Source organism: Pan paniscus, chromosome X (genome assembly GCF_029289425.2).
Source record: "Pan paniscus chromosome X, NHGRI_mPanPan1-v2.0_pri, whole genome shotgun sequence".
In the NCBI taxonomy this organism is placed as follows: Eukaryota; Metazoa; Chordata; class Mammalia; order Primates; family Hominidae; genus Pan; species Pan paniscus.
Window position 1 is genome coordinate 90,777,110 of NC_073272.2, and position 288,358 is coordinate 91,065,467.

Here is a 288,358-nt window from a genome sequence, read left to right on the forward strand (position 1 = left end):
TGGAAAACAGAGTAGGGCTTATCAGATATTAGGGACAGAGGAAGGGTTTGACCTCAGAGGGATAGCATAAGCAGATTTTTTAGGGTGAATGAAATTATTCTGTGTCATTTTTGTCATTTGTCATTACACATATGCATGCAAGTGCTAAAACTCATATAACTTTACATTGAAATTATACAATGTGTTGCATATAAATGTTTGAAAAAATTTAAAAAACTAAGTGCAAAAGAAGCCACTGTGTATTGTATTCATCCTATTGATTTTGGCTGTCTAGGCAATTTGGGCAAATCATTCTAACTGTGAACACCTAAAAATCTTAGACAGAATATAAAAACTATCACTGAAAATAATTGGGGGAGGATATAATAAGGCAGTGAGAAATTACAGTGCCAAGATGTGAAAGCAGAAAAAAATCAGAAAAGTGAAACAAGTTTTGGAGCCTATTTTTCCCCCTAAGAGAAATTGCTGAGTCTTAAGAGGCTGTGAAGAAGCTGGAAAGCTGACCCATACTTCTAAAAATTTCACATTGATTTGGATTGGGATGCAAAAGAGCTAAACTGTAGGAGAAGAGCGAATAGAAATATGATTAGATATTTATGTGACTAAAGCTTATCTGTGACTCTTTTTTTATCCTTTTAATTATATTAGTCTGGTTTGCTAGTGTCCCTAGCCTCTTCCAATCAATTCTAATCAGTCATATGAAAACAGAAGATGACATGACAAAACATTAAGTGAAATAACAATTAATAGAAACAGTCACAGAGGGCATCCAAGTAACAGAATTATGAGAGAGAAACTTTAATATAATTATGTTCAATATGCTCAAGGAAACTAAAAACAAATTTTAAATTTTAGCAAAGAACCAGAAAATATACAAATAAAAATAGTAAAACTAAAAATAATTAAAAAGGTAAAAAGCTCAGTTGATTTGTTTTGAAAACAGATAAAGCTGAAAGAGTATACCTACCAGTTTAGAATCTAAATCCATATATTATAACCTACAAGAATATCTTTAAAAAAGGATAATTGTATATTTTCACTTATAAGTGTGAGCTAAATATTGGGTACACACAGACATAAAATGAGAAAAATAGACACTGGGGGCAACTAGTGTGGGGAGAGAGGATGGGGGAAAGAGTTGAAAAACTACCTACTAGGTATTATGTTTACTACCTGGGTGACAGGATCAATTGTATCCCAAACCTCAACATCACCGAATACACTGATGTAACAAACCTGCACATGTACCCCAAATTTAAAATAAAATATGAAAAAATGCAAAGTAGGTTGCATATTAAAATAAATAAAGAGTAACTAATAAATTTTATAAATTACAAACAGAAAATTCTTCATCCACCGATATGAATGAGAGGAAATGATAAAATATGTTTATGTTCATCAGGTAGAAGAAACATTATAATATGGTTTGGATCTGTGATTCTTATTCAGAATAAGAGAAAAATATCAATTAGCATTAACCTTTAAAAATCAAGTTTGAGTGTTAGTATTTTTAGAGTAAACATTATAATATGAGGAAAAAGTGTTTAACTATCAAGCTTTTAGAAGAAGAGTGGGATGATAGCAAAAAACATCATCCCAAAGGCAATAAATAAGAAGCAAATGAACATAAGTCATGCAGTTAAAATTAAAAGCAAAGAGTAAAATGTTATATTTAAGTACCAATACAGCAGGTCCCTCTTATCTGTGGTTATCCACTGTCAACTGCAATCCAAACATGTTAAATAGGAAATTCCAGAAATAAAGAGTTCATATGTTTTAAACTGTGTACCATTCTGAGTAACATGATGAAATTTTATGCCATCTCACTCTATCCCATCCGGGACCTGAATCATCCCTTTTTCTGGTATATCTACGGTTTAAGCTGTTTGTTACTTTGTAGACATCACCATTATCCAATTGAATATGGCAGTAATGCCATGCTTGTGTTTCCTTGAACAAAGCATATGGACCCTAAGAATAAGAGTAGTGATGCTTGTTGTTTGGATATGACAAGGAGAAGCCACACAGTGCTTCCTTTAATGGAAAGATGAACATTCTCAAGTTAGTAAGAAAAAGAAAAGAAATCCTATGCTAAGTTTACTAAGATTTACATAAGGATAAATCTTCCATTTATGTAATAGTAAAGATGAAAAAAGAAATTTATGCGAGTTCTTCTATTGCACCTCAAACTGGAAATATTACAACTACAACACAATAGTTTATTTTATGTTTTAATATTAAGCATGTAATATCATTTTAAAAACATAGAAATCATACAGCATATGCTGTTTGATCACAGTACAATTAAACTAGAAATCAGTAACAAAATGATTGTGAATAAAAGCCCATATTTTTATATTACAAAAATAGTCTACTAAATAGCTCATTGATCAAAGAAGAAATGACATACAATTTTAAATATTTTAAACTGAATTTACTGAAAATACTAAGTACAGAAGTTGAGAAATCTTCATGTTAATAAATGTGTAAATTAATTTAAAAATGAGAAATTCATAGAGAAATGCAGTTTATCAAATGTGACTTCACAAAAAGAAACTTGAATATTTCTATATTTAATGAAGAAATTAAATATGTAAGTAAAATGCTTTCTACAAAAAAATTCTAGCTTCAGGTTGTTTGACCAGTGAATTCCATTAAGTATAAGAAGAGGGCATCAGATAAATATTACACAAAATTTTCCAGAAAACAGAAAAAAATAAAATATTTTCCAAATAGTTTTAGGAGGTCAGCATATTATTTTGTCCAGAGCATCACAAAACCATTATCATTGAATTAAAATACAGACAATACTCTCTCATACACATAAATGAAAAGAAGCCCTAAACAAATTGTTTGCATATGGATCAATCAATATGAAACCTATTGCAATATTGGTAAAAATCAAGAAATTGCATGGCTGGCCTAATCTTTGTAATGTAATGTAACAAATCATTTAAAAATTAATAGGGAAAATTAAGCAATAACCTCAATAGATGTAAAAAATATTTGATAGCATTAAACATCAATTCATAAAAAATGCTTAGTGAACTAAGATGAAAAGGGAACTTTGTTAATGTAAGTGATGTTTACAAAAATTCTACAGCAACACCTCACAAAATGTTGATCTATTGTAAGCTTTCCCCTGACATTGAACAAGAATCACTCCTACTACTTTACATCAATATTTTACTAGAGATCCTAGCCAGTGTAACAAGACTAAACAAAAAAATGAAAGTTAGGAACATTGTATCACAGTAACAAACCTATAAATGTTAAAATATATCATAATTGAATATGGGGAAAAAAGAAACTTCAGGTAAATTATGAAAAGTAATGTGAGTACCAAAGTTGCTGAATATATCTATCTATGCATTATTTCTATATATTAGTGGAAAGCATTTAGAAAAATGGATAAAGGATACTATTTCCAATAGAAATAAAAGCCATGAAATATCTAGAAATTACTAAAAGGGGTGTAATACTTTCACATTAAAAACTACAAAACATTCGGGAGACTGAAGCGGGAGGATCGCTTGAGCCTGGGAGGTCGAGGCTGCAGTGAGGTGTGGTCGTGACACTTCACTCCAGCCTAGGCGACAGAGCAAGACACTGTCTCAAAATAAAATAATTGAAAAAAAAAAAAAAACTACAAAACATTTGAAAGGGATTTAAGAGCATATAAATAATGAATAGGTGTATCATGTTCATTATTTGTAAATGAGACAGTTAGGAGTGTCAGCTCTTTGGAAGTTAAGAAATAAGCTGGAGGAATTACCCAGCAGATATGAAGACTTATGATAAACGTACATAAATTAATATAAATACACCAGTTAAGAGAATAGAGTCCTGTATAGTGTGCTAGGAATGCCATAGAAAAAGACAAGCTGTGTGGCTTCAACAATGGACATTTATTTTCTCACAGTTCTGGGGGCTGGAAGTCCAAGATCAAGATGTCAGCAGTTTTTTTTTTTTTTCCCCCTGAGGCCTCTCCGGATTGCAGATGGCCTTTTTGCTGTGTTCTCACATGGCATTTTCTCTGTGTGTGTGCACTGCTGATGTGTCTCCCACTTTTTATAGGGACACGGATACTTTATAATATCCTAAATGTCTATCATCAGGTGAATGGATAAATAAATTATAATATATCATAACAAGAACAATACTTAGCAATAAATGAAGAAATAAACTACTGATACATGCAAGAACACGGATGAACTTTACAGCTGTAGTAATGAAAGAAACAAGCTAGACACCAAACAGTGCATACTGCATGATTCTGACACGAGAGTGCTGGGAAGGGAAGAGCATAGTCCCTTTAAATGACACAGAAGGCGGGAAGGGAAGTGCCAGGTAGAGAAAGGCAGGTCACTGCCTAGGGCTCCAGCCCCACGGACCTAGGTGAGGACAGGCATTTCTTGCCGAAATGTTGCATTTCCCAAGACCACCCTGGCCTGCCATGCCCCCATCCTGAGCCTATAAAAACCGGAGAATCTAGTGGGCAGACACAAGTGACCAGATGTTGAGAGGAGCACATCAGTGGAAGAAGACGCAAGTGGCTGGTCGTCAAGAGGACGTCAAGAGGAGCACTCTGGCAGAAGAGCGCTCTGACAGGCACCTGCTCGCCAGCAGGCAGGCCATTGACGGGCGGGACAAGGGTGAGTTTGGCCGGGGCAGTCGGAGGAGAGCCGGGGCCACCAAGTGGCCCAACTCCATTGGAAAACCATCTTCCTTCTGGCTCCCCCATCAGCGGAGAGCTACTTCCACTCAATAAAACTTCGCACTAAATCTCCAAGCCCCTGTGTGATCCAATTATTCCGGTACACCAAGGCAAGAAACCTCAGAACACAGAAACCTTCTGTCCTTGTGATAAGAAAGTGGGTCTAATTCAGCTGGTTAACACAAGCTACCCATAGATGGCAAACTAAAACAGCACCCTCTAACACACGCCCACTGGGGATTCAGGAAATGTAAACATTCACCCCTAGACACTGCTGTGGGGTTGGAACCCCATGGCCTGCCCATCTGTATGTTCCCCTAGAGGTGAGGTGCCTGGCCCGGCCCGGCCCGGCCCGGCCCGGCCCCGCCCAGGCCCGGCCCGGCCCCGCCCAGCCCCGCCCCGCCCCGCCCCGCCTAGCCTAGCCCCGCCTGGCCTAGCCCAGCCTAGCCCAGCCCCGCCCAGCCCCGCCCAGCCCCGCCCAGCCTAGCCTAGCCCTGCCCAGCCCCGCCCAGCCCAGCCCCACCCAGCCCCGCCCAGCCCAGCCCCGCCCAGCCCCGCCCAGCCTAGCCTAGCCTAGCGGTGGGACTTGGCTCACTGCAACCTCTGCCTCCTGGGTTCACACCATTCTCCTGCCTTAGCCTCTTGAGTAGCTGGGACTATTGGCACCCGCCACGACGCCCAGCTAATTTTTGTATTTTTATTAGAGACGGGGTTTCACTATATTGGTCAGGCTGGTCTCGAACTCCTGACCTCTTGATCCACCGGCCTCGGCCTCCCAAAATGCTGGGATTATAGGCGTGAGCCACAGTGCCCGGCCAGGACAAACTCTTAATGCCATGAGCAGTTCACTGGAAATCCTAAATTGCAGAATTAATCTAGCAGTAGGGAAATGTGGGACCTTCTTCTGGTCCATGACCACTCTGGAAAAACTCAACAGAGGATGGTGTCATTGCCAAGTAAATTTGAATGCTGAAGGAAGACATTAGAACTAATTCGTCCAGCTGGAATATCTTTGCACATTATCTAAGCAGACATATAGAATACCTTGGGGCCTAGATAATTGTTTTAGATCAGTTCATCTTTTGACCCACAACCTCCAGAGCTTGTATTAAGGTTTGGCTTGGATTGATAAAGCTCAGCATGAAATCAAATAACTGGTAAGGAGTATAAAATCTATGTTAATATTTTAATCTTAAAATAACTAATACATTTCTTCAACAGCCCTGAGTTCTAGAAAAGAACCAGAATTGTTAACAGAATAGTAAGTACCTTGAGGAAAGAATGATCAAATAGCTCTTATGTTCCATCACTTTATTAAGTTAAAAAATATATATGTGTAACATCTTTATCTGTTTTAAAATGTTACGACAGTATTAAAGTAGCTAGTTAGACACACATAAGCAAGACAGAAGAGGGCCCCCCAGGAATGTCAGTCAACCATTAGATAATGGTCAGGCAGTTGTTAAACTGTCTCTCTAAAATAATAATTGGTCACAGCCGGCGCCAAGGAAAGGCAAGCTCCTAATAGAAAACACCTGAAGCTGCTAATCAGCAGCCTCCTGATAAAATCTCAGGAATTGTGCAAGTGAGCTCAAGCACAGCACTAAGACGCAAAATGGCAGAGTTTAACTGGTATGTGACCTTCCTCTAGGAACATTCGACTGGTAAGAAAAAACACCTCAAATGAGCATATGCACAGCTTCAGTAAACACACTGCACATACAGCCCCTCCCGAGTGCTGGCAGGCCACTGTGCATATGGACAGCCCATTTCAAGGAAAAATCAATGGAGAAGAATCGGAAACCTTGGAACCATGCCTATGTATAAAAACATCAAGTTGGCCGGGCGCGGTGGCTTACGCCTGTAATCCTAGCATTTTGTGAGGTCGAGGGGGCGGATTGCCTGAGCTCAGGAGTTCTAGACCAGCCTGGGCAACACGGTGAAACGCCGTCTCTACTAAAAAAAAAAAAAAAAAAAAAAAAAAAAAAAAAAAAAAAAAAAAATTAGCCCGGCGTGGTGTCGTGCTCCTGTAGTCCCAGCTACTCGGGAGGCTGAGGCAGGAGAATTGCTTGAACCCGGGAGGCGGAGGTTGCAGTAAGCTGAGATTGCATCACTGCACTCCAGCCTGGGAGACAGAGTGAGACTCCGTCTCCAAAAAAAAAAGAAAAAAAAAAAAAAAAAACACCAGATGAAGCGCTTTGATCTATCAAGTCGGGAGCTTGGCCTTGGCCCTTTTCCAAGTGTACTTTCCTTCCTTTGTTCCTGCTCTACGACTTTTAAAATAAACTTTCACTCCTGCTCTAAAACTTGCCTCAGCCTCTCTTTCTGCTTTATGCGCCTCAGCCAAATTATTTTCTCCAAGGAAGCAAGAATCGAGTTGCTGCAGACTTGTACAGATTCATCACTGCTAACAACAGTACTAAGAAGGTAAAATAACTCTGCGGAAGTGTGTCTTCCTCTGAGTAGTTCATTCAGTACTTGATAAGCAAATATACTAAGCTCTATTTAATTGAGTTTAAAAAACTGTAAGTTACATTAATATAATACATATATGGCATTATATTATGAATCTAGAAATACAAGCAAAGCTCTAGCACATTTCCCCCAGAATTTAATTAGATAAAACTCTTTGTTGAGTCAACTCTTTGCTTTTCTCAGTCTAATTGAATGAACATTTTCATCTGTGAACTAAACTAGAAACGTAACTAAAGTTTCTGTTGAAACCTAATTCTGAATAAATGTAATATCAATACTGGTGTCTTCTGTTTCCAAACTACTTCTAAATACTCATGAACTTCCTATGCATATAATTTTGTTTCTTGGCCAATCAACCCTAAAAGTTTATTTTGAAAAGTTACTAAATAAAACGTGGAATTTCTCTATTAAAATGAAGTATTATATAAACCAATAAGAATTCTTTTTGACAAAACAATTAATTCATTGAGTATAAAAATATTATGCAGTGACTAAATGCCAGCAGTTACATCTTTACCCAAGCAGGGAATGCACTAGCCAAAAAAGTACCCCCTCAATTATTTTTTTTTTTCCCCAGCAAGTAGCTTCTCTGAGGAGGAGAACAAGGTAAAAGAGGCAATTGGTACAAACTGCAGGTGGCTGGCTGCTGAGGGAGAGGTGTCATTTGGGAAGCACAGTAGGTGGCCTAAACTGAGAAGAAGATGACATTTAGAGACAGCAGCAGGTGTTTGCTATGAGGGAGAAGGACCTCTCACCAAAGTTGTCAATGATTGTATTTGTTCATTTCCGCTGCAATAATCGGGTATTTGGCATTTAAACTGACAGTACCAGATATGCCTAAAAATAATTATGAATCCAAACTTTTTGCCAGCTACAAAAAATTACAAAGGCATTATTTCTGCTTATGATTGAATCAAAATACAAACAATTGACAAAATGTTGAAGATAGCATTATAGTTTTTTCAATTACATTTTTTAAAAAGCAAGATTTTGAATATTTTAAGCAGATCAAAATTTTTGAATATAAAAGATATAGTCATAAATTTAATTCATCGTTAAGAGTAGTAAAGTAGAAAGCTAATTGTTACTCAAATTGGTTTTTAAATGAACAGATTCCCAGACACTATGATCATTTTCATGGTGTAGAAGTTACCAATGCCAAAAGTTATCTACTTATCATCTAAAAGTAGAATGTATAAAGAGGAGACTTTATCATGCTTAAACCAAAAAAGAGATTCAATTATTGTAAGTTTGCATATGAGAATTATTAAGACAATTCAAGTAGCTTGCATGAGCAATGCTAGAGATCTGGGAGGCCTAAAGATTAAAAGGTTCCCGGGAAACAAGAATAAAAGTGACGACATTGGCTGTATTCTATTTTCAGATTCTAAAATTCATTACATTTGTAGAATGATCATAGAACAATCAAAAGTCCATAAAATACTGTGAGTATGCCCCATAACTTTGAGAACTCATTTCTGGACAATTATTTATTCTATCCAACTTGTATTCTTTTATCAGCTTTGGTCTACTTGTAAAACTCGCAAATGGCAATGGGACCATGCTAGTGTAATCACAAAGAGAAGCCCAGCCAATCATCCACTTTCCTACTCTCCATAAGCAGAGACTCTGTGCAGAAATTCCAGCACGCAGAAGCAGAGGTCAGTCTGGACTGTTTATAAATGTGTATCTTGTAATCACTAAATATAAAGGGGCGATGTTTTGAAGTTTTCGCCAGAGGAACCAGCAGCATTTCTGGATAACATTTTGCACCAGAGTGTGCAACTATTAATCGGTTCGTATAAAATAAAAAACAGAAATTGGAGGAAGCAGGAATATGACAAAAGGAAAGGGAGTGAGAGACAAAGGGTAATATGATACAGTAAATAATTTTTGATGTCTTAAATACTCATTCTGCCCAAATAAATTGTGTCTAAAGTGGTGGTTCAATCAAGCAAGTTGGGTTAAACCATCTAAAACATCAAAAACATTAGTAGCAAAGATGACACTTGTTTATAACCATGATGTGGATATAGATGCTGTGTTTTGTGTTTATGGTTAAACAGGAAAGTAGGAAAGTATGTGTAATGAGTCTGAAGCCCCTACTTTTACTAAAAGCTCTTACCATTTTTTTTCTCTCAGAAGACAGACACTTACAATGAAAAATGTACACATTTCAATAGTCTTTCTTAGATAATTAAAGGTGACTTTTAAAGATATAAAATATATTTTAGGGTGTTAAATCTGCTGAGAGATTGCTAACGCAATAGAAAGAAATACTGTTCCTGAGGTTCTGTTCTCAGAAGATGAAGAGCTTTAAGTGAACTTTTCAGTTGTTTTTACTCTGAGGGATTCTCCTCCTCAGTATGATTAATGCTTTCCACACTTGAGTAGAAATTCTCTTGGATGAAGCCTTTGATAACTATCGTTTGTAAACTTTTGTAAACTTGCCATGCACAAAATGGAATATGGGTTATCTAACTTGAATTGAGAATCCTTGTGAGCATGCCAATTGCTTCCTTTTCTCCAGAACAAAATGATATTTGCATCATCATAGAAAAATATATTCTGAAGAAACTGTGTCTCTGGACTATATAAAGCACTACAATTAATACATAACATGCAAACAAGCCACAGCCTCCAAATAAACAAACAACTCTTTCTGATGGCTATATGTTCAAAAACAAAGCTCTTATTATTAAAAACAAATAATTGAGTCATGGTGAAGTCAATTCAATATTTCAGGCATGTTATCATTTACAAAGAGATTAATGTTTACCAGTATAAGAAATGGATATAGAAAATCAATTTCTGTGGAATAGTAGGAATGATAAGGAGTCTGGGGAAATGAAATATTTAGTCTATAAAACAAATTTAAAAAGTGATTCCAATCTTTAAATACAGTGATATCGGCAGTATTTGTAAAATTCAGATGTTGAAAAAGTGGGAAAGATAGGAGATGTACCCACTGAACACACAAAAAAGCAAATTCATTTGCACCAAAAGACCAATCTCTAATTTAAATATGTATCTTAACTTTCCAAACAACTCCCTTGCAGATTAACCTTTCAAAAAACTCCCGTATATATACACTAACTACTTGTTAGTTAAATTGCTTAACCTCTTTGCACTTCAATTTGCTCACCTGTGAAATGTAGGCAACAATAGTGTCCATATCATAATGTTACTGTGAAGGTAAAGTGAGGTAATACATACAAGAAGGTTATTGCCTTAAACAAGTTAAATACTTGATACACATCAACTATTATTTTGTACAGGATGGGGTTATTGTTAAAAAGTGTATGTGAAAAGAAAATAGCATGCCTCAAAATAAAATCATATTAAATAGTAGAACGTTTCATTTTATGCATGATGAGCTGACATGTTAATATAGAAAAATATCTTACCTAGTTTAATTTTTATATAAGCTCAAAGTTATTCTAAATTTGCATAGTTTCTGTTTTTTGCTATGTAATCCTTAAAAAGTAGTTAAAAATTGCAATTGTTATTCTGAATGGTTAAAGCTTAATATACTTAGATTGTCCATCTGTCTGATTTATCAGTATTAGATTTATCAATGATATTAGATTGCCAATATTCTGAATGATTTTAGGAATATCAAATACATTAAACATAATAACTACGTTATAGTAATATCATCTTTTTTTGATAACCATCTTAAGTAACTTTGTGCTCCCTCTAATTCCAAAGATTAATTTTAGTAGATAGTAAGTGAGGAATGCCAGAATAGTTTACAGAGAGATCAGATTTTCTTAATTATGTATTTTTAGCTTTCTTATTTGGAATAAGTACTATTTAAATACTATGATAAAGGAATGGACATAAATATTTTACCTTTTAAATCATAGTCTCTTCATCTATGCATTTTCTTCAATTGCAATTAAATCCTGAATCAAAAACAGAAATAAATTTTGAGCTACTCATTTGGGGAATTAAGAGACTGAAGAAAATCTCCATTAATCAGAGGTATAAGAAGTTCATGTCTTAAGTCAAATATACAAAGTCAAAACCATGACTACCTGGCAACCTCACTTCAAAAATTCTGATCCTACCCCCAAACGTGTCTGTTCCATCTGTCTAGTCAAATGTGAAAACGATTATCTGAAGCAAAAAAGGCTGTTTCATAATTCCATACTCTTAGTAGTATCAAGTTATTAGAAATATTTTAAGGAGACTAAAAGTTTTCATAAAATTGCTTCAATTTGCTTTTTCATTTCGTAAAATGAGACAAATGTCACCACCAACAGCTGACCATATATACTTGAAATGGGAAATTAACTCCAAAGTGTAGACTTAATTATTTGTGGCATTCTTTTATTTATGAGCTGCAGAGTAGACACCCTGTTATGTACATTGAAAAAATATTTGAACCAAAAAATAAGAAAAAGACAGGTAAAAATATACAAACATAAATTAGTTGGCTGCATATCTAAAGCTCTCCTAGCTGAAAATCTACCTTGCATTCAACTTTTGTATCATCTACTAAAAAGCCAGTATGTTTTCTTTAAACTACTTTTTAAGGATTACATAGTAAAAAATAAAAATTATGCAAATTTAGAATAACTTTGAGCTTATATAAAAATCAAACTAGGTAAGGTCTTTTTCTATATTAGCATGTCAACTCATCATGCATAAAATGAAACGTTCTACTATTTAATATGATTTTACTTTGAGGCATGCTATTTTCTTTTCACATACGCTTTTTAACAATAACCCCATCCTGTACAAAATAATAGTTGATGTGTGTCAAGTACTTACCTTGTTTAAGGCACTAACCTTTTTGTTTGTATTACTTCACTTCACCTTTAGCAAAGTTATGATATAGACGCTAATGTTACCTGCCTTTCACAGGTGAGCAAATTGAAGTGCAATTGGTTATTTACTTATATGAAATATATTAGATATTCTTCCTGGTCAGTTCGTTAAAGTACAAGAAGCATTTATTCATAGGTTGAATAAATAGCTGTTGCTAGGTATAATTTGATAGATAATAAATTCTTTCTATCAAATGTATCACGCATTCTAATTTGTCTGCAGTAACGTCTGAAATTTCATTAAAATCGCATTGCAGGGTTAAAGAGTATAATTTCCGGGATGTGCTGTACTTGTCAAAATCCAAATAGTAACCAGGGAGCTATCACAGCATGAGTTTGTTTGTTAAATGACAAATTGGCGTCTAAGCACTGAATGACTAAAACTTTCTAAAACTTTGGTTTTATGCATTTTAATTGAGGTGGAGGTGCGGGAAAAAAAATCTGGATCCTGGGTATCTGCCAAAGGCCAAAAAAAAAAAAAAGACTTCAACATGGGTAATACAAAATCTAGAACAAATAGGAACAGCATTCATTTCAGGAATTTCTGCAGGTGTGTTTGAATTCTTATATACTTAAATATTTGTAAACAACAAACTATAAATTTGGCAGCTACTTCACCACTTCAACCATTATGTCTATGCAAATGTCTTGAAAAGCATGAGTCAGAACTAAAAGCATTAGTTACTTCAATTTGGAAAAGTTGTCTCAGACTTTCGGGTAACAAACTAAGTTCATTATATTTCTTTTATAAACACAGGCATGGATGGACACACACACACACACACACACACACACTCACACAAAATTATCATACCTTAATCTACTATTTTTGTCCACACCACACTAAAGTTAAACTAAGTCAAAATCTTAGAATCATATTTTGCTATTTATTCTCCTTTATTCTCTATATCCAGTTGATATGGCTTTGATGACTGGAAGAACACCAGGGTTTTTGGTTTTGAGCCAATAGGATTAACGACACAGATATATGTGGAGTGGTTTTAAGGAGCAAAAAGTTTAATAGGCCAGAAATAAGAAAGGAGAAAACAGCTTCTTCATATAGAGACAGAGGAAGGAGGGCTTGGAACAAAAAGGAACCTCATCTGTGACAGAAAATTTGTTGGGTATATTGGGAGGCTGGAGGAGGCAGTGTCTGGTTTACATTGGGCCCAGGGGATTGGTTTGACTAGGTGTGTTATTTACGTAGCCCAAGAAAAACCTGGCCCTTCCACATTAGCTTTTTAATATGCAAATGTGGGTTGCCATGATGTTTTGAGCACATGGTGTTATTTGGAGGTGGCCATGACACTTGACACAGGTGGTGACAAGGCGAAGATGGTGGGAATTGGCATGTTGGGTAGACCCAGTTACTATTTGTTGGCATTTGTATATTGAAGCTTGCTGGCGTGGCTTTCTAAGCCACGTTTCTGTTAGTTTTTACCAAAAACCTTTACCCTGTTTACTTGCCTAAAAATTATTTTTAAATAACTTTTGTACTATAATCAAGTACAAACTTTTACTAATTCATCTTTTGTAACTTCTCATGAATCTGGCACTTTATCTTCATTTTAATTTTTACTGCTATTATCAAGGCTGTTAGTGACAATTCCTAAACAATTGCTTACAGTCTGTCCCCATTCATCTACCAGCTGCCTCTGCCACCATCTTTCTAACATTACACTGCTAAAGGCCAGCATTTATTAGCACTAACTATACAGTGAGTGCTAGGTGAAAGGATCTACCAAGACTATTAACATTTAATTTTCACAATAGCCCTATGAGATAAGAACTATTATCCTCAATATACTGATAAAACCCTGAGCCTTAAAAAAGGTGGAATGACACAGCTATAAATTGTGGAAACAAGATTTGAACCCAGGATGTTTAATTCCAGAATGATGTTATTGAGTTTTTTACACTGTTTCACTGAACAATAATTTCAACATGTTAACACATGATCTGGAAATTGTCTATGACATCTCATCACATATAGCTAATAAAGAGCTAACATTCAATGAGTGCCGACTCCATGTTAAGTAATTTATGTGAATTATCTCATTTAAACTTTTCAATGGCCATATAATTTACAATTATCTCCATTTTACAGAACAGGTAACAGATTGAGAGACTTGTGAATGCCACACTTTAATCTCATCTCCTCCCCACCACCCTGAAATCACAAGCTTGAACTGCCATCCGGACCTGAGGCAACCTTTCCCTCATTAAGACTAAGTTTCTCCTGTGTGCAGAAATATGAAGGATGGAAGGAAAAGGAAGAGATATCCGGTACTATTGTAGTCATTTATCTGTGGATTGTCAATACTTTTGTGTCTAACATCAATCATTAATAACCTGTGTTTGCTAGGCATGAAAAGGCTGGCTGGGTTGTGTGAGTTCTTAGATGGACCTATAGCCAGAATAAGAACAGAAATGGTTTTCACAATCACCTTGACACTTCTTAAAAGCTATTGAATCTAACAACTATTTATTTCTCCTGTTCTAATTTTTCTTATACAAATTGGGAAGACAGAATTTGGAGTCAATGGCAAGTGGTAGTATAGCAGGCTTGGTCAACTCTTAAGCCCTGAGAAATGTATTTAGCTCTCTTTATCGCAGTGGTTCTTAAAGTGTGTTTCTGGAACAGCATTATTAGCATAACTTATAAACTTGTGGGAAATTCCAACTCTCAGGCTTCTCTTCAGATGTACTGAATTAGGACCTAGAGGTGGGGCCAAGCAATGTGTATTTTGGCAGTCCCTGAAGGTGATTCTGACACACGATAAAGTTATAAAAACCACTGCTTTAGAATGTGAGATATTTAGCACCACTGTTTACTTCAGCTTTAGGCCTTATTTAATAATTTCTGGGCAATATAATAAGCCTAGAGTTTAGAAATCCATTTGTGTTCTGTTCTTTATCTTGACCATTCATTTTTTTGGAAATCAATACCTTGTATCTCAAATTTTCTCATGCTATAGTTACTGTAATTTATATTAAAAATACTGTATATAAAAATAAAAATGTTCACCATATTTCTCCTTTTCCAGAATATCAAATATATTGTTATTATCACTGATGTTGTTGAGAATATCCAAACGGTATTTTTAATAGTTTCATGAAAGAAATTAAAAAACAAAAGCAATTTAAGGGAATTGCTGAGACAAATAATTTGATTCTCATGATTCCTCCAGAGTGGAATAACTGATGTATAATATTGCTGTCTTCTAATTTCTTTTTCTTAGTTTGTGGGTCTCTTTGTGTGTGTTTCACAAGGCATATTCTCAGCTACAATAGCATTAAAATGTCATTAAAGAAACACGTATTTATGAATTATATGTTTTAATAACACAGTATTTTTAAATTTGTGGTTAATTTTATTGCTATATAGACAAAATTAAATATAGTTTTAAAATAAATTTATAAAAATTTTTATTCACTAAGACTAAACGAGTTAATTTAAGCTGCAGATTTATAAAAATAGATCTTTAATCTGTCCAATATAAACTGTTTTTTTTTTTTTAATTTTACTTTAAGTTCTGGGATACATGTGCAGAACATGCAGGTTTGTTACATAGGTATACACGTGCCTTGGTGGTTTGCTGCACCCATCAACCTGTAATCTGCATTAGGTATTTCTCCTAATGCTCTCCCTCCCCTAACCCCCCAACCCCGACAGGCCCTGGTGTGTGATGCTCCCCTCCCTGTGTCCATGTGTTCTGATTGTTCAACTCCCACTTACGAGTGAGAACATGAGGTGTTTGGTTTTCTGTTCCTGTGTCAGTTTGCTGAGAATCATGGTTTCCAGCTTCATCTGTGCTTCATCATGAGGACATAAACTCATCCTTTTTTATGGCTGCACAGTATTCCAGGGTGGATATGTGCCGCATTTTCTTTACCCTGTCTATCATTGATGGGCATTTGGGTTGGTTCCAAGTCTTTGTTATTGTGAGCAGTGCTACAATAAACATACGTGTGCATGTATGTGTCTTTATAGTAGAAAGATTTTTAATCCTTTGGGTATATACCCAGTAATGGGATTGCTGAGTCAAGTGGTATTTCTGGTTCTAGATCCTTGAGGAATCGCCACACTGTCTTCCACAATGGTTGAACTAGTTTACAGTCCCACCAACAGTGTAAAAGTGTTCCTATTTCTCCACATTCTCTCCAGCATCTGTTGTTTCCTGACTTTTTAATGATCACCATTCTAACTGGCATGAGATGGTATCTCATTGTGCTTTTGATCTGCATTTCTCTAATGACCATAAACTGGATTTTTACCATTGTATTACAAAGGTAGTAATACTTACACATTTGGTTCATCTGATAGACTAATAATTCAGCTGCTATATATCAAATCTGTCAGTGCACTGATTATATCTCCCATGGAAGATTTTTTTTTATCTTTTGATTCAATGAAAGTTTCTTGTATGAAACCAAATTCCATACAGTTCTAAAAAATCCTTTAGAAATTCATCATTTTAGTTTTGTTTTCTAGGCTAAAGCAATTTACTGTCTACCATCATATGTCTATTTTTTTTAAAAAAAAATGCCTTTTCCTACAGAAAAAAGTTATAAAATTAAATAGAGGTGTAACAAGTAGGATTTTAAGATTACACATGGTTGTTTTGTGCTAGTTAAAAAGAAAAGAAGATATAATGCTTTTAACAAATGAGAACACTATGTATGTATATACATATAATACATATTTAACATTGAGTTGTTAACTGGGAAAAAGGTTGTGGTATTAAGCATGAAAAAGAAGAGAGTTGGGAGGCATTTCAGGCATTGTGAAAGCATCTTTATTCACATTGTAGCCTTGTTACACACAGAACAGTGAGGATATGCTTTCATGTAACTGGCTATATCTCCCTAATTGGCTATATAAATTTCATTAGTGCCATTGTTAACTTATAGAGTAGTAACACATAAAGGATCTTGAATGCTTTCAAATACTACAGATAATAAGAAAATAATTAAACTTGCCATTCCACTTTGTGTATTTGAGTATTATAACGTATGAATTAAGCTATGTGACTATTATGAAGTCACAGGCAAGCAGAAAGAAATGGTCTTGATCAATGTCTAGTCAGTAGTCCTGGGGTAAACTGACTATACAATGCATGTATCTGCTTCCTGTGGTTTGTCTGGATTCAGGTGAGAGGTTTCCACCAGTGGATGCATCTGTAGTCTGTCAAACTATGTAGATAGATATGGTAAACTGATCTGACCACATTCTACAACTAACTACAGATTAGTTTACTTGTCGTTGGTACACTTGGTCTTATAACTCAGCCACTTACTCAACCTAATCCTAAAGTTATACCTTCCTGTCAATTGGAGAACTGTATTTTCAAATAAAGCTTCACATAGCAAACATTTCATAAAGATCAATTCACCTTGAGATAACTAAAAGGTTCTGTCTACTTCAGCTCATTCTAGATGTCATTTCTCTCACAAACATCTCTGACCTACCCTTACTTCCATTTATTCGCTTCTTTCATTTCTATTCATTAGTTTCTTACAAACCTGCCTGCAGAGATTGTTCTGTTTGAGATTTTTCTAAACCCCTAAGTAATAATCAATTCATGTAATAGAGAAGTTGTAACTTTCTGTGATAGTCTTAATGACTTCTTTATGGTGAAAAATATTTAAAGAAATTATCCTGAAAAGAAACATTTGCTAAGGAATTTATCTTTCTTTTCAATTTACCTCTCAAATGCAAAATCATGATAGGACGAAATAGTAATACATGTGAAAAAAAAATTTTTTTCTGAATAAGAAAAGCCCCTCTGGCATTATTTCTGCAGGGACTAATAGACCCAACTATAGCTTTATGTAGATGAAACACAGTTAGTTGGGTGGTCAATGCATCTCCACAGTAGAATGAGAAAGACTCAATAGGTCTTTTTCATCTCTACTTCTAGATTCTCTGATCAAATATCAATACTTAACAATTTTAACCAGTTATACTTAAAAAACAGAAAACTACACATAAGAAAGAGAAATAAAAACATAAATAAAATATGTAGGAAGCAATGTGTACTCAGACTAAAAGTTCTGAATAAATTGTAGGAGATGGCATATCTTTTATTTTTAATTTTTTATTATTATACTTTAAGTTCTGGGGTACATGTGCACAACGTGTAGGTTTGTTACATAGGTATATATATGCCATGTTGGTTTGCTGCACCTATCAACTCGTCACCTACATTAGGTATTTCTCCTAATGCTATCCCTCCCCCAGCCTCCCACCCCTCAACAGGCCCCAGTGTGTGATGTTCTCCTTCCTGTGTCCATGATCTCATTGTTCAATTCCCACTTATGAGTGAGAACATGTGGTATTTGGCTTTCTCTTCTTGTGTTACTTTGCTGAGAATGATGGTTTCCAGTTTTATTCATGTCTCTGCAAAGGACATGAACTCATCCTTTTATATGGCTGCATAGTATTCCATGGTGTATATGTGCCACATGTTCTTTATCCAGTCTATCATTGACGGGCATTTGGGTTGGTTCCAAGACTTTGCTATTGTGAACAGTGCTACAATATACATACATGTGCGTGTGTCTTTATAGTAGAAAGATTTTTAATCCTTTGGGTATATACCCAGTAATGGGATTGCTGGGTCAAATGGTATTTCTAGTTCTAGATCCTTGAGGAGTTGCCACACTGTCTTCAACAAAGGTTGAACTAATTTACACTCCCACCAACAGTATAAAAGTGTTCCTATTTCTCCACATCCTCTCCAGCATCTGTTGTTTACTGACTTTTTAATTTTTGCCATTCTAACTGGCATGAGATGGTATATCTTAAGGCCTTAACCCTAAATCATAACTTCCTAAACAGAAACTGCATATAAAGAGCTGTTTTTCTTACTAGTGGTACAGTTTTATCAGATGCTTTTTATTAAGTAGATTATATTATTCTACTTAATAAATACAGATAAGTGGAAACATATGAAAAAAATGCTCAACACCATTAGTTATTAGGGAAATGCAAATTAAAAACACAATGCACTACACAAATATAAGAATAGCAACAAAACAAACAAACAAACCTGACAAGATCAAATTCTGTTGAGGATGCAGAGCAAAAGGCTTATAGAAAATTTTAATAACATAACTAGACATAGCTGCTTCCAAATTTAAAATATGATTAGAACTTTTTGTTATTTAATTTGAGCAGAAGATGAAAGTTTACACAGATTAAGCTTTCACTTAAAGTTAAATGCAATGAGAAGGGAATAGCCTATTAAAAAACATTTAACATATCTACAGCTAACATCTATACCTAATGGTAAAAGAATGAATGCTATTGTAATAGCAGGGTCAAGACAAATATCTGCTTTCACTCCTCCTATTAGCATCACATTGGGGATCTTAGCCTGCGAACTGAGACAAAATAAAGAAAGAATTGACATATAGAGTGCATACTAAGAAACAAAACTGCCTCTATTTTCAGAGGACATGACAGTCAACATACAAAATGTACAAAAAGTTCTTAGATCTCATAAGTGAACTTAGCAACGTCTCATAATACAAAGAAAATATACAGAAATCAATCATACTACTATATTACAGCAATTAAGAGTTGAAATCTGAAGCTTTTAAATGACGTCAGTTACAATAGTACTAAATAAAATTAAGTACTTGGGTATAAATTTAACACAACATGTGAAGAATGTCTGCACTGAAACTTACAAAACGCTGGTAAAAGAAATCAAATATCTAAATCAATAGAGATGAAAAAGATATTTCCCTCATTCGTGAATTAGAAGGTGCAATACTGTTAACATGTCCATTCTTTCTCATTTGCTATATGCACTTAATGATATTCCTATCATAATCCCAGCAAGCTTTTATTCAGATATCAGAAGCTGATTCTAAAATATATATGGCAAAACAAAGAAACTACAATAGCTAAAACAATTCAGAAAAAGAAGAAAAAAGCTAAAGGGCTCCCACTGTCCAATTTCAGGACTTATTATAAAACTTTAATAATTAAAGCTGTGGTATTGGAAAAAAAGATAACATATACATCAACAGAATAGAAGAGACAGCTGAGAAATAGGCCTATAAGAATACAGTTTATTGCTTCTTTTTACAGAGATTCACTAATTTGATAAAGGATTTTTTCAACAAATATTGCAGTATCAACTGTAAATCCATATGAAATTAATAAACTACAGGCATATACCTGATACATTATCCAAAAATTAACTGAAAATATGTCATTTACCATAATGTATAACAAAACTATAAAACTTTTAAAAGGAAACATGAGACAATCTATATAATCTTTAGTTTAACAGTAAGACTTAACTAAAAAATACAAAGCGTGATCTACTTTAAAAATGTTAAATTAGACTTTATCAATATTAGAATACTTTGTTCTGTAAAAGACACTGCAAGGAGAATGAAAAGTTAACACACACACTAAGAGAAAATATTTGCAAGTTAAAATCACATCTCCAATAAAATCTTACATGTACAATATATAAATAACGCTCAAAAGTCAACAATAAGGAAAAAAGCAACAAAATTAATAAATTTTAATAAATTTAATAATTTTTTAAGTCTAAAAGGACACTTCCCCAAAATAGATATGTGAAACCATGTGAAAAAAATACTCAACATCATTAATTATTAGGGGAATGCAAATTAAAACCACAATGTACTACACAAGTATTAAAATGGCAACAAAACAATCACACACACACCTGACAAGATAAAATTCTAGCAATGATGCAAGTTAAGAGCAACTTTAATTAGTTGCTAGATGATATGAAAAACTGTTCAGCCACCTCTGAAAATGGTTTAGCAATTTTTTACAAATGTATACATATATTTATCATATGATCCAGTGATTCCACTCTTAGATATTTAACAAAAAGAATTGGAAACTCGTATTTACTAAAAGCTTGTAAACACATGTTTATAGCACTTTCTCTTATAATCACAAAAAGAAGAACCCAGAAATCCTTCAACAGGTGAATGGATAAACAAGCTGTAATATATCCATTGAATGTAATAATACTCAGCAAGAAAAATGAACAAACAGTTGATTCAAACGACAGTGTGGCTAAATCTAATATACATTTTGCTAAGCATTGTATTATTCCGTTTGAAAAGCATTTGGGTAAAGGCAAAACTATAGGAATGAAAAACAGATCTGTAGTTGCCAAAGATTATGGGAAGGAAGATTACTTGGCTACAAAGAGGACACACAGGAAAATTTTAGGAAGATGCAGCTGTTTTGCATGGTACTTTGGTGGTGGATACATGACTAAGCATTTTTCAAAACTTATAGAGCTGTACAATCCAAAAGATAAACTTTACCATATGGAAATTGCAAAAAACAAAAACAGGATGTCAGGAAATCCCAGGAAGGATTGCAGACAAGAAAAATGAACCCAACTGTGTTGTAAATGTATAACATAACTTCACGGAAGGGTTCGAAAAGAAAAATAACAAACCTAAGTAACTTTGACAACCAGTGTTTTGACTAGATACAATAAACAAGGAAGGCAAGAGTAAACCCTGTGGGGCATAACTAGCTGAGAAATATCAGTGTTTATGTTAATAGAGATACGAATATATAAATATAGACATAACTATAGATGTATATATTTATATATGGGTTAGTATACATGCACTCATACATATTATTTCTGGCTCAGTACACAGAGGGAGCTTAGAAAGGAAGAAGGAAGGAAGGAGGGAAGGAAGAAAGGAGGGAAGGAAGGAAGGAAGTCAAAACGGAAGGGGTGAAGGAAGGATGAAAGGAAGGAAGGAAGGGAAATGAAGTGAGGAACGAAAGAGGGAGGGAAGGAAGGAAGGAAGTCAAAACGGAAGGAGTGAAGGAAGGATGGAAGGAAGGAAGTAAAGGGGAATGAAGCGAGGAATGAAGGAGGGAGGGAGGGAAGGAAGGAAGGAAGGCAGGAAGGAAGGAAGGCAGGAAGGAAGGAAGGCAGGAAGGAAGGCAGGCAGGCAGGGAGGGAGGGAGGGAGGGAGGGAAGACAAAGGAGCCAACGTGAAAGAGCAGCTCCAATGACCAAATCTGGAATAGTTTGAGAAACAAAATTAATAATGATAGTTTTGGAGTTGTGGAGGAGGCTAAAAGGTAGATACACATTAGCAGTTCCATACTGATGAATAAATGACCAAATAAATAAATAAACGAGAAAAGAGACATATCTTTAGTCCAGAAGAATTCCATATAACACAGGAATTAAGAATGATGGGAATAAAAAGTAATCAGTGGAATACTACAGCAGTAATTGTTACAAGCAAGAACCATTAATGACTGCTAAACATTTTGGAAGCAACTTTAAAAAGAAACAGTATATTTGAATAGACTCAAATTATCTTCCCAAACATACTTACTAATTTCAGTGGTGTTTTTCCTAACAAGTGTCCACAAAGTATTTGATACTTCTCCCTCCAAAACCTGGGGTTTAATTCTCTTTCCTCTGAGCGTGGGCTGGATTTAGTGACTCATTTCTGAAAACAGAGAATGGAACAGGAGAAGTAGTAACTTTGCAGTGCAGAAGCCTGGAAAATACCACCTTTGTCAAGTGGTCAAGTTTAACATCACCTATAATGAGTAATGCAGATATTATTTTACCCCAAAATGGTATGATGAGAAGAGTACTTTATCTCTGTGTTATTCCCCCAAAATCTGTTTCCTCGGTACATGAAAAAAGAGCAGAGAAACAAAAATTGGGAGAAATTCCAAAATACCTGACCAGTAGTCTTCTAAAGTGCTGATGTCATGAGAACAAGGAGATAGTATAACATGATAGAGAGAATACTGTGTATGTATTTTAGTGCCCAGTTGTACCAGAGTAATTTCTGAGCACTACATGCATCAGTCTTTGTATATTTTTGCTTGGTATGTGCAACCAGGATTTGAATTTGGTCTCTTAATTACTTAAAAACCAAAATGAAGGGCTGGGTGCAGTGGCTCAAGCCTGTAATCCCAGCACTTTGGGAGGCCAAGGTGGGTGGATCACCTGAGTTCAGAAGTTTGAGACCAGCATGGCCAACACGATGAAACTCTGTCTCTACTAAATATACAAAAATTAGCCAGGCATGGTGGCATCCACCTGTAGTCCCAGCTACTGGGGAGGCTGAGACAGGAGAATCGTTTGAACCCAGGAGGTGGAGGTTGCAGTGGGCTGAGATTGCACCACTGCACTCCAGCCTGGGTGACAGAGCAAGACTTCATCTCAAAATAATAATAATAATAATAATAATAATAATAAAATTATTTGTCAGAAAATTCTATATAATTTCTAGTACTGAATATTATACTTTTAGTTTAGTACTACTTCCACTTTTCTGCCCCACAATAATTTTATATATAAAATTATATTAATATAAATTATATTAATTTTATATATAAAATTACATTATTCTATTAATAATAATTTTAATCTTATGTATAAATACCTACTAGAATTTGGACGGGAGTGAAACAGTGAAATGCCTTGCTTATCCTTTGAAAAATTATATTTTGGGAAATATATAATTGCTTATTTCTGCATTACTATTGTTTGCAAATGCCTTGTGGGGAGTTGTCTTTTACAAATCAACATTTAATGGCACCTACAAAATGAAAATATACAAATATTGGGACTTTTAAAATAACTACATAAGAATTGACACATTGACATTTACTTCAATACTTTACTATCAGATTTATTCAGTTGATAGCAAGGTGGAACTAGATTTATGAAAGAAAACCAATAGAATATAAAAAAATAGTGAAGAAAACACTCCCCATTGTCCAAACTGTCATTTACTTATGGAAGCTAAGCCAAATCTCATGCTTAGTAATAAACATAAAATGTTACAGAATATTCCATCTCAAAAATCATGGTTTTGAAGGAAATTATGAGAATTAGATAATTAATGTTCACCTACTCCACACATAAGTAAAACATTTCCTAATTAAATCCCTCTTAAGAAGATAAGAAACTACCAACAAGGCTGAATCATGACTTTATCATACTACAAAGAGTGAGAATTAAGACACAGTTTGTTGAGGAGAATCCAGACACATTTAATATAGGTGTCCAGAGACTTTGTAGCTGTGACATGGGCAGGTTATCCCAGGGAAATTTTCATAACCCTTAGTTCTCTAAAATGAGTACTCATTTGGCTTCCGATCATTTGCTTAAGCTGCTAGAGGCTGGATTGAATAAAGCTGCCCTGAAGAAATTATTTGGAAATCTAACAGTTTTCCCAGTATATTTTGTCAGAGGAGAATCTGATGAAATTTACATATCAACATTGAGAATATTCTTGTGAGTGTCTAACACTCAATTTCGTACCTCTGAGTTAAATCTAAAGAGTTAGGGGCACTATTACTTAATCTGTATCTATGTTTTGGCATCAAGTCTTCAACATGAAATAAGCAAGCCGGATTATAGAGTCCTTATGTGATCTCTTCAAAATGATCTTATTTTCCAAAATATGAATGACCTATAGAAAGAAGAGTTTTAGTGCCACTAAAGAAGAGCATAGGCTTTAGAAGGCGAAATAAAGATGATTTGAAATGTGATTGTTAACATAGAAGATATTGCTGATATGGTGAAATTATTACGCATGGAAAATTATATGCATAATGAAGCAGATAAAAAATGGAAGTAAATATACATTCAAAGAAATGAAAATGGGCATTTTAGGGAGCCTGAAGCTCTGTAACTAGACAAAGTAAGACAAATGTAAGTAGAGGAGTCAGTTGTAAAGGACAAATTGTAACATTGTCTACAACAAGCCAAACAAGGAAGTTTAGAAAATAAATAATTCGTTTAGTCCCCATAATTTATTTTAATTATTTCAAGGTCAGTATATAATGACCACTCAAAATTTACCACCTATCATTTTTACACACTATCCAGTGTTCATCTAACTGTCATAATGGATAATTTAGGAGTATGAAATATGGATACTGTTCATTCAGGTATGTATGCTAAGCCAGCTTCTAGAGATTTCTTTATATTTATTGTATTTAATTTATATTTTAATATAAATATGCTAAATACCATAAAACATAAACAAAATATATTTTGCTAAGTAGAAGATAAAAAGACCATGAAGATTTTACATGTTTTTTCATTGCTGTCTATTTTATTTTTAATACCAATGAGATGAGAAGTAATTGTTTACCATACTTATACTATGGAAGTTGTACTTAGCAAATCAGGAAGTACAAAAAAATTTCTAGGAACTCTGTGATCAAATTTTGTACATTTTTATATCAAATCCAAGTAAATTTTTAGCTGTACTCTTGAATAAGTGATTTTACCAGTGTGTATCCACACTTCTCTAAATACAAAATGAGAGTAATCATATATATCTAATAAGATTTCAGTAAGTTTGTAAAGTGATAATTCATGTTAACGGCTTAATGTAATACATGACACATAAGTGGTAAGTGTTAATATCAGGAGCCAATTATAATCTTGAAAGACATAGTCTCAAAAGCCATAATCCTCAAAATTAAAATCCCAAATTTTATCATCCTGAAATAATTCTGGAAAAAATAATTTAAAATAAATTTACATTTTGGAGACTAGGCTGAGCAAGATGGTGAAATAGAAGGCTCTATTGATCGTCCCCTCCATAAAAAAAAAAACACCAATTTAGCAACTCTCTACACACAAAAAAAGCACCTGTATAAGAGCCAAAAATCAGGTGAGCACTCACGATACCTGGTTTTAACTTCATATCACTGAAAGAGGCACTGAAGACGTAGAAAAACAGTCTTGAATTGCCAGTACTACCACTCCCTGATCCACCAGCATTGGAGGCATGGCACAGAGAACAGTTCTCCGTGCTGGGGGCAGGGGGCTGGGGTGGGGAAGGAGAGTATAGGAGTTGTGAGGCACTTAACTCACTGCTGTCCCGTTGAGGCAGGAAAGAAAACCAGACCAAACTCAGCTGACACGCACCCATGGAGGGAGCATTTAAACCAGCTCTAGCCAGAGGGGAACTGCAGATCCCAGTGGTCAGAACCTGAGTTCCTGCATGCCTCACCACCGTGGACTTAAGTGCTCTGGGGCTCTAAAGGAACTTGAAGGTCAGTCTAGGCTGCAACTCCTAGCTGAGTCCTAGTGCTGAACTGGGCCCAGAACCAGAGGAATGGGAGGGCACAGGAACTACTCATATACCAGCTAGGGAAGCTAAGGGAGTGCTTGGATCTCTCCTCTAAAGCCAGGTGGCAGAGTTTGTGGCTCCAAAGAGATCCCATCCTTCTGTTTGAGGAGAGGTGAGGAAAGAGTGTGGAGAATTTTATCTTGCATCTTGGATACCACCTAAGCAACAGCATGATAGGGCACTGGTCAAAGTTGTGAGGCCTCTTTTCCAGGCCCTAGTTCCTGGACAAACCCTTGGCCAGAGGGAACCCACTGCCTTCAAGGGAAGGACCCAGGCCTGACAGCATTCATCATCTGCTAAATAAATAGTTCTTGGTCCCTGAATAACCAGCAGTGATACCCAGGAACCACATCAAGGGCCTTGGGTAAGCTTCTGAGACATATTGGCTTCAGGTGAGACTCAGCACATTCCCTGCTGTGGCAGCTAAGGGGTAAGACTCCATCTACTTAATAAAAGCAAAGGAAAAAGTAAAGGGGCCTTCATCTTGCACCTTAGATACCAGTTGGCCACAAAAGGTAGAGAAGCAAGTGGGCTCCTGAGGTCTCTGATTTCAGGAATTGATTCTCGGATTGCATTTCTGGACCTATCCTAAGAAAGAAGGGGGCCCACTGGCCTAAAGAGTGAGTCCCAGCCCAGGCAGCATTTACCACAAACTGACTGAAGAGCCCTTGGGCTTTAAGAGAACATCAGTGGTAGTCTGGAAGTACTCTCCATTGGCCTGTGGTGGTGAGAGCCATGGGGTAAGGCTCCCCTGCTTTTGGAAAGTGGACAGAAGAATGAGAAGGATTGCTTCTTGTAATTTGAGTGCCATCTCCGCCTCAATAAAATAGAACACCAGGTAGATTTCTAAGGATTTTGACTCTGGTAACTGGATCCAGGACAACACCTCTGGACCTGCTTAGGGCCTAGGAGAACTTGCCACCCTGAAGGGGAAGACACAGGCCCAGCTGACTTTGCCACCTGCTGATTGTAGAACCCCAGGGCTTTGAGTGAACATAGTCAGTAGCCAGGGATTGGTTAGAGCAGGTCATGGGTGAGACCCAGTTCTGTGTTGCCTTCATGTCTGACCCAGCACAGTCATAGTGGTGGTGGCCACCAGGGGTACTTGTTTCACTTCACCCTCAGCTTTAGTTGGCTCAGAACAGAGAGAGAGCCCATTTGTTTGAGAGAAAGTAATGGAAGAGAACAAGGGTCTATGCCTGTTAATCTAGAAAATTCTTCCAGATCCAGCCCAAGACTATCAAAGCAGTACCTCTATGAGTCTGCAAGGACCGTAGAATTATTGGGCTTGGGGTACCACCTAAAGCAGATACAGCTTTTATCACAGTACTCAAATCTTTCCAAATATCTGGAAAACCTACCCAAGAAGGGCAGAAACAAATAATACCAGACTGTGAGGTCTACAATAAATACCTAACTCTTCAATGCCTAGAAACAGATGAACATCTGCAAGTATCAAGACCATCAAGGAAAACATGACATTGCCAAAATGCATTAAGTAAGCCACAGGCTTTGTTTCTCCTGGAGAAACAAAGGTATGTGAAATTTCAGACAGAGAAGTCACGATAAGTGTTTTTAGAAAACAATGAAATTCAGGATAATATAGAGAAGTAATTCAGAATTCTATCAGATAAACTGAAATAATTTTAAAAAATCAATCGGAAATTCTGAAGATAAATAATGGAAGTTATACACTAAAGAATTCATCAGAGTATTTTAATAGGAGAATTAATCTAGCAGAAGAAAACATAGCAAGCTTGAAGACAGGCTACTTGAAAATACAGTCAGAGGAGACAAAAGACAAAAAAAATGATGCATACCCAGAGAATCTAGAAAATGTCTCAAAAGTGAAAATCTAAGAGTTATTGGCCTTAAAAGGAGGTAGTGAAAGAGATAGGTAGAAAGTTTATTCAAAAGGATAATAACAGAGAACTCCCTAAACCTAGGGAAAGATATCAATATCCAACTACAAGAAGGTTATACAACACCAAGCAGATTTAATCAAAAGAAGTCTATCTCGATGCATTTAATATTCAAACCCCCAAAGATCAAGGATTTAAAAACAGCAAGAGAAAAAAAATATTATTCAATGAAGCTCCAATGTCTGGCAGAAGACTTTTCAGTGGAAATCTTACAGGTGAGGAGAGAGAGACATGACATATTTATAATACTGAAAAAAAAAAAAAACCTACTACCCTCGAATGGTATATCTGGCTAAAATATTCTTTAAACATGAAAGAGAAATACTTTCCCAAACAAACAAAAGCTGAAGAATTTAATTATCACCAGACCTGTCCTACAAGAAATGATAAAGGGAATACTTCAATGAGATAGAAAAAAAATGTTAATTAGCAGTAAATAATTACCTGAAGGTACAAAACTTACTAGTAATGTAAATACACAGAAAAACCCACAATATTATAACAGTGGTGTATAAACTACTTTTATCCTAAGTAGAAAGACTAAACAATAAACCAATCAAAACTAATAACTAGAAAAACTTTGAAACCATAGAGAGTACAATAAGATATAAATAGAAACAACAAAAAGTTAAAAAGTGGGGGAATAAAGTTAAATCATAGAGTTTTTACTACTTTTCGTTTTTTGTTTGTTTATTGTTTATGTGACAGTTTGCTATTTTAGCCTAAAATAATAGTATTTGTAAGCCTCATATAACCTCGACCCAAATAATCTATAACAAATACACAACAATTAAAAAAAAAGAAGATAACCATATCACCAGAGAAAATTACCTTCAGTAAAAGGAAGATAGGAATAAAAGAAAGAAAGAAGAGAAGAACACAAACAAAAAAACAGAAAACAAATTATAAAATGTTAAGAATAAGTCCTTACTCATCAAAAATAACATTGAAAATAAATGGACTACATTTTTCCAATCAAAAAATTAAATGGATAAAAACACATAGTGGCTAAATGGATTAAAATGCAAGACCCAATGGTCTGTTGTCTAAAAGAAACTCACTTCACTTATAAAGACACACATAGACTGAAAATAAAGAGATGAAAAATGATATTTCATGATAACGAAAAACAAAATAGATCAGGAGTAGCTATATTTACATCAGTCAAAATAGATTTCAAGACAAAAACTTTAAGAAGAGACAAAGAAGCTATAAAACTATAAAATGATAAGGAGTAAGTAGAACTGATCAACAAATTCAATAAAGTTGCAGGATACAAAATAAACATATAAAAATCAGTAACATTTCTATATGCCAACAGTGAACAATCTGAAAAAGCAATTTGAAAAGGAATCCCATTTACCATAGCCAAAAGAAAACTAAATAGTTAGAAATTAACTTAACCTCAGAAGCTAAATATTTCTATAATGAAAATTAAAAAACAGTGATTAAAGAAGTTGAAGGGGACACACACACAAAATGCAGAGATTGTCTATGTTAATGGATTGGAAGAATCAATATTGTTAAAATGTTCCAAGGCAATCTTGAGGTCCAGTGCAATCCCTATCAAAACATGAATGACATTCTTCATAGAAATAGAAAAAAAAACACCCTAAAATTTATATAAAACCACAAAAGACCCAGAATATACAAAGCTATCCAAAGCAAAAAGAACAAAACTGGAAGAATCACATTACCTAACTTCAAATTATACTACAGAGTTATAGTAACCCAAATAATATGGTACTGGTATAAAAAAAGACCCACAGAGTACTTGGATAGAATTGAGAACTCAGAAATAAATCCATATCCCTACACTGAACTCATTTTCAACAAAAGTGTCAAGAACATACACTGTGGAAAAAGCAGTCTCTTGTATAAATGATGTGGGGAAAATTGAATATCCATGTGCAGAACAATGAAACTAGAACCCTTTATCTCACCATATATAAAAATCAAATCAAAATGGATTAAAGACTTAAATATAAGACCTCTAACCATGAAACTGCTACAAGAAAATAGCGGGGAAAATCTCCAGGTAATTGGTCTGGGAAAAAATTGCTGAGTAATATCCCACAAGCACAGGCCACCAAAGCAAAAATGGACAAATGGGATCGCATCTAGTTAAAAAAAAATCTGCACAGCAAAAGAAACCATCAACAAAGTAAAGAGACCACCTACTGAATGGGAGAAAATATTTCTAAACTACTGATCTGACAAGGATTTCGTCCCCAGAATATATAAGGAGTTCAAAAAACTCTATAGGAAAAAATCTAATAATCCCATCGAAAATGGGGAAAAGATCTGAACAGACATTTCTGAAAAGAAGACATACAAATGGCAAATGGAGATATGAAAAGTGCTCAATATCATTGATCATTAGAGAAATACAAATCAAAACTACAATGAGATGTCATCTCATCCCAGTTAAAATGGCTTATAACCAAGGCAGGCAATAAGAAATTCTGACAATCATGTGGAGAAAAGGGGACCCTTGTACATTGTTTCTAGGAATGTAAATTAGTACAACCACTATAGAGAACAGTTTGGAGGTTCTTCAGAAAACTAAAAATAGAGCTACCATATGATCCAGCCAACCTGCTGCTGGGTATATACTCTCCAAAAAAGGAAATCAGTATATTGAAGAGATACCTGCACTCCCATGTTTGTTGCAGGATTGTTCAGAATAGCCAAGATTTAACAACAACCTAAGTGTCCATCAACAGATGAATAGACAAAGGAAAATTTGATACTTATACAGAATGGAGTACTATTCGGCCATAAAGAGGAATGAGATCCAGTCAATTTCAACATGTATGGACCTGGAGGTCATTATGCTAAGTGAAATAAGCCAGGCACAGAAAGACAAACATCACATGTTCTCACTTATTTGTGGGATCTAAAAATAAAAACAATTGAATTCATGGAGACAGAGAGAAGAAAGACAGTTACCAGAGGCTGGGAAGCATTGTGGTGTGGTAGCGGTGAGGTGGAGATGGTTAATAGGTTCAAATAAATAGAAAGAATAAGACCTATTATTTGATAGCACAACCGGGTAAATATAGTCAATAGTAATTTAACTGTACATTTTAAAATAATTTAAAGAGTATAGTTGGATTGTTTGTAACAGAAAGGATAAATGCTTTAAGGAATGAATACCCCATTCTCCATGATGTGATTATTATGCACTGCCTGCCTATATCAAAACATCTCATGTATCCCATAAATATATACATCTACCATGTACCCACACAATTAAAATGAAAAGCTTTTAACAAGTTTAAAAAAATAAAATAACAGGTATTAAAAAATAAAATAACAGGTATGAAAATTACATTTTAAAGGGATGTTTATTTGAGAAATCTAAAAACACAGCAGAAGAGTTCCCAGGCCACTTTATGTGATACAATAGGCAATAATAACATATATATTTTTTTGCGAGCATAAGCACTGCAGTATACTAATGACAGTCACATAAGTAAACCAGTTATAAGCAGATGAGGTGTATTCATATAGAAATAGGTCGAAAAGAGAAATATATAATTGCATATAACTGTGGTGGGCAATTGTGCGTGCTCAGCTGTATAACTGCAGTCACTTGAAATACTGTGGTGAACAACCTAAGACTTTTGACAAGATTGATCAAAAATCGCAATGGGTCACCACCTCATGTGCAGTCATTCATAGAGCTGAGATCTCGAGAAGTTTTACCTTTCGCAAATGCACATGTACAAAAGGACATCTCTTCATTTATTGAGGAAGTTTCAACATTTTACATACACAATGCTTACCCACAAAGTCAAAGTTGTGATAATGCACTTTTGTGGAGTCAAATTTCTGACAGGCAACGTAGCAAAGCCTCACCCTGTTCTCAGAGAGAGACCAAATCGCCTTCTGTATTTTCTCTCTCCTGATTGAATGGTGCCCACCAACACTAACAGCAGATCTTTCCTATATAGTCCACTCAGACTCACTCATGAATCTCCTCTGCAAACACCCTCACAGACACACTCAAAGTAATACTTTACCAATTTTCTATGTATTCCTTAATCCAGCCAAGTTGACATCTAACGTTAAGTACATAAGTCCACTCCTTGTCAACTTTTCACCCATATTCATCTCCTTAAACCATAATTTTCAAATAAAGACAATAACACTTCACATGATACAACTAACATGTTTCAATTATCTTGTATACAACTAAAAACATACTAATCTTTTACTCAGAATTCTGTTTTCAGAATTTTAACATTCAGGATTTTAATTTTGGGGGAATGCAATTTTCAGGATTTTAGACATTAGATATTTTAGGCTGAAGGAATTCTGACTTTAGGGATTTTGATATTTTAGGATTTCAGCTTCCTAATTATGCTGTTTGGGACTGTGTTTCAGGATTATGACCCAAACCCATTAATATTACCATCATCATTACTGTGAAAAGAAGATGAGATATATGAGAAAGAGAGAAAGCTTGGCAAATAAAAAGTTATTCAGTGGATGGCTCTTCAAAGCTGAAGGGACGTGTAAATGAGTAAAAAAAAAAGCTGAAAATGTATTAAAATGAAGATAAATGAGGAACAAAATCAAGAAGATAAAACATGGGTAACTCATAAAAGGGCCTTAAAGCTAAAAGCTGTTAAGGTCTTTATCAAGAAATTGGGATGTTGTTCTCAGGGTATTTAATAATAGACTTGAGCAAATCACTTTTCCTCTCTAGGTTTTCTTATTCGTAAAGTAAGGGAAATAAACTTCTCTTTATCTTAAAGAAAGTTCTCCTCTGATCTTAAATTCTAAATTAAATCTGATACAAGTATTGGTGGTTAGGCAGTTGAGAATTTTAAGAAAATGAGGAAAACCGTTCGAACAGTTCACAGAAATGAAAAGACATTTAGGCTAAAGAGCATGTGAAGTGAACTCAAACTGCTGACAGTGTTTTTGTTGTTGATACGTAAAGTCAGATCAGGGATGAACTGTGATGTTGGAGATAGCACCGGTAAAGAAACCCCTTTTTAACATATGTCGAAATACGGGTGGAAAAAGAGACCAAAAGAAGAGTGGGAAGTAACTGTACATTTATTTTTTCAAAACAATTTAAAGAAGCAAAGAAGCAAATTACCCAGCTAAGCCCTGTAACTGAAAGCCTCTTTCAGGGATAGATTTTGCCCTTTGATATCGGCCCATCAACACTTAACACACAGTGCCTGATACAGAAATGTCACCTAGTAACTGATAATAAGAAGTTAAAAATATATATTGTGTCACCCAAAACGCCTTCTCTTGCTTCCTACGTCCTCTTAAGTCTGTTTCACCTCTCCATTCCTACTCTTCCTTCCCTGAGACAGACTTTCTCTTGCAAGAACTTTCAAAGTAGTTGTCTCTCAGATACATCTTTCCTCTGATCTGTCTTTCAAAATGAGGTTTAAATCACCTTTCTGAAACCCATATCTAATCTTGTCACTTTAGCAATGGTTATTTACAAGATGAAGTCCAAATTTCTTATTATGGTGTCACAATTTATCTCAATACCCTTTTCAGCCTTACATTGAACATTTTCCTCCTCCCCCTACTCATTTCTCACACATCATAGTTGCTGCCTGCCTAGTCTTCTCCAGTGCCTAGCACTGAGTAGCCAGAATAAGTGCTCAGTTTATTTTCTATGGGAGTAATTAACTTAAACTCTTTATGTATACGTCTATATTATAAAAATCTTTCACATTTTTGCTGAGCATTCCAGAGGGGAAACCATGAGTACGTCTCTCCATATTTTGTTATTGAAAAGAGCCAAAAATTTGCATATAGAACACATGCATCTATCATTGCTTCATCTAACAGGTTAAAATGGCTTTAAAATTATTCATTTATATTGATGTTACCTTTGGAAATTTTATTGGAAAATTTACTCTGCAAGGCAAAAGACTGAATGATTTTATGATAATCAACATACTTCCCAAGCACATTGCTCACTCGGATGTCTAATTAAGGAGTTTTAGCCTAAAACTGTAAATACTCTAGGAAATTAATTTATTATTATTTTTTATTTATAAACAACTGCAATTTCAAAGTGGCAAACTAAAAATCTAGAAAAAAAAAGCGAAAATATTTGACATGGAAATTTCGTCCAAAAAATCCAAAACAATTCATAAAAAAATATTTTCCTAAGAAAGAAGCACTTGGAACCCAATCAAAGTTTCAGGTGCTTATTTGTGATAGATGTTTTTCTGATATCTACCAACTGTAATCATAGGGACTTGTTTCTGAAAAAACAAAACAAAACAAAAACAACAACAACGAAAACAGAGAAGTAAGCTAAAAGCCTAAATTGTAGGTGTGTTCTAACCACTATTAACAGCCATTTCCTCATATTTGAAACTTCACTATATACGTTAAATGAATGTGCTCTTGATTAAAGCTATCAAAAGCTGTTTTTCCTGGATATTCTTCAAACTTTAAATTAAGGTAACCACAGGGAAACTTAAACGATGAACACAACTGGGAAAATTATTTTAGGAAGCTAAATCTAACCCCAAAGAATCTTGATATAAAGGTAACGTTTTATCTTTTTGAAATGTTAACGCAATCAAATATTGCTTCCTACATGTTGAGGGTTTTACTGTCAACTGTATAATATGAGTAAATAAACACTTGATGATGGTTTGGCTAACTTTTAGGTAACACATTGTTTCATAAAATCCATGCAAATTTAAATAAAATCAAATTTGTAAAGACAACAATCATACATTTGTTAGGATTTGAATTTGATCAGAGGGGACATTAAGGCTTTTAGACAGAAATACAGCAATTAAACTTACAGCCATGTTATGTTCTCTCTTACAAATCTAAAATGTGGGTTCAAAAACCTTTCTTTAACAAGCATCCTTAGAGACTGTAATCCAATTTGGAATGAGAATACAAAAAAAAAAAAACAAAAAAAAAAAACAAAAAAAACCTAAGAAATGACTGGTATTTTTACGTCGATGAATACCTGAAAATGTATATACTCCTATTGTTCATAAATCTTGATGCTGCAAACACTTTATTCTTTGTTCCTGCAGGATACATTTATCAGCTTCATAAGTCTGCTTTCCATTTCATAACTTAAACAAGAAAAAAATTTTAGATAGTTTTCAAAATATTCTCCACATTTTCCATTTATTCTCTACGTTGGGTAGATGTATGTGCAGTTGTTGCTATTTGTCCTCACCACATTTGTTTCTATTCCATTTTATCTGTCCAGATTTCCAACAACGTAATATTTCATGTTTTTGTCACTCATATGTAATATGAAGTATCCTTCTGCAGACAGGGTTAAGTTAATAGCTTTAAAAGCAAACATAAATGTTTGTTTTTCTAGACCTACAGAGGGTACTGCTAACAGGATCTCAAGGTTTGGTGACAACCTAAAATTCTTTACACAGTGGCCCATCTCGTAGCTTGCAGTAGCCATTATTCAAAAGTGGCATCCCAATGAAACACACCATCTGTTAAGAGCTGGTATAATCCCCTTCAACACTGAAATTGAGCTGGCTATGAGTAACAAATAGAATGTAGTAAAAGTAACAGTGAGAAACATCCAAGGCTAGGTTATAGTAAACCTTCTAGCTTGTTCATTGATCTCTGGCAACATATTCCCTGACAGAAGCCAGCCACCATGCAAGAATTGACAACTTGAAAGCTCTTTGCAGTAACAAAGCTCAAGCCAGCCATGTGGAGAGTCCGGAGAGGAAGAATAAGATGCCTAGCCAATTCTCATGTCTTCCCAACATCCCAACTAAAACGTTAGCCATGTGAGTGAAAAAGTCGCCTTGGACATGCAGTCCAGTCTGACCTTTGGATGCCTCCATCTCCAGTTATAAACTGTACTTCAACTACATGAGAAACTCTAAACAAGAGTCACCCAGCTAAGCCCAGTAAACACACAGAAATAAAGGAAATGACAACAGATAACTATTTCATTTCAAGTCACGAAGTCGCATTTTATGCAGCAATTAGATAACTGATACATTAATTTTTGGCTTTGAATCTGAACGTGTAAAGGTAGTTTTTATTCACCTTTTTTTCACTATAGGATTTTGAGCTTTACAAACAGTTCTCAGTGTAAAATAAGACATGAAATATTAGAAAACTTAACAGAAGGCCACGGATAATGAGGGAATGACCAGAGGGAATTAGAGAAAAGTGACATAAAAGTCTGATGGGGTCCAAAGGAAAGAGGGATTAAAAGAAGGGAAGTCCACAGAGAATGATTACTAACAGATTAGTAACAGGTAGGCATAGCCCTGTAAGTAGCTCATAGAATCTTTTTTTTTCTTTTTTTATTATTTTTATTATTTTTTTTATTATCTTTTTTTTATTATACTTTAAGTTTTAGGGTACATGTGCACATTGTGCAGGTTAGTTACATATGTATACATGTGCCATGCTGGTGCGCTGCACCCACTAACTCGTCATATAGCATTAGGTATATCTCCCGATGCTATCCCTCCCCCCTCCCCCCACCCCACAACAGTCCCCGGAGTGTGATATTCCCCTTCCTGTGTCCATGTGATCTCTTTGTTCAATTCCCACCTATGAGTGAGAATATGCGGTGTTTGGTTTTTTGTTCTTGCGATAGTTTACTGAGAATGATGATTTCCAATTTCATCCATGTCCCTACAAAGGACATGAACTCTTGAAAGAAGGTCAAACTGTTTAAGAAGTAGGTGAGGTTAGTCTGAAATTTTCCACTCCAGCTTGACTTTGTATTGGTTGTAAGAAATGACTTGAGCCTAAAGAAAATAATTATTGTACCTGTCTATGGAATTTTATGTTTGAACAAAAATCAGATTCTTTTTCAGTAATAAACAAGATTGTCCATTTTTCCCTTTGTATTAATAGCAGAATGAAAAACAAGCAAAAAGCCAAGGAAACTTTCTACTGCAATAAGTTCTTATTCCTATTTTACACTGTCTCTAACCTTCTGGCAAAGATGCCACACCATACATTAAATATGTGATAAGAGTTAAACAGTTATTTTATTAAAATTAGAGTTAAAAATTATTTTATTAAAATTATTTACTAATTTAATCCAGTTTCATATCTAGCTTTAGAAAAACAAATTTCAAGAAGAAACTGAAGTGCACAAAATGTTTGGATTTTTGTTTTGTTTTACTTAGAAAGAAAGCACAATACGTGATTGCTGTATGAGAAAATTAAATGTATCATTTACAATATTAAAATTTTCAATAAAAACTATTCTTCTTTACAGTTTATTAGTGTTATTGATACATAATAATTGTATGTATTTAAGAGGTACATGTGATATTTAGATCCATGCATATAATGCATAATGTTTAAATCAGGGTATTTAGCATATACATCACCTCCAACATTCATTATTTCTTTGTGTCAGTTTGTCATAGCATAACTAAGATGAAGACCTTGTGTTTCTGGAATGGAGAAAATCTGCATTCAGAGACAGACTAGTGATTTCTGTGCTGGTGTTTATTAGTATCTTTCCAACTGTATCAATTCCTCTTATCAACTCAATTGTATCAATTCCAATTCTATCAATTCCTGTTAAAGGATATTCCTCAAAAATAAAAAAAATAAATTTTCTCTTCTAGCTATTTTGAAATATGCAATAAATTATTGATAGCTATAGCCTCCCTGCTGTGCTATAAAACAACAGAACTTATTGCTTCTGTCTAATTATGTCTGTATCCATTAGCCAAAATCTCTTGATTCTCCCGTCCTTCTTACCCTTCCTAGACTCTGATAACCACCATTCTACTCTCTACTTCCATTTTTTTTAAATTTCAATAGTTTTTGGGAAAGAGGTTGTGTTTGGTTACATGGAAAAGTACTTTAATGGTGATTTCTGAGACTTTGGTGCACTCATCACCCCAGCAGTGTACACTGTACCCAATGTGTAGACTTTTATCTCTCACCCCCTCTCATCCTTCCCCACGAGTCCCCAGAGTCCATCATGTCATTCTTATACCTTTGCAACCACATAGCTTAGGTCCCACTTAAAAGTGAGAACATACGATGTTTGGTTTTCCTTTTCTGGGTTACTTCACTTAGGAAAATAGTCTCCAACACCATCCAGGTTGCTGCGAATGCCATTATTTCTTTCATTTTTATTGCTGAGTAGTATTCCATGGAATATATATACCACATTTTCTTTATCCATTCGTTGGTTGATGGGCATTTAGGCTGGTTCCATATTTTTGCAATTGCAAATTGTGCCGCTATAAATGTGCCTGTGCGCAGTATCTTTTTCATATAATGACTTCTTTTCCTCTTAGTAGATACCCACTAGTGAGATCATTGGATCAAGTGGTAGTTCTACTATTAGTTCTTTAAAGAATTTTCATACTGCTTTCCATAGTGGTTGTACTAGTTTACATCTCCACCAGCAATGTAAAAGTGTTCCCTTTTCACCACATCCATGCCAGCATCTATTATTTTTTGAATTCTTTTTAAATTATGGCTATTCTTGGAGGAGTAAGGTGGTATCATATTGCGGTTTTGATTTGCATTTACCTGATCAACATTAGTGATGTTGAGCATTTTTTTCATATGTTTGCTGGTCATTTATATATCTTCTTTTGAGAGTTGTTTATTCATGTTTTTAGCCCACTTTCTGATGGGATTATTTCTTTTGGTTCTTGCTGATTTGTTTGAGTTCCTTATAGATTCTGGATACTAGTACTTTGTTGGAGGCATGGTTTGTGAATATTTTCTCCCATTCCGTGGGTTGTCCATTTATCCTACTGATTATTCTTTTATCCTTTTATCCTACTGATTATTTATTTTGCAATGCAGAAGTTTTTAGTTTAATTAAGTCCCATCTATTTATCTTTGTTTTTGTTGCATTTGCTTTTGGGTTCTTGGTCGTGAACTCTGCCTAAGCCAATGTCTAGAAAAGTTTTTCCAGGCTGGGCACGGTGGCTCACCCCTGTAATCCTAGCCCTTTGGGAGGCTGAGGTGGGTGGATTGCCTGAGGTCAGAAGTTCGAGACCAGTCTGGCCCAAATGGTGAAACCCCATCTCTACTAAAAATACAAAAAAAAAAAAAAGAAAGAAAGAAAGAAAGAAAGAAAGAAATAGCCGGGCGTGGTGGCGTACGCCTGTAATCCCAGCTACTCGGGAGGCTGAGGCTGGGGAATTGCTTGAACTAGGGAGGGGGAGGTTGCAGTGAGCCGAGATCACACAACTGCACTCCAGCCTGCGTGACAGAGCGAGACTCCGTCTCAACAACAACAACAACAACAAAAAAAAAAAAAAAAAAAAAAAAGGTTTTCAGATGTTATCTTCTAGAATTTATATGGTTTCTAGTCTTGGATTTAAGTCTTTGATCCATCTTGAGTTGATTTTCGTGTAAAGTGAAAGATGAGGATCTAGTTTTACTCTTCTATATGTTATCCCAGCACCATGTGTTGAATAGGGTGTCCTTTCCCCACTTTATGTTTTTGTGTACTTTGTCAAAGATCAGTTGGCTGTAAGTATTTGGCTTTATTTCTGAGTTCTCTATTCTGTTATATCATTCATGTGCCTATTTTTATACCAGTATCATGCTGTTTTGGTAACTATAGCCTTATAGTATAGTTTGAAGTTGGGTAATGCGATGCCTCCAGATTTTTTGTGTGTGTGTGCTTAGTCTTGCTTTGGATATGGGAACTCTTTTTTGTTTCCATATTAATTTTAGTATTTTTTTCTAGTTCTGTGAATAATGGTGATGGTGTTTTGATGGAAATTTCATTAAATTTTTAGATTGCTTTTGGCAGTATGGTTATTTTCACACTATTGATTCTACCATTCCAGGGGCATGGGATGTGTTTCCATTTGTTTGTGTCATATATGATTTCTTTCAGCTGTGTTTTGTAGTTTTCCTTATACAGATCTTTCACCTCTTTGGTTAGGTACATTCCTAAGTATTTTATTTTATTTTATTTTTGCAGCTGTTGTAAAAAGGGAATGAGTTTTTTATTTGATTCTCAGCTTGGTCACTGTTGGTGTATAGCAGTGCTACTGATTTTGGCACATTGATTTTTTTATCCTGAGACTTTACTGAATTCATTTATCAGATCTAGGAGCTTTTTGGATGAGTCTTTAGGGTTTTCTAGGTATACAATCATATTATCAGCAAACAGTGACAGTTTGACTTCCTCTTTACTGATTTGGATGCCTTTTATTTCTTTCTCTTTTCTGATTGCTCTGGCTAGGACTTCCAATACTATGTTGAATAGAAGTGGTAAAAGTGGGCATCCTTGTCTTGTTCCAGTTCTCAGGAGGAATGCTTTCAACTTTTCCCTGTTCAGTATAATGTTGGCTGTGGGTTTGTCAGAGATGGCCTCTATTACCTTAAGGTAAGTCCTTTCTACGCCAATTTTGCTGATGATTTTAATTATAAATGTATGCTGGATTTTGTCAAATGCCTTTTCTGCATCTATTGAGATGAGCATATGACTTTTGTTTTTTAATTCTGCTTATGCTGTGCATCACATTTATTAACTTGTGTATGTTAAATCAACCCTACAACTGTCTTATGAAACCCACTTGATCATGTTGTATAATCTTTTTGATATACTGTTTTATTTGGTTAACTAGTAGTCAGTTGAGGATTTTTGCATCTATATTCATCAGGCATATTGGTGTGTAGTTTTCTTTTTTCATGTCATTTCCTGGTTTTGGTATTAGGGCGATACTGGATTCATAGAATGATTTAGGGAAGATTCACTCTTTCTCTATCTTTTGGAATAGTTTCAGTAGGATTGGTACCAATTATTCTTTGAATGTATGATAAAATTCAGCTGTGAATCCATCTGGTCTTGGACTTCTTTGCATTTTTTTTTATTACTGTTTCATTCTTGCTACTTGTTATTGGTCTGTTCAGAGTTTCTATTTCTTACTGATTTAATGAAGGAGGGTTGCATATTTCCAGGAATTTATCCATTTTCTCTAGGTTTTCTAATTTGTGCACACAAAGGTGTTCATAGTAGCTTTCAATGATCTTTTGTATTTCTGTGTTATCGATTGTGATATCTTCCATTTTGTTTCTATGCGAGCATATTTGGAACTTCTCTTTTTTTTTTCTTGGCTAGTCTTACTAATAATGGTCTATCTCTTTTTTTTTTTAATCTTTTTAAAGAACCAGGTTTTCTTTCATTCATCTTTTGTATTGTTTTTTGTTTCAATTTTGCTTATGCTCTGACCTTTGTTATTTATTTTCTTCTGTGGGTTTGGGTTTGGTTTGTTCTTGTTTCTCTAATTCCCTGAGGTATCAACTTAAATTGTCTATTTGTACTCTTTCAGACTTTTTGATGTAAGCATTTAATGCTATGAAGTTTCCTCTTAGTACCACTTTTGCTGTATCCCAGAAGTTTTGATATGTTGTGTCAGTATTGTTATTCAGTTCAAAGAATTCCTTAATTAACATCTTGATTTCATTGTTGACCCAAAGATTATCCAGGAGCAGATTACTTAAATTCCATGTGTTTGTGTAGATTTTAGGATTCCTTTTGCAGTTTATTTCCAATTTTATTGCATTATGGTCTGAGAGAATAGTTGATATAATTTTGAATTTCTTAAATTTATTGAGACTTGTTTTGTGGCCTATTCTTTCATCTGTCTTGGAGACTGTTCCATATGCTGATGAAGAGAGTGTCCCATTTGCTGATGAAAAGAATGTATATTCTGCAGTTGTTGTGTAGAATGTTTTATAAATATCTGTTAAGTTCATTTTTTCTAGGGTATAATTTAAGTTCATTATTTCTTTGTTGACTTTCTGTCTTGATTACTTTTCTAGTGTTGACAGTGGAGTATTAAAGTCCCCCACAATTATTGAGTCACCATCTATCTCATTTCTTAGGTCTAGTAGTAATTGTTTCAAAAATTGGGAGCTCCAGTGTCAGGTGCATATATATTTAGGATTGTGATATTTTCCTGCTGGATTAATATTTCTATCATTATATAATGTCCCTCTTTGTCCTTTTTAACCATTGTTGCTTTAAAGTCTGTTTTGTCTGATATCAGAATAGCTACTTCTTATTGCTTTTGTTTTCCATTTGCATGAAATGTCTTTTTCCACCTCTTTACCTTAAGTTTATGTGAGTCCTTATGTGTTAGGTGTGTATCTTGAAGACAGGAGATACTTGATTGGTGGATTTTTATCCATTCTGCCATTCTGTAAATTTTAAGTGGATCGCTATGTTATTTACATTCAACATTAGTATTGAGATGTGAGGTATTGTTCTATACATCATGCTAGTTGTTGCCTGAAGACCTTGGGTTTTTCTTCATTAAGCAATTGTTTTGCAGGCCCTGTGAGATTTATGCTTTAAGGAGGTTCTATTTTGGTGTATTTTATGGTTTTGTTTCAAGATTTAGAACCTCTTTTAGCATTTCTAGTTGTGCTGGCTCGGTAGTGGTCAATTATCTCAGCATTTGTTTGTCTGAAAAAGACTTTATCTCTCCTTCATTTTTGAAGCTTAGTTTTGCTGGATGCAAAATTCTTGGCTGATAATTATTTTGTTTAAGATGGCTAACTATAGAACCACAATCCCTTCTGGCTTGTAGGTTTTCTGCTGATAAATTTACCATTAATCTGATAAATTTTCTTTTATAAGTTACCTGATGCTTTTGCATCACATTTCTTAAGATTCTTTCCTTTGTCTTGACTTTAGATAACCTGATGACTATGTGCCTAGGCTATAATCTTTTTGTGATGAATTTCCCAGGTGTTCTTTGAGCTTCTTTTATTTGGATGTCTAGATCTCTAGAAAGACCAGGGAAGTTTTTCTTGATTATTTCCTCAAGTAAATTTTCAAAATTTTTAGATTTCTCTTCTTCCTCAGGAACACCAATTATTCTTACATTTCGTCATTTAACATTATCTCAAATATCTTGAAGGTTGTGTTCATTTTTTAAGTTATTTTTTCTACTTGTTTGATTCTATTGTTAAAACTTTCCAGTGAATTTTGCATATCTCTAGGTTTGTGTTTCATTTCCAGAAGTTGTGATTATCTTTTCTTTATGATATCTATTTCTCTGGAGACATTTTCATCCATATCCTGTATTGTTTTTTCAATTTCTTTAAGCTGGATTTCACCTTTCGCTGGTATCTCCTTGAGTAGCTTAATAATCAACCTTCTGAATTTTTTACCTGGCAATTCAGAGATTTCTTCTTGATTTGGATCCATTGCTAGAGAGCTAGTGTGATCTTTTGGGGATCCTATAGAACCTTGTTTTTTCTGTTACAGGATTATATTTCTGGTTCCTTCTCATTTGGGTAGACTATTTTAGTGGAAAGATCTGGAACTCAAGTGCTGCTATTCAGATTATTTTCTCCCACGTGGTAATTCCTTGATGTAGTGCTCTCCTCCTTCCCCTAGAAATGGGGCTTCCTGAGAGCCAGACTGCAGTGATTATTATTTCACTTCTGGTTCTAGCCACCCAGAGAGGGTATCATCCTCTGGGCTGGTGCTGGGGAATGTCTGCAAAGAGTCCTGTGATGTGATCTGTCTTCAGGTCTCCCAGACATTGATACCAGCACCTGTTCCAATGAAGCTGGCAGGGGGGTAAAGTGAACTCTGTGGGAGTCCTTGCTTGTAGTTTTATTTAGTGCACTGGTTTTCTTGAATGCCGGTTATGCTAGCAGTGAAGTTGTCATGTGGACAGAATCAGGACTATGATTAGCCACGGTATTGCGGGTGGTGGAATTATCTGTTGTTTTCTCATTCTTTGGAACAGGGTTGTTCTGTTATGAGTTGCTGTAATGGCTTGAATTGATTGGTCTCCAGCCAGGAGATGTTGCTTTCAAGACAGCACCAGCTGAGATGGTAGAAGGGGGACAATATCTTGCCCTGTACTGATTAGGATAAGTATTCAGTTTTTTCAGGTGATGGGCAGGGCCATAGACCTCCCAAGAGTTTATGTCTTTTGTCTTTTGCTACCAGGGCGAGTAGGGTAACACCATCAGTTGGGGGCAAGGTTAGGCGGATCTGAGCTCAGACTCTCCTTGCCCAGAGCTTGCAGCAGCCATTGTGGGTGGGGGCTGGTTCTCAGGCTAATGGGGTTATGCTCCCAGGGGGAATATGGCTGCCTCAGTTGTGTGATACATACAGGTTGCCAGGGAAGTGGGGGAAAGCTGGCAATGACAGGCCTCACTCATCTCCCACACAGCCAGCAAGGCCAGTCTCACTCCTGCTGCTGTGCCCTGCCAACAGCACAAGTGTATATTCAGGCAATCTGTGAGCAGGACTGAGATCTTGCCCCAGGCTACCTGCTTCCCTGGAGAGAAAGCAAAGAGGGCTCTCAGTTCTCACCCCTCTCTGCCTGCCTTCACTGTTGGCTGTGGCTTCTGCAATCATATTTGCACTTCCCATTTGCCCCCGCATTCTGCTCAGAAAAAAATCATGCTCAGTCAAAACTAATACAAATTTCAGCAAGGAGCCTCCTTCACCCTGTGGCCCCTCTGCAATTCCACTGGCTGCCTTCCCTGAGGACTGCTATGAAATACAGCCAGGGATAGCTTCCCTGAGCTAGAGCTTGGGACTGGGAGTGCCTACAGGGCTCTTCCCACTGCCTGCTACTTCTACTTTTGTATTTTGCTCATCTCCCTAAATCCATTTCAGCTCTAGGTAAGGTTAGTTCCTTCTCCCATGATCTGGATTTTTAGTTACTCCAGTGAGGATGTTTATTTGCAGTCAGATTTTTCCCCCTCTCACACTTTGGGGACTCACAGTTTTTTGACCGTCTCACAGAGTTTGCAGCAGCAAGCTGCTTATTTCAAAGTGTCTGTGAACTCTTTTGGTTTTCCTGGTATGTTCTTGCAATGGTTTTTGGAGCAAAAGTTCACAACATGAGTCTCCATACACTCTTCTGTCTCTTCAAGTGGGAGCTGCACATTAGTCCTATCTCTTATCTGCCATTTTTTTCTCAGCCCAGCCTCTACTTCCATGTTTAAAAAACATTTAGAAAGAAAATAGATTATAAAAAGAGAGTGTTTACTGAAAAAGCAAGATGTTTTCAAAAACAAGTTTATCATGTAGGAAACTGGCAATAAGTAAATAATTTTAAACCATATAATTGAAAAATGTGCAAAAAAAAAAAAAAAAGAAAAAAAGAAAAGAAAACCCTACAATTCCCATGATCTGACTTCTGATTCTGAATAACATGTTTGTAGTTTCAGGCCAATAGTACCACCACAACAAGAAGAAACAGCCTGATAAATTACAAAACATATTTTTAAAGGAATCAGAGATGTAAAAGCAAGGATAAGTAAGCGAACTAAAATATATTTTTTAAAAGGTGTGGGAGGCATTTTCTGGGATGAGTTGATTATCTCCAGTTATTACTTCCCTGGGAGTATACCTATTCTCTGTGTACCAAATGTATCCGACTTTCCCAGGTTGCAAACTACCCTAGGCAGAATGCCCCTGCTAACAGGAAAATCAGAAAAGCTTTCTGTGGTTCTTTGCAGCTGGCTAATATGGCAAATTGAACAATTAAAGAAACCAAAACACAAAGTCAAGATTCAATATGAGACATTTCCTTAATTCTGGTGCAGTGCAGGTGGCTAGAAAACTAAGCAGAAAGTTTCTAAAAGGCAGAAAAAAGTCTTCCTGGTTTTTCTGGGCTTAGGAAATAAATACATTCTCCAAGTATATGGCCGTGTGCCAGTACTGAATCAATCAGAGGTAAGAAGTTAGCAAACTAAGCTAGAACATTTAAAGGGCAGAACTAGATTTCCTAAAGGACCCAGGAGACTAAAACAAATCAAGGTCCCAATCAGAGACCTTTCTAGAAAGACCATGCCTATGACCAGGAAAGACCAGAAGACCAGAAGGTAGACTTAGTCTCAGAAACTGAAAACAACTAGCACATTTTTTTAAAGTATTTAACTTTTGTGTGTACATAGTAGGTATATATACTTATGGACTACGTGGGATATTTTGATATAGGCATGCAAAGTGTAATAATCACATCAGGGTAAATAGGGAATCTATGACCACAAGCACTTATTCTTTGTGTTACAAATAATCCAATTAAACTATTTTAGTAATTTTAAAGTGTACAATGAAATGATTTTTTACTATAGTCCACCTGCTATGCTAGGACATACTAGATCTTATTCATTCTTTCAGACTATTTTTTGTACCCATTAACCATCTCCACTTCCTCTCAACCCCACCCCCACCCCCACCCCACTACACTTCCCAGTCTCTCTTCTCTGTATCCCCATGAGTTCAATTATTTTAATTTTTAGCTTTCACAAATAAGTGATAACATGTGAAGTTTACCTTTCTGTGCCTGACTTATTTCAGTTAACATAGTGACCCCCAGTTCCATCTATGTTGTTGAAAATAACAGGATCTCATTTTGTTTTATGGCTGAGTAGTATTCCATGGTGTAATATATACTACATTTTCTTTGTCTGTTGTTTATCTGTCCATCTGTTTATCTGTTGATGGACACTTAGGTTGCTTCCAAATCTCAGCTATTGCGAATAGGGCTGCAATGAACATAGAAGTGGAGACATCACTTGGATATACTGATTTCCTTTCTTTTGGGTATATACCTAGGAGTGGGATGTATATACCTAGGAGCTGGAACATATGGTAGCTCTATTTTTAGTTTTCTGGGGAACTTCTAAACTGTTCTCCCCAGTGGTTGTGCTAACTTACATTCCCACCAACAGTGTATAAGGGTTCCCTTTTCTCTGCAACCTTGCCAGAATTTGTTATTGGCTGACTTTTAGATAAAAGCCATTTTAACTGGATTGAGATGACACCTCACTATAGTTTTAATTTGCATTTTGTGATGATCAATGATGTTGAGCACCTTTTCATATACCTGTTTGCCTTTTTTATGTCTTCTGTTCAGAAATGCCTATTCAGATTTTTTTTCCATTTTTTAATCAGAGTATTAGAATATTTCCTATAGAGTTGTTTGAGCTTCTTATATATTATGGTTATAAATCCCTTGTCAAATTGGTAGTTTAGAAATATTTTCTCCCATTCTATGGGTTGTCTCTTCACTTTCTTGAACATTTCAAAGTGTTTCTTGAAAGTGTTTATTGAAGATACTTTCTTTTTTTCCTTTGCTGTGCAGAAGGTTTTTTAACTAGATGAGAACCCATTTGTTCATTTTTGCTTTGATGACTGGTGTTTGTGAGCTACTACTCAAGACATCTTTGCCAAGATCAATGTCCTAGAGAGTTTCTTCAATGTTTTCTTGTAGGAGTTTTATAATGTGAGGTATTATATTTAAGTATTTAGTCCATTTTGATTTTATTTTTATATATAGCAAGAGATAAAAGTCTGGTTTCATTCTTCTGCATATGGATATACAGTTTTTTTTCCAGCAACATTTATGGAGGAGACTGCTCTTTCCCCTATGTATGTTCCTGGTACATTTGTTAAAAATGAGTTCACTGTAGGTGTATGGATTTGGCTCTAGGATCTTTATTCTGATTCATTTGCCTATGTGTCTGTTTTTATGCCAGTACTATGCCATTTTTATTAATGTAGCTCTGTGGTATAATTTGAGGTCAGGTAATGTGATTCCTCCAGTTTTGTTGTTTTGCTCAGGATAGCATTGACTATTCTAGGAGGAATTTTGTAGTTCTATATAAATTTTATAATTATTTATTTCCCTGAAAAATGTCATTAGTATTTTGATAAGGATTGCATTGGATCTGTAGTTTGCTTTGCATAGCATGACATTTTAATAATATTATTTCAATCAGTGAACATGGAATATCTTTCCATATTTGTGTGTCTTCTTCTATTTCTTACATCAGTGTTTTATAGTTTTTATTGTAGAATCTTTCACTTCTTTGGTTAAGTTTATTCCTATGTATTTTATTTTACTTGTAGTTATCGTAAGATTATTTTTTTCATAATGGTCACTGTTGGCATATAGAAATTTCAATAATTTTCGTATGTTGATGTTATATCCTGCAACTTTACTGAATGTCTTTCTAATAGTTTTTTCGTGGAGTCTTCAGGTTTTTCCAAATATAAGATCATATCATCTGCAAACAGGGATAATCTCACTTCTTCCATTCCAGTTTGTATTCCCTTTATTTCCTTCTCTTATCTGACTGTTCTAGCTAGGACTTCAAGGACTATATTATTGAATAACATTGGTAAAAGTGGGCATCCTTGTCGTGTTCCTGAACTTAGAAAAGGATTTCTGTTTTTACCCATTCAGTATGATACTTGCCATAGGTTTGTCATATATGGCTTTTATTATGTTGGGGTATGTTCTTTCTGTACCCAGTTTGTTTTTAGAGTTTTTATCATGAAGGGATGTTGACATTTATCACATTTTTTTCAGCATCAATTGAAATTATTCCTGGTTTTTGTCCTTTATTCCGTTGATATAGCATATCATATACATTAATTTTCATATGTTGAACCATCCTTGCATCCCTGGTATAAATCCCACTTAGGTAATGTTCCCCTCTTATTTCTGGTTTTAGGTTTTTGAGTCTTCTCTCTATTTTCTTAATTTAGCTGAATAATAGTTAAATATATTAATCTTTTTGAAGAGCCAACTCTTGTTTTTGTTGATTTCTTATATTGTTTTTCTAATCTCTATTTCATCTCTAATCTACTCTTTTTTATTTTCTTCCTTCTGCCAACTTTGGGTTTAGTTTGTTTCTGTATTTCTAGTTCCTTATAGCATCAAGATTAGGTTGACAAAATTGAGGTCTTACTACTTTCTTAATGTAAGTATTTATAGCTCTTAATATCCCTTTTAAGACTGCTTCTGTTGCATCCCAAACATTTGAATATGTTGTCTTTTCATTTCAATTTGTGTCAAGATAATTTGTAATTTCCCTTGTGAATTCTTCTTTGACCCATTTGTTGTTTAAGTGAGAGTTGTTTAATTTCCACATAATGGTAGATTTTATGGTTTTAATTCTGCTGCTTATTTCTAGTTTCATTCCATTGTGATCAGAAAAGATGCTGTGTTTGATTTTATTTTTTTCTTTTTAATTTGTGAAGACTCATTTTGTCACCTAACATTTGGTACCTCCCAGAATATGTTCCACGTGAACTTGAGAAAAAAGTGTATTTTGTCGGTTTTTGGTGAGATGACTTTTTTACGTTTTTAGTACCAATTGCTTTATAGTGTTGTTTAGGTCTTCTATTTCCTTTTTGATCATTTGTTTGGATGTTGAAGCCACTGTCACAAGTAGGGTTAATTTTTCCTACTATTAATGTAAGTATGTTCATTTTTCCCTTTATTCCTGTCAGTGTTTGCTTGATACATATCTGTGCCCTGATGTTCAATGCGTATATGCTTATTATCTCTTCTATGTGAATTGATCGTTTCATCAATAGGTATTGCCCTTCTTTTTTGCTTGTAACAGTTTGTAACTTAAAGTCTATTTTGTCTAATATTAGTATAATAACCTTTGCTCTTTTTGGGTTACTATTTACATGGAATATGTTTTTTCCTCCTTTCACTTTCAATCTATGTATGTCCTTACATTTAAAGTGAGTTTTTTATAGATGACATATAGTTTAATTATGTTTTTTAAACATTTATTCTACCAGTCTACATATTTTGATGATGGTGTTTAATATACTTACATTTAAAGTAATTACAAATAGAGAAACTCTTACTTATTCCATTTTTTTTTTGTATGTCTTACAGGTTTTTGTTGTCCCTGTTCTTTATGTCTGTCTTCCTCTAGTTTATTTGATTTTGGGGAGTGGGGGTATATTTTGAAAATCTTATTTTCTTTTGTTTATATATTCTATAGATATTTTCTTTGAGGTTAGCAGAAAGATTATATTTATCTTCATATAGTTATGATAATCAATCTTTAATTGCCAATTTAATTTCCAACACTTAAAAAAAAACTTTGCAGCTCTACCTCCCATGTTATTGATCACCACAAATTATATCTTTATATATTGTGCACCCTGTAAAATAGATTTATCATTGTTTATGCTTTTATCTTTAAAGTTCTGTTAAAATTAAAAAGCGAAGTTACAACCAAAATTATGACAATACATATTTTCATATTTATCCGTTTACTTACTTTTTACTGGAGAACATTATTTATTTGTGTAGCTTTCAGTTTCTGTCTGACATCCTTTTATTCCATCTTGAAGGACTTTCTTTAGCATTTCTTATAGGACAGACTGGTCTAGATTTAATTAGTCCCCTCATCTTTTGTTCATCTTGGCATATCATAATTTCCCTATTTTTTTGGAGAATACCTTTACCAAATATAGAATTCCTGGTTAAAAGTGTTTTTGTTTTTTTTTTCTTTCAGCTCTTTAAATATGTTATCTCAGTGCCCCTGGCCTGCAAAGTTTCTGCTGAGAAATCCAGTGAAATCTTATGGGGAATCCCTTGAATGTGACAAGTCATTTTTCTCTTGCTGCTTTCAGAATTCTCTCATTGATTTGTCTCTTGACAGTTTGATTTTAATGTGTCATAATGTGGGTGTCTTTCAGTTAATCCTATTTGGAGTTAATTAAACTTCTTGCATTTGTGTATTCATGTCTTTCCTTAAGTTTGGGAAGTTTTCAGCCATTATTTCTTTAAATAAGCTTTCTGCTCCTTTTTCTACTTCTCTTTTCCTTCAAAGACTTTCATGACTTATATATTTGTCTGGTTTATACTGTGCTACAAGTATTTTTTTTGTATTCATTTTTTTCCCTCAGGCTTCATAATTTCTAATGACCTGTTTTCAAGTTCACTGATTATTTTCTCTGCCTTTTTGAGTTGTCTATTTTATCATTCTAGTGAATTTTTCAGTAAACCTATTGTATTTTTTGGCTCATGAATTTCTGTTTGTTTTTAAGTAATTTCTATCTCTCTGTTGATATTCTCATTTACTTCATGTATCATTTTCTTATTTTTATTTATTTCTTTGTGTATGTTTCCCCCTACCTATTTAAGACAGTTGTTTAAAGCCTTCATTTATTAAGTCTTAGCATGTGTTTCCTCAGAGACTATTTCTGGACATTTATTTTTGTTCCTTTGAATGGGCCATATTTTTCTGTTTTTTTTTTTTTTTTAAATATCCCTTGTGAATTTTCGGTGATATTTAAACATTTGAAGAATCATCTACCCCTCTGATTCTTTTTTTTTTTTTTTTTTTTTGATACTGAGTCTCCCTCTGTCGTCCAGGCTGGAGTGCAGTGGCGCTATCTCTGCTCACTGTAAGCTCCGCCTTCCGGGTTCACGCCATTCTCCTGCCTCAGCCTCCCAAGTAGCTGGGACTACAGGCGCCAGCCGCCGTGCCCGGCTATGTTTTTTTGTATTTTTAGTAGAGACGGGGTTTCACTGTGTTAGCCAGCATGGTCTCAATCTCCTGACCTCGTGATCTGCCTGCCTTGGCCTCCCAAAGTGCTGGGATTACAGGCGTGAGCCACTGCACCCGGCCCCCTCTGATTCTTTACAGATTGTTATGGAAGACTTTTACTAATCAGTGGGCCTCTGAATATTGAAATCAGCCTGGGGTGAAGGCTTGAGTCTTCTTTTCCTAGGTATGCATCATTTCTGGGCCTGTCTAGGTACTCTTTTCTGTTTTCCCCCTGGATAGTTTTAAAAGCCTTAAATTTTAAAATATTCTCACCCAAGATTTTGTGGGGAACTTAGGTGTTCTATTGCATATATTTGTCTGTAATCTCTTGATCCCAGACATTTACAGGTCTGAAGTTCCCCTGTGGTTTTCATGCACCACAGCAGTAACCACTGCCTTCTGTGACTTTCATCTTTAGACATTAATCAAATGTGCCATCAATTCCATTTGAACTTTAAGTTTAATAAGATAGACCAGTCACTCTGGCAGCCCACAGATAGACTAAAACATTGACAACTATTTCCATTCTGTTATTTCCGTCACAAGGGAGGGAACCAGGAAATAAGCCGCTTCTTCCTGACGTTGCTGCACTATGCTGGAGAGGGCGTGTGGCAAGAGCGAGTAAAAGTGTTATAAAATTTTCTACCGTTTTGAATGTGTCTTGATTGAGCATTGGCTTGGTTGTTCTAGATACTAGATTGTGTTCCAGAGCTCCCATGAAGTTATTTTAGCTAATATGTATGTGTTTGTTTGTTTGTTTGTTTGGTGTTTTGATGGAAAAACAAGGTCCTGGAGCTTCCTAGTCCACCATCTTAGTAATGTCACTCTCTAAACTGTTTTGTTGTGCCTAAAATATGCTGTTATGGTCATCTATTACCATTTTTAAATATTTTCTCATATTTATAATTTACATTTTTTACTTTTTCAAATCTGTTACATCATTTTTATGATTTACACTTCTTTGTAGATATTTTCATGCTTGCCATATATTTCCTAAATATTGTAAACATAGTTATTTTAAAATTTGAATCAGATAAGTCAACGAAATGAAGTCTTTGTGGACATGTTTCTATTGTTTTATTTTTCTGATACCTCATACATAGCATTCTGTTTTGTATTCTTTTCTTTTATGTCAATTAGTTTTTGACAGAGAGCTGCTAAAACTCCTTAAAAATAATCGCTGGGATTATTTGAAAGATAGAAAAAAGGTGGAATTATCTGGATAGGACTTGCATTTACTACTGCAAGATGTTTTTGGGCACCACCAGTATGGGGGTACTCTGCCTTAATGAAAGGTTTGAGTTTTTATGGCTTATCTTGGCAGTATGAACTTGAGGTTAAAATACTTCAAGAAATAGTTTGTGTTTATGATTATGTTTCATTGCCGTTTATTTCAATCTTGCATTGCTCAGTACCAAAGAAATTTTAGCTGTATGTTTCTAGTAGGTATGTTAATATAACAGAGTTTGTTTCTGGTTGAAAACTGTGTTGATAGCATAGGTATTTGGCTTTCCAGCTTTGTGAGGAAGGTGTCTTCTGATTCACATCTCATCTTGGGTATGCCTTGGCTTTTGCTTGCAGTGTTCTCAAATCACTCAAGATCATAAAAATACATACTAAATGATGCCAGCTTTGGAAAACAATATTGGAGCAAAAATAGCTCGGTAGTTTTCTTACCATTTTAATGGCTTCATTCACCTGATAATTCTTTTCTGTCTTGTTTATTCTTCCATGTATTTAAATTTTTTTAAATATTTCATCCAACATCTTTAAATACTTTCAGTAACAGTGTTAATATGGATACATAGCTAGTTGTATTACCAGAAATAGGCTTTAATTTAAACAGGGTTTAATTTAAACAAGCTCTGGTATCAAATCAGGAGTTGGTAAGATAGGATTAAGAAAACACTTAAACATTTTCTACCAAGGGGAGTTTTTCCAATAAGACTCAAAGTGTGTTTTACGAATCATTGCATCTCAATCACCCAAGTTGATTTTCAAAATGAAAATTCCTGGGTTCAACCCAATAAATACTGAGTAAATAATATCGAGGTATGGATCCCAGGAATCTATATTTTTGTCAACCACCATAAGTAATTCATAGGGGACAAAAATGTAAGGCCCATCATTTACAGCTAAAATTTAAATGAATTACTTTCTCTTTTAATATTTTCATTGAAACAAAATACAAGACAGAACCAATCCTTGATGAGAACAGTATTTCATATGTCTAAATCATGGTTCTGGACTTGACAAGAAAGAAAAATAGGTATAGAATTGCCACTTTAATGAAAAGTTAATTTCCACATAATTAGAGGAGTATAATTCATTATTGAGGTATGAATTAATAAAACTAGTAAGTGATATTATATATTCAAAGACACCAGATATTTTTATTATTCAATGATATTTTTAATAAGGGGTTGAATTTAGACAGTAGACAAATTTCTAACCACATAGCAGAGCATTGTGGAGAAATTCACTTGGCATGCCAAAGAATAAATATCTTTCACCTTTGTGAAGAGCCTGTAAGAAATTCTGACAAGGCAAACCTCAGGATGCAGTCTTTCTCCCTGCAAATAAATGGCTGCAGCTGTGCTGTCCATCCATGTGCCTTTTACCTGCTGAGTCTCTGTGTCTGATATTGCACTGGCCATTTTAAAGGCAGCTTTTCTATAAACTGAGTGTAAGTTATATTTCAGAGGACTTTACATTTCTCTTTCTGGTTACTAAAAGCTAAATTACTATTTCAAATCAAAATTCTTATTTTAGATGTTGGTAGGCAAAAGGAATATGCATGAAAGGAAACATCTTTTATAGGGAGTTGAAAATGAATGATAAGAGATAGCTTTAATCAGCTGGGAGTCTATGGATTTAGACTCTTTAAAATCATTACTTTTCCACAAATGATTTTAAAGTTTTGACTTATCAATTATGGTTCTTCATGTCATAAAACTAATATCAATTTGAATCAGAGAAACATGATTGACTTGATAACTTCTTTTTTTTTTTAAAGTTGGGCCTTTAGTTTCTGAGTCTTTTTTTTTTTTTTTCCTATTCTGGCATGAACTTAAAAATTTTTTTTTTCTTATTTCCAAAGGTTTTTGGGAAACAGGTAGTAGTTGGTTACATCAGTAAGTTGTGGTGATTTGTGAGATTTTGGTGCACCCATCACCTGAGCAGTATACACTGTAGCCAATTATAGTCTTTTATCACTCATCCCCCTCCCCTACTTTCCCCCAAGTCCCCAAAGTCCACTGTATCATTCTTATGCCTTTGCATCCTCATAGCTTAACTCTCACTTATGAGTGAGAACATACGATGTTTCGTTTTCCATTCCTGAGTTACTTCACTTAGAATAGTGGTCTCCAATTCCATTCAGGTTGCTGTGAATGCCGTCACTTCATTCCTTTTAAATGGCTGAATAGCATTCCATTATATATATGTATATCACAATTTATTTATCCACTCATTGATTGATGGACATTTGGGCTGGTTACATATTTTGGCAATTGTGAATCGTGCTGCTATAAACATGCCTGTGCAAGTATCTGTTTTGTATAATGACTTCTTTTACTCTGGGTAGATGCTGAGTAGTGGGATTGCTGGATCAAGTGGTAGTTCTACTTTCAGCTCTTTAAGGAATCTCTACACTGTTTTTTAATAGTGTTTGTACTAGTTTACATTTCCACCAGCAGTGTAAAAGTATTCCCTTTGCACCGCATCCCCAACAACATCCATTATTTTTTTATTATGGCCATTCTTGCAGGAGCAAGGTGGTTTTGCGCATTGTGGTTTTGATTTGCATTTACCTCATCATTAGTGATGCTGAACATTTTTTCATATGTTTGTTGGCCATTTATATCTTCTTTTGAGAATTGTCCATTCATAATTTTTGATGGGATTGTTTGTTTTTTCCTTGCTAATTTGTTTGAGTTCTTTAAAAATTTTTTTTTTAAATTATACTTTATGTTCTGGGATACATGTGCAAAATGTGCAGGTTTGTTACATAGGTACACACGTGCCATGGTGGTTTGCTGCACCCATCAACCCATCATCTACATTAGGTATTTCTCCTAATACTATCCCTCCCCTAGCCCCTCACCCCCTCAACAGGCCCCAGTGTGTGATGTTCCCCTCCCTGTGTACATGTGTTCTCATTGTTCAACTTCCACTTATGAGTGAGAACATGCAGTGTTTGGTTTTCTGTTCTTGTGTCAGTTTGCTGAGAATGATGGTTTCCAGCTTCATCCATTTCCCTACAAAGGACATGGACTCATCCTTTTTTATGGCTGCATAGTATTCCATGGTGTATATGTGCCACATTTTCTTTATCCTGTCTATCATTGTTTGAGCTATTTGTAGATTCTGGATATTAGTCCTTTGTTGGATGTATAGATTGTGAAGATTTTCTTCCACTCTGTGAGTTGTCTGTTTACTCTTCTGATTGTTTCTTTTGCCATTCAGAAACTTCTTAGTTTAATTAAGTCCCACCTATTTTTCATTGTTTTTGTTGCATTTGCTTTGGGGTTCTTGGTAATGAATTCTTTGCCTAAGCCAATGTCTAGAAGGGTTTTTTGATGTTGTCTTCTAGAATCTTTATGGTTTCAGGTCTTAGATTTAAGTCCTTGATACATCTTGAGTTGATTTTTGTATAAGGTGAGAGATAAGGATCAAGTTTCATTCTTCTATATGTGGCTTTCATGTGATTCCAGCACCATTTGTTGAATAGAGTATTATCTCCCCACCTTATTTTTTTGTTTGCTTTGTTGAAGATCAGTTGGCTGTTAAGTATTTGGCTTTATTTTTGGGTTCTCTATTCTGTTCCTTTGGTCTCTGTGCCTATTTTTATACCAGTATCATGCCGTTTTGGTGACTATGGCATAGTTTGAAGTCAGGTAACTTGATGCCTCCAGATTTGTTCTTTTTGCTTAGTCTTGCTTTGACCGTGCAGGCTCTTTTGTTCCATATAAATTTTAGGATTGTCTTTTCTAGTTCTGTGGGAAATGACGGTGGTATTTTGATGGGGATTGCACTGAATTTGTAGACTGCTTTTGGCAGTATGGTCATTTTCACAATATTGATTCTACCCATCCATGAGCATGGGATGTGTTTCTTTAACTTGATAACTTCTATCATCCACAAGTGGGAAAGATAGCAGTAGTTAGAAATTGTGTTTAAAGAAAATGGGGGGCCTCTGCAAATTGAATATTAGCATTCTTCAAGCCTGTAATTTTAGACATTTGGGTAAATCTGATCAGACTCTTGATATAGATAGATAGATGAAATAAATATTGATAAAGATATACAGATAAGTAGATACATATTGATACTTTATTGTAACTTTTATAATGCTGAGGACCAGGATGTGCTATGTGGCAGGCACACACCAAGGTGACTCCCTAATAAGTCACACCATTATGTAAGCCCCTCCCTTGAGTGTAGGTGGAGTCCGTGACTTGTTTCTAGTAGTAGAATATGGCAAAAGTGATGGGTGGTCACTCCCTTGATTAGGTTACATTGTATGAGATTCCATTTTACCAGATTAAAGTGAAAGACTCTCTTCCTGGTTTTAAAATGTAAGCTGCCAAATTGGGATAGGGCCAATTGGCAAAGACATTTGTATGGTCTCCATGAACTGGCTAACGGCCAGAAAGGCAATGGGAACTTTAGTCTTATAACCAAAAAGAACATCCAGATGAGCTTGGAAGAGGGCCCCAAACTCTAAAAAGGAATGTAAACCAACTAATACCTTGATTGCAATCTTGTTAGACCCTGTACCAAGGACTCAGGGCCTGCTGAGACTCCTGAACCATGAAAACTGTAAGAAAATAAATGGGTAATGTTTTATTCTCTTTCTGACTGTGGAAGTCAGATAGTCAGCTAGTCTGGCTTACAGCAGCAATATTTAAGACTAATGAAATATATTACAGCATAGTTATAAAGCACATTGCAAGTAAAGAGCTCTAGTTATTTTGTAGGAATTTGGAAACAATAGTTACATTTTGATATGTCCCTAAGCCTAGTAGTCATTACATTAATCAGTTCTGCATCACCAGATTCAATTCACTTATCTTCACAATCTACGTTAATAAATATACACAAAAACGTATACACAATTATATTTTAGTGTTATTAATAACATTTTCTAGAAGTCTGTGACAATAAATGGAATGGAAATAAGGCAAAACTCTATGATTGAGGTCAACTACTCTAGACACTGTGATATATTTACCAGCATGGTAATGTCTATCACATTGAAAAATGCTGACAGAAATCACATCCAACTTAATATACTGTATAAGTTATCAAAGCCATATGACCCATGAAAACAAGATACATGTGGTACTTCAAATTGATTGTTTACTAACTATGTTAGAATTCAAAATATCAGTATGTAGATATTTGTGTTACTATAACTGGGCACAGTCTTCAGTTATTTGCTAAAACACAGGATTATATTACAATTTTCCGTAAAGGAAATTATCCCTTTTACACAACATCGTTAATGATGGGACAAACTGAAAACTTGTCTCACTACCATTGCTATTTTACAAAGGGTACAGGACAATTTAACTTCAGTGAGGATATGAGTGCACTTGAAGGTTTAAGAAAAATTCACACTGACCTTCCTTTAATTGAATTTTACCTTTGAAATTTTAAACCCCTCCCACAGCTAAATTTCAAACAAAACTTTTTAAAGTAAAAAAAAAAAAATTAAAAAAAATAAGATTAGCTAGTATTTAAGTGATGCCTGAAATCAATTTTATAGAGTGCATCAACATTTTTAACATTAACTTTCATTTTACAGGAATCTATTTCTCACCATAATGTTTCTGTACTGTAATAGAGAATAAGAGTATGGTCTAAAATTTATCAGTAGACATTGAATAAATGTCCATTGATTTCATAAGTGGAAACATTTTAAAACTTTGAAATTCTTGAAATTAAAAAAGTAAATTGGATTAGAATTAGAAATTTTGAATTATAATTTTTTGAAACAAATTGTTCACCTCTGTGATAGTTAATTTTATATGTCAACTTGACTAGACCAAAATATTCATGTATTTGGTCAAACACTAGTCTAGATGTAGCTGTGAAGGTATTTATTTAGATGAGATTAACATTTAAAACAGTAGACTTTTAGTAAGGTAGATTATCTTCCATGATGTGGGTGGGCCTCACTCAATCAGTTGAAGGCCTTAAGGTAAAAAGACTGTGATCCCCTTAGAAAAAAATAATTTTGCCTCCAGACTGCCTTTAGACTCAAGTCACAACATCCCGAACTCTTCCCTAGGTCTACAATCTGCTGGCCTGCCTTGCAGATTTCAGAATCAGCCTCCACAATTGTGTGAAATAAATCTGCCTCTCCCACTCTCTCTTTCTCTCTCTCTCTCTTCCACTTTCTCTGTGCATATATATAGACACACACACACACACACACACACGCATGCACACACACACACTTTTTGCTTCTGTGGAGAATGCTAGTGCAGATTTGGTACCAAGAGTGGCTCTAGAAAAGCAGAATCATAAGAATGAAATTTCTGAATTGATTCTGGGAATTTGAAATTGGTTTTTTATTTGATTATATTTAAGGGCACTAATAATTATATTTCCAATAGAAAAGATAGCACTTATAGTCCATAAGTATGTAACAGAGACATGATTCGTTATTTACTATATCAAAATGTCTCTTGAAAATTTTAAATACCACCATTGGATACTCCTAATCAAGCACTTGTAAAAGGCAAGCTTTTGGGGTACTAATATATAATATCTTTAAATATTTTTTGTAAAACTAAGAAGTGTATAAGATTGATTAGTTGTTCCTAATTGTGCTACAGAAAGTGAAGAAAGAAAAAGATTAGTTCAGGGACTTGAATTCCCAGCTAAAGTACTGCATAAATGAACTGAAAGTTTCAATGTCTACTCTGAAAGAAATTCTTATTTCCTATAGCCACACAGCTGAGACTGCTGAAAAGAAAACCCAAAATGTAATACTGCATGTGGTCAAATTACAATGCAAATTGAATTTCTAACATTCATGATGTCTTCTCTTAAAGTTAGTAAATTTGCTTGTCTGTAAGGTATTTTATTTCTCCTTCACTTATGAAGCTTAGTTTGGCTGGATATGAAACTCTGGGTTGAAAATTCTTATCTTTAAGAATGTTGAATATTGGCCCCCACTCTATTCTGGCTTGTAGAGCTTCTGCCGAGAGATTTGGAATGGGGACATATGAAAATTCTAAAGAATCTTTGCCATCAGTAGTCTCTCCACCTCATTTGAGAAGACTAACCCTGCTTTGACTGAGGAAACTGTAATTCCGTCTCATAAGGTACTTACCTTATAAGGCACTGCTGATTTTCCTCAGGACCTACATCCACCACCCATATTTGCTTCTAAACCTGGAAATACACTCTAGTCCCAGCAGATCCCTAAAGGTGAAGTACAGAGCGTGACCCATGAGGAGGTGTGCAAAATGATTTAGGATGTAACTACAACATGGAAAAAAAATATATCCTACTAACAGTATGTCATAGATTACAGTATTGTACTAATCAAATGTGAATCCCATAATTACATATAGATAGATTTCAATTTGAATTAGAATGAATATATTGAGTTTCTGCTCTGTGCAAGGTATTCCTTCAAAGCATCATTTTATTCCTCTGTGATCTTTTCTAGACACTTTTTCTTTTTTCTACAACTTTTCTACTTAAGTAGTACTATGACCTTTTATTTTAATTACTATCTATATGCTGAAAATTCCCGGAACTCTCCTCTAAGTTTCGATCTATTCATCCATCTTGCTACTTACTATTTCTTTTCTCTTTTTTGTCTCTTCTTCTTCTTTTTTTTTTTTTTTTTTTTTTTTGAGACAGAATCTCACTCTGTCACCCAGGCTGGAGTGCAGTGGTGGCAGGATCTCAGCTCACTGCAACTTCCGCCTCTTGGGTTCAAGCGGTCCTCCGGCCTCAGCTTCCCGAACAGCTGGGACTACAGGCGCGGCCACCACGCACGGTTGATTTTTGTATTTTTAGTAGAGATGGAGTTTCACCATGTCACACAGGCTGGTCTTGAACTCCTGACTTCAAGTGATCCGCCCAGCTCAGCATCCCAAAGTGCTGGGATTACAGGTGTGAGCCACTGCGCCTGGTGTTACTTAATATTTCTGCTTGGCTGTTTCACAGGCATACAAATTCATTATATCCAAAACCTAACTCAAGAATTTTAATCCCAAACTCACTTTACTTACAGTTAATGGCATTACTAGCCACTCAATTGCTAATGCCAGAAAGCTAGGATTCATCCCACACATCTTTGAGCTCTTAATTATCTCTGGAATCTATTCAGTTCTCTCTACTATCTCTAACTGCCATGCAAGTTCTGATGATCATCATTTTGAATCTTGACTACTAAAATAACCTTATCATCAGTCACTTTTTATATGATTTTTCTGCCTACAATTATCTCTACATAGGTCTTAGTTACACACAAATCAAGTCATTAAATTTTCTTGCTTTTGTAGTCTTTTGCACATGCTATGTACTTTTTCACATCTGAGCATTTTTACAAGGTGTTCCTTAAACGTGGAACAATTTCCCCACTCAATTCCAACTACATTAGCCTAGCTAATGCCTTCTTCCTCCTTCATGTCTCAAATTAAATATCACTTTTTCATGCAAGCCTTTTCTGATATGACACATTTTGATCTCTCTGTAATACACTCCCCAAATACTTCTTTCTAATTCTTAGACACACTTATTCAATGTCTCTCTATTTTTTAGGTTGGTGCAAAAAGTAATTGAGGTTTTTGCCATTATGTTTAATGGCATAAACTGTAATTAATTTTGAAGTAACCTAATAGTTAATAATGTCTAGGAGAATATGGATTGCTTATGTCTTGTTTATTACAACATTGCACCCAGAACAATATGCCAGTTAGTAGGAACTCTATGAATATTTATACAATAAATGAATAGAAGAGTGAATGGATGGATACATGAATGCATGAATGAATGGGACATTTGAAAAATCTTACTGCATCAAATCCTGGTAATATTCAATAAAAGGGTTTCTGTCATTCATGACATAGGTAATGAGGTTACCAATTAATAAGTGTGGCATAGACAAATAAGAGTTGGAATTTAAAATGAGCACATACTTTCTGTCTTTAATAGCAATCTATGAATCACTTAAGGCTTGGGTATTCACTGGGAATTATTTCACATGTCTCTATTTTAAACATTTGCTATAAAAAATGAAGGAAGTTATTTATCATGGGTTTGGAGAATGAATAATAAAAAGATGTGTATCACATGTAAAAAACTATAGTTGAGGTTCAGTCTAAAGTAATAGTAGAAAATGAAAACACACTTTTGACTGTGGACTATGCTGAAAGCATTTATTTTGTGATTATGAGATATGTTTTGCAGCTTAATCACCCACAGTGTAAAACATTGCTAATTGCTTACCTAATATCTACTTCTTTCTTATCAACAAATGTACTTTTATGTTGACTGAAGCAAACCTTAAGTACTCCATTTATCAGCCTTCTTTGCATCTAGAACAGGCCATGTGACAAAATTATGACCAAGTATTTTATATATTTATATATATGTATGTGTGTGTATATATATGTATATTGAATATTTGTGGAATAATTATATGTCAGTCCTTCATCTTTATTACGTTTTTATTCTTCCTAAATGCAATATGAATGATATAACTGGAAGTACAGCTGCCACTTTGCACCCTTGAATAGAGTATATATACACTAAGGATTACTGTGTCATCCATGATTTCCTCCATCAGTGTTTTGTAGTTCTCTGTGTACAGATCTTTCAACTTGGTTAAATATATTTCTAATTATATCATTTTTATGTGGCTATCGTAAATGGGATTGAGTTCTTGAATATGCTATTACTTTGAACAATATTAGTATATAACTGTGCTACTTATTTTCATATGCTGATTTTGTATCCTAAAACCTTACTGAATTTATTTATCATGTCTAGGATTATTGTGTAGGAATCTTTAGGTTTTTGAGGTATAGTATATCCTCAGTGAACGGAGATAATTTGACTTCCTCTTTTCCAATTTGGATGCTTTCTATTTCTTTATCTTGCCTTATTGCTCTGTCTAAGACTTCCTGTACTATGTTGAATAGGAGTGGTAAAAGTGAACATCCTAGTCTTCTTTCAATTCTTAGGGGGAATACTTTCTACTTTTGTCCATTCAATATGATGTTGCCTGTGAGTTTGTCACATATGGCTTTTATTGAAATATGTGCCTTTGTTGCCTCATTTCTGAAGGATTTTTATCATGAAGGAATGTTGGATTTTATTGAAAGCTTTTTCTGCATCTATTGAGATCATCATATGGTTTCTGTTTTTAATTTTATGTGGTGAATCACATTTATTGATTTGCATATGTTAGCCATCCTTGCATTACACAAATAAAGCCCACATAACCATAATAAATTATTTTCCGATGTGATGCTGGATTTGGTTTGTTAGTATTATGTGAGGATTTTTCAGTCTAGGTTCATCGGAGATATTGGCTTGTAGTTTTTTGTTATTATTGTATCCTTGCCAGATTTTGGTAACAGAATGATGCTAATTTCATAGAATGGGTTAGGGAGGAATCTCTTTTCTTCTATTTTTGGGAATAATTTCAATAAGATTGGTACTAAATAATCTCTGAACGTCTGGTAGAATTTGGCTGTAGTCCATCTGGTCCAGGGCTTCTTTTGTTTGATAGATTTTTTTCTTACTGATTTAATTTTGTAATTCATAATTTGTCGGCTCAGGATTTTGATTTCTTTTTGGTTCAATCTTGGGAGGTTTTGTGTTTGCAGGAATGGAACAATTTCTTCTAGATTTTCTAGTTTGTGTGCATAAAGATGTTCATAATAGTCTCTGAGGATCTTATGTATTTCTGTGGTATCAGTTGTAATGTCACCTTTGTAATTTCTGATTGTTCTTATTTGAGTCTTCTCCCATTTTTGCTAATGTAGGTAGCATTTTAGCAATTTTGTTTATTCTTTTATAGTATCTTTTTTTTATCATTGATCCTTTGCATGCTTTTTGGCCTCAATTTCATTTAGTTCTGCTATAATATTTGTTATTTATTTTCTTCTGCTGTTTTGCTATTTTGAAGTTTGGTTTGTTCTCATTTCTCTAGTTCCTTTAGCTGTATGTTAGGTTGTCAATTTGAGATATTTCTGTCTTTTAGTTGTAGGCATTTGGCACTATCAGCTTCACTCTTAACTTTTTTTTGCTGGATCTCAGAGTTTATGGTATGTTGTATCTCTTTTCATTTGGCTCAAATTTTTTTTTAAATTTCTGACTTAATTTTATTGTGTGTGTGTGTGTGCGTGTGTGTGTTTGTGTGTTTGGTGTTGTTGGTTTAAAGTCTGTTTTATCTGATACAAGTATTGCAACTCCTGCTCTTTTTGTTTTCAACTTGTGTAATTGATCTTTCTACATTCCTTCACTTTAAACCTGTGGGTCTCATGACATGTGATGTTGGTTTCTTGAAGTCAGCGGAAGGTGGGGTCTTTTTTTAATCCAATTTACCACTCTGACTTTTAAGTGGAGCATTTAAGTCATGTATGTTCAAGGCTAATATTGATTTGTGAGATTTTGTTCCTGTCATAGTGTTTTTGGCTAGTTGCTTTGTAGTATCAATGATGTAATTGCTTTATAGGCTATGGGAACTTTGTAGTTAGGTGTGCTTTTATGGTAGCTAGTATTGCTCTTTCATTTCCATATTTAGAACTCCTTGTACCATTTCTTGTAAGCTTATTCTGGTGGTGATAATTTCCTTTAGCATTTATTTACCTGGGAAATATTTTATTTCTCCTTTATTTATGAAGCTTACTTTGGCAAGATATAAATTTTTTACTGGCATTTTTCCTATTTAGGGAGACTAAAAATAGGGCTCCAATTTTTCTGGCTTGTAACATTTGTGCTGAGAAACTGCCTACTGGGTACTATGTTCACTATTTGGGTGATCATTTCACTATAAGCCAAAACCCCAGTATTATGCAATGCACCCTTTCAACCAACCTTCACATGTATCCCCTTTACATTATTCCATATTTCTCTAAGACTTTGTTCATTTTTAAAAACTCACTTTTCCTTTATTTTTGTCTGACTGGGTTAATTGAAAAGACTGGTCTTCAAGCTCTGAAATTATTTCCTCTGCTTGGTCTAGTCTATTGTCAAAGTTTCCAAAAATTAGCCTTTTTCAATGCACTGCACTCTCAGGTTTGACGTAAAACACTTAATAATATATGTGTTGATCTTTTTCTGTAATTTACTTTTATTGGGCTACTTGCTCATACACATAGCTATATTATACTGTCTTAATAAATATAAATTATAATATGTCATGATATCTGATAGATAGATTATATCCTCCATGTTTGTTATTCTTTGTGTTGGATTTGTTTTTTCTTGATCCTTTGAATTTCCATATGAATATTAAATTCTATTTGTCAGCTTCCTTACAAAATCTCCTGCTATTTTGATTTGTCTCTTAAATTTTCAATCTGTAGACCAATTTTTTTTACATATATCACTTATGTATATGAAAACCACTTGCAGAAATCATGAGATTTTATCTCTAAATACTTTAGCACATATCTCCTAAGAATAAGTTCAATCTGTTACATAAACATAATTCCCATATCAAACTCTAGAAATGTAATAATCATTCTAGAAAATGATCAAATTACAGGGCATATTTGAATTTCCCCAATCATCTCAAAATACCTTCTACATCTTCAAACCCAAAGTTCCAATCCAGTTTTTTTATATGTAAAGCTATTTTTATAGAATATACATCTTTAAAATTTCAAACTGATATACAAATTCCATAAACATAAGATACTGAATCTTCCAATACTTAAATAAAATGTGTCCCTCCATTTATTGATGTTTTCTTTGGTTTATCTCAAAAGTATTTTATTGTTATTATTGTAGTGTTCTCACATATCAGCATTAGAGTTAATCCTATGGATAGTTGATGTTTATAATCATTTAATTAGCATAATTTTAAAACATTTTTTCCACTTTTTTGTGATTAGTATACAGGAACAAAACTCACTTTTAAAAATTACAGTTTGTCCTAAGGTTTTTTTTAAAAAAAAAAACTTTTAAGTTTAGGGGTACAGGTGCAGGTTTGTTACATAGGTAAACTTCAGTCATGGAGGTTTGTTGTACAGATTATTTTATCACCCAGGTAGTAACCTGAATAACCATTAGTTATATTTCCTGATCCTCCACCTCCTCCTACCCTACACACTCTAAAAGGTCCCAGTGTGTGTTGTTCTCTTCTATGTGTTTATGTGTTCTCATTATTTAGCTCCCACTTATAAGTGAGAAAATGTGGTGATTGGTTTTCTGTTTCTATGTTAGTTTGCTAAGGATGATGGCCTCCAGCTCCGTCCATGGCCCTGCAAAGGACATGATCTCATTCTTTTTTATGGCTGCATAGTATTTTCTTTAGTCTATAATTGATGAGTATTTAGGTCAATCCCATATCTTTGCTACTGTGAACAGTGCTGCAATGAACATATGCATACATGTGTCTTTATAGTAGAGCAATTTATATTCCTTTGGGTGTATACCCAATAATATAGATTGCTGGGTTGAATGGTATTTCTGTTCTTAGGTCTTTGAGAAATTGAAACACTGTCTTACACAATGGCTGAACTAACTTACACTCCTATCGACAGTGTATAAGCATTCTCCAAAACCTTGCTATCATCTGTTTTTTAAAAATTTTATTTTTAATAATAGTCATTCTGACTGGTATGAGATGGTTTCTTATTGTGGTATTGATTTACATTTCTCTAATGATGAGTAAAATTGAGTTTCTTTTCATATGATTGTTGGGCACATGCATGTTTTATTTTGAAAAGTGTCTGTTCAGGTCCATTGCCCACTTTTTAACGGCGTTTTCTTTTTGTTGTAAATTTGTTTAAGTTCCTTATAGACACTGATTATTAGACTTTTGTTGGCTGCATCATTTAAAAAAATATTTCTCGTTGTGTAGACTATCTTTTTACTCTGTTGATAGTTTCTTTTGCTGTGCAGAAGCTCTTTAGTTTAATGAGAACCCATTTGTCAATTTTCGTTTTTGTTGCAATTGCTTTTGGCGACTTTGTCATGAAATCTTTGTCTTGAATGGTATTGTCTAGGAAGTCTTCCAGGGTTTTTGTAGTTTTGTGTTTCACATTTAAGTCTTTAGTCCATCTTGAGTTAATTTTTGCGTATGGTGTAAGGAAAGGGTCCAGTTTCAATCTTCTGCATATGGCTAGCCAGTTATTCAAGCACCATTTATTGAATAGAGAGTCCTTTCCTCCATTACTTGTTTTTGTCAGGTTTATGAAAGATCAGATAGCTGTAGGTGTGCAGTCTTATTTCTGAGTTCCCTATTTGGTTACTGTAGCCCTGTAGTATACTTTGAAGCCAGGTGGCGTGATGTCTCCAGCTTTGTTCTTCTTGCTTAAGATTGCCTGGGCTATTTGGGATTCTTTTGGGTTCCATAAGAATTTTAAAATAGTTTCTTTTTTTTTTTAGTTCTGTGAAGCATGTCCATAGTAGTTTAATAGGCATAGCATTGAATTTATAAATTGCTTTGGGCAGTATGGCCAATTTAACAATATTGATTCTTCCTCTCCATGGGCATGGAATATTTTTCCATTTGTTTATGTACTCTCTGATTTCTTTGAGCAGTGGTTTGTAGTTCTCCTTGTAGAGATCATTCTCCTCCCTGGTCAGCTGTATTCCTAGGTATTTTATTCTTTTGTGGCAATTGTAAATGGGAGTTTATTCCTGATTTGGCTGTCGGCTTGACTATCATTGGTGTATAAGAATGTAGTGATTTTTGCACATTGATTTTGTATCCTGAATTTATCATTTTAAGAAGCTTTGGTGCTGAAACTATGGGGTTTTCTAAAGATAGGATCATGTCATGAGCATGAGCAGACAGGGATAGTTTGACTTCCTCTCTTCCTATTTGGATGCCTTCATTTCTTTATCTTGCCTGATTGCCCTGGCCAGAATCTTCCAATAATATGTTGAATAGAAGTGGTGAGAGAGGCCATCCTTGTCTTGTGTCTTTTCTTGAAGCAATTACTAATATGTGATCCATCTCCATCGTTTTCTCATTTTGAGAATATTACATACATGGAGTCATACAGTATCTGACCTTTTTATATTGGCCTTTTTTCACTCAGCCTAATTACTGGAGATTCAACAAATTTGCTGCATGTATCCTTCATTCAATTCTATTGCCTAGTAGTAGATGATGGTATTTACCAATACTGTGGGACACTTTGGTTGTTTCCAGGTTGAGGTGAATACAGATAAAGGCGCAATTAACAATTATGTAAACATTTTTGTGTGAACATAAATGTTCATTTCCCTAGAATTTGGGATAAGTATGTGGTTGCTGGGTCATATTATAAGTATAGTTTTAGTTTCTTAACAAACTGCAAAACTGTTTTCCACTGTGGCTATCTTATTTACATCTCCACCAGCAGTATGAGAGTTTATCCTCATCTACTTCAAAATCTGATATTGTCATAATTATTTATCTTAGCTTCTTTAATAGGTATGTAGTGATTTCTCATTGTGCTATTGATTTGCATTTCCCTCATGGCTAGTAACGGTGAACCTTTTTTTTTCATGTGTTTATTTGCCATTTATACATCCTCTCCTTTGAAGTGTGTCTTAAATTCTTTTTTAAAGTTTTTTTTGCCATTTTTAATTCAAATGTCTTTATTCTTTCTGTTTGTAACTATTAAATTTTAAAATATTTTAAATATTATGGACATGATTTATTGTCAGATATGCATATTGTAAAGAGTTTTTCCCATTTAGTAGCTTCTTTTTTCATCCCTTAACAGGGTCTTTTGCAAAGCGAATCATTTTAATTGTAATGAATTTTATTTAACTAATTAATTTAATGTAATATAAAAATTTAATTGAAAAATTTTGAATTTTTATTAAAATATGTTCTAGTGGCAAGAATAAAAGCTATTCAACAATTCCTGTATCAGAAGTTTTGTCTCTCTATATTATTTTAAAACTGTTATAGTTTTATATTTTACATTTAAAATCATGATCCCTATCAGGTTAATTTTTGTATAAAGTACTAATTTGAAGTTGAGGTTACTTGTTGCTACAGCTATTCGATTGCTCTAGCACTGTTTTTTTGAAAGTGGCATCCTCATTCAGCTTTTAATTAAGACAACTGTCTACAGGACTATAAGCAGCAGAATGGGGTCAATCTGAAGTATTGATTTTAATCATGCTTCCCAGCATCCTCAACTCAGGCAGCTAAGCAAATGTTATTAACCATCAGAGTCTATCATAGAAACATGGGTGGCTTTATTCTTACGTTTTGTTTATTTTTTATTTTTATTCTTACGTTTTGTAGAGATGGGTTCCTATCAGTCTGCCCAGGCTGATCTTGAAATACCGACCTCAAGTGATCTTCTCACCTTGGCCTTCCAAAGCGCTCACAGGTGTGAGTCACCATGCCAGGCTTGTTATCATATTTCTTTACTGGCCATGACACTAATTCAGAGGAATTCATTCAGGGACTGCATGCTGAATTAGAGGTTGCATAAATAAGAACGTGGTTTGCAGCTATGAAGTTTATGGCAATCTTATCACACAAAACAACCAGCAAGTTCAGGTGGACCTGAATGCTTTTTAGAGCTGAGATGATATAATTGATAAAATCAACTAAAATAAGGGGCAGATTATATAACAAATTTTCCTAATTGGATGACTCTCATTGTAGGAAAAATTACTTGCTGCATAACATAGTAATAAATCTATTAGACCTCTGAAAATCTCCCCTGTCTGATGAAGATTATACTCATTTTAGAACACTTTCTATAGTAATATAAGGTTTATTTGATCTACTGGTGATGTTTTATGAAACACATGGTTTCTTATGACCACCTTTTTAAAAAGTATATTTTTATTTTTGTGAGTACATAGGTGTACATTTTGATGTATTTTTATGAGTGCATAGGTGTACATTTTAAAATATCTCAAATACACATATGTGTATATGTGTTGTAAATATATAAATTTATATATTGTAAATATATAAATTTATATATTATAAATATATAAATATAAAGAGGGATGTTTAGGCAAGTCAGAAAGACTAAACATGTTTATATGAGATATTTTGTTACAGGCATATAATGAGACTGAAACACATCAAGGTTCCAATTGGAGACTCTTCTAGAAGGACCATGCCTATGACTAGGAAAGACCAGGAGGTAGACTGAGTGTCAGAAACTGAAAGCAACTAGCTCAATTTTTAAATATATATTTAATTTTTGTGGGTACATAGTAGGTGTATATATTTATGGGTTACATGAGATATTTTGTTATAGGCATGCAATATGTAAAAATTACATCAGGATAAATCGGGAATCCATCACCTAAAGCACTTATCTTTTGTGTTACAAAAAATGAATTATACTTTTAGTTATTTTAACATATACAATAAAATTATTATTAACTATATTCACCGTGTTATTCTATCAAATAGTACATATTATTTCTATTTTCTAAATATTTTTTGTACACATTAACTATCCCTACTTTCCCCTAACCCCCGGAACCCACTACTCTTCCCAGCCTCTGGCAACAATGTGCCTCCATGAGTTCAATTGTTTTAATGTTTATCTCTCACAAATAAGTGAGAACATATGAAGCCTGTCCTTCTGTACCTGGCTTATTTTACTTAACATAATGACCTCCAGTTCCATCCATGTTGTTGTAAATGACAGGATCGTGTTCTTCTTTATGAGTGACTAATACTCTATTGTGTATATGTACCACATTTTCTTTATCCATGCAAGCAACACTAAAGTTGCTTGCAAATCTTGGCTATTATAAATAGTACTGCAATAAATATGGGAGTACCAATATCTCTTCAATATACTGATTTCCTTTCTTTGTGGTATACATCTAGCAGTGGGATTGCTGGATAATACGGTAGTTCTAATTTGAGGTTTTTGAGAAACCTCCAAATGGTTCTCCATAATGGTTTTACTAAATTACATTCTCACCAACAGTGCAAAATAGTTCCCTTCTCTCCCTAATCTCACCAGCATTTGTCAATGGCTTTTTATATAAAAGCCATTTTAACTGGGGTGAGATCACATCTCATTATAGTTTTCATTTGCATTTCTTTGATGATGAGTGATGTTGAGTATCTTTTCATATACCTGTTTGCCATTTGTATGTCTCCTTTTGAGAAATGTTTATTCAGATCATTTGCTCATTTTTAAAATCAGATTATTATATTTTTTTCTTGTAGATTTGTTTGAGCTCCTTATATATTCTGGTGATTAAACTCTTGTCAGATATTTGTTAGTTTGCAAATATTTTCTGCCATTCTGTGGGTTGTCTCTTCACTTAGTCAATGGTTTCCTGTGCAGAAGCTCTTTAACTAGATGTGATCCCATTTCTCCATTTTTACTATGGTTGCTGGTGCTTGTGGATTATTACTCATGAACTCTGCCCACGCCAATGTCATAGAGAGATTTCCTAATGTTTTCTTGTAGGAGTTTCATAGTTTAACATCTTAGATTTAAGCATTTAATGCATTTTGATTTGATTTTTCTATATGGCAAGATATAAGGATCTGGTTTAATTCTTCTCCATATGGATATCCAGTTTCCCCAGCAACGGTTATGGAAGAGATTGTTCTTTCTCCAATGTATGTTCTTGGCCTTTTTGTGGAAAATCAGTTCACTCTAGATGCATGGTTTTCTTTATGGGTTCTTTATTCTGTTTCATTGGTCTATGTGTCTGCTTCTTTGTGGGTACCATGCCATTTTGGTTATTATAGCTCAGTAGTTTAATTTGAAGTAGGGTACTGTTATTCCCCCACTTTTGTTCTTTTTGCTCAGGATAGCTTTGGCTATTATGGCTCTTTTATGGTTCCATGTAAATTTTAGGATTTTTTTCTATATCCGTTAATAATATTATTGGTATTTTGAAAGGGGTTGTGTTGAATCTGTGGATTACTTTGTATAGTATGAACATTTTAACGATGTTGATTCTCACAAATCATGACATTGAATATCTTTTTAGTTTTTGTGTCCTCTTCAATTTCATGCGTCAATGTTTATAGATTTCATTGTAGATATCTGTCTTTTCTTTAGTTAATTCCTAGGTATTTAATTGTATTTTTAGCTCTTATAAATGGGGATTCTTTTTTGATTTTTTAAACTATTGTTTGCTAGTGGCACATAGAAATGTTACTAATTTGTGTATTTTGTTTTCGTATCCTGCAACTGTACTGAATTTACAAGGTCTAAGAGGTTTTTTGGTAGAGTTGTTAGGTTTTTCCAAATATAAGATCATATCATCTGCAAACAATTATAATTCGACTTCTTCCTTTCCAATTTGTGTGCCCCTTATTTCTTTCTTTCATATGATTGCTCAGGTAGGACTTCAAGGGATATGTTCAATAACATTGGTAAAAGTGGACATCCTGGTCATGTTCCAGATCTTAGAGAAAAGATTTTCAGTTTTTCCCCATTCAAAACGATGCTACCTGTGTGTTTGTCATATATTGCTTTTATTATGTTGATGTTTCTTCTGTACCCAGTTTTTTTAGGATTTTCATCATGAAGCAATATTAAATTTTATCAAATGCTTTTCCATCATCAATTGAAATGTTTATATGGTTTTTGTTCTTTATTCTGTGAACAGGATGTATCATATTGATTGATTCACCTACGATGAACTCTCTTTCTTCCCTCGGATAAATTCCACTTGGTCATGATTAATGATCTTTTTAATGCATTGTTGAATTTGGTTTGCTTGAATTATTTGAGAACTTTTGCATCGCTGTTCATCAGAAATATTGGCCTGTAAGGTTTTTTTTTTTTTTTTATTTGACGTGTCTTGTTTTGGTGTAAAGGTAAAACTGGCCTCATAGAATAAATTTGGAGGTATTTCCTCTTCCTCTATTTTTCGGAAGAATTTGAGAAGGATTAATATTAGTTCTTTTCTAAATATTTGATAAAATTCAGCAGTAAAGCCATCAGTCTTGGGATTTGCTTTGCTGAGAGAAGTTTTGTTATGGCTTTGATTTCCTTACTTGTTATCGGTCTGTTCAGGTTTTGGATTTCTTCATGGTTCAATCTTGGTAGGTTGTATGTGTCTAGGAATTTATTCATTTCTTCTAGGTTTTCCAACGTATTGGCATATAGTTGCTCATAGTAGCCAATAATGAACCTTTGAATTCCTCCAGTATCAACTTTAATGACTCCCTTTTCATGTCTTATTTTATTCATTTTGGTCTTCTTTCTTTTTTTCTGTTAGTCTGGCTAATTTTTTCAAGTTTGTTTATCTTTTCACTAAACCAAGATTTTATTTTACTGATCACTTATATTTTTCATCATTTTAATTGCATTTATTTCTACTCTGATCTTTAGTATTTCTTTTCTTCTACTAATTTTGGGTTTTACTTTATTCCTCCTTTGTGTTTGAAGGATATTTTCACTTGATATATTATTCTAGGGTGAAATTCTGTTTTCAGTGCATTAAATATGTCATGACACATTCTCCAGGTCTGTAAGATTTCCAGAGAGTCTACGGCCAGACATATTGAAGCTCTGTTGTTTGTTATTTCTTTCATCTTGCTGCTTTTACCAACATTTCTTTATCCTTGACCTTTGGGAGTTTGAGTATTAAATGCCTTGATACAGTGTTCTTTGGGTTAAGTCTCCTTGATGTCTTCTATGGTCACCTTTAAGTAGCAAGCAAATGTGTTTTCAAAACAGAGGGAAGTTAATACTTGGTTTCCCCAGAAGTGCAATGATTACCGGATGCATATACTACTCCATTCAGAAAATGTTTATAATTGTTGAGACCCCCAAATGGAAACTACATCAGTCAATTGCCCAGGTGAACATTCCTCCCTCTGTTGTGGGCTCCTGGCCAGTGGTAAGTCTTAAGGTTCCCAGTTAATGTCAAATAATTGATTCTGGACCTTGTTTACAGTAAGAACTGCCTGAGAAGAGTTCATTCTACTGGTCTTTTTTTTGTCCATGCCACTCAGTCAGGTTCCATTCACCTACCCTATGCAATAAATGGGTGACAGATAAGGGAATAATGGCAGGAAATACATCTAGAGAGACTGACAGGTGTTTTCTTTGAGAGATGCAGAAGCAGAAGCCCTCCTGTGCAATTTCCAGTAGGCTTCATAGGAAGGCTAAGGGAAGTATTCATCAAATTGTGTTTCAGGTCTGTTTGGTGAGGAAATGCTATCAAAATTCAAATATATGGTGTTTGCAAAAATTGGGAAGAGTGAAAGCAACCAGGGCATTTTACTTCAAACAGTAGCAATACTGAAATATATATTATTAATATGTCTTAATCCTCTGTCACTCCTGGAGATAAGAGGTCCACTTTTCAGTTGGAGGTAAAGTTGCTCTCTTTTCATTGCCACAAAGTTGGTATGTCACATTCCAATAGCTATAAAAACACTGATTTTACAATAATCTGTTCTTCACTATTGGAATTCTAATCTAAAAATTTCAGGAGCAATAGAAACAATGGCAATTTATAAGACTTGAGGAGACTTAATATGTTCCCTACTTTTCCCAAATAGACCACTGTAGACGACTCAGAGAACAGTGCAGTCGACATGTAGTCTTTATCATTATGCTGTTGGACCATGTTAATTCAACAATAAAATCCAGGTTGCTGAAGAGGAATTAAGTTTGAATCTGCTGGGCCTCCTTTTAGCCATGCTGCTATCTGGGTTCACCAACCAGAACAGCAGGGATTGCTGTTAGGAGGAAGACAACATACATTGTGCCAAGGAATGGTCCAAAGTAGGTTTATATACACCCTCCTCAAATTCCTTTTGTTCATTACTCTGGAATAGTTCAGAGGGTAGCTGCCATTTTGAAACAGAACATTTGGTGAACAAGGCCTTACCAATCAGACCAGAGATTTTTCATGTATATTCATACTTCAGGCCACTTCTTTCTTAATACCAGATTAATTACCAAGTGTATGGTGCAAAATTCAACATCTAGGAGGATTTGTTATCAATGGTGATACACCTTTCCATAAAGAGCTTGCTACTTTATTAAGGTGTGGAGAGGAGGAGGAATGGGGAGATATAAAGTCAGAAATCCTTTTGAGTTGATTTTTGAGGAAGTTGTTCGAGTGGTCATGAATACCAGATGCTTGTGCATGGTAGGCATATACAAATTTCATTGAAAATCTTGACTGAAAGCCTATTGCTTAGTGGCTTTTATTACATATTTAAGATACAACCTTGTCAGACTAAAAATTACCTGAAACACCAAACACTGTATACAGATAAGTTTTCAGAGGGACAATGGTGTGCCTGAACTTGTTTAATCAGACTGAATCAGAAGTTTTGTAATCATGAAAAAGGGCCAAAAGTAGAGAACAATCCCCATTTCCCTAAGAGTGAGTCTAAGATCTGATGTAGTCAATAAGCCAGTGTAGACAGAGGCGAGGCCCCACACAATATTGCCTCCCCACTGTGAAATAAACACATCGTCTTTTGGCAAGAGTTGCAATGGTAACCTCTACATGAGAAATATAGTATGTTTTACTCCCTGCTTCATGTATGGTGGTGGATGTGTTTCTATGATTAATAGGGTGATGGATCCAGGCAGCAATGGTGGAAATCTAGGTGGTGCAGGCTCAATCAGCATCTTGATTCCCATTCAGTCTCATTAGAGAACCAACTTATTCCAGGGACTTCTAAATGAATAGCCCATACATTATCATTAACAGCTTGGATCTGTCTCAATATGTTATGAATCCAAAGGGATGAGGAGTGTTAATCCAGTATTTGTAATTTTCCAAGTGACTGACCAAACAGCTATTTAATTGGCAGCAACCAAATAGTCGGAGGCAGGGGAGGCAGGATATGTAAAATATAACAACATTCACAAAGAGGGACAACAGCTAAAGCTAGGAGACCGTCCTGGATTCCTACTCACTGTGCAAGTGGATTCTATATTCTTGTGATTCTTAGCTGATTCTGAGGCTGAAGAGAGTCAATCACCTGTTGGATGCCACCAAATTACAGTTTGTCATCATGTAACAAGGCTTACACACTTAGAGACACTTCTGTGAAACAAGGGCACCAATTAGCCAGTGATTTTAATTCAGGCATTGGAGAAGCGGATAGTATTTTTCCACAATGGAATAGCTACTATTTTTCACATAAAAGCTGAAAGGCCACTGTGTCAAGACTGGCTGGATTTTTTAATAGTCTACTTTCATCGAGAAACAAAATTGTCAAGTCTTTCCCACAGTACTATTCATTGAACCTGATTTGACTTACAAGATGAGAGTTTCAGGCTAGAAAATCACAAGACTTCTATCCGTCAGGAATTTAGTTCTGGCAAGGATGCAGTAGCAAGCTTTTTATGGAAAGGTGTACAACAGTTGATAACAAATACTCCTAGATGCTGAATTTTGCACCATACCCTTGGTAATTAATCTGGTATTAAGAAAGAAGTGGCCTAAAGTAGGAATATACATGAAAAATGTCTGGTTTGATTGGTAAGTCCTTGTGAAGAGTGATACTGGAAGATTTTGGAGACAACGCTGACTGGAATATGCATAAGAATGGATCTAGGAAAGTGAGTATAGAGTTGGCATATGTTTGTGTCTTACAACAATACCCACCAGACAGTATCTACGAAGAAGGGACACTCAGCAACCACAGAGATGCTTTCCCTAGATGTAAACCATCTTCTATTCTCAGCTACTTCAATGTTTATTCAATGGGCCCATAAAGAAAGAACTATAATAGCAGAAATGGAGGCTATGAATGGCTGCAATACCCTGGCATACCTCTCGCCAGAGTTTTCTCAACTACCATTTCTTATAAATGCCTGATGTGTCAATAGTAGAAACCAATGCTGAAAACTTGATATGATTCCATCCATGAAAGAGACCAACCAGACACTTGGTTTCAAGATCATTATATTAGCCTTCTTCTAACTGAAGATAACAGTAATTCACACTTTCAATAATTTATATCTGCTCTGAAATTCATTGGCCTTCCTTGGCCACAATGCTTGTATGATTTCCACTAACCACTTACTTACAGCCTTCTGATGTACTCACATGTGATCCCACATAGCTGTTTCAGACCAAGGAGCCCATTTTGTTTTGAAGAATAATTTGTTACTGATTGCTGTATCACCTGAAAACCTGTGGCCTGTTAGACCTTTATTATAATTTCTTAAAGGCTTGCCTAAAGCAATTGTTGTGGATGACAACATGGTACAGTCAAAGTTATATCGTACAGAATACAGTATTGTCATGGAACCAAGACTGACATATCATTCTGTGGTCAAATGCTAAATAATGTTTCCAAGGGGTATAGGGAAGTTTGACATTTTTTACCATCACTCCTGCTGACTCACTTCCAGTATTTGTATTTCTAGTTTCTTCAGCCTTAGGGTTCTACTGACTGAAAGGTCTTGGCTTCCCAGGAGGCAATGCTTTCACCAGTTGGCCCAATCACCATTCCACTGAACTTAATGTTGGGAGCAGTACTTGGTCCCTTTGAGCTTCTCAATCGAGTGGACAATCAGATAAAGAAATGTTTCTTTTCAATCATAGATAATAGACCTTGATTATTATGAGGAAATACAACGTCTGCTACCAAACAGAGGCAAGGAGTTATATGCATGGAATTTGCTGGATTCACTGAAGATGTTTTGGTGCTCCTATGATCAGGATTAACAGTATGCACTCAGCTGGGAAACTTTGTTCTATGAACTCTGTTTTGGGGAACATAAACTAAAACATGCAAGCAAAGCTATAAACTCAATGAATATACTTTTGTTTTACCTAATAGCTTTATTTACATGCCCTTCATATGTGCCTCTGATATCCTATCCTGCTGACTGCGCTCTTCTGCAGAATCCAGTGTCTCCATGGTGTGTATTAGCTTTCAATTTATATTAATACTTACCTATTTGATGTGCATCATTCTCATGCTCTTCCCCTGCAAATGACCTAAAGTTATCTCATTTCTCCTTCTCTACCCTATTGACCCCTTCTATTGCCCTTCACTGAGGAAACTTGTTGAACTAAGATCTTTTGCCTTACTTGGCCTCTTTGCTTATAGATGTCAAGAAACTGATTGGCTGTATATCATTTGAGAAAACTAATGTTATTAATTTTTGTATTTATTGTGTCTGATAACATGTTAGATGTGTAATACATGTGAAATGAACTAATGTATTGTTGAGATAAATTATTCTTATTGAAGGTTCAATATTGTTGAAGGCTCTTACTGTAAAAAAAGAAATTTTTGAAAAAATTTCTGAATAAATTTATTACAGCACCTACTACATAGTCTTAGTATTTGGGTATGTACCCTACATTTACATAAGTGCATAATAAAGATCATCACTACATTTTCTAAACTAAAAAATGCACTTTTCATACAGTACTTGATGTCATACATTTACACATTTCTAGTTTTGTTTAACTCTGTGCTTTAGGAAATGTTTTCTCTATCAGATTCTTTGTTGTTTGTTGTTTTAATTATTAGAATTGCTTCCTTTACTTTGTGCTCATTTTTTTCTTGCTTTAGCTCAGATCAACTTGAACATTTTTAAGAGTTATACATTTCCATACAGTATTAGACAACAGTGGTTGAAATGCCGGAAATTTATAAGTTTTAATATTGTAAATATTGGGTATGGAGTCACAGGAGTTGAGAGAAGATAAAATATGTTTCAAAGTTTTATAAATACATATGTTTAACTCTTGTTCTTCTTGATATTCGTGAACATTTCAGCTCTTCATGAGTCCTGTAGGTTTTCCTTTATTCCAATGTCACAGTCTCCAAAGTTATCAGTAATCTGCATATGAGAGCAGCTGTCAAAGTCCTATAGCTGATTATAAACCATCCTTTGAAAAGAATAAAAGCAAGACAACAATTGTCGGTGAATGACAAAATGTCTTCAGGGTAGTTACAGTCAAAAACATTATTGACAAAGAAATTTGGTTATTTATGTGGTTTACAATAACAACGTAATAACCTTAATTATGGTTGACAGCATATACACAGACATTAAAATTTTAAAAAATCACATACAATTTTGGAACATATATTACCGTTATTCACTAAAGCATAACCTGAAGAAGATTAAACATTATTTTGGCAATCTCCCATAACTAAACATGTAAAATAATCCTGTTTACCACTCATTTGAATGTTCCAGGTTTCCTCCGTAGCATCTAAAAGTTAAGGATCAGAAAAGGCAATTTTTGAAGCTGACATTTGATTTTGGGAAGCCTATCAAACAGTTTAAAGGTTAAAACACTTCATACTATGAAATATAATTCCAGGTTACCATAAGTCATTTAGTTAGCCAAAATGATGACTCAAAAATTTTTAAAAGGGCAAAAACCATTACTCATTAAGAGGGAAGACTTAGCTTTCTAAACAATCTTTCTTTAATATTACATAAAAATCCTGTTCAAGAGAGAGAAAGCCATATTTCACCCTTGCGTTAGTCTACTATTAATGTCAACCCCAATTTTTAATGAAACCTTATAGATAATTTTGGCCAATCTTAACCACCTTGACCATGAGGTGAGATTCTTGTAAATCTCGTATAACCCTTTTCAAATTTTTGTTAGAGAGCAGATCAGTGCCTTAAGAAAACCTTGCTGTGGCTGGGCGCGGTGGCTCACGCCTGTAATCCCAGCACTTTGGGAGGCCAAGGCGGGTGGATCATGAGGTCAGGAGATCGAGACCATCCTGGCTAACACAGTGAATCCCCGTCTCTACTAAAAATACAAAAAATTAGCCAGGCGCATTGGCGGGCACCTGTAGTCCCAGCTACTCAGGAGGCTGAGGTAGGAGAATGGCGTGAACCTGGGAGGTGGAGCTTGCAGTGAGCCGATATCGCGCCACTGCACTCCAGCTTGGGTGACAGAGCGAGACTCCATCTCAAAAAAAAAAAAAAAAAAAAAAAAAGAAAGAAAACCTTGCTGTGCTTTTATTTCAATGCTCAATTTATGGAAAATTATATAATACCTTTTTGAAGTTAGTATGTTCACACACAGAATTTATTTTGCAACCTTAATTTTTACAAACCATCAGACCACATATTTACATTTTGAAGACATTTGTATTTTACCAATTATCTTTAAAACTTCTTATTTCTCAAAGATTAAATTCACATGAACTAAAAAGCATTACAGCTTTTACTTTTTCTTAAGAAAATATTTGATCTAAGCACTTATTTTCTTTAAGCCAATTAATTAGACCTTTTTTCTATAACCACCACACAAATAACACATATATGATTACACAGACAGACAGAAGAAGATTTAGTAGTTGTAAGACTTTTCATTTGCCAGTCTCCTAATTGGATTACTGACCTCAGGGTAGAGTCCTTCAAGAAACAGGACTAGGAAAGAATTTAGTTCCTAGGGCCTAATAAACAGGCATAGCTGGGAGACATAAATAGATTTGCGAGGGATATACACTTTTAATTCTTTGGGTTCCATGAGAAAAACAGGGTTTTTTCCCAAAATGGGGTCTGTGTCACATTCTCCATTTTTCTCAAGGAGTCCCATGTTCTCAGAAGTTATCTTAGGGCCTCTCATGTCTGCATTAAGAGTGGCAAGACAAAACGGATAAAAATAATTCAGTCGACTGAGAAAAAATCTTTTTCCAGAAAAACAAGATTCACCAAGAGAAAAACATAAAGGTCTTTTAAATACACCTATATCTTGGATATCCTCTTTTAATTAAGCTTTTAACCATAGCACTCTTTAAGAAAATCATTTTAAATCCCTTGTTACCTGACTTTAGCCATGGGAAGTGGCCAATATTTCTAGCTTTTGTACTTTAAGAAAAGTAGCCTCCACTAAGGTTATGACTTAACCATGAGTATACGAGGTATTTTCAAAGAGGTGGTAAGCAGCCTTTACAAAATCTATAATCTTTAAAGGTAGCTCAGAGAAAGGAAGATTTAAGAAAGGAAGCTAGAAGTTGTTCATGGAGGGGAAGAGAATCAGCAAATGGTGGCATGTGGTGGAAGGGGGCAGCAGGCAGGAAACACTAGCTGGCCAGCTGCTTGGGGACCCTTATCCCTGAGACAGACCTGGGGCTCAGTTGGCGGCCACGGCTCACTCCCAAACCCATGACCGTTGGACGCAGCATGTACATGCAGTGAACAAAGCCACATGCCCCAGCCAGGATGGGGAGGATGAGTGGGGAGCTGCCATGTGCTCATCCATCTGCCCTGTGTGCCTGCAGCCTTTGGGATGGAGGTGGGGGATATGCTTCTAAGAACAGACAGAAATCACATTGTTCTGACTTGCATATGTGATGGCTGAGCCAAATGCTCATTCTACCTAGTAATATCTCTACAGTTTCCAGCAACACCCTTAACATTATAAAAGAAGAGACAGGAGTCATGACAGCCTTGAAAGAAAGAAAGAAGGAAAATGCCATAGAGAAGACTGGATTGGAATGAGGCCGACACTCCCAACCCGAGATTGACAGGGATAGGAGGTTGTCAGGGTCCTCTCCAGCATCCTGTCCTCTGTAACTGCACCATCCATTCTTAATTGGCTCTCCAGAGGTTTAATGTTTCATCTCTCTTCAGAAAAGTCCTGAGAATGAGAAGGCTTGGAAATGAAAGTGAAGAGCGTAGGTTCACATTTACTCATCCTATTTCAATCTCAGTGGGACCTCCAAAATGATACAGTCTTTCTGCTCTTTAGCTCAGCTAGGTCCAGGTTCTTGTCTTATGACCAGGAAGAGTTAGGCATGCAAACACCAGAGAGTGAGTAGAATAGAATTTATTAAGTGAAAGGAAAACTCTCAGTGGAGAGGGGACACAGTGGAGGTGGGTGGTTTCCCTACCCGAAGGTGGAAAAGTTCCCCCATGTGGCTGGATGTGGGGCCTTTTATCAACTCAGAATGGAGAGTGTGCGCTGATTGGTTTGCAAAAAAGGTTAAAGCAAAGATACCACTCAAAGGTGGGCACAACAGTATAGAAAACCAATTAGGAAAGGGTAGGTTTATGTAAAATATGTGAAGTGTGGGGATCAATCAGAGGAAAGCGTGCCAAACAGGAAGACGAGTTCTCAATCTGGTCTGAGAATTTAACTTGTAGCTTAACTTTCAGACTTTAAACTGTCTTCAGCTTGGAGGTGGGGTTTTACTAGGGACCTTCCCCTATCTGCCGAGGCATTTGGCTGCCTCCTGTCGCTATCAATAGTACACATTAATTGCATAATTTCGTAATTATATATGTCTCATACTAAAAAATCTAGATTATCTTTAAAATCAGTGGCTGATGATTCCATAAAAATTATAAAATACTTTCAGTCCAACTTAGTCCATAGCGTTAACCTACTGCACCAAAGTTATGATAGACTTTGGTTTAGAAAATCTAGTAATGCACCTTTGAATATAAACCTTTAACAGCAGAAGTGCAAAACTTCCAATGTGAAAGGGTAGCAGTATATGGACTTTGATGAGGCTTTAAAGTTTTTTCAGCTTCCTGATTACTATTTCATTCCTGAGTATTTTGTTAAGAGCAATAATGCAGTAGAAAAAGCACAGACATTCAGTTCCTCCAAGGCCTGAAGAGAGACATAGGTCTAGTAATATGAAACAATTTATACCACAAATCAGTGAATCAAAATAGAAGTCATTACAAGATAAAGAAAATCAATAGTTTAGAAAATAGCCTGTTGCCTCTCATCACCTCTACGTATTCAATTGTATTGTGAATGGTTGTAAATCTACCAAATGATAATTTTAAATTGATTTTTAAGCCTTTAAGCCTACAGAGCTCTTAAACCCAGATTTAGGGAAATCTCCAAAACACAACACAGTTAATAACATTAATGTTCTATTTATCATCATCATTTTAAATTTTTTTTCTGGGATGGTTTATTTTCTATTACATAGATACCATCAAAAGTAGACACTTGGACATCATTTCTCAGTAATTTTCTTTAGTTTTAGATTGCCAACGCCGATAATTAAAAACATTTTATCAGAAAGTTTTTGAATTTATGATATTTGACAGCCTAAATTTTGGGATAAATGATTTTGTAACAGACAAACAGAAAGATACAGTTTTCAATTAGTTTTGCCATACATTATTGCATTTGAATCTCACATCATTTCAATAGAAAAAAATAACATTTCTAATCTCTTTTTATTATGCATTTATACTGAAGTACATGCATAATAAATATGTGAATACCTTTCTTTTTTATTTTTAATTTTATTTATTGTGGATACATAGTAGCTGCATATATTTATGGGGTACATTAGATGTTTAAATGTGCATATGCAAGGCATAATAATCACATCATGTAATATGAGATATCCATTCCCTCAAGCATTATTGTGTTAAAAACAATCCAATTTTACTCTTTATTTTAAAATGTGCAATGAAATAATTATTGACTATAGTTTCCCTATTGTGCTATCAAATACTAGGTCTTATTTATTAAAACTATTTTTGTACCTTTTAACCAGCCCCACCTCCTCCCACCCCCACTACCCTTTCATTCTTAATATTTAATTGATTGAGGTATATAATTTTATCCAAATCTATGATATGTATAGCGGTTCCGGTTTTATTTTGGTGTCAGTTAACTATAAAGAGCAGTTATCAGCAAACTTTCACTATGAAGGGTCAGATAGCAAATATTTTAGGCTTTGTGAATCATTGGTTATCGGTCTGTCACAACTTTTTTACCTCTGCCATAATCATGGAAAAGCAGTCATACACAATAGCAAATAAATGAGTGCAGGTGTATTCCAAAATAATTTTTTTTTTTTTTTTTTTTTTTTACAAAACGGGAGAGATGGGATTTGGCCTGTGGGGTGTAGTTTGCCAATCTTTACCACAGAGTGTTGCATTCTGGTGGTTTATCAGATAAGGCTTGAGTTGTGAGTTATTGGAGTGATTATCAAGCATTCATGGGTGTCAACTTTACTTGGCATTCCTGAGGAATCCAGGACCTGCCTTTGGTAATATGAAGGTGCCAGGTATTTTTCAAGATTACAAAGAACAGCAAGAGAAACTCTACTTGCTCACTTGTATTCACCAGGTTTCTCACTTGTACTTTCTCTTAGAGCTCACAACACAGCTATCATATGCATTTATTTCAAATTTATTTTTAATTTAAATATAGAATTGTACATATTTATCATGTGAAACATAATGCTTTAATGCATATATACACGCATATTTCTAAAAGAAGAGTTGTTGCTCTAAAAGAAATATTCTTTAAGCAGCTAGGATGTGGAACAAGAGAAGTTTGTGGAACATGTAGATTTTCTTACAAAGGAAATGTATCGTAGTGGTCATTAAAACATAAATTAATTTTTTTGAAAAGATTTTTAAAATTATTATAATTTTCATCTTTGTATGTTTTACTTTTGATTATCTGGGAATATTTTTGGTTACATACTTGGTCATTATTCAATTGAGAATAAATGAACACATATAATAGTTTCAGACATGTGGTAGGTACAAATTGTCTACCAAAAATATTATAACAGAAGACTATAATTTATTATTAATGAATGAATAAATTAATTGTGTGGATAGACTTAACAACCTAAACAAACTTTTTATCTAATATTAGCATTTTAAATAACTTGTTGACACTATAGCCAGTTGGACTTAATAAAACAAAATAAGTGCCAAAATTCCAGGCATAACTTTCAAAAACACAGTTTTCTAATTTCCTAGTTTATTTCTTTTTGTTAGGATAATGCATTTAACTTTATTCTCACTGAAATAAAAATTTCCATAGAACATATATAATTTTCAGTACCAGAAAATTTGTATTTTTATTTACTTTGATTAAAAAAAATGCAAGCATTTCACAAATGTAACTCATAGGAAGTAAATGTAAAATTTGGAGTATGTATAATTTAGAGGAAAGAGGACTGAGTTAATAAACATGTACTGAAAATAAAGTTGAAGCACAGATTATTTTTAGAAGTAAATGATGAGACAACTAAAAATATTTCTGTCTTTCATGCTAAATATTGGAAATAAATGGAGGAGAAAAAGTAAATTTCCCCAACCGAAAAATTCCAAATAATATCTGTAGATACTCCTTCTCCCAGGAGATGAAGTTTAAACCCCTTCCCTCCTTTAAGTGTGAGCTTGATATAATGACATGCTTCCAAAGAACAGAAAATACAAGGAGATCAATAGCAATTGGAGAGTGAACCTGGTAAGTACCACTTTGCCCAAGTGATCAAGATTATTCATCACCAAGTCACAGTATTTCATAAGCTCCTGGCTATGATGTGATGAAGATGGCATGCTATCTCTGTGATATTGCTCAAAAAAATACCCATCCCCTCAGTCTGGTAATGAAAATTATATATATATAAAATATTCTTAAATTATTTCAAACAGATTATTTTTAATTGACAGATAAAAGCGCAGGTATTTATCATGTACAACATTTTGTGGATCTTTTAAATAAAGAAAATAAAATATTTCATATTCCTATAACTAATTTAACAAGTTTTTATTTTTAAAAATCTTTCCTTCAAAGTTGCTTCTGAATTTAAATTTTGTATCACGTAGGCTTAAAATAGCCCAATGAAATAAACTTTACTTTGGGTAAAATACAAATTCCCTAGTCGTACTGTTAACAACTATATCCAAATATTCAAGGGAGGGAATAGGTAAAGAGTGTATCAATTAGAAATCCCTTATAATTATTATAACCAAGTAAGTTTGGGGCACACTGGACCAGTAAATTGATTTTGTCACAGTGGTTTTCTACTCGCAGCTACCAGCTATAGATAACAGGATCCAGTCATGCTGTCAATTAGTAATTTATTTTCTCTACAGAGCCCTGTATCTACTCAAAGTATAGTATTAACTTCTTTCCATCTTACATAATTTATTTAAAAATATTTACTGAGTTCTACTATGTGCCAGGTATTGAGTATATGATGGATAATAAAACAGTATCTCTGTCTTCATGAAGTTTATCACCTAGGAAAGAGATACATAGTAAATGAATAAATGCATCCACAATTAATTACCATAAGTGCTGAGAGATGGAATATAGGGCACTATATTATTTTAGTCATGAGTCAGGGTTGTATAGGATGGGAGTCAAGAAAAGATTCTTTTTTTTTTTTTTGAGATGGAGTTTTGCTCTTGTTGCCCAAGCTAGAGTGCAATGGCGCGATCTCGGCTCACTGCAACCTCCACCTCCCAGGTTCAAGCGATTCTCCTGCCTCAGCCTCCCGAGTAGCTGGGATTATAGGCGTGCACCACCATGCCTGGCTACTTTTTTGTATTTTTAGTAGAAAGGGGGTTTCACCATGTTAGCCAGGCTGGTCTCGAACTCCGGACCTCAGGTGATTCACCCGCCTCAGCCTCCCAAAGTGCTGGGATTACAGGCATGAGCCGCCATGCGGGGCCAAGAAAGGATTCTTTAAAAAAGAAATGTAGAAACCAAGATCTGAAGGGCACGATAGTAAGGTGGCACAAAAGTGTATGCTTGGTGATTACAAAATAAATATTGATGATACACACTCTGAATGAACGTAGCTGAGAGAAAAATATCAATTTGAACAGAGGCAAAAACTATACATGCACATACACATATGTTAGCCTGTAGCTCGGGGGAGGGTCTCAAAAATTGATTTTTGAAAATTCTTAGCATGAAAACCTAATGCTAACAATATACCTTCAATTGGAAACCTGTAATATGAGCTGTAATATAAAGTAAAATTTCATTTTATAGTAGATCATCTTTAGGTGATAGAAGTAGACTTCCCTCAAGTTATTACCCTTTTGGAACGTTGTGATGTCATCCACAGTTAACAATTTTGAAGCAAATGCTTACAAAATCCAAGAAGTTATTATGGTTTTAATTGTGTCCTCCAAAGTTCATGTTGAAGCCCTAACCTCTACTACCTCAGAATGTGATTGTATTTGTATACAGGGCCTTTAAAAACTAATGAATGCAAAATGAGGTCATATGGGATCTAAGTTGCCGGTTATTTTCTTTCGACATTCTAAATACGTCAATTTTTCTTTTCTGCCTTCTGCCATCTCTACTTAGCAGTCATCCTGTGGACTCGTCGTTTCTATAGTAATTTCCACTTATTTAATGCCTACTCTGAATGCTTTTAAGTTTTCCATCTTTTGTTCTCAAAGCAATTTTATTACGATTTGACCAGATATTTGTGTGTGTGTTTATCTTTCTCGGCGTTTACTAAATTTTTGAATCTGTGGGATACCTTTCATTGGTTTGGGTAAGTTGTTGGTCACTGTCTGTTTGACTATTCTGGATGATTTTTCTTTCCTTTCTAGGATTTCAAATACATGTGTGTGTGTGTTTGTGTATATATACACACACATACATACATATACACACATACGCATATAAGCATATATATTTTATGTATATATATGTATATATGTTATTGCATGTTCCACTTGGCTAATAGGCTTTGTTCTGTTTCCTCCTCCACCCTATTACCTGTTCTCTCTGTGCTGTTTGAGTACTTTCTATTTACGTGTGTTCAAGTTCATTAATCCTGTGTTCTGCTATCTAATCTATTATTAAACTTATAACTGAGTTTCTAATTTCAAATATTATGTGTTTTATTTCCAGGATGTTCACTTGGTTCTTCTCTTGAGATTCAAAATTTTGCTGAAATTCTCTTTTTCACTTACCTTGTAAATCATCTTTTGAATGTGCATATCAATTATAGTTATTTTAAACTGTTTTTCTGCTAACTCATTATCTGGATCATGTGTGCATCTGCATCTATTGTTTCCTTTTCTCTTGCTTATTTGCCATATTTTTCTGCCTCTTTGTATTTCCAGAATTTTTTGTTGTACGCTGATTATAACGTGTACCAAGAAAAAGAAGCTTCATATGATATTTTTGTGTTTTTATCTCACAAGGGAAGATTCCCCTTTTTCTCTGTTAGGAAGATAAAGTGAACTATTGATATCTTCAATCCAAAATTGAGCTGGTTGTTCAGCCACAGGTGAGTAGATCACCAAGCAGGCTCTTGGGGTTCCTTATTCTGGACCTTTCCTCTTGGATGGCATTTCTGGACCTGTCCTGAGCCAGAGGGAATCTCATTGCCTTGAAGGATGTGTCCTAGACCAGGCAACATTTACAGCAAACTGACTGAATACCCCTTGGGCCTTAAGGGACTATCAGCAATAGCTTGGCAGTATTTCCTGTGGGCCTGTGGTAGCTGTGGCCAAAGGGTGATGTTCTGCTGCTTGTAGAAAGGGGAAGGAAGAGTCCAAAAAACTGTCTCATTATTTGAGTGCCAGGCCACCCACAATAAAGTAGAACATCAGGCAAACTTATAAAATGTTAAACTCATGGCCCTGGCTCCCAGATAGTGCCCCTGGTCCTACCCAAGGCCTGGGCCTTGGGTGAGACCAGGTGTTGTGCTGGCTTCAGGCCTGCCCCAGCACTGTCCCAGTGGTGGTGGCAACAGAGGTGCTTGTGCTATGCCACCCACAGCTCCAGATGACTCAGAGCAGAAAGACTCCATTTGTTTGGGAGAAAGTAAGGGAAGAGAACAAGAATCTCTGGCTGGTAATCTAGAGAATTCTCCCAGATCTTGTCCAAGACTATAAAGGCAGTGCCTCTAGTCTGCAAAAACCACAATATTACTAAGCTTGTTATGCCTCCTAATGCAGATACAGCTTAGATCATACCATCCATGTCCTTTCAACTACCTGGAAAACCTTCCCAAGAAGGACAGGTACAAAAAACCCAGACTATGAAGACAACAGTAAATACACAATTCTTCGATGACCAGACACAGATGAACATCCACAAGCATCAAGACCATCCGGGAAAAGATGACCTCAGCAAACAAAATAAATAAGGCACTAGAAACCAATCCTGGAGAAAGAGAAATATGTGACCTTTCAGGCAGAGAATACAAAATGGATGTTTTGAGAAAACTCAGAAAAATTCAAGATAACACAGAGAAAGAATTCAAAATTCTAACAGATAAACTTAATAGATTGAAATTTTTTTAATCAAGCAGAAATTCTGGAGCTGAAAAAAATGCATTTGGCATACTGAACAATACATCATAGTCCTTTAAGAACAAAATAGATCAAGCAGAAGAATTAGTAACCTTAAAGACAGGCTATTGGAAAACACACAGTCAGAGAAGACAAAAGAAAAAATAAAAAACAATGAAGCAAGCCTATGGGATCTAGAAAATGGTCACAAAAGGGCGAATCTAAGAGTTATTGGCCTTAAAGAGGAGGTAGAGAAAGAGATGGGGTAAAAAGTTCATTCAAAGGGATAATATCATAGAATATCCTGGACCTAGGGAAAGGTATCAATATCCAAGTACAAGAAGGTTTTAGAACACCAAGCAGATTAAAAGCAACAAAAACTGCCTCCAGGGAGTTAAAAGTCAAACTCCCAAAGTCCATGGTTAAAGACAGGAGCCTAAAAGAGGCAGAAGAAAAGAAACAAATAACATACAATGGATCTGCAATATGTCTGGCAGCAGACTTCTCAGTGAAAACCTTACAGGCCAGGAGAGAGTGGCATGACATCTTTAAGGTGCTGAAGGAAAGAAATGTTTATGCTAGAATCACATATCTGGTGAAAATATCCTTCAATCATGAAGGAAAAATAAAGAGTTTCCAAGACAAAGAAAAGCCAAAGTCTGGTGTTTCATCAGCACGACGCTTTTCCTGCAAGAAATGCTTAAGGGAGCACTTTCATCAGGAAAAAAAAGTGGATGTTAATTAGCAACAAGAAATCATCAGAAGGAACAAAACTTACCGGTAATTGTAAGTACACAGATAAACACAGAATATTGTAATTCTGTAACTGTGTTGTGTAAGCTATGCTTATCTTAAGTAGAAAACCTAAAAGGTGAACCATTCAAAAATAACTACAGGAACTTTTCAACCTGTAGGTAGTACAATAAGATAGAAACAACAAAATGTTAAAAAGCAGACGGACAAAATTAAAATGGATAGTTTGTATTAGTTTTCTTTTCCATTGTTTGTTTATGCAAACAGTGTTAAGTTTTTATCAGCTTAAAATAATGGGTTATAAGATAGTATTTGCAAGCCTCATGGTAATTTCAAGTAAAAAATGTATAGTGGATACACAAAAACAATAAGCAAGACATAAAATCATATCACCAGAGAAAATCAACTTTATGTAAAGGAAAACAAAACAGAAGGAGAACAAAATAGAAGAACAGAAAACCACAAGAAAACAAATAACAAAATGGCTGAAATAAGTCCTTACTTAATTAGTGAAAATGTTAAGTGTAAATGGCCTAATCTCTCTAGCAAATGACATAGAGTGGTGGAATGAAAACAAACAAACAACAAAAAAACAAGACCCAGACATTTGTTGCGTAGAAGAAATGCACTGTACCTATAAAGACACACATACACTTATAATAAAGGGATGAAATAGATATTCCATGCCAAGTGAAAACAAAAAAGACCATAAGTAGCTATACTTTTATCAGACGAAATATATTTCAGGAAAAAAAAACTCTAAGAAAAAAGATGACTATATAACAATAAAGGGGTCAATTCAGCAGGAGATTATAACAATTATATGCATCCAACACTGGAACATTCAGCTATATAAAGCAAATATTGTAAGAGTTAAAGAGAGAGACAGACTCCAATACAATAATACCTGAGACTTCAGCAACCCACTTTCAGTATTGGACAGATCTCCCCACTAGAAAATCAACAAAGAGACATTAGAATTAATCTGCACTATAGAGCAAATATACCTACAGAACATTTCATTCCAGTGGCTGCAGAATACAAATTATTTTCCTCAGCACAAAGATAGTTCATATGTTAGCTTACTAAAAAAGCTTCAGAACATCAGAAAATTGTACTAATTTCAAGTATCTTCTCTGACCACCACAGAATAAAATTAGAAATCAATAACAAGAATAATTTTGGAAACTTTACAAACACATGTAAATTAAACAATATGCTCCTGAGTGACAGCAGGATCAATAAAGAAATTACAAAGGAAACTGAAAAATTTCTTGAAACAAATGTTAACAGAAGAGCGACATACCCAAATCTATGGGACACAGCAAAAGCAGTACTAACAGGAAAGTTTATAGCTGTAAGTTCCTATATCAAAAATAGGAAAAACTTCAAATAAACAATCTAATGACACCGCTTAAAGAAGTAGAAAAGCAACAGCAAACCAAACCCAAAAATAATAGTAGAAAAAACACAAAGATCAGAGCATACATAAATGGAACTGAAATAAAGAAAAACGTTAAAAAAGATCAATGAAAGAAAGTTCTTTGAAAAGTTAAACAAAATTGACAAATCTTTAGCCATACTATCTAATAAAAAAAAGAGAAGACCAAAATAAATAAAATCAGAGTTGAAAAGGGAGATATTACAACCAATAGCACAGAACTTCAAAGGATCATTAGTTGCTACCATGAGCAATTATTTGCCAATAAATTGGAAAACTCAGAAAAAAGTATACATTCCTAGACACATAAAACCTACCAAGATTGAACCATAAAGAGATCCAAAACCTGATCAGACAAATAACAAGGAGATTGAAGCCATAATAAAAAAATCTCCCAGTAGAGAAAAGCCTAGGACCCAATGGCTTCACTGCTAAATTCTACCAAACTTTTAAAAAAGAACTAATACTAATTCTACACAAACTATACCAAAATTATTCCAAATTTATTCTAGAAGGCTAGTATCATACTGATTGTAAAACCAGACAAAGACACATTAAAGAAAGGAAACTATAGGCCAATATCACTGAATATTGATGCAAAAATCCTCAGCAAAATACAAGCAAATTGAATTAAACAACACTTTAAAAAGATCATTCAACATGCTAGGAATTTTATAGAAATAAAAAGAATGGTAAGAGAATATCCTATAGAGTTTTACACTGGTGAAATGGAAGGCCTACATAAAGCAGACAAATTCCTAGAAATACAAACACTACCAATATTGAATCATAAAAAAAGAAAATTTGGATGTCTGTAATGGATAATGAAGACGAATCAGTAATCACAGTCCAGTGAAGAAAAGTCCAAGACTGGATGGTTTTACTGATGAATTCTATGAAACATATAAAAAAGAATTAACATCAGTCCTTTCCAAAATTTTCTAAAACTTGAAGATGATGGAACACTTCCTAAGCTCTTGTATGAAGCCAGCATTGCCATGATACAAAAGTTAGACAATCATTTTAAAAATACTACAGGCCATATTTCCCTTTTTTTTTTTTTTTTTTTTTTTTTTTCTTGAGATGGAGTCTCACTCTGTCGCCCAGGCTGGGCTGGAGTGCAATGGCACGATTTCAGCTCACTGCAACCTCTGCCTCCCGGGTTCAAGCAATTCTCCTGCCTCAGCTTCCTGAGTAGCTGGGATTAGAGGCGCACGCCACCACGCCCAGCTTATTTTTGTATTTAGTAGAGGCGGAGTTTCACCATGTTGGTCAGGCTGGTCTCGAACTCCTGACCTCGTGATCTGCCCGCCTCAGCCTCCCAAAGTGCTGGGATTACAGGCGTGAGCCACCGTGCCCGGCCTACAGGCCATATTTCTTATGAATATTGATGTAAAAATCCTCAGCAAAATATCATCGAATTAATTCAACAGCATATTAAAAGGATTATACACCATAAACAAGTAGAATTATTTCCTGGAATGTTACAACAGTACAATATTTAAATAAGTTAATGTAATATGCCACATTAACATAATGAAGAAAAAAAACATGATCATATCAATTAGACACAGAAAAGACATTTGAGAAATTCAACAACCTTTCATGATACAAACATTCAAAAAAATATGAACAGAAGAATATTACCTCAATATAATAAAGGCTATATATGAAAAACCCACAGCTAAAATTATTTTTTATTTATTTTTATTTCAATGGCTTTAGGGGTACAAGTAGTTTTTGGTTACATAGATGAATTGTATAGTGATGAAGTCTGAAACTTTTCTGCACCCATCACATGAGTAGTGTATATTGTTCTCCATAAGTAGTTTTATTTATCCCTCACTCCCCTCCCACCCTACCCACTTCTGAGTCTCCAGTGTACATTATACCACTCTGTATGCCTTTGCATATCCATAGCTTAGCTCCCACTTATGAGTGAGAACAAGCAGTATTTGGCTTTTCATTCCTGAGTTATTAATATTTCATTTAGAATGGCCTCCAGTTCTATCCAAGTTGCTGCAAAAGACATTATTTGTTCTTTTTTATGACTGAGTAGTATTCAATGATGCATATATAATACTCTATGATTTTATCCACTAATTGGTTGATGGACACTTAGCTTTGTAATTGTGAATTGTGCTGTGATAAACATATGCATGCAGCTGTATTTTTTATATAATGACTGCTTTTCCTTTGGGTAGATACCCAGTAGTGGTATTGCTGAATCACTTGGTAAATTTATTTTTAATTCATTGAGAAATCTTATTATTAATATTTTCCATAGAGGCATTACTAATTTACATTCCCACCAGCAGTGTATACATATTCCCTTTCAAACACATCCATACCAACATCTATTGTTTTTTGACTTTTTAATGATGACAATTCTGGCTGGGATAAGGTGATATTCTCATTGTGATTTTAATTAGCATTTCCAAGATGATTAGTGATGTTGAACATTTTTCATCTGTTTGTTGGACATTTGTATATCTTCTTATAAGAAATATCAATTCATGTCATTTGTCCCTCTTTTAATGGGATTATTTGTTTTTTTCTCACTGATTTGAATTCCTTGTAGATTCTGGATATTAGTCCTTTGTCAGATGCATAGTTTACAAATGTTTTCACCCAATCTGTTAGTTACCTGTCTAATGATTATTTCTTTTGCTGTGCCAAAGTTTTAATTAGTTCCCATTTATTTATTTTTGTTTTTGTTGCATTTGCTTTTGGGGTCTTAATTATAAATTATTTGCCTAGGCCAATGTCATAAGAGTTTTTCCTAGGCTTTCTTCTAGATTTCTTGTTTGTTTGTTTTCAGGTCTCAGATTTATGTCTTTAATCCATCTTGAGTTGGTTTTTTGTATGTGGAGAGAGATGGGAATCCAATTTCATTCATCTACAAGTGGCTATTCAGTTTTCTCAACACATTTATTAAATAGGGTGTCCTTTCCCCAATTTATGTTTTCTATGTTTTGTCAAAGATCAGTTGGTTGTAGTATTTGGCTTTATTCCTGGGTTCTCTATTGTGTTCCATTGCTCTATGCCATGGTACTTTTATGCCAGTACCATGCTGTTTTGGTTACTATAGCCTCATAGCATAATTTTAAGTCAGGTAACGTTATTCCTCCAGATTTGATCTTTTTGCTTAAGATTGCTTTGGCTTTTCAGGCTTTTGTGGTTTGATATAAATTTTGTGATTGCTTTTTTGATTTTGTAAAACAATGATGTTGGTATTTTGATGGAAATTGCATTGAATTTATGAGTGGCTTTTGGCAGTATGTTTATTTTTGCAATATTTATTCTTCTAATCCATGAGCATAGGATGCATTTCTCTTGGATTGCGTCATATCTGATTTTTTTTTTCAGCAGTGTTTTGTAGTTATCCTTGTAGAGATCCTTTACTTCCTTGGTTAAGTATATTCCTAGGTATTATATTTTTTTGCAGCTATTGTGAAAGAGATCAACTTCTTGATTTAATTCCCAGCTTGACTGCTGTAGGTGTATATCCGTGCTACTGATTTGTGCACATTGATTTTGTAACCTGAGACTTTACTAAATTCATTTATAATATCTAGAAGTCTTTTGGAGTAGTCTTTAGGGATTTCTAATTATAGAATCATATCATCTGCCAACAGAGAAAATTTGACTTCATGTTTTGATTTGGAAGGCCTTTACTTCTTTTTTGCCTGATTCCTCTGTCTATGACTTCCAGTACTATGTTAAATAGAAGTGGGAAAGGAGGCATCCTTGTTTTGTTCCAGTTCTTAGGGCGAATGCTTTCAAACTTTTCCTGTTCAGTAGAATGTTGGCTGTGGGTTTGTCATATATGGTTTTTATTATTTTGAGGTATGTTCTTTCTATGCCTAGTTTGTTGAAAAATTTTATGATAAAAGGTTGCTGGATTTTATCTATTGCATTATCTGTGTCTATTGCAATGATTATATGGTTTTTGTTTTAAATTCCGTTTATGTGGTGAATCACATTTTTTGATTTGCATATATTAAATCAGCCTGGCATCCCAAGAATAAAGACTGTAAGAAGAGCTAACACTATATTTATTGGTGAAAAAATAAAAAATAAACTTTTCTTTAAACATTAGGAAAATGTTAAGGATGACCACTTTCACCACTGTTATTCAACATAGTACTAGAAATAATAGCTAGAGCAAATATAAAAGAAAAAGACTAAGGGACATCCAAATTAACAAGAAAGACACAAAATTATCTCTGTTTTTACCCTACCCGATCTTGTATGTCAAAAACCCTAAAGATGCCATAAAAACCCTGCTAGAACTAATAAGCAAATTAATCAAAGCTGTAGGATTCAACATCAATGCATAAAATTTAATTGTATTTTTATACATTAGCAAAAAACAATTTGGAAGAGAAATGAAGAAAGCAATTTTATTTACTATAGTATAAAACAGAATAAAATACATAAAATTAAACTTAACCAAGGTGGCAAAACCCATGTAAAATAAATACTACAAAATGTTGCTGAAAGACTTGAAGAAGATACAAACATGGGAAAGATATTGCATGTTCATGAATTGGAAGATTTAATTATTGTTAAAAATGTCAATACTTCTAAAGTAATCTACATATGCCGTACAGTCTCTATCAAAATCCCAAAAACTTTTTTTCTTTGCAGAAATAGGAAAGTCTATATAAAGTTTATAAGGAATCATGAGTGACCATGAGTAACCAAAACCACCTCAAAAATTAAAAACTAAATTGAAGGGTCTCACAACTCCTAATTTCTTTTTTATTATTATTATACTTTAATTTCTGGGACACATGTGCAGTACGTCCAGGTTAGTTACATAGGTATACATGTTCCTTGATGGTTTGCTGGGCCCATCAACCCATCATCTATATTAAGTATTTCTCCTAATGCCATCCCTCCCCTAGGCCCCCACCCCCTGAGAGGCCCTGGTGTCTGATGTTCCCCTCCCTGTGTCCACGTGTTCTCATTGTTCAACTCCCACTTATGAGTGAGAACATGCGGTGTTTGGTTTTCTGTTCCTGTGTTTGTCTGCTGAGAATGATGGTTTCCAGCTTCATCCATGTCCCTGCAAAGTACATGAACTCATCATTTTTTATAGCTGCATAGTATTCCATGGTATATATGTGCCATATTTTCTTTATCCAGTCTATTATTGATGGGCATTTCTGTTGGTTCCAAGTCTTTGCTATTGTAAACAGTGCTGCAATAAACATACGTGTGCATGTGTCTTTATAGTAGAAGAATTTATAGTCGTTTGGGTATATACTCAGTAATGAAATTGCTGGGTCAAATGGTATTTCTGGTTCTAGATCCTTGAGGGATCGCCACACTGTCTTCCACAATGGTTGAACTAATTCACACTCCCACTAACAGTGTAAAAGCGTTCCTACTTCTCCACATCCTCTTCAGCATCTGTTGTTTCCTGACTTTTTAATGATCGCCATTCTAACTGGCATGAGATGGTATCACATTGTGGTTTTGATTTGTGTTTCTCTAATGACCAGTGGTGATGAGTTTTTTTTCATATGTTTGTTGGCTGCATAAATGTCTTCTTTTGAGAACTGTCTGTTCATATCCTTTGCCCACTTTTTGATTGGATTTTTTTTTTCTTCTTGTAGATTTGTTCAAGTTCCTTGTAGCTTCTGGATATTAGCCCTTTGTCAGATGGATAGATTGCAAAAATGTTCTCCCATTCTGTAGGTTGCCTGTTCACTCTGATGATAGTTTCTTTTGCTGTGCAGAAGCTCTTTAATTTAGTTAGATTCCATTTGTCAATTTTGGCTTTTGTTGCCATTGATTTCGGTGTTTTAGTCCTGAAGTCTTTGCCCATGACTATGTCCTGAATGGTATTACCGAGGTTTTCTTCTAGGGTTTTTATGGTTTTAGATCTTACGTTTAAGTCTTTCATCCATCTTGAGTGAATTTTTGTATAAGGTGTAAGGTAGGGGTCCAGTTTCAGTTTTCTGCATATGGCTAGCCAGTTTTCCAACACCACTTATTACATAGGGAATCATTTCCCCATTGCTTGTTTTTGTCAGATTTGTCAAAGATCAGATGGTTGTAGATATGTGGCATTATCTCTGAGGCCTCTGTTCTGTTCCATTGGTCTATATATCTGTTGTGGCACCAGTACCATGCTGTTTTGGTTACTGTAGCCTTGTAGTACAGTTTGAAGTCAGGTAGCATGATGCTTCCAGTTTTGTTCTTTTTGCTTAGGATTGTCTTGGCTATATGGGCTTTTGGTTCCAAATGAAACTTAGTTTTTTTTTTTTAATTTTGTGAAGAAAGTCAATTGTTGCTTGATGGGGATAGCATTGAATCTATAAATTACTTTGGGCAGTATGGCCATTTTCACTTATACTGATTCTTCTTATCCATGAGCATGGAATTTTTTTTCATTTGTTTGTGTCCTCCCTTATTTCCTTGAGCAGTGGTTTGTAGTTCTCCTTGAAGACACATCCTTTGTAAGTTTTCACATCCCTTGTAAGTTTTATTCCTAAGTATTTTAGTCTCTCTGTAGCAATTGTGAATGGGAATTCACTCATGATTTGGCTCTCTGTTTGTCTGTTATTGGTGTATAGGAATGCTTGTGATTTTTGTACATTGATTTGTATCCTGAGACTTTGCTGAAGTTGCTTATCAGCTTATGGAGATTTTGGGCTGAGACAATGGGGTTTTCTAAATGTATAATCATGTTATCTGCAAACAGAGACAATTTGACTTCCTCTCTTCCTATTTGAATACGCTTTGTTTCTTTCTCTTGCCTGATTGCCCTAGCCAGAACTTCCAATACTATGTTGAATAGGAGTGGTGAGAGAGGGCATCCTTGTCTTGTGCTAGTTTTCAAAGGGAAAGCTTCCAGCTTTGGCCCATTGAGTATGATATTCTCTGTGGGTTTGTCATAAATAGCTCTTATTATTTTGAGATATATTCCATCGATACCTAGTTTATTGAGAGTTTTTGGCATGAAGGGGTTTTGAATTTTATTGAAGGACTTTTCTGCATCTATTGAGATAATCAAGTGTTTTTTGTCATTGCTTCTGTTTGTGTGATGGATTACATCTATTTATTTGCATACGTTGAACCAGACTTGCATCCCAGGGATGAAGCCAACTTGATCATGGTGGATAAGCTTTTTGATGTTCTGCTGGATTTGGTTTGCCAGTATTTTATTGAGGATCTTTGCATCTACGTTCATCAGGGATATTGGCCTGAAATTGTCTTTTTTTGTTGTATCTCTGCCAGATTTTAGTATCAGGATGATGCTGGCCTCATAAAATGAGTTAGGGAGGAGTCCCTCTTTTTCTATTGTTTGAAATAATTTCAGAAGGAATGGTACTAGCTCCTCTTTGTACCTCTGGTAGAATTTGGCTGTGAATTCATCTGGTCCTAGGCTTTTTTTTTTTTTGGTTAGTAGGCTATTAATTACTGCCTCAATTTCAGAACTTGTTTTGGTCTATTTAGGGATTCAACTTCTTCCTGGTTTAGACTTGGGATAGTGTATGTGTCCAGAAATTTAGCCATTTCTTCTAGATATTCTAGTTTATTTGCATAGAAGTGTTTATAGTAGCCTCTGATGGTAGTTTTTATTTCTGTGGGATCAGTGGTAATATCCCCTTTATACATTTTATTGTGTCTATTTGATTCTTCTCTCTTTTCTTCTTTATTATTCTGGCTAGCAGTCTATTTTGTTAATCTTTTCAAAAAACCAGCTCCTGGATTCATTGATTTCTTGAAGGGTTCTTTGTGTCTCTATCTCCTTCAGTTCTGCTCTGATCTTAGTTATTTCTTGTCTTCTGCTATCTTTTGAATTTGTTTGTCCTTGCTTCTCTAGTTCTTTTAATTGTGATGTTAGAGTGTCGATTTTAGATCTTTCCCGCTTTCTCCTGTGGGCATTTCATGCTATAAATTTCCATCTATACACTGCTTTAGCTTTGCCCCAGAGATTCTGGTATGTTGTGTTTTAGTTCTCACTGGGTTCAAAAAACTTATTTAGTTCACCTTCCTTTTGTTATTTACCCAGTAGTCATTCAGAAGCAGGTTGTTCAGTTTCCATGTAGTTGTGCGGTTTTGAGTGAGTTTTTTAATCTTGAGTTCTAATTTGATTGCACTGTAGCCCGTGAGACTGTTTGTTATGATTTCCATTCTTTGGCATTTGCTGAGGAGTGTTTTTCTTCCAATTAAATGGTCAATTTTAGAATAAGTGCAATGTGGTGCTGAGAAGAATGTATCTTCTGTTGATTTAGGGTGGAGAGTTCTGTAGATGTCTATTATTAGTTCCACTTGGTCCAGAGCTGAGTTCAAGTCCTGAATATCCTTGTGAATTTTCTGTCTTGTTGATCTTTCTAATATTGACAGTGGGATGTTAAAGTCTCCCACTATTATTGTGTGGGAGTCCAAGTCTCTTTGTAGGTCTCTAAGAACTTGCTTTATTAATGTGGGTGCTCCTGTATTGGGTGTGTGTATATATATATTATATATAATATATATATATAATATATATATATTTAGGATAGTTAGCTCTTCTTGCTTCATTGATCCCTTTGCCATTATGTAATGCTCTTCTTTGTCTTTTTTTATCTTTATTGGTTTAAAGTCTGCTTTATCAGAGACTAGAATTGCAACCCCTGCTTTTTTTTCTTTCCATTTGCTTGGTAAATATTCCTCCATCCCTTTATTTTAAGCTTATGTCTTTTTTTACACGTGAGATGGTCTTCTGAATAGAGCACATGGATGGGTCTTGACTCTTTATCCTACTTGCTAGTCTGTGTCTTTTAATTGGGGAATTTAGCCCATTTACATTTAATGTTTGTATTGTTATGTGTGACTTTGATCCTGCTATTATGATGCTAGCTTGCTATTTTGCCTGTTAGTTGATGCAGTTTCTTCAGAATGTCGATGGTCTCTAAAACATGGTATGTTTTTGCAGTGGTTGGTACCGGTTTTTCCCTTCTGTATTTAGTGCTTCCTTCAGGAGCTCTTGTAAGGCTGACCAGGTGGTGACAAAATCTCTCAGCATTTGCTTGTCTGTAGAGGATTTTATTTCTCTTTCAGTTATGAAGCTTAATTTGGCTGGATATGAAATTGTGGGTTGAAAATTCTTATTTTTAAAAAATGTTGAATATTGGCCCCCACTTCTCTTCTGGCTTGTAGGGTTTCTTCAGAGACATCCGCTGTTAGTCTGATGGACTTCCTTTTGTGGTAACCTGAACTTTCTGGCTGCCCTTAACTTTTTTTCCTTCATTTCAACCTGGGTGAATCTGATGATTATGTGTCTTAGGGCTGCTCTTCTCAAGGAGTATCTTTGTGGTGTTCTCTGTATTTCCTGAATTTGACTGTTGGCCTGTCTTGCTAGGTTGGGGAAATTCTTCTGGATAATATCCTGAAATGTGTTTTCCAACTTAGTTCCATTCTCCCTGTCACTTTCAGGTACACCAATCAAATGTAGGTTTGGTCTTTTCAGATAGTCCTGTGTTTCTTGGAGGCTTTGCTCATTCCTTTACATTCTTTTCTCTCTAATCTTGTCTTCATGTTTTATTTCATTAAGCTGATCTTCAATCTCTGAATTCCTTTCTTCCACTTGATCAATTCAGCTGTTGATACTTGTGTATGCTTCATGAAGTTCTCGTGCTGTGTTTTTCAGCTCCATCAGGTCATCAGTTTTCTTCTCTAAACTGGTTTTTCTGGTTACCAATTCCTCTAACCTTTTTTTTTCAAGGTTCTTAGCTTCCCTGCATTGGGTTAGAACATGCTCCTTTAGCTTGGAGGCGTTTGTTATTACCTACCTTCTGAAGCCTACTTCTGTAAATTCATCAAACTCATTCTCCATCCAGCTTTTTTCCCTTGCTGGTGAGGAGTTGTGATCCTTTGGAGGAGAAGAGGTGTTCTGGTTTTTGGAATTTTCAGCCTTTTTCCACTGGTTATTCCTCATCTTCATGGATTTATCTACCTTTGTTCTTTGCTGTTGGTAACCTTCAGATGGGTTTTTTGTGTAGATGTCCTTTTTGTTGATGTTGATGCAATTCCTTTCTGTTTGTTATTTTTCCCTCTAACAGTCAGGCCCCTCTGCTGCAGGTCTGCTGGAGTTTTCTGGAGATCCACTCCAGATCCTGTTTGCCTGGGTATCACCAATGGAGGCTGCAGAACAGCAAAGATTGCTGCCAGTTCCTTCTTCTGGAAGGGAAGCTTCGTCCCAGAGGGGTACCTGCCAGATGCCAGCCAGAGCTCTGCTGTATGAGGTGTCTGTTGACCTCTGCTCAGAGGCTTCTGTCAGTCAGGAGGCACGGGGGTCAGGGACTCACTTGAGGAGACAGTCTGTCCCTTAGCAGAGCTCGAGCGCTGTGCTGGGAGATCTGCTGCTCTCTTCAGAGCTGGCAGGCAGGAACATTTGTCTGCTGAATCTGCACCCACAGCTGCCCCTTCCCTCAGGTGCTTTGTCCCAGGGAAATGGGAGTTTTGTGTATAAGCCCCTGATTGGAGCTGCTGCCTTTCTTTCAGAGATGCCTTGTGCAGAGAGACACCACTACTAATTTCAAAACATACTACGAAATTACACCAAACAGGCTGGGTGTGATGGCTGATGCCTGTAATCTCAACACTTTGGGAGGCCGAGGTGGGTGGATCACCTGAGGTCAGGAGTTCAAGACCAGCCTGATCAACATTGTGAAACCCTGTCTCTTCTAAAAATACAAAAATTAGCTAGGTGTCATGGCGGGCACCTGTGATCCCAGTTACTCAGGTGGCTGAGGCAGTAGAATTGCTTGAAACTGGGAGGTGGAGGTTGCAGTGAGCAGAGATCACATCATTGCACTCCAGCCTGGGTGACAGAGCAAGACTGTGTCTCAAAACCAAAAAAAAAAAAAAAAATACACCAAACGAAACAGCTTAGTAATGGCATAAAGAAAGACATATACACCAATTGAATAAAACTGAGAGCTTAGAAATACACTTCTGTGTATATTGAAATTGTTTTCAACAAGTCTATCAAAAATATTCAAGCATGAAAATACCATTTTTTCAATAATTAGTATTGGGAAACCTACATATCCAAAAAAAGTGAAGTTAAATTATTATTTTTTGCTAAGTACAAAAATTAATTCAAAAAGAATCAAAGTCCTAACATAGAAGCCAACATTCTAAAATATTTGAAATAATCATAGGGTAAAAGCTTCATGATATTGGATTTGACAACATTTTTTGACGTAACACAGAAACAAAGGCAACAATAAAAGAATAGATAAGTTGGAATTCTTCAAAATTAAAAACTTCTGTGCATTAAAAATATGATGAAATTTGCAAATCATATATCTGATAATGTATTAACATCCAGACTATATAAAAATTACCCACTCAATGAAAACATAACAACTGAATTAAAAAACTGTGCAAAGAACTTACATAGATATTTCTCTAAAGATAATATACAAATAGCCAATAAGCACACGAAAAGATGCTCAACATCATTAACCATTAGAGAAATGTAAATCAAACCCACAATTCTATGCCACTTCACACCTAATAAGATGGCTTATTATTTTTTTAAAAAAGAGAAAATAACAGATGTAGAGAAGATGTGGAGAGACTGGAACCTTTGTACATTACTTATGTCAATGTACTTGAGGTGAGGAGAGGGAGGATTTTGTCATGCATCTTGGATACTAGCTCAGCCACAGCAAGAAAGGGCACTGATCAGAGTTGTGAGGCCCCATTCCAGGTACAAGCACCCAGGGGACATTTGTAGACACATCCTGGATCAGAAAAGAAGCTGCTGTCTTGAAAGAAAGAACCCAGTCTTGCCAGCATTCATCACCTTCTAATTGAAGAGCCCTTGATGCATGAATAATTATTAGTGAGACCCGGGTACTACTTTGAGGACCTCGGTGAGCCTCTGAAACATGCTGGCTTCAGGTACCAACACTGCCACAGGGAGGTAGAATACCAAGTATGCTCTGAAGTTTCCCAATTACAGAACTTGACTCTTGGGGCACATTTCTGGACCTATACTGGGCCAAAGGGGAGCCTACTGACCTGAAAGGTGAGTCCCAGGCCAGGTGGCACTTACCACAATCTAACTTAAGAGTCTTTGGGGCTTAAGGGAACATTGGTGTTAGTCTGGCAGTACTTCTCATGGCCCAAGGTGGTGGTGGCAACAAGGCAAGGCTCCTCTGCCTCTGGTAAGAGAAAGAAAGAGTGGGTAGGACTGCATCTTGTGGTTTGAGTGCCATCTCAGTTGAAATACAATAGAATACCAGGTAGACTTCTAAGGTTTTTTAATCTAGTCCCTGAGTCCCAGATGGCACTTCTGGATGCACCCAAGCCCTGGGGAACCTCGCTGCCCTGAAACAACTGACACAGGCATGACTGGCTTTACCATCTGATGATTGTAGAGCCCCAGGGCCTTGAGAAAATATAGGCAGTAGCCAGGGAGCATTTACAGCAAGCCTTGGGTGAGACCCAGTGCTGTGCTGGCTTCAGGTCTGACCCAGCACAGTCATAGTGGTGGAACAAACAGGAGTGCTTGTGTCACTCCACCCCCAGGTTAGGTGGCTCAGAACAGAAAATGAGGCTGTATATATTTCAGAGAAAGGAAGGGAAAAGGACAAGAGTCTCTGCCTGGCAATCAAGAGAAGTCTCCAGATCTTGTCCAAGTCCATCAAGGTGGTACCTCTGCAAGTCTACAAAAAACACAGCATTACTGGGCCTGGGTTGCCTTCTAAAGTAGAAACAACTTATATCAACACTCAAATCCTGGAAAGCCTTTCCAAGAAAGGTGGCTACAAGTAAGTCCAGACTGTGAAGACCATAATAGATACCCAACTTTTCAATGCCCAGAAACTAAATACCATCTACTAGAATCAAAACCATGCATGAAAATGTGATCTTGCCAAATGAACTAAAGCCACCAGGAAGCAATACTGAAGAAAGCAAGATATGCAGACTTTCAGACAGAGAATTCAAAATAGCTGTGTTGAGGATACTCAAAGAAATTCAAGATAACACACAGAAGAAATTCAGAATTCTAACAGATTAATTTAAATCGTTAAAAAGAATCAAGCAGAAATTCTGGGGGTAATAAATCTAACTGGCATACTGAAGAATGCATCAAAGTCCCTTAATAGCAGAATGATTCAAGCAGAAGAAAAAATTAGTGAGCTTGAAGACAGGTTATTTGAAAATACAGAAATGAGACAAAACAAAAAAAAGACTAAAAAACAACGAAGCACACCTATACGATGTAGAAAATAGCCTCAAAAGGGAAAATCTAAGAGGTATTGGCCTTAAAGAGAAGGTAGAGAAAGAGACAGAGGTAGAAATTTATTCAAAGGGATAATAACAGAGAACTTCTCCAACAGAGAGGAAAATATCAATATCATAGTATAAGAAGGTTATAGAACGCAAGGAAGATTTAACCCAAAGAAGACAACCTCAAAGCATTTGATATTCAAACTCTCAAAGCACAAGAAGAAAGAAAAGATTTTAAAAGCAGCAAGGGAGGAGAAACAAATAACATACAATGGAGCTCCTATACATCTGGCAGCAGACCTTTCAATGGAAACCCTACTGGCCTGAAGGGAGTGACATAACGTATTTAAAGTGGTGAGGAAAAAAGTACATTAAAATAGTATATTTGGTGAAAATATCTTTCAAACATGAAGGAGAAATAAGAACTTTTCCAGAAAAACAAAAGCAAAGGTATTTCATCAATACCACACCTGACTTACAAGAAATGCTAAAGGGAATACTTCAATCAGAAAGAAAAGGACATTAATGAGCAATAAATAGTCACCTGAAGGTAAAAGACTCACTGGTAATGGTAAGTACACACAAAACCAGAGAATATTATGACGCTGTAATGTGGTGTCTGAACTATTTTCCAAAATAGACAGACTAAATGATGAACCAATCAAAAATAATAACTACAGCTCTTCAAGACATAGTACAATAAGATATAAATAGAAACAACAAAAAGATGAAAGGCAAGGGGACTAATTTGAGGTAAGTTTTTATTGTTTTCTTTTTGATTGTTTGTTTATGTAAAAGGTGTTAATTTGCTATCAGGTTAAAATAATGGATTATAAAAAAGTATTTGCAAGCCTCATAGTTACCTTAAACCAAAAAGCATACAATGAATACACAAAAAGTAAAAAGCAAGAAACTAAATCATATTACCAGAGAAGACTATTTTCACTAGAGGAAGACAGGAATAAAAAAAAAAAATGAAGAGAAGACAACAAACAACTGGAAAACAAATTTTAAAAAATGGCAGGAATAAGTCCTTTCTTATCAATAATAACGTTGAATGTAAATAGACTAAACTCTCCAATCAAAAGATATAGACTGGCTGAAAAGAAGAAAAAAACAAAACCATTGATCTGTTGCCTACAAGACATACAGTTCACATACAAAGACACACATGGACTGAAAAAAAATTTTTTTAAATTCCATTCCAAGGAAAACAAAGAAGAGCAGAATTATATAAGACAAAATATATTTCAAGAGAAAAACTGTAAGAAAAGACCTAGAAGGTTACTACACAATAACAACAGAGTAAACTCAGCAAGAGAATATAACAATCTTAAATATGCACCCAACACTGGAGCACGCAGATATATAAAGAAAATATTATTAGAGGTAAACATAGAGATAAGCCCCTAATAAAATAGTAGCTGGAGGCTTCAACACCCCACTTTAATCATTGGACTGATCTTCCACAGATAAAATCAACAAATAAACATGAAACTTAATCTGCACCATAGACCAAATGGATCTAATAGTTATTTATAGAACATTTCATCCAAAACCTGCAGAATACACATTCTTTTCCTCAGCCCACGAATTTTTCTCAATGATAGATCATATGTTAGGTCATAAACAAGTTTTAAAACATTCAATAAAATTAAAATGACCTCAAGTATCTTCTCTAACCACAATAGAAATAAAACTAGAAATCAATAAAAAGAGGAATTTTGGAAACTATACAAATAAATGATAGTTAAACAATATGCTTCTTAATGACCAGTTAATGAAGAAATTGACAAGAAAATTGAAAAAAATTCTCGAAACAAATGATAATGAAAATACAACATATCAAAACTTATGGGATACAGCAAAAGCAGTACCAATAGGAAAGTTTATAGCTATACGTGACCACATCAAAAAAGAGAAAAAAAAACTTCAAATAAACAATCTAATGATGCGTCTTAAAGAAGTAGAAAAGCAAGAGAAAACTGAACCCAAAACCTAGAAGAAAATAAATAATAAAAATCAGAGAAGAAATAAATGAAATTGAAATAAAAAATAAAAGATCAATGAAACAAAAAGTTGGTTTCGTGAAAAGTTATACAAAATTGACCAACTTTTAGCCAGACTAAATAAGAAAAAGAGAAGATCTAAATAAATCAAGAAAATCAGAAATTAAAGAGGAGACATTACAACTGATGCTGCAGAAATTCAAAGGATCATTAGAGGCTACTGTGAGAAACTATATGCCAATAATTTGGAAAATCCAGAAGAAGTGGACAAATTTCTATATACATATAACCTACCAGTATTGAAACACAAAGAAATCTAAAACTTGTATAGACCAATACAAATTAAAAAGATCAAAGCCTTAATAAAAAGTCTTCCAGTAAAGAAAAGCAGAGGGCCTGAAGTTCACTGCTGAATTCTACCAATATTTAAAGAACTAATACCAATCCTACTCAAAATATTCTGAAAAATAGAGGAGAAGACAATGCTTCCAAACTCATTCTATAAGGCCAGAATTACCCAGATACCAAAAGCAGACAAAAACACATCAAAAAAAGAAACCTACAGGCCAATATCTCTGATAAATATTGATGCAAAAATGTTCAAAGAAAGACTAGCAAACCAAATTCAACAATACATCAGAAAGATCATTCATCATAACAAAGTGGGATTTATCCCTGGGATGCAAGGTGGTTGAATATACACTCCATTGCTTTTTATTCTTTGTGTGTGTGTGTCCTCTAACTGTGTATTTCCAAATAGCCTGCCTTCATGTTCACTAATTTTTTATTCGGCTTAATCCATTCTGCTCTTAAAGGGCTCCAATACCTTTTTCAGTAGGCCAATTGTATTTTTCAGCTCCAGAATTTCTACTTGATATATTTTAAGTATATCAAGCTCTTTGTTAAATTTGTCTGATAGAATCGTGAATTCCTTCTCTGTGTTATCTTAAATTTCTCTTTCAACAACGTGACTATTTTGAACTCTCTGTCTGAAAAGTTACATATCTCTGTTTCTCTAGGAGGATTGGTCCCTGATGGCTTATTTAGTTTATTTGGTGAGATCATGTTTTCCTGAATGGTGTTGATGCTAGTAGATGTTTGTCAGTGTTTGGACATTGAAGGGCTAGGTATCTGTTGTTGTCTTCACAGTCTGGGCCTATTCGTAGCCATCCTTCTTGGGAAGGCTTTCAAAATATTTCAAAAAACTTGGGTGTTGTGATCTACTCTTTATCTGCTTTAGGTTGAAACCCAAGACCACTAACTCTGTGGATCTTGCAGACTCATAGCCTTGGTTGTCTTGAACAAGATTTGGGAGATCTCTAGATTACCATGCAGAGACTCCTGTTCTCTTCCCTTATTTTCTTCCAAACATTCTCTCTCTCTCTCTCTCTCTCTCTCTCTCTGTTCTAAGCCAGCTAAAGCTGGGGATGTAGTGACGCAAGCACCCCTGTGGCCATCACCACTATGACTGCACTGGGTTAGACCTGAAGCCAGCATAGTCCTTCGTCTCACCCAAGGCCTGCTGAAACTACTCTCTGGCTACTGCCTATGTTCATTCAAGGCCCTGGGGCTCTACAATTATCAGGTGGCAAAGCCAGCCAGGCTTGTGTTCTTCCCTTCAAGGCAGTGAGGTCCCCCAAGCCCTGGGTAGGTCCTGAAGTATCATCTGTGAGTCAGGGTCTACCGTCATTGACTTTAGAAGTCTACTTGGTATTCTACTCTATTGCATTTGAGCTGGTACACAAGCCACAAGACACATTTTTTTCTCTGTCTTCCCTCTCCTTTATAAAGAAAGAGGAGCCTTACCCTGTAGCCACCACTACCTCAGGCTATGAAGAGCACTGCCAGAGTACCACTATGTTGCCTTTGTCTCAAGGTCTCTGAATTCAGCTTGTTGTGAATGCTTCCAAGACTAGGACTCACCCTTTGGGGCAATGGGCTCCCTTCTGGCCCAGGGTAGGTTCAGAAATGCCATACAAAAGTCAAGTGCTGGAATTGGGGACCCCAAAAGCCTGTTTGGTGCTCTACCCTCCTGTTGGCATCCTGGTACCTGAAACCAGGAAGTCTCAAGAGGCTCATCCAAAGCCCTTAATGTACCTGGGTGTTGTGGCTGTTTATTCAGGTCCCACGTTAGCAGGTGATAAATGCTGACAGGACTGGCTTAATTTTTTCAGAGAAACTGTTTCCCTTCTGAACCAGGGTATATCTAAAAATGTCATCTAGGAACCAGGGCCTGGAACAAGGGCTTTAGGACTCTGACCAGTGCCCTATTCTGCTATGGCTGAGCTGGTATCCTACATGTAAGACAAAGTCCTCTTCACTCTTATCCCTCCTCTCCTTAAGCAGAAGGAAGGGTTCTCTTTTGGAGCCATGAGCTCTGCAGCCTGGGCTTAGGGGAGGGGTGATGCCAGCACTCCTTTTGATGCCCCAGCTGGTGCATCAGTGTGTCATGTGCTCCACCCCCCAGTCCACTGTCTCTGGGCCTAATTCAGCCCTAGGACTCACCTAAGAGTTGTAGTCCTTATGGCCTAGACTGCTTTTCCAGTTTACTTGGAGACACAGAGTGCTGTAGCCATGGATGGCAATGTTTACAGGCACTCACGTTTGTGCCACTGAAATTGGTGATTCCCCTCTGGCTACAGCTGGTTTAAATGCTCCCTCTGTGGGCCAGCATCAGCTGAGTTTGGTCCTGGTTTCCTTTCTGTTCTAACAGAACAGCACTGACTGAGTTCAATGCCTCATAATTGCCGTGTTCTCCCTCCCCCAGCACCCAGAGAATCTCTCTGCACCACGTATTCCAGCTGGAGGTGGCGTCAGCAATTCTGGACTGCTTTTTCTATCTTTTCAGTGCCTCATTCAGTGATGTCAAGTTAAAACCAGAAACGATGGGTGTTCACCAGATTTTTGGTTCTTATGAAGGTAAACATCTTCTATGTACATAGTTGTTAACTTGGTGTCCTTGTAGGGAGGACGATTGGTGGAGCTTTCTATTCCACCAACTTGCTTCAGCCTCCCTCTCTTTGTCATGTACCTTTATAATACTCATTTTGTTCATGGTGTCTTTTAACTCGTTACAGATCATGTCCTCTGAACTTTTGAATTGTTTAATACTAAGTGTATCTTTGGCAAGAAACATACGTTTTTGGGTGTGTTGTAGTCCCGTGTGCTCTAGTGTGTAAATGTTGTTGCTGGTTGTGTTTTCTGTGAAGCAGAATCTAAAACTATTCAGCCATAAATAATAATAATAATAAAAATCATGTCCTTTGCAGGGACATGGATGGAGCTGGAAACACTTATGCTCAGCAAACTAATGCAGGAACAGAAAACCAAGAACCACATATTCTCACTTATAAGTGGGAGCTAAACAATGAGAAAACATGGACACATGTGGGGGAACAAAACATACCGGGGCCTGTTGCAGAAGCAGGCAGGGTGAGGGAGAGCATCGGGAAGAACAGCTAATGGGTGCTGGGCTTAATACCTAGGTGATGGGTTGATCTGTGCAGCAAACCACCATGGCACGTTTACCTATGTCACAAACCTGCACATCCTGCACCTGTACCCCTGAACTTAAAAGTTGAAGAAGAAAAAATAAATTTGCATATAGTAATTTTTAGGATACACTGTTAGGGTCAATACATTTCATACGGTTTTAACGTATGGCTCATCTTACCCTACAAGGAATATTGGAAAATTGTCTGGGGGCAAAAGAGCCTGACCTTTGTGCTGTCATGTTGACAAGTCTTGTGAGGAAAGCGGCCCTGGAAAGGCACGTGCCTCTGTGCAAATTACTTTCCAGCAGAGGTAATTCCCATAGAGGCTAATAGTTAAAGGCTTTATGCCAAGCCTCACTCCACATAGCTAGAGGAAAGAAGTGCCTCATTTATTTAGGAAAATCTGGGTGAATCATCAAGGCATTCACCACAGTTTTCACATTTGCTTATGGTTGTTTTGCCCTCAGTGTTTTCATGTTCATTTATTGGCCTCAGGATTCCTGCACCAGATGAGTGATATAAAATTGAATCCATATGCCCATTTGGTGCATACCTTGAACATTGCTTTAACTTTTACACAGAATATGTTTTTGTTTGTTTGCTTGTTTCTAGAAGTTCCAGGAAGAGAAACAAATTTCATATAGCTTCTTTACACCAAGGAGAAAAATCTTTCCCATTTTTTTCAATTGAAGGGTCAGCTTGTTCAGGGTCCCAGATTTGTGCTATTTCAAAGATAAATCCCTGATTTACCTTGATGAAAGCCAGATATCTTATCTCCACATAGGTATTAGCCCCTATCACCTAAGTCTATACCATATTCAGTAGAATTTCCCTTGATCGCTTAGAGATTATTTTTTCTGTCATCTGAGGATTTGCCTTTCTTTCGAGCAGATATATTTATAAGCATTTTGATCACATAGAAGAAACATTTGTAAATATTTTAGCATGCAGTGTTGTCCACATTGGCTCTGTCCACAGTTTTTTGAAACAAAATTCTCCAAAATGTTTCCAATTCTCTATAGCATGGTAAAATGTTACATTAACTTTTCTTCCTTCTTTTTGTCAATAAAGCCATGTTGACAATTTAACTATGTGCCTGGAGCTAGAATATAAAATTTATAACATCAGGTCTTTATCTTAGGTTTTTAATCAATTTTGGATCCTTTTGTAGAGAAGCTCGATATTCTCAACTAAATATCATAATAGTATATTTGAATCTAATCGTGTAAACTATTGTGGTCATGCTTATAAAGTTTCTTGACTTGACCTAATAAAAAGACTGATTATATGCACTAAAGTACAAATAGTTATTTTATCCATGTTAGATCATTACCTCATAAATTGAACATAATTATTAGTAATAAAATATCTTTAACTTATAAATACACATATGTATATGTAGATTCTCTCTATATTCTCTGTATATGTAGACTCTCCAGTACACAGTCAAAATGAAAGAACAATTGAAACCCAAAACATGTATCATCTCTCTGAAGCAGTTAAAGATGTGTTCTGGCAATTTGAGGTCTAAGCAAACAATAATGATGAGGCTGGTAATGGGAAAATTAGTAACGGGGCTTTTAAATAATTTTTGAACTTTCTATGCCCTTGAGTTATTTTAATAATGATGATGATGATATTTTAGAGATGCTGTCTTATTCTTCTACTCAAGCTGGCCTTGCATTCCGGGGATCTAGCTATCTTCCAGCCTCAGCCCCCTGAGTAGCTGGGACTATAGGTGCATGTCACTGTGCCCTGACCCTGAGCCATTTTACTTGTATTGATACTTGAGAGCTGATTCACATGAGATTATGTGTTTTAACCATTGGTGACATAAATAGATAAGAGATACTAAACATCACAGTTTAAGTTGATTATATATTAGTATTAAAATTATATATATATAATTCATTTTAATGGATTATATTTTAAATAGCGATTTGTTAACAGCAATTTACCAATATATTTTTATTAAAATATAATGCTACTTTTAAAATATAATTGTATATTCCTTACCTATTTTATATTTGAAAAAAATACTTTCTATAGTGTGAATACCTAGGCATTATTTATTTATGGAGAAGAGATCTAGAAAATGTTTTTAATCACCTTTTTGTTTTTCTTCAATCTTCTGATTTTCTTCTTCATTAGAAATTTTCTGCTCACAGAAGAAATGTTTATACAAGCAACTAAAAACAATGTTTGTCACTATGGTTCATATTCTTTTTTTTTGGAGACGGAGTCTTGCTCTGTCGCCCAGGCTGGAGTGCAGTGGCGCGATCTCGACTCACTGCAAGCTCTGCCTCCTGGATTCACACCATTCTCCTGCCTCAGCCTCCCAAGTAGCTGGGACTACAGGCACCTGCCACCACGCCCAGCTAATTTTTTGTATGTTTAGTAGAGACGAGGTTTCACTGTGTTAGCAGAATGGTCTCCATCTCCTGACCTCGTGATGTTTCTCAGTAGCAAGGATATAAAACATACTACCAAAAATGTTAAAACAACACCAAAGTTAGTGCATATGAATCAATGTGAAGATGCTATGTACATAAGATTCAGAATTTGATGGGAAGTATATGAGAAGTTAGGGGAAATAAGCTCCTTTGTATGTTGTTACTCTATCACTTTCAAGGTATATGTAGGTCCAAAGTATCCTTTTTAAAGTAATAAAATGAAGATTCATCTTTAAAAGGAAATACATCTTTCCTAAGAGCACAAATAGTTATATGGCTAAAAAAGATCTTATTCAGTATTCTGGAAATGGCTACTGATGAAGACCAAATGGATAACGCTTGTAGTGGATGGCATTCTACAGACATCTTTAAATTCATTGTCCAAAACTAAATTGCCTTTCTTTTCCTAGAAGCCTCCTCTTCCTGTATTCCACATGTCATGTAAATGAAATAATGATACTTTTTGTAACAAATTAAAATATTGTTTCTCCCTTCCTTCTTTTATCCTTATATCCAATGTTCCACCAATTCCTATTGGTTCTATGTCTCTAGTTAATTTCTCAAACCTATAGCTTTCTCTTTATCCCTGTCATCTTCACTTTAGGCCTAATCTCACCATTTTCTTCTACTTCTTACCAGGGCCACTGGGATATTTTCCCAAGTTACTTCATTTCTAAATTATGAGGGCTTTTTTTCCTTTTGATTTCTGTTTTGGTTATCTTGCATTTAAATGCATTATACTATATGTAATAAGAATCTTTTTAAAAAATATCTTTACTGCGATATAATTCACATACCAAAAGCTCACACTTTAAAGTTACAATTCAGTCATTTCAGCATATTTATGGATTTATGTAATAATTACCTTTATCTAATCTACAATATTTTCATCACCATGGAAAGAAAACCCATACCCATATCCATTAGCAGTCATTTTCCATTTTCCCCTCATCCCAGCCCTTGGCAACCATGAATGTACTTTCTGTCTTATAGATTTGCCTATTCTGGATATTTCTTACATATGAAACCTACAGTATGTGGGCATTTCTGACTGGTTTCTTTCACTTATTATAATGTTTTCACAGTTTATTCACGCTGTAGCATGTATCAGTAATTTATTTCATTTTTGTGGCTGAGCAATATGGTATTCTATGGCTTTACCACATTTTGTTTGTCCATTCATTCATCAGTAGATATTTGAGTGGTTTCTCCTTTTTATTATTATGAGTAATACTGGTATAAGCATTCATGTAAAACTTTTTGTGTGGACAGAATATTTTCATTTTCATTTCTTGGTCATAACATAACTCTATGTTAAATTTTTTGAGGAACTTACAGAATTTTTTCTGGACTGGCTGCACAACTTTACGTTTTCGCCATCAGCGCATGAGGGTTTTACTTTCTGCCATCCTTGTCAACACTTGTTACTATCTATCCTTTTCATTCTAGCCATCATAGTGGAGGTAAATTGGTATATAATTATGGTTTCGATTTGCAGTTCCCAAATGACATTAGCATTCCTTAAATGCCTGTCAGAAGAATGAGTAAATGAAAAAATACTGTTTGATACTATTTAATATACCATTTTAAGTTGAAACACTATAACCAAGTTTCTATCAACTTTTAAAAAACTCCTTAGATAATATTAATTTTATGATTAGTATCTATATTATTTCTTTCCTAATTGTATTTTCTAATGTCATTTGCTCAATAATGGTGTTCTGAGAAGTACACAAAGAAGTAACTCTTAAAGGCATAGTTGTACTACCTACAATTTGAAACAGGTATAAGTTTATGTGGTAATTCTCTCTGTGCACATTTTCCCCAGTCATCATTGCCATTAACTTCAAAATGCTGTAGGTTAGAGACTGACAGTAAAATAGAGAAGTTAAACTCTGAGTATTTTCTTTTTTGTTTGTTTTCTTTAGTCTCTGCTCAATCATAAGTTGGTATTTTTTAAACTCATAAAAAACAAAAACTCCAACCCAAGACAGAACAGTTAACAAATTAGTCTCTCACACATTGAAATTTGCAAGACATTCAGAAAACAATGTGACATCAGTGTGATGCTATAAATTATAATAAAAGCTATCAGTAATATGTGTGTCATAGAAACAGCTTCAAAACCTAGAATTTATATTGTATTCCATATGGCTATTTTTAGGAAATAAGCCTGATGTCCTTGCATTTTAAAAAATCCTGTTTACCATCGGAATCTTCAAAGTTAGAAACTGTGTTACTCTGACAGTAATATTAGTAAAAATTAAGTAGAGAAATCCAGGTTTTAGATGATCTGGTTGTTAACAAATACCAAATTTGGTTATTTTAGTTGCTGTTTTCCGTTTTTTAAAGAAACAGTTGGAGACAAGCAATAATATCAAACAAGACGAGGGCCCATAATATTATGTAAACATCTCATTAAAAATTATAATATTCTGAATTTTTGTACTCTAAGAATTAAAACCTTAAAGCTAGGAATTCTTGAAATCTTGATGAATTTTATACTCTAGGGAAACAATTACTTAACTATCAGAATTAAAAAAAAAAAACTCATATAACAGTATGTTATGCTATTCTGCCTAAAACTATTCTAGAGCTGAATAAGACCTAAGATTTTAATTTTTAATTAGGTAGAAAACTATTTATTACCTGTTTAGCAACAGTCTCAGAAATTTAAAAACAGTGAAAATAACTCATGTTTATTCGTGCCAATGAATTTTAGCTAAAGTATAATTTAGTAAGTTGTTTTCAAATCTAGCGACTTAAGTAAAACTGATGGACATAAAATTATACTAATAAATGTTATGAGACAACCAATCATTATTTTCATTTGAGAGCAGAATACTAGAATTTACTGGAATTTGACTATTTATACAAGATGGTTTACCTTAGATTCTTGGAAGATCATCAGCACCGGCAATGTTCATGTACAAAAACTTCATCACTTACTCATTTGTGTGGAAGCCATAGAATCTGTTTGGCTTAACACTTCTGAGAGTGAGCAAGTAAAAAAGTAGAATAAAAACATTGTTTAAAACTTGGGATGTTTGCCTAGATACTTGGCCAAGTTTTTCCTACTTACTAGCAAAATAATATAGATAGGAAAAAGTAATATTCCATTAAATTGTTGTAACCACTCTTTTTACATATAATTTACAGCCTCACTAGAAAATCTTTATTGAATATCTACCTGTATTAGTCAAGGTTCTCTAGAGGCACAGAACTAAGAAGATATATTTATATATGAAAGGGAGTTTATTAAAGAGAATTGACTCACAATCACGAGGTAAAGTCTCACAATAGGCTGTCTGCAAGTTGAGGAGCAAGGAAGCCAGTGGTGGATCAGTCTGAGTCCCAAAACCTCAAAAGTAGGGAAGCTGACAGTGCAGCCTTCAGTCTGTGGCCAAAGGCCCTGGAGCCCCTGGAAAATACTGGTTAAGTCCAAAAGTCTAAAAACTGAAGAGCCTGGAGTCTGATGTTCAAGGGCAGGAAGCATCCAGCATGGGGAAAAGATGAATGCCAGAAGACTCAGCAAATCGGCTCCTTCCAATTTCTTCTGCCTGCTTAATTCTAGCCATGCTGGCAGCTGATCACACGGTGCACACCCAAATTGAGGGTGGGTCTGCCTCTCCCAGTCCACTTACTCAAATGTTAATCTCTTTTGGCAGCACCCTCACAGACACACCCAGGAACAATCCTTTGCATCCTTCAATTCAATCAAGTTGACACTCAATATTAACCATCCATCACACTACCCTTTCTTCAAAGTACTGTTTGTGGATATTTGCATAATTAATATTACTAAATATTAAACTTGGTAATTTCTAAGCCATGAATACTTATTATTGTCAAGTTAATTAATTGGGGTCAGATTTCTAATAGTAACTTTAATATAAGGCAACGTGCAGCTGCAGGGCAGTGGAAAGAGCACTCGAGAAGCAGTTAGGCCTAGAATTGACTCCTAGCTCTGCTAGTAAATGTACATCTTGGAAAAACTTTGTTTAATATAGACCTTGTTTTCTTCACCTCTAAGGTAAGAGAACCATATCCTTTCATATCCTTTTCAATTTCTATATTATGGAGTCTATGAAAGGAGTGTACTCAGAAGTCTCACGAGTGTTCAATTGCACACTTGTCTTTACAAGGACATTTACCTTTAATAAAAACTTCACAATATGCTAATTTATAGAAAGGCAAGAGATGTTACTTAAACTATAAAATTCTTTCACAATATAAATGGAAATAAGACTATAATAAATATATTGATTAATGTTTATTAATATATATGTTCTCTTTTCCAGTGACTTAATTTGCTTTGTTGTTGGACACATCTGGTGGTCTATCTGCCACTATCTTCCATGCTCAATCTTCACAAGGAAAGTATCCTTAGCTTCACAGTGGTTTGGTCATCATATTTCCTGGCTCTCAGTGTTTTAGATACATGATAAGATTGCACATTTAGGTCCCACGCGGTTGTGTGAAGTCACATGACTAATTGTGGTCAATTAATTGTGAGCAGATGTAACTTACAAATTGAGTATTTAATTGCCAATAATCCAGCACTCTCTTTTCCAACTGGTACATGACAGACAATGCCTAAGATAGAGACTCCTCTGTCAGTCTCATACCTGAGTGACCATGAAGAACAGGGACAACCCTGGATATGATATATAATAATAAAAAAATGCATTCCTTTCTGCCACTGAAACTTTGTGATTCCTTGCACAATATAATTTAGCCTGCCTCCATTAACACAAATATAATATAAAAATGAAGCATTTTCAGTTGGTATCTTGCTCAGATATTTTAAAGTATTGTACTCAATTGAATAAAGTATGCTATCCTAATTAATTTTAAAATATTTTTTGAGGACCTACTATGTGCTAGGCAGTAATCTAGGTGCTGGGAATACAGTGGTGAACAAAGAAGACAGTTCTTGCCCTCCTAGAGTACATATTACACTGAGCAGGAGACATGATCGAATTTTCTCCTTCCTGTCCAGATCTATTCTCTATGCTTCTCCACCCTGTTCTGTGCTCCAGGAGGCTTATCCTTAACGTCAAATCCTCAGGATTCCTTACCTTCTGTCTTCTGATTAGGATTGTTCCATGGGTGTGGGTTGATAGGCAGATCACAGTGAAGTTGGGAAATTAAGTTGATGTTCTTATATCCTTCTGCTCTTTCTCTGCCAGTTATTAACTGCAGATAAGCTGTGTGCTTTTACAAGGTTATGAAGAGTCAGGTAAGGTTGCATTTTCCATGTAGCTTTCCAATCCAGGTTCTCATAAACCCTCTCTCTCCTTGCCTCTTTACTCCTAGGGATGGAATGTCTTTCCACTGTTGCTATCCCTAGGATGTTGCACTATCTCTTGTTAATTTGTCTAACGCCTGCTCACACTCTGCCACTAATCCTTTTTATTAAACTCTCCTCAAATTTCTACTTTTGAGTGTTCCATCTATTTTCTGTCTGGACATGTACTGATATCTTACACACACACACACACACACACACACACACACACACATATAACATTTTAACTGGTGCTAAGTGCTATGAAGACAAATAAAATATGGTAAGAAACATATAGTTCTTGAAAAGTGGTAATTTAAATTTAATGGTCAAGAAAGATCCTGAGATCATTTGAGTAGAAACCTGAAAGAAGGGAGAAAGTGAACCACACAAGTGTCTGGACAAGCTTCGGACACAAAGTGAATACAAATTGCTGAAGACAGGAACAAGCTTAGCATGTTGGACTGAAAGAACTCCAGTATGTTTAGAAAACAAATGAGTGAGGAGTAGAGTAGTAAAAAGTGAGGATTGTTTGCCCTAATTATATTTTTAAAAATTACTTCACATGCCATGTGGTTTAAAGGGAGCAAGATTAAAAGTAAAAGCAGAAATCCAGTAAGGAAGATATTGTAGTAGCCCAGAAAAGGGATAATGATGGATATGAGAAATTTTTGAATATTATATATAATTTCCAGGAAAAGCGACCAGGAAATACTGATGGAGTGAATGTGGAGTGAAGAGAAAACAGAAAATCAAGGATGATTTCTAGATTTTTGGATTGAGTAATTTGATAAAGTATAGTACCATTTACTGCAGTGGAAAGTATTAGAGAAAAGGTGAGTTTGAGGGGGCAAGCCTTCTGTTTAATCTTACCCTCATTATGGATGAATTTCACTTAAAATTGACTATAGCAGTTTACATAAAATTGTGGTGATTTACTTGACAGTCCTTGGCTAGAGAGGTAGGATTTATATCCCTTTCCCTTGAATCAGAGTTCGCTTATGATTGGCTTGGCAAATCGAATGTGATGGAAAGAGGATGTGGCTTCTACCTCATTTGCTGGAAAACTATTGCTTACAGCTGTGAAATGGCATGAAGATGTCTGAGTAACCTGAAGTCACCATACTGTGAAGAAATCAATTCACATCAAGAGACTATGTATTGTTGCTCTGTTGATCAGTTTTAGTGTTTTAGTCTTTCCAAACCAAGCATCAGGTATTAGTAAAGGAGTTTCCACATATTTGCTATTCTCCAGCCATTGAGTCATCCCCAGCCATCATGTATTTCTGAGGTTCCAGACATTGTGAATTAGACAAACCAGAGCTGCTATCCTTTGTCTGAATTCCTGAATTTCTGACTCACAGAATTTGTGAGTACAATAAAATGACTTTTTTAAAAGTCAGTAAGTTTTTAGGCAGTTTCTTAGGTATCAATAGTAATCAAAATGCTGTAGAAAACAATAACAATAATGTCTTATTTAATTTAAAATAAGGAGGTAAATAAAACATAAAATAAAAGTGACATCTTAATTGAGAGAATGGTGCTAAAATGTTCTAAGGAGTTGTAGAGAAGCAGTGTTATTGTACCAACTAATATTATACATTGTTATAATAAAGATTTGCATATCTAGGTTAACCACTCAAAGAATTTTTAAAAACTGCATAACTTCCAAGCTAATGGAGGGAAAATGAAATGATAAAAACATACTCTTTGAAATGTGGCAAAAGATAAAAATATAGAAGATGACACACATAAAGAACCAATAAAAGTGGGTAGTTTTAAACCAAAATATTACAGTAATTTCATTAAATACAAGTGGATTAAATGTCCCTAGTTAACAAAGATGATCAGACTGGGTGTGAAACCAAATACAGTGTCATGCTTTTTTTTTTTTTTTTTACCAGCATCGTATCTAAAACATAAATAAAACAAAAGTCTGAAAAAATAATAGAAAATATACACCACATAAGCACCAAACAAAATAAAGCAGGAAAAATAAAGTGCAATAATTCATAAAGAAAGTTTAAATTAACCAAAAAGAAATATTCTAGGTTAGTATGGACTACTATTGCTTTAAAATATATAAAGCAAAAATGGAAAGAACTATGAGGAGGAATGGTCAAATCCAAAATCGTAGTGCGAGATTTTAACTGAGTAAATGAGATACTAAGTGGGTTTATTCAAAAAATGCAAGGTTGATTTTATATTAGGAAAATATATTATTAACCACAATAACAAAGGAGGAAAATATATGATCATTTCAAAAGATGCAAAATAAATTTGGTAAAACTTAACATTTATCCATTGGTAAAAAATAGCAAAATACAAATAGAGGGATTTTTGCAAACTAGAAATGGAGGACTATCCATTGGTAAAACTAGAAATGGAGGGATTAAATTTTTTACAAAAGTATTTGCAAAAATCTACAACTATTGTATTTAATGGTAAAATACAGAAAAATTTCCTTTCAAGTTTAGGAATAAGAAAATGATGCCCAGGCTGGGTGCAGTGGCTCATGCTTGTAATCCCAGCACTTTGGGAGGCTGAGGTGGGCAGATCACGAGGTCAGGAGTTCAAGACCAGCCTGACCAACATGGTGAAACTCCATCTCTACTAAAAATACAAAAATTAGCTGGGCGTGGTGGCAGGTGCCTGTAATCCCAGCTACTCAGCAGGCTGAGGCAGGAGAATTGCTTGAACTTGGGAGGCAGAAGTTGCAGTGAGCCGAGATCATGCCACTGCACTCCAGCCTGGATGACAGAGTGAGACTCTGTCTAAAATAAATAAATAAATAAATAAATAAATAAATAAATAAATAAATATAAAATGATGCCCAATATCATCATCACTATTTACCATTATACTGGATATCCTGGTTAGTGAAATAAATGAAGAAAAAAATCACAGGATATAAGGATTGAAAAACAACCCTTATTAGATAATAGATGATGTCCTTATTGAAGATGAGAAATTATATATGTAGATAAACAAAAAGTATCTACAGATATATTATTAGATTAGTAATTGAATTTAGTAAGATTGATGGATACAAGGTCAATTACATTTTCATATATTATCAAAATAGCATTTTGAAAGGGAAATTTACAACTAAGATATCATAAAAATAGTATTATAATATCAAGTACTAGAAATGTATTTAATAAAATGTGTAAAATAGTTCTACCCAGAATATCATAAATCATTGATTAAAGAACTTTAAAAAACTTAAATCAATAGAGGAAAATTTTATGTATTAAATTGGATGAGTCAATGCCATGAAATTAATTCTTCCCAAAACCAATTTATATATTCAATAAAATTTCAATTAAGATCTAATCAGATTACACTTTTAAAACTCAACAAGCTTATTCTAAACTTTATATGAAAATTCAAAGAGCAAGTATAGCCACAACGTTTCTTAAAAAGAACAAGATAGAAAGGTGTGCTTTTAAAGATATCAAGAATTATTTGAAAACTAAGCCCAGAAAAGCAGTATAGTATTCACAAAAGGATAAAAAAACAGATCATTAATACAGAAGAGAAAGTCCAGGAACTGACTCAAGCACATATTAATATTTGATTTGTAATAAAGTCTGCTCTGCAGAGAGAATGGAAATAATGGTCTTTAAAATAAGTGGGCCCGAGAACAAATGTATATCCACATTTGAAATAAAAAACACAAAATCCTGTCACCCCCAACCTCATGTAACACCCCAAAATTAATTTGAGGTGGATTATAAGTCTAATGGTCAGTCCTGAATATCCTTGTTAATTTTCTGTCTCATTGACCTAATATTGACAGTGGGGTGTTAAAGTCTCCCACTAGTATTGTGTGGGAGTCCAAGTCTCTTTGTAGGTCTCTAAGAACTTGCTTTATGAATCTGGGTGTTCCTGTATTGGGTACATATATATTTAGGATAGTGAGCTCTTCTTGTTGCATTGATCCCTTTACCATTATGTAATGCCCTTCTTTGTCTTTTTTGATCTTTGTTGGTTTAAAGTCTGTTTTATCAGATACTAGGATTTTAATTCCTGCTCTTTTTTGCTTTCCATTTGCTTGGTAAATATTCCCCCATCCCTTTATTTTGAGCCTATGTGTATCTTTGCACGTGAGATGGGTCTCCTGAATACAGCAGACTGATGGGTCTTGACTCTTCATCCAATTTGCTAGTGAGTGTCTTTTAATTGGGGCATTTAGCACATTTACATTTAAGGTTAATATCGTTATGGGTGACTTTGATCCTGTCATTATGATGCTACCTGGCTATTTTGCCCGTTAGTTGATGCAGTTTCTTCATAGTGTCAATAGTCTTTACAATTTGGTATGCTTTTTCAGTGGCTGGTACCGTTTTTTCCTTTCCATATTTAATGCTTCCTTCAGGAGCTCTTGTAAGGCAGGCCTGGTGGTGACAAAATCTCTCAGCATTTGCTTGTCTGTAAAGGATTTTATTTCTCCTTTGCTTATGAAGCTTAGTTTGGCTGGATATAAAATTCTGGTTTGAAAATTCTTTTTTTTAAGAACGTTGATTATTGGCCCCCACTCTCTTCTGCTTGTAGGATTTCTGCAGAGAGATCCACTGTTAGTCTGATAGGCTTCCCTTGGTGGATAACCAGACCTTTTTCTCTGGTTGCCTTTAACACTTTTTCCTTCAATTCAACCTTGGTGAATCTGATGATTATATGTCTTGGGGTTGCTCTTCTCAAGGAGTATATTTGTGGTGTTGTTTGTATTTCCTGAATTTGAATGTTGGCCTGTCTTGCTAGGTTGGGGAAGTTCTCCTGGATAATATCCTGAAGAGTGTTTTCCAATTGCTTCCATTCTCCCCGTCACTTTTAGTTACCCCAATCAAATGTAGGTTTGGTCTTTTTCACATAGTCCCATATTTCCTGGAGGCTTTGTTTGTTCCTTTTCATTCTTTTTTCATTAATCTTGTCTTCACTCGTTACCAAGGAGACCTAGTAGACATCTACACAACTTTCCATGCCAAATCAACAGAACATACATTCTTCTCAGCACCACATCACACTTATTCTAAAATTGACCACATAATTGAAAGTAAAACAGTCCTCAGCAAATGCAAAAGAACAGAAATCATAAAAAACAGTTTCTCAGACAACAGTGCAATCAAATTAGAGCTCAGGATTAAAAAACACACTCAAAACCACACAACTACATGGAAACTGAACAACCTGCTCCTGAATGACTACTGGATACATAAAACAAATTAAGGGAGAAATAAATAAGCTCTTTGAAACCAATGAGAACAAAGACACAATGTACCAGAATCTCTGGGACACAGCTAAAGCAGTGTTTAGAGGGAAATTTATAGCACTAAATGCCCACAGGAGAAAGCAGGAAAGATCTAAAATCAACACCCTAACATCACAATTAAAATAACTAGAGAAGCAAGAACAAATTCAAAAGATAGCAGAAGACCATAAATAATGAAGATCAGAGCAGAACTGAAGGAGATAGAGACACGAAAAACCCTTCAAAAAATCAAGGAATGCAGGAGCTGGTTTTTTGAAAAAATTAAGAAAATAGAATGCTAGCCAGGCTAATAAAAGAGAGTAGAATCAAATAGACACAATAAAAAAATGATAAAGGGGATATCACCACTGATCCCCCAAAAATACAAACTACCATCAGAGAATACTATAAACACCTCTAGGCAAATAAACTAAAAATCTAGAAAAAATGGATAAATTCCTGGACATATACACCCTTGCAAGACTAAACCAGAAAGCAAATGAATCCCTGAATAGATCAATAACAAGTTCTGAAATTGAGGCAGTAATCAATAGCTTACCAATAAAAAAAAAAGGCCACGACCAGACGGATTGACAGCCGAATTCTACCAGAGGTACAAAGAGGAGCTGGTACCATTCCTTCTGAAACTATTCCAAACAACAGAAAAAGAGAGACTCCTCCCTAACTCATTTTATGAGGCCAGCATCATCCTAATACCAAAACCTGGCAGAGACACAACAAAAAAAATTTCAGGCCAATATCCCTGATGAACATTGGTGCGAAGATCCTCAATAAAATACTCTCAAACTGAATCCAGCAGCACATCAAAAAGCTTATGCACCACAATCAAGTCATCTTTATCCCTGGGATGCAAGGCTGATTCAACACACACAAATCAATAAACATAATCCATCACATAAACAAAAGCAATGACAAAAACCACATGAATATCTTAATAGATTCAGAAAAGGCCTTTGATAAAATTCAACAAACTTTCAGGCTAAAAACTCTCAATAAGCTAGGTATTGATGGAATGTATCTCAAAATAATAAGAGCTATGTATGACAAACCCACAGCCAGTATCATACTGAATGGGTAAAAGCTGGAAGCATTCCCTGTGAAAACCGGCACAAGAGAAGGATGCCCTCTCTCACCACTCCTATTCAACATAGTATTAGAAGTTCTGGCCAGGGCAATCAGGCAAGAGAAAGAAATGAAGGGTATTCAAATAGGAAGAGAGAAAGTCAAATCATCTCTGCTTGTAGATGATATGATTGTATATTTAGAAAACCCCATTGTCTTAGTGCAGAACCTCCTTAAGCTGATAAGCAACTTCAGCAAAGTCTCAGGATACAAAATCAATCTGCAAAAATCACAAACATTCTTATACACCAATAACAGACAAACAGCCAAATCATGAGTGAACTCGCATTCACAATTGCTACAAAGAGAATAAAATACCTAGGAATACAACTTACAAGGGATGTGAAGGACCTCTTAAAGGTCAACTGCAAACCACTGCTCAAGGAAATAAGAGAGGACACAAACGAATGGAAAAACATTCCATGCTCATGGATAGGAAGAAACGTGAAAATGGCCATACTGCCCCAAATAATTTATAGATCAAAGCCATCCCCATCAAGCTATGATTGACTTTCTTCTCAGAATTAGAAAAACTACTTTAAATTTCATATGGAACCAAAAAAGAGTCCGTATAGCCAAGACAATCCTAAGCAAAAAGAGCAAAGCTGGAGGCATCATGCTACCTGACTTCAAACCACATACAAGGCTACAGTAACCAAAACAGCATGGTACTGGTACCAAAACAGATATGTAGACCAATGGAACAGAACAGAGGCCTCAGAAATAACGCCACACATCTACAACCATCTGATATTTGACAACCCTGACAAAAGCAAGCAATGGGGAAAGGATTTCCTATTTAATAAATGGTGTTGGGAAAACTGGCTAGCCATATGCAGAAAACTGAAACTGGACCATTTCCTTACACCTTATAGAAAAATTAACTCAAGATGGATTAAAGACTTAAATGTAAGACCTAAAACCATAAAAAACCTAGAAGAAAACCTAGGCAATACCATTCAGGACATAGGCATGGGCAAAGGCTTCATAACTAAAACACTGAAAGAAATGGCAACAAAAGCCAAAATTGACAAATGGGATCTAATTAAACTAAAGAGCTTCTTCACAGCAAAAGACACTATCATCGTAGTGAACAGACAACCTACAGAATGGGACAAATGTTTTTCAATGTATCCATCCGACAAAGGGCTAATATCCAGAAGCTACAAGGAACTTAAACAAATTTCCGAGAATAAAACAACCCCATCAAAAAGTGGGTGAAGGATATGAACAGATAGTTCTCAAAAGAAGACTTTTAGGTGGCCAACAAACATATGAAAAAAAGCTCATCATCACAGGTCATTAGAGAAATGCAAATCAAAAGCACAATGAGATACCATCTAATGCCAGTTAGAAGGGCAATCGTTAAAAAGTCAGGAAACCAAACACTGCGTGTTCTCACTCATAGGTGGGAATTGAACAATGAGAAAACTTGGACACAGGAAGGGGAACATCACACACCGGGGCCTGTCATGGGGTAGGGGGAGGGGGGAGGGATAGCACTGGGAGATATACCTAATGTAAATGACGAGTTAATGGGTGCAGCACACCAACATGGCACATGTATACATAAGTAACAAACCTGCATGTTGTGCACATGTACCCTAGAACTTAAAGTATAATAAAAAAAAAAAAGAAAAGGAAAAAAGTCAGGAAACAACAGATTCTGGAGAGGATGTGGAGAAATGGGAACACTTTTACACTGTTGGTGGGAATGTAAATTAGTTCAACCATTGTATAAGACAGTGTGGCAATTCCTCAAGGATCTATAACCAGAAATACCATTTGACCCAGCAATCCCATTACTGGGTATATACCCAAAGGATTATAAATCATTCCTCTATAAAGACAGATGCACACACATGTTTATTGCAGCACTATTCACAATAGCAAAGACTTGGAACCAACTCAAATGCCCATCAGTGACAGACTGGATAAAGCAAATCTGGCACATATACATCATGGAATACTATGCAGCCATAAAAGGATGAGTTCATGTCCTTTGCAGGGTCATAGATGAAGCTGGAAACCATTGTTCTCAGCAAACTAACACAGGAACAGAAAACCAAACACTGCATGTTCTCACTCATAAGTGGGAGTTGAACAATGAGAACACATGGACACAAGTAGGGGAACAGTACACACTGGGGCCTGTCGGGGGGGTGAGGGGCTAGGGGAGGGATAGCGTTAGAAGAAATACCTAATGTAGATGACGGGTTGATGGGTGCAGCAAACCACCATGGCATGTGTATACTTATGTAACAAACCTGCATGTTCTGCACATGTATCCCAAAACTTAAAGTATAATGAAAAATATCTAACGGTAAAAAAGCTTACAACAAAAGTCATAAAAGAAGATATGGAAAAGAACATTTTAATTTTATTCAGATAAACTGGAAATGAGGTATATTAACCATAAACAAAAAGTTGAACATTTGACAACATTAAAATAAAAACTGTTCAATAGAAGACATCATTAAGAAAGTGAAAAGTAAAGCCATACAATTGGAGAAGACATTTGTAATAAATGTAATGTACAACATGCTTTAATATAGAATCTATAACTACCTACCACAAAAAGCCCAGTAGAAAAATGGCTATGGGACCTCAACTGGTACTGCATAAAAAATCATAGCCAAAGGGAAAGTGGACAAATGAAAATGCTCAAAGAAACGCAAATTGAACCCACAATGTTATATAGCTATATAACCCAATAAAACAGCAAAGAGGTAGAAAGTAGAATGGTGCTTACAAGAGGCTGGGAAGAGGAAGGCACAGAAAAGTTGGTTAAGAAAATTTGGCTAATGAGTACACAATACATTTAGATTGAAGGAATAAGTTCTAGTATTTGATAGCCAGTAGGGTGACTATAGTTAACAATAATTTATTGTGTATTGCAAAATCACTAAAAGAGAAGATTTGGAATGTTGCCAATTCAAAGAAATGGTAAAATTTGAGATAGAGGGTATCACAATTTCTCTGGTTTGATCATTGCGCATTGTATGCATACATCAAAATATCATGTGTGACCCAGAAATATGTAAAATCATGATGTATCAATAAAAAAGAGAATAGAAAATATTATATGACGGTGAAAATGTAAAGGGCATTCTCAACCCTGGTGCTATTAAATCACTTTGCAGAAGTGTTTTATATCATCCTTCTAAGTTGAACGAATGAATACATTCATATCTAGCAATTCACTTACCACAAAAGTACATGAACATTTATACCAGAGTAAATTTGAAGAAATGTTTGTGGAAACATTATTCATGATATAAAATACTTGAACGCACTGAAATGTCTATCAATAATACAATGGATAAATATATTGTGTTATTATATTCATACAGTGGAAGACACATAGCAATGAACGTGAACAAAACACAATTACACCTACATATTGATATGAATGGATCTCATAAACCTAAGTGTGAGTGAAAGTATCCAGACACAGTAGGAAAAGTAATACAGATGTTCCTTGACTTACAGTGGGGTTACATCCTGATAAACCCATAATAGGTTGAGGGTATTTTAAGTCAAAAATGCATTTAAAACACCTAACCTACTGAACATCATAGCTTAGCCTAGCCTACCATAAAAATGCTCAGAACATTTCTGTTAGTCTACACTTGGGCAGTAGTAAAGTGTTGAATGTCTCATGTAATTTATTGAATAATCTACTGAAAGTGAAACAGAATGGTTGCATGGGTACCTGTACTATGGCTTCACACCATTTTAAGGTCCAAAAATCATAAGTTGAATCATTTTAAGTTGGGAGACTATTTGTATGTGATTTTATTCACATATCTGTATGTAACAAGTTAACAAGCAAAGCTCAAATCTACTTTTAATCGATTGCAGGTTTAGGGATAAATCACATTAAAAATTATTATGAGATTACCATTAAAGTCAACATTGTAATTTCTTTTATGCATAAAGTGAACATAGTGATTTGGAAGGGGCAAAAAAAAACTTTAGGCTTCTGGCATTGTCCTATTTCTTGAACTGAGTAGTAGTCTCATGAACTTCTGCTTTGTGAAAAATCTATGAACTGCACATTTTAGTTTTGCACATTTATATTCATGGGTGTTATATCTAATTAAATGAAATAGTAAAGAAAACTCAACCTAATTCTACCTTTCATGGAAAGAATGGAACTCAGAATACTTCATGATTGCATGCATAAAAAAATGAGGCAGTTGTGAAATAAGCTAATTATGAAATCAAAGAAATTTATATGTTAGCTTCAAAACATATTGTCAGCTGTTATGAACCTAGGGTTGTTCTCCTCTCTTAGAGTGCATTTGGAAATGTGTGAAGGCATTTCATGTCATTACAATTACCAGTTCCTGGCACTTAGTACCCTGGGGCCAAGGATGCAAACATTATCCAATATGAGGAATAGTATGAAACAACAAATCATTGCCCTGCCTCAAATGTCAACAGTATCCTTTTTCAGAAACATGCAGGCTAAGTTAAAATGATTTGGCAAAAATTTCCAAGAGTTATATAAAGCCATACCAGTTCTAAATTATGCTGTAAAACACATATATGTTTAGTGCTACAAAGGGCCAAGCTACTTAAACATGTATTACATGTAGCTCATACCACTCCAAATACTGCTTCCATTCATTGATGAATTTTCTTTTAGAGAATTGTGTTAGCATCAGGTAGCTATAGTCAAAGCTTTCTTCTGGTTGAAAGTTTATAGATGTAAATGCATACATACTACATAGATTTGTGTCCCTGAAGATTCTCTTTAAAAATCATTCTTGTTTATTTTATTCCACACTGTTATATGTTATTTGTAAAATCTTCACATTCTAATATTTCAGGTAATTCTCAAAATATTTTAGCTTCACAGTTTATGCAACAGTGTGGCCATAACAGCCCTTAAATCTAGAAAAGTAGATTCCTCAATCATTCTAACATTTTAACACATACCTGCATACAAGAGAACTCCCAATTCTTTTCAAGTATATTATAGTGAACTAAAAGTGTAAGTGCTATGTTTAAGTCCTCTTTAAATACTTATTTTCAAGTTTTAGTGGAAACTTCTTTTATATGATTTTATTTAATTCTTCAGATTTCTTTTATCTATTTGCTAACATTTCAAAGGTTCCTTAATGGCAATGCTTTTAACTTTGTTGGAGAATTGTGGCTATTTTATTAAACTTATCTCCCTAAATATTACTTAATAAAACTATATTTCTCTGTGATCCAATTTATTATGCTGAGATATGATTGTATTTTATGTACTTTTCAATATTGCATAAAAGTGATTATCTCAAACTTATCACCAATAAAATATATTTTCAGTATTAAATTACATCAAATGCAAAATGGGATGGCCTAGGAAATACAGCAGGTTAATACACCTTACGAAGAAAAAAAAGTATCATTTTTCTTTACAGGAGGAATAAAGTTAAATACAGCCCAGAAAATCTCTGTAAGATGAGGAAAGTTGTTACTCAAAAGAAGAAACATATTAAACAATCATTGAGCTGGTTCCTGATTCAGTGGCTTTCTTTCATTAACATATGCTGCTACTCTAATTCTCATCAACCAAAATGTTATCTACTTTTAAAATTCAATTCAATTAAAACCAGTGGTGATGCTTTTAAGTGAAGTAACAAATGTTAGACAGGATCATATTTGAGAGAGAGAGAGAGACAGAGAGATAGAGAGAGAGAGAGGGAGATGCTGAGTGAGTTTTAATATGGTGACTTTGAGTTATCTTTGGAATTTAATAGTTCAGAATATTTTGTAAACAACTGAAAATGCTACTTTGAAATCCCAAGTAAAAAGAACCAAAGATGAAACTCTAGGGAATATTAAAAATATAATTAAGAAGAGAAACCTAGGGAAACTAATCTGGAGGTCCTGAGAGGTAGAAAAAGACCCGGAGATAGTGGTGGCATGAAGGCCAAGTGAGAGTGTGAGAGCAATTTCAGGAATGTTCATCACAAATGCCCTAGAGACATTATATAAAACACAAAGAGTAAGTCATTAACTTATTTAATTAGGAGATCTTTCATAACTTTTATAAAGAGAAGTTTCAGCAGAATAGAGACAAGAATTTTTATGCAGGCAGAGTCTGGGTGTATCTTATTCATCACTGTATTTTAATTTCCAAGCATAGTACCCAGCACATATGTATGCCCAATGAGTATTTATTAGGATAAAGTTAACTAGAAACTGGGGAATGATCTAAAAAAAAAAAAAAGAGAGAGAAGATGGAGAATGTCCTAACACTGAAGCTGGAGTAAGAGATGAGGATATATTGATACTTAGAGAAAAAAAGAATCAGAGAACGGTTTCTTTCTTTATTTTAGAAATGGGTAGAAGACACCTAATTACATTTACAGAAAATGAGAAAAAGCCATTGAAAATGGAGGAGAGGCAAAACTAATAGACCATGATGGCTAAAAGGACCTTCATCTGTATCTGTTCCAGTCAGGAGAAGACCAAGATATTTATAGAAAAGTAAAAGTGATTTAGGAATTCCCTACCATTCTCTGGCTGTCAACAGGACAACAACAATAATAATAGCTAATATGTTATTATGTGCTTAATAAGTGGATTTTTTATACTAATAGCATGTACAAACTGATTATTAGATATTGTCCTCTTATTAGATATTATGTTGTTATTAGGTATCACCTTAAAATATAATACTATTTCAATTTTGCAAATAAAGAAACTGAAGCAAAGTAAGAAAAAACATTTAAATAAGAAAAAAGTGAGTGCACACTATTTGCTTAGCACTGTATTTAATGCTATGGTGTTAAAGGGGAATCTATATGCAGCGTAGAACACAGTCTCTGTGTTTTAGGGATTGACACATGGGTGTTTCATGAAAAATATGTAGCAAAATATCCAAGGAGAATCCCATCTCTTTTCCAGGCATGAGATTAAACAATAGGTTGTTGATACCATTAAATGAAACAAAACTGACCAGCAAATAGCCAGAAAACCAGGGTGATCCCAAACCAAATATTACTTAACGTTATATTAAGTAGAAAATAAAGTGATGATCACATTATTCAGATTTTTTTTCCCACAAAGAAGTCACTTTTTCATTACTTCTTTTGGAAAACGGTTTAGGAATTTTAAAAATACATTTTATATGCATTTTCTTCTTAAAATTGATTTGCATATACAAGTCAGCAGAAAACAGATATATTCAAAATGCAATGAAGTCAACATAAATGCTATAATCTCAGACATATATGTTTATTTTGGAAATATTAATATTTTTACTACATACCAGGTGCTGTGTTAGGTATTTGGAATTAAACACAAATGCCAAAGTCACTTTTTGAAAGAAGCCTTCAATCTAATGGATGGAACTGATACACAAATGAATACTTTCAGTACAATGTTGAGATTGCCATGATATAATATGCACAGGGCATTATGGGAGCATACAGAGCACCTCATCCCAATGTGAGAATTAAGAGAATGGTTTATTGTTAGCAAAACATGACACTTGAACTGAGGTTTGATGCATAAATAAATAAGATGGAGAAAGTGCTCTTAATGGAAGAAACAGGAGAAGCAAAATTTCAGAGATGTAAAGCTTTATGTGTGTAAGTAATGAATAATGAGAGTACAACCATTTCGCTCTTAAATAAAGGGCTGCATTTATTAGAATTAAGTTGAATTAAATACAGATGTATGAAGCAGTAAACCCAATAATAGTAATAAAACAACTTTCAAGGTTTTTTTTTTCCTTCAAACACAGCCTAATGATAGCTGAATGAGAGCTTATATGATGCATCACCAGGTACCTTCTATTTTGTTGTTTTCCAACAATAGTAGAGGATACTTACAGGGTCTTTGCTATTATTCCTGCATTTTATTTAGTAGTATTAAGACCTGGAGAAGGGCATGTCCCATTTATTCACATTGCAAGCACCATTTCTGCTACATACCATTTTTCATAACCTATTTACATGAGCATATCCAGCTATAAATGGGACTGGGGTATGCAATCTTTTTTGTATTGTCCATTTGCCAAGCTAAAAACCAAGGAGTTCATTTAAATAACTAAATTGAAAAAATACCTGAGACAAAAGGGACGTGAGTATTCAGGGCCCTCTGAAGTCAGAGAGATCACATGATATACGGTTTATGAGTTAGAGAAAGGACATATGATAGAGAACATTATGAGACAATTAATAGCTTGGCCACCACTATTGCCTTTGATATATCTTGAGATAAAAGGAGTAAATATAAACGAATAAAAATAATAAAACAGATAGGAGTGAGGATTAAGACGACAGATAGGAGGCAGCAGGACTAGCTTGCAGCTCCCACTTGGATGGACAGAGCAGTGTGTGGAGAATCACACTGTGAACTTTTTCTCCAAGAACTGCTGCAGGAACATACCAGGAAAGCTGGGAGAATCCACAGACCCTTTAAAGAAACTGGATCATGGCTGCAGGCTCCCTTAGATGCTGAAAAACTGTGAGTCTGCTTGCATTTGTAATGGGGAGGCTTGTGGTCTGGGGCAGGTTCTAAGCCTTGGTCACTGGCTGCCTGGAAATAGAGTCAGTGCTGTTGGGAGGCACAGTGGGAGTGAGACTGGCCTTTATGACTGTGGGCTGCATGGGAGTGGGGTGAGGCCTGTGACTGCCAACTTTCCCCCACTTCCCTGGTGGCCTGTATGACTCAGCAGAGGCAGCCATGTGGGAATATAACTCCACTGAACTGGGAATCACACCCCAATCTCACACAGCAGCCACAGCAAGCCATGCCCAAAGAGAGGCTGAACGCAGATATGCCTATCCCTGTCTTCACCTGGTGGTCTTTCTCTACCTGCCCTGGTAGCCAAAGAAAAACGTCATAATCTCTTGGGAGCTCTATGGTCCTGCCTACTGCCTGAGAAACCTGAATACTTAACCAGGTGTCCCTAGCGCAAGTTTGCATCCTGCCTATAGGACCACAGCTTATGTGCTCTTGAAAGTGCCACCTCCTGGCTAGAGGCCAACCAACACACAAAAAAGAACAGTAAACAAAAATGCAACCAAGGATCCTAACAGAGTCCACTTCACACCCCTGCTACCTCCACTGGAGCAAGTTGCCAGTATCCACTGCTGCAAGACCTAAAGATGAATCACATTACAGGACCCTATGCAGACACTTCCCAGTAGCAACCTAGAGCTCGGTAGCTCTGCTGTGTGGCTAGACCCAAAAGAGCAAAAACAATCACTACAGTTTGGCTCTAAGGAAGCCCCATTCCTAGGGGAAGTGGGAGAACACCACATCAAGGGAGTATCTCATGGGACAAAATATGACAAAACAAGGTTCTTTAACATCCCCAAAAGATCATACCAGCTCACCAGCAATGAATTTAAACCAAGATGAAATCTCTGAACTGCCAGAAAAAAAATTCAGAAGGTCAACTACTAAGCTAATCAAGCAGATCCCAGAGAAAGGTAAATCCAACTTAAAGAAATCAAAGACATGATATAGCATAAGAAAGGAATATTATTCAGTGAAATAAATAGCATAAATAAAAAACAATCACAACTTCTGGAAATCAAGGACACACTTAGAGAAATGCAAAATGCACTGGAAAGTCTCAGCAACAGAACAGAAAAAACAGAAGACAGAACTTAAGAGTTCAAAGACTAGACTTTTGAATTAACGCAATCCATCAAAGACAAAGAAAAAAGAATAAAAAACAAAAGCCTCCAAGAAGGTTGAGACTATGTTAAATGTCCAAACCTAAGAATAATAGGTGTTCCCGAGGAAGAAGAGCAATCTAAAAGTTTGGAAAACATATTTGAGAAAAATAATCAAAGAAAACTTCCCTGGCCTTGCTAGAGATCTATACATCCAAATACAAGAAGTTCAAAGAACACCTGGGAAATTCATCAAAAAAAGAGCATCACCTGAGCACATATTCATCAAGTTATATAAGTCAAGACAAATAAAATAATCTTAGGAGCTGTGAGGCAAAAATACTAGGTAACCTAAAAAGGAAAACCTATCAGATTAACAGCAGATATCTCAGCAGAAACCCCATAAGCTAGAGGGGACTGGGGTCCTATTTTTGGCTTTGTAAAAGGAAAATATCTTGGGAACCTTCAGGCTGAAAACTGCTCAGGGCAAATCCACCTCTCATTCTATTCAAAATCATCCCTATGCTCACAGAGGTAGGTGCATATTCTGATTACCTCCTTTGGAAAGACATCAGAAACAGAAACTCAAAAGAATGGAACCATTGATCTATATCTCTGTTTTGGTACCAGTACCATGCTGTTTTGGTTACTGTAGCCTTGTAGTATAGTTTGAAGTCAGGTAGCGTGATGCCTCCAGCTTTGTTCTTTTGGCTTAGGATTGACTTGGCGATGCAGGCTCTTTTTTGGTTCCATATGAACTTTAAAGTAATTTTTTCCAATTCTGTGAAGAAAGGCATTGGTAGCTTGATGGGGATGGCATTGAATCTATAAATTACCTTGGGTAGTATGGCCATTTTCACGATAATGATTTTTCCTACCCATGAGCATGGAATGTTCTTCCATTTGTATCCTCTTTTATTTCATTGAGCAGTGGTTTGTAGTTCTCCTTGAAGAGGTCCTTCACATCCCTTGTAAGTTGGATTCCTAGGTATTTTATTCTCTTTGAAGCAATTGTGAATGGGAGTTCACTCATGATTTGGCTCTCTGTTTGTCTGTTGTTGGTGTATAAGAATGCTTGTGATTTTTGTACATTGATTTTGTATCCTGAGACTTTGCTGAAGTTGCTTATCAGCTTAAGGAGATTTTTGGCTGAGACAATGGGGTTTTCTAGATATACAATCATGTCCTCTGCAAACAGGGACAATTTGACTTCCTCTTTTCCTAACTGAATACCCTTTATTTCCATCTCCTGCCTAATTGCCCTGGCCAGAACTTCCAACACTACGTTGAATAGGAGTGGTGAGAGAGGGCATCCCTGTCTTGTGCCCGTTTTCAAAGGGAATGCTTCCAGTTTTTGCCCATTCAGTATGATATTGGCTGTGGGTTTGTCATAGATAGCTCTTATTATTTTGAGATACATCCCATCAATACCTAATTTATTGAGAGTTTTTAGCATGAAGGGTTGTTGAATTTTGTCAAAGGCCTTTTCTGCATCTATTGAGATAATCATGTGGTTTATGTCTTTGGTTCTGTTTATATGCTGGATTACATTTATTGATTTGCATATACTGAACCAGCCTTGCATCCCACGGATGAAGCCCACTTGATCATGGTGGATAAGCTTTTTGATGCGCTGCTGGATTCGGTTTGCCAGTATTTTATTGAGGATTTTTGCGTCAATGTTCATCAAGGATATTGGTCTAAAATTCTCTTTTTTGGTTGTGTCTCTGCCCGGCTTTGGTATCAGGATGATGCTGGCCTCATAAAATGAGTTAGGGAGGATTCCCTCTTTTTCTATTGATTGGAATAGATTCAGAAGGAATGGTACCAGTTCCTCCTTGTACCTCTGGTAGAATTCGGCTGTGAATCCATCTGGTCCTGGACTCTTTTTGGTTGGTAAGCTATTGATTATTGCCACAATTTGAGATCCTGTTATTGGTCTATTCAGAGATTCAACTTCTTCCTGGTTTAGTCTTGGGAGGGTGTATGTGTCGAGGAATTTATCCATTTCTTCTAGATTTTCTAGTTTATTTGCGTAGAGGTGTTTGTAGTATTCTCTGATGGTAGTTTGTATTTCTGCAGCATCTGTGGTGATATCCCCTTTATCATTTTTTATTGCATCTATTTGATTCTTCTCTCTTTTTTTCTTTATTAGTCTTGCTAGCGGTCTATCAATTTTGTTGATCCTTTCAAGAAACCAGCTCCTAGATTCATTAATTTTTTGAAGGGTTTTTTGTGTCTCTATTTCCTTCAGTTCTGCTCTGATTTTAGTTATTTCTTGCCTTCTGCTAGCTTTTGATTGTGTTTGCTCTTGCTTTTCTAGTTCTTTTAATTGTGATGTTAGGGTGCCAATTTTGGATCTTTCCTGCTTTCTCTTGTGGGCATTTAGTGCTATAAATTTCCCTCTACACACTGCTTTGAATGTGTCCCAGAGATTCTGGTACGTTGTGTCTTTGTTCTCATTGGTTTCAAAGAACATCTTTATTTCTGCCTTCATTTCGTTATGTACCCAGTAGTCATTCAGGAGCAGGTTGTTCAGTTTCCATGTAGTTGAGTGGTTTTGAGTGAGTTTCTTAATCCTGAGTTCTAGTTTGATTTCACTGTGGTCTGAGAGACAGTTTGTTATAATTTCTGTTCTTTTACATTTGCTGAGGAGATCTTTACTTCCAACTATGTGGTCAATTTTGGAATAGGTGTGGTGTGGTGCTGAAAAAGATGTATATTCTGTTGATTTGGGGTGGAGAGTTCTGTAGATGTCCATTAGGTCTGCTTGGTGCAGAGCTGAGTTCAATTCCTGGGTATCCTTGTTAACTTTCTGTTTCGTTGATCTGTCTAATGTTGACAGTGGGGTGTTAAAGTCTCCCATTATTATTGTGTGGGAGTCTAAGTCTCTTTGTAGGTCACTCAGGACTTGCTTTATGAATCTGTGTGCTCCTGTATTGGGTGCATATATATTTAGGATAGTTAGCTCTTCTTGTTGAATTGATCCCTTTACCATTATGTAATGGCCTTCTTTGTCTCTTTTGATCTTTGCTGGTTTAAAGTCTGTTTTATCAGAGACTAGGATTGCAACCCCTGCCTTTTTTTGTTTTCCATTTGCTTGGTAGATCTTCCTCCATCCTTTTATTTTGAGCCTATGTGTGTCTCTGCACGTGAGATGGGTTTCCTGAATACAGCACACTGATGGGTCTTGAATCTTTATCCAATTTGCCAGTCTGTGTCTTTTGATTGGAACATTTAGTCCATTTACATTTAAAGTTAATATTGTTATGTGTGAATTTGATCCTGTCATTTTGATGTTAGCTGGTGATTTTGCTCGTTAGTTGATGCAGTTTCTTCCTAGTCTCGATGGTCTTTACATTTTGGCATGATTTTGCAGCAGCTGGTACCGGTTGTGCCTTTCCATGTTTAGTGCTTCCTTCAGGAGCTCTTTTAGGGCAGGCCTGGTGGTGACAAAATCTCTCAGCGTTTGCTTGTCTGTAAAGTATTTTATTTCTCCTTCACTTATGAAGCTTAGTTTGGCTGGATATGAAATTCTGGGTTGAAAATTCTTTTCTTTAAGAATGTTGCATATTGGCCCCCACTCTCTTCTGGCTTGTAGAGTTTCTGCCGAGAGATCCGCTGTTAGTCTGATGGGCTTCCCTTTGTGGGTAACCCGACCTTTCTCTCTGGCTGCCCTTAACATTTTTTCCTTCATTTCAACTTTGGTGAATCTGACAATTATGTGTCTTGGAGTTTCTCTTCTCGAGGAGTATCTTTGGGGTGTTCTCTGTAAAATGCTCATCATCACTGGCCATCAGAGAAATGCAAATCAAAACCACAATGAGATACCATCTCACACCAGTTAGAATGGCAATCATTAAAAAGTCAGGAAACAACAGGTGCTAGAGAGGATGTGGAGAAATAGGAACACTTTTACACTGTTGGTGGGACTGTAAACTAGTTCAACCATTGTGGAAGTCAGTGTCGCAATTCCTCAGGGATCTAGAACTAGAAATACCATTTGACCCAGCCATCCCATTACTGGGTATATACCCAAAGGACTATAAATCATGCTGCTATAAAGACACATGCACACGTATGTTTATTGCGGCACTATTCACAATAGCAAAGACTTGGAACCAACCCAAATGTCCAAAATGATAGACTGGATTAAGAAAATGTGGCACATATACACCATAGAATACTATGCAGCCATAAAAAATGATGAGTTCATGTCCTTTGTAGAGACATGGATGAAATTGGAAATCATCATTCTCAATAAACTATCGCAAGGACAAAAAACCAAACACCGCATGTTCTCACTCATAGATGGGAATTGAACAGTGAGAACACATGAACACAGGAAGGGGAATATCACACTCTGTGGACTGTTGTGGGGTGGGGGGAGGGGGGAGAGATAGCATTAGGAGATATACCTAATGCTAAATGATGAGTTAATGGGTACAGTACACCAGCATAGCACATGTATAGATGTGTAACCTGCACATTGTGCACATGTACCCTAAAACTTAAAGTATAATAATAATAATAATAAAAAAGAAAAAAAAAAGAATGGAACCATTTTTCTCTTATCTACCTGTTACCTGAATGTCTGGGGTGGGGAGGGGCGGGGGCTTGCTTTGGGTTGTCCCCACCTTTCTGGACAGAACGAATGTACTGCCTATATATATTAATTGACGTGTCATGTCTCCCTAAAATATATAAAACCAAGCTGTACCTCAACTGCCTTGCGCACATGTTGTGAGAACCTCCTGAGGCTGTGTCACAGGTGCATCCTCAACCTTGGCAAAATAAACTTTCTAAATTAACTGAGACCTGTCTCAGATTTTCTGGCTTCACAGTTTCCTGAAACAAAACAATTATCAGCCCAAAATTTTGTATCCAGCAAAACTAAGCTTCATAAATGAAGGAAAGAGTCAGTCTTTTCCAGAGAAACAAATGCTGAGAGAATTTGCCACTACCTAGTCAGCACTACAAGAACAGCTAAAAGGAGCTCTAAATTTTTAAACAAATACTTGAAGTACACCAGAATAGAACCTCCTTAAAACATAAATCTCACAGGACCTATATAACAATAACACAATGAAAAATAAAACAGGTATACAGGCAAAAAATAGCATGATGAATAGAATAGTATCTCAAATATCAATACTAACATTGAATGTACATGGCCTGAATGCTCCACGTAAAATATACAGAATGGCAGAATGGACAAGAACTCACCAACCAGGGTTCGGCTGTCTTTAAGAGACTAACCTAACACATACGGTCTCACATAAACTTAAGGTAAAGGGGTGAAAAAATATATTCCATACAAATAGACACCAAAAGAAAGTACAAGTAGCTATTCTTATATCAGAAAAAAACAAACTTTAAAGTAACAACAGTTAAAAAAGACAAAGAGGCACATTATAAAATGATAAAAGAACTAGTCCAATAGGAAAATGTCACAGTTCTAAATATATATGCACCTAACACTGGAGCTCCAAAATTTATAAAACAATTACTACAAGACCTAAAAAATGAGATAGAAAACAACACAGTAATAGTGGGGGGCTTTAATACTCCACTAACAACACTAGACAGGTCAAGACAGAGAATCAACAAAGAAGCAATGGACTTAAAATATACCCTACAACAAATGGACTTAAAAGATATTTACAGAACACCTACCCAACAACTGCAGAATATACATTCTTTTCATCACCACGAGAAACATTCTCCAAGATAGACCATATGATAGACCACAAAACAAGTCTCAGTAAATTTAAGAAAATCAAAATTATATCAAGTACTCTTTCAGACCACAGTGAAATAAAATTGGAAATCAACTCCAAAAGGAACCCTCAAACCAGGCAATATATGGAAATTAAATAACCTGCTCCTGAGTGATCACTGGGTAAACAATGAAATCAAGATAGAAATTTAGAAGTTCTTCAAACTTAATGATAATAGTCATACAACCTATCAAAACCTCTGGGATACAGCAAAAGCAGTGTTAAGAGGAAAATTCATAGCATTAAATGCCTACATCAGAAAGTCTAAAAGAGCACAAATAGACAATCTAAGGTCACACCTCATGAAATTGGGAAAACAAAAACAATCCAAACACAAACCCAACAGAAGGAAAGAAATACAAAGGTCAGAGCAAAACTAAATGAAATTGAAACAAAAAAAAAATACAAAAGATAAATGAAACAAAAATCTGGTTTTTTGAAAATATATATAAAATTGAAAGACCATTAATGAATTTAATGAAGAAAAGAAGAGAGAAGATCCAAATAAGCTCAATCAGAAACAAAATGGGAGATATTACAACTGATACTAAAGAGGCTTCATTGTCTGAGGTAAATATCCGAGGTTCATTGTCTCATGCCAAGAAAATCAAGGACGTGGACACACAAGAAGTGAGTTTAAGACAGAAGTTTTAATATATGAGAGAAAAGAGAAAAGCTCTCTCTCCTGCAGAGAGAGAGAGAGTCTTCCAAGTGGGTCTTCTGGTTCCATGGTGAAATGCATGGGGTTTTATAAATGAGCTTGTGGAGGCAGTACCTGATATACATAGGGCACAAGAGATTGGTTGGAACAAATGTTCCATTTGCATAGCATACAAAGGAGCTGGCCATCTGACTGTAATCTTTTATTATGCAGATGGGGTCTCTACCTGGCTGCTGCCATGTTGCCTGCTGTTTTACTGCACATGTGGCAACAAAGAAAAGAGGAGAACCCCCATGTTGAATACACTTGCGTTTCAGGTATCTCTTTTCTATAGGCACAGGTGCCAGCACTTACCTATGCAAGCTTTTAACTTGCTTACCTATGCTTGAAGCTTGAGCTTTAGGCTGCTTTGTGTTAGAAAAGAAATAATTTGGGAGCTGCTTTTTATTAAAAGGAATCCTTACCGAGGACTCTCTTACCTTCACTATCTGCCTAAATAATTTCTTTCTAGCTCCTGTATCAATACCACAGAAATACAAAAAAAAAAAAAATCAATGCTACTGTGAACACCTTTACATGCTTAAACTGGAAAACCTAGAGGAGATAGATACATTTTGGGAACTATAAAACCCTCCTAGATTAAACCAGGAATATATAGAATGTCTGAACAGACCAATAACAAGCAGTACGATTTAAATAGTAATTACAAATTGCCAACAAACAAAGTCCAGGACCACTGTGATTCACAGCTGAATTCTATCAAACATTCGAAAAAGAATTGGTACTGATCCTATTGACACTATTCCAAAGTATAAAGAAAGAATCCTCCCTAAATCATTCTATAAAGCCAGTATTACCCTAATACCAAAACCAGGGAAGGACATAACCAAAAAAGAAAAGTACACACCAATATCCCTGATGAACATAGATTCAAATCTCCTCAACAAAATACTACCAAACTCAATCCAATAGCATATCAAAAAGATAATCCACCATGATCAAGTGGGTTTCATACCAGGAATGCAGGGATGGTTTAACATACATAGTCAATAAATGTGATACACCACATAAACAGAATTAAAACCAAAAATAACATGATCATCTCAGTAGACACAGAAAAGCATTTGAAAAAATCTAGCATCCCTTTATGATTAAAACTCTCAGCAAAATTGGCATGGAAAGGACATACCTTATGGTATGTTGACTGTGGGCTTGTCATAGATGGCAATTTCACTACTAGGTAACCACACAGAGGAAAAGAAGTCATTATACGAAAAAGATAATTACACACAAATGTTTACAGTGGCACAATTTGCAATTGCAAAAATACAGAACCAGCCCAAAGGCCCACAAATCAATTAGTGGATAAAGAAAATATGGTACATACATACCATGGAATATTACTCAGCCATAAAAAGGAATGAAATAATGACATTTGCAGCAACTTGGATGGAATTGGAGACTATTATTCTAAGTAAAGTGACTCAGGAATAGAAAACCAAACATTGTATGTTCTCATTATTATGTGGGAGCTAAGCTATGAGGACACAAAGGCATAAGAATAATACATTGGACTTTGGGGACTCAGGGGAATGGGTAGGGAATGGCAAAGGATAAAAGACTACACATTGGGTACAGTTTACACTGCCTGGGTAATGGGTGCATCAAAATCTCAGAAATCACCAATAAAAAATTATTAATGGCACCGAACACCACCTGTTCCCCCAAAAACCTTTTGAAATAAAAAAAATTAAAAAAAAAACCAAAATCCTAATTCTTCCCCCCCAACAGAATAGACCCTCCTCTTGGCCAAAGGGAATCCCCAACAAACACCTAAAAAACTAGTTCTGGCCATAACAGGAAGCTGGATGTCAGACATGCCTCACTATACCTTTCCCCCACCTTGGAATTCAAGGACAACTGACCAGCATTAACATTAAAACAGAAATTATAAGACTGACAGAACAGACAATCTCAACAAAATATCAAATTGTAAACAGGATATAAGACCATGCCAGGCAAGATTAAGTCTCCACCCCAAGGTAAACAGAGTCATATATTACATGCATGTTTGTTCAATATATATGTGTAAGGACCAATTCCATAAATATTCATAGCTCCTCTGTTCAACCAAAAGACTTAGCCTTATAAAAATCTTGAAAAGAAGGATACTCTGAAGATCAATCAAAATTGAAGAGTCTCTCCATTGCTATTAAACTTTGAGGAACCACTAGCTGAGTATACTTGTCCAAGATTAAGCCTGTTTCTTATGCGTCCACATAGGTACCTGAGAAAGACACCACGACCTACACTTGTGAACCCCTAGAAGACCTAAATCTGTTGTTTTGCAAATAAACAGATAAGTAACATCCTTAATCCCTCCTACAGGTACTCAACCGTCTTGACAACTCTCATCCCAAACAGGTTTGCACCCCCAATGGATACCTATGGCAATGTTGTCACCTATTCAATCAGCCTATAACTTGTTTCTCATTTGGGATTATTAAACCCATGGTTACCAGTGTATTGATAACATTTGGTTCAGGGGTTAATGTACAATAAAACAGGCAAAGCCCTCTAATATACAATTATATAACATCACTTATCTGGGTGTTAAGTAGGCAATCAGCCTTAAATTGGCTGGGATTGAGGCTACCATTGGTTTATTGGCCCCATGGGTAAAATTTGCCTATCACGAGGCAACTCTTCAAAACTTTATTTCTTCATCCTACACAATGTCTCATAAAACGGGGATACTTTAGATAAATTAAAACTTTCCCATCATTCCTTAGCAGATACAGCAATGAATAATAAATTAGCACTAGATTACTTATTGGTTGAAAAAGGCGAGCATGCACTATGATCTTTAAAACCTGCTGCACTTCTATAAACACCTCAAGTCAAATAGAAGACAGTATACAGAAAATATATGAACAAACTGCTTGGTTGTATACATACATAACCAAGGCACCAATCTCAACTCTATCTTATCAACCATTAAAAGCACCCTCCCAAGTCTCATTTGGCTTTTGCCCTTCCTAGGACCATTAATAGCTATCTTGTTATTACTAATATTTGGCTCTTACTTTACCTCTTGGTAAAGTTTGTGTCTTCTAGAATACAACAATTATATATAAAGATAATGCTGGCAAAAGGCTTCCAATCCATCCCTTCATCGGACACAGAAAATAAAGTTATCCCACCTTTAGGCCCCTTAGAGCAGGCAACCAGAGATTTTTTAATCCTCCAATACTAGGCAGGGCCTATGTCTATAGAATCATCAGGACATCACATGCGAAAGGACTTCCCCTGGCTCCCCGAGGTTAATTGCAAACCCTTATGAGAGAATCCTATCACAGAGATCAACGTACACTGTCAGCAGAAAGAAGGTACAGAATGACCTTGGCCCTTCATCTCTCCCTAAGATTAAGGGTTCTCTCATAAGTCGAGAAGGGATTATGTTAGGAAAACAGGAGCATCGGGGAGCCAGGGTGACACCATTTAAAAATCAACTCCATCTTAAAGCTAGCAAGGTACATTCCTTGCCAGTCATGACCCATGGGTCATAAGATGCTGATAGCTAACAAAGTAGTTTGGAAATGGCTGTGAGGATGAACTCCTAAAAAAGCAGAATGTCTAGATGTTCTGATACTGTATGACAACATATGCTATAGTTATAGTCATGCTTTGATGTATTCATACACTACAAGGCAAAGAAGACTTTCTTTAAATCAGCAAAGTACTAAATTTTGTCATACTGTCAGCTCACTTACACACAGACATAACTTAGCTTAGCTTTTGCATTGGTAAGACCCCTATATAAAAAATGTTTAAAACAAAGCTGGCACATTTCTCCTCTTGCTTTATGAGGAATCCCTACTCTGTAACTGAGTAGCTTTCAATAAAATATCTCTTTCTTACTGCACTCTGTCACTTTCCTTGAATTCCTCTATTGGGGTCTGAATTGGGACCCCTTTTTTTCAGCAACACTTTTACCCTTCCTGATATATGCAATACTGATAGGAAGAGAACAACCAAAACAACAAAACAAACATCAATAACAACCTGGATAGTCTTATATTATCCTTCAATATATCTGTGATTTATGAGTGTTTGTACTACACTGAATCTCTCTGGCCAAGACCAAGGAGGTTTTGAAACTGGGTTTTGAGGTCCTCTCAGTTTGTTCATCCCAGTTGCAGGAATCTGAATAAACCTCCTCCCATATTGGAGAAGCCTACCTATTTCCTTTTTCTTTTTGAAGGGAATTTCAATTATATCATATATTGAATCCTTTTTCCACCCTGTACTCTACAGTAAAATTATTTTTTAATGAAAAGGAAAACTTTTGGTATTTACATTTTTGTATTTTAAAAGCATTGACTTTTGAGCCTATCTTCTTGATGTGGACTCAGAAAATGATATTTTGGAACTAGAAGACTGACTATTGACTTTTTCATTTTGCATTCCTTCTTTAACAATCCAAATATTGACAAAAGAAGGATTGGGATTCTATTAAGTGGGTATCATTTTGAGAAAGAGATTTCCACTCTGGCTAAATGAGGAATGTTACATATAAGTAAGTGTAAATAAGAAAACCAACATGTGCCAGGCGCGGTGGCTCACGCCTGTAATCCCAGCACTTTGGGAGGCTGAGGCGGGCAGATCACGAGGTCAGGAGATTGAGACCATCCTAGCTAACACGGTGAAACCCCGTCTCTACTAAAAATACAAAAAATTAGCTGGGCGTGGTGGCAGGCGCCTGTGGTCCAGCTACTCGGGAGGCTGAGGCAGGAGAATGGCATGAACTCGGGAGGCAGAGCTTGCAGTGAGCCAAGATCACACCACTGCACTCCAGCCTGGGCGACAGCGAGACTGTGTCTCAAAAAGAAAAGAAAACCAACATGATTATATGTATAACATACACATATACATATGTTATCCATGACAAAAAAAGTCTTGGTTGAAACAATAAAATGACTATATATTTCCAAGGAGGCTATAGGGACAGATGAATAGTAGGACAAGTATAAAGTTTTAGTGAAACCTTAAATTTTAAGATGTAAGCAGTTCAAAAGGCAATGAAGGAGATCAAAAAAAGATGTTCAAAACTAAAGAGAGACAGAAGAAAGAAGTGTGATAAAAAACTTGTTTTAAGAATAATTAATAAACTTAGTATAAAATATGGAAGTACAATAAAAAATACCGCAAATTTATAGAATATTCATGGACTTGACAACATGTAAATGATCATATTCTCATAAATAGAGTTTTAGTGGAGTGGTTGTGGCAGAAATCAGACTGTAGTGTACTGAGAATTGCATGAAAGATAAGAAAGAATGTGAATGTAGAAAATACTAAGACGCATGTTTTAAGAAACCAAAAGAGAAATGACAGTGATCAGAATGGGACATTTTAAATTAGGCCTATTTGTTGTTATTGCTGTTGCTTAAAGTGAGTAAGACTTGGGCATAGTTTTAGGAGAAAGGGAAGACCAAAAAAAAAAAAAAAGCAAAAAAACAAACAAAAAAAAACCATGAGAGAGAAAGAGAGATAATTTATTAGATGAGATTCCTAATATGAGAAAGGTAGCAATCAAAAGTTATAATGGAATTGACCTTTACCTGGACTCATAGCCAATTCTATTCAATTGAAGATAAGAATTGAACAGGAGATGTCGATGAAAATAATTGGGAGACAGTGAGTCTCACACAAAATGACATCAGTTTTCTCAATGAATTGAAGGTGAAATTATCTTGATAAAGATTGCTTGAGTTCAAACTTTTTTGAGGCCTGGTGTCTTGCAGGAAACTGTACTTTGCAACCTGACTGCTTACTTAGATAGTAGAAATCTACAGACCTTACGTATGAAGCTGGGTGATGAAATCTATTATGAGTGCAGCAAATTTGAATTTAGGGGCAAATGCTATATTTCACCTTAATGGAATAATTAGTTTTCAGCTAGATCTTCTAAAAAGTTTAGTATATACGTTTTGCCTAAGTAATCTAGCATCTACTTATCTGGCCATCCTCGATATGATTAGCAGCCCAGGCCCTAAATGCCTAACAGTATAGGAAAAGAAATCAGAACTATAACCTAGTTGATTCCATAGAAGAAAGGGTCTAATGGCCATCTCTTTGAGACAATGTATGGTAAAACATGATATATGCAGTTCATGTAACTGCTGTTGTGCATACTGATAGAAGAAATGCCTTTTCTCCTCTGACCACAATAAGGATCCAATTTCCCTGAGAGATCATACAATGTAGGAAAACTCTATCAACTACATTCTATATTGTTAGCATTTACCTTTTCTTGATGGACTTTGAGAAATTGTAACTCCTGCCTCCTCTGGCTGGCTTACCTCTCATCTTTCTTTGCTATTGTATGAGTTTAGGAGTTAATTACACTGCTTAATTGTGTATTATTTTAAGTTTTGCTCTTTTGAGTCTGATGGGTGTGACCTTTTTCTCCTAGCTTAAATTTTGGCCAAAGGTACTAACATTAGAAAAGTTCTGGTATACAATTTTAAAATGTTGCTCATAATAAGACTTCCAAATTTTGAAAAATTATGCAAAATTACCATGGGGTTTTATTTCCAGTATGCTTTAGACACAACGTACCATACCAATGAAAATGAGTTAATGATGATCATTATTTAATATTCTGTATTAAGTGTAGTTCATGTAAAGTGAGAGAAAATTGTTCAAACTTCTTCATGGTAGATTGGATTTATACACAGGGTTAAAATAGTTTTTTCAGCAGTAAAGCATCAATGTGTTTTTTACAATTTATTTTCTTAATTGACAAATAATAATTGCACATATTTATGGGGTACACAGTGTTGTTTCAGTATGTATAATGTATAGTGATCCAATCAGGGTGATTAGCCTATCCATCGGGTCAAACATTACTCATTTCTTTGTGTGGGAAATATTTAATATACTCTTTCTAGCTATTTGAAACTATATATTATTGTTATCTATAGTCATCCTATGGCAGTATAGAAAACTAGCACTTATTCCACCTATCTAGATGTAATTTTATTTCCTTTAACAAATCTCTCTCTATCCCTCCCTTCTTTTACCTTCCTCAGCCTCTAGTATCCTCTTTTCTATCTATGAAATCAACTTTTTTTTTAGGTTCCACTTATAAGTGAGAACATTCAGTGCTTTCTGCTCCTGGCTTATTTCACTTAACATAATGTCCTCCAGTTCTATCAATGTTGATACAAATTATAGGCTTTTATTATTTTACAGCTAATAATTTATAAAGTATACATACCATATTTTATTTATAAATTATTTTGTTTTTGGAAACCTAGGTTGATTCTATATCTTGGCTATTAATGCTGCAATAAACACAGGGGTGCAGATGTCTCTTAGGTATAATGATTTCATTTTTTGGATAAATGCTCATTAGTGGGATTGCTAAATCACATGCAGTTATATTTATAGTTTATTGAGGAATATCTATATTCTTCTCCATAGTCCTGTGCTAGTTTACATTCCCACCAACAGTGTATATGAGTTTCTTTATCTCTGCATCCTCATAAGGATTTGGTAGAAACTAGACTTTGACTATGGGTCATCAAGTCACCATGCAACCTGAACTGCCTATCATGAGCTGTGTTCTTTCTGACCAATCTGGCCATAAAGTGGGGCATGCACAGCAGCATTTCATCATCAAATGGAAGTGGTATATACATAACTGGGCTTAAGCAGGTCCTGAAGGCACAAGCAAGTTACATGAGGAAGTGGCTCAACTGCCCATGGGTCTCCATTCCTGTCACCCTGTCTTCTCTCCCCCAGACTGCACCAATGATCTCATGGGAAGTTCCCTATGATCAATTGACAGAGAAAGAGAAGACCAGGGCCTGGTTTACAGATGGTTCTGCATGATATGCAGGCACCACTTCAAAAGTGGAAAGCTGCAGCACAATAGCCACTTTCTAGGACACCCCTGGACAGTGGCAAAGGGAAATCATCCCAGTGGGCAGAACTTCAAGAAGTGCCCCTGGTGGTGCACGTTGCTTGGAAGGAGAAATGACCAGATGTGTGATTATATACTGACTCATGGGCTGTAGCCAATGATTTGGCTGGATAATCAGGGATTTGTATAAAAGCATTATTGAAAATTTGTTAACAAAGAAATTTGGGGAAGAGGTATGTAGACGGACCTTTATGAGTAGTCAAAACCTGTGAAGGTATTTATATCCCATGTGAGTACTCAACAAAAGTTGACCTCAGCAGAAGAGAATTTTAATCATCAAGTCGATAGAATGAATCATTCTTGGACACCACTCAGCCTCTTTCCTTAGCCACCTCTGTCATTGCCCAATAGGCCCCTGAACACAGTGGCCATGGTGGCAGGAATGGAGGTTACACATTGGCTCAGCAACATGGACTTCAACTAACCAAGGTGGACATGGCTACAGCCACCACTGAGTACCATTTGTCAGGAGCACAGACCAACACTGAGCCCTCAATATGGTACCATTCCTCAGGGTGATCAGCCAGCTACTTGGTGGCAGGTTGATTATATTGAACCTCTTCCATCATGGAAAGGGTAGTGGTTTGTCCTCAACAAAATAGACATTTACTCTGGATATGGGTTTGAATATCCTGCATGCAATGGTTCTGCCAAGACTGCCATCCATAAACTCATGAAATGCCTTATCCACCATCATGGTATTCCACACAGCATTGCCTCTGACCAAGGCACTCACTTTACAGCTAAAGAAGTGCAGCAGTGGGCTCATGCTTATGGAATTCACTGGTTTTACCTTGTTCCCTATCATCCTGAAGCAGCTGGATTGATAGAATGGTGAAATGGCCTTTTTAAGTCACAATTACAATGCCAACTAGGTGACAATACCTTGCAGGGCTGGGGCAAAGTTCTCCAGAAGGCTGTGTATTCTCTGAACTAGTGTCCAATATATGGTACTCTTTCCTCCCATAGCCAAGATTCACAGGTCAAGGAATCAAGGGGTGGAAGTGGCACCACTCATCATCTCCCCTAGTGACCCACTAGCAAAATTCCTGCTTCCTGTTCCTGCGACATTACATTCTGCTGGCCTAGAGGTCTCAGTTCCAGAGGGAGGAATACTGCCACCAGGACACACAACAATGATTCCATTAAACTGGATGTTAAGATTACCACCTGGCCACTTTGAGCTCCTCCTACCTTTAAGTCAACAGGCCAAGAAGGGAGTTACAGTGTTGGCTTAGTTGATTGACCCAGAATATCAAAATGAAATCAGTCTACTACTCCACAATTGAGGTATGGAAGACTATGCGTGGAATAGAGAAAATCCCTTAAGGCATCTCTTAGTATAACCATGCCCTGTGATTAAGGTCAATGGGAAACTGAAACAACCCAATCTAGGTAGGACTACAAATGGCCCAGACCCTTCAGGAATGAAGGTTTGGGTCACTCCACCAGATAAAAAAACCATGACCCACTGAGGTGCTTACTGAAGGCAAAGGGAATTCAGAATGGGCAGTAGAAGAAGGTAGTCAACAATACCAGTTATGACCATGTGACCAGTTGCAGAAACAAGGACTGTAAATGTCATGAGTATTTCCTCCTTATTTTGTTAAGAACATATTTGTGCATATATACACTTGTACTACAAAAATATCATCAAAAGATCCTCTATTAGTAAGAGCCTGTATTAGATCCCGTATTCTACACTTGTAAGAAAATATTATATCTTCATCTTATTTCCTTCTTTTTCCTTTATTATGTGACATAAGATTTATTGACTTCTTATCAGCATTTAAGTGTTAACTTTATGTAATAGCATTTAGGTTAAGGATTAGTGCGCTTCCGTTTGCAGAAAGGATAGCTGTATTGTGTTAGGCATAATTATGACCTTATCATTGTCTTTATTTGAAGATTATGTATGATTTCAGGAGATGGTGTTTGGGTTCAAGTTGACAAGGGGTGAACTTGTGATCGTTAATATTGAGTGTCAACTTGATTAGATTGAAGGATGCAAAGGATTGTTCCTGGATGTGTCTGTGAGGGTGCTGCCAAAGGACATTAACATTTGAGTCAGTGGACTGGGAGAGGCAGACCCACCCTCAATCTAGGTGGGGACCATCTAATCAGCTGCCAGTGTGACTAGAATAATGCAGGCAGAAGAAAATGGAATGAGGAGACTTGCTGAGTCGTCCAGCCTTCATCTTTCTCCCTTGCTGGATGCTTCCTGTACTCGAACATAAGGCTCCAAGTTCTTCAGCTTTTGGACCCTTGGACTTACACCAGTGATTTGCCAGAAGCTCTCAGGCCTTTGAACACAGACTGAAGACTGCACTGTCAGCTTCCATACTTTTGAGGTTTTAGGACTGGGACTGGTTTTCTTGCTCCTCAGCTTGCAGAGGGCCTATTGTGGAACTTCACCTTGTGATCCTGTGAGTCAATTCTCCTAATAAACTCCCCTTCACATATATGTATACATATACGTATAAGTCTGTCCCTTTAGAGAACGCTGACTAATACAGGATCTTCTGATATTTCCTTCACAACAGGAAGTTCCTCCTAACTTCACATCCAACCTTGGTCAAGGAGAAATGGCTGCAGAGGCTGGATGCCACCATGCTGTCCTCCTTGACTTCCAGTTACCACAGAAGTGTCTCCACTTTCCCACTGCACTCTGGTGCTCTCCCTTCAACACTCCAGTCAAATGTTAGCTGCTTATTTATTGCTTTGATTTTTTTTTCCTGTGGGGGAGAAATATGCCAGGTGTCTCTAGTCAGCCATCTTGCTGATATCCATGAATGTGTTTTGTAACAATTATTGAAAACTTCAATTCCATACAGTAAAAAACAAAATTCAGTTTTCCACAAGCTTAACATTACTCAATTATTTTGGTGTTTATATTAACTTTTATTTTCTAGAATATATAGGATACTTCCATTCTCAATTCAGAATGTTTTCTTTTTTAAATTTTTCTCGATCACCTATTATTTGTAAGGTCTTTTGCCTAGCACATTTTGCTTAGGCTGTTTTTCTACTAGAAGCTTTTTATGTTTGTTTGTTTTGACTTCTCTGTTTAGATTGTCCAAAGTATTATTTTTCTTTAAACATTGATCTCAAATATTTTTCCCAACATTGTTTTTAAATTGTGCTAGCTTGTCCAACTTGGTATCATTCATTTGCGTGCTGTAGCACTGTGAGTAGAGCATTTCCATTAAGCCATGCTACCATACGCATTCTGGTTTCTTAGCATATGCAATAGAGTAAGACATTGCATTGACTTCTATTTTTACTTTTTGTGAAATTTTGCCAGTGGGTTTTCCTTTCTCTTTAGCACATGCAAAGATCTTAAGGAGATAAAACTTCTAAGATAAAAGGGTTTGAATTATGTAAAATCAGTGTAGTGATTAGATGTACTAAATCCCATCTGAACCCAAACCAATATGTTTTACATTAGACATTCTCTTTTGCTAATAATATGCATAAAAGAAACCCTGAATTTATCTTATTACCACCCCATAATTTAGTTTTTAAATTGCACCAGTATCTATCATTAAAATGAAAGCTTATTAGGGTTTCAAAGGAATATTATTATGTCATGCTTTGAAACAGTAACTAAGCATCTCCCTATGTACCAAACTATCTGAAATTAAGAACCACATATGAATATTCCACATTATAAAATAATTTTGAATATGCCATTCATTTAGTGTACATATACAATATACATGCACGCGTATTTATCTGTTTATTTATTTATGTATTTATTTATTTTTGAGATGGAGTCTCACTCTGTCACCCAGGCTGGAGTGCAGTGGCACGATCTCGGCTCAATGCAACCTCAGCCTCCTGGATTCAAGCAATTCTCCTGCCTCAGCCTCCTGAGTAACTGGGATTACAGGCACTTGACACCATGCCTGGCTAATTTTTTGTATTTTTAGTAGAGACGAGGTGTCACCATGTTGGCCAGGCTGGTTACGAACTCCTGACGTCAAGTGATCCATCTGCCTCAACCTCCCAAAGTGCTAGGTTTATAGGCGTGAGCCACCGTGCCCAGCCTGTATTTAGATTGTCATAATATATAGTTACCTGTTTAAAATTTTAGTCTGATATCAGGATAATGCTGTATAATTTGTTAACATTTGCCATTAAAATGTCAGGCTGGGGCTGTGTATAGTGGCACAAACTTGTAATCACAGCAATTTGGGAGGCCAAGGCACGAGGATTACTTGAGCCCAAGAGATTGAGACCAATCTGGGAAACATAACAAAACCCCATCTCTACAAAAAATTTAAAAATTAACCAGACATGGTGGCATGTGCCTGTAGTCACAGCTACTTGGGAGACTGGGGCAAGAGGATTTCTTGAGCCCAAGAGGTCAAGGCTTCAATGTGTTATGATCATGCACGGCCCTCACACCTGGAAGAAAAGAGTGGGACCTTGACTCAAAATAAATAAATAAATAAAATAAATAAATAAAATAAATTTCAGGCTCAGAGGTACTATCCAACACAATCAAGCAAGAGAAAGAAATAAAAGATATTCAAATAGGAAGAGAAGAATTCAAACTATCTCCCTTTGCTGACGATAGGATTCTATACATAAAAAATCCTAAAGATTCTGTCAAAAGGTTACTAGAACTGAAAAATGATTTAAAGAAAGCTTCAGGATACAAAAATAAATGTACAAAAACAGTAGCATTTCTATACACCAATAATGTCCATGCTGAGAGTCAAATCAAGAACACAATTCCATTTACAATAGCCAAAGGAAAATGAAATACCTACGAATGAAGCTAAGAAAAGAGGAGAAAGGTCTCTACAAGAAGTTTCTTCATATAATTAGAAAAAAACTTTTCTAAAATTCATATGAAACTGAAAAAGAGACTGAGCGTCCAGAATATCACATTACCTGACTTCAAACTACACAATAAGGCAACAGTAACAAAACCAGCATTGTACTGGTACAAAAACAGTCACATAGATCAATTCAACAGAATATAGAACTAAGAAATGAAACCATACTGCTTATAATAATCTGATCTTTAACAAAGTTGGCTAAAACAAGCAATGGGGAAAGGACTCCCTATTCAATAAATGGTGCTGGGATAACTGGCTAGCCATATGCAGAAGATTGACACTGGACCCCTGCCTTACACCATATACAAAAATTAACTCAAGATTGATTAAATATTTGAATGTAAGACCCCAAACTATAAAAATCCCAGAAAAAAAACTAGAAAATACCCTTCTAACCATTAGACTTCACAATAATTTTGGCTAAGTCCCCAAAAGTAATTTCAACCAAGACAAAAATTCTCCAAATAAGACATATAAGTGGCCAACAAACATATTAAAAATTACTTAGCCTCACTAATCATCAAAAAAATGAAAATCAAAACCACAACGAGATACTATCTGTGATTAGAATGGTTACTATTAAAAAGTCAAAAAAGACAGATGCTAGTGAGGCTGCAGAGAAAAGGGAACACGTATACACTGTTGGTGGGAAGGTAAATGAGTTCAACCACTGGAAAGCAGCTTGGATATTTCTCAAAAAACTTAAAGCTACCATTCAACCCAGAAATCCCATGACTGGTTACATACCCTAGGGAAAAGAGATCATTGTACCAAAACAAAAAAATACATGTTCACTTGTATGTTCATCATTGCACTATTTAGAATAGCAAAAACATGGAATCAACTTAGGTGCCCATCAACGGTGGACTGGATAAAGAAAATTTGGTACATATATACCATGGAATACTACATGGCCATCAGAAAAGAATGAGATCATGTCCTTTGCAGCACCATAGATGGAGCCAGAGTCCATAATCCTAAGTGAATTAATGCAGGAACAGAAAACCAAATACCACATGTTCTCACTTATAAGTGGGAGCTCAACATTGAGCACACATGGACATAAACATGGGAACAACAGACACTGCAAACTACTAGAGAGGGGAGAGAGGAAAGGGAGCTTGTGTTGAAAAACTACCTTTTGGGTACTATGCTCACTACCTGGATGAAATTATACTGATTTAACAAATCTGCACATATACCCCCTGTATCTAAAATAAAAGTTGAATTCAAAAATAAAATGTTAGGCTGTGCTAATCCACAAAAGACAGCATATAAGTCATTTTTGAAAAGGTGTTATAAAAAATGTAAACTTTTAAAGCTATCAACAATGTTAATTATAATCAACATTTAGTTAAAAGACATATTTAACTATTCAGGAAAAAAAAACAGAGCTATAAGAATTGGACACTGTATATTATATTAACATATAATATACATTCAGAAAAGTGGACAAACCACAATTGTATAACTCATTGAATTCTAAAAAGTGAAAACTCCTGGGTAACCACAACCTAAACCAAAAACAGAACATTAGCAGCACCCAGGAGCTTTGTTCATACTCCCTTGAAATTGCTGTCTTTTCTCCCTGCCACGCAAGGCTAAACATAGTGACTTCTCTCCACATACAATAATTTTGCCAGTTTTGAAGTTTATATAAATGTATTCACACATATAACATATGTGTGTACGTGTGTGTGTATGTATGTGTATGTGCATAAAATCTGGTCTCTTTAACTCAACATTAAATTTGTGAGATCCATCATCATTGCGTATAGATATAGTCCATTCAAGTTTCTATGTACAATTTTCATTTGATTAATAAGCCACAATATATTTTTCCTATTCTACTCTTGATGGAAATTTGACGTGTATTCAGTTTTAGGCTGTAAGAATAGTGCTACGATGAGCATTACTGTAAATATCTTTTTGTAAACATAAGTATGCATTTTTTAGTATATATCTATAAATAGAATTGCAGGTTCGTAGAATATGCATATATTTAGCTTTATTAGATACTACCAAATAGCCTTCCAAATTGAGTACATAAATTTATACTCCATTAACGATGTGTGATGGTTCTACTTGATGTCCATCAACACTAACAATTGGTATTGTCTTTTTTTTCCATCTTGGGAGTTCCAGTGAGTGTGAAGTTCTATTTTACATTTCCCTAAGGACTAATGCAGTTAATATGGTTTCATATGTTTATTAATCATAAGAAATTCTCTTTTGTCCTGTCCTCTTGAGTATTTTGCTCTTTTATTATTTGAGTATCTTTTCTTATTTGAGCATTAATTTCATTGAGTATTCATTTAAAATTAAATGAATTGTAGCACTTTATATGTTGTGGATATAGGGCATTTGTCAAATATATTAATTGCAAACATCTTCTTTTGTCTATGCCTTCCCTTATTTTCACAATAATAATTTTGATAAACAAGTTCTCAATTTAACGTAATCCAGTAAATCTTTATTCCTTTATGGTTAGAACTTTATGTGCCTCATTGAATATATATTTGCCAGTCTCTAGTTCATGAGGATATTCCAATATTATTTCATATAAAAACTTTACTGTTATACTTTTGAATTTAGATCAACAATCCATCAGGAATTGATACTTGTGTGTGGTGTGAAGTCCCCCAAGATCAAGATTCCTTTTATTTCAACTGATGGAGCCCTATTTAATTAAAAGGAACATCTTTTACCAAGGCCCTTCAGTATCACCTTCATCATAAATCAAGTGAGTCAATTTCTGAATTCTATTCTGTTCCAACTGTCTACTTTTTTAACCTTGCACCAAACCAAAGCATTTTGTCCTATGTACCAGCAATGAAAAATTTGAATTTGAAATTAAAACAAAAATACCATTTACATTAGATCCCCCAGAAATGAACCTAACAACATATGTCCAACATCTGGATGAGGAAAACGATGACATTCTGATGAATGAAGACAAAACATAAACTGAATAAATGGAGAGACAGTCCATGAATAGAAAGACTCAATATTGTCAAGTTGTCACTTCTTGCCAACTTTGTCTACAGATTCAATGCAATCTCAGACAAATTATTAGGAAGTTATTTCACTTATTTTATAGATATTGATAAATTGATTCTAAGGTTTGTGTGTAGAGGCAAATGATATAGAATAGCCAATAAAATACTGAAGAAGAACAAATTTGGAGTAGTGACACTAACTGACTTCAAGATTTACTATAAAGCAACAATAATCAAGACAACGTGGTATTGGCAAAAGAATAAATGAACAAGTCAATGGAGCAGAATAGTTAGCCCACTAATAAACCTGAATACAGTCAACTAATATTTGACAAAGAAGGAAAAATAATAAAATAGACCAAAGATAATGTTTTAAACACATGGTGCTGGAATTATTGAACATCCACATGCAAATTAAGTCAGTGTGGTATTGTTAAAAAAGAGACAGATTAATAAAACAGAATAGAGCCCAGAAAGAAACCCACAGAAATTGTCAACTGATCTTTGACAAAGGAGAAAAAGCAATGCAATAGAGAAAAGATAGTGTTTTCAATAAATCATGTTGGATCAACTGGATATCCACATCCAAAAAAAAAATGAACACATAGACACTACACCCTTCATAAAAATTAACTCAAAATCAATCACAGACCTAAATTTAAAACATAAAATTATAAAATTCCCAGAAGATAGCATAGAAGAAAATCCAGATGTCCTTGCATTTGCAAATATTTTTAGATATGAAGGCATAATCTATGAAAAAACTGGTAAGTTGAACTTCATAAAAATTTAAAACTTCTGCTCTGAAAAATATATCACCAAGAGAATGAGAAAACAAATCAGACTGAGAGAAAATATTTGCAAAAAAAAATCTGATAAGGAGATGTCATCCAAAATATGCAAATAATACTTAAAACAACTATTTAAAGAGAACAACTTGATTTAAAAGATGGGCAAAATATCTGAACAGAGATCTCACTAAAATCGACATACAGATGTCAAATTAGCATATGCCAAGATGTTCAACGTTATATGTCATTAAGGAATGACATGTTAAAATTACGATAATATACCACTATACACCTGTAGAATAACCAAAATCCAGAACACCAACACCAAATGTTGTCTGGGATGTTGAGCAACAAGAACTCTCATTCATCACTGATGGGAATGCAGAATATTGCAGCCACTTTGGACGACTGTTTGGCAGTTTCTTTCAAAACGAAACATACTCTTGCCATGTCATCCAGCAACCAGACTCCTTGGTATTGACTCAAGTGAGTTGAAAACTTATGTCCACAGAAGAACCTGCACATGAATGTTTATAGCAGTTTGTTCATAATTGCCAAAACTTGGAAGCAACTAAGGTGTCTTTCAGTAGGTGAATGGATAGGTAAACTATGGTATGTTCAGACAATGCAGTATTATTCAGTACTAAAAAGAAATGAGTTATCTCCATGAAAAAACAGGGAGAAAACAAATTAATATTGCTAAGTAAAACTAGTCAATTGTGAAGTCTATACACTGCATTATTCCAGACGAATGACATTTTGAAAAAGGCAAAACTGTGAAGACAGTAAAAAGATCAGTGGTTTGCCAGAGTTACGGGGAGGGAGGGATAATAATGAAGCTCAGAGGGTTTTTAGGGCACTGACAGAATTCTGTAGATCATAATGGTGAATATATGTCATTAGACATTTGGGTAAATTGCTCACCTTTGTATCCCAAGAAAACTTGGGGCTCCTGGGCCTGTCAGAAAGTGGCATTCTTTACTTACCACCGGTCAGGAACCTGTACAGGAACTGTGTAGACAAGGTATGGGGCCAGTTTTCCCAATGGGCTTTTATTGGCTCTATAAGTCAACTTTGATTCCTTAAAGGAGTCTGTATCTGAAAGCATGCCACTCCAGTCAAAACCTTGATAAAATAACCAGTGTCTCCAATTGTGCCCTGTTATAAAACAGATTCTTACTGCACTTATACAAATAACTTTGTTGCCATAAGTTAAGAACACACACTAGTTTCCAAATGTTGGAGAAATCAGATAGAGGTAAATATGCTCCATATTTTATTAATAGGAGTGTATTTTACTCAATTGTTAAAAGCTATAAATAGCTCAAAAGAAAAGTTTTCTTGGCTCTGACAAAAGATCAGCAACATTTTAAGCAAAACATCATAAAAGGATTTATTTCAGTCTTCTATTAGTTTAGTCCATGCAGTTAACTCCTGTTATGCCTGATATTCATGAACATTACAGATCTCCATGGGAGACTTGGAAGTTCTTCCTCTATTCTCGTGTTATCAGAAACTGCAGATCTCCAAAGTTATCAGAAACCTGCATTCAAGAGCACCTGTCAGAGTCCTATGCTGATTATAAAACCACCTTTTCAAAGGGATAAAAGTAAAACAACTGTGGATGATAAGACTTAGAACAGTCACAGTTAAAGACACAATTGACAAGGAAGGTTGGTTACTTCTGTGGCATAAAACAATTTTACATAATAACCATAATTTCTACTGATAACATACACTAAGACATATCAGAATCACAGGAATTCCATATAATTCTGGAACACATAGTAATAACACATTTATATAAATACAATCCAAAGAAGGTTAAACACTTTTCATATTTGACAATACTTCCTGTATGATTTTATTATATCAAATAAGCTGAATATGTCCCTTTTGAACTTCAGGGAACTAATATAAAAAAAATGATGAGGACCAAAGTTAGAATTTGACTTTGGAAAGTTTGTCAAATATAAAAATTTAAAACATAAGATGTCACAAAATAGGATCACAGGTCATTGTAAAATAAGTCATTAATTCAGCCAAAGTGATAACTCAAAGATTTTTTTTAAAAAAAGGCAAAAACCTTTATTCTTTGAGAGACAGTTAATTTCCCCAACAATAAGCCCTAATAAAGATAGTATGAGGCCATTTAAATTTGTTTTTCAAAACTTTATAAACAATCTATAAAATTTTAATCATCTTGACCATAAGATATAGTTTCCAAAAGCCTTTTTGTAACCTTTATAACCTTTCATTAAGGAGTGGGTTAATGCTATAAGAAAACCGTGTTAATCTGACACATGGGGCCCATATACTGGTCTTGGGTCAGTGTGCGTTTGAGGTTAATGATTAATTTGTAGAGAAACCAAACATACTTTATCTCTCAAAACTGGCCCTTAGAATCTCACGTGCCCACCACTTCTGCAATAGTTCCAGGGCCTTGAGTTGAATAGTTTTAATTTCTGGCCCTGTGTCTCACGAATTCAGTCTATCTTGATTGGCATTTTCTACCAGGTATTAAGATGAAGTTTTAACTGCTGTCAGTGTTTAAGATTTAGTAGGACTTTGGGTGCTTTTTAGACTCAGGATGCAAACCCCTTTATCAATGGTATGAGAATTTTGAAACCATATACACAAAGTTACACAGATGTAATAACCTTTAAGTTTTTAAATCTTTTTTTTCTAAGCAAACCCAAACTTATTAATAATGACATAGGAATTATTTTGCTGAAGTGTAAAATCTCTTTATTAGGACAATTACTCAAAGGCAAAAGAAAAGACCTTCGGCTGGTCCCTATGGGTAGTCAATTTAGATAAAGAAAACAGATCCAGTTTCAGCTTTCTACATATGGCTAGCCAGTTTTCCCAGCACCATTTATTAAATAGGGAATCCTTTCCCCATTGCTTGTTTTTCTCAGGTTTGTCAAAGATCAGATAGTTGTAGATATGCGGCGTTATTTCTGAGGGCTCTGTTCTGTTCCATTGATCTATATCTCTGTTTTGGTACCAGTACTGTGCTGTTTTGGTTACTGTAGCCTTGTAGTATAGTTTGAAGTCAGGTAGTGTGATGCCTCCAGCTTTGTTCTTTTGGCTTAGGATTGACTTGGCAATGTGGGCTCTTTTTTGGTTCCATATGAACTTTAAAGTAGTTTTTTCCAATTCTGTGAAGAAAGGCATTGGTAGCTTGATGGGGATGGCATTGAATCTATAAATTACCTTGGGCAGTATGGCCATTTTCACGATATTGATTCTTCCTACCCATGAGCATGGAATGTTCTTCCATTTGTTTGTATCCTCTTTTATTTCATTGAGCAGTGGTTTGTAGTTCTTGAAGAGGTCCTTCACATCCCTTGTAAGTTGGATTCCTAGGTATTTTATTCTCTTTGAAGCAATTGTGAATGGGAGTTCACTCATGATTTGGCTCTCTGTTTGTCTGTTGTTGGTGTATAAGAATGCTTGTGATTTTTCTACATTGATTTTGTATCCTGAGACTTTGCCGAAGTTGCTTATCAGCTTAAGGAGATTTTTGGCTGAGACAATGGGGTTTTCTAGATATACAATCATGTCATCTGCAAACAGGGACAATTTGACTTCCTCTTTTCCTAATTGAATACCCTTTATTTCCTTCTCCTGCCTAATTGCCCTGGCCAGAACTTCCAACACTATGTTGAATAAGAGTGGTGAGAGAGGGCATCCCTGTCTTGTGCCAGTTTTCAAAGGGAATGCTTCCAGGTTTTGCCCATTCAGTATGATATTCGCTGTGGGTTTGTCATAGATAGCTCTTATTATTTTGAAATACGTCCCATCAATACCTAATTTATTGAGAGTTTTTAGCATGAAGGGCTGTTGAATTTTGTCAAAGGCCTTTTCTGCATCTATTGAGATAATCATGTGGTTTTTGTCTTTGGCTCTGTTTATATGCTGGATTATGTTTATTGATTTGCGTATATTGAACCAGCCTTGCATCCCAGGGATGAAGCCCACTTGATCATGGTGGATAAGCTTTTTGATGTGCTGCTGGATTCGTTTTGCCAGTATTTTATTGAGGATTTTTGCATCAATGTTCATCAAGGATATTGGTCTAAAATTCTCTTTTTTGGTTGTGTCTCTGCCAGGCTTTGGTATCAGAATGATGCTGGTCTCATAAAATGAGTTAGGGAGGATTCCCTTTTTCTATTGATTGGAATAGTTTCAGAAGGAATGGTACCAGTTCCTCCTTGTACCTCTGGTAGAATTCGGCTGTGAATCCATCTGGTCCTGGACTCTTTTTGGTTGGTAAGCTATTGATTATTGCCACAATTTCAGATCCTGTTATTGGTCTATTCAGAGATTCAACTTCTTCCTGGTTTAGTCTTGGGAGAATGTATGTGTCGAGGAATTTATCCATTTGTTCTAGATTTTCTAGTTTATTTGCGTAGAGGTGTTTGTAGTATTCTCTGATGGTAGTTTGTATTTCTATGGGATCAGTGGTGATATCCCCTTTATCATTTTTTATTGCATCTATTTGATTCTTCTCTCTTTTTTTCTTTATTAGTCTTGCTAGTGGTCTATCTATTTTGTTGATCCTTCCTTACACCTTATACAAAAATCAATTCAAGATGGATTAAAGACTTAAATGTTAGACCTAAAACCATAAAAACCCTAGAGGAAAACCTAGGCAATACCATTCAGGACATAGGCATGGGCAAGGACTTCATGTCTAAAACACCAAAAGCAATGGCAACAAAAGCCAAAATTGACAAATGGGATCTAATTAAACTAAAAAGCTTCTGCACAGCAAAAGAAACTACCATCAGAGTGAACAGGCAACCTACAAAATGGGAGAAAATGTTTGCAACCTACTCATCTGACAAAGGGCTAATATCCAGAATCTACAATGAACTCAAACAAATTTACAAGAAAAAAACAAACAATCGCATCAAAAAGTGGGCAAAGGACATGAACAGACACTTCTCAAAAAGAAGACATTTATGCAGCCAAAAAACACATGAAAAAATGCTCATCATCACTGGCCATCAGAGAAATGCAAATCAAAACCACAATGAGATACCATCTCACACCAGTTAGAATGGCAATCATTAAAAAGTCAGGAAACAACAGGTGCTGGAGAGGATGTGGAGAAATAGGAACACTTTTACACTGTTGGTGGGACTGTAAACTAGTTCAACCATTGTGGAAGTCAGTGTGGCGATTCCTCAGGGATCTAGAACTAGAAATACCATTTGACCCAGCCATCCCATTACTGGGTATATACCCAAAGGACTATAAATCATGCTGCTATAAAGACACACGCACACGTATGTTTACTGCGGCACTATTCACAATAGCAAAGACTTGGAACCAACCCAAATGTCCAACAATGATAGACTGGATTAAGAAAATGTGGCACATATACACCATGGAATACTATGCAGCCATAAAAAATTGATGAGTTCATGTCCTTTGTAGGGACATGGATGGAATTGGAAATCATCATTCTCAGTAAACTATCGCAAGAACAATAAACCAAACACCGCATATTCTCACTCACAGGTGGGAATTGAACAGTGAGATCACATGGACACAGGAAGGGGAACATCACACTCTGGGGACTGTTGTGGGGTGGGGGGAGGGGGGAGGGATAGCATTGGGAGATATACCTAATGCTAGATGACGAGTTAGTGGATGCAGCGCACCAGCGTGGCACATGTATACATATTTAACTAACCTGCACAATGTGCACATGTACCCTAAAACTTAAAGTATAATAATAAAAGAAAAAAAAAGATAAAGAAAACAGAACCCCCAAAACGGAGTGAGTGTCATTATTTGCTCTGAGCTCTTCAAGGGGTTTTAGTCATTAGAAACCTTCTCTAGATTTTTCTTGGTACCGAAGATGGTGAAGGAGGAATAGGGTGGAAGAAAAGTAAATGAAAGATCATTTTTTTAAAGACGGGAAGCAAACACAGAAGCCAAACACATGGTTTTCTTATTTTGTTTTTGTTTTCTTTTTTCCTTTTTGCAGCTGAAGGAATTTTAGCCAATTCAGAAAGGCCTTGTTTCCCATAATTTTGAGTTATCATTCCAATTTGACCAATTCAGGTAGAGTTGGTCAAATCTGATGGGAGAAAGACCTGAAAAACCAACAACAAAAAACCCCACAATATGATTACCAAGCACTCTAATGGTAAGGAGAAACTAAGCTACACTGTTACCGGTGGAAGAAATCCGTGTTATCAGTGGTGAATCTGTATAGATCGGCTGCAACCTCAATTCTTGCCTCCTCAGAAGAAAGAATATGAATGAGGGGCATAAGGCAGAAGAGACCTAGGCAAGTTTCAGAGCAGGAGTAGAAGTTTATTAAAGGAAGGAAAGGAAAGAAAAAAAGAATAGTATAACTTTCAAGCGGCTGACTTGAGAAACCAAGTGCTCAGCCTGACCTCTTGACTTCGGGTTTTATACATTGCCATACTTCTGAGATCTTAGATTACTTCTCTGCACTCCTGAGATCTTATTGGGAAGTTTCTGATCAGTTTCAGGTGTGTTCTATCTACTAGGAGACTGCCTTTCCCTGGCACTGGCTGTGACCAATTATTACTTCAGAGAAACAGTTAAAAACCACCTGACTGTCAACCTGATGGTCTCCCAACACTCCTGGTGTGTGTGTGGGTAGTTCTCCTCTGCCCTTTTCATACCTGAGTAGCTATCTACTGTAATAAGATGACTAAGAATTGTAACTTTAGCCAATATGAAGCTACAATTCAACTACTTAACTAGGAGTGGGTCTCAGGCTGAAGACTGCTTTCTACCATTCTAGAAGCAGGAAAAAACTCAAACTCACCTTCCTTCCCTGTTGGAAGTGAGCTCAAACTACAGAAAGGTGTTAACTGCCTTCCATTGTCATGGAAGCAGGAAAACTTGCCTTCCTAGTTGGAAGCAAGTAAAACTCCAGAAAAAAGAGTTGTACAGCAAAAAAGTTTTTGATCTCAACCAAATTTTGGAAGATCAGGGATTATCTGGAGGGAGAGGAGCTCCCAGGCCTCAGAAAATTGTCCTATTGGGTTTGAGCCATAAAGATAGCTCAAGCTGGTAGCAAGCCCTGATAGATTTGTCAAAGGTCAAGGCCACCTCCACTCAACGTCCACTCATGGTTACTAAAAGTGAACCCCAAATATCTGAGACAGGTCTCGATTTAGAAAGTTTATTTTGCCAAGGTTAAGAATACCCACATGGCACAGCCTCAGGAGGTCCTGATGCCATGTTCCCAAGGCGATAGAGGCACAGCTTGGCTTTATACATTTTAGGGAGACATGAGACGTCAATCCGTATATGTAATATGTACATTGATTTGGTCTGGAAAGGCAAGACAACTCAAAAAGGGGAGGGTGCTTCCAGGTTATAGGTGGATGAGAGAAAAACGGTTTCATTCTTTTGAGTTTCTGATTAGCCTTTCACTGAATGTGCCATTTATAGGAATAGTCACTTATGCATTAGTCTGGCTTAGTGAAGCAATAGGGCAATGGAAACAATCAGATACGTGGTTGTTTCATGTGAGCAGAAGGATGACACTGAGTTCTGTGTGTCTGTTGTTCACAAGGAATTTCCTATGGGCAAATTGCGAGGAAGGTATGTAGATTTTTTTAATCTTTACGCTATCTTATTTAGGAATAGAATGGGAGGCAGGTTTGCCTAACGCAGTTAACAGCTTGACTTTTCCCTTTGGCTTAGTGATTTTGGGGAGATTTATTTTCCTTTCAAAAAACCAATAAAATATACAATACTAGGGCTGAACCCTAATATAAGCAACTATGGACTTTGGATGATAATGATGTGTCAGTGTAGGTTTATTGATTGTAACAAATATACCACTCTGATGTAAGATGTTGATAATGAGGAAGTCTGTCTTGGGGATGGGTATCAGAAGGGATATGGGAATTCTCTATATTTTCTGCTTAATTTTTCCATGAACTGCCAGCAAATATACATTTTTTTTAAAAAATCAGCATTTTCTGTAGCTTTATAATAAATTTTGATACCTTGTAGTATAAGTTTTCCAACTTTGTTATTTCTTGTTTGAGATTGCCTTGTCTAATCTTGGCCTCAGTAATTTCATTTCAATTTTGAAATTATCTCTTCAGTTTTAGTAACATAATCATGTAGGATTTTGAATATACTTCCCATTTAATCTACAGATCAATTTTGGGAGAGTTGACATAATGAAAATATTTTGTCTTAAATCCATGAGTATAGTAAATCTTTCCATTTATATATGTATTCTTTAATTTATCTCATTAATGTTTGTCATTTTCAGAATAAAAGGGTTGCATGTGTTTTGTGGTTTTCTTTATATGTTATGGGTTTTGCTGTTATAAATCATTATTCTTAATTTTTCAATTTTGTTTTTGTTTGTATATAGAAATACAATTCATTTTTAACTATTGATCTAATATAGGGTACCTTGCTAAATTTACACATTAATCTTAATTATTTGTTGTATGTTATTTTAGATTTATTCTTTATTTTTTATTTTTAATTATTATGGATACATAATAGTTGTACATATTTATGAGATACATACTGTATTTTGATATAAGCATACAACGTGTAATGTCAAATAATGGTAATTGGTATATCCATCACCATAAGCATTTATCACTTCTTTGTGTTAGGTACATTCCAGTTCCACTCTTTTAGTTATTTTAAAATATATGATAAATTATTGTTAACTAATGTTCCTCTATTGTGCTCCCTTACACTAGATCTTATTGCCCCTATCTAATTGTATGTTTGTACCCATTACACACTATAAATGCTCCTGACAAGGATAGTTTTATATTTTTTATTCTAGCTCTTCCCCCTACATCTTGTTTTCTTACTCTTATTTCATTGCTAGAGCCCCATGTACAATATCACATAGAGAGTGGATAACAGGAAGCTTGGAATGGCTCTCTATTAAGATAGGGCCCATATAAGCAAGGTATTAATTTGTAATGTGGCATTTAAAGTTTGAAACTCATTTGGCAATAGCCAGAAACAACTTGTTTACATTGTTTAGGAGTGCATGGGTTCGTGTTTTAAAGCTGGTTTAACCAGTTACATATCCAGACTTAGCTCCATGACAAATGGGGCATAAAACATGCTACTGGAAACATGAGCCTGAGATCTTCTGAAATCAAGGGCACATTTGTTTCTTTAAGTATAATAAAAAGGCCTCTCTATTATCCTACATGAACTAACGCAGGAACAGAAAAATAAATACTGCATGTTCTCACTTATAAGTAGGAGCTAAACACTGAGAACACATGTACACAAGTGAGCAAAAGACACCAGGGCCTACTTGAGGGTGGAGGGAGGGAGCAGGGAGAGGATCAAAAAACGACTTATCTGCTGGGCGCGGTGGCTCACACCTGTAATCTCAGCACTTTGGGAGGCCGAAGCAGGTGGATCACAAGATCAGAAATTTGAGACCAGCCTGGCCAACATAGTGAAACGCTGTCTCTACTAAAAATACAAAAAATTAGCTGGGTGTGGTGGCGGGTGCCTGTAATCCCAGCTACTCAGGAGGCTGAGGCAGGAGAATCGCTTGAACCCGGGCGGCAGAGGTTGCAGCGAGCCGAGATCGCACCACTGCACTCCAGCACGGGCAACAGTGCGAGACTCCATCTCAAAAAAAACCCACAAACAAACAAACAAAAAAACGACTTATCATGTAATATGCTTATGACCTAGGTGATGAAATAACCTATAGACCAAGCCCTGTAACATGCAATTTACCTGTATAACAAACCTGCACATGTATACCTGCAACTAAAATAAAAGTTAAAAAAAATCCTTTCTCCAGGGAAAAGATCAGGTGATCTTACTATTATAAAGGTTTGGATTCCCTGTGCTTGAGGTTCCTCTCCGGTAATAGAACCTATTGCTTATGCAGGTATCACCTTACCCTCCTCTCAGTGCCCTGTGTAAACTGGGGCCCAGGAAACTTGCAAAATTGCTAGTATTTTGACTACTGCATTATTGCAAGCAGTAAACCATACTTTGTTTCTGTTTGAAGAGTCTCATGCCTTCTGCCAGCATCAATGAAACCATGGCAGATTAACTTGCCATCTTGCAAATAGAATAAAATCTCAGATTATTCATAATTTTAACACTATGCTACCCATGTTTTCAGAAATCCTCTTTGTGAGCAAGAAGTTTATCTAAAGAAAATTAAACTATATTTTAAATAACAACTACAACAGTTAGGGGAAATTACTTTCAATTGGCTTTGTACAAATGCAAATGCTTATTAATGCAACGATTCAAGAAATTCAAGCTTAATTTTGTTAAGATTATTCCAAGTTTTGCTTGCTTTTCACCATCTTCTTTGATCTTGACTATTGGTAGTATATAGAAACCTACAAAAATAATCAAATGCTTATGCAATTTTGTCAGAGAGTAAAATATTCATAAAGATGCGATAACAAAAATTAAAAAACATAATTTATCAAGTGGTAAAGAGTAATTATTTTTATTTTATTTCTCTTTTATTTCTAAAGTCAGAGATCATAGTATTAATTTCCTCAGATACATTTTGAAATGTTTTAGAGCACAATTTATTTTTAATTAGGGAAGAAGGATCGTTATTAATTATTTTCCATTCACTAAGACACTTCAGTTATGAAGAAATCTAGTTTAGGAATGCATGCCCTAATGAACCCCAAAATATTATTATTCTCCTTGTTTACTATAGATGTACAGGAGGTAACATACAGTGGTTTATTGTATTTCAATGTATGAATATAACAATCTATATTGAAAAGCAAATATCCATTTCAATGTTGTCTATACTCATAAGTGTATTTGTTATAAAATGACAGTTTCAATAGGAAATAAGAGCTAAATCATTTTATTTTATGTAAAAGAAGGTTTATTTATTGTTTTAATGATGTTGGCATTTCATCATGCTCAAAGAATATTAAATATTTGCAAATATTTTTTATCTCAAGCCACCTCTCTATTATTGTATGTGGACAGATATTATTTGTTTAGGAATACACAATAAATGCAGTGTAGCTCTGAATCAGTCAGTCTTGGGAATAAAAGGCAGATGAATCCCTAAATTCGTGTAATTCTTGACAGAAAACAGATGGAACACTAAATCAGTGTAGTTAAAGAACGTTTAATAAAAATTACCATTTACCAAAATGTGAAAACAATGCAGTATGATAAAGTGCACTGATATTAACAACAGCAAAGAGACATTACCACTTTTAATTTTGAAGGGGTAACAGGAGGGATTAGATACAGAGACTTGGTGACAACTCAAACTCTGGTTGTTGGATGGGGCCATCCAATAAAAGATGTGGCCCCTTATATAATGTTACAGGGCTCCTGACAACATATAATCTGATAAGGAAGGATCCAAAGCAATTGCTACCCTGACATTGCACTCTACCAATTTTTTGAGCTATTGATAATGTCTCTTATTGGCCATGCCCAACTTGAAGACAGAGGCTCTGAGTGTCCCCATCCCCACAGCTCGCTGGATACAGCCCACACTACAGTTCTCTGATGGGTCCCATACTTGAGGCACTGGGAAGAGGCATGCTGGCCCACTTGAAACAGAGAGCAACTAGCTCTGCTGTTCCCATGCCCCCTCTCACCATGTACTCTGGGCCTATAGTGAGAGTGCCAGCCCTAATGATCTCTGAATCACCTTGAAGAAATAATTCCTCCCTGGTCTCAAAGAATAGCTAGTGCCTGGCTCCTGTAAAGATGGCTGATTAGATCTGTAGTTCTTTTATAAATGCACTAATCCATTTCTGAAGCCTCCACCTTCATGAAATAATTATCTCCCAAATGCCTCCTCTCTTAATACCATTACATCAAAAACTAGGATTTCAAAATATAAATTTGGGATGGTGGTGGGAAGACAGAAACATTCATCCCATAACAAAATCCTAACCTCCAATGTGATGGCATTTTGGAAATAATTAGATCATGAGGAGGGAGCACTAATGAATGTGTGTAGTTTCCTTATAAGAAGAAAGACAAGAGAGATTATTTCTCTCTAGGCCACGTGAGAACTCAATGAGGAGACCACTATCTGCAAGCCAGGAAGAATGCTCTCATCACACACCAGATCTGCCAGTGCCTTGATTTTGGACTTCCCATACATTAAAACTGTGAGAAATAAATGTTTGTGTTTTAAGCCACCCAGTCTATGGTATTCTGTTGTAGCCTTCTGAGCTAAGACATCAGATAAATAGTTGCAAGGAAAAGGAATTTCCTCTGTTCTTAGTTGAATGTGTACATTCTAGCATAAATCTATGGCCACAATCTTGGCTACACTGCATTTATTTTTTAACAGCTTTAGTGAGACACAATTTGCATACAAAAATGTTTTGCAGTTTTTTTTTATTTTAGAGGTTATATACTTCATTAGATTTACTTATAAGAGTATTTGATATTTTTAATGATGTAATTGCTATGATTTTTAAACTTTATTTTATTTGCTTTATGTAAATAAATTCATCTTTTCTATTTACTTTGTATACAATATATATTTCCTTAATTAATTGTAATATTCTCGTAGTAGCTTGTTACATACTTTCTATGCATTTGCAAAGACAAAGATTTTCTTTCTTCATTTCTAGTACTTATTGCATTGTCATTTCCTGCCATATTTTACTAGTTAAGTTTTCCAGTACAACATTGAATAGAGGTGGAGATAGTGTCCATCTCTTTTCCATTCCAAATATCTGGTGGAGTAATTAAGGTGTAGGTTTTGTGTGGATTTCTGTTATCAAATTGGGTGGTTTTCCTCATACTACATTTTGCTAATATGTTTTATTTATTGGAAATGAGTGTTGGAATTCTGGGTTTGGGTGTGACGTAAAAAAATGTGGAAGTCATTACTCCATTCTAACAATATGTAAAAAGATGGACAAACTGAAAAATCAACAAATCTTAGATCCATCAGAGAGGCAGGATCACAGCAAGCCACTGCCTCCAAAATTGAGGAGACTGGTTGGAGAATGCCAAAATTTGTAACATCCATATAAGTTTCTGCTTTGTCTTTTAGGCTTAATAGCGTTTTCATTTATTGGATAATATCCCATTGTATCAATGTACCAAGGTTTATTTATTCATTCACCTTTTCAAAGGCATCTAGGTTTCTCCCAGTTTTTGGCAATTATAAATAAAGCTGCTATAAATTCTTGTGTTCAGGTATTTGTATGCACATAAGCTTTCAAATAAATTGGGTCAGTACATAGGAATGAAGTTGCTGGATTATTTACCTTTGTATGAAACTGCCAAACTATCTTCTAAAGTGACTGCAGCATTTTGCATTCCCCTCGGCAATGAACAAGACTTTCTGTTGGTCCACATCCTTGTAAGCATTTGTTATTGTCAAGTTTTTGGATTTTAGCCATTCTAAAAGCCATGTGGTGGTATCTCATTGCTTTAATTTACAATTTTTTTAATGACAAGTGATGTTGAGCATTCATATTCTTATTTGTCATCTGTGTATTTTTGGTGAGGGTCTGATTAGCTCTTTTGCCTATTTTTCAGTTGGGTTGTTTTTTGTTGTTGTTGTTGTTGATGTTGAGTTTCTAAAAGTTCTTCATATATTTTGGATACAAGTCATTTACCAGTTATGTGTTTTGCAGACATTTTCTCCAAATCTGGGGATTATCTCTGTAATCTCTCAACAACTTCTTTAGCAGATAAAAAGGCTTTTAATTTTAATGAAGTCCAAATTATCAATTTTTTCTTTCAAAAACTATGCTTTTGGTATTTTATCTAAAAAGTCATCAACAAATTTAAGGTCACCTATGTTTTGTCTTGCAATCTACTAGAAGTCTTATAGTTTTGCATTTTACATTCAGATTTATAATCTTTTTTGAATTAACTTTTGTAAAAGATATAAAATCGGTGTCTAGATTCATTTTTTGGCATGTGGATGCCCAATTTTTCAAGATGTTTCTGGAAAATACTATATTTCTACCACTGAATTGCCTTTGCCCCTTTGTTGAATTATCAGTGGACTAGATTTGTGTGTCTGCTTCCTTAGTTCCTTATACTGTTCCTTTAAATCTCTTCATCTACTATTTTTCCAATATGACATTGTTTTAATTATCGAAGCTTTACAGTTTGTCATCAAGTTAAGTACGGTCAATCCTTCAACTTTGTTCTTCTTCATTATTGGGTTGGCTATTCTAATTATTTTCTCATTCCATAGACACTTGCTGGGATTTTGATTGGGAATGCATTGAATCTATAGATCAAGTTAGGAAGAACTAGATTCTTAACAATATTGAGCCTTCTTATTTACAAATGTTAATAAAAGGTCTCCATGCATTTAGATCTTTCTTATATTTTTTCATAAGTTTTTTAGTTATCCTCATAAAGATCTTGTACATATTTTATTAAATTTTCCCCAATTACTTCATATTTAGGTGCTGATGTAAATTTTATTGTTTTTAATTTTACATTCAAATTATTTATTGCTGGAATATAAGAAAGCAATTGCATTTTGTATATTAACTTTCTGTGCTGCATCCTTGTAATAATCTTTTACTAATTCCAAGAGTCTTTTGCTAATTATTTGAGACTTTCTATATTAAAAATAATGTCATTTGTAAACAAATACAGATTTATTTTTCTTCCCAATTTGTATACCTTGTATTTTCTTTTTTTGATATACTGCATTAGCTAGGACTTCCAGTATAATTGTGAATAGGAATGCTGACAGGAGACAGACTTGCTTTGTTCACAGTATCATCACAAAGTGTGACGTTCACTGTAGGCTTTGTGTAGATGTCCTTTATTAATATGGGAAGTTCCTCTTTATTCCTCATTTCTGAAGAGTTTTTATCATTCATGGGTTTTAGATTTTATCATATGCTTTTTTTTGCATCTATTGATATTATCATGTATTTTTAGCATGTTTATGTGAAAGACTACAAATAACTGATATTTAAATGTTGAACTAGCATAAATATCTAGAATAAATCCCACATAGACATAGTGTATACATTTTTATTCATTGCTGAATTTGATTACCCGACATTATGTTGAGGATTTCTCTATCTATGTTCATGAGAGACACTGATCTGTAGTTTTTCTCTCTTGTAATGCTTTTATCTGGTTTTATTCTGAACTCACAATGAGTTAGAAAGTGTTCCCTCAGTTTCCATCTTCTGGACAAGATTATAGGGAATTGGCACAATTTCATCCTTAAATGGTTGGTAGAATTCTACAGTAAACTCATCTGGTCTGGTGCTTTCTGTTTTAGAGAGTTATTAATTAGTGATGTAATTTCTTTAATAAAGGAATATATAGATTATCTTTTTCCTTTTGTGCTAGCTGTATAGATTGTAACTTTCAAGGAATTTTTAAAATTAAATCTAAATCATCAAATTTTTAAGTGTGCAGTTATTAATAATATTCATTTATTGCCCTTTTAATGTTCATTGGAGTCAGTAATGATGGAGCGTTTATCATTTCAGAGGTTAATACCAATTTGTATTTCCTCTATTTTTTCTTGATTAGCCTAGCTAGAGGTTTATCAATTTTATTGACCTTCTGAAAGAACCAGCTTTTGATTTTATTATTTTTCTTTATTGTTTTCTTATTTCAATTTCATTGAACTCTACTCTAAATTTTACTTTTTTCTTCTCTTTGCTTTCAGTTTATGTTGTTTTTCTTTCTACAGTATCCTGAAAAGGAAGCTTATACCATTCATTTTAGGTTTTTCTTTTTTTCTAATATACGAATTCAATGCTATAAGTTTTGTGTTAATCATTGCTATCACTGAATCTCACATATTTTAATAAGTTGTGTTTTCATTTTCATTCAGTTCAAAATATTTTTAAAATTTCTCTTGAGACTTCTTCTTTGACCAATCTGCTATTTAGAAGTTTATTGTTTAATTTATAATTCTAAAAAATTTTCTAGCTATCTTTCAGTTACTTTTTCTAGTTTAATTCCATTGTGATATGATTTGCGTTTGTTTGGTTGGTTGCCCAAAATATGAACCCAAAGGAGGCTCAAAGTGAGTGAATTGGAAATTGTCCACCTGCTTCGGCTCAATGTAGAGAAAAGTATTTAAAGGCTTAGAGAGTCTGGAATATTAGAGTAGATTTGTCTACTCTAATATTAAGACTTAATTATTCACACTGGGACGGTCCAGGAGATGTACCTTTCACCAAAACTGAGAAAAAATAAATCGATTACAGGAAGTCCCAGGATCCCTGAAGAATTTTGATCACTCTTCTCTGTAGGCCAGATCTTACAGAGGATAATGCAGTAACTGAATTGGGAAACTTAGATGCAGTGGAAGTAATTGGATAGCAGTGTGGCAGGAGGCAAGTGGCAGCACCAAACTGCCAAAGGCAAGGTAGGTATGTTTAACATAATAAAGAACACGACTACCCTGCCCCTACCTGAACACTTACTTTGGAGGTGGCTCTGCAGTTCTGTGAGGAGGAAATCTCAGAGACTACCCACAACCATTTCACCATTGCAACTGCAGTAGTGCCACCCTGATGCCGTAGGGCTGTGGAAGGAACAAAGGGACTAGTCACTAACTTGACACATCCAGCACACCACAGTCACCACACAGAAACAAATCCAGTCCCTCTTCTCTGTGAGCCCCCATCTCCCACTCATCAACAGACAGCGCCCCTGGCTCAGGAATACAGATCAGCCATCTAACCCACGGCTGAGCACAACCACTGGTAGTGGCTTTGAGTTTCCCTGGGAAGGGGCTCCCACAGGTAACTGACAGCCCCTCTGCCACTGCAACAGCAGTGATTCTGCCCCTGCTGCCCTTGGTCAGGTGAGGAAATAAAGATCCTGAAGACCTCACCCACACACCACACACCCAGTCACCATATAAAGAGGAACTCAGTTTCACCTCCCTGTAAGCCACTGAACCCCTGCTCCTCAACAAGCAGAGCCATCAGCTCAGGCCAGCAGTGTGGCCACCACAACCCTTGGCTGAACATTTGCAGTAGCAGCAACTCCAAGTTTCTCTGAGGTGTAGCCCCCAGAGGCAACTGAAAGCCCCTTTCCCACTGCCACTGCAGGTGTACTGTCCTTGCTGCCCTCGGAATAGAGAAGGGTCGAGGACTCTGGATAGGTTAACAGCACCTCCAGAAAGCTGCAGTTGTCTTAAGAGGCCAGTCTGTCTCCCCAGTGACCCACCCAAACCCCTGCTCATTACCAGTCAGGGCTCCCTGGTTTGGGCTCACAGAACAGCTGCCCCATTCCAGGCTGATTGCACTGATTGATAGCAGCCCTGCATCTTTGTCATGTGAAGCTTCCAGAGACAAGTGAAAGGCCCACTGCCATAACCATCGCTAAGTTCCCTTCCCCTGCTGCCTCCATGCTGAAGAGGAAATATAAATCCTGAGCTTGCTTCCAGACCTGTGGTGTGCTGCCTTGGAGTGCCAAGCCAACATCTGCAGCCAGCACTCAAGAGGGAGAAGATTCCACACTTTCAAAGCACTGAGAGGGAGAATGACTGAAATCATGAGGAAACACAGAGGAGCCCCGTGGATGAGCAAGAAGCTACCTACTTGCCATTACACATAAGCACCAACTATTGGATCACAGATCAAAACTTCAGCACCAAAAGCACTTTCCTAATATAGGCCCTGTGAAACAAGGACAAAAATTCAGCTAAAATTAAAGACCCCACACAAAGCCTTCACCCTCTGAAAACATCCAGAAAATAAGTCTACTGGCTGTACTCAAATTACACCAAAGGTAAAAGAACAACAGCCTACATAGATGACAAAGAACCAGAAAAAGAAATCTGGCAACTGAAAAAGCCACAGTGGTTTCTTTCCACTAAATTAGTGCACTAGTTCCCTAGCAAGGGTTCTTAAATGGGCTGAAATGGCTGAAAAAAAAAAAAAAGAACTAGAATACACAATATGGATAGGACAAAAATCACTGAGATTCAGGAGAAAGTTGACACCCTATCCAAGGAATCTACGATTACAATAAAATGATAAATGATACGATAGACAAAATAGCCATTATAAAAAAAGAAACTAAACTGATCTGATAAAGCTGAAAAACATACTACAAGAATTTCATAATATACCTATAATAATACCTATAAATGGAGCTATCATATGATCCACCAATCCCGCTGCAGGATATATAACCAAAAGAAAGGAAATAAGTATATCAAAGAGATATCTGCACTCCTACATTTGTTGCAGCACTGTTTACAACAGGTAAAATTTGGAAGCAACCTAACAGTCCATTAGCAGATGAATGGATTAAAAAAAGTAGTAATATATACAATCGAGTACTAATCAGCCATAAAAAATAATGAGATGCAGTCATTTGCAATAACATGGGAGGAACTGGAGATAACTATCTTAAGTGAAATAAGCCCAGCACATAAAGACAAACATCACATGTTTTTACTTATTTATGGAATCTAAAAATCAAAGCAATTGAACTCAGGGACATAGAGAATAGAGGGATGGTTACCAGATGCTGGGAAGGGTAGTGGAGGGTTGAGGAGAGGTGGAGATGGCTAATGGGTACAAAAATAAAGTTTGAAAGAATGAGTAAGGCCTATTATTTGATAGCACAGCAGGGTGACTATAATCAATAATAACTGTATTTTTTAAATAAGGAGTGTAATGGGATTTGTTTGCAATGCAATGGATAAATGCTTGACATGATGGATACCTTATTCTTCATGATGTGCTTATTTCACATTGCATGCTTATATCAAAACATCTCATGTACCTCATAAATATATACACCTACTATCAATGTACCCACACAAAATAAAAATAAAAATAAATTTAAAACAAGAATTTCATAATGCAATCACAAGTATTAACAGCTGAATAGACCAGGCTAAGGTAAGAAGGTCAGTGCTCCAAGACTGGCTCTCTGAAGTTACTCAGTAAGATATAAATAAAGAAAAATAAAGAATGAAGAAAAACTCCAAGAAATATGGGATTATGCAAGGAGACCAAATTTACAACTCACTAGTTTCCTTGAAAGAGATGAGGTGAAACCAAGCAATTTGGAAAACATTTGAGGATATCATCCATGAACTATTCTCCAACCTCACTAGAGAGGCCAACATTCAAATTTAGGAAATGTAGAGAACCACTGTGAGATACTAGACAAGAATACCATCTCCAAGAATCATAATCATCAGATTCTCTCAGGTTGGAATGAAAGAAAAAATGTTAAAGGCAACTAGAGAGAAGGGACACATTACCTACAAAGGGAACCTAACCAGGCTAACAATGGACCATTCAGTAGTAACTCTGTAAGCCAAGAGAGACTCTAGGCCTATATTCAGCATTCTTCAAGAAAAGAATTTCCAACCAAGAATGTCATTTCCAACCAAACTAAGCAACAGAAGTGAAGGAGAAATAAGATCGAAATAAGATCCTTTTCAGCAAATGGTGAAAAGATTTGTTACTACCAGACCTGAATTGCAAGAGGTCCTAAAAGCAGCACTAAATATGGAAAGGAAATACCACTACCATCCACTACAAAAACACACTTAATTACATGGACCAGTGACACTATAAAGCAACCACAGAAACATGTCTGCATAACAACATGATGGCAGGATCAAATCTGCACACATTAATACTAACTTTTAATACCAATGAATTAAATGCCCAATTAAACAGCAAAGAGTGGAGAACTGGATTAAGAAGCAGGACCTAAGGGTATGTTGTCTTTAAGAGACCCATCACACATGCACTGGCACCCATAGGCTCAAAATAAAGGAAAGGAAAAAAATTTAAAGCAAATGGAAAACACAAAAAGCAGGGGTTGCTGTATGAATTTCAGACAAAACAAATTTTAAATCAACAAAAAACAAAAAGAAAAAAGAAGAGCATTACATAATGATAAAGGGTTCAATTCAATAAGAAGACCAAACTATCCTAAATATATACACCCAACACAGGAGCAACCAGATTCATCAAGCAAGTTCTTAGAGATGTACAAAGAGATTTAGATTCCCACACAATAACAGTGAGTGACTTTAACACGTGACAGACAATATTAGACAAATCCTCAAGACAGAAAACAAAATTAACAAAAACAATAAGAACCTGCACTCAACACTTGAACAAGTGGACCTAATAGACATCTCCACCCCAAAACAATAGAATACACATTCTTCTCATCACCACATGACATAATCTAAAATTGACCACACAATCAAATATAAAATAAATCCTCAGCAAATTCAAAAACCTGAAATCATACAATCCACAGTCTTGGATGGCAAAGCAATAGAAATAGAAATAAGCACCAAGAAAATCACTCAAAAGCATACAATTAAATGGAAACTAAACACTGTGTTCTTGAATAACTTTTGGGTAAATAATTAAGTTAAGGCAGAAATCAAGAACTTCTTTGAAATGAATGAAAACAAAAATACCAGATACCAAAATGTCTGGAATATAGCTAAGGCAGCATTAAGTAGGAAGTTTGTAACACTAAATGTCCACATCAAAAAGTTAGAAAGATCTCAAATTAACAACCTAACACTACAACTAGAGGAATGAGAGTAACAAGGCAACCAACCCCAAAGATAGCAGAAGAAAAGAAATAACCAAATCAGAGCTAATATGAAGAAAATTGAGATGTGAAAAACAATAGAAAAGGTCAGAAAATCCAGGAGAGTATTTTCTGAAAAAATAAAATAAACAGAAAGATAGACCACTAAATACCCGAATAAAAAAGAGAGAGGATCTACATAAATACAATTAGAAATGACAAAGGAAATGTTACCACTGACTCTGCAGTAAAACAACGACAACAACAAAAAACCCTCAGAGACAACTATGAATATATCTATGCATCTGTGCATACAAACTAGAAAATCTAGAAGACATGGATAAATTCTCAGACACATAAAATCTACCAAGACTAAATCAGGAAGAAATTGAATCCCTGAACAGACAAATAATGAGTTCCAAAATTGAATCAGTAATAAAAAGACTACCGACCAAAAAAAGCCCAGGACCAGATGGATTCACAGCTGAATTCTATCAGATATATAAAGAAGAGCTAAAACCATTCCTAGTAAAACTATTCCAGAAAAATTGATAAGGAGGGACTCTTCCACAACTTATTCAATAAGGCCAGCATCATCCTGGTACCAAAACCTGGCAGAGACAAAGAAAAGAGATAATTTTAGGTTAATATCCTTGATGAACAAAGATGCAAACATCCTCAACAAAATACTAACAAACTGAATCCAGCAGCATATAAAAAAGCTACTCTACAAGAACAAGTGGGCTGTATTTTTGCAATGCAATGTTTCAACTTTTGAAAATCAATAAATGTGATTCATCACATACACTGAACTAAGGAAAAAACCACATGATCATCTCAATAGATGCATAAAAAGCTTTCAATACAATTCATCATCCTTTCACATCAACAACTCTCAACAAACTACGAATTAAAGTAACATATCTCTAAGTAATAAGAGCCACCTATGACAAAGCCACAGAAACATTACACTGAATAGCTAAAAGCTGGAAGCATTCTCCTTGAAAACCAGAACAAGACAAGGATGCCCTCCCTCACCATTCCTATTCGGCTTAGAATCGGAAGTGCTAGCCAGGGCAATCAGGCAAGAGAAAGACATAAAGGGCATCCAAATAGAAAGGAAGAAGTCAAACCATTCATCTCTGCAGATGACATAATTCTCTGTCTAGAAAAGATATAGGTTGATACAATTCTATATCTAAATATTCTTCAAAAAACTATAAAGACTATTCATTCAAAAAACCTCAATAAACTAGGAATTGAAAGGACATACTTCAAAACAGTAAGAACAATCTATGAAAAACCCAGAGTCAAGATCATACTGAATGGGCAAAAGCTGAAAGCATTCCCCATGAAAACCAAAACAAAACAAGTACTAGTCAATATAGTACTGGAAGTTCTGTCTAGGGCAATCAGGGAAAATAAGTTAATAAAAGACATCAACATAGGAAGAGAAGAAGTCAAATTATCCTTGTTTGCAGATGACATGATATTATATCTAGAAAACCCCACAGTCTGCCCCAAAGCTCCTTAATCTGATAAATAACAAGCAAATCTTCAGGATACAAAATCAAAGTACAAAACTCAGTGGCGTTCCTATACACCAAGAACATCTAAGCTGAGAGCCAAATCAAGAATGCAATTCCATTCAAAATTGCCACACAAAGAATAAAATAACTAGGAATACAGCTATCCAAGGTAGTGAAAGATCTCTACAATGAGAATTACAAAACACTACTCAAATAAATCAGAGATGACACAGACAAATGGAAAAACATTCCAAGCTCATGGACAAGAAGAATCAATATCATTAAAATAGCCATGTCGCATAAAGCAATTCATAGATTCAGTGCTATGCCTATCAAACTAGCAATGGCATTCTTCACAGAATTAGAAAATCTATTTTAAAATTCATGTGGAACTCAAAAAAAATATTGAATATCCAAGGCAATCCTAATAAAAAAGAACAAAGCTGGAGGCATCACATTACCTGACTTCTAACTGTATCACAAGGCCACAATAACCAGAACAGCATGGTACTGGTGCAAAAACAAACACACAGACCAACGGAACAGAACAGAGAGCCCAGAAATTATGCTTCACACCTAAAACCATCTGATCTATTACAAGGATGACAAAAAGGAACAAGTGAGAAAGGACTACCTCTTCAATAAATGGTGTTGAGATACCTGGCTAGCCATCTGCAGAAGATTAAAACTGGACCCTTTCCTTACACCATGTACAAAAATCAACTGAAGGTACATTAAAGACAAGTGTAAAACCTAAAACCACAAAAACCCTGGAAAAATAACCTAGGAAATAACATTCTGGATATAGAACATGGCACAGATTTAAGGACAAAGACTCCAAAAGCAATTGCAACAAAAACAAAAATTGACTAGTGGGACATAATTAAACTAAAGTGCTTCTGCAAAGCAAAATAAACTATCAACGGTGTAATCAGAAAACCTACAGAATGGAAGAAAATATTTGCAAACTATGGGTCCAGCAAAGGTCTAATATTTAGCATCTTTAAGGAACATAAACAAATTTATAAGCAAAAAAGAAAGCCATTAAGAAGCGGGCAAAGGACATGAACAGACACTTTACAAAAAAAGACATACATGTGGCCAAAAAGCTTATGAAAAAAACTCTCAACATCCCTAATCATTAGAGAAATATAAATGAAAACCACAATGAGTTACCATCTCACACCAGTCAGAATGGCTGTTATTAAAAAGTCAAAAAATTATAAATACTAGCAAGGTTGCAGAGAAAATGAAACACCTTTACACTGCTGGTGGGAGTGTAAGTTAGCTCAGTCATTGTGCGAAGCAGTGTGGTAACTCCTCAAAAAACTTGAAACAAAATTACCATTTGACCCAGTCATCTCCTTATTGAATATATACCAAAAATAATACAAATGACTCTAGCATAAAGACATAAGCATGCAAATGTTCATTGCAGCACTATTCGTGACAGCAAAGACATGGAATCAACTTAAATGTGCATCAGTGGTAGACTGAATTAAAAAAATGATACATATACAACATGGAATACTATACGGCCATGAAAATGAACAAGATCATATTATTTGCAGCCACATAGATGGAGTTGGAGGTCATTAATATTAGCATACTAGTGCAGGAAGAGATAGTGAAATACTACATGTTCTAACTTAATAATGGGAGCTAAACAACAAAAACATATGAACCCAGAGAGGGGAACAACAGACACCAGGGCCTACTTGAGGAAGAAGGTAGGACAAGGGAGAGGATAAGAAAAAAATATCTACTGGTTACTTTTCTTATCTGAGTGACAAAATAATTTGTACACCAAACCCCCATGACACACAGTACACCTATGTAACAAAACTGCACATGTACTCCTGAAACTAAAAGTTATAATAAAAAAAAGAGAAAATAGGTGTGGCACCACTCACTATTACTCCTAAGTGACCCAGTACAATTTTTTTTTTAATTCCTGTTCCCCTAACTTTATGCTCTGCTGGCATAGAGGGCTTAGTTCCAGAGAGGAGAATGCTTCCACTGAAAACATAACAATGATTCTGTTGAACTTAAGCTAAGACAGCCAACCAGCCTCCTTGGGCTCCTCAGGCCTCTGAATCAACAGGCAAATATGGGAGTTACTGTGCTGCTTAGGGGTTGGATCCTGACTACTAAGGGGGAAATTAGACTACTTTACAATGGACGTGAGGAAGAGTATATAGTCACTGTAAAGACTACTTTACAATGGAGGTGAGGAAGAGAATAATACAGGAGATCCCCCAGAACATCTCAATAGTACCATGCCCTGTAATTAAGTTCAATGTAAAACCACAACAACTCAATCCAGACAGGATTATTAAGAACTCAAACTCTTCAGGAATGAAGGTTTGGACCACCAGGTTAAGAACCAGGATGAGCTGAGGTGCTTGCTTAAGGCAAAGGGAGTACAAAACGGGTAGTGGAAGAAGATAGGGATGAATATCGGCATTACAAGTGACCAGTTAAAGAAATAAGGACTCTAATTTTCATGAGAATTTCCTTTGTATTTTGTCATAAAAATGTTTATATATAAAAATTATACATTATATATTAATATATATATATGTCTAATATATATTAAGTAAATAATATTTTGCTCTCATTTCCCCCTATCATGTAACATATAATGTATGGACTTTATAAAATAGTTTTAAAGCATTGTTCATTTTGCATCATACTATTTAGGTTATGAGATATCAAGGAGAAGCAGGACCATCACTCCAGTATTTTACCTTTTTTTGTGGAAGTGGTTAGTTCAGTTTCAGTTGTACACAAGATGACTACATCATGTTAGCTGTAATTATGATCCTGTTACCATTTAGAGATTAGGTTTGGTTTAAGGAGATGCATATGGATGCCAAGTTGACAAGGTGTGGACTTGTGATGGTTAATTTTATGTGTCAACTTAACATGAACAGGAGGTGCTCAGATATTTGGCCTAACATTCTGGGTATTTCTGTGAGAATGTTTTGGGATAAGATTAACATTTTAATTGTCAGATTGAGTAGAGAAGATTGTCCTTCCTAATGTTGATGGGCTTCATTCTATCCGTTGAAAGCCTGGATAGAATAAAACAGGTGACTTTCCTCTGAAAAGAAATAATTATTCCTGCCTGAGTGTCTTTATCCTGAAACATCATTTTTTTCCTGCTTTTAGACTCACACTGAAATGTTGAAACTTCTGGGGTCTGGGGTCTGGGGCCTGTTAGCCTTCATACTGGAACTATACCATTGACTCTCCTGGGTCTCCAGCATGCCAACAGCAGATCATAGGTCTTGTCAGCTTGCATAATGATGTAAATCATTTCCTTTTAATAAATCTATCTTCCTCTCTTTATCTCTTTCTCTACACGCCCCCCCCCCCACACACACACAGAGTCATGCATCATTTAATGATAAAAATACATTCTAAAAAATGCCTTGTTAGGTGATTTTGTTGTAAAAATACTACAGAGTGTACTTATATAAACCCAAATGGTGTAGCCTACTACACACCTAGGCTATAGGGTGGTGGCCAAAGATGAGACTCCTTTGCCTTTGGAAAAAGAAGAGTTGAAAGTATTGAATCTGGTGGTTTGAGTGCCAGCACGACTACAGTACAACAGAACAGAAGGTAGACTTCTAACGTTTTTGTCTCCAGTCTCAGACTCCCTGATGGAAGCTCTGGATCTGCCCTGGGCCTGAGGGAACTTGCCATCCAGAAGGGAAAGACACCATCCTGGTTGGCTTCAAAACATGATAATTGTAGAGCCCCAGGACCTTGAGCACAGGCAGTAGTCAGAGAGTGGTTACAATAGGCCTGGGATGAGACTCAGTGCTGTGCCAGTTCCAGGTCTAACCCAGCACAGTTCTAGTTGTGGCGGACACAGGAGTGCTTGTGTCATTCCATCCCCAGCTCCAAGGCAGTTCAGAACAAAGATAGATTCCATTTGTTTGGGAGAAAGTAAGAGAACAAGAATCTCTGCCTGGTAATCCAGAGAATTATCTCAGATCTTGTCCAAGACTATTAGGGTGGTACCTCTAGTCTGCAAGAACCACAGTGTTACTAAGCTTAGGATTCCCCCTAGTGCAGATACAGCTTAGATCACAACACCCAAGTACTTTTGAATATTTGGAAAGCCTTTCCAAGAAGAATGGGTACAAACAAGCCCAGACTGAGAAGAGACTGCAATAAATACCTAACTCTTCAATACCTAGACACAGACGAACATCCACAAGTATCAAGACCATTCAGGAAAACACGACCTCACCAAGTAAACTAAGTAAGACACCAAGGACCAATACTGAAAAAAAAATAGATATATGTGATCTTTCAGACAGGTAATTCAAAATAGCTGTTTTGAGGAAACTCAAAGAATTTCAAGATAACAGAGAAGGAATTCAAAATTATTTTAGGTACATTTAACAAAGAGATTAAAATAATTTTTTAAAAAATCAAGCAGAAATTCTGGAGTTCAAAAATGCAATTGACGGCCGGGCACGGTGGCTCACGCCTGTAATCCCAGCACTTTGGGAGGCCGAGGCGGGTGGATTACCTGAGGTCAGGAGTTCAAGACCAGCCTGGCCAACATGGTGAAACCCCGTCTCTACTAAAAATACAAAAATTAGCCAGGCGTGGTGGCACACCCCTGTAATCCCAGCTACTTGGGAGGCTGAGGCAGGAGAATTGCTTGAGCCCGGGAGGCAGAGCTGAGATCATGCCACTGCACTCCAGCCTGGCCAACAGAGCAAGACTCTGTCTCCAAAAAGAAAAAAAAAATGCAATTGACATACTGAAGAATGCATCAGGGTCTTAATAGCAGAATTAATCAAGCAGAAGAAAGAATTAGTGAGCTTATTGGTAGGCTATTTGAAAGATACACAGTCAGAGGGGATGTTATAGTTTGTATATTTGTCGCACTCCAAAACTCATGTTGAATTGTATTTCCCAGTGCTGGAGATGGGGCCCAGTGGGAGGTATTCGGATAATGGGCATGAAACCCTCATGGCTTGGTGCTGTTTTTGTGATGGTGACTTTTCAAGAGATCTTCTCATTTAAAAGTGTGTGCCACCTCCCCACTCCCCACTCTCTCTCTTATTCCTGATTTCACAATGTAAAGTGCCTGCTCCTGTGTAACTTTCAGTAATGATTATAAACCTTCTGTGTCCTACCTAGGAGTCAAACAGATGCCAGCACCATTCTTCCTTTAAAGCCTTCAGAACCATGAGCCAATTAAACCTCTTTTAAAAAAAATTATCCAGTCTCAGGTATTTCTTTATAGAAAAACAAGAATGGCCTAATACAGAAAGTTCATTCTAAGGAGTGAGGCATTGCTACAAAGATACCTGAAAATGTGGAAGCAGCTTTGGAATTAGGTAATGGGCAGAGACTGGAAAACTCTCAAAGGCTCAGAAGAAGAAGGTGAGGGAATTTTTGTAATTTCTTAGAGACTGGATAAATGCTTTTGACAAAGATGCTGTTAATGACATGCACAGCAAAATCCTGGCTAAGGAGGTCTCAGATGGAAATGAGGAACTTGCTGAGAACTGGAGAAAAGGTCATGAGTATCATGCCATAACAAATAACTTGGCTGAATTGTGTCCATACCCTAGGGTTCTGTAGAAGTTTGAACTTGAGATTGATGACCCAGGGTGTATGGTGGAAGAAATTTCTAAGCAGCAGACTATTCAAGATGCCCCTTGGCTGCTTCTAACAACATAACTCAAATGCAGGAGCAAAGAAATAATTTAAAGTTGAAATATATATTTAAAAGGGAAGCAGAGCATAAAAGTTTGAAAAACTTGCAGGCTGGCCATGTGGCATAGAAAGAGAATTCTTCCTTGGGAAAGAAACTCAAGTGGGCTGTGGAGGAACCACTTACTAGCAATATTTGCACAACTAAAAGAGAGCCAAGTGTTAATATCCAAGACAATGAGAAAAAGACCTCAAAGGCACTTCAAAGACCTTTTTGAGAGCCCCTTTCATCACAGGCCCAGAGGCCTAGAAGGATAGAATGGTTTTAGGGGCCTGACCAAGGATTCCATGGCCTTGTGCAGCCTTGAGACATTGCTTCCCATATACTAGATACTCTGGCTCCAGCTGTGGCTCAGTAGTGCCAGGGTACAGCTCAGGTTGCTGCTTCAGAGGGTGCAAGCAACAAGCCTTGGATGTGGGACATGGAGTCAAAAGAGATTAATTTAGCGCTTTAAGGTAACTTGTCTGCTGGACTTTGAACTTGCATAGGGCCTGTATCCCCTATCTTTTGGCTGATTTCTCCCTTTAGGAATGACAAAGTTTACTCAATGTGTATATTCCCATCATATCTTGAAAGTCACTAACTTTTTTTAAAAAAAAATAGGCTAAAACATGGAAGGGATTTGGCTTGTCTCAAATGGGACTTTGAACTTTTGAGTTAATGTTGGAATGAGTTAAGACATTGGAGGAGAGTTGGGAAGGCATGCTAGTATTTTCCAATATGAGAAGGAAATGAGATTTGGGAGGAGTCAGGGGTCTAATAATATAGTTTGGATATTTGTTCCCACCCAAATCTCATGTTAAATTATAATTCCCAGTGCTGGAGGTAGGGGCTGGTGAGAGGTGTTTGGATCATGGGGGCTAATCCCTTATGACTTAGTGCTGTCTTTGTGTAAGGAGTTCTCATGAGATATGGTCATAGAAACATGTGTGGCACTTCCCACCTCACTCTCTCTCTCTCTTGCTCCTGATTTTGCCATATAAAGTGCCTGCTCCTGCTTTACCTTCCTACTGAGAGTGTAAGAGTCCTGAGGCCTCCTCAGAAGCTGAGCAAATGCTAGAACTGTGCTTCCTGTAGAGTCTGCAAAACCATGAGCCAATTAAGCCTCTTTTCTTTATGAATTACCCAGTCTCAGATATTTCTTTATAACAATGCAAGAAGGACCTAATACAGGAGACAAAAAAAATTATAAAAAACTATTAAGCACACCTACAAGATCTAGAAAACAGCCTCAAAAAGGCAAATCTATGAGTTACTGACCTTCAAGAGGAGCTTGGGGGTATAAAGTTTATTCAAATAGATAATAGCAGAGAACATTCCAAACCTAGAGCAAGATATCAACATCCAAGTACAAGATGATTATAGAACACCAACCAGATTTAACCCACAGAAGACTACCTCAAGGCATTTAATAAAACTCTCAAAGGACAAAGATAAAGAAATGCCCTAAAGTCACAAAGAGAATAAAAATAAATAGCACAACGTAGCTGTCATATGTCTGGCAGCAGACTTTTCGGTGGAAATCTTACAGACCAGGGGAGAGTAGTACGACGTATTTAAAGTGCTAAAGAAAACAAAACAAACAAACAAAAAAAAACCTTTAGCATAGAATAGTCTATTCAGTGAAAATGTCCTTCAAACATGAAGGAGAAATAAAGACTCAGAAATAAATAAATAATAAATCTATTAAAAAGTATCATTAATAAAATATAAAGATATCCCCCAGACAAACAAAAGTTGAGGGATATCATCAACACCAGACTCGTTCTACAAGAAACACCAAAGGAAGTACTTCAATCAGAAAGAAAAGAACATTAATGAGCAATAACTAATCACCTGAAGGTATAAAATTTACTGGTAACAGTAAGTACACAGAAAAACACAGAATATTATACCACTGTAGCTGTGGTGGGCAAAACACTCTTATCTTAAATAGAAAGGCTAAATGATGAAGCAATAAAAAATAATAACTTCAATAACATTTCAAGACATAGACAGTAAAATAAAATATAATTGGAAACAACAAAAAGTTAAAAGGGGGGATGAAATTAAGACATAGGGTGTTTATTAGTTTTATTTTTGCTTGTTTGTTTCTTTGTTTATGCAGTGTTAGGTTGTTATCAACTTAAAATAATGGGTTATAAGATAGTGTTTGCAAGTCTCATGATACCTTCAAATCGAAAACATACAATGGATTCACAACAAATAAAAATCAAATAATTAAATCATATCACCAGAGAAAATCACCTTCACTAAAAAGAGAGAGGAAGGAAAGAAAAGAAAGTGAAGACCACAAAATCACCAGAAAACAAATAACAAAATAGTAAAAGTAAGTCCTTGTTTATCAATAACATGGAATGTAAGTGAACTAAACTTCCCAATCAAAAGACACTGAGTGGCCGAATAGCAAAAAAAAAAAAAAAAAAAAAAAGACCTGCTGCCAACAAAAAACACACTTCACCTGTAAATGCATGCATAGACTCAAAATAAATGTATGGAAAAAGATATTCCATGTGAATGGAAACTAAAAAGGAGCAGAAGTAGTTATATTTATATTAGACAAAATATATTTCAAGACTAAGACTAAATAAAGAGACAAAGAAGGCCGCTATATAATGATAAAGGCATTAATTCAGGATGAGGATACAATTTTAAATATATTGGCACCCAACATTGGAGCACCCTGACATATAAAGCAAATATTATTAGAGCTAAAGAGAGAGATAGCCCCCAATATAATAATAGCTAGAGACTTCAACACCACATTTGCAGCGTTGGACAGATCTTCCAGACAGAAAACAAACGAAGGAACATCAGACTAATTCACACTATAGACCAAATGGCACTAATAGATATTTACAGAGCATTTCAAACAATGGCTGCAGAATACACATTCTTTTTCTTAGCAAACAGACCACGCTCAAGGTTAGACCATATGTTAGGCCACATAAGAAGTCTTAAAACATTCAAAAAATTGAAATAATATCAAAGATCTTCTCAGAGCACAATGTAATAACACTAGAAATCAATAACAAGGGGAATTTTTAAAACTATATGAACACACAGAAATTAGATAATATGCTTCTGGATGATAGGGTCAATGAAGATATTAAGAAGAAAATTGCAAAATTTCTTGAAACAAATGATAATAGAAACATAACATCCAAAAGCTATAGTATAGAGCAAAAGCAGTACTAAGTAGGAAGTTCACAACTATCAGTGTCTACATCAAAAAATAAACAAAAACTTCAAATATTCATCCTAACAATGCATCTTAAATACCTAGAGAAGCAAAAGCAAACCAAACTGAAAATGAGCAGAAGAAAAGAAATAATAAAGATTGGAGTGGAAATAAATGCAATTGAAATGAAAAAAAAAAATAAAAAAGACCAATGAAACAAAAAGTTGGGGTTTTTTTTGAAAAGATAAACATAATTGACAAACCTTTAACCAGGCTAAGAAACACAGAGAGAAAATACAAATAAAATTAGAGAAGAAAAAAGAAAACTGATACCACAGATATTCAAAGGATCACTAGAGGCTACTATGAGCAACTATATGCCAACAAACTAGAAAATTTAGAAGATAGGTACAAGTTCCTAGACACATACAGTCTACCAACACTGAACCATGGAGAAATCCAAAACATAAGGAAGACACTAATAACAAGTAACAAGGTTGAAGCCATAATAAAAAGTCTTCTAAAAAAAAAAAAAAAGGCCGAGGACTCAATGACTTCACTACTGAATTTGGCCAAACATTTAAAGAAGTAGTGCCAATCCAACTGAAAATATTCCATAAAATATATTAGCACAAAATACTTCCAAACTAATTCTGCAAGGCCAGTACTACTCTGATTACAAAACCAGACAAAGACACATGAACAAAAGAAAACTACAGGCCAATATTTCCAATAAATATTAATAAAATATTCTCAGCAAAAAAACTGACAAACCAAATTCAACAACACATTAAAAAGATCATTCAACATGACCAAGTGGAACTTAAACCCAGGGATGCAAGGATGGTTCAAAGTACACTAATCAGTTAATATGATACATTGTGCATCATTATCAACAGAAGGACAGAAGGAAGGACAAAAACCATATGATCATTTCAATTGATGCTGAAAATGCATTTGATAAAATTCAACATCCCTTCATAATAAAAACATTTAAAAACTTGAGATAGAAAGAACATGCCTTTATGTAATAAAAGCCATATATGACAGACCTACAGCTAGTATCATACTCAAAGGGGAAAAACTGAAAGCCTTTCCTCTAAGATCTAGAACACAACAAGGATGCCCACTTTCACTTTTGTTACTCAATATATTAGTGAAAGTCCTAGCTAAAGCAATCAGAAAAGAGAAAGAAATAAAGGATGCCCAAACTGGAAAGGAAGAAGCCAAATTTTCTTTGTTTGCAGGTGATACGATCTTAAATTTGGAAAAAAACTAAAGATTCCACCAAAAAAACTATTAGAACTGATAACATTCAGTAAAGTTGCAATATAAAATATCAACATAGAAAGTCTGGTAGCATTTGTATATGCCAACAGCACACAATCTGAAAAAAAAATCAAAATTAATCCCATTTCTAGTGGCTAGAAATAAATAAAATAACTAGGAATTAACCAAATAAGTGAAAGATCTCTACAAAGAAAACTATAAATTATTGACGAAAGAAATTGAAAAGGATACCAAAAAAAGGATATTCCATGCTTACGGATTGGAAGAATCAATATTGCTAAAATTTCCCTACTACCCAAAGCAATCTATAGATTCAATGCAATTTCTATAAAAATATTAATGACATTCTTCACAAAAATAGAAAAACTATCCTAAAATTCATATGGAACCACAAAAGACCCTGGATAGACAAAACTATCCTAAACAAAAAGAAAAACTGGAGGAATCACATTACCTGACTTCAAATTATACTACAGAACTTTAGTAAACCAAATGGCATGGATCTGGCATAATAACAGACACAAAGACCAGTGGAACAGAACAGAGAACCCAGTAGTAAATCCATCCATCTACAGTAAACTCATTTTCAACAAAAGTTTCAAGAACATTCATTGGGAAAAGGACAGTCTCTTCAATAAGTGGTGCTGGGAAAACTGGACATCCATATGCAGAAGAATGAAACTAGAACCCTATCTCTCACCATATACAAAAAATAAAATCTAAATGAATTTGAGACATAAACTTAAGACCTCAAATTATAAAACAACTAAAATAAAATATTAGGGAAATTCTCCTGGACATTAGACTTGGCAAAGATTTCTGGAACAATAACCCACAGGCACAGGCAACCAAAGCAAAAATAGACAAATGAGATCACCTCAAGTTAAAGAGCTTCTGCACAGCAAATGAAACAATAAACAAAGTGAAGAGACAACCCATAGAAAGAGAAAATATTTGCAAACTACTCATATGACAAGGGACTTATAACCAGAATATATAAGTAGGTGAAACGACTCTATAAGAAAAAAATCTGATACTCTAATTAAAAAATAAATAGACGATCTGAATAGACATACTTCAAAAGGAGACATATCAATGACAAACAGGTATATGAAAAGGTGCTCAACATTGTTGATCATCAGAAAAATGTAAATCACAAACTACAATGAGATATCATTTTACCCCAGTTAAAGTGGGTTTTATCCAAAAGACACACAATAACAAGTATCCTGGTGAGGATGTGGAGAAAAGGGAACCCTCATACATTGTTGGTGGGAATGTAAATTAGTACAACCACTATATAAAACGGTTTGAAGATTCCTCAAAAGATTAAAAATATAGCTACCATAGGATCTAGCAATCCCAATTCTATGTATATACCCAAAATAAAGAAAATTAGTATATTAAAGAGATATTTCTACTCGTTTGTTTTTACAGCACTGTTCACAATAGTCAACATTTATAGGCAACCTAAGTGCTTATAAATCAACAGATGAATGGATAAAGAAAACATGGTACATATATACAATGGAGTACTATTCAGCCATGAAAAAGAATGAGATCCTCACATTTTCAACAATATGGATAGAAATGGAGGTCCTTATGTTAAATGAAATCAGTCAGGCACATACAGCTAAACATCACATTTTCTCACTTATCTGTGCCAGGTAAAACTAAAAAGAATTGAACTCATGGAGACAGAATAGGATGGTTATCAGGAGCTTAGAAGGGCATCTGAAGGGGTGGGGGTGAAGGAAGGATTGTTAATGGGTACGATGAATAGAAAGAATAAAGGCCTAGTATTTGATAACACAACCCAGGTGACTATGGTAAAAAGTTAATTCAATTGTACATTTTAAAATAATTAAAAGGTTATAATTAGATTGTTTTAAACATGAGGGACAAATACTTGAAGTAATGAATACCCTACTTACTCTGATGAAATTAATACGAATTGCATGCCTGTATCAAAATATTTCATGTAACCCATAAATATATACACCTACTATGTACTCATAAAAAATTTTTTAAAATTAGGCCGGGCGTGGTGGCTCATGCCTGTAATCCCAGCACTTTGGGAAGCCGAGGCGGGCAGATCACAAGGTCAGGAGATTGAGACCATCCTGGCTAACATGGTAAAACCCTGTCTCTACTAAAAATACAAAAAATTAGCCGGGCATAGTGGTGGGTGTCTGTAGTCCCAGCTACTCGGGAGGCTGAGGCAGGAGAATGGCGTGAACCCAGGAGGCAGAGCTTGCAGTGAGCTGAGATCGCGCCACTGCACTCCAGCCTGGGTGACAGAGCGAGACTCTGTCTCAAAAAAAAAAAAAAAAAAAAAAAATTTAAAAATTAAAGCAATTATTTTCTTTCTTTACATTCTTATTGTATAAGCTTTTTTTCTATTTTTACAATTAGTCTTTTAATTTTTAAACTTGTAGTTATAAACTAAGGCACAAACACACACATTAACATAGGCCAACATAGGGTAAAATCTGTCGAAATCACTGTCTGCCTCTTCCACATCCTGTCCCACCGGAAGGTCTTTAAGGGCAGTAACAAGCATGGAGCTGTCAAAACCTATGATAACAATACCTTCTTCTGGAATACCTTCTGAAGGATCTGCCTGAGGCTATTTTACAGTTAACTACTATTTTAAAATAGAAGGAATATACGCTTATATAATTATTAAAAGTAGATTGTAGTAAATACAGTTTTGACACTTGCATAGCATAGTTTTAAACTGTGTGGGTTCGTTTATACACAGACATTTGTAGTAAATATATTGAAAAAATTTTAAGGCAAAAATTTTTAAGGCATGGCCTAGAAATATCAAAAATTAAGAAAAAGTTTAGTATGCTATAAATGCATAAAATATATGTAGATATTAGTCTATTTTATTTTTTACTACCATAAAATATAAACAAATATATTAAAGTTAAAATTTATCAAAACTTATGGCCGGGCACGGTGGCTCACACCTATAATCCCAGCACTTTGGGAGGCCGAGTTGGGTGGATCACCTGAGGTTAGGAGTTCAAGACCAGCCTGCCCAACTTGGTGAAACCCTGTCTCTACAAAAAAACACAAAAATTAGCGGGACATGGTAGTACACACCTGTAGTCCCAGCACACCTATAGTCCCTATAGTTGGGAGGCTAGGATGGGAGAATCACTTGAACCAGGGAGGCAGAGGTTGCAGTGAGCCAAAATTTTGCCACTGCACTCCAGCCTGGGTGACACAGCAAGACCTTGTCTCAAAAAAAAAAAAAAAAAAAAACCTATGCACAGATATACATACTGTCATTCGCAATCAAGAGAAATGTTCCATTCACAGTCAAGAAAAATGTAAACAAACCTAAAGATGCAGTATTAAATCGTAACTGGGTAACATTAACTCTAGTCTGTAGTACACTACTATAAAAATTTCACAACCACCTCATGATGCTATTGCAGTGAGCTCAAGTGTTGCCAACATTCAATTAAAATGCCCTATGATGCTTATCATCTCCAAATGAGCAGTTCTTCTCCTCAGTAAGCTGTGTATTGCAGTAAAATAATTGGTTTCTGCAGCTCTTGCCTATTTTTCATCATATTTAGTACAATACCATAAACCTGGAATAACACCATAGGACCCATATGAGGTGGCATTAATGATGCTGGAAGTGCTCCTAAGAAGCAGAGAAAAGTCATAACATGACAAGAATAAGTTGAATTCCTTAATATGTACTGCAGATTGAGATCTGCAGTTGCAACTGCCTACCATTTCAAGATAAATGAATCCAGCATAAGGACCATTGCAAAAAATAAAAAGGAAATTCATACATCTGTAGCTGCAGATATGCCAGCAGGCATAAGTAGTAAATATCTTGCAGTTTTTGCAAAATATCTTTTAATCTTGTATTTAAAATGTAATTTTTATGTGGTTGCAGGATTGCTATAAGAAAGACATGCCTATAAACTCATATAATTTTGAGAAAAAGCAACGTCATTATATGACAACATAAAGCAAAAAGAAGGTGAAAGATCTAATCTGGGAGAATTTAATGTTAGCAAAGGATGGTTTGATAATTTTGAAAAGAGAGTTGGCTTTAAAAAATGTCAAGATAACAGGAGAAGGAGATTCTGCTGACTAAGAGGCAGCAGATAAGTTCCAGATGCCACTGAGAAAATCATTGAGGAGAAAGGATATTTGTCTATAAATGAAAGTCTCCTAATCTGTGGGGAGGGAAAGGCCGGAGAAGACACATATTAATAAGGAGAAGAGGCAAGTACAAAGACTTAAGGCAGGAAGAGATAAGCTAACTCCTATCTTGTGCAGATAGATTTATAACCAAGACTGCTCTTATCTATAAAGCTGCTAACCTCAGAGACTTAAACGGAAAACATAAATACCAGCTGACACTCTCTGGGTTATACAACAAGAATGTCTGGGCAATAATCTTTTTTCCTGGATTAGTTCAATTGATGCTTTGTCCCTGTAGTCAAGAAGCATATTTCCAATAAGGAACTGTTTTTAAGTTCTTTTGATATTGGAAAATGACCCTAGCCACCATAAGCCTTTGAGTGGGTGTCAACATGGTCTGCTTGCTGCCAAACACATCTCTAATTCAGCCTCTAGATAATGAGATAATAAGGATAACAAGGCTTTAAGGCTCATTACACATGAAACTCTATGAAAGAGATTGACATTTCCATGAAAAATGACCCCAGTAGAGACAGCATCAAGCAAGTCTAATAGGATTACACCATTGAAGATGCCATCACTGTTGTAGAAAAAGCCATGAAAGCCATCAAGCCCCAAACAACAAATTCCTGCTGGAGAAAACTGTGTCCAGACATTGTGCATTACAGCAGAGCCAATCAAGGAAATTATAAAAGGGATTGTGGATATGGCCAAAGAAAGTATGTGAGGGGGTATATGAAGGATTTCAAAATACAGATCTTGCAGAAATTCAGAAGCTAGTAGATCAGAAGAAAAAACAGAAGACAACTTGATAGAGATGAGTGCTTCTGAATCAGTGCTGGATGAGGAGGAAAAAACACAGGAGAAGCAGTGCCAAAATACAAATTGACATGAGACAATCTGGCATGAAGGTCCTGATTATTCAAGACTCCTTTTGCCTTTTTTTAATAACATGAACACTTATATGGATACTGCCACTGAATCTGATGATGGAAGAAGGGTTGGCACTATATAGAAATATTTTTAAACAATTGAAAAACAAAAAATCAGAATTTACGATGTATTTTCATGAAGTTACACAGAGCATGCCTGCCTCTCCTGCCTCCCCTTCAGCCTCTTCTATCTCTCCCACCTTCTCTTTGCTACCCGTGAGACAGCAAGACCTCTTCCTCCTCCTCCTCAACTTACAAAACTTGAGGTCAATGAGAATTTTTTGTGATTATCTACTTCCATTTAACGAACATTAAATATATTTTCTCTTCCTTTATGATTTTTTTTCTGTAAAGATTCCAAAAGTACATTATGATTTTCTTAATAACATTTTTTTTCTCTAGCTGGTCTTAAGAATATAGCATATAATACATATAACAAAAATATTTGCTAATCAACTGCTTATGTTATCAGCAGGCTTCTGGTCAACAGCAAGCTATTAGTCATTAAGTTTGGGGGTAGTCAAAAGTTATACATAAATTTTCAACTATGAAAAGGAGAGGCTGGAGTCCCTGATCCTCATATTGTTCAAGGGTCAACTGTACATAAACCAGTAACATATTCATTTATTATTATTATTACCATACTACACATAATTGTATGTGCTATACTTTTATATTATATAATTGGCAGCGCATTAGGTTTGTTTACGCCAGCATTATCACAAACACGTGAGTTAGTGTTGCACTACTTCATTACAATGAATATGAGGACATGAGGTGATAGGAATTTTTTAGCTCCATTATAATCTTATAGGACCACTGTCATATATGTGTGTGATCTGTCACATATGTCATTATACAGCACATGATTTTGTGTGTGTACGTATATACATATATGTGTTGTTTCTCTAGAGAACTCTGACTCATACAATGGCACTGTTCAGTTCAACTATATACTTAGCCGATTTCATTTTTTTTCTCCCGTATTAGTATACTCATTGTACTTCCTCATTTATTTTTATTATTTGCCCTATAGTTTGCAATATACATTTACAACTAATCCAAGTCTACTTTCATATAACACACCAATTCATGAGTAGTGCAAGTTCCTTATAAGAGTATTTAAATTCCTCCCTCCAACCTGTCCCTTATCATATTGCTGTCATTTATTTCATTTATCCATGATCATATTGCTGTCATTTATTTCATTTATCCATGAGTTATAATCACTGAATTGTTGCTATTATTTTGACAAATGATTTTCTATTACATCCATTAGGAATAATTTACTTTCATTTATTCCTTTTCTAATGCTCTTTTTAAACATAGATCTGAGTTTGGGACCTTATTATATTTTTTCTTTATGAAAAACTTCTTTAAACATTTTTGTTCATCTGTAGGCAAAGTCCCCATTTCTAGTGGCTTAGTCTGTTCAGTCTGGAATTAGAAAATACTGAGTGGCTTATAAACAACAGAAATTTATTTTTTGTAGTTCTGGGGCCTGGGAATCCCAATATCAAAGGGGCCATCAGATTCAGTGTTTGGTGAGAGCCTACTTTCTGGTTCACAGATGGCAACTTCTTGCTACGTTCTCACATGGTAGAAGGGAAAAAATGGTCTCTTTGGGCCTATTTTATAAGTTCCATAGTCCATGGGGTCTCTACCCTTATGACCTAATCATCTACAGTCTCACCTCATAACACTATCATGTTGGTGGTTAAGTTTCAACATACCAATTTTGGGAGGGGGTACACAAATACTCAGATCATAGCACCTGATTTCTTTCAAGATTTTTTTACTTGTTTTTGACTTTCTGCCATTTAAATATAATATGCCTAATTGTACATTTTTAGTATTTATCTTGTTGGTCTCCTCTAAGTTTCCTGAATCTGTGGCTTACCTGAGCATTGTGGTTTGTCATTGCTTATTAAAACTTCTCAGCCATAAGTACTTTAAATCCTTCTCTATCTCTTTTTATGGTATTTCCAATATAAATATGTTATACTATTTGAATTGTCCCACAGTTCATGAATATTTCGTGTATACTTTTTTGTTTTGAGTATTATTTCTATTTGCATTTCAGTTTAGAAAGTTTATATTGACATATTTTCAACTCACTGATTATTTTATTGGCTGTATCCAATCTACTGGTGATCCCATCAAAGACATTATTTTTATTGGAGTGGTTTTGATTTCTAGTATTTTACTTTGATTCTTTATTATAGTTTCAATTCTCTCTGCTTACATTAACCATCTGTTCTCACATGTTGTCTGCTTTTTCCACTAGAGCCCTTAACATATCAGATAATCAGATTATCAGATTATTTGATATCAAATAATCAGAATAGAGATAATTAAATTCTCTATCAGATAATCCCCAAATCTGTGTGATATCTGGTTCTGTTTTAATGTTTCCTTTGTCTCTTCAATCACTTCTTCTTCTTACCTTTCGTATTTCTTGTAATCATTTGGTAAAAGTCAAACACTGTGTATTGTTTAACAGGATCTGAAGTACACAGATCTTTAGTGTAAAATTTTACATTTATCTGACTATGAGTTAGGTTTAGTTTATTGTTTTCTGTAGCTATATGTGTGTGAGGCAACAATTTCCTCTTTTGTCTTTGTTTTGCCTCCTTTGTTATCTTTCAGTTTCCTTATAAACTTTTTATTAAATAGTTTCAGAGACATGTAGTTCTTTCATGTGTAATCTATTATTATACATTAGCCCAGTTGATGTGTTAGGAAGGGGAAGCATTCTCTAATCCTATAATTACGACTCACACCGTAACATGCTCTGATTAACAAATTGTACTATGGGAAAGCACATACTTTTAGAAATTATTATTCTTAATTGCCAATTTAAAGATTGCTGGTGTGACAGCATCACACAGTGTGAGGATGTTCTATTTTGTTTTGTTGAGGGAAAGAAGAGAGAAAGTCTTTTCCTAAAGTAGAGTTACTGGATTGTTCCAGAATGGGAGAAGGACAAAAGTGAATGGATGTGAAAGTTCTAGTTTTGTGGAAGATTAATCTTGTGAAAGCAACTTTATGTATAATCAAGTTGGCTAAGATTACAAGGACATTATTTATAAATATTCCTAAGAAAATCAGTATTGATATCAAAAATATACTAATAATAAAATTTCTAGAAATCCATCATACCATTGGACTAGGTGGGAGTTCTCAGAACTCTAATGAAGAAATTGATTGGCTCCATAAAACTGCTAACACAGCACAAAGCAGAACAAGAATAAAATGAATACCAAGGAAATGCAGGTTTTTATCCTAAGCCAACCTGTATTGAAATTTGTAAGATATGTAATTTGAATGAATCTATAAGATTGGTCCAAGTCGACTTTCTTATTATGATGTATTTAATAAATAGTGCAATGCACATGGTTAGAAAAAGTAACGGTGATATCTAAAAGGATGTAAATTCAAAGCTAAGTGTAGATTCATCAGGGGGCATGACAGTTGCCAGGATATCCTCAAGACTTTAAAGCCTCCACTTTTAAAAGCACAGAGGCAGTGTCACTGCCACCACTGGCATGCACACATGAGTGTGGTCTCTGCTGCCACCATTGTGAAGCAGCACTTTGGCGATTACCCCCACCAAGGTGTTGTGACCAGCGTACCAGAAACACCTTGGCTCCTCAATTGCAGCAGGTGCTTAATATTGAGAGGCCAGATAACAAAGCTGTGGGCCTGGTACCAGCCCCACCATGATTAAAGCATGTAGCCCAGGATTGTTGAGCTGAGCCTTGGCCCAGTAAAATCTTCCAGAAGTAAAGATAGCCTACTCAACCCAACTCAAACCACAGTCAAACCCTCAAGAGCATCAAATAATATAAAAGCAAAATAATCCATTGAAAATAGAGCAACTTCAAAAATTAAAGGAATATCAGACCATGCCAATGAAAAAAAAAAAAAAAAACAGCCTAAGAACTGCAGCAACTCAAAAAGCCACAGTGTCTTCTTATCTCTAAATGATCATACTAGCACCTCAGCAATGGTTCTTAACCAGGTTAAATTGGCTGAAATGACGGATGTAGAATTCAGAATCTGTATAGAAATGAAAATCATTGAGATTCAGGAAAAAGTCTCAATCCAATCCATGGAATCCAAGAAAACAATACAAGAGATGAAAGACAAAAGAACCATTTTAAGAGAGCACCAAACTGATCTGATAGGGCTCAAAAACTCACTACAAGAATTTTATAATACAATCAGAAGTATTAACAGTAGAATAGACCAAGCTGAGGAAAGAACTTCGGAGCTCAAATACTGGTTCTGTGAATCAACTCAATCAGCCAAAGAATACAAAGTAATGAACAAAGCCTCTAAAAGACATGAGATTATGTACAGAGACCAAAACTATGACTCACTGGTGTCCCAGAAAGAGAGGGAGTGAGAGCAAGCAACATGAAAAACATATTTAAGGATATTGTCCATGAAAATTTTCCCAACCTAGCTAGACAGGTTGACATTCAAATTCAGAAAATGCAGACAACTGCTGAGAGATACTACAAAAAAATGAACATACCCAAGATACATATTCATCAGATTCTCCAAGGTCAAGATGAAAGAAAAAAATATTAAACACATCTAGAGAGATATTGCAGGTCACCTACAAAGGGAACCCCATCAGGATAATATCGGATCTCTCAGCAGAAACCCTACAAGCCAGAAAAGATTAGGGGGCTTTAACAATTCAGCATTGTTAAAGAAAATAAATTCCAATAATTTCATATCCAGCCAAACTAAGCTTCATAAGCAAAGGAGAAATAAGATCCTTTTAAGATAAGCAAATGCTTAGGGAATTCATTACCACTAGACTTGCCTTAAATGAGGTCCATAAGAGAGTGCTAAACATGGAAATGAAATACTGTTACCAACCGCCACAAGAACACATGTAAGTACAAAGATAATTGATACAATATAGCAACTACACAATCAGTCTGCAAAACAACCAGCTAACAACATAATGTCAGGATCAAATCTACACATATCAATATTAATCTCCAATGAACATGAGTTAAACACACCATTTAAAAGGTAGAGTGACAAATTAGATAAAAGAGCAAGACCCAGCTCTATACTGTAATCAAGAGGCTCAACTCTATGCAATGACACGTGCAGACTCATAGTAAAGGGATAGAGAAAAACCTACCAAGAAAATGGAAACCAAAAAGGAGCAGAGGTTGTTATTCAAATTTCAGACAAAACAGACTTTAAACCAACACTGATCAAAAGAGACAAAGAAAGGCATTACATAATGATAAAGGATTCAATTCAATAAGAAGACTTAACTATCCTAAATATATATGCACCCAACACTGGAGCACCAAGATTCATAAAACAAGTTCTTACAGACCAATGAAGAAACTGAGATAACCACACAATACTAGTTGGAGACTTCAACAACCCATTGACAGTATTAGACAGAGCCCTGAGGCAGAAAACTAACAAAGATATTAATGACTAAAATTAAACACTTGACCAAATGGACCTAACAGCCATCTACAGAACACTCCACCCAACAAAAACAGAAAATACATTCTCGATATCCTGGTGGACGGGAGGCAGGACTAGATTGCAGCTCCCACTTGGACAGACAGAACAGCTTGATGAGGCCCGCACTGTGAACTTTTGCTCCACAACAGCTTCAGGAATACATTAGGAAAGCCAAGAGAACCCAGACACCCTCTGAAGGAAGCAGATTGCTCCCTGCAGGACCCAGGAGACAACCCAAATAAAGTGAGTGCCCAAACTGTAGAAGTGGGAAAGGGAAATCATCCACCCCATAACATACCCCTCCCACTAGGGAACCTGAAGGTCTAGATTACAGGAGAAGATTTTGACCTTACCTGGAGTTGAGTCGAACTAGAGAGCAGAGTGAAATAGAGGGGTAGAGGAAGCAGCAGGAAAATCCCTGTGGGCTCGCTGGGTCCCCTACCAAGCCATTTCTCCCTTGCCTCACAGGGATCCTCCAGGAGGGCTGCCAGAGGCACTGGGAAAAGGCCACGGGGAGAAAGAAACCTCCAGCTGAACGTTGTAACAATTTGAACCGGGGAGAAAGAAACCTCCAGCTGAACGTTGTTAACAATTTGAACCGGGGAGAAAGAAACCTCCAGCTGAACGTTGTTAACAATTTGAACCGATAGAGAAGTCTCCTGGCCAGAACTTGTGGGAGGGCGTGAATCTGGTGTGCAGACTCCACAGGCAGGGGAAGAAGGAAAACGCTACTTATTTTCACAACTGGAAGGCTAGGGTAGTCTGGCGCAAGTTCTCAGTCCTGCTTGCTCACTGCCTGGAAACAGACTTGGTGCTGTTGGGTGGGGCACAGTAGGAGTGAGACTGGCCCTTTGGGTTGTGTGAGAGCTGGCTGAGGCCTGTGACTACCGGCTTTCCCCCACTTTCCTGACAACCTGCATGACACAGCAAAGGCAACCATAATCCTCCTAGGAACATAATTCCATTGACATGGGAACCTCACCCCCATCCCACACAGCAGCTGCAACAAGACCAGCCCAAGTAGCTTCTGAGCTCAGACATGCCTAGCTCTGCGCCCACCTATTGGTCTTTTCCTACCCACCCTGGTAACTGAAGACAGAGCATATACTCTTGGGAGTTCTAGGGCCCCGCCTACCATCTGTTCCTCTGCATACTACCACAGCTGATGCCCTCTTGAAAGTGCCACCTCCAGGCAGGGGCCAACCAGCACAAAAACAGTGCATTAATCAACCAAAGCTAAGGATCCCCGCAGAGTCCATTTCACCCCCCTGCCACCTCCACCCAAGCAGGTGCCGGTATCCACAGCTGAGAGACCCACTGACAGTTCACATCACAGGACTCTGTGTAGGCAACCTCCAGTACCAGCCTGGAGCCTGGTAGAATTGCTTCGTGGCTACATCCAGAAGAGAGATAACAATCACTACAACTCAGCTCTCAGGGAGCCACATCCCTAGGAAAAGGCGGAGAGTACTACATCAAGGAAATACCTGGTGGGACAAAAGGAACTGAACAACAGCCTTGAACCCTAGACTTTCCCTCTGACAGAGCCTACACAAATGATAAGAAACCAGAAAACCAACTCTGGTCATATGACAAAACAAGGTTCTTTAACACCCCCCAAAAAATTACACTAGCTCTCCAGCAATGGATCCAAACCAAGAAGAAATATCTTATCTACTTGAAAAAGAATTCAGAAGTTTAGTTATTAAGCTAATCAGAGAGGCACCAGAGAAAGGGGAAGCCCCATGTAAGGAAAAAAAAAAAATGGTACAAGAAGTGAAGGGAGAAATACTCAATGAAATAGATAGCATGAATAAGAAACAATAAAAACTTCAAGAAACAATGGATACACCTACAGAAATGCAAAATGCTCTGGAAAGACTCAACAATAGAATAAAACAAGGAGAAGAAAGAACCTCAGAGCTCAAGGACAAGGTTTTTAAATTAACACAATCCAACAAAGACAAAGAAAAAAGGTTGAGAAAATATGAACAAAGCATCTAAGAAGTCTGAGATTATATTAAATGACCAAACCTAAGAATAATTGGTGTTCCTGAGGAAGAAGAGATATTTAAAAGTTTGGAAAATATATTTGAGGGAATAATCAAACTTCCCTGGCCTTGCTAGAGACCTAGACATTCAAATACAAGAAACTCAAAGAACACCTGGGAAATTCATTGCAAAAAGATCATCGCCTAGGCACATTGTCATCAGGTTATCTAAAGTTAAGATGAAGGGAAGAATCTTAAGAGCTGTGAGTCAAAAACATCAGGTAACCTATAAAGGAAAACCTATCATATTAATAGCATATTTCTCAGCAGAAACCCTGCAAGCTAGAAGGGATCAGGGCCCTATCTTTAGCTTCCTCAAACAAAACAATTATCAGCCTAAAATTTTGTACCCGGTGAAACTAAGCTTCATAAGTGAAGGAAAGATACAGTCTTTTTCAGACAAACAAATGCTGAGAGAATTTGCCACCAGAAAGCCAGCACTACAAGAACTGCTAAAAGGAGCTCTAAGTCTTGAAACAAATCCTGGAAGCATATCAAAACAGAACCTCTTTAAAGCATAAATCTTACAAGACTTACAAAACAAAAATACAAAAAAAAAAAAGCCATGGTATACACAGAACAAATAGCATGATGAATGGAATGGTACCTCACATCTCAATATTAACGTTGAATGTAAATGGCCTAAATGCTCAGCTTAAAAGATACAGCATTGCAGAATGGATAATAAGTCACCAACCAACCATCTGCTGCCTTCAAGAGACACACCTAACACATAAGGGCTCACATAAACTTAAGGTAAACGGATGGAAAAAGACATTCTATGCAAACAAATGGACACCAAAGGTGAGCAGGGGTTTTGGGTTTTTTGTTTGTTTGTTTTTTAGACGGCGTCTTGCTCTGTCACCAAGCTGGAGTGCACTGGCACGACCTTGGGTCACTGCAACCTCTGCCTTCCTGGTTCAAATGATTCTCCTGACTTAGCCTCCCGAGTAGCTGGGACTCCAGGTGTGCAGTACCACACCCAGCTAATTTTTGTATTTTTAGTAGAGACAGGGCTTTACCATGTTGTTCAGGATGGTCTCGATCTCTTGACCTCGTGATTCGCCCACCTTGGCCTCCCAAAGTGCTGGGATTACAGGTGTGAGTCACCACACCCAGCTAGGGGTAGCTATTCTTATATCACAAAAGAAACTTTAAAGCAACAGCAGTTGAAAAAGACAAAGAGGGGCACTATATAATGATAAAAGACTTTGCCCAACAGGAAAATATCACAATCCTAAATATACAGGCACCTAACACTGGAGCTGTTTATAAAACAGCTGTTTATAAAACAATTACCAATAGACCTAAGAAATGAGATAGAAAGCAACACAATAATAGTGGGGAACTTCAATGCTCCACTGACAGCACTAGACACGTCATCAAGACAGAAAGTCAACAAAGAAACAATGGATTTAAACTATACCCTGGCACAAATGGACTTAACAGATATTTACTGAAGATTCTACCCAACAACTGCATAATATACATTCTATTTAACAGCACATGAAACTTTCTCCAAGATAGACCATATGATATGCCACAAAATGAGCCTTGATAAATTCAAGAAAATTGAAATTATATCAAGCACCCACTCAGACCACAGTGGAAAAAAACTGGAAATCAACTCCAAAAAAACCTTCAAAACCATGCAAATACATGGAAATTAAATAAGCCTGCTCCTCAATGATCATTGACTCAACAATGAAATCAAGATAGATATTAAAAAATTCTTTGAACTGATTGACAATAGTGACACAACCTATCAAAACCCAGGGGATACGGCAAAGGCGGTGCTAAGAGGAAAGCTCATAGCCCTAAATGCCTACATCAAAAAGTCTGAAAAAGCACAAACAGACAATCTAGAGTAACACTTCAGGGAACTAGAGAAATAAGAACAAACCAAATGCAAACCCAGCAGAAGAAAGGAGATAACCAAGATCAGAGCAGAACTAAATGAAATTGAAACAAACAAACAAACAAAAAATACAAAAGATAAATATGAAACAAAAAGCTGGTTCTTTGAAAAGATAAATTGATAAATAATTAGCAAATAAGACAGATAAATTGATTAGCAAATAATTAGCAAATAAGACAGATAAATAATTAGCAAATAAGACAAATAAATTGATAAATAGTTAGCAAATAATTAACCAAAAAGACAGAAAATCCATAAGAACATGAGTAGACCATTCTCAAAAGGGGATACACGAATGGCCCACAAACATGAAAAAATGCTCAGTATCACTAATGATCAGGAAAATGCAAATCAAAACCACAATGTGATACCATCTTACTCCTGCAAGAATGGCCATAATCAAAAAATGAAAAAATAATAGATGTTGGTGTGGATGCGGTGAACGGGCAACACTTCTAACACTGCTGGTGGGAATGTATAAACTAGTACAACCACTATGGAAATCAGTGTGGATATTCCTTAAAAAACTAAAAGTAGAACTACCATTTGACCCAGAAATCCCACTACTGGGTATCTACCCTGAGTCACTATATGTAAAAGATACTTGCACAGGCATGTTTATAGCAGCACAATTCACAATTGCAAAAATGTGGAACCAACCCAAGTTCCTATCAATCAGCAAGTGGATGAAGAAACTGTGGTATAAGATGGAATACTACTCAGCCATAAAAAGGAATGAATTAATGGCATTCACAGCCACCTGGATGTGATTGGAGAACATTATTCTAAGTGAAGTAACTCAGGAATGAAAAGCAAACATCATATATTGTCACTCATATGTAGGAGCTAAGCTATGAGGATGCAAAGGCATAAGAAAAACACAATGGACCTTGGGGATTCAGGAGGAAAGGAAGGGAAGGGGGTGAGGGATAAAAGACCACAAATTGGGTGCACTATATACTTCTCTTGTGATGGGTGCAACAAAATCTCATTTGTTGAATAAATGAATGAGTTAAACACACACACACACAAAGAAGTCATACACACAGCCAACAAATATATAAAAGATGCTCAACATTGCTAATCATTAGAGAAATGCAAATTAAAATCGCAATGAGATACCATCTCTCACCTGTCAGAATTGCTATTATTGAAAAGTCAAAACAACAGATTCTGGCAAGGCTGTGGAGAAAAGGGTACAATTATACACTGTGGTTTGGAATGCAAATGAGTTCAGGCACTGTGGAAACCAGTTTGGAGATTTCTCAAGTAACTTAAAACAGAACTACTATTTGGTTCAGCAATCCCATTACTGGGTATATACTCAAAGGAAAATATATCATTATACCAAAAAGACACATGCAGTCATATGTTAATCACCACACTGTTCACAATAGCAACGAGATGAAATCAAGTAAGGTGCCCATCAATGGTGGACTGGGTAAAGAAAATGTGATATATATACATCATGGAATCCTATTCAGCAATAAAAAAATGAATGCAGTCATGTCCTTTGCAGGAACATAGATGGAACTGGAGGTCATCCTAAATGAATTAATGCAGGAACAGAAAACCAAAATACTGTGCATTCTCATTCATAAGTGGGAGCTAAACATTGAGCACACATGGACGCAAACGTGGGAACAATAGACACTGTGTACTACTAGAGGGGAGAGGGAAAGAGGGGGTCATAGGTTAGAAAACTACCAATTGGGTACCATGCTTACTACCTGAGTACAATATGCCCATGTAACAAACCTGCACATGTATCCCTTGTATCCAGAATAAAAGTTGAAATTCGTAAAAAGCCAAAAAAAAAGAGGACATACATTTTCATCTGCACGTGGCACATACTTCAAATTTGACCACACAATCAAGAATAAAACAATTCTCAACAAATTGAAAGAATGTAAAATCATACCAACCACACTTTTTGAACACAGTGCAATAAAAACAGAAATAAATACTAAGAAGGTCTCTCAAAACCACACAATTACATAGAAATTAACCTGCTTCTGAATGAGTTTTGGGTAAAAAATAAAATTCAGGCAGAAATCAAGTGTTACTTGAAATTAGTGAAATTATTGAAAAACAGATAAAAACATACCAGAATATCTAGGACACAACTAAAGCAGATTTAACAGGAAAGTATATAGTACTAAATGCCCATATCAAAAAGTTAGAAAGACTTCAAATTAACAATCTAATATCACACCTAGGGTAACTAAAAAACCAGTGCAAACAAATACCAAAACTAGCAGAAGAGAAGAAATAAGCAAAATCAGAGCTAAGCTGAAGAAAACTAGGATGCAAAAAAATATATGAAAGGTCAATGAAACCATAAATTGGTTCTATGAAAAATAAACAATATTAATAGACCATAGCTAGACTAATAAAGAAAAGACAGAGAAGACTGAAATAAACACAATCACAAATAACAAAGAGGACATTACCACTGACCTCACAGAAATACAGAAAACCCTCAGAGACTATTTTGAACACCTCTATGTACCCAAGTAGAAAACCAAGAAGAAATGCATACATTCCTGGAAACATACAGCTTCCCAAGATTGAAACAGGAAGAAATTGAACCCTAAACAGAGTAATAATTTCCAAAATTGAATCACTAATAAAAAGCCTATCAATCAGAAAAAGCCCTGGTCAGATGAATTCACAGCTGAATTCTGCCAGACATAAAGAACAGCTGGAACCAATCGTATGAAAACTATTACAACAAATTGAGGAAGACAGACTTCACCCTAACTCATTGTATAAGGCCAGCATCATCCTGATGCCAATAACTGGCAAAGACAAAACAAAAAAAGAACACTTCAGGCCAATATCCCTGATGAACATACATCAAAAATCCTCGGGAAAATACAAGCAGAAAAAATCCAGCAGCACATCAAAAAGCTAATCCACCATGATCAAGTAGGCTTTATGTCTAGGATACAAGCCTGGTTAAATATATGCAGATCAATAAATCTGAGTCATCAAATAAACAGAACTAAAAACTAAAATCGCATGATCATCTCAATAGACAAAAGATTTAGATGGAAGTCAACATCCTCTCATGTTAAAAACCCTCAAGTAGGCACTGAGGGACAATACCTCAAAATAGTGAGTCATCTATGAAAATCCCATATCCAATATCGTACTGAGCAGTCAAAAACTAGAAGCGTTCCCCTGGAAAACTGGCACAAGACATGGATGCCCACTCTCACCACTCCTATTCAACATTGCTCTAAAAGTCTTACCCAGAGCAATCAGGCAAGAGAAAAAAATAAAATACATCCAAATAGGAAGAGAAGACAAACTATCTCTCTTCACAGATGATATGACTTTACACATAGAAAACCCTATAGTCTCTGCCCAAAAGCCTCTGGAAGTGATAAACAACTTCAGTAGACTTGTAGCACACAAAATCGATGTGCAAATATCAGTTGCATTTCTATACATCAACAATAGCCAAGCTGAGATCTAAATCAAGAACACGGTCCCATTCACAAGAGCGGCAACAAAATAAAACACCCTGGAATAGATCTAACCAGGGAGGTGAATGACATCCACAATGAAAATTACAAAACACTTCTGAAAGAAATCAGAGATGACACAAGTGGAAAACATTCCATGCTCATGGATAGGAAGAATCAATATTGTTAAAATGGACATACTGCTCAAAGCAAATTACAGAAATGTTATTCCTTTCAAGCTACCAATGGCATGTTTAACAGAAGCGGAGAAACCTATTTTAAAATTTATATGGAATGAATAGAGCCTGAATAGCCAAAGCAATCTTAAGCCAAAATAACAAACCAGAAGGCATCCCATTACCTGACTTAAAACTATACTACAAGGCTACGCTAAGCAAAAAACCATGGTACTGGTACAAAAACAGACACTCAGAATAATGGAACAGGTTAATGAACCCAGAAATAAAGCCACACACCTACAACCACCTAATCTTTGACAAAGTCTCCAAATGCAAGCAATGGGAAAAGGACTGCCTATAAAATAAATGGCACTGGCATATCTGGCTAGTCATATGCAGAAGACTGAAACTAGACCCCTTCCTTTCCCTAACATTAATTCAAAAATCAACTCAAAATGAATTAAAGAATTAAATGTAAAACCCAAACCTATACAAACCCTAGAAGAAATCGTAGGAAATACCATTCTGGATATAGGCCTTGGCAAAGATTTCATCACAAAGACTCCAAAAGCAATTGTAACAAAAACAAAAATTGATCAATCATTCCTAATTAAACTAAACAGTTTCTGCACTGCAAAATAAACTATCAATAGAGTAATAAACAGACAAGCTAAAGAATAGGAGAAAATTTTTTCAAACCATGCATCTGACAAAGGTCTACCATCTCAAATCTATAAGGAACCTAAACAAATTAACAAGCAAAAAACAAAAAAAAGTTACTAAAAATGGGCAAATGACATGAACAGACACTTCTTAAAAGAAGACATACACGTCATCCACAAGCATATAAAAGAAGTAAACATCACTGATTATAACAGAAATGCAAATCAAAACCAAAGAAATGCAAATTGAAACCACAATGAGATACCATCTCACACCACTCAGAATGGCTATTATTAAAAAGTCAAAATATAACAAATGCTGTTGAGGTTTCAGAGAAAACAGAGTACTTATACACTGCAAGTGGGAATGTAAATTAGTTCATACACTGTGGAAAGAAGTTTGGAGATTTTTCAAGGAACATACAAAAGAACTACCATTCTACCCAGCAATCCTATTTTGGGGTATATATCCAAAGGAATATAAATTGTTCTACCATAAAGACAGATGCACACATAGTTTCATTTGCAGCACTATTAACAATAGAAGAAACATGGAATCAACCTAAATGCCCATCAATATTGGACTAACGAAAATGTGGTACATATGCCCCACAGAATACCATGTTGTCCTTGGCAACAACATGGATGGAGCTGGAGGTCATTATCTTAAGAACATCAATGCAAAAACAGAAAACTAAATATCACACCTTCTCACTTATAAGTGAGAGCTAAACACTGACTGCACCTGGACACAAAGAAGAGAACAAGACACCTGGGCCTCCTTCAGCATGGGGTGTGGGAGGATGTTGAGGATCAAAAAACTACCTATCAGGTATGATGCTTATTGCCTGGATGGTGAAATAATCTGCCCACCAAGGCCCCATTTCTCTAAGTTTACATGTGTCTGGCCATCTCACATAATCCCTGAACCTTGAATGAAAGTTGGAAATAAAAAGAAATAAAAAATATTTAAAAATAAAAAATAAATCTAGGATGTGGAAGAAAAATAGAAGGACTACAGTAGAAATTAATAAAATAGAAAGAAATGCAATACAATGTATCAGCTAAACCAAGCATTTATTATTTGCAAAGATTAATAAAATTGTTATGTCATTTTTTTTTTTTTGAGACGGAGTCTCCCTTTGTCACCGAGGCTAGAGTGTAATGGCGCTATCTTGGCTCACTGGAACCTCTGTCTCCCAGGTTCAAGTGTTTGTTGTGCCTAAGCCTCCCTAGTAGCTTGGATTACAGGCATGTGCCACCACAGCTGACTAGTTTTTGAATTTTTAGGAGAGATGGGGTTTCATCATGTTGGCCAGGCTGGTCTCTAACTCTTGGCCTCAAATGATCCAGCTGCCTTGGCCTCCAAAAGTGCTGGGATTACAGGTGTGAGCCACCATGCCCGGCCAAAAGTTGATATGCCTTTGGCAAGATGATTAGGATGAAAAAAGTGAAGGCATAAACAATACTAGTAATAAAAATTGGCACCTAAATATGATGCTGTAGACCTTGTAAAGATAATAAAACTTATTTTTAACTGTATTACATCAACAAATTTTGATACTTCATATGCTATGGACAACTCCTTGAAAACTATAGCTTATCAAACGGACTCACAAAGAGCCACAGCTTATGAGTAGTTGTATAACTTTCATTAAATTGAATGAGAAGTCAAAAATTGTCCACTCCCAAATCCGAGGTCTATCAGCTTTGTAAGTTCTCCTGAACTTTCAGTGAAGCCAGTACTACCATAATACCTGAAGTTTTTCATAATATATAACACTTGCATAACTATGATTCTAAAACCTGAGAAAAATAATGTGAGAAAAATGTACTAGCCAATATCATTCATGCATATATAGACCTTTTTTTACCGTTTGTATTTGTGGGTGCATATGCAGGTTAGTTTCCTGAGTGCACTGCCTAATTGCTGAGGTCTGGGGTACAAATGACCCCATCATGCAGATAATGAGCACTGTAGGCAAAATATTTAAATAAAATAATAGCAAAGTGAATCCAGCAAGTTAGATTTAATTGAGGAACATAAGACTGGTATGTCATTAGAAAATCAATTGAAGTAATTCACCACTTTAATAATTTTAAAAAGCCTTGCACTCCACAACTCATCATGGAATGGGCAAGCTGATCCAAATTGAAAAAATAATTGGTGAAGTAACTGTTTTAAAATAGTTACAATAGTTTGTAATCAATGTCTGGTTTTCGAAATGCAAAATCCTTGGAAGAAAATAAAAACTTCAGGTGGTGCATTTCCACAACCTGAAGGGTAATTTGAATATCTACTGATAGACTTTATTCAGTTGCCACCTTCATCTTTATTTAATTTAATAGTAAATAAATATTAAACTATGTATGTATATACTTGAAATGGTCTGAATGTTTTTTGGTTAGGCAGAAGCTTTTACATGTAGGAGCACTGATGCTGTGAAAGTGACTGGAAAGCTTTTAGAAGGTATGTTTCCTTCCCTTTACGGGGAATCCCTGGAGAAAATTTCAGCGACAGAAAAACACATTTTAGGCCGGGCGTGGTGGCTCACACCTGTAATCCCAGCACTTTGGTTGGCCGAGGTGGGTGGATCACAAGGTCAGGAGATTGAGACCATCCTGGCGAACACGGGGAAACCCCATCTCTACTAAAAATACAAGAAAAAAAAAATTAGCTGGGCGTGGTGGCGGGCGCCTGTAGTCCCAGCTACTTGGGAGGCTGAGGCAGGAGACTGGTGTGAATCCAGGAGGCAGAGCTTGCAGTGAGCCAAGATCATGCCACTGTACTCTAGCCTGGGAGACAGAACGAGACTCCGTCTCAAAAAAAAAAACAAAAAAAACAAAAAAAACATTTTACTGGGCAAATTATAAGGTATTACAGATGCATTATGCCAGAGAGTATTTTCATTAAGTAAACAAAGCTTTTTGTGGCCCACGAACTGATGAAAACCAGACCTCCCAAAATCTAGAACCTTGGAGACTGGGTATTCTGGAAATGATATCAGAGAAAGACTGCCCTTGAACCTCATTAGAAAGAATCCTACAAACAAGTCGGCATAATGAACAACTAACAGCACAATGACAGGATCAAATCCATAATATCACTACTAACATTGAATGTAAATGGGCTAAATGCCCCAATTAAAAGGCACAGAGTGGCAAGCTGGATAAAGAACCAAGACCCAAGGGTATCTTCATGAGACCCATGTAACACGCAATGACAACCATAGGCTCAAAATAAGATGACAAAGAAAAATCTACCAAGCAAAAGGCAAACAGAAAAAAAGCAGGGGTTGCAATCCTGATTTCAGACAAAACAGACTTTAAGTCAACAAAAATTTTAAAAGACAAAGAAGGGCATTACATAATGATAAAGGGTTCAATTCAACAAGAAAAGCTAACTGTCCTAAACATATATGCACCCAACACAGGAGCACCCAGATTCTATTTTTTTTTTTTTTTGAGACAGAGTCTTGCTCTTGTCACCCAGGGGGAGTGCAGTGGTGCAATCTCTACTCATTGCGACCTCCGCCTCCCAGGTTCAAGTGATTCTCCTGCCCCAGCCTCCCAAGTAGCTGAGATTACAGGCGCCGGCCACCAAGCCCAGCTAATTTTTGTATTTTTAGTAGAGACGGGGTTTCACCATGTTGACCAGGCTGGTCTCGAACTCTTGGCCTGAGGTGATTCACCCCCCTCGGCCTCCCAAAGTGTTGGGATTACAGGCGTGAGCCACCACGCCCAGCCCATAAACAAGTTCTTAGAGACATTCAAAGAGACTTAGACTTCCACACAATAATAGTGAGAGACTTTGACACCCCACTGACAATATTAGACAGATCACTGAGGCAGAAAATTAACAAAGATATTAACTCAAAACAGGACTAAGTGGATCTATACATCTAAGATCTAAGACATCTATAGAATTATCCACTGAAAAGCAACAGAATGTACATTCTTCTCATCTGTACATGGCACATACTCTAAAATAGACCGCAAAATCAGACATTAAACAATCCTCAGCAAATTTTTAAAAAATCCAGACCCTCAGACCACAGCACAGTAAAAGTGGAATTCAATATGAACAAAATAGCTCATAACCATATATTTACATAAAAATTAAACAACTCACTTCTGTATGACTTTTGGGTAGATAATAAAATTGAGGCAGGAATCAAGAACTTCTTTGAAGTGAATGAGAACAAATATACAACATACCAGAATCTCTAAGACACAGCTAATACAGTGTTAAGAGGGAAATTTATAGCACTAAATACCGACATTGAAAAGTGAAACAGATCTCAAGTTAACAGTCTAACATCACAGCGAAAAGAACTAGAGAGGCAAGAGCAAAGCAATCCAAAAGCTAGCAGAAGACAAGAAATAACCCAAATTAGAGCTGAAGTGAAAGAAATGGAGAAATTAAAAGCCATTCAAAAGACGAACAGAGCCAGGAACTGATGTTTTGAAAAAATTAATAAGATAGGCTGTTAGACTAATGAAAAAGAAAATGAAGAAGATTAAAATAAACACAATCAGAAATGCCAAAGATCTTACCACTGACTCCAGAGAAATACAAATAACTATCAGAGACTATTATGAAAACCCCTACGCACACATACTAGAAAATCAAGAAGAAATGGATAAATTCCTGGACACATACACCTTCCAAAAATTGAAGCAGGAAAAAATTGAATCCCTGAACAGACCAATAATGAGATCCAAAATGAATCAGTAATAAATAGCCTACTAATCAAAAAAAGCCCTGGACCACACGGATTCACAGCTGAATTCTACCGATGTACAAAAAAAGATCTAGTACCATTCTTATTGAAATTATTACAAAAAAAAATTGAGGATGAAGGACTCCTCCCCAATTCATTCTATGAGGTAAGCACCATCCTGATACCAAAACCTGGCAGGGTCATACACGAAAAATATAACTTCAGGCCAATATCTTTGATGAACATTGATGCAAATATCCTCAACCAAATAGTAGCAAACGGAATCCAGCAGCACATCAAAAAGTGAATCCACCACGATCTAAGTAAGCTTCATCCCTGGGAATCAATGTTGGTTCAGCATATGTAAATCAATAAATGCAATTCATCACATTAACAGAAAAAAAAATCCCATATGATCATCTTAATAGTGGCAGAAAAGACTTTCAATAAAATTCAGCATCCATTCACATTAAAAGCTCTCAGCATACTAGCTATTGAAGGAACATACCTCAAAACAATAAGAGCCATTTATGACAAACCCACAGCCAACATCATACTGAATGGCCAAAAGCTAAAATCATCCCCCTTGAAAACTGGAACGATACAAGGATGCCCTCTCTCACCAGTCCTATTCCACATAATATTGGAAGTCCTAACCAGAGCTATCAGGCAAGAGAAACAAATAAAGTGCATCCAAATAGGAAGTCAAACTATCCTTGTTTGAAGATGACTAATTCTATATCTAGAAAACACCATAGTCTCAGCCCAAAATCTCCTTGAGCTGATAAGCAACATCAGCAAAGTCCCAGGATACAAAATCAATATACAAAAATCACTACTATTTTTATACACCAACAACAGCCAAGTAGAGGCCCAAATCAGGAACACAATCCCACTCACAATTGCCACAAAAATAATAAAATACCTAGGAATATACCTAATGAGGGAGGCGAAAAATCTCTACAAGTAGAATTACAAAACACTGCTCAAATAAATCAGAGATGAAAAAAAAATTTAAAAATTCCATGCTCATGGATAGGAAGAATCAAGATCCCTAAAATGGCCATACTGCACAAAGCAATTTATAGATTCAATGCTATTCTTATCAAACTACTAATGATATTCTTCACAAAACTATAAAAAAAGATTTTAAAATTCATTTGGAATAATAATAAAAAAAAACAGCCTGAACAGCCAAGGCAATCCTAAGCAAAAAGAACAAAGTAGGAGACATCATGCTACCCGACTTCAAACTATACTATGGGGCTACAGCAACTAAAACAGCATGGAACTGGTACAAAAACAGACACACAGACCAATGGAACAAAATAGAGAGCCCAGAAATAAGGCCACACACCTACAACTATCTGATCTTCAACAAGGCTGACAAAAGCAATTGGGAAAGGACTCCCTATTCAATAAATGGTGCTAGAATAATTAGCTAGCCGTATGCAGAAGATTGAAAGTGGACCCTTTCCTTACATCATATACAAAAAGTAACTCAAGATGGATTAATGACTTAAATGTAAAATCCAAAATTATTTTTAAAAAACCTGGTAGACAACCTAGGCAATACCATTCTGGACATAGGAACTCACAAAGATTTAATGATGAAGATGCCAAAAGCAACTGCAACAAAAGCAAAAAATTATAAATGAGATCTAATTACACTAAAGAGCTCCTGCACAGCAAAAATAAACTATCAGTAAACAGACAACCTACAGAATTTGAGAAAATATTTGAAAACTATGCATCTAACAAAGGTCTAATATCCAATATCTATAAGGAACTTAAACAAATTTACAAGAAAAAAACAAACAACTCCATTAAAAAGTGGACAAAGGACATGAACATAAACTTTTCAAAAGAAGACATACACGCAGCCAACAATCATATGAAAAAAAATCTCAATATCACTTATCATTAAAGAAATGCAAATCAAAACCACAATGAGATACCATCTCACAACAATAATAATGGAAAACACATGCACACATATGTTCACTGCAGCACTATTCACAATAGCAAGGACAAGGAATCAATCTAAATGACCACCAATGACAGATTGGTTGAAAAAAACGTAGTACTTATACATCATGGAATACTATGCAGTCATAACAGAGAACGAGGTCATGTGCTTTGCAACAACATAGATAAAGCCGGAGGCCATTATCCTTAGCAAACTAACGCAGGAACAGAAAAACAAATACTGCGTGTTCTCACTTATAAGTGAGAGCTAAATTATGAGAACAGATGGACATAAAGAGAGAAACACCAGACACTGAGGCCTAACAAACGGTGAAGGCTGGGAGGAGGGAGAGGAGCAGAAAAAATAACTAATGGGTACTAGGCTTAGTATCTGGGTGACAAAATAATCTTTACATCAAACTCCCATTACACTAGTTTACCTGTATTACAAGCCTACACATGTACCCCTGAATCTAAAATAATTTTTATTTATTTATTTATTTTTGAGATGGAGTCTCCCTCTGTTACCCAGGCTGGAGTGCAGTGGCACGATCTCGGCTCACTGCAACCTCTGCCTGCTGGGTTCAAGCGATTCTGTCTTAGCCTCCCAAGCAACTGGGATTACAGGCACAAACCACCATGCCTGGCTAAACTTTTTTTGTATTTTTAGTAGAGATGAGGTTTTGCCATGTTGGCCAGGCTGGTCTCGAACTCCCGACCTCAGGTAATCAGCCCACCTCGGCCTCCCAAAATGCTCAGATTACAGGCGTGAGCCACCACGTTCTGCCTAAAATAATTTTTTTAAATAAAAAGAACCCTACCAAGTTTTTTTCTCCACCCTCACCACAGCAAAGCTCAAGAGACTCAAATCTTGGGTCTACAAGTCACAACTTAAGAGGGCCCCTCCAGGCTCCTGGAACTGCACACCTGTTGGAGACTCTAAGGTAAAGCTAACCAAAGAAATTCTTTCCGAGAAACAGATGGCATTGTAATACATGGACAGCTTTCCTAAGATCATGGACCAAGATTTCTCTGCAATTATGAAGACCTTAATTTTCCTCCTGTTTTCTGCTGTTCTCACCCTTTCTCTTTTCATGCAGGAAAATTCATGGGACAATAACCTGCGGATGGCTTTAGCAAAAGCTTGTGCTCTGGCAAGAAACCAAATAACTGTTGGATTTGTGGTCTAATGGAAAAAGAAAAACCCTTAAGAAACCATTCCATTATTGCCAATACTTCTTCATGTTCCCATACATACCTTGAAAACCTCAAAGGAAGAGTGAAAAGTTATCCCTGATATGTTAAACATCACCACTTATTGCTTTCCTATGATCTATAGAAGTAGTACTCTTACCTTTTCAATCAATAGCCTAATTGCTACCAGGAACTTTTAAAAAATCCTCTCTGGGTGATGCCTTTTACAAGGTATACTGTGCCTTCTGGCATCGAATATTAGAGACCCAGGAACTACCTATGTGGGTACAAGTAACTGCTTATATAACACTACTCACCAATAGGTGTGGTTATGCACACCTACAGTATACAACAGATGGGCCACCTAAGAGCAAATTTCTTTTTGTATTTTATTCAGGAACTATGATTATTGACTGAGTAGATATAACTGACCTTTGCTCAAACGCCACTACGTGGCCTTCCTTTCCAGCTCCCGAGGGCCTATATTGGGCCGGCCTCTTCACTTTAAAATCTTGCTATTTGTCCCGTCTCCCTTCTGCCTTCCAAACAGCGTTTCCTGAAAATTCTCTTAGTATTTTCTATAATTAGAAATCAAAAAGGAAAATAATCAAAATTAGTATCCATGTTGAAATGAATATGGACAAATTTGTTTTCAATGAGGAAAGGTTCCCATCATGTTTCTGATGCCTAACTTTTGGCAGTATTGAGGTGTCAGTTGTATGAAATGTAAAGCTAATTCATATAGTGGGAAAAAATTTGGAATTTGTGGCCAAACCTCTCAGGGATTCAGATGCATAGAGGCTACCCTCTGACAAATGGATGGCAAGCTTGGCTGCTCTAAGGTTTTCTAATATTTACATTTCTGTTAATGGATCTCCAGATCACTGTGAATTGTGTCACCAGACTAACCACAAAATTGAATACCTCTTTAGATCACGCAATCTTGCAGCATGCTATGGGCCTTGTTCTCCATCATATTGCAAACAAGGAGTATGACCAATGGGACTCAAACACTAATGAATTACACCTAGTGCCTGAACTTTCAGTTGTTCAATTGTGATTAGTTAACTCATGGAGACTCCTGCTGGAAGGTGAGTTTCAGTTTCTTGGCATTGAATTGTGTTGTATTCACTCAAAAATTTTAAATACCCATATACAGCTGTCTTCTGTGCATTGAATGGTCTCATTACAGTTGGAATAACAAAAACATAAAACATAAGAGTCTTCTAACTTATTTTACATCGTGAAATTGTAAATTCTTGACAATTGCTGGATCCAGAAGATTGATTGTGAAGGCTGCAGAGGATGGTGTAACTCCCCATGCCTATGGCTTTGGTCAATCTCTCTCGGGTGAGAGGATGACCAAATGGGGGGAATTGTTAAATTAAGTATGGTTTAAAATGGCATTTTTACATAATGAACTGTGGCCTAGCTTGATGTGTAAACAAGTTGTCAGCATACATAGTAGTACGCCCTTGTAATGAAGCAACAGTGTCTCAGTCAAGTATAACAGCCGGACCTTCAGCTGAAGGTCTGAAAGCTGCTAAAAGCTGCTGAAAGCTGCTAAATTATTCCCAAATAAGGCAAATGCAAACTGCGCCAATCAAGTAATCCCTATATGTCATTTTCTGTTTTCTGTTGTAAATATAGCTCACCACGTTGGGGGTGGGAGCATTCTGAATAATCTTTGGTCCAGAATGCTGCCTGGTTCTAGAAGCTACTGCTTGCTCAAATTAACTTTGTTGAATTTAACTTGTCTTAGGTTTTTCCTTAACAAACTCCATAAGGTATATGCTATTTTATCTCCATGAAACATAGTAATATGAAGATTACAAAGGTTAAATAGCTTGTCTAAGCTCTCATAAGTTGCAGAGCAGCACTATTGCACCTGTCCTCTTCTAAATATCTTCCTTGCAAATAATTTCAGTATTTTCAAAGTGTCCAAATGGTAAAATCACTTATATTTTCTAACAAGTAAGCAATCTATAATTTATTCATCAAGTTATTCTGAATAAGCAATTTAGCTTTTTTGATGATTAAGACATATTGCTATGTCTTAGACACTAAGACAGTATTAGTGCAAGACATATATTAACTAGATAGTTAACTAGCTAATCTCTATGATAGGGGATGGAGTTTCAAAGTTTCTTAAGACAGCGTCTGGTCTTAAGAAACTAGTAGCAGAGTCGGAAAGATAGGTAAAGTGATGATGAAATGTGGCAAGTTCTATAGTAAACATTTGTGTAATATGCTATGGGAAATCAAATGAGGGACTGAGACTATCTCCATCAGGAAATAACAGTATGTTTCAGAGAAGGAATTTTGAAAAGTGAGTAGGAGTTGATAAGGTAGAAAGAGAAAGACATGCTAGACAGTGGGAACAACACATAAGTATAAAAGTGCATGACATGAAAATGGCATGAATGGTGAAGAGACTATTTCAATGAAGCAGTTGTATATGGCATGCGGTAAAGAGCAGTGGGGAATGAAGCAAACAAGGTTAACTGATCAGGTCATGAAGGACTTTGTTTGCAATGACTAATTTATCCTTATAGTGAAAATATTTGGAGCCATAGAAGACGTTCAAGCAAGAGATGAACAAAATTGTATTTACATTTTACTTTTAGATTCTAGTCTACAAATTTTACATTTACATTCTATTCTGTAAACAAATAATTCTATTTACACTACATTTAGATTATTCTTGTGCCAATGTAAATGATGGGATGAGAACAGAGAATCCTGGAGGTAAGAAGACTAAATATATGAGTGCTCCACTAAACCATGTGAGAGATTATAAGTATCTGAGCTAACACAAAGATAGAAAAAATGATGGAAAATGTATTAAGAAGTAGAAATAAATTTAATTAAGACATAGGAAGGAGCGCTCCCAAGGAAACTTGGGAGTATGTCCCAGGCTGCAGTCCATTAAAAAAAAAAAAAAGAAAAGGACATAGGTATTGGGTAGTCCATGAATGGTAAAGAAGAGGAGGAACCATCAATGACCCCACAGCAGTTTCTCTTGGAAGTGACTAAATATGAGGTTCATATATAAATGAAAACATAACTTGCATTATAACTTAGTTTTGTTCAACTGCTCAGAGTCCAATTACCTTTCGTTATCTTCATGGGAATTGATTGCACGGTTAACCTCGGCTGGCTTAAAAATTCTTCCCACCAGTACAATAATTATGTGACAAGCTTTGCATAAATTAACATTAATCTAATTCAACTAAAATCTGTTATTTGATTACACCTTATCTAATTTCTAAAAGGATTTGAAATAACTAGCACTGAAAGGCAGAGAAATGTTGTTTTATTTTATAAAAAGACTTTGAAAACCACCATGGAAAACAGGGAATGTGTTTGTTTTGTTCATCACTATCACTTGTTTACTATTATAGTGCTTGGCCCATAGTGAATATTTGTTAAATAAATAAATAAATTGAAAGCAAGTAAAAGACCCACACTAAGTAGCTACAATATAAGTAAAAGAAGTGTTATGCAAGAACTTTGAGTACATTAAGTTTTTTCAATTTGAAACATATTTTCCAAGAATTCTCAATGTAGTCAATGCTGAAGACTTACCATAGAAAACCTGTAACAGAACATTATATTTATCATAGCAAACATTTTAAAATTATGTATTTAACACAAAAAATACCTTAATTATAACAAGAGGTGCAATGTGCCACTAGCTAAATATTATCTTAAAACATACTACTATGCATTACCAGAAACTTCTCATTGTCAAGCAGTTTCAGGAAGGGTCAGGACTAATTTTGCCAGTAAAATATTGTGGATCTGGGGGGATATTGTATTAAATAAATATTAAACTCTAAATCAACAGACATTTCATTTTACTGTTGAAGTTTCTTCCTAGAGTTTTCTTCTTTCACATTATTACATTTTGCCAGCCAGCTGTAGATGAAAACACAATGCAATATGTTAAACTCACAGTCAATGGATTCTAAGTTATGCTTCTCACAAAGTCCACACTTTTAATAAATATTATATACTATGTTGTAACTTAATTATTATCAGAATTATTTTTAAATGAGAGGCAAAGACCAAAAGAATAATAAGATGTGACTACAGAAACTATTAAAGAAGCCAAATAATTTACTAAGAAAGCCAAATTAGAAAACAAAGAGTTTTATATTAAGGATGACAGAAAGATGACTCCCCATGAAATACATTTATTTGCCAACTGCCTAAAATTCATTCATGAATTCTAATCCAAAATACATACTTCCAAGCTTTAAGACACTCTGAAGCTAGAGTGATCAATTCCTCTGGGCTTACCTTAGACTTTCCAACTTTTACCACTGAAAGTCCAGTATCCCAGGAAACCTCTCTGTTCCACATTAACAGCGATGGTTAATCACTCTATCTGAAACACATCAGAAAAAATAAGAAAAATATGGTTTTATACCACGTAACTTCATTCACATGTTTTATTAAGCTCTGACCTAACCAAACTATTCATTTCAATGTAAAATAAGAGCAATTAACCTGAATCCAATTATTAAAGTAAAAAAGGAACTATGTCCTTCAGTTTCATCATATGTTTTCAAGTAGTTTATTATCCTGAATTACAACGGAAAAGAATTAAGTAGTTCCAGTAAATTCAGAACTATACCTTTCATTGCAAAATAGTTATGTTACGGCTAGATCGAATACAACAGACTTCACATGTCTATTTTTACTCTGTCTCTCACATACTGCTCTTCTGTAGTTATAAATTTCACAAGTGATAACAGTTTAAACTAAGAAATTAACTCAACAAAAAATTCATGGTTAAGATAGTTCTCTTCTTCAGGTATTGAAGAATTGGTAGCAGATAAAAATTAAATTATATGAGAAAAGCTTAACATTTGGTGGATACATTTACAATATGCATATAATAAGCAACTTCAATGTTGAAATGTTAATTTCATGTAGAAGTAAAATATTTTTTCTTAATAGGCCATTTTATTCCGAAAAATAATATTATAAACACTATTCTCATATTCTTTCTCAGAAACAGACATAAACATCCTGGATTTTCATGGTGCCCTAATGTTTATATCTGATTCTTCACTCGGGTTTGAGCCTGAAAACCAACTGAGGCCAATAGAATCCAAGAAGAAATCTTCTGTGCTGGGATGTGACTTCAGAGAAAGGTTTTCTTCCATGATTAGGAGTGATAAACTAGGCAAATGTTCTGCCTTGCCCTTGCCTGAATCAAATATATAGTCTGTCAGCATGAGATTCCTGGGGCTTCAGTTATAAGTATGTGAGGATGAGATCCCTCAAGGGGAAGCCTGAGAGAATAAAAGAAGACACTTAACCAACACCTGAACCATCTCTCTCTGGTATTCTTTATGTGAAAGTAATAAACCTCTAGGGTTTAATTCCATTTTAGTCTGGTATTCTAATACATGTGGCTGAAAGCATCTTAATTGATACTCCAGTTTTCCAACCACAAAAACAAAAATACTATAGCTGTCAACGTGATAAAAGGCAACTTGTTGGATAAACAACTAAACTTATCACTTTGGTATTTGTCTTTACCTATTTCACTGTTTTTATATAGTTAGGTTTTTTTCTCTGAAATGAACTTTTATTCTGACTCAAGATGCACAGGACTATTAATTTCTCCCAAGGACTAACATCATGTCAGCTTCCACTCATAAATGACAGAAAATCTTGTTATAAGAATTACTGCTGGGCGCGGTGGCTCACGCATGTAATCCTAGCACTTTGGGAGGCTGCGGCAGGCAGATCACCTGAGGTCAGGAGTTCGAGGCAAGCCTGACCAACATGGAGAAACCCTGTCTCTACTAAAAATACAAAAATTAGCCAGGTATGGTGGCAAGCGCTTGTAATCTCATCTACTAGGGAGGCTGAGGCAGGAGAATTGCTTGAACCTGGGAGGCAGAGGTCTCAGTGAGCCAAGATTGTGCCACTGCACTCCAGCCTAGGTGACAAGAAAGAAACTCCATCTCAAAAATAAATAAATAAATAAATAAAAAGAATTACTAACGTGTCAATACAGAGACAAAAAGTTCCCAGAAAACTTTCCCACTTGAAATGTTCATAAAGGGAATTTCCAGTTTCCAGCTCATCATGTAAAGAATGTGGAGGTCAACAGTCCTGTCCACACAACAACAACAAAAGCTGAACAAACTGTAATTCAGCACCTATTATTGATTCATCAGAGAACCTAGGGCACAGGGTAAACCACTGTCCCCAAAATTGGAGAGGAAGATAAGCAGATAGAATAACAACTTATTGAAGAAGAAATGCACACACAGAAATCCCCATGTTAACCAATCCAGAGTAGAAAAATCTAAACAGTAATTAATACATTTCCGGAGGATTTGTGTGAAAAAAGTTTGAGAGTTAAAAGCTCCAAGGTGGGGGTAGTCTTAGAGATGCTTTCACATTTTTGTAAGCTTTACTGCCAAGAGATAACTAGGTTCTCACAGTGAACATCAGAGAAAAATGTCTTAGTTATTTCAGCAGGAGGAGAGGAAAAGTAGCCATTAGGAAATACTCTGAGAGCATTCAGTTTTTCACAAGGCCTGCCCTTAAGAAAGACTATTTTGTCAAAGCTGTATCCACTTGGGGTTTTACCAGAGGCTAACCCACCTGGAAGGAAAATATTCAACTCCAGCAATATCTGGAATCCCTGCATCACCTAGGTGGTGGAGGAAAGATGAGAAGCACTTACAAAGGTCATAGCTCAGGGAAACAGGCTCACTAAAAGGCTGAGGTCAAACCATAGGGCAATATAATGATTCTCCTTCCACCCACATTCTAGCAATACATCAGTAAAGACCTATGTACCACAGTTATCCAATATATCATGACTTCCTTCCAACAAAAAATTATAAAGGATAGTAAAAGACCACACAATTTGAAGAGACAGAGCAAATATAAGATCTGGATTCAGATATGACACAGATTTGAAGATTATCTGGTAGAAAATTAAAAATAACTGATTTAATAAGCCAAATATTCTAATGAAAAAAAAGTCAACATGCAAGAACAGATGGATAATGTAAGCCATGATATGGAAATTTTAAGAAAGAATACAAAGAAGCGCTAGAAATAAAAAACACTGTAACAGAAAAGAAGAATACCTTTGACAGGCTCATTAGTAAATTGAACATGGCCCATGAGGAAACAGTGAACTGGAAGATAACATCAATAGAAATTTCACAAACTGAAATGCAAAGAACAAAAATACAGAAAAAAAAATAGAACAGAAATGTGAGATTACTACAAAGGGTATAACATATATGTAATGAGAATACTGGGAAAAGAAGAAAATGAGAAAGGAACAGGAGAAATACTTGAAGCAATAATGACTGAGAATCTACTAGGATTAATGTCAGACACGAACCACGGTTACAGGAATTTCAGAGCACACAGAGCAGTATAAATGTCAAAAAGTCTACACCTGGGAAAATTATATAAAGAAAATCAAAGACGGAAAGAATCTTGAAACAGGTCATAAGGGACAAAAATACCGTAACTAGAAAGCAACAAGGATAAGAATTATATTGGACTTCTTTTTTTAAATTGCAGCCTGTGCCGTCAGAACCAGCTGCTGCAGCCACAGAGGTAGCCAGAATCAGAGGGAAGGTGGGCTGGGCTGTGCAGGGCTGTGCAGGGTGGGGCAGGCTTCTGGCTGTCCACCATGCACTGCTTTGGAGAAGGCTGCAAGCTTCCCAGCCCAGAAGGAATTCCTAGCTAGCTTTAAAGTCAGTGCCTCCAGAGCCAGCACGGTGGCCGTAGACAACAAGATAGAGCAAGCCACGGATCCCTGGATGTGACGAAGAATCATCTGATGCATGCTGTGAGAGAAGAGGTGGAGATTCTGAAGGAGCAGATACTAGAGCTGATGGAGATGAACTCCCAGCTGGAGTGCAACAACACCCTCTTGAAAACCCTGGTGAGCCCAGAGCAGCTGGAGAAGTTCCAGTCTGGTCTGAGCCCTAAAGAGCAAGCTCCAGAATCCCAAGTGCCTGAGGCCCTTGGTGGTTCTGCAGTGTAAGTGGTTACACCAGCTATGCAAGGTGTAAACTTCTCATGAGATGATGCTTGGGGAGACAAAAACAAACTGGAAAGAACTAGGTAAAATAAGTTTGGTGGCTTTGCTCACTCTGAGGACAGAACCACCAGCTTGGCCAACTTGGTGAAACCCCGTCTCTACTAAAAAACTACAAAAATTAGCTGGGCGTGGTGGCACACGCCTGTAATACCAGCTACTCGGGAGGCTGAGGCATGAGAATTGCTTGAACCTGGTAGGTGGAGGCTGCAGTGAGCCGAGATTGTGCCATTGCACTCCAGCCTGGGCGACAGAGCAAGACTCTGTCAAAAAAAAAAAAAAGAAAAAAGAAAAGAAAAAAGGACATGGCCACCTGGGTCCACTCTAGTGACAGATCCCCAACAAAGAGTAGATCTCTGGAGGCTGATTTGCATGGGGTCTAGTAACTCCAAGCCAATGAGCCTCTAATGCTACTGCACCCTGGGGCCTCCCAGGGACTAGGCAACTTAGTTGCAACTGGCAAAGAGGAAGGGTAGTTTGAGATGTGATACCAGTTTTCTCCAGAAAGTATAAGGGGCCTGTTTCTTATTCCATGGACATCTTCAGCAATTTCACCTGAAAATAACTGTTCCTAGGAATAAGTCACTTGTGTTTTAAGCAGAGGCAGCCTCCCTTTTCTCCTCTGCTTTGTGAAAGCAGAGGACACAGATGGGACAGATTGAGCCAAGTCAGCCTTCTGTTGGTTAATATGGTATAAAGCATGGTTTTGTACACAGTGCAGTGTGAGATTACAGCTTTAGGATAACTGCTTACAAAGTTCTGCTTGGTTAGTATTGGCATAGTTTTTCTTAAAGTCACAAATGCATGCACACACACACACACAAACACACACACACACACCCATAGGGCTAGATCTGTATCTTAGTGTAGTGATATATACATACACTCATCCACCTACACGTTGAAGGGCCTAAACAGCTTTGGGAGTATTGACTGGTACCTTATCTCTTAAGGCTAAGTCTTTTGACTGTGTTCATTTACCATATTGATGCAGTTTCTCCTTTAGGTTAAGTAAGACTCATAAGTAAAGGCAGGGAGGGTGCCAGCCTCTGAATGCAGCCACAGATGCCTTACTGCTGCAATCCTTTCCCCAGCTGTCCACTGAAGACACATGAAGTCATTTGAATGCCATACCCACCATTCACTGATGCTGACTTCATAGAATGGGGTTAAGGGACCAGTTTGCATTTCACAGTGTCATTTAAATTATTTTTAATTATTTAAAAATAAATAAATAATTATGTGGAAAACTTAGAAATGAAAAGAAGGAGGGTGTCCTACTGTGGATGAGGGATAGACAAGGGAATGGCTTTAATCAAATGGAGCCTGGGAGGTGTACACAGGGAGCTTGTCTGTAGGAGAGTGATATGCTTTGGCTCTGTGTCCCTACCCAAATCTCACCTTGAATTGTAATAATCCCCGTGTCAAGGGCGGGACTAGGTGAAGATAATTGAATCATGGGGATGGTTTTCCCTATGCTGTTCTGGTGATAGTGAGTGAGTTCTCACGAGATCTGATGGTTTTATAAAGTGCTTCCCCCTCCACTTGGCACTCATTCTCTCTCTTGCTGCCCTGTGAAGAGATGACTTCCACCATGACTGTAAGTTTCCTGAGGCATTTTCTCAGCCATGTGGAACTGTGAGCCAGTTAAAACCTCTTTTCTCCATAAATGATGAAGTCTCAGGTATTTCTTCATAGCAGCATGAGAAAGGACCAATACAGGGAGTGTGTGATAGTTTCTGACACATTATCCTGATGTATGTTTCCAGGATTTGGGTTTTGATTTTTCAAATGTAGCTTGAAATTTCAATAAACGTTCCTCTTTTTTTTCTAAAAAAAAAAACTGCTAACAACAAGAAGGTACAATAAAATATTTAAAGTCTTGAAAACAACCCACCAACTTGAATTATCCATCTATCCAAATTAATGTTCAAAAGTGAAGGACAAATAAAGACTCTTCCAGACAAACAAAAATTGATGCAATTGCTGCCAGTAAGACTACCTGGCAAGAAAGGTTAAAAATATTTATCTAAAGATAAGGAAAATCACATAGGTCAGAAACTTGGACCTAAATAAAGAAAATGAGAACATTAGTAAATGAATAAATGAAGATAAAATAAAACATATTTCTTATTTTTAATGATCTAACAAATAAGTTTGTCCAAAATAATAATAGCAACAATGTATACAATTATTATAGCTATAGATAAGTTAAATGAATGAAGTTATTATAGAGGAATGGGAAGGAGAAATTAGCAATACTTCATTAGAGGGTACTTGTACTGCTTCCAAAGTGGCATAGCGTTATTTGAAACTAGAGTTGCATTTATTGTAAATATGTGTTATATTATTTCTTCCGCTTACTTTGGATTCAATTTGCTCTTTTTCTAGTTTCATAAGGTGGAAGCTTAGATTACTCATTTCAGATCTTTCTTCTTTTTAATATATAAATTCATATTAATTCACTGCTATAGATTTCCTTGTAAGCACTAGTTTTGTGGCATCACATGATTTTTGATAAGTTGTATTTTCATTTTCATTTAGTTCAAAGTATTTTTAAATTTCTCTTGAGACTTTTTCGTAGCCATGTGTCTTACTTATTAGTGTGTTGCTTAATTTTTATGTATTTTGTGGTTTTCCGGCTATCTTTCTGTTGTTGGTTTCTAATTATTTCCATTGTGCTCTGAGAGCACACATTGTATAATTTATATTCTTTTAAATTTGGTTTAGTGTGTTGTGTGGCCTAGAATAAGGTCTATCTTGTTGAATTCGTGTAAGCTTGAGGATAATGTGTTTTCTCCTGTTGCTGGGTAAAATATACTATAGGTGTCTATTAGATCCAATTGATTGATAATGCTGTTAAGTTCAACTGTATCTTTCCTGATAATCTTCTGGCTGGATCTGTTCATTTCTGACAGAGGGGTGTTGAAGTATTCCAATATAATAGTAGATTAGTATTGTTCTCTTTGCATTTCTATTAGTTTTGCCATATCTATATTGACACGGTTTTTAGACACATTCATTAAATATTATTATGTCTCTTTGAATAATTGACTTTTTTATCACTAGGTAACAGTCCTCTTTATCCTTGACAATCTTTCTTGCTCTGAAGTCTACTCTCTCTGAAATTGATATAGCCACTCACTTTCTTTATCCCTTTACTTTTAATCTAGATGTGTCTTTATATTGAAAATAGTTTTTTTTTAAGACAACACACAGTTGGGTCTTTTATAATCCACTCTGACAGTCTCTGTCTTTTAATTGCTGTATTTAGATCATTGATGTTTAAGGTGATTACTGATATAATTTGGTTAATATCTGCAACATTTTTTACTGTTTTCTATTCATTGTCCTTCTTTCTTTTGATTTTTATCTTCCATTTTTATTCCGCCTCCTCAATCTTAATTGATGAGTTGCAAGATCTGGATAATGAGTTGCAAGATCTGATTGTTGAAAAGTGTGGCACCCCGCCCTCATCTTGTACCTGTTATCACCATGCGAAGTGTCTGCTCCTATTTCACCTTCCACCTTGAATAAAAGCTGCCTGAGGTCTCCCTAAAAACTGAGCAGATGCCAGCACCATGCTTCCTGTAAGCATGTCATAAACTAAAATTCACTTATTTCTTATGTTTTTTTTAATTATATTCCCCCCTCTAGAATGTAAAAACTACTATGTATAGCAGAAACCATGTCTATCTTGTTCAACATTCTATCCCTTAGGCCAAGCATAGTGCCTGACACATAGGGGTCCCTTAATAAATATACTTTATATAAGTAAGTGGACTGCAAATAGATCTTAAAATGATCACATATATCTTAAAATGCACCTTAATATCATCATATATTGAGTGTCATGAAAATGAAATAAGATCTATAAATAATTATGTGAAGAAAAATACATGTCATGTTGGTGAGGGGGGAAGAGTTGAAGCAAACGTGAAATACCTAGCAGTCAAACTGAAACAGAGAGCTCACTTAAGTTGATGAATAACGTATCCAAACATTTTAAAGGTTATTTCAGTGTTATTGGAGCCACAGGTATGTCAACAAATTAACCAAAACAAATGTCCCCACATTATTAATGAATGATTTTTTTGTCTTAATAGTAAATCAGTTTCAAGGCTATTTCAGCAACCAAAGTCTAGAATTAAGACTTTGGCAACCATGAAAAGAAATAAGGATTAACAATTTGAGCCACAATCAGGACACTTCAATCAACAGTAACTATACCAGGACCTCTTATATCCTTTGATTTTTTTTGAGGCAGGTTTGTCCCTTCTATTTAAATTTAAATCTAATTTTAATATTAATTCCTACCTATTTATCTTTGTTTTTGTTGCATTTGCTTTTGAGTTCTTGGTCATGAAGTCTTTGCCTAAGCCAATGTCTAGAATGGTTTCTGCACAGCAAAAGGACCAGTCAGCAGAGTAAACAGACAACCCACAGAGTGGGAGAAAATCTTCACAATCTATACATCCAACAAAGGACTAATATCCACAATCTACAAGGAACTCAAATCAGCAAGAAAAAAAACAAACCATCCCATCAAAAAGTCCCTAAAGAAATAAACAGACAATTCTCAAAAGAAGATATACAAATGGCCAACAAACATATGAAAACATGCTCAGTATCACTAATGACCAGGGAAATGCAAATCAAAAGCACAATGTGACACCACCTTACTCCTGCAAGAATGGCCATAATGAAAACATCAAAAAATAATAGACATTGGCATGGACGCAGTGAAATGAGAACACTTCTACATTGCTGGTGGGAATGTAAACTAGTACAACCACCATGGAAAACAGTGTGGAGATTCCTTAAAGAATTAAAAGTAGAACTACCATTTGATCCAGCAATCCCGCTACTGGGTATCTACCCAGAGGAAAAGAAGTCATTATATGAAAAAGATACTTGCACATGCATGTTTATAGCAGCACAATTTACAATTACAAAAATATGGAACCAGCCCAAATGCCCATCAATCAACAAGTGGATAAAGATATTGTGCCACACACACACACACACACACATATGTATATATCTATATGATGGAATACTACTCAGCCATAAAAAGAAATGAATTAATGACATTTGCAGCAACCTGGATAGAACTGGAGACTATTATTCTAGGTGAAGTAACTCAGGAATGGAAAAGTAAACATCGCATGTTCTCACTCAGAAGTGGGAGCTAAGCTATCAGGATGCAAAGGCATAAGAATGATACAATGGACTTTGGGGACTCCGGGGAAAGGGTGGGAGGCGGGTGAGAGCTAAAAGGCTACAAATTGTGTTCAGTGCATACTTCCGGGGTGATGGCTGCAGCAAAATCTCACAAATCACCACTAAAGAACTTACTCATGTAACCAAATACCACCCGTTCCCCAAAAACCTATGGAAACAAAAAGTTTTAAAAAATAAAAGAACCCTCAAAGAAATTATTTCTTCAATACTGTAATAATTCATATAAGATGCTATTAAAAGAACACCTTTCCAGTAATGACGTTTCCACCAATGAACTTACGCCAACTCTGTCTTCGATTCTCCAAAACCAATGAACTCTATTTCCAAGCAGCTTTTGTGAACTTATTTTTTTGCCAATATCAGCTTCCCTTTACTCTGCCTCTTCAAATGCATGCATGACTTGGCATAGCTGTGCATCTCAGGTTATAAACTTCATTTCTAATTCCCAAAGAAATTCAACATATTTGGAGAAATATATATATATCTATATTATATGTATATATAAATTTTTAAACTGTATTTCTAATGGAAATGTGCTAGAGCTTAAGTATTGCTCCAAGTCAACAAATACTTATTTTGATTATAATATAAACCAAAGGTAAGTATTACCGATGATTCTTTATTGAGAAAAATCAAAGTAATTAGAATGTGTGTTTCTTCTCGGATCAGATGCATTAGTTTACTTTAAGCCTTGGAGCTTCTTTGAGTTTTCACATTGTCAGATTCTAGTATTGTCATTTACACTCTCTGATATTGCACAGGAATTAGGTTTAAAGGACAAAGTAAGGAAGTAAATGTATAATATTAATAAAATAATAGTAGAAATATCCATTACATTTTATAAGGGTAAAATATTTTTATGCCACCTCACCCCCAAAATGAAATATATGGAAAGGAAATTTTATAATAAAAAAACTTTTTAAGAGCATATTTTAGACAGTGGCAAAGAAGAAGTACTAAGGAATTAAAAGACCAAATGGAAAATGAAGATATTTTACCCTTTAAATATAATGTGCAATTGATATAACTGCTGTTATATGTAAAAAAGCAGAAAAATAATGATCACTCTCAGAAGAAAATGGGTACACAGTTCCTGTTTTCTATTATGTGGATTAATGTGGATGACTGAGAACTATAAAAGGGGAGTCCCATCAGCTTTCACAGGAATTGCCTTATTACTTAGTATGTTGATAAACACAAGGCAGAGATTTGGGGACACAGGATGCTTTAAGAGAAAGAAACTCTACGATTTTTCCATTGAAATTGATTAAATAATAATGTATTGTTTTACATACGCAGTTTTATGTAAGGGAAGGCAGAGGCTTTTCCTCAATCATCTGCTTGTTACAATTTTAACTTTTCCTCATTTGCGGAGACGTGTTCTCTATGTTTTATATTTTTGAACAGACATTCCACAAATGAGGACAAAATGTTAATATATGATGGTCAGTATTTGGAAGATGGTTTGGTTTGACGTTCTAAACTAGAAGTCTTCAATTAGCTTCCTGCCACATATTCCTTTCTTAATCCTTACAAGCTAACGTGTAACCCTCTCCTGCAATCTGCAATTCTCACGCTCTCTACCCTGCCCTGCACACACCTAATTGAGTCCATATATATCCAAGTTTTACTGGTAAATGGACTGACCATGAATATATACATTAGTCTGCTTTGAAAACATGGGCTAAGTTTATGTGACTACTCACTCAGAGATAATGTTATAAAAATGATTCAGGAGCTTTTATGGTTGAATATGCATTTTTATGGTTGGAAAGCCATTGGCTGTACATGCATTTTCTCTCTTTCTTTTTCTTTCTTTTTTTTTTTTTTTTTTTTTTTTTTTTGAGACAGGGTCTTGCTCTGTTGCCTAGGCTGGAGTGTAGTGGCATGAACATGGCTTGCTGCAGCCTCCGCCTCCTGGGCTCAAGCGATACTCTCACTTCACTGAGTAGCTGCTAACACAGGTGCCTGCCATCACACCCAGCTAATTGTTTAATTAGCTGGGGTCTTTCCATGTTCAACAGGCTACTGTTGAACTCCTGGGCTCAAGCAATTCTGCCTCGGCCTCCCAAAGTGCTGGGATTACAGGAGTGAGCCACCATGCCTTATGTTTTCTCAAAGGTTATATAACAGTACTCAACTATAAAATCACCTGTTCCTGTTTGTTTTATTAGTAGCATATGTGTAATCATTCTGTAATTTTTTCTAAGGCTATTGTTCTTTTTTCCTTTCAATGAAATTTGGTAATTTCTATTTTGCTAGAAATTCCAAGTTCCTCCAATTTTTCATGTTTTTGGCAAAATAGATAAATTGCTACAGCATATTTGAAACAAGTCTGACAGTATATAATAACATTTCATAATATACATACCATTTAATTGTGCAATCCCCACTTCTGACAATCTAGTTAACAGAATCAATAATATATAAAATTACGCAATGTGGATGTTTATTATAGCATTGTTTGTTATAATACTAAAATAACTAAAAGCAGCTTTAATGTCCAACAATAGAGAAACGGTTTAATATATTTTAAATGTCATCTAAAAGCACAGGTTAATAGGTATAGAGTTTCAGTTTAACAAGATAAAAAGAGTTCTGGAGATAGATAATGGTGATGGTTACACAACAATATGAATGTTCCTAATACCGCCTAAACACTTAAAAATCATCAAGATGGTAATTTTTGTTACCTGTATTTTACAACGATTTTAAAATTTAAAATAAAGCATAATATTCACATCTTTTAAAATTATTATTCTTTTATTTATTCCTCTAGGTCAAGTGAAAGGACTACAAATCAAGATTTCTAATCAGAGAATGTGCTAAATATATTTTTTCCCTATATGAGACATGTGTTCAGTTAACAAGCACTAGCAAGGAAACAGAAATTTGTCTGAGACTATCTGCTAAGTAGGCAACGCTCGCCTACCTTGTTTCAATGTATCATAACAGAAAATAGCTTAATTATATATAAATCTCTAAATACACTGGATTCTGAATACATAGTAACTGCTTAAATTCACATGTACTATTCTAAGTATTTATTTTAAACTAATAGTATCTAATTAAAAGAGCACTCTAAGATGTGTTAATCAATCTGATTTTAGTCATCATTATACAATGCATACATATAGCAAATTATCACATTGTACATCTTGAATATATACGATCTTTGTCCATTAAATATTTTAAAATAAAAAACCACCCTGAGGAGATGCCAAACTAACTCAAAATATATTTAAAGTTGTTATATTATTTTTATTATATGTTTTTTAATACTCATATTTCTTCACAGTTGAATGATTTTTTAAAAAAATTGTACTAAGAACACTTAACATGCGATCAACCCTTCTAACAAACTTTTTAAGAGCACAATACAGTATTTTTAAATATAGGCACAATGTTGTACAGCAGCTCTCTAGAACTTGTTCATCTTGTGTAACCAAAACTTTATATCCATTGAATTCTCCAGTTCCCCTCCAGCAGTCGCTCCCAACCACCACTCTACTCTCTGTTTCCATGAGTCTAACTATTCTAAATATGTCATTGACATGGAATCATGCACTATTTGCCCTTCCGTGATTGGCTTATTTCACTTCACATAATGTTCTTGAGCTCCATCCCATCCCTGTTGCCACATACTGCAGGATTTCTTTTTTTTTAGGCTGAATAATATTCCATTGTATGTTTATACCACATTTTCTTTATGCATTCAACCATCAATGGACATTTATATCATTTGGAAGACTTAGCTATGGTAAATAATGCTGTAATTAACACGGGAGTGCAAATATCTCTGAGATTCTGATTTCAATTACTTTGGATATATACCTAAATATATGTGACTACTATCCAGTAGAACTTGGATACATATTAACTCAATTAGTTGTGTGTGGGGAGGGGTAGAGAGCATGAATGTTGGCAGATTGCAGGAGTAAGGTTACATGTTACCTTGTAAGGATTTAGCAATCCTAGTAGGATTGCTGCTTCATATGGAATTTCTACTTTTAAGTTTTTGAAGAACCTCCATACTGTTTACCATAGCAGTTGTACCACTTTACATTCCCACCAAAGGTAATGGATTCCAATTCTTCCACATACTGGCCAACATTTGTTATGTTTTGATTTTTTATAATAGCCATCTCTACAGATGTGAGAAGACATCTCATTAAGGGTTTGATTTGCATTCCAATGATGATTATGATGTTGAGCATCTTTTCATTTACCCATTAGCCATTTATATTCCTTCTTTTGAGAGATGACTCTTCAAGTTGTTTCTTTGTTTGTTTTTGCCATTAAGTTGTAAAAGTTCCTTTTATTTGGGGATGATAACCCCTTATCAAATACTTGTTTTACAAAAATTTTCTCCCATTCTGTAAGCTACCTTTACACTGTTGATTGTTTATTTTGCTGTGCAGAAGCCTTTTAATTTGATGTAGTCTTTTTCTATATTCTTTTTTTTTTTTTTTGCTTGTGTTTTGGTGTCATATACAAGAAGTCATTGGTAAGACCAATGTCAAGAAGCTCTTACCCTGTTTTCTTCTAAAATTTTATAGTTTCGGATCAGGTTGAAAGTCTGTATTTTGAGTTGATTTTTGTGTACAGTGTAAGATAAGGATCCAATTTTATGTATATCCAAGTTTTTAACACTATTTGTGAAAGAGACAATCCTTTCTTCATTGTGTTTTCTTGGCACTTTTGTCAAAGACCAGTTAACTGTACATGTGTGGGTTTATTTCTGGGCTCTTTATTCTGCCTCATTGGCCTATATGTCTGTTTTTTATGACAGTGCTACAGTGTTGTAATTACTGTAGCTTTGTAACATGTTTTGAAATCAGGAAGAATGGTGTCTCCAGCTTTTTTCTTCGTTCTCAGATTGCTTTGGTTATTCAGGGTTTTTTTGTGACTCCAAATGAATTTTAGGTTGTTTTTTCTATTTCTGTAAAAAAAAAAAATGCCACTGGACTTTTGATACGGATTATATTGATCAGTTTGGATAGTATGGAGATTTTAAAAATATTAGACTTTAGGGTTTTCTACAGATAAGATTATGCCATCTGCAAACAAAGATTAATTTACTTTTTTCTTTCTGATTTTGATGCTTTTATTTCCTTCTCTTGCCTAATTGCTCTGCCTAAGGTTTCCAGTACTATGTTGAATGGAAGTGGTAAGTGTAGAGAAGTGATTATTTTGAAAACGTGTATTATAACAAATCAATTCTAACTATAATCTTAGAGAAAATATGTACAAATAAATTTGAATACGGACAACATTTAGTTGGTTACAGGAACAGATGAAAATATCGATTTGAATCAATGATGAGATTGTGGAAATTGGATTTATGTTGTTATTTTACTATTTTCAATAAGGCAGTTTTAAAAATGAGAAAAGTCCAAAACAGACTAGAATTCTAACCCATTGTTAATTATGCATAAAAGAAAATATGTTTATAAAAATATATTCAAAATGCAATAAACTAGGCAGATGTTCACAAGTGTTTCCACATGTTGGTCACTCTGGTCACACTGTAAAACCCATTTATTAGTCTATAATATCGTTGTTCATATTTGCCTTTTCTCAAAATCTCCATGTCTTAGTTAACCAAGAACACTAGAAAGCAAGCAAAAAAAAAATAGTAAAGAAAATTACTAAGTTTTTGAGTAAATAATGAGGTTTAATGTCAACTCTACAGTCTAATAGACACTATAAAATGTATAAAGTGAATGAATACATTACTTTAGCCTCTTATTCTGAGGACTTATTAGGAAAACACCCACTAAGGTAATGTCCTTCTCTTGCAATCTTTTTTTCCCAGGATCTTTTCCAGCCTAAGAGTAGTGATAGATGTTTTGTTTGGATTTTTCTGGAGGGGTAGGAATTGTGGAAGGAGCCTCTTGAAGTGTTGTTTGCGCATGCTAGATATCAGTGAATTTCTGAAAACACGGTCAAAATTTCTCTCCAAAAGGGTTTCTCAAATACTCTGAAGAGAGATATTGTTGAGAAACTGCTGAGTTGAGTCCAGTCTGATGGCATTGTTTCCTTCAAGGGTTTCAAGTTGACAACTCATGATGAAATTCATAATTGTGTAAAGTGCATATATCTTAACATGTTTATTTCATCTGTAAATATGAATTACATATTTTGTATTGATTCTGTGGCTTTTATCTCTTTAACTGAGATTTTGTAACTGTAATTCTCGCGGCAGCTCAACAGTTTCAACGTTTTGTGGCACTAAACACCATCAAAAGCCATTATATGGCTCTCCAATCATTAAAACCTTAGTATTATGGGATCAGAGAAAAGATCTCTTTGCCTACCACCTGAGGAAAATATTACCATTATGTTGGAGATTAATGAAGTAAGGCTAAAGGCCAAAGGCAACATGGTCCTGTGTTCTACTTGACCCTGTGATCCTTTAGCACTGGATTGGGAGGCCAGGACATTTGTAAACTTTGACTTTCCAATGCACACAGGAAAGTATGCAACCTATCCTTTTCCCTAAGCTTAAATGATTTTGATAATTAGTTTTTTAAAACTTATTATTTTTGCCCAGGTCGTCATCTTCTTATGTGATTTTTAGATGTTCGGCTTAAATATAGTGTTTTAAATAATAAATAACATTTAAAATATAAGAAACATCTAAAAGCCATCTTAGATTTTTCTTTCTCTCCTTCTCTCTCTCTCTCTCATTCTCTCCCCTTCTCTCTCTCTCTCTCTCTCCCCTTCTCTCTCTCTCTCTCTCTCCCCTTCTCTCTCTCTCTCTCTCTTTCTTTTTTTTTTTAATCTTGGTACAGAGGAAGCGGGAAGTTACTTAGTACGGTTCCGGGTTTCTCGCGCCCCGCCTGTCCCCCCTCCCTATCACTGCTACTGGCTCTGGGTCCCTCCGTCGGACTGTCCTGCGGAGAGAAACCCCAGCCCATCGGTCTGCGCTGGGACCGCCCGCCGCGCATCTGCCCTTCTTCGCTGACTCCGCCCCGCATCTGGCCAGACCCGCCTCGCGTCAGAGCTGACCCACTCACTGCGCGTTTGCCAGTCAGTCTCTCCGGACCTGCCTCGAGCCTCAGGCTGCTGAAATCACCGCGCCTCACTCGGTCCGTACCCAGTGGGCATCTTGGGTATCTGGGCGGTCTTCGATCCCCCGCGCGTGTGTCTGTCTGTCTGTCTCTGTGTCCTATCCGCTGCCTGCAGCCTGCCTGCCGGTCTTATCGCACCAAGTGTCTAGTGTACCCTTTCGCAGACGCTGAGTGCGGAGAGGCCTTAGCGAAAGGCTAGCCAGCCCGAGACTGGCCAGGCAGCCGGCGGAGGAATACGCGCTCGGTCCCTGCCCTTGTTGATATCGTTTTAAACCAACAGGAGCTCTAGGCCTATATTTATGCAGAAAACGGGTCGGGAGGCCTCTGTCTGCAATGCTAGTTGTGGGGAACCAGCCAGCTGCTTGGTGGCTTCTCACAATTTCACGGGGACAGGAAAATTACGTTTCTGGTACTGGCTTTTGAAACTGATTTTAAATCTGAACGGGTGACAATTTTAAGTCCCCGCAGGGAGAATAGATTCGTATTTGGGGCGCCTTTTTGTCTGATGTGTTTGTTCTGAGCCTGCTGACCAGCTGTTTCTGAACTTCATTTTCTCAGCCTCGACAGTGATTCTGAGTCTGCTTTTAGCTTCCTTTTGCCTGCCTTGGCTTTTTCTGTTCGTGAACAGCTGTTTGGCCCATAGCTTAGAGAAAGCAGCCTTTTTTCTCTTCAAAGAGAACCTCCTCCCAGTGCTCAGAGAGATGGGGAGCGGGGAGCCTAATCCTGCTGGCAAGAAAAAGAAGTATCTCAAGGCCGCTCTGTACGTGGGTGACTTGGACCCAGATGTCACCGAGGACATGCTCTATAAGAAGTTCAGGCCTGCTGGCCCTCTGCGATTCACCCGAATCTGCCGTGATCCGGTGACCCGCAGCCCCCTGGGCTATGGGTATGTTAACTTCCGCTTTCCCGCGGATGCAGAGTGGGCCTTGAACACCATGAATTTTGATTTGATTAATGGAAAACCATTCCGCCTTATGTGGTCTCAGCCAGATGACCGCTTAAGAAAGTCTGGAGTGGGAAATATATTCATCAAAAACCTGGACAAATCCATAGACAATAGGGCCCTGTTTTACTTATTTTCTGCTTTTGGGAACATTCTGTCCTGCAAAGTCGTATGCGATGACAACGGCTCTAAGGGTTATGCCTATGTGCACTTTGACAGCCTGGCCGCTGCCAATAGAGCCATCTGGCACATGAATGGAGTGCGGCTCAACAACCGCCAGGTGTATGTTGGCAGATTCAAATTCCCAGAAGAGCGGGCGGCTGAGGTCAGAACCAGGGATAGAGCAACTTTCACCAATGTTTTCGTTAAAAACATTGGAGACGACATAGATGACGAAAAACTGAAGGAACTTTTCTGTGAATATGGGCCAACTGAGAGTGTTAAAGTAATAAGAGATGCCAGTGGGAAATCTAAAGGCTTTGGATTTGTGAGATATGAGACACACGAGGCTGCCCAAAAGGCTGTGCTAGACTTGCATGGAAAGTCCATCGATGGAAAAGTCCTCTATGTAGGGCGAGCACAGAAGAAAATTGAACGCCTGGCTGAGTTGAGGCGGAGATTTGAACGGCTGAGGTTAAAAGAAAAAAGTCGGCCCCCAGGGGTGCCTATCTATATTAAGAACTTGGATGAGACAATCAATGATGAAAAACTGAAGGAGGAATTTTCTTCCTTTGGGTCAATTAGTCGGGCCAAAGTGATGATGGAAGTGGGGCAAGGCAAAGGATTTGGTGTGGTCTGCTTTTCCTCTTTTGAAGAGGCTTCCAAAGCAGTGGATGAGATGAATGGCCGCATAGTGGGCTCCAAGCCCCTGCATGTCACCCTGGGCCAGGCCAGGCGCAGGTGCTGAGAATAAGAATGCTCAGTTTGTTTCAGCCTTAGTTGGTGCCTCCTTAGTTTGGGCTCCTTTGTGATAAGGGGTTATTTTATGCTAATTCACAAGTTTTTTTTTGAAGTGAATTCTTTCTTTTGAAAAAAAATGCAAAACTAGAAAACTTTATTCATTTTAGAATAGAACATAATTTCTAACTGTAAAATTGTCATTTTGTACTTTTTTTGATGTAATATCCTTAGAAATCTGTAGAATAAAGTGTATTCCTCCACTTTTTTTTCCTGAACAGTCAAGGTGAGGCAATTGATTGAGTATATTTCCCTTCTTATTTCAGTAATACTCTATTTTTTTCATGAAAATATTGTCAACATGGTTCTTGTGAATCTATCACAGTGAAAAGTTCTAACTTGTTTTTGAGAAGTCAGTACAGCAGGGGAAAACATATGTGATGCAATTAACATCTGCATAATTTCACTTAAAATTATTATGCAAAAATGAATGTTTTTTCAAAAAATGTGAAATATATTTTATTTTCTTTATTTGTATTCTTGTTTCATTTTTAATATGTTGTGAACATGCTACAGACTTGATAGTACTTTTGACTACATGTTGGGAGTGGTCGTATTAACTTCTTGCCCAAAGAAGTAAGCATATTGGTGTTTTCTCAATTAGTCACTGAGAAAATTAACACTTTAGGCAGTGGCTATTTAAAGTAGGAATTGCATCTTAAAAACCTTTCCTAAGAGATTTGGTATGTGAGGATACTTTCAGTACCACTCCTACCATTCATTTTTCTAAATTCCTTAGTACATATACTTGGATCATGTGAAATTAACAAGAAAGATGAATAACTGCGCTGAATTGCCTTTACCTATAAATAATTTAATATTTTACCTTCGGGTTTTATCAACTGTCAATATAAAAGGCAGTACTCCACAGAATGTTGTTGAAAAACTTCTTCGAAGAACGCCTTCTATTAAACTTGTTATCTCTTGTAAATTATTGAGTGTGTCCTTTTGATAATATTCACAGGTATTTCAAAGGTAAGGAATAGGTTGTCTCTTGGATTAAGTCATATGCCTCCAGCCATTATATGAGAACTGTGAAACCAATATGGTTTTCTTTATGTCTTGGCTGCTTGAAAATTAAAAAAAAAAAGTTTTGTTCAATATTGCCGTTACATTTATTAGCCTGTAATTTCTAAATTGGAGATTCTCTACATTTCACTTGCGGTTTCCTGTTCTCCTCATTGCCTGCCTTCCATTCATATTACACTTATTTTTCTATTTTTTGTATTACCTTTTTAAAAATATATACCAGTTCAAGTCCTTTTAGGAAGAAGAAAATACCTAATTTATGTAAAATTTAAATAATTACTTTTTTATAATATGATTCACTTATGCCACAGATTCAACATTAGAATATGTTTTGTCTCTACTGTCAGTTTTATTACCTTATATACAAATCTTCATTTCATACATAGTACAATGTAAATATATAACTTTGTTAACACTTTTGTTAGCTCTTTGACCATAAAATAATGACAATAAGCTGTTTCTATGTATTTGTTTATCTACAAATTACAGGTTTATTCATTTGCAAATATTTTCAAAATGGAAATCACTGTTTATATTGATTATAAACATAAGACATGCTCATTGTAAAAAATGTACACAAGGCAGAAGGAAGTAAAATTTCCACAGTTCAGAAATACCACAATTAATATTTTCAATGTGTAAATATCTTTTCATATTTTTTCCTACGTATACACAAACATTTTGACCAAAAATCCACACTATATGTACTGTTCTGTATTTTTAATTTTAAACTGAACCATAATCATCTTTTCATGGCAATAAATATCAATCTCTATCATCATCTTAGTGACTGCATAGTATTCTATTCCCGTGTTGACATATTATAATTTATCTAAACAGTTTGCTATTGAATCTAATTTATATGATTTTTAACATTTTTACATGCGTAAACAATGCAGTGATGAACATCACTTGCTTAAAACCGTTATTAATTACTGACTGCAAAAAAATTTCTATAATATGTAAAAGCTTAAATCTGATAAAAAATATGTGCACATCATATTGATATATGTATCAAAATTTTGGAATACTTTCAAGATATATTCTGCATTTAGATTGACAAATGGAAAACTAAAAACGAATATTATTTTTCATTTTTCTGAGCCAACTTGCTTTACATTATTGTGATTATTAACATATATGAAAACTATGAAACTACAAATAAAATTTAAAATGTTTATATTGGTAATTATTTATCATATATACTCTCCATTTGTTTTTACCCATTACCAGTTTTCAGGTAAATTTATAAACCTGAAGTATCAGTGTTAGCCTGCATTCTTTAAAAATGCTTTGATTCAATATAGACAGGTATCTATAATGTAAAAATTATCAAATAAAAGCATTTAATATATTTTTGGAACAATGTATTTAAACTATTACTATTTTTCAAAAGCTAGCCAGTATAAAGAAAAGAAGAAATTAAAATATGCCTAAGAACAGATAAAATATATATGTTTAGGGCTTTAATAAACTGTTGTAAAAAACACCTTAAATTCTGTTGGTGAAAATCAAAGCAAAAACATAAAGGAAAGATATTCTCTATTTGAATGTAAACACCAGAGTAGTTTTTCAATCCTGTACTTTTGCTCATCATTTCTTTTAGCACGAGATAATTAGTACGAATTAAACAGTTAGGTTAAGAATGCACCATTTAGTACAAATTTTGTTTTGTTCTATTTAGCTTTTCAAAACAATCACTTGTACAAACTTTAAATGTACCCAAGGAGAAGAAAACTAAAAATATTGTTTTGTAATTGCAAGCCATCATAGTCAAGGTTATTTTGAGGAGGCTTTTTTGTACAAGAAGTTGGCACATGCTGCTGCCTATCTAGTAATAATGGTGAAGGAGAAAAATAAAATACTACACATGTAAGTCATATTTTTAGCCCAGTGGAAAAAAGTTACTATATATTTTTAAGGGGAGACAGGAATGGAGTGACTATCCTCTTCCCTGTAAATAAGTGGCCTAATTTAAGGGAATAATTAGACATGTATCAATATATGATTGCAGATAGATAAACAAGTTTTTTCAGCGCTTATGACAATACCTGGAATATAGTAGGCATTCCACAATTATTTGTGGAATGAATGAATTCATAATCTGAATTATATCCCTCCATTTGTTTGCTTTTCAATTCCCTCAATGTTTGACAAAAGAAATGAGTTATTACAGAATAAGCCATTTGTATTAAGGCCCATTCTATGAAGAAATAATTGAGAAATGATTGGTTACACAGACTGGTGCTTATACATAGTGCTGTTGGTTACATAGACTAGTGCTTACAGTGTAAAGGTTTTCTCAATGTTTTCCCTCTTCTCATGCTCTTTTTTTCATTATTTTTGTGTTTAATACTTGATTGATGAGCCTGTCTTCAACAGACAAAGCTTCTAATAATTAGTGTAACTTAAATCAAACAGTCTATTTGTAGAGCAACACTTTTTATAAGTTAATGGGGTGCTCCATCGAGACCAATGCTATTTCACAAAGTCTTACTCCTGAATCGAACCGTATGACCACAGTAATCCCTGAGATACAAGAGCATGCACATTTGAAGGGAATTAATTCGTACACATTTTAGGTTTTTATTTACTGCCCATGAAATGTAACTTAACAAATGATTCCTTGAAGCCTCATGAGAGTTAATGTATCCCTCCTGGTTCCAGGGAATCATAGTAAGTATTTAAAAATCATCTAGCTACCATTGGAAATATGAGAAAATAAAGCCTTGACGAATTCAAAGTACCAATACTGAAGATATCATTCTTATAAAACTTTAAAAAACTAACTCCAAATACTTTCACCCTCAAAAGTCGCAGTCAACTTCAAAATAGCTCCCATTTGGTAGAAAAAAAGATCAGTCTACTCACTAAATTTCTCATCAAAATTTGGGAACTTCACAGTTTATTTATTTAAAAAAATATTTAGTGCTTAAGAGAGATAAGGAGTGCTGATAAGGGATGAGTGCTGATATTGTATGGCATGACTGGCTCTGTTTTAGAGTAAGTGAAACACAAGTGTTGGAATCTTTTGTATGAAAAAATAAGTCTTCTATAATGTAAACTAAATAATTTTACATCCTTTTGTGATTGAATTGAAACTTCTAAAAGGATAAATTATGCTTTTGAAAAATCAAGGACTTTACAAAACAGTATTTTAAAAAGTAATTTAAGCGAATTAACACAGAATGACAGCCAACTTTTTTTTAAGTAACCTCTCTTTGAGGATACTGAGCAGACTAAATCCCTGAATAAAACAAATACAGTGAGGAATTTACAAATATTTCTTTTTCAGTGTCTCAGGAAGCCCAGAATATATCAGTAAATGGTCTTGTTGCACAAAAATCTATCATATATTAATATTTATAAATAAAGAAATAAGAACCTACTTTAGTCTTTTTGTCTCAGAGGGCAGTTTTATTACATTAAAGATGATTACAAAGCAACGCAAGTCAGCATGAATAATTTGTTTCCTTGTTTATTGCTGAATTTAAAAAAAAAGGGGAGTTGCAAATTAAGTCAAAATAATTAAAAGAAAGGATGTACAGAAATAAATAGTAATTTAAATGTTAGAAATATAAATTAATACTGTAAAGGCATTAAAATTCTGCCTATTTTGATACTTAATTGAAGATAAAACATCACAAACCGTTTGTATTCAATTTGTATGGTTATTTTTATCATTGATATGACTACTACAGTGACACTAAGCCTCAGGAGTATTTCATTTGTAAGTGAAATTGCTTAAATAATTATTGGTGCTAATCTACTTCCTTCTACTCTCTTACCTCCCTCACTGAATCTCAATCCTATCCTTGCTGATTATGCAAAAGTACATGAGGTATTTCTGGTTTATGTAGTCTGTCTAAACATCACCTCAGAAATTTATCTGTAACTATTAGATGTGCATGTGTTTGATATTGTACAATTTGGTGAGATAAAGCTTCAGGACTTGCACGTTACATTGTACATGGTGGGAAACTTGTCTACTGTTTAGATGTGAGTGAATGTATTTAGCTAAAGATATTCTTTTAAAAAATGTAAATTTCATAATGATGCTAATTAAACCAATGACAAAGCCATGGGGTCTGTTTGGAATTGTGGTTTCATAATGTATACATGCGCTGGAGCATATGAATATCAAAGACTAGGGAATATATCTAGAAATATATATTGCTAATGTGGGATAAATTTTGTGGTACGAAATCATACTGCAAGCATAACAAGAGATAACACTAAGAGAAACTGCCCAATACTTCTGAAGTGTAACATAGGCAATGAAATTATCTAGTTGTTTCATGGAGACATATTACAATAATGTGAGCCCTCTCAGTTAAAGAGTAAAAATGTGTAGGAAGATGCAGTTTTCTGAAACTTGTATTATATTTTGATATAAGTGAAAGAAACCGTGAAAAAATGAAAAAGTATAAACTAGGTATGTCTCTTACTTTAGTCTCCAAAATGAAAAACAGTTTTACTTCAGGCAGAATAATTTTCTCAGACTACTGAGTACTGTTTGTATTATCTTTAGATTGTGAGAGATGCAGGTATATAGTTTATTGTAATGCTCAAGTACAAAAATATCTCCTGAGTACATTTTAAGGTAATATATAAACTGGGAAACAGGACTACAACCTCCCCTCAGCAGCAATTCTCATCATAAGTATCATTTAAGCTGAGTTTCTGACTCAAATAATTGCTTGCTTGAAATTTTAACTGCAATCTGGGGCTGAGAAATTGGGATTGTGACAATTATGTTTTAATTGATCTTGGGTCATACATTTTTAGGGTATTGCTAACCTTTTCTGGTAAAGCAGTTTATCTTGCTATATATGCAAAGGTTACCTAGTGTTCAAGTTGTTGGATGAAATTTCAAATGTTTTTAAACACATAAAACAATATGGAATCTGTCCCTAAAAAAATTCTTCAGTGAATAATTAAGAACATTATATTAAATAACTTGTCAGTATTAAGAATTCATAATTTAAAAAGAGGGGAGTTTCAGATCAATTGAATACACATTTTGAAATGCAAAAAAAATAATTTTACAGTTGAAAAAATGGAAAACATATCTGCGTCAGATACTAGTTAATACATTCTCTCCAGAGAGAGAGCCCTCACAGAAATTTCTAAAGGTGATGATTAGATACAAAAGGATAAAAAAAAGTCATGGAAATCTTTCATAACAACTCTGAAAGGAGAGTCATGTTTCTCTGTTGCACCATCGACGTAGATCCAGAGGAACAATCAGAATGTAGAAAAGGTGGCAAAAAGAAAGACTTGGCCCTTGGAAATATAAACTTGTGGCACGCATTGAAAGTTCATTAAAAAGTGTCAGTATTTAATGCTAGAAATTATCTCAGAAGATACATTACTGCTTGCTTTCTTAATTTCATATGTACTATCTAAAAGCTCCAGAACTTCTTAGAATTATTAAGGTATTAAAGCAATATTATAATAACAATGATTCTGAAATGTGTTATAATGATTTGATTTTTGAAGCTCCCTTTGTGTGTACTGAATTAGACACCCAAAATTTTCTCTTTCCAAGGTGTATTGGTAAATTTTTTAATTTTCTATGGCACAAATGGTAGATCATACCTATTAAAAACTCAAGATGTGCATGGCAATTGGGCTGGAGGACTGTTCTAAATATAGTCAAGTTAAAATCTTTGTGTTTGTAAGGAAATTGGATGGACGAATAGATCAATGGATGGATGAATGTGAGGGTGGATGCATGCATATATAAACAATAATAAAGATGATATAGAAAGGGAGATAAGAACAAATACAAGGATCCCAGGACTAACAATGCATCAATTATCACTTGGGCTCAAATTAGGAACCACAGACCTCTTAGTCCAAAAACAAAGCTTTGGTTCCCAAACAAGTCTATGGTCCAAAGAAAGGTGACTGGACAGGTGGACAGAACCATAGGCAAGTGTGATCCCTGTAGCAGTTCACTCCAGTAAGATCTTTATGGTGAACTAATATTTACCAGCATGCTGGTGTGGAAGCACTGGCCCACATTTAGTTAAACGACAGTATTAAAACCTGTTCAGCATTTTTGTGTTTCTCAAACTGTGTTTCAAAGTGTATCAGAATCAATGGGAGTATTTGTTAAAATTTGGATTCCTAGGACTCACCCTTGGCTTACCGAATCAAATTTGATGTAGCAGTGGTGACACTGGGGTGAAGAACAGAAATCTACATTTTTTTCTCATAGCTCCCAGAAGATTTTTCTGCATACTTTTTCTGGAACAGGAGTCAGCAAATTGTTTATATAAAAGTCCAGGTAACAAATGTTGCAGCCCTTGTGGGCCAAGAGGAAGCATCAAGGATATTATGCAGGTTCTCATATAAGAAGAAAAAACACATTTCCACAAATGTTAAATTTGACAAAATTCAAAATATAGTGATGATATTGAGAAGAAAAGAATACTATAATAAAATTCTACTAATGAGAAGAATTTGAGAGGGGTATATTTCACTTAAGGTTCAAAGTTAGTGTTCTCAATCATCAAATCAATTGTAAATGTGTTCACCTGTAAAAACCTTTTTTTAGCTGTGGCCATACAAAAACAAGTGGTGGCCTGCAAGTTCTCATTTTCCAACTTCTGATCTAGAAACACTGTTCCAGAGGCTTGTCTTAGTTTCTGCTGTTAATACAAAATACCATCAATTGGGTAGTTTGTAAACAATGAAAATTTATTTCTCACAGTTATGGAGGTTGAAAGTCTAAGATCAAGGCAGGTTAGGTGTCTGGTGAGAGCCTATTGATCATAGACAATGCCTTCTCCCCATAGCCTCACCTGGTGGGAGGGGCAAACAAGCTCTCTTGGGTCTCTTTTATAAGGACATCAATTCTATTCATGAGGACCCTACCCTCATTCTCTAATCACCTCCCAACAGACCCTACCTCCTCATATCGCAGCTTGGGAGGTTAGGATTTTAACATGAATTTTGGAAATACACAAACATTTCCACCATAGCAAGCTGAAGTATAGGATATTTTTAATAAAGAAAAACTATTTAAATATATAATTACAAACACCTTGTATTAAGTGAACTCTTATGTCCTCACAGTCTAAACTTATTCCTCTACCCTTGTATATTTTTCATCTCAGTAAATGTCAGCTTTTTTCTTGAAGTTTTTAGGCTAAAAGCCTTGGGGTTTTTCTTTACTCCTTTCTTCTTCTCATGCCCCCCAAATCCAATCTGTCGGGAAATCATGATGGCTATGTTTTCAAAATATATTCAAAATCTTAGGATTTTATATCACCTCTGTTGCCAATCTCCCAGTCCAAACTGCCATCACCTCTAATCCTCTAATGTAGGTTATTTATGTAGGCCATTATGTAGCCTATTAAGATAGGCTATTTATTAAGGCAGATTATTTTGGTAGTCTCCTAACAGATTTGCCAGCTCTCCTTGTTTTCTTCCTATAGTCTATTCTCCACAAAACTACCAAGGTAAATCTTTACAAGTCATATCATGTAACTTCTCTCTCTAAATGATCAATGGCAGCCTATCTCATATTCAGTGAAGTTCAAAGTTCTTACTGTGACCTTACCTCCTTGATTAAATCTCCTACTGCACTTCCCCTCCCTCATGCCACTCTTGTCACACTGTCACTTCAATGTTCTCTAAAACATCAAGCACATTCCTATCTCAGCTCCTTTGTTTCTGCTCTGTCCCTTTGCCTGGGATTCTCTTTTTTCATTCTATCATTTCACTCAGATCTCTGCTAAAGTATCACCAAACAAGGGTTTCCCTCAAACCCTGTACTAAATTGCAACCCCTCCTTCCAAAACTCTTTATTACTATTACTTAACCGACTTTTTTTTTCTTCATAGCACTAAAAAATACCCATCATGTTTTATGTTGATATGTGTTTTTGTCCCCCACCACACTATCACTAGAAAATATTTTCCATGTCATCAAAGACTTTGTTCATAGCTGCATTTCAGTACCTGGAAGAGTGGCTGATATTTAATGATGATAAATAAATGTTTATTTAATAAATGAACTGCATGACATGACAGGAAGAAACATGACATGAAAGAGCAATTATTCTATCATATACTGTTAACAAAATGAAGCAGAGTGCATAGTGCTAAAAGGCAGAAAATAGCAATAGCAAAAGAAAACTTTTCTTACTCTTCTGTTTTTTGGATATTCCAAATTATCTTTAATGAACATATATGATTTTTTAATGGATAAAATTGTTGAACTTCAAAAAATCATTAAAATATAACAGAATAAATAAAACATTAAAACTCAATGAATTTAACTATATTAACATTTTACTCTTATATTTCTATTAACCAAATAAAATTTTGAAGGCAAACTTGGAAAATATTCACACCAGTTATGCCAAATCAATTGGTATATTATTTGTTTTTATATAAAGAGGTCACACAAATCAATACAAGAGCACATGGGCAAAAGTAGTTTTTGGGAAAACATAACAACAGACAACTATAAAAGGATAAAACAACTAGATGACAGACATACGACAATGACACTGTCTAAAGTAACTAGCTAAGATGCAATTTTAGTGAGATACTATTTTCACCTATGAAATTAGTAATACTGAAGAAAGTGTCAATATTGATGAGGCTATAGTTAAAACAGGCATTCTCAGGTATTGCTTATCAGGGTTTAAATTTATAAAACCCTTTTGAAACTATTTTATTAGATAGCAATATGTTTTAGTATCTCTAAAGTTGTTCATAGGTTTTGAACAAGTTTTTATCATCCGAAAAGTCATATTAGAATGGAAAATAACATTTTCAAACCTCAGTAAGCATCTTTGGAATACTCTTCATGCTTCATCATTCTTCTATAGCCATGCCCCCAGTCCACCTTCATGCCACAGCATATGCTAAAAAAGTGCATTGTGTTTGCAAATATAACTATTACATGCCAGACAAACTCATTATTCTTTATATATAACATCCTTTTTTTCTATCTGCTTTTCTCAAGTAGCTACATCTACCACAGACATGAGATCATAGAAGGTATATAGCACCTATTTGTTAATCAAATTATTGAAAATACACATCTGGTTTTCTTCTAACCATGAAATTATTTTCTGTTGTTAGAAATAGAGGATAACATCCAAAGAGAAAGGAGAGAATCAATGTAGTTATCCCCTGCCAATCCAGAACCAATAACTTCACCTTGATCTTAACCTTTCCTCTATGGTGGTGTCCAACTTATACCAAATATCAATTTGATGCTTTACACAAACTGTCTTTTTGCACACGAGCGTGTGTGTGTGTTTGCTTGTTCATGTGTTTTTGTGTGCTCAGGGAGAAGAAAGATTATCAGAATTGCCTGATTAATGTAATTTCAGTAGGCAAACCAGTTATAGGAGTAGAGATGATATTATCTGACTTATACAACCTCAGCATTAACTAACTCAGAACAGAAACAGAAAAGAAAGTACAAATTGAAAGGCATCACTAAATGAAGTATACTTGGAAGAGAATAAAAGTGTTAAAGAAAGACCATTAATAAAAGAAATACTTTGTTTTTTGACCTATTATACACATTCTATATAATTCCCCTAGAAGAGCAAGTAGTAGAGATACTTGAGACTGAGGAAGACGTAGGTGTCAAGCTCACTAAGTATCTGTAGTCACTTGTAAAATGAATTGTTGAACCAACAGAGTAACTCTTGCTAGGTAAATAAAGCAAGGATACAATTAATCTGATTAAAGGAATGGCAAGAACTGAGACAAATGATTAGATTTGCTTCAAATTAAAGAGACAACTTTGGCAAATTTTTTCATCTATATAAAATAAAGCTATTTAATATAATATCTAATGTTTCTTTTTAAATGTAAATCTATTTCTAAAATCTATTCTATTCTAGTATCTAATATTTCTTTTGAATGTAAATCTATTTCTAAACTATATTATATTCCCAAATGTTTATTAGTGATAGGTAAAATCATGTCAGTGAATGTAAAATATTGGCAATTTTATGTTTTTAATTTCAAAAACCACAGCTCTATGTTTCCCTTTATATTCAAAAATAATAATACATATAATGGATGTTGCTTTTATCACCAACAAGGATAGGCTATGCAGTCCTGCCTTCTGAGCCATTTATTGTTTCTCATCTGGTGTTATGTTTGACAAAAAACACAGTATATAATTAAACTCAGATTTTGTGTAAAAGCATTAGGTTGTAGCCTGGGGTGAGGCAGTCACAGAGCTTTTCACTTCTTGAACGATGTTAAATTATGATACACTTTCTCTTATCTATGAATAAAATATTTGGATCATTTGCAGTATGGGGAGATAATCATCATCCTTTAGCAACTGAAGAACAGTATTCACAAAATGTAAGGATGACCAATAATATATGTATATTTTCCCCCAGGATTAATTCTAAGTCTTTAAACATGAGTCCACAGATTTTTGTCTTTGGAACATGTCTAAAAATCTTCAGTCTCTTCACATTAAGTGTGGGTGAGAAGCCTCTACTGCTTTAAAATTGCTCTAATAGGGAGAAGATGAGGCAACTATCTAAATAATTTATATATGTACTCAAATCAATTTTTAAATTTATGTCGCCCTTGTAAAAATAGTACCACCCTCTCTGAAATCACATCCTTATGCAATAAGCTTTTCGTTCCTTACCCCTATCTTACTATCTTAATGTTGGGTTGGTGCCTAGATCAGAAAGGCATTTCTAACTACCACCATTTCATCCTAAAGGAATTTCCAAACTCTGTTACTCTTAATAGGAGCTTGTAGTTACTATGTAGCTATATACCTATTTGCCTTCACAGATACCTACATGGACTATATAAGTATACTCTATAAAAATGCAAACATGTAAAAAACAGCCCAAATTTTGTTTCAGAAATTTCAGTATTATCTAAAAATTAAAAAATTTGACATATGCAAGTATAACTGAGAAAGGCTAATTAAAAACAGTAAAAATAAAAAAGTTAACAGTCAAAGCACTTCTGAGTTAGCAAAGAGTTCATAAAGAATGAAATAAGTCATACATTTGGTGATTTCAAATATAGACTGTCATATTAAATTAAGTGGTTTGGATTCATTGCATTCCAAGTCAACATAAATGATTTTTAAGTTGGCCTTGCTTTATACATCCTGAAGTCAACTTTCTCAGCACAGGAGTGGGAGAAGAAAGTTGCTATCACCGTTTCTATTTAACAGTGTACCAGGACCGGGCGTGGTGGCTCACACGTGTAATCCCAGCACTTTGGGAGGCTGAGGCGGGCAGATCACAAGGTCAGGAGCTCGAGACCATGCTGGCTAACACGGTGAAACACCATCTCTACTAAAAATACAAAAAATTAGCCAGGAGTGGTGGCGGGCGCCTGTAGTCCCAGCTACTCGGGAGGCTGAGGGAGGAGAATCGCTGGAACCCGGGAGGCGGAGCTTGCAGTGAGCCGAGATCTCGCCACTGCACTCCAGCCTGGGTGACAGAGCGAGACTCCGTCTCAAATAAATAAATAAATAAATAAAAACAGTGTACTGTATGTCCTAGGTAGCTCAGTAAGTTGTAAATAAATAGATAAATGAATATGTGTACAAATAAGAGGTAAAATGGTCAGAAAGAAATAAAACTATCATTAGCCACAGAATATATGATTTTATAAGTTGAAAATAAAAATGAATCTGCAAATAAACTCATGATGAAAACTGGTTTTCTTATATGTGCCAAATACAAGGACAATGTAAAGTTGTCTTTCTTAAAAGATTATAAATTTTTAAATATTTTATATGATCCAAAATATCAAATAACTAGAAAAAAACACAACAGAAAATTAGAAAAAATGTAAAACTTCATTGTGAGTTATTTAAAGGAGACTAAAATAAATGAGAGAAGTACAATGTTCATAAATTAAAGACATGAATTGTAGAGGTCAACTATCAAAAATTGATTTATAGATTAAATTTCACATCAGTAAAATTTCCAACAATATTTCTTGTGTATAACTTGATAAGTTGACTCTAAAATTTATATGAAAATTCAAAAGGTCAAGTATAGTCAGAATAATGTTGCAAAAGAACATGATGGTATAAATAGCTCTGCCAAATATCAATAACCATATAAACTTATTATCCAAGATTATTATAAAGCTATAGTAGTTAATATGATGAGTTAATTATTGGGCACAATAGCTCAACAGAACAGAAAATAAAGCACGGAATGTTACTTTCACTCACTTATATATGGAAACTTGATTTATGAACAGAGGCTGCAGTGATGAAAAGATGTAATAACAAGACTTTTTAAAATTAAATAAAGGGCAATAGAACAATATTAAAGCATAAAAAATAATTGGATACCATACACCACACACAAATATCAATTCCAGGTGTATTAAGCACCAACATTTGTAAGAAAAAACAACAAAGCCATTTAGAGACAATGTTGTAGATTTTTATGACAATATAGAAGGTTTGAAAAATTAAATTACATTTAAAAATTCTATTCATCAAAAAAATCATAAAGAACATTAACATATAAGCCACAGAGTGAGCATAGATATTTACTGTGCATATAACCAACAAGAATATATAATAAACCTATATCGATTTTAAAAAAAGAACAGGTAACAATGCCAACTTCTAAAAATGGGCAATTGACTTGAATGAAACTTCACAAGAAGAAAATCAAAATGGACAATAACCGTATGAAGAAGTGCTCGACCATATTCAAGATCAATAAAATACAAATTAACAGCTCAGAGTGATAAACACCACTAGAAGGATGAAATTTCAAATGTCTAAATTGACTAACTGGTTTTAATGTTCTCATCCATTCTCAATTAAAAATATGTAGAGTGCTATTAACAAGGTGAATTTATTTAATCCAATAAGAATCATCTAAAAAACTATAAAGTATCATTCTTAATGGTAAAATATTGAAAGCAATCACTTTAAGATAGGAAAGTTCATATTCTCCTGGTGAGAGTATAAGCTTGTAAAACCACTTTGGAGAATAATTTGAAAATTATCTAATAAAATTGAGGGAAATCATATCCTACCACTCAGCAATTTCACTACTCCTTTTATGTGAGAAAATATATGCAGTACCATTCATAACAGCCCCAACAGAAAAAAAAACCCACATAGCCATCAAAAAGTGTATAATTGTAGAATTATAGTATATTCATATAAACATCACACTATGAAGCAATAAAAATGAAAGAAACACAAGTATACACAGCAACAGGAATACATTTTACAAACATGATATTATGCAAAAGAGGCTAGGCTCAAGAGAACACATATATTCAAAAGTATATAAAAAGCCCCAAAACATGTCCTTTTAAAAAATTTAACAATTTAATTGAGCAAAGAATGATTCATATATCAGGCAATCTCCCAAGCCAGAATAGTCTCAGAGTGCAGCCACGTGGTAGAAGAAGATTTATGGACAGAAAAAGAAAAGTGATGTACAGAAAATGGAAGTGGTGTACAGAAACAGCCAGATTGAATAGAGTTCAGTGTTTGCCTTATTTGAAATTGGTTTGAACAGTTGACGGCCTTTGATTGGCTGAAACTCAGTGATGGGCAGAAGAGTAGGTTACAGTCAGTTTACATGTCCACTTAGGTTACAGTTTGATAAGTATGGAGAAAACTTTAGGCAGAACTTATTAATAAAATATGTGAGGCAGCTTTAGGCTAAACTTACTTTAACTATTCCCCCCTTTTTATCATCCTCTTAGTTTTGATAGACCAAAACTTTAAGCATTGATGTCACTCTGTCACCATTGTAAATGCACTTATTTGGTCTCAAATCCCATTGGAAAAATAGCAAAACAGTGGGTTTTGTAAGGTAGGGACAAGGACTTTATGTGATTAGTTTTTAAATGTTTAGAGAAGAGGTTAAGTTTTGTGTTGTAATCTCTGATTTACAGGAGAAAAACCCTAGTCTGTTTTAGGATCTATCTGTTTTGCTAAAGTTTTAGTTTGATTATGTCACATTTAGCATAAATGACTCCAATTTTGTTCGGTTTAGTCTGCTGGGGCCTAGTACATGAGCTCAGTCCAAAACAATGGCTTCCCATAATTTTCTTTAAAAATTTTTCACTTTTGGTAAGGTGCTCATTTAGATGACAGTGTAACCAAAACATAGGGCCTTAGCGTCACTCAGTTACTATCATTTTGGGTTCCTGGCCTCAGCACATCACTGATGAGTTATGGTGTCCTCATGGTCACACATCTTTTTTTGAGTTTATGCCATTACAGTCAAAGAGAGACCTTGACATTCTAGAGATGGCTGCATGCAAATGTCTAAAGCTTTTGCAAGAATAAAGCACACCAGGGAAACTACTATTATGACTATCAGGAAGATAATACCAAGTGTTTGGAGCATGTACACTAGCCAGGATCTCCATAAACCAAATCAACTAAAATCAAACAGATCAAAGAATGAGCTATATAGAATACACTTCTTTTAATCAAGCAGCCTGTTCATTGATCCCCTATAAATGAGCCTCTAAAATACTTCATGTATTCCTCCATGTGCAACTAGAACTCATTAATAACTGCACAGCCACTTCTCTGTTTAACCAGTAAGTAAAGTAGAGCCATTATATTATTTAGCACAAGTTTAGCAACAGAATTTAAAATGTGTTGTGTGATCATAGCCTTTACAGTATAGTCTGCTATACAACTTATTATGAGGGATACATTTCTAATCATTGTTTCATTTACTCCAAACCATGAAAAAGGAGGCCTAACACATGATGCCCATCCAGAAGACTGAAAGCCTTCTGACAATGTTCTCTTTAATCTATGATGAAGGTTAACAGGAGTGGACCAATGTTATATTTCTGACTGATTATGAAGCAACAAAGGTATCATTTCTCATCCACATTGGCCCTTCATATTTTAGCTATCAAGGCATATGGTTGTCCACATATAAGGTTGGCTAAAAAATCCTGCACAAATAAAAGTATACCTTATGAATGAATAAGAGGGACCTCATTTTCAGTTCTATTGTTCGTTGAGGCATAAGCAAGGGAAAATAATGAGAAATAAGAGTTTCATGATAGCAGAGAAGTATTGATCTGCAATCTTGGGATAAAACCAGTCCAGGTCTGGGATGACGTCTGCTTCTGGGGAGAAATTTCCCTGGGTTCCTTTACCTTAAGGTCTCCAATCAACATACAGAGAAGGGTCCTCCTGAGTTGTGAGATTCCAACCCCAAGTTTCAAGGTCCTGAAATTTGGCGGCAGTGTGGGTGGCAAGGTCAGTCTTTCTCTGATGTCATTCTCAGAAGACCCAATATCCAGGTTCTAGATTGTGAATGGTTCGAATGTGCTCAGTCAGTGGAACATGTAAAGCTTTCTTTACCTGGTGAAAATGCATTTTGGCACATTGCATTAAAGCCTGGTAGCATTTAGTCATATCAGAGCTTACAAGCAGAAGATACATAAGTTTCTACTATTAGGTACATAGGCCTTCCAGTGACTATTTTACAAGTTATCAACTTATTTTTCCACAGGAAGTGAATCTGTCATTAATCTACAATACCTTTGATGAAGGTAAGCCAGTCAATTCAGTTAGCTTTGCTTAATGCTATCGTATCTGTAATACCTTATTTAACTGTTTTACAACTTTTCTAGTGAAACAAGTACTTCTATCACTAGAGATTTCTTCAAGAACATCCCATGAGGAAAACATATTTCCTAATAATGTTTCAGCTATCATTATAACATCAGCCCTCTTGTGAGGGAAAGCTTTTATATAAACAGAAAACATGCATCGAAAATGACAATGGAAAGAAATCCCTCTATAAATGCTTAGTTGGCCCATCAGCTATTAGAGATGTACCTGAAGTTTGACTGTTTTCCCAGGATTATGGGTTTGACAAACCAAACAATGGTCAAAAACCACTTTAGCAATTTAGAAGTTTCTACATACATATACATGCATATATATATATATATATATATAGTGACTTCTAAAAATATATATATTTAATTTGAATCATCTTATTTCTTTCATAATGAGTCACGGAATGCAGAGCTTTTAATAATGAAAGCTTTAAGGACTCAGGAAAGACCACATAGAGTCATCCAGTTTCTCTATGAGTCCACACTTAATATTGGAATTATATCTTAAATACAAATTTTACTTCTCCAATTTAGGTGTATACTATTTATCAGATGGGTTATCATAGATAATTTGACTTGGATCATAAGTTTATTAAAACTGAATATCTAAACATTTTCAGTACTGGTAGACTTAGCATAAAAATCTAGTGAAGTATTTACTTGGTATTCAATTAATTTTTGTTCTGCTGGGGTTAGCAGTATTATCAACCAGTCAGTCTTTTTATTAGAGTTAGGGGAATTGTTACTCAGTCCAAATGATATAATCCTAAAGTTATCAGAACCTTGTATTCAGGAGCACTTGTCAGGTTCTTTCCATCCTTTCATGAACCTCCCTGAAAACACAATACTCTTAAGATTTTACTTGTTAATGATGTTTTCAAAAAGTGCATCAGAATTAAGCGATTAACTGTGGAAAGAACTTAAAACAAGCATAAAGACACAAATGCCAACAAAATTTTGTGGCTTTGTGGCCTACATAATTTAACATAATAACCATAATTACAACTGATAACATGTACCCAGACATCATCATTTTAGGAATCACATACAATTTTGGAACACATATTAATAACATATTCAATACAATATATCTCAAAGAAGGTTAAACATCGTTTCTTATTTGACAATGCTTTCCAAGTAATTGAACATATCAAATAATGCTTTTTATCTCTCTATCAGATGTTGCAGATGCCCTCCATAACATTCTGAAGTTAACAATTTAAAAAACAAAAGACTTAATTTTGTAGTTGAAATCTGACTTTGGGAGGCTTGTCAAATATGTCAAAAGTTTACAACACTTGTCAAAAACATCTCTTAAAGTAGACTAATTTTGGTCCAGCATTGCCTAGGTACTTTGAGCTCCTATGTAGCAAACTGCAACCTAACCGAGTATGTAAACATACTGCATCCTAATTTAAGGATATATTTTAGTAAGGAGTAGCTGAGTCTCAGCCAATCATAACAGCCAAGCTTCATCCAATCACAGGCTACCAACTGATCAGATCATGTACATAAAAGTCAAAGACCTCCTTACATCGTGCTTAAATAAGGCAAATGCCAAGTTGTAATCAATCAATTTGTTTCTGTATGTAACCTCCTTTTTATGTCTATAAATGCTGCCTGTCCATGTTATTGGGCGTTCTCTGAACCTCTCCTGGTTGAAAGTGATGCCCAATTCATGAATTGTTCTTTGCTCAAATAAACTCTGCTTAATTTAATTTGTCGAAAGTTTTATTTTAACACAGGGAATTATAAGAATAGTGTTTAAGGATGTGTGAATCAGTAGCAAAACTATGAAGAAAGTAAAGAAGCAGTTTTCACCAAAAACAGAAGTCTATTAATCCTTAAGGGAGATAAAAAGTTTGTGATAAAAAAGATGCTCTATTTCCTGAACTTAGTTATGGTTACTGGATGTTCACTTTATAATCAAATGCTAAACTAGACATATATTTTATATAGTTTCCTTATATGCATTATACTTCACAATAAATGTGTTTAAAACAAAAAAAATTTTCCAGTTCAATCCTAGCCAATAATCTTGATACATAGCTGTTGGACATTCACGTCTTCTTAAAAACACAAAGGAGATTGTCTTTCTAAGACAATGGATCGGAGACATTATTAGCATGCCTCTCCCACTTGGGAAGACAAAATGGTGTGTGGAGATACATGTTGTGAACTTTTTTTCGAGAAACAACACAAGAACTTAACAGAAAAACTAAAAGAAACCACAGACCCTTTGCAAAAAGCAACAGGCAGGAGCATACACTATAAACCATGCAGAAAACTATGAGTTTGCAGAGTATCAAAGGGAGAGAGACTCCCTCCATGACACACCATCTCACAGGGAGGCCAGGTAACCCAGGGCATGGGGTAATGCTTTAATCCTACCCAGTACTAGAGCTGATTCATTGAGCAGTGTGAAGTATATAGAGCAGCATCAGGACATGCTTTGCATGTACTCCACGATTCCAGTGGTGATGGAGAAAAGCGACTCCTGATCTTATCTCATAGGGGACCTTGTGGAAGTCTGCCAGCTAAATCAGGCTGTGGTCACAGGTTGAGAGAAGTTCTCAATTGAAATTTGTGATATATTCTTGAGCGGGGATAAATCCCCTTGGCCAGAACCAAGGGGCTAATGGGAAGTGTTCTATAGCTACAGGAGCTGAGTGCCCTTGCTTCCTGGTTGGACTGGGAGGGGCATGACCTGAAAGCTGTCATTTCTGACTTTCAGAAGTGGCTGAAGAAGATGGAGAAGGCTTATGGCCTGAGGCAGTTTTGAGTTTTAAGTGCAGGCTGCCTGTTTCCCAGCTAGCTGCTGCTAGCAAAACAATGTGGATGTGGAACCTGCCTTGCCATATGCATGGAAGTTGAATGGGTCTTACTGCCACCTGCTACTCTCTGCTCCCTGTGTGGATTCTTCTGTGGAGCAGAGACAGCTGCATTCTACCTTAGAACATTACTCCAGTGGCCAGGGAACTTCCATCTGATTCTTATTGGGGCTGCTGTTTGTACCCAAACATAGGGAACCAGAGTGTGGACTTGCCTGACTCAGCACCAACTTGGCTTTTTCCCTCCCCACACCCTAGTAGCATAACACAATGGTCAAAGACTTTTGGGAACTCCGTGGCTCCAGCCATTGCCTAAAACACCGGAGTATGTCCCTTGGATAACATAAGGCAAACACAGATCCCAACAGTGCCATTGCAGCTGTAACTCCTCTGCACCACCTCCTGGCTGAAGGCCAAGCAGCACAGCCCATTACAACTGTGGGCACAATAACACAGCCCTCAAGAGCAAGAAAACTTTTTCACGACCTCAGCTATCAGAATTGCCTGCATCATACTGGATAACCAGGAGATCTTGAGTTTGGCCATGTGCCCAGTACATTATTATTGAAGTTGGCATTTAAGAAAGCCAACATAGTTAGGCTATTTATAACCAACGAAATCTCACAGAGTCTACATCACTCCCCTCCCAGCCTCAACAGAACTTCTGCTGGTACCCACTCTAAGAGACTAGAGGACAGGTTAAATAACTAGATCCCTTGCAGACATTCTCCAAAACGAGCCTGGAATGTGGCAGCCCCACTGGGTAGCAACACCCAGAGGAGCAGCAGCATTCACAATAGTCTTGCCCTCAGGATTTCTACTCCTAGGAAAAGAAGACATATATCACAGTAAGGGAAAATCCAGCGGGACAAAGGAGACCAGACTGTGATCCTTGAGTCCCTGAGCTTTCCACTTGTGGATAGTTTCTTCCCATAGGCACAGATGCAGTGCTGGGCTCAGTGGAGAAAGTCTGCAGGTCTAACCCAACAGTCAGGCATCCCTGGTGCTCATGAAGGGTCTTGGAGAAGGGTACTACTTTTCCCCCTCACCCAGTAACACGAACACAGCTGGGGCTTCTCAGATGGGAGCTAAGCATGGGTGCATCTGCACACAGCCTTTCTGGAACATTTCAGGGTGACTGCATCCCCACAGGAATAGTGCACTCCAGGTTCACGCTTGCACAATAGGTAGAGTCAAAATCCCTCTCTACATGGAAAATCACAACTAAAACACTGTGCCAGGAAAGTGACCGGAAGGTGGATTGCTGTCCAGCTGGCCTGGAAGAGAGGCTGTGGCAGCTCCCTCCCTTCCCTCTAAAAAGACTTCTGTTCATTTTACTGAGAGTTCCCCCGGTTTCCTCTGTCAAAACTGGGACATTGGCCCACCATTCAATTTTTGCATTTACCCACCTGCTTTAGCCATAGCGGGGTTTTACCCACGGGCACCTCCTACTTTCCTGAAGCTGAGCTGTTTAATCCTATGAATGAAATATGGGCATTTTTTTTAAGTACACACCACTTGATAATGAGATAAGCTTCATGAGACTTCGTCCATTACAGCTCTAAAAGAGAATGAACCTGCTCACACCCCCAGCATGTTGCTACCATAACTACCATCTGAGAAAGCCATTGCTCAAAGATTCTCCATAGCCAAGGAACACATACAGAATCTGTCTTTGAAATCAACTAGAGCCAAAGCTAAGTGACAATAAACTATAAATATTAAAGTCACATTCTCTAGGAGAAAAAAAAACCAGACAAATCAAAAATAAATTCAAAAATAATTAGGAGAAACATGTAATCCAAACGAGAAGAAACCAGAAAAATAATTCTGGCAATATGAAAAAACAGAGTTCTATAAAACCCCAAAAGATCACACTAACTCCAGCAGTGGACACAAACCAAGATGAACTTTTTGAAATGTCAGAAAAGGAATTCAAAATTTTATTACATTACTCAAAGAGATGCAAAAGAAGGTGGAAACCAACAACATTTTAAAAAAAGTTTAAAAACAATTCAATTCCCCACTTTACTCAGCACTTCTCCTTCCTGCTGCCATGTGAAGAAGGACCTGTTTGTTTCCCCTTCTGCCACAATTGTAAGTTGCCTGAGGTCTCCCCAGGCCTGTAGAACTGAGTAAATTAAACCTCTTTTCTTTATAAATTACTCAGTCTCGGACAGTTCTTTATAGCAGCATGAGAAAGGACTAGTACAGTAGTGGAATGTGGGAAATCAGGATACTAAGTGGATACAAAAATATAGTTAGATACAATGAATGAGATTTAGTATTTGATAGCATAATAGGGTGACTACAGTCAGCAATAATTTGTTTTACATTTTAGAATAACTGACAGAGTGTAACTAGAATGTTTATAACACAAAAGAATGAAGAATTGTTGAGGTGATGGATACCTCATTTACCCTGATGTGATTATTATACATTGCATGCCTGTATCAAAATATCTCATGTACCCCATAAATAAGTACGTTTATGATGTACACATGAAAATTTTTAAATTTTAAAATTAGAAATGCCATGTTGTAATAATTAAATGTTATATATGGACTGTGCTGTAGATGCTGCACCTTACCACTTACCTTATGAGTTAATTTACTATAGAAAAAATAATAACTACATCCATGTAATATCTATATATTATGTGATAGATTATTGTAGGTTCTTTCTATGATACTAAAAATCGTGACCCTATCCCATGTCTATTCTTCTTGTCTCACAACTATCTTCTTCAAACACCTGATGCTGTCTGCTTCTTTACCTGAGAGGTTTCTCCTGCAGCTGAGCTTATTCAGCATAAAGGAATAGCAACACCAAGGCGGGAAGATTTAATTATCACAGAGTAATCTTCAAAGGCAAAGACTAGAAAGATTTTTTAAATAAATACATATAATTATGTTGCTTTTTGCTAATATATCTGTATCTTACTACTGTCTATAATAAAATGAATAAATTATATCAATAAATAAGCCTGTTTGATTACTCCAATATGTAATTTCATGCATAAAATTTCAATCAAAGGAAATAAAAAATTCTAATTAAGGAAGTGATGAATTCTTTATTTATGTTTTCTCAATTTCTTAAATATCACATTGGAAGGTTACTTTGAGAATACTGATAGGATTACTATCTTCCAAAAATAGCATTTTAAAAATGTAAGACTTCAATTTTCTACACCAGAGTGCAAAGTGCTTAGAAATTTTCACTCAACCCTATCTACAAGTAAGCAGCTAAACAAACTAAAAAATCAACAACTTCTCTTAGAACAGTGGGGAAAGAGAAATCCACAACTCCAGCCCTCTTCAATAATTCTGTCTTACCTAAGTGGGAGTGAGGAAAGCTGAGAAGCTCTTCTGAAGTTCACAGTCCAGAGGCTCAGGCTCAGCCACAGCAATCAGGTAACAGAAAGAAATAAAAGGCAACCAAATTGGAAAAGAGGAAGTCAAATTTTCTCCGTTTTGTATTCCACAATCTTATACCTACAAAATCCTAAAGGCTCCCCAAAGAGACTCCTAGGTCAAATAAATGGTTTCAACAATGTTTCAGGACACAAAATTAATGCACAAAATTAGTAGCATTTCTATACATCGATAATATCCAAACTGAGAACCAAATTAAGAACTCAATTCCATTTACTGTGGCCATACACAGAAAATAAAATATCCATGAATACATTTTACTGAGGACATGAAAGATTTCTAAAAGGAGAGCTTATAAAACACTGATGAAAGAAATTGTAGATGGCATCAACAAATGGAATAACATCCTAAGCTCATGGATTAGAAGAATCAATTTCATTAAAATGAATATACTTCCCCAAACAATCTATAGATTCAATGCAATTTCTATCAAATTACAAATAACATTTTCAACAGAATTAAAAAACATTATTTGAAACCAAAAAAGAGCCCAAATAGCTAAAGCAATTTTAATCAAAAGAGCAAAGCTGGAGCCATCAGATTACCTGAGTTCAAATTACACTACAAGGCTAGAGTAACCAAAACATCATGGTAGTGACAAAAGTATAGACACATAAATCCATTGAACAGAATAGAAAACCCAGAAATAAATTCACATACTTGCAACCAACTGATCTTCAACAAAGTCAATGAAAATAAACAATGGATGAAAAAACACTCTATTCAATAAATGGTACGGAGAAAACTGGATAACCTTATGTAGAATAATAAAACTGGACCCCTATCTCTAATGATATACAAAAATCAGCTCAGAATGGATTAAAGACTTAAATTTAATACTTGATACTATAAAATTCTGGAAGAAGCCTAGGAAAAACTCTTTAGGACATTGGCTTAGGCAAAGAATTTGTGACATTTGTGACTAAGACCTCACAGGCAAGTGCAAATAAAAAACTGAAATAGACAAATGGGACTTAATTTAAGAAAGGAGCTTCTGCAGAGCAAGACAAATAATAAACACATTAAACAGACAACGTACAGAATGGGAGAAAATATTTGCAAATTACGCATTCAACAAAGGACTAATATCCAGAATCTACAAGGAACTCAAACAACTAAACAAGAGAAAAACAAACAAAAAATTAAAAAGTGAGCAAAGGACATAAACAGACATTTCTTAAAAGAAGACATACAGGTGGCCAACAAACATATGAAAACATGCTCAACAAAACTAATCATCAGATAAATGTGCACAAAATCCCCAATGAGGTACCATTTCACAGCAGTCAAAATGGCTAACATTAAAAAGTCGAAAAAAAACAAAACAAAACAGATTTTGATGCGGATGCGGAAAAATAAAGCAACACTTACACATTGTTGTTGGAATTGTATATTAGTACAACCTCTATGGAAAACAGTATGAACACTTCCCCAAAAGTTAAAAATAAAACTACCATTCAACCCAGAAATCTCACTAATGGGTATCTACCCAAAGGAATAGAAAGCATTATATTAAATAGACACTTTAATTTATATATTTATCACAGCCCTATTCACGACAGCAAAATCATGGACTCAAGTGTTCATCAATAGATGATTGGGTAAATGTTGTATATATACACCATGAAACACCATGTAGCCATAAGCATAATAAAATCATGTCTTTGGCAGCAACATGGATGCAACTAGAGTTCATTATCCTAGATGAAATAACTCATAAACAGAACAACAAATACTGCATATTCTCACTTATAAGTGAGAGATAAACAATAAATACATGGGCACATATAGATGAATAGAATAGACACTTGGGACTCTAAAAAAGAGGGAGATTGAGGGGGGTGAGGGTTGATAAATTATCTATTAGGGACAATGTTCACTGTTTGAGTGATGGGTACACTAGAAACCCAAACTTCACAATTACGGAATATATCCAGGTAACAAACGCATATAATTACCTCCTGAATCTAACATAATAAAAATAATAATGTTGGTTTCTTTTTGTCTGTTTTAATCATCCCATAGTGACACTGAATGCCTAATTAAGTATAAATTTGTATGTACAGTCTTTATTCTTTATTAGTACAGTTGATGCTCATAATTCTCAGATTCCATATTTACAAATTTACCTACTCACTGCAATTTATTAGTAATTTCAAATCAATACTTGCAGCACTTTCATGATCATTCACAGATATGCACAGGGTGACAAAAAATTTGAGTCACTCTATGAGCACATTCTTAGCTGAGGCTGAATAAAGTGACACCCTGCCTTCTTGTTTCAAAAATAAAAATAATGTAATAAAATACATTAAAAATTTTAAAAGACACATATGGATTAAAAGTGAACGGATATAGAGGCATACCATGCTAATACTAATGAAAAGAGAGTGGAAGTACCTGTATTAATTTCAGACAGAATAGTCTTCAGAATAAGAAAGGTTATTAGGAATAAAGAGATGCAGTACATAATAATAAAAAAAAATCAGTAGACTTCGAGAAGACATAAATATCCTTAATGTGTATGTATCCAGCAACACAGCACCAAAATGGATCAGAAAAGAACTTATACAAGTACAAGGATAAATAAATAAATATCATATCACACTTGGTGAATTGAACACCTTCTTATCAGAAATAGATTCAACAGATCAATAAGTACATAGTTGAACACAACAGTATCACTAATCAACTGAATATAACTGACATCTATAGACTACTTCATCCAACAAGAGCAAAATATACATTCTTCTCAAGCTCAAGTAGAAGGGGAATATTCAACAAGATAGACCATATTCTGGACCATAAATCATCTTTTAACAAATTTTATAAAACAGAAATCATATAATGTCTGCTCTTAGATCACAATGATATTAAACTGGAAATCGATAACAGAAAGATAACTGAAAAATCCCCCATATACTTGAAGATTAGGAAACATGCTTCTAATTAACACATGGTTTAAAGAAGAATTCTCAAGTAAAATTAACACGTATTTTGGGATGTATGAAAATGTTAAAAACTTATCAAAATTTGTGGAATGCAATGAATGCATGCAGTACTTAGGAAGAAATTGTATACACATATTAGAAAAAAAGGAAGATCTAAAGTCAATCATCTATGTTTTCAACTTACAAATCCACAAGAGTAATCTGAGTCCAAAGTAAGAAGAAGAAGACATATACAAATTTAGAGCAGAAATCGATGAAATTGAAAATGGGAAATCAATAGAGAAAATCAATAAAACCAAAAGCTAATTATTTGAAAGATTAATAGAATTGATAAGCCTCTAGTAGGCAAACTAAGAAATACAGAGGGAAGACACAAATTACTAATATCAGAAATGAAATAGGGGCTATCACTACAGATCTCATTGACAGATAATAAAAGAGCATTATGGACAACAGTGCATCTACACATTTAGTTACCTAGATGAATGACTAAATTCCTTGAAAGACATGATGTGCCAATATTTACACAAGAAGAAATACACAACATAAATGAGCCTATATCTACTAAATAAATTGAATTAAAAATTAATAAATATCAAAAACAGGAAGAACCAGGCCCAGATAAATTACATGTTGAATTGTACTAAACAATTAGGGAAGAAATACCAATTTTATACAATCTCATTCAAAACATGGAAGCAGAGGTAATTCTTACTCATTCTATGAAGCCAACATTACCCTAATACCTAAGCCAGAGAAAACATTACAAGGAAAGACAACTACAGACCAATAACTGTCATATACATAGATGCAAAAAATCCTCAACAAAAACTTAGCAAATCAAATTTAACAATACATAAAATGAATTATGCATCGTGACCAAGTGGGATTTCTTCCAGGTATGCAAGACTGGGAACATCTGAAAAACAATTAGTTTAATCAATCATATCAACAGAGTGTAGAAGAAAAATAACATGGTCATATTAACAGCTGCAGAAAAAGCATTTGACAAAATCAAACACACGTTTATGATAAAAACTCTCAGCAAACTAGGAATATGAGGGAACTTCCTCATCTTGATAAAGAACATCTATGAAAAACCTACAGCTAAAATTATAATTAATGGTGAGAAACTTAAAAGTTTTCCCACTGAGATCAGAAGCAATAATGTCCCCTGTTACCATTACCACATGGACACAGGAAGGGGAACATCACACACCGGGGCCTGTTGTGGGGTGGGGGGATGGGGGAGGGATAGCATTAGGAGATATACCTAATGTTAAATGACGAGTTAATGGGTGCAGCACACCAACATGGCACATGTATACATATGTAACTAACTTGCACGTTGTGCACATGTATCCTAAAACTTAAAGTATAATTAAAAAAATAAAAAAGAATTTGTACTTTCACTATAAAAAAAAAGAAATGATTATTTTTACAAACCACAAAATGGCATGCTCACTACCCAGAAGGCCAACAATACCAAGAAAAAGCTTCTTGTCCAGACGTCAGGTTACGTGAAAATGGTTCATATAATACTTGTGGTTATTTGGGAGTCTTAGGTCCTGCTCTTTTGAATCATATATCAGTTGTATTTTAATTTGTTGCCAAAGGAGTCTCCTTATGGAAAACTTTTCCTAATTTACTTGAAAAATAAAAATTCTGGTGCTTAAACTTCTGTGTGGGAAACTAACAGAAACTTAGAAATTATAAGTAAAATTGTTAATCTTTAACTTAGACTTGGAAAAAAAGAACCACATGATAGAGGGATAAAGGGGGATTGACAAGATCACGAACAATTCAAGTTTACAAAGCGTGTAATTTGTGTAGAATTTTGAGGTGAACAACGTTAGGGTAGGAAACAAGAATACATTTATTCCTTTTAACAAAGCACTTACAGTGTATTTGAGAGCTAAGTGAACAAGTCAGTAAAGTTGCTAAATTACGTATATTCGTATTCCAAAATGTTCAGTGTAGGCTACATGTGTTCTGAAGGATCAAGGCAGGGACAGTCCAATTTTGACCTTAAGCTTAGATCTGAAATCTGAGAGAGCTTTACAGAAGGTTCACATTAAATCACTTTCTCTTTGATTCTCACTTGTTGATCCATAATTTCAAAATGACACCAAGAAAATTAGTTTGCACTTTTCAAAAAAAATAAAAATACGATTTCCAAGAAAAAAAACCTTATTTAAAATCACCGTGAGCTTCAAGTCATGCTGTACTTCAAAAATAGCTCAAAGTGCCTATCATTATTACTAAACTGCCAGTAATTTTGATGGTAAGAAAAATAGCCAAGTCACTTGTAACTTCCTTAAATTTATCTACAATTGTCTTCCATTTCGCTCAAAATAAATTTGAAGTTCTTATTTGTTATTTGTTTCATTAATACCTGTGCAACGATGCCATAAATTATTACCTCTTATGCAATGTAGCTTTAGTTTTAAAAACTGATAATAACATTCATGAGAAAGAAAGGTTATTTCAAATACCATATTGAGCAATTAAAATGGGTTTGTCAACTTTTCACCATCATTGTTCCATAGAGAACAAATGCGGTATGAGGACATTTAGATCCTGAGGAAAAAAAAGACCAGAAATTTCTCTACTGAGAAAATTTAAAAAAATAATTTTTACTATTTATTTTTAACTTTATTTCCAAATATTTGCATCCTGTAACAATTTATGCTAAATTAATAGTACTATTTATTTTTCTTTCTGTATTAAGATAAACTGAGTCATGCACATGGCCATATACATATGTTTGTGTGTAATGGTGATTATCTTTTTACCCAAGGGCATTCATTTGCAACAACAGCAAAACATGTTTACCTTAACAAAAGGAAGAAAAATCTTTAACTTTAAGAAATTAGTTGAATAATGACCTAAAACCATGGTAAGGTAGTTTTGCTCCATATGAGAAATACCACAAACGCAAAAAATTGTAGTGGGGTTGTTCTTTTGTGTGGATTCTGTTCTCTTATTTCAAAACAGAAGGGAACAATGAACAATGAACAAAAATTTATCTGGAGTCACAGACAACTAGAGAGTGAATTTGTGGAAGATCTAAATGTTACCTAACAACATTGACATCAACAAATGCTGCACCTTCAAAATTCTAACGATTGATAATCTAACCAAATATATTCACTACCAAACCTCAAGCTTTTATATAAATATTACATATTTCCTCAGTATTTCTAATAAGAACTGTTTTTGCATTAGGTAGTTTCAAACTTGTTAGGTATATATTTTAACTATTATTTCCAAGTTTTTAATGAGAAGATCTCTCACAGATCGATCACTACAATGAACAATTTGAGAAGCCTAGAATGTATTAAACATCCTTAGCTTCTCTCAGAGCCATATGCATTCTGCTCTGCTTTTGTATCTAGTTTATTTAAAACATACTTTTTAAGATTTATCTCCTTAGATATCAGGTAAAAATACTTACACTTTTTAATTTAATATATTTCAAATATACATAAAATATAGAGGATGATTTTTAAATTACAGCAAATAATTTAAAAATATTATAGCTACTGACCCACCAGCAAGCTTTATCAACTCTGAATATTCTGCTATCATTTAATACGTATTTTTGGTATAGATGCATTACAAATTCTTAGAAAATATATATTACAAATACATTGAAACATGCTTTGTAAACTTCCTTTGTATATTCCCATCTCCCTCACCAGTGTAAACTACTATCTTCTATTGGATGTTTATTGTTCCTATATTTTTTATATGCTTAACACTTATTTGTCAATTAAACTATACAGTTTGTTGCCTTTAAGCTTTATAGCTTTATAATAAATAGCATGACACTATATATCATTTATCTTTGCTGAGACTTATATTTTAAAGGTTTAACAATGTTTATATATGCAGCTCAAGATTGTCACATTAACTGCTTATTTTTTTCCATAATATGAATATATCAGTGTGTTCTCCTAGTGATAGGCATTTGTTATTTCAGATGGTTCATTATTATAAATACTACAAGCAAGTCTACAAGGCTTATAACTAGAAGTATAACTGCTGGGTTGAAGAGAGTGGGGGCATTTTCAACTTTACCCGATATTGCAAATGTGGTCACCTAAATAGTAGTATTAATATATATGTCCAGTAGCTATGCAGAAAAATGCCAATATTTTCATATCCTTGCCAGATTTTTTTTGTCAGATTTTTTCCCAATACGCTGGATTCGAAATGGTATCTCACTATAGTTTAAATTGTATTTCCTTGATTATTGATGAAGTTGGGCATATTTCTATATTATTATTCACTAAATGGATTTTCTTTTCTGTGAAACATCTGTTTAAACCCTTGACTGTATTTCTCGTGAAGTTTTGGTGTTTCATTACTGATTTGTTAAAATACTTCATATATACTATATATTAATTCTTTATTGTTTATATGTGTTTAAAATGTCTTTTCTCAGTGTATGTCTCAATTTTAAAAAATTTTACAGTGGTTTTTGTGAGAGATCTTTCTTTTAATGCAGTCAAATAATCTTTTTAAGATCAATTTCAACTTTTATTTTAGATATAGTGTGTCTATGTGCAGGTTTGTTACATGAGAACATTCTGTGATGCTGAGGTTTGGAATATGGATCCTATCACACAGTTAATAAGCATAGTTACCCAGTAAGTAGTTTTTAACCCATCCTTCATCTCTCCCTCCCTGATCTAGTAGTTTCTAGTGTCTGTTGTTCTCATATTTATGTACAAGTGTGCTCAATGTTTAGCTCCCACATATAAGTGAGAACATGTGATATTTGGTTTTCCATTCCTGCATTAATTAGCTTAGGATTACGGCCTCAAGTTCCATCTGTGTTGCTGCAAAGGACATGATTCCATTCTTTCCTATAGCTGTGTAGTATTCCATTGTGTATATTTACCACATTTTCTTTATCCAATATACCATTGATTGGCACCTGGGTTGATTCCATGTGTTTGCTATTATGCATAGTGCAGGGATGAACATGAGCGGATATGTCTTTTTAGTAGAATAATTTATTTTCCTTTGGGCATATGCTCAGTAATGGGGTTGCTAGGTTGACTAGTAGCTCTGCTCTATGTTCTCTGAGAAATCTGCAGACTGCTTTCCACAGTGGCTGAACTACTTCACATTCCCACCAACAGTGTATAAGTGTTCTCTTTTCCCTGAAGCATCACCAGCATGTATTATTTATTTCTTCTTTTTCACTTTTTATAACAGCCATTCTGACTGGTGAAAGATGTTATCTCATTTTGGTTTTGATTTGCATTTCTCTGATGACTAGTGATGCTGAGAATTTTTTCATATGTTTATTGACTGCTTGTATGTCTTCCTTCCAAAGGTGTTTGTTCATGTCCTTTACCCATTTTTAATGAGGTTATTTGGTTTTTGCTTGTTGGTTTAAGTTCCTTATAGATCCTGGGTATTAGGCCTTTGTTGGATACATAGTTTTTGAATATCTTATTTTATTCCACAGGTTGTCTGTTTGATCTGTTGATCATCTCTTTTGCTCTTTAGTTTAATTAGGTCCCACTTGTCAATTTTTTCTGTTGTGATTGCTTTTAAGGATTTAGCCAAAAATCATTTGCCAAGAATGATGTTGAGAAGAGTATTTCCTAGGTTGTCTTCCAGGATTTTGATATTTTGAGGTCTTACATTTAAATCTTTAAACCATTTAAGTTAATCTTTGTATATGGTGAAAGGAAGGGTTCAATCTTCTGCATATGGCTAGCCAGTTATCCTAGCACTATTTGTTTAATAAGGAGTCCTTTCCCCTATTGCTTATTTTTGTTGGCCTTGATGAAAATCAGATGGTTGTACTTGTGCAGCTGTATTTCTGAGTTTTCTATTTTGTCTCATTGGTCTATGTGTCTGTATTTGTTCCAGTACCAAGCTGTTTTGGTTAGTGTGGCTTGACAGTATAGTTTGAAGTTGGGTAGTGTGATGTCTCCAGGTTTGTGCTTTTTGCTCAGGATTACTATGGCTATTTGGGCTCTTTTTGGTTCCATATTATATTTAGAATGGGTTTTTCTCATTCTGTGAAACACAATGTTGGTAGTTTGATTGGAATAATGTTGAATCTGTAAGTTGCTTTAAGCACTCTGGCCATTTTTTAAATATCCACTCTTCAAATACACGAGTATGGAATGCTTTTTCATTACTGTGTTGTATCTGATGTTTTTCAGCAGTGTTCTGTAGTTCTCCTTGTAGAGATCTTTTGCCTCCTTAGTTAGATATATTCCTAGATATTTCATTTTCTTTGTGGCTATTGTAAATGAGATTGTATTCTTCATTTCCCTCTCATCCTGGATATTGTTTCTGTGTATGCAAGCACTATGTATGTTTCTTTCTTAATAAAGGTAAAAAAATCATACAAAGCATTTCCTATCACAATGAAATAAAATAAAAAATCAATAAAAGAAAGAAAACTGAAAAAATGTAAAAATAAACAGATACCCTCTGTAAAAATCAATGGATCAAACAATAAATCACAAAGGAAATTATAAAATATCCTGAGACAAGAAAATACAAAGTGCAATATACTAAAGGAAAATTTATAGCTGTAAACATGAAAAGAGAAAAAAATCTCAAAACAGCACCCTAACTATACAATTTAAGAAACTAGAAAAAGAAGAGCAAACTAAACTAAAAACTAGAGGAAGAAAATAATAAAAATAGAGTAGAGACAAACAAAATAGAGAATGGAAAAACAATAGAAAAATCAACAAAAATAAATTTATTTTTAAAAAAGCTCAAAGTATTGAGAAATCTTTAGGTATATTGACTAATGAAAAAAGAAAAGACCTGGGGATCTGGCAAGATGACTGAATAGGAACAGCTCTGGTCTGCAGCTCCCAGTGAGACCAACACAGAAGATGGATTATTTCTGCATTTCCAACTGAGGTACTTGGTTCATCTCATTGAGACTGGTTAGACAGTGGGTGCAGCCCACAGAGGGCGAACAGAAGCAGGTGGGGCATCGCCTCACCCAGGAAGTACAAGGGGTTGGGAAACTCCTCCCCTAGCCAATGGAAGCCTTGAAAGACTGTGCCTTGAGTGATGATGCTATCCGGCCCAGATACTATGATTTTCCCAAGGTTTTGGCAACCTGCAGACCAGGAGATTCCCTTGGGTGCCTACACCACCAGGGCTCTCGGTTTCAAGCACAAAACTGGGCAGACATTTGGACAGATACTGAGCTAGCTGGAGGAGACTTTTTTGTACCCCAGTGGTGCCTGGAACCCCAGCGAGACAGGACCATTCACTCCCCTGGAAAGAGGGCTGAAGCCAGGTAGCCAAGTGGTCCTGCTCAGTGAGTCCCACCCTCATGGAGCCCAGCAAGCTAACATCCACTGGCTTAAAATTCTTGCTGCCAGCACAGTAGTCTGAAGTCGACCTGGGATGCTCTAGCTTGGTGGGGAGGTGGGCAGGTGGGCAACGGCCATTACTGAGGCTTGAGTGGCGGTTTTCCCTTCACAGTGTAAACAAAGCCACTGGGAGGTTCAAACTGGGTGGAGTCCACCACAGCTCAGCAAGGCCTCTGTAGCCAGACTGCCTCTCTAGATTCCTCCTCTCTGGGTAGAGCATCTCTGAAAGAAAAGCAGTAGCCCCAGTCAGGGGCTTATAGATAAAACTCCCATCTCCCTGGGAAAGAGCACCTAGGGAAATGGGTGGCAGTGTGCACAGCTTCAGCAGACTTAAAAGTTCCTGACTGCCAGCTCTGAAGAAAGCAGCAGATCTCCTAGCACAGTGGTTGAGCTCTGCTGAGGGACAGACTGCCTCCTCAAGTGGGTCCCTGACCCCCTGTGCCTCCTGACTGGGAAGACACCTCCCAGCAGGGGTCGACAGATACCTCATACAGCAGAGCTCCAGCTGGCATCTGGCGGGTGTCCCTCTGGAGCAAAGCTTCCAGAGGAAGGAGCAGGCAGCAATCTTTGCTATTCTGCAGCCTCTGCTGGTGATACCCAGCAAACAGGGTCTGGAGTGGACCTTCAGCAAACTCCAGTAAAGTTGCAGAAGAGGGGCCCGACTGTTGGAAGGAAAACCAACAAACAGAAAGCAATAAAATCAACATCAACAAAAAGGACACCCATGCAAAAACCCCATCCAATCGTCATCAACATCAAAGATCGAAGGTAGATAAATCCACGAAGATGAGGAAAAACCAGCACAAAAATGCTGAAAATACCAAAAACCAGAATGCCTCTTTTCTTCCAAAGGATCACAACTCCTTGCCAGCAAGGGAACAAAACTGGATGGAAACTGAGTTTGACGAATTAACAGAAGTAGGCTTCAGAAAACAGGTAATAACAAACTCCATTGAGCTAAAGGAGCATGTTCTAACAAAATGCAAGGAAGCTAAGAACCTTGATAAAAGGTTATGGGAACTGCTAACTAGAGTAACCAGTTTAGAGAAGAACATAAATGACCTGATGGAGCTGAAAAACACAGCACGACAACTTCTTGAAGCATACACAAGTGTCAATAGCCAAACTGATCAAGCAGAAGAAAGGATATCAGAAATTGAAGATCAACTTAATGAAATAAAATGTGAAGACAAGATTAGAGAAAAAAGATTGGAAAGGAACGAACAAAGCCTCCAAGAAATATGGGACTATCTGAAAAGACCAAACCTTCGTTTGGTTGGTGTACCTGAAAGTGACAGGGAGAATGGAACTAAGTTGGAAAACACATTTCAGAATATTATCTGGAAGAACTTCCCCAACCTAGCAAGACAGGACAACATTCAAATTCAGGAAATACAGAGAACATCACAAAGATGCTCCTTGAGAAGAGCAACCTCAAGACACATAATCGTCAGATTCACCCAGGTTGAAATGAAGGAAAAAATGTTAAGGGTAGCCAGAGAGAAAGGTCAGGTTACCCACAAAGGGAAGCCCATGAGACTAACAGCAGATCTCTCTGCAGAAACCCCACAAGCCACAAGAGAGTGGGGGCCAATATTCAACAATCTTAAAGAAAAAATTTTCAACCTGGAATTTCATATCCAGCCAAACTAAGCTTTATAAGTGAAGGAGAAATAAAATCCTTTACAGACAAGCAAATGCTGAGGGATTTTGTCACCACCAGGACTGCCTTACAAGAGATCCTGAAGGATGCACTAAATATGGAAAAGAAAAACTGGTACCAGCCACTGCAAAAACATACCAAAATCTGAAAAAAAGAAAAAGCCCCAAAACTCAGTCAGATATGGAAGACGGGGCATTACAACTCAGTTTACAGAAATAAAAATGATTATTAAAAATACTATAAACAATTATACACCAACAAAATGAAAAAGATAAATGACATGACATAATTTCTAGAAACACACCACTGACAAAATATGAAATCATGAAGAAAGAGAAAATTTAAATAGACTAGTAAGGGGATTGAATCTGTATTTTAAAACCTCCTATCAAAGGAAAGCCCAGAAAGAGATGGCTTCCCTGGTGAATTATATCAAATATTCAAACAAAAATTAACCAATCCTTTTCAAATTCTCCCAAAAATTTGAAATGGAGGAAACACTTCCAAAGTTACTTCATAAGCCCGTCATTACCCTGATACCAAAACCAGACAGACACTTCAAGTAAAGGAAACTTCAAACCAATATCCCTGATGAACATAGAGGCAAACATGCTAAACAAAACACAAGCAAACAAAATTTAACAGCACATTAAAAGGATTGTAAACCATAACCACAAATGATTAATGCCTGAGATACAAGAATGATTTGACATATGCAAATCAATCAATATGATACACCACATTAGCAAAACAAAGGATAAAATCACATCACCAACTCAGTAGATATCAGAAAAAGCATATGACAAAATTCAATACACTTTCATGATAAAATTAGTCAACAAATTTGGTATAGAAATAATTGCCTCAATATAATAAAGTCCATTTATGAAAAGCCCACAACTGATATCTTACTCAATAGTAATGAAACTGAAACATTTTCCTCTAAGATCAAGAATAAGGCAAGAATGTCCACTCTAGTCACTTCTATTTGACACAGCAATTAGGTAAGAAAGAGAGAGAAATAAAAAGCATCCAAATTAATACAGAAGAATTAAAATTATCTCTGTTTGCAGATGACATGTTCCTTTATGTACAGAATCCAAAATATTCCACAAAGTACCCTTGAAACTAACAAGCAAATTTAGTAACATTGCAGAATACAGAATCAAACTACAAAATTGCATTGTATTTCTACACACTAACCAAAAGAAATCCAAGAAAAAAATTAAGAAAATGATTACTCACAATATCAAATAATTGGAAAGACACCCCATCCTGTGTTTCTGGATTTAAAATGTTCATAATACTCAAAGCTATATACACATTCAATGAAATCCCCATCAAAATCCCCTTGGCATCCTTTTTTAGATATAGACAGAAAATCCTAAAATTTATGTAAAACCACCAAAGGAATCCAAATAGCCAAAACAATCCTCAAAAAAAAAAAAAAGCTGAAAGCCATTCATTTACTGATTTCAAAACATATTACAATGCTATGATGATCAAAACAGCATGGTACTGGCATAAAAAATAGACATATAGACCAATGGAACAGAATAGAAAGCCCAGGAATAATCCTACACACATACATATGGTCACCTGATCTTCAACGAGTGTGTCAAGAATTCACAATGGGAAAAGGATTGACTCTTGCACAAATAGTGTTGGGAAAACTGTATATATACATGGAAAACAATGAAATTAGATTCTTATCTTACACCATACACAAAAATCAACTCCAAATAGATTAAAGACTTACACATAAGACCTGAAACTCTGAAACTCATAAGAGAAAATGGAGGAAAAGCTTCATGACATAGATCTTGGGTATGGCACCAAATGCACAGGCAACAAAAGCTAAAACAGGCAAATTGTACTTGATCAAACTGAAAAACTTCTGCAGAGAAAAACAAACAAACAAACAAACAACAACAAAAAAAAACCACACACCAAAAAACCATCAACAGAGTGAAAGGCAACCTACAGAACAGGAGAATATATTTGCAAGCCATGTATCTGATAGGGGGCTGGGGGCTAATATCCAAAAGACAATCTATGGAATGGGAGAAAATACTTTCAAACCTTATATTTGAGTAAAGGCTAATATCCACAAAATTTATCACAAACCCCTACAACTAAATAACAAAAAAATAATAATTTGATTTAAAAATAGGCAAAGGGCAACATGGATGCACCTGGAAACCATTATCCTAAGAGAACTATGCAGAAGCATAGAACCAAATACCATGTGTTCTCACTTATAAGTGGAAACTAAACTTTGGGTACACATGGTCATAAATATGAGAACAATAGACACTGGGAATACAAGGGGGAAAGGGGAAATAAAGGCTGAAAAGCTGCCTATTGAATATTATGTGCACTACCTGGGTGATGGATTCCTTTGTACTCCAAACCTCAGCATTATGCAATATACCTCTGTAACAAACATGAACATATACCCCCTCAACCTAAAATAAAAGTTGAAAAAAATGGGCAAAAAGCTTGAATGGATATTTCTTTCAAGAAGATATACAAATGGCCAACAAACATGTTAGGATGCTCAGAACCACTGTATTAGTCAGTTCTCACATTGCTATGAAGAAATACCCGAGGCTGGGTAATTTATGAAGAAAAGAGGCTTAATGTCTCACCATTCTGATGGCTGTATAGAAAGAATGATGCTGGCATCTGCTCAGCTTCTGCGGAGGCCTCAGTAAACTTACAATCATGGTGGAAGGTGAATGAAGGGGGAGCATGCATATCACATGGCCAGAGCAGGAGCAAGAGAGAAGCCACACACTTTTGAACCATCAGATCTCACAAGAACTCACTCACTATCATGAGGTCAGTACCAAGGGACTGTACTAAGCCATCATGAGAAATGCACCCCCATAAGCAAATCACTTCCCACTAGGCCTCACCTCCAACATCGGGATTACAATTCAACATGAGATCTGGGTTGGCTCACAGATCCAAACCATATCAACCACTAATCATCAGACAAACACAAATCAAAACCCCAATGAGATGTCACCTCACACATGTTAGGATGGTCATTATAAATTTAAATAAAATAAAATAAACAGAAAAGAAGTGTCGCCAAGGATGTGAATAAAATGGAACCCTTCTTATCTGCTGGTGGGAATGTAAAGTAATGCAGCTGTTTTGGAAAACAGTATGACAGTTCCTCAAAAAGTTAAAAATAGAGCTGCCACATAATTGGCAATTTCATTTCTTGGTATTTAATCAAAAGCATTGAAATCAGAATTTTTTTTTTTTTGAGACTTAGTCTCACTCTGTCACCCAGGCTGGAGTGCAGTGGCATGATCTTGGCTCACTGCAACCTCTGCCTCCCAGGTTCCAGTGATTCTCCTGCCTCAGCCTCCCGAGTAGCTGGGACTACAGGCATGTGCCACCACGCCTGGCTAATTTTTTGTATTTTTAGTAGAGACGGAGTTTCACCGTGTTAGTCAGGATGATCTCGATCTCCTGACCTCATGATCTGCCCTCCTCAGCCTCCCAAAGTGCTGGGATTACAGGCATGAGGCACCGCGACTGGCCCAAATCAGAATCTTGAAGAGGTATTTGTGTCCTTATGCTCATTGCATTGCATTTATAATAGCAAAATTGTGGAAGAACCTAAATATTTATTGATAGATGGATGAATAAATAAATGTGATATATATATATATACACATTGAAATACTCAGCATTAATAAGAAGGAAATACTGCCATATGCGACAATTCGCATGAACCTGGAGGACACTATCCTAAGTAAATAAGCCATCACAGAAGGACAAATACTACATGATTCCACTTATATGAGGTATTTAAAGTAGTCAAACTCATACAAGCTGAAAGTAAAATGGTGGTTGCCAAGGGTTGAGCAGAGGGGAAAATGGGAACCTGCTGTTCAATTGGCATAAAGTTTCAGTTATGCAAAATGAAAAAGTTCTGAAGATCTGCTATACAACATTTTGATTATAATGAACAATATCGTATTGTACATTTCAAAATTTATTGAGATGGTAGATCTAATGTTTTGTGTTTTTTGTCACAATTTAAAAAATCATGAACAAGCACCTATTGAGACAGACAGTAATAGTTCAGGGTTAAATGCTGTAATAAAAATCTCAGCGTACTTAGATAAGATATTGAGGGGACATGAAACCAAGACATTGGGGAGAGGGAGCCAGGAAAACTTTATAGAAAAAGTGATGCTCAGGTTCGGAAGGTATTAGCTAGGTGAATAGAATTTGAATTTAGATGAAATGAATAAGACTATTTCAGACATATATTCTAACTTGTGTAAATGTATAGGAAAGGCATATAGATAAAGTTGGAGGAATCAAATCAATTCAATATGGCTGTAGACATAAAATGTAGGATGAAGAGTGAACATGGACATGATCAAAGGAAGATGTAGCTGTCAAGGCATTTATAAGCTTGGTAAGTCATGTAAGGAATCTGAACTTTAAGAGCAATGAAAAAGATTAACATTGACCACTGAAGTGATGTGATCAGAGTAAGGAAGGTGAGTTAGTACTGTGGTGGTAATACAGGTGACTGTAATGGTGGTCTGAACTAATTTAAAATTGAATAGCCGTAATAGACAGGCTTAGTAATTGAATAGATGGTAGGGAGAATACAGCTATCAAGGATGATTCCTATGTACGTACGTAAGGCAACTAAATGGGTGGTTTTTAATTCACTGATACAGAGAACATATAGTAAAGATGATGAACAGAAAGTGGAAATATGAGAAATAGGGGAGAATCATCAGATTTTGGCAACTTGTGTATAATGGATAATTTTTACTTAAAATTCTGAAATAAAGACTGTTTTCTAATTTGGGGTAGAATGTTTTTATTTCCATTTTTAAAACCAAAACAATACAGGTTTTAATATGATTCTGTTATATTAGGATTTTATTAATATACCGACTCTCTTTTGCATTTATTTGATAGATATCTCATATCTGTCATACTGGTATTAGTATATTTTACTGAGAAATCAAGTTGGAGGTAGATGTTAGCAAATAAAAGGCTCAGTGAAAACAATAAAGTTTCTTGTTGTAAAATTATACAAATAGCAAGAATGTAAGTATTCCAATAACAATGTAGGGTTGTACACCCTATGGTTGCTATTACTTCTTCCTGGTAAAAGTATTTTTTTGAGACATAGTCTCCTTCTGTGGCTCAGACTAGAGTGCAGTGACATGATCATAGCTCACTATAGCCTCAATCTCCCCAGCTCAAGCAATCCTCCCACCTCAGTCTCCTGAGCAGCTGGGACTATAGGCATGTGCCACAAAGCCCAGCTTTTTTTCTTTCCAAATTTATTTTAGGTTCAGGGGATACATGTGCAGGTTTATTACATGGGTTAATTCCCTGTCATGGGGAATTAGTGTAAAGATTATTTTGTCACCCAAGTAATAAGCATAGCAAATAATAGATAGTGTTTTTTTTTAATCTTCACCTTCCTTCTACCCTCAAACCTCAAGTAGACCTTGGTATCTATTGTTATCCTCTTTGTGTCCCTTCGTACTCAGTGTTTAGCTCCCAATTATAAGTGAGAAGATGCGGTATTTGGTTTTTTGTTTCCGTGCTAATGTGCTTAGGATAGTGGCCTCCACCTTCATCCACATTGCTGCAAAGGACATGATATGGTTCTTTTCATGGCTGCATAGTATTCCATGGTGTATATGTCCCACATTTTCTTTATCCAGTCTACCATTCATGAGCATTTAGGTTGATTCCTTGTCTTCAATGTTGTGAATATTGCTACAATAAATATATGTGTACACCTGTATTTATGGTAGAATAATTTATATTCCTTTGGGTATATACCAAGTAATGGGATTGCTGGGTCAAATGGTAATTCCGTTTTAAGTATTTGGAGATATCTCCAAACTGCTTTTCACAGTGGCTGAACTAATTTACATTCCCATGAGCAGTTTATGAGCATTCCCAAGTTTTTCAGTATCTGTTATTTTGTTGACATTTTAGTAATAGCCATTCTGACTGGTGTGAGATGGTATCTCTTTGTGGTTTTGATTTTCATTTCTCCAATTACTAGGGATGTTGAACATTTTTTCACATGCTTGTTGGTCATGTTTATGACTTCTGTTAAGAAATGTCTGTGAGGTCAGGATTTCGAGACCACCCTGGCCAACATGGTGAAACACCGTTTCTACTAAAAATACAAAAAATTAGCTGAGCATAGTGGCAGGCGCCTGTAACCCCAGCTACTCTGAAGACTGAGGCAGGAGAACCGCTTGAACCTGGGAGGCGGAGGTTGCAGTGAGCCAAGATCGCACCACTGCACTCCAGCCCAAGCGACAGAGTGAGACTCCATCGCAAAAAAACAAAAAACAAAAAACAAAAGTCTGTTCATGTCGTTTGCCCATTTTTAAAATGAGGTTGTTTGCTTTTGGCAAGTTCATTTGTTTACGTCCTTTATAGATTCTAGATACCCGACATTTGTTGGAGTCATTCAGAAGACGGTTGTTTAATTTCGATGTAATCACGTGACTTTGAGAGATCTTCTTAGTGCTGTTTTCTATGATTATTTCTGAACGTGTGGTTGGTATTATTTGATTCTTTGTTGAATTTGTTGTTTTATGGCCAATTGTGTGGTCAGTTTTAGAGTATGTGCCCTGTGTAGATGAGAAGTATGTATATCATGCTGTTGTTGGTAGAGTGTTCTGGAGATGTCTGTTAGGTTCATTTGGTCAAGTGTTGAATTTTTAGGTCGTGAATATCTTTGTTAATTTTCTGCCTCAATGATCCATCTAATACTGTCAGTGGGTTATCGAAGTCTCCCACTATTATTGTGTGTTTATCAGTCTCTTTAAGAACTTGTTTTATAAATCTGTGGACCTCAGTGTTGAGTGCAAATATATTTAGAAAGGTTAACCCTTCTCGTTGAATTGAATGCTTTATGATTATGTAATGCCCTTCTTTGTCTTTTTGGATCATTGTTGGTTTAAAGCTTGTTTTGTCTGAATTTAAAGCAGGATCCCCTGCATTTTTTTTCCTATTTCCTTGGGATATTTTTCTCTTTTCCCTTATGTTGAGCCTACGGATGTCATTGCATGTGAGATGGGTCTCTCAAAGACAACGTACAGTTTGTTCTTGCTTCTTTATCCAACTTGCCACTCTGTAACTTTAAGTGATGTGTTTAGTTCACTTATGTTTAAGGTAATGTAAATGGACTGTGTTGATAGTTTATCAACTAAGCATTGATAGTATGTAAATGGACTAATCACACTAAATATTGATATGTACAAATATTATCCTATCTTCATGTTGTTATCTGGTTGTTTTGCAGATTTGACTGTTTAGTTACTTTACAGTGTCAATGGTCTATGGACTTAAGTGTGTTTTTGTAGTGGCCAGTAATGGTATTTTGTTTCCATGTTTAGCACTCCCTTAAGGACCTCTTGTAAGGCAGGTATGGTGGTAATACATTTCCTTAACATTTGCTTATCTGAAAAAAAATTATTCTTCTTTGCCTATGAAGCTTAGCTTAGCTGGACATTAAATTCTTGGTTGGAATTTAATTTTTGATGCTCAATGTAGGCCCACAATCTCTCCTTGTTTGTAGGATTTCTGCTAACTGGTTTGCTGTTAGCCTGATAAGGTTCCCTTTGTAGGTGATCTGTCCCTTCTCTCTAGCTGCCTTTAATATTTTTACTTTTGTGTTGACCTTGGATAATCTGATGACTAGGTGTCTTGGGGATGGTTATCCCATAACCTGTGTCTCACAGGGGTTCTCTGCATTTCCTGAAATTGAAGGTTGACCTCTCTAGTAATGTTGGGGAAATTTTCATGGACAATATCCTCAAATATTTTTTTCAAGTTTCTTGCTCTCTTTCCCTCTCTTACAGGGATGCCAATGAGTTGCAGGTTTGGTCTCTTTACATAATCTCATATTTCTCAGAGGTTTTGCTCATTGATTCTTATTTTTTCTTTATTTTTGTCTGACTGAGTTGATTTGAAGAACTTGTCTTTGAGCTCCGAGATTCTTTCCTCAGCTTGGTCTATTCTGTTGTTCATACTTCCAGTTATATTATGGCATTCATGTAGTGAATTTTTAGCTCTAGAAGTTTAGTTTGGTTCTTTCTTAAAATGGCTATTTCATCCTTCAGCTCTTATATTCATGTATTAAATTCCTTATGTTTCTTTGATTGGGTTTCTACTTTCTCCTGAATTTTGATGATCTTTGTTCTTATCCAGGTTCTGAATTCTGTCTCTTATTTTAGCCATTTGCACGTGGTTGAGAACTATTTCTGGGGTGCTAGTGCAGTCCTTTGGAAGTAAGAAAACACTCTAACTTTTTGAGTTGCCAGAGTTCTTACACTGGTTCTTTCCCATCTGTGTGGGCTGATGTTCCTTTAATCACTGAAGGCATCAGGGTGTACTGGTTGTGGTGGTGGCTCTGTGTGTTCCAAGTGCACAATAGTGGAGGCGGAGCAGCAGTTCAACATAACCACTCATGCATGCCAGTGGCAATGAGACAGTCCACATATACGCACTGACAGAGCAGTGGAGGGGACTGTGGGTGAGTATGTTCCAGCAAAGCAATAGGGAGAGGCTTCTGGTGGGTGGGGGCATGTTTGTTGGGGCCTGTCAGCTGAAGCTCTCTTACAGTTATGAAAGGTCTGCTAGTGAAGGAGCTGTGGTGGCAGCTGCCAGGAAGCACTCCTGTTGAGTGTTCAAGGCTACAATGCTAGTGGGCATGGCTAGGCATGATCCCTGAGAGAAGCTGGCAGACAGGGAGGTGCTCAGGTCATACCGGCCCCATCTCATGGGCAAGACTACCCTGTTTTATTCCAAGTCCAATAGTCAACAAAGGCCAATCTCACCTAGAAAAGCATGGCAAGCCTTGGGGAACGGGCATTCCTGGCCATGTTCATCTGCAGCCATTCCTTCGCCAAACCATCTGGGCTCCAGACAGTCTGGAGTCCTGTCCCTGATACTTCTTAAAGCAGCCCTCCCTTTCAGGTCAAATATCCATGGGGGTTATCAGATCTCCTGCAGCTAGGATTCTACAAGTCTGTGGTCAGATTGGACCACTTCTCGCCTGTTTAACTCATCCCTTTCCCAAGAGCTGTTTGGGACCAGGAACTAGTCCTGGTGTTTGTCAGCCGCATGCAGGGTTCTCAGCTTTCTCCTCTTTCAGTCCAGAGTCTGCATTCTCCTTCTGTCCACTCTCAATGCCCTTCTTCTGAAGATCTGCTTGGAGTATGCTGATCTTCTCGATGGTCTGGTATTTTGGTGAGAGATGCTCTTCCTGGTTGCATCTAGTCAGCCATCCTGGCTTTTGTCTCCATTTTTTTTTGTTTTTATTTTTAGTAGAGACAAAGTCTTGCTATGATTTCTAGGATGTTCTAGAACTACTGAGCTCAAATAATCCTCCTGCCTCAAGCTCCCAAAGTGCTGGGATTACCGGCATGAGCCACCACACCAAGCCAAGACTTCTTAATAATGTGTTTCACAGTTATTCAAAATTATTTTCTAGTAGAAAGATGTAGATTATAAGTTTTTATATTTATTTGGTCTTAAAACATTTGTAATACTTTCTGTCTGGTTCACTATGGGTTAAATATGAATAAAAATAGGTATTTATAAAATATTTTCTAATGAAATGAAAATATAGAAAGTTAGGGAGTGGAATCTAATATTTAAACACAGGATTTGTGAATATGTTCTTATAATGAACTCAAGTTCTCTAATGTGGTTCTTTGGGAAATAATGCCAGTGTTATGTCAAAATATTAAGCCTGTGACATAATCAGTGTCCTTTCATTTGGAGTGATATTTCAATATATACTTACTTGTGATATTCCAACCTATTTTCCAGTCAGACTTTTTAGTTAAAAGCATTATCAACTTACTCAACTTTCCTTAAAAATAAAGATAAAAAATCGAAATCTTACATTGCCATATTATCATGTTACATCTCCCCTTCCCTTCACATTCAAAGCTTTTAAAAAGTGTGATCTAGAATTGGTTTTCATTTTCTTACAAACTGTTTCTTTGTTCCTCATTATCGAGCTTTCATTCAAAATGAAAGTGCCTTTCTTGCAGGTAATTGGTTATCTCCTAACTGTCAAGACCAAATGCTTCTTCTCAGTCCTCACTGGGTATTTGATACTGTTCATCAACACCATTGTAAACACTATCTCATTTTTAAAAATATTTTTTCTTGCTCTTCACAATAACGTTATGACGTACAGGCTGATGACTACCACATCTATAATTCTTGCCCTGCTTCCTCTTTCAAGCTCTAGACTCATTTTCAACATATGGCATGGCATGTGTCTCCTTGTGAATATCCCACTAGGATCCCAAACCTGACATTTCTAATACCAAACTTATCTGAGTCACCAAACCTGTTCTTCCTCTTGTGGTCCTACTCCTTGTTATTTCAGTTCTCACCTTTAAAATAACATGCTTTAAAAATAACATATTAGAAATTTCAAAATCATTGTAACTCTTTCCTTTCATTCCACATTCATTTAATTGTAAGACCTTCTAATCATGCTTCCACCATGTTTTCATATCTTTTCTTTCCTATCCATGGTCATATGTCACACCTTTATTAATTCTTGCCCAGAGTGTTACCAAAGCTCCCAATTACTTCTGCTTTCTCTATTATTTTTGCTAGGGTTATTCTCAACAGGTAAGGTTATGCCACTACTCAGCTCAGAAATATTTTGAGTATATTCACTATGCAGGAAATTGCATCAATACGTCTTAGCAAAGCATTCAAGGTGTCCTGGCCATACAAACTTTCCAGTCTCATTTTCTATTATATCCTTCTATGTTACTTGTGTTCTGGCCACAATGATCTCTTTATCCATAGCTTCATGCTCAATATTCGATGCCCCAGAAATCATATTCAACCTTCAAGGTTCAGCTAGAATATTACCATTTTCATGAAGCTTTCTGTTAAAAATCAATTTTTTCTTCTCTATATTCCTATAACACTTTTACCTCGGGTATAATACTTACTCTTCTTTATACTTTGATAGTTGGTAGAATATCTAAAACAGAAAAGAAACAAATCAGTGTACTATAAAAAGTGTGTATACACTGAATGACATTTGATTATCTAGAATTGAAAGTCTTTAACAATATGTACTATTTGCATAGGGAAGCATTTAATGTTACACTAACAGACAAAGAAGTAGAACATGAAATTGAGAAAGATGGCAAATGTTTTAGGAATCTTGCCTATGAATCAGCTTCTAACCAAGTTCATGGTGACAAAGTAATCATTACTGTTCAAATGTTTTGTTTCTGGCCGGGCATGGTGACTCACGCCTGTAACAGCACTTTGGGAGGCCCAGTCAGGCGGCTCACTTGAGGTCAAGAGTTGGAGAACAGCCTGGCCAACATGGTGAAACCCCATCGCTAATAACAATACAAAAATTAGCCGGTTGTGATGGCATGTGCTTGTAATCCCAGCTACTCGGGAGGCTGAGGCACAAGAATCGCTGGAACCTGGGAGGTGGAGGTTGCAGTGAGCCAAGACCTCACCACAGCACTCCAGCCTAGGTGACAGAGAGACACTATGTATCAAAAAAAAAAGTTTTGTTTATAAGACATTAACATGCAATATGTTTAATATGGTTTCCAAATGAATTTCATCAAGATCATTTTTCAAATTCTTTTCTACCACTGAAACAGAGTAAATAATACACGTAGATAATAAATATGAATATAGTGAAGTTGCTACTAAATAGTAGGAAAAATACATAATGATATGAACATATTTACAACCAACGTCATCTTAACACTGTAAACCTATATCGTTGCACAAAACATTAAGTATCAATAGGTACACAGCAACACATCATTCATAGACAGCTACTCGCCTTTACTATGAACCAAATGGCATTATTTCGCGTTCATGTCTAGAAGAGAGAAGACGTTGGTCCCTTGCTTATATTTTCAATCACACTGACTTAGAAATAATAGCCTCTTAGGAACATAACTTTGGGACATTTTAATATTGATAATGTGTTTCAACATACTCTAAAGTGCCATATTATGAAAATCACTCTTAAGAACTCTTAAAACTGTTTGTGTATTTGTGCCCTGGACACTATAGGTCAGCCTTTAAAATCAATAATAGCCCTTACTATTATTTGTTAGGAATCTGTGGCAGTGTATCCAGAATAATGACTGTAGAGTTGAAAAATTATTTTTATATTATTGAACATGGTCCTTTGTTGACAGAATAAGCCTTCTTCTTTCTCTGCACCTATTTCTTTTATGCCTATCTGAGGATCATAAGCCAGTGGAAAATTTCCTAGTTACAATAGTGAAACTTTGGACTATTTGGATAATCCTTCTTCAAATAGTTACATCAAAAGAAAATAATCTCTAATTGCAAAATGTCAAAATACTCCTTTAAATCAAGTATATAGTGATTTATTTTATCTAAGATTTTTCTATTCCTTTTTATGTTGGCTAAAAGACACACACTGTTAGGAGACAATTATCTGTAGGTCTTTCACATTGCTGCACGTCTTGCAAAGAGAGTCATTGTCTGACTTTCTTCCAGACTATCTTTTTGAGAATGCTTATATCATGAACTGCTTTAGAAGATAGGGATAATTTCTCCCCCAGAGCATGGAACAGTTTTGTTTACTGTCCAGTATAATAAAGACAATGTCTCCCTCCATGACAATAATCACATAGGCTTACTGACTCTGAAAAAAGTTTAAGTTCCCTGAGCTCAGGGTTCCTTTTCTGTAATGTAACCTATTGCATGTATAGGCATCATGTGAACCTCTTACATCATTCTGGGAGAACTAAGGCTTACAGAACTGGGACAAATGCTGATGCCGACACTCTGGCTACTGTTATTGACGTTAGTAAAAAACTTACTTTTTCTGACTGATGTCTCATGTCTTCTGCCAGTATCCATGAAACTATGGCAGCCTAACTCATTAGCTTGTAAGAAGGGTAAAATCTTAGACCCTTCACAGTTCTCAACACATTCATAGGTGCATTATTGCAGGAAAAGAAAGAATAGAGAAACAACCTCCAGGCAGCATTGTCCTAGAAACATATTTCAAATTGGAAAAATGTATATACTAATTTAATTTTCTTTATGCAAACTAATTGTCATGAATTGTAGGCTACTTAGGTAGCTAACACTATTCAAATATTATTTTTCTATTAATTTAATAATTTAAATTGCTATGTAATTTATTTTCATTTGCCCTCTGCATTTGTAGTCTATTTCAAGATTAAACAAGGGGTAAACCTAACCAAACGCATTTATGTGGCTATACTAATGGGTACATAGAGAGTTGTCTCACACTTTGCTTCTTAAGGATAAAAACAAGTTACTGCATACTGAACAGTGCTGCTCTCTGAGAATATGGAAAAGGCTATTTAGTTCACAGTAGGAGAGGTTACAGTTGTGTGTGACAAATATTGTGAAAAATACAAACACTAAGAATTTTTTTGCACGTGGCAGTTTTTTATAGGGATGGCTTACAAAGAAAAAGATACTGTGTTAGATCAAACTACAGCTATTTTCTGTACTCTTGGGTTTAATGGAGGAAGCACTTTTCCTCATCCTGTCATGCTTACTTTGCAGGAGACTGCAGGTGCATACAACCTGATTTTCCACTCCTCTGTAAGAATGCTACGGTGTGGGAAAACAATTTGGAGAAAATTGCCATAGAGATTTAAAAAAAAATTCGAATCATACATTTTGTTTCTATGAAAATGATGTGAGTAAACATATCTTATACTCATGATATTTGAGCTACTGCTATAACCAACATGGTTTCAAAAATATTCCATTATTACTGCGGTGTAGTCTTAACTACAAAATGCTGCATGTTGCTATGCAAAAGAACATGATGTGGCAATTTCTGCTCAGAAACCATTTCACAAATATCTAGTTTGGGGGTTTAAAAAACTAGAGAAAAATTAAAAAGTCATAATCTGGAAAGTAAGTTAATTCAATGTTTCTCAGATGACTCAATGAATAACTATTGGATAAAAATTCTTCTATTAAACAGTGTTAAACACACAGCTTATCATTTAACTTTTAATGATATTTATGAATGCCTTAAACGTCTCTAAAGGACAAATAAATATAGCTTAAGGAGACGACTTAGAGTAGTTTAGTCATCAACCATTAATGAAGTAATGGTTGAAGGCTCCTGGAAGGGACAAAAAAGACAGAATATGGATTTGAAAACATATTTCTTTCCAAAATAACTGAATATTTGATAAAAATAAAAAGGCATATTTCATATGAAAGATTATGTATCCCCCACTTAGAAAGAAAATGTGAACCTATTGTGGCATTTTTATCCACAGCCAAACAGAGCAAATTTCATTACTCTCTGATTTTGTCAATATTCATTCTTTATATTAAATCACTCACTTAGAATGCAGGAGAAAGTTCCATGGAAAGAAATTCTACAATTTCTCCTTTCAGCAAAGCCTTCATACTTAGAAAATTATCCATGATCTTATACCCACATAGAGAGCCAAAAATAAGGATGTGAGAGTTTTTCTAATGCAGCTCTGTCACAAATTCCAAATGAAATATTTTAAAGGCCTTTGGTCTGATAACGGGACAATTACGTTCCTTCTCCCTACAAAGCTAGCAGTGAAAGAAGTTCATTTTATTTAAAGAAAATCAGTTGGAGCTCCAAAGTGGAGAAAAGTTAGAAAACTAAATTTAATTTTTATTTTACTCTACACATGTATTGGTGAAAAATAAGATAAATAAAAGTATTATTAAACAGTTTAGTAATCAGTCATTACATTTTTTCAAAGTTCTGCATCTTAATTGTCCTTAAATTATATAGTAAATAGCCCCAATCTTCCACTAAAATAAAGCAACACTAATAATGACATAAATCACAGCATAAAAAATCACGTGTGTTCCACAAAGAGCAAAAACAATTCTCTTTTATCAACTAAAGAGGGTCTCTCTGATCAAAATTTATGCTAAGACAGACATGAAATCTTCAAAAGTATACAACACCAAAAGTATTGTGTGACTTGTTATTTAATATTTAATATTCTGTTGCAAATAACGTCACACAGGTATGACACAACTTAAAATATGCATTGAATTGCATTTGTATTCAGGTTATATGCAAATGGAGATACAACACTTTAAGCTGCTTGGTAGGCCTCGTTCACATCTGTTCTTTGCCTAGCTGCCTCGCTTTCTCCTCTCTAACAGAATAATAGGACTGAAAGTTACAAACAACCTTACAGGTCAGCTATCCAACTTGTCTTGAAAAGCCGGCGTCACTCCAAGTATCCCTGGAAGGTAATTGCCTAACCTTTGCTTGAATGAGTTCACAAATAAGTTGAAAAGGGATAACGGCCATAGAAGCAGGGAATTTTTTTATATCAATTATTTCACAAGACTAACTCATGTGGTGAAAACCATATAAATGATGTTCCTTGTGATTATGACTTTGCACATTTATAAATCCTAGAATGTGCATAATCTTCTAGATTAGTTTTATAAAAATTCAAAAAGCCCATCAAAGATGGACTTACCATACAACTCTCTGCTAAAATGAAGGTAAATGCTGATAGGAAATTCAAAAATTGTCATGTTATGCTTAAGCATCATTTTACTTTATACTCAGCCTTATAGTTACTGTGCTATCTAA

The 288,358-nt window shown here is 35.6% G+C and overlaps 2 protein-coding genes and 1 long non-coding RNA gene across 3 annotated transcripts; 2 read left to right on the forward strand and 1 right to left on the reverse strand.

Moving 5' to 3' along the window:
- Positions 1-77,877: 77,877 nt before the first annotated feature.
- Positions 77,878-236,125, reverse strand: LOC134729825 (uncharacterized). Its single transcript, XR_010111300.1, has 5 exons — positions 235,816-236,125; positions 219,754-219,841; positions 219,301-219,369; positions 215,881-216,026; positions 77,878-78,431 (listed from the first exon to the last, which is right to left on the reverse strand). It is a non-coding gene; the product is annotated as an uncharacterized LOC134729825 (long non-coding RNA).
- On the forward strand, positions 223,202-224,423 carry LOC130541156 (TSC22 domain family protein 3-like; the record flags this gene model as incomplete). Its single annotated transcript, XM_057301073.1, has 1 exon — positions 223,202-224,423. A coding segment is annotated over one exon (294 nt), but the record flags the coding sequence as incomplete, so codon positions are not given.
- On the forward strand, positions 235,217-238,240 carry PABPC5 (poly(A) binding protein cytoplasmic 5). Its single transcript, XM_003810371.4, has 2 exons — positions 235,217-235,887; positions 236,428-238,240. The coding sequence occupies exon 2, from the start codon at positions 236,571-236,573 to the stop codon at positions 237,717-237,719; it is 1,149 nt and encodes a 382-aa protein (XP_003810419.1). The 5' UTR covers positions 235,217-235,887; positions 236,428-236,570; the 3' UTR covers positions 237,720-238,240.
- Positions 238,241-288,358: the final 50,118 nt, after the last annotated feature.

Excerpts from the sequence above, each read along its gene's own strand:
- PABPC5 (XM_003810371.4), top strand. The coding sequence starts at position 236,571 with ATGGGGAGCGGGGAGCCTAATCCTGCTGGCAAGAAAAAGAAGTATCTC.